Source organism: Nesoenas mayeri (assembly GCF_963082525.1).
Source record: "Nesoenas mayeri genome assembly, chromosome: 1".
In the NCBI taxonomy this organism is placed as follows: domain Eukaryota; kingdom Metazoa; phylum Chordata; class Aves; order Columbiformes; family Columbidae; genus Nesoenas; species Nesoenas mayeri.
The window spans coordinates 7,274,602-7,528,670 of record NC_137541.1 but is presented as its reverse complement, the minus strand read 5'-3'; the positions used below and the strand labels follow the sequence as shown (position 1 = coordinate 7,528,670).

The following is a 254,069-nucleotide window of genomic DNA, read 5'->3' as shown; positions in this document are numbered from 1 at the left end:
CACAACTCACTTCCAGGGGTGCCAGGCCAGAGTCATCAGCTCCAAAGGACGTGACTTATTCTGAATATCTCCTCCACTTGTCCCCAGGAGAAACATCAACAGCCTCCAGCACCATTTCACCACACCAATGGGATCAAATAAGAGCAGAAGAAAAAAACATTAAATGATACAGACTGGGAAAGAAGATATGGAAAGCCATTCACCTGCCTACAAAGTAATCACTTTTCATTTAAGCAGAACACTCAGCTATCTTTTAAATTGTTATTTGTAAGTCGTCTTAGAAACTGGAATGTTGGGGGTTTTTAATCTAATTTTCTGACTTTTCCATTTGGAGAACATCGTTATTTTCCCGGGTTTCTCCCAGAACTGAAATGAACTTGGCTCGTTTTGTTCTTTTCTTCTACAGACATTAACGTTGCTGAATAACAAAAATGAGCTTTGCTAATTAACCACAGCCACTGCATTACACTCACATGCAAGAGGCAGCGTAGTGTCATCAGTAGGTGACAAACATGAGACAGAAGCCAGAGTCAAGTCTTGATGCCCAAACCGACCCCAGAACAAAGATGAGGAGCTGTAGTCTTTATCAATAAGCAGATTATCCACCCAAACACATTAGTTAGGCCTGCTTTCAGTCATTTATCCCAACTTATTTGTAACAATCCCAGGATTTCAGGTTTAAATGGTTGTATTTATTTTCAATCATGATACGACAAAAACAAAAATACACATTTGGAGCAGTATTTTCTTTCTGGTTTTCTACAGAAATGTGGTGCTTTTATGAAATGAAGGCTCAGATTATCCCTTTGGCCTTTCACTCCAGGTGTTGGCTACCAGAAAAAAATCTGAATGCCTTGGAGGATGCAGTGAAAAAAAAAGAAACAATAAATCAAGCTGACGGCACTTTTATCTCCCACAAAGAGATCTTCACACATAGAGGGAAGACTGACTGCCAACAGAGAGACCTGCTGGGGAATACATTATAAAGCTGGGAAAGCAGCTGACACAGCCTGATCTCACATTTATTCACCCCGTTTCCCTCTACATTATGTTTTTCATGCTCTAAGAATGTCTATGAGTCAAGCTCAAACCATTAGCACCAGCTCCTTGGCAATGCAGTTGTGTTGCAGGGATGGTGCTCGAAAGGAGAAAGAAAAGTTGCTGGACATATCCCAGCCTTTTCTAGCTTTGCAATAAGAGGATGGACCTTAGCAGCCCATGGGAGGCTGGAGACCCCAAATCCAGGGTGGGAGCCATTAAAAGTTCATGTATATGTTGGAAAAAATAAAAGTTAATGAGTGAAGAGGACCTACGGGAGAAATTAGTCCCATCCTCTTGGAAGGGAAATGTAGACTTTCACATAAGCATGACCTTGCTCAAGTTTAAACTTTTATTTTAACATAAAACATGCTTTTGCATTGGCTTCAGGCTACGCCCTAGAGCTGCCTGGGAGGTGAACCCCAGGGTCAGTGAATCCTTCAGAAAAAGCACAAGAGCTCCAGAACAGGGACAGTAGGACTGCCCTGGGCTGTACCCTGAGCTCAGCTCTTCCTACGGAGAGGATAAGTATCAGAACTCAAAGCTACTGGTTGGGTTGACAGAAGGCAGCTAAGGCAGGTGATAATCCTTTTTCACAAGACCAGGCATTACTTGTGGAGTAGATGTAAACCTGGCATGGTGCACCAGGATGACCTTTTGGATCTAGGCTTAAACCCTGCCTTCCTCTGCACAGTTCCCATCAGCAAATGAGTGGTGGAGCTGAGCTGAAATTGCCCAAGGGCTAAATCAGTGCCCCCCACTCTTTGCAAGCCACACTCTACTGGGACCAAAGAGATGTGGTGGCCCACATCTCTACATGGTTTCTGTGATGTGCCTGTGGAACTCCATGGTTGGGCTGAGACCTGGCTCTGCACAGAAGAAGTGAGCCAGAGCTTGTGGAAAACGAGCACAAAAGCAACTATTTGGAAAGAGTCAGTTATGATTTGGCAGGAGCAACCTCCTGCCAGCTCACCAGAATGCCCAGGTGGCCATTGGCCCTTTGCTTCATGGAGACCTTTTTGCTGCCTTTCAGTACCCAAAAGGAGCCTATAAGAAAGATGAGGACAGACCTTTTAGAAGGGCCTGTTACAACAGGACAAGGGGTGATGGTTTTAAGCTAAAAGAGGGGAGATTCAGGCTGGACATGAGGAAGAAATGTTTTACACTGAGGGTGGTGAAACCCTGGCCCAGGTTGCCCAGAGAGGTGGTGGATGTCCCATCCCTGGAGACATCCCAGGCCAGGCTGGACGGGGCTCTGAGCAACCTGATCTGGGTGAAGATGTCCCTGCTCATGGCAGAGGGGTTGGACTAGACAACTTTTGAAGGTCCTTTCCAACCCAAACTGTTCTATGATTCTGTGACTCTGTAAGTATATACCAGATGAAGCATTCCCACCACCTCTCTATGCCCATGAGTGACACCTTCTAGCTGCACCCTCATTCCTCATGCACCAGAGAGGAGCTCAGCCACTCTTTGTTCCCATGGGTCACTTTCTGAGTGGGACCGCGCTGTGTTTTGTCACATCTGTGTGTTTCCAGTGCCTGCCAACTGTGCTGGCTGTGGTCAGATAAGATCTAATCAGGGCTCTGCAGGCAGGAAAACACCAGCTAGTGAGAGGTTTTACCCTGTGCACCACCATCTTCCTTGCTGAGCATTTCCATGTGAATTCTATCCCCTAACAAAAACATTTTCTGCTCTGTGTGGCCTTTGCTTTATCCCTGTGTAACCACACTTTAGAGCTTGGCTGCTGCAGAGCAAGTGCTGTCCTGGTCTCATTTCTATGGTAAGACTTTAAGTACCTGAGCAGTAGTGTCCTTTCTGAAATGGATCTTCATGGATATTCTCTAGGAAAACTGAAGCATGAACCTCACGTATCCAATTTCCTAAAGTACCAGAGCGCATAAGCTCCGGTTTCATTTGCACTGATTGTTTGACTTGATTCATTCCCATGCTCAGAAATCAACAAGCAGGTTGAGTCTTGGATGTGAACGACACAATTATTAGCTATAGATATTAGGCCAAACCCACCATGGTTACCTGTGCACATGCAGTGCCATTGCAGTGATTTGTATGTTTAAATAAAAAAATAGAGAAAAGTGATGGTGTCCAGCAGTGTAAGTGACATGTAAGCTGCTGTGCTCAAATCCTTTTTATTTCAGGACTAATGATGCACTGGGCTGCAGTTTGCAGACCCTTGGAAACTTTATAACTCCTTATCTGGCTGGGTTATAGGTACCACAGGTATGTTAGACTTAATGATCCTCGTGGCTCCCTTCCAACTCAGGACATGCCATGTGGGCATGCAGGTGTATGAACAGTGGGAATAACTTCATTTTAGGAAGCAATTTTTATTTAAAAAACCCATATGGTGGCTGTGGTTGGGGAGGAACAGGTGTACAAGCTGTTGATGGAGGGGTAGATCTTGAAGGTACCAGTTTGGGACCACTCTTCTCCTTATAGTATATGCTGTATATATAATACAGTAATTATAGCATATATTGGGTTATTGGGCAGGAAAAGAGGCTGTATGAGAAATATATGAAGATACATCTGCTCCTGATGGATTTTTTTTACTGCCAACTTCCCTTTAAGTGGATCCACAAGGTTTATTCACAGCAAGCCCAGGACATTTGTCTTCCCAAAACCACAACAGCAACCAGAGTAGTTAAGCTGGTGGCTGAGGCAGTTTACATGCCAGTTAAATACAGACCAACTTCACATCGAAAACTTCTGATCTCATCCAGCTGTGCCTCATGGTTCCTGCCTTCAGTGTCCAAAGCACCAAGTGGCAATCAGCAAGTCTGAAGGTGGCACATCACCATCGTCATCCCTTTTCCAGCACCAGTTTGAAGCCAACGCAGGATGTTCCTGGTAAATCTCCAGCAGAGAATTCAACAGTTCGTGGAAATACAGTTATTTCCAGCTTGGCATGGGGGAATTTGTGAAGGTGCAAGGACCTAAAGAAAGGGGAGTTAGAGATATATTCAGAATTGGCACTATGGTTTACGTGCTGGCACGGTTCAGGAAAAAGGGACGTTTTGTGGAAGGTAATCAAAATTTAGTAATAAATACAATTCTTAGGACAGAATCCAGCATTTCTTCCATCACTGGCAGCTCAGCCCCGATGTAGTGTGGCTGCGGGGACACCCAAAGGGCTTTCACGTTCACAGTCCCACTATTCATCTCTTCAGGAGCAAAAGTAACACTGCAGCAAGGGGCTTTAACAGAAAGTCTTATTTACCCATTTCTCCCCTTCTCTAGCAATGCACTTTTTCACTGTTTCTTCGGTTGGGATGTTTCCAGCCTTGGCAAAATGATTTGGAGTCAAGGAAGCATCTTTGCTGCTTGACAGCTTGGCAGTGTGGCCTTGCTGGGGATGCTCTCCCACCCTGCTAATTACTGATGCTAAATCAATATTAACCACAGGAGCTCACAGCAAAAGGGCTCTCACGCAGCCTGTTTGTGCATTTGATGTGCTGAATTGAGAAAACAAGCACTTGTTTTCCTTTACCCTGCCCTTCCTGCAGGACGGAGGCTCCCAAAAAACATTCCTCATTCAGCAGCCACCTCCGAATCCTGTCTCCAGGCCTCCTCTGCTGCAAAAGCCACAAGAAGCATCCTCTTAATTTTGCAATTGAGGCAAAGCTGGTCTCTCCCACCAGGATTGCTTCACACATCCTCTGCTGAGCTGGCTGCACACTCCTGATGTCCCCTGTCTCAGCCTGGAAATGCTCTGAGAGAATCACTTTATTGACCAGCACATGAAAGAAGGAAGGGAGTCAGGGAGCAAGGGCTTTTTCTACAAAGTAGGTATGATTGCACAATTTTCTTTTTCTTTTTTAATTTTACATAGAAAATTCGAAAGCATCAGCAAACATCTATGGCCCCAGCATCACCCTGACCATGCCTTGACACCAAAACATGAGCAGCCAGGCACCAGCATCAGCAGAGGGGATGCCAGGGCTGGATCCCCATCACAGGGGTGGGGAAGAATGGATCCTAAGCAGGTTGTTTGAATGCAGCCCAGGGTTTGCTTTGCATTGCTTCAGATTGCTTAGCAGCTCAGTGGGAGGGTTAAGGCAGCCCTAAGATATGTCTTTTTATGCAAAAGTCCGTGTTTGCATGGAGAGCTGCCCCAGGCGGCACAGGGATAAACGTGAGTTGCTTCCCAAAACTGCATCTCGCTGCACCATCCCTGCTCCCCTCCAGCTAACGTTAAAAGAGCTGCAGTGCCACTCTTCAAATCACTTCTGCCTGTAAAGCTCTGGTCAGCAACTCAGATGGTGTAAATTTGGAGCTGTGCTGGTTTCTATCAGCAGAGAACACGGTTCTTTTTCTTCTTTTAAATTTCATCAGAAAATATGTGTGTTAAGAAGCATATTTGTTTCCACTTTGGTATCTGAAATAAAAAAGTAACCGTTCTTGTTCATGGAGAAAGTCTAGAGGCCTGCTGGCACCTCTCTCCAAATGCATAAAAAATCAATGTATTCTTCTAGCCATGAGAAAACATTGGTTTTCCCCTCTTTCTCTGCACCACTGAAATCGCGAATTATTAAAAATGCCTCGTTTCTTACATTCTCAGCTGAAAAGTCCAAGAGCTATTTTTTTCCCATTATTTTGGGCGCCCAGCTCCCCTAGTAGGGTCAATAAAATAGCAAAACCCCACGACCTGCTCCCCAGTGGCAACGGGGCTGCCAGTATTGTCCATGCACCCATGAAAACTACTGCAGGAAAAGCTATTTCTGCTGCTGCCATGTACCCAGAGCTCTGGAACCAACGTGTCTGCAACCCCCAGAAACCGTGTTGGAGCTTTTGCCCAACAGGGAACGATATTTCTTTCTATCAACTCACATCAAGTTTTCCAGATGTTGTAGAAACTAAGGAATGATGATGTTCTAGTAGCTCAAGGAATTTAACTGAAGCGGTTTCTTTCAGCACTGGACAGACCGATGGGATGGAGCTAATTGCTTAACTGGCCTTTGTTACTGTAACCTAAGCACTGCATTTTCTGGCTCTTTTTGCTTCCTCTCTCATCGCCATCCAGAGCAGAAGGTGGCTCCACACACACCTAATTTGCCTGATCAAGAATAGATGATGTTCTGGGTCTCATCCTGTCAATTTAGACTGAAAATATATTTTGCTTGCTTATTTTTCTTGGTTTTTTCTTGCATTTCTTTTTTTTTTTTTTTGGCTCATATATACAATAAAATAACCTACACTCTTAAAAACCAGTTTCAAGGCCCATTCTGTTGCGGGGTGTTCCATCAAGCTGGGTTTTGGGTTGACGGCTACACCAGGAACCACCTTTGTGGGATGTTTTCTCTCAGCCTCAAGGACAGGCCAATTCCTGGAGTGTTCAGACTGAATGGTGCCATCCCATGGACAAGCCCTCCAGTTATTGGAAATAAATTGGATTATTGACATTTTCATTACCACTACGGAGCACAGTACCATGTACATCTGCTTCTTTCTCATCCTTGTCCCTTGTGGCTGAATCTTGAAGAAGACGTGAGGTTTCTGCAGAGCTTTTGGGTGCTCTGAGGGAGGGGGCTGCAATCTCTCTGTGTTTCCCAGGATTCCCCTATTTAAGAAACACGCTCTTGCAAAACTGAGCAAAGCTAAACACACATTCACAAAGCATCTCCACCCACATACCCAAAGCACAGCTAAAACACTCAATCTGGAACAAAGTCACCTTGAGGGAAAACATCCCACAAAGGTGGTTCCTGGTGTAGCGATCAACCCAAAACCCAGCTTGATGGAACACCCCGCAACAGAATGGTCCTTGAAACTCACAACCAATGATAGGACAAGGGGTAATGGGTACAAACTGGAACACAAAAGGTTCCACTTAAATTTGAAAAAGAAACTTCTTCTCAGTGAGGGTGACAGAGCCTGGAACAGGCTGCCCAGGGGGGTTGTGGAGTCTCCTTCTCTGGAGACATTCAAGACCTGCCTGGACACTTTCCTGTGTAACCTCATCTGGGTATTCCTGCTCCATGGGGGGATTGCACTGGATGAGCTTTTGAGGTCCCTTCCAATCCCTGACATTCTGTGATTCTGTGACCTTACGCTACCCTAGAGATACATAATTACAAGTATATGGGCAATAAAAAATTAATGTTTTTTAATGTCAAAGTACCCGACCTAGAGTATTGAAGTTTGTCTTGCAAGTGCTCCCACTGTTGGAAACGCTCTGCTCAAAACCTACAAATTCATTGCTGCAAAGGGCGCGGTGTCATTGTCCACAACAGGATTCAGTTCAATGGAAATCCTGGCCGAGGTTAACCTATGTGCAACCATTGGTTGGATCAAGGTGACCATCTCTCTCCTGTTCTGCTATCCATTTTTACCCCTATATTCCATGCTAGTAATTTTCTGCCCCTTATTTTCTATTTCTCCCATATAGTCCTTCCCAAAGCTAAACAAAACCTGAATTTCAAACTAATAGAATTTACTGTAATGAGACGTTAGACAAAATTCAGTGTTAAGCCACCAGGAATCCTAAATTATTGTCTTAATTTTCCCCAAAATCATCATATTTACTTTTGTGAAAAGCTGCTCTTAGGTAAATATTTACCCCACAAAAAAGACTTTTTTTTTGTAGACCTGTACAATATTGAAGAAAAATCATCAAAAAGGAAGAAACAAAGCATAGGCTAGAAGCTACATTTTATGAACTGTACTATAATTACAGTGGGAAAACAATTTCCTACAGTTATCAGGTGTGATATTATCTTATGTTTATAGTCTTTTGTGTTTCTTACTAATTAGTTTAACATAAAGATGCCCTTCACATTTTTGATGATAAAACATATCTGAACTGGGAATTTGCCTTTAATTAGGAGAAGCAAGTGCCAGATCTACGAATGGAAAAATTTGTAGGAAGGATGCAGGCAGGATTATCTTATTTATGAAGCTGTTGGGGGCTCGTGGAAAACACTGTGAGATATTATGTGCATTCAGGACTGCGGGCAGCATGATGGATGTGACTCCAGAGGGAGCCAAGGATGGAAGAAAGATGTGTACAGATGTTGAGATGCAAAACACACCCCATGTTTCTTTATGGTGCAGGGCTTGTGTGGTTGCTCTCTCTCTTCATATGTACCCGTAAGTGGTCCGGTGGCCAATTTCTACCAACTTTGACAGCTAAAAGTCAAAGATATGAAGGAGCTGCATGTTTTGTGAAAAACAACGGTTGAGTAGAGGAAAAAAAAGTCTGAAATTAGCACCTTCCTTAACAAACTGCAGTGTGAAGGCAACAGTTATCTGTTCTGTGTGTCCTTCACAGAATCACAGAATGTCAGGGATTGGAAGGGACCTCAAAAGCTCATCCAGTCCAATCCCCCCATGGAGCAGGAACACCCAGATGAGGTTACACAGGAAGGTGTCCAGGTGGGTTTGAATGTCTCCAGAGCAGGAGACTCCACAACCCCCCTGGGCAGCCTGGGCCAGGCTCTGCCACCTTCACTGTGAAGAAGTTTCTTCTCATATTTAAGTGGAACCTTTTGTGTTCCAGCTTGATCCCATTACCCATTGTCCTGTCATTGGTTGTCACCGAGAAGAGCCTGGCTCCATCCTCCTGACACTCACCCCTTATATATCTGTAAACATTAATGAGGTCACCCCTCAGTCTCCTCCAAGCTCAAGAGCCCCAGCTCCCTCAGCCTTTCCTCACACGGGAGATGCTCCACTCCCTTCATCATCTTTGTTGCCCTACACTGGACTCTCTCCAGCAGTTCCCTGTCCTGCTGGAACTGAGGGGCCACAACTGGACACAAAATTCCAGATGTGGTCTCACCAGGGCAGAGCAGAGGGGCAGGAGAACCTCTCTGACCTACTAACCACCCCCTTCTAATCCACCCCAGATGCCATTGGCCTTCCTGGCCACAAGGGCCCAGTGCTGGCTCATGGTCATCCTGCTGTCCACCAGGACCCCCAGGTCCCATTCCCCTACACTGCTCTCTAATAGGTCATTCCCCAACTTGTTGAAGTCCTTGTTGAAGAAACCTCAGAAGAAAACGCCTCACCACCAGCAGCAGGACACAAACGCTGTTTTCAAGCCCCAGAGGTTCCCAGGAGCTGGTTAATGCCATTCCAAACAGAAACCTGTTTCTCTAGCTATAAACATCAGCCGCCAGAACGATGGTTACACATGGCAGCTGCAGGTGTCTGGAATGACTCCAGTTAATTTATTTCAGGGTTGGGTCCTATTTTTCCCCTACATTAATTTAAAGAGGGCCTCGCAACCATGAAGTCACTACAGCTCTTATTGCCTGACACATGAAAGCTGCAGGCTGAGTAACTTACTAGCACCCTCAATAATGAAAAGCACTTCAATATTTAGGACTAATGCAGACTTCCTATTGGGAATAAAAAAAATCTGTATACAGCATCTGCAGCCATGTGCTCAAGGTAATAATTAAGGAGAATTATCTTTGCTATATGTATTAAAACAACATCATTGAAGTTAAGAAATTATATGTCTGTATTAAAGAGAAGCAGATAATTTTTTGCTTAAGGAATTAACATCAAGCGGAGTAACTGTTTCCATACCTAGGAGGATCTCAGGCTGAATGAAAAATGAGATGCCTCAAATATGACTTACCAGTTTCTGCGCTTGTAATGAGGTTCTGAGATGTTCATGGGTTTATGGAAAAGGTCCTTCTCCCCAAAGCACAGGGAAACACGCTGAGCATGATCTGGGGAGTGAGAAGTAAAATGCAGTTATTTTACTGATTGCCAAGGCATTTGAGATGTCCGGCGTTTTATTTAGAATACATGTCGCTTTCTTAGTGGCTAATCCAGTAAATAAATCTCACGGGCTCTGAGAGAAGAAGGAGTCATCAATCACTGCTCAGAGCCACACAGGCCTGACTGGTGAAAAAGCAGCAATTAGCACTCATTAGCACTTATTTCCAAGTCTTTATGGAGGAAAAGTCACCAAAAACAAGTCGAAAGTCTACAGATTAACCAAAATTCTTTGATTGTCTAACATTTCTGACTCAGTCATTTGGAGCTTATCTACTAAGTAGCAGAACACAGGCAGGGCTTGTGCAGCCTTAGGTGTTGGGTCTACAGTGACTGATAAAAGAAACTTGCACAGATGGTTTTCCAACTCTTGAGATGTTTGTGACAAGTTTTTCTCATGGATTCACTACTGGCTGTTGGAGAAACCCCTTGTCTTCAAGAGAGAGCTTTCAGAGCATCCTGCTCTTGCCTTTCGCTCCATCTAGCTGCCTATTTTCACGTCATGTTTAGTATTTTTAAGAAAGCTCTTGATCAAATTAGGTCAATAATGGCTGGCAGATTAGGAAACAAGTTGAACAACAAACACACACAGAGCATCGCCACACATGATTTCGTATCATTAAAAATTAGTGGCAAATAATATTAGTGCCTTTTAGTTGTTGTTCTTTCTTACTAAGGGTATTCGCTCTGAATCCCGCAAGGTAAACCCTTTGAGGCTTCCAACACAACATTTTTCCCTTTTACATGCCCAATCCCATTCTGCATCTCCTCCTCAAGAACTCCGCTATCCCTCTCCCCGATGTATGCAAGTACAAAAGATACCGGATGATGAGTTTTCTTCCCCTTGCTGTAAGATTAGAGAGAAAACCTGATCTCCAGGCAATCAAAATCTATCATCAAGCCCACTAGGTCTTTTTGCAGCTCACTGATGCCCATCAAATGGTTTCTATGAGAGAGTAACAGCTATTCCTGAGTTTAGCTGACTTCACAAAAGGTGTTGATCATCATCTCCTGGAAAAGGGAGAAACCCCAAGGCCAGCGCTGGGGCTGAATTCCCCCTCCTCTTCATCCCCATGCGCTGAGAAAGGTTGGACCACTGCATTCCCACAGGAGATGGGGACAGCCATGTGCACATAAAACACCAAGGGCTTCCATGTGAAATCCACGAAATCAAGCAGGGGTACAACTTTGAAAGGGCACGTGGCACCCCCAGGTGAGATCTGAAGTTTGAAGGGGGCTTGTCTCACTGGGTAAGGCAGAAATTTTCACCACATCTTGAAGAAGTAGGGTGAAGAAGGGTCTCAAGTAAGACTGAGCATAAGCCATATTATTCCTGCAGGTTCTCCACACTCCCCTTGTACTTCGCTTTAGGGCTGAGATTAGAATACGTTTTTCCTCTGAGGTCTCTCCCTATTCATGTGTGCTACATATTACCTGATTTCTTTTAGAAAAAACACAGAGCTCAGCACCTTTTTCCATATTGAAGAATTCAGATTTTTCTGTTGAATCACATTTTCTCGCCATAACAATGAACTGCCCCATCCACTGTTCATTTAAAGGTGGTTCTCAGTGTGTCCCTAAGGCTGAGCTTTCAGCGGTGGCTGAATGTGTTTTGCACTCGGGCTGCTGAGACACTTTGACTCAGGTTGGGCTTGGGCAAACAACCAACCCCCCAGCTCTGCCAAGGAGCTTCCAAGCCCATGGTACAAATGTCACAGAATCACAGAATGTCAGGGATTGGAAAGGACCTCGAAAGCTCATCCAGTCCAATCCCCCTGCCGGAGCAGGAACACCCAGATGAGGTTACACAGGAAGGTGTCCAGGTGGGTTTGAATGTCTGCAGAGAAGGAGACTCCACAACCCCCCTGGGCAACCTGTTCCAGGCTTTGCCACCCTCACTGAGAAGAAGTTTCTTCTCATATTTTAGTGGAACCTCTTGTGTTCCGGTTTGCACCCATTACCCCTTGTCCTATCATTGGTTGTCACCGAGAAGAGCCTGGCTCCATCCTCCTGACACTCACCCCTTATATATCTGTAAACATTAATGAGGTCACCCCTCAGTCTCTTCCAAACTAAAGAGCCCCAGCTCCCTCAGCCTTTCCTCACACAGGAGATGCTCCACTCCCTTCATCATCTTCATTGCCCTGTGCTGGACCCTCTCCTGCTGGACCCTGGGCAGGGCAGGACCTTGTCCTGCTGGAACTGAGGGGCCACAACTGGACACAATATTCCAGGTGTGGTCTCACCAGGGCAGAGTAGAGGGGAAGCATGTGTCATTGCTGGCTGCACAGCTGCAGGACAAGCCTCCCGGGGCAAGAACAGCACATAGGACATGAACACGGATCAAGGAGAAATCGTCACTTCTGTTGAATGCAGGGACACTTGAAAAGTGGCAGGTCCAGGGGATCCGGGACACTCATGGTGTTTTGTGCTGCAAGAAGAGAGGGCAGGCAGCCACAACGCCCCAGAACAGCCGTGACAAGTGGCTGCGCTAAGTGTGGCCAAGTAAGGCAAAACCCCCCTAGAGCGCAGTGTCAGTCTGCCCTGGGGAAGAATCCTTCCTGACCCCCGAGCAGCGCACCCGCGGCATCTTCATGCTGAAAAAGAAGGTGCTGGTCTCCTCTAGGTGATGACCAGCAATAGGACACGAGGAAATGGAATGAAGCTGCATCGAGGAAAGTTCAGAGCAGACATGAGGAAAAGATTCTTCTCTGAGAGGGTGATCAGTCTCTGGAACAACCTCACTGTGGAAGTGGTCACAGCACCAACCCTGTCAGTGCTCAAGGAACACCTGGACGATGCTCTTAGTCATATGGTTTAGTTTTAGGTAGTCCTGCAAGTAGCAGGGAGTTGGACTTGATGGCCCATATGGGTCCCTTCCAACCTGAGATATTCGGTGATTCTATGATTCAATCTTTGGCCGCTCTCCAATGACCGCTGTATTTCTTGTAACACTGTGCCTGAAATGACACATCGCAGTACACCATCCCCACATCAAACAAGATAATCTCTCTCGTTTCTTCCATCCCTCTCTCCTGCCAGCCCAGAATGACACTCGCCTTCTTCCTCCCCCAACAGCTTATTATCGCCTTGCATTTAATGGTCCCTTCTGCAACTGATCCACTCCCACTGTACTGCTGCTCCGCCAGCTCTTTCCCCATTTTGTACTTGAAACTCTGATTTCTCCTTCAAACTACAGCACTTTGCGCTCGCCTTTATTACATTTCTTGTTATTTCAGGCCATTTTTCCTGAGTATTACAGCCATTTCAAATTCTGATACAGCCCTGGTAAGTGCCTGCATGTATTCTCAAGTCAGTGACAACCGCAGATTTTTATATGGGTTATTTATTTCACCACTCCAGTGATTAAATGACGTTATGGAAAAATACAGGCCCGGCAATAAAACCTACAGTGGTCTCACTCAGAATACCCTCTCTGGCTACGTACCAATAACTTTTCCAAGTGCAATTTTTTTGCTATGTTGTGATAATTTAGTTTGTTTCCTCCTTTTGCTTGTAAAAATGATATAGTGAGGCAAAGAAAGCATTAAAAGCATCAGTTTTCTCTGAATCATCCATCATTTTTTCTCCATTCCCTCATCTTTTCTCACTTAATCATGTGTGTTTCCTCCCAATTTCTGCAGTTTCATTTTGATTGATCCGTACGAGTCCTCGCTATGCCATTTTTCCTTCACATTAGGGGATTGCTGCTGAGCCATTAAAAAAAGCACCTCTCTTCAATTATTCCACCCATCATCTCCCAAGCAGACCCAGGCACCAACACCCACACTTGCCAAAACTGCCTTTTGAGGTGCTTATTCTGCTCCTCTCAGCTCTTCGTCTTTTCAAGCCTTCCAGTGTTGCTTTTCCCACAGATACTCATGTAGAAAATACTTCCCATTTCCAACAGATTTCCCAGTTTGGGGATATTGGTGGATGAGAGATCGGACATGAGCCGGCAATGTGCGCTTGCAGCCCAGAAGCCAATGGTGTCCTGGGCTGCATCACAAGGAGCGTGGGCAGCAGCTCAGGGAGGTGATTCTGCCCCTCTGCTCTGCTCTGGTGAGACCCCCTTGCAGTGCTGGTCCAGCTCTGGGGTCCTCAGCACAGGACACACGTGGACCTGTTGGAGAGGGGCCAGAGGAGCCACAGGAATGATCCGAGGCTGGAACAGCTCTGCTGGGAGGACAGGCTGGGAGAGTTGGGGTGTTCAGCTGGAGAAGAGAAGCTCTGGGGAGACCTTATTGTGGCCTTTCAGTATTCAAAAGGGGCTGATAAGAAAGATGGGGACAGACTTTTCAGCAGGGCCTGTTGTGACAGAACAACGGGGGATGGTTTTAAACTAAAGGAGGAGAGATTCAGGTTAGACATGAGGAAAAACTTTTGTACAATGAGGGTGGTGAAACCCTGGCCCAGGTTGCCCAGAGAGGTGGTGGATGAACCATCCCTGGAGACATCCCAGGCCAGGCTGGACGGGGCTCTGAGCAATCTGATCTGGGTGAAGATGTCCCTGCTCATGGCAGGGGCGGCACTGGATGAGCTTTGAAGGTCCTTTCCAACTCAAATCCTTCTGTGATTCCCAAGATGTGGAACAGGGACACTGTTGATGCTCAGCGTGATGTCTCCAGCCCTTCCTGAATCCCAGGTCTCTGTTCCAGTGCTGCAGTTTATTTCCCGAAGTCTCTGCAATGCCCATCAACCATTTTTGACATATATTGACACTGGGTTCTTCCTATGCGTTCCTCACAGCAGCATACAGATGTTTTAACTCAACATATTGCTTTATTTTCCTGCCTCTTACAGTCCCAGATCCAATGAATAATTCATTTACATCAATGAAGTGCAAGAGTTTCCGGACACAGCTTCATGGCAGAAGCTAAGACAGAAACCAATATTCCAAGCCCCTCTACCATCTGCATTTGAACTCCCAAGACTAGAAATAATAAGTATTGATCATTTTGTTTTCTACTGGCTAGAAATGCTGTTTAGGAGCCCCAGATCTTTCCTGAAAGCTTATTTATAACTACCATGCTTCCATGGAGGAAGGTTCTGAGAAGGCAGCGCTTTTGATTGACCGGCCAACCAACCTTTCCCTGCAACCTGACAACACACATCAATGGAAGAAGCCTGGTCAGCTACTAATGGGACCTTAGAGCAGTCAGAATACCCTCAGTACTCAGGGAGTACGTTGCTACAATGGTTTGCACACAGACACACAGCAGATGTTCCCCCCTGAATAAAACCACCACTCTTACTGCAGTGCTCATGTCTTTATTACTGTCAAAGTCCGTAATCACATATTACTGGTTAAGGACTCTTCAGGTCTGTACAAAAAACCCCGGTTACGGCAACAAATCTAATTTTAATTCTATGTAATTTCAGTACGATGACACATTGGAGACTTTATCTTTACAGATGTCATCAAATTCAAACAGAAATAAAGACACTTAATTCAACAGCCAGGCAAACTTTTAAGACAGATTTATTAAGCATCTAAACGCCAGCATTACCAAGTATGCTTCATGAATCAAAAGCATCATGGTCTGTTTCTGTAGTACATAAGGCCCATCTCCTCTTAGCCAGAGATACACATTTTAAGCATTATTTTTTGAAGTGATAGACTTGCTACCCAAACACAACCTGAACTTTATACTCTTGGCCTCTACGGTTGAAATGATTCACCAGTTTCTGAGCTGATTTGCCTTTTTACACCCACTAACAGATACTCCCTGCTCGACCCTTCAGATTTGGGACAGTTTGTGAAGCCAAACTCAGTCACGCACAAAGGTACCAGAAGTGCTTTTGCACAGGTTTGTGCCACACCAATACCCATCTCCACGCTACCACTGATCTATTTCGGAATCCTCCCATCTGGCGACGCCTTCTTGAAAGCCTGAAACCTTGAAAGTTTAGTCTAACAGTCCACGTTGCTTAAACAGGCACCCAAAGCGCATCTCCCCCAGCACCTTTGCTCCTGCCAGCTCTGCACCCTGGACATCTGCAACAGGCTAAGGACCAGATACATGAAATTTCCAGCTAAGGATGTTGGATGCAGTTATGAGGATCTTCACAAGCCATACACAGTGAGCAGAATCCAACAAGTGGTATTCATCCTGCTGACACTCAGAGCTGGCTATTATTCCCCTATTTTTAGGGGTTTTATTCAGCTATTATAGAGCATCAGTCAAAAGAATATCTTTCTAAGAGGGAGGGAAAAGTGGACAGAGAGAGGTTTTAAAATTCAGATCAGTATTATCCATGCCGCTGCTTATTCTAAGCTTAACATCCACCCTAATACTAGATCGGTGGGTCAGGAAAGATGAAGATAACACTGCAAAAACAGCGGAGTCAGAGGAGAACGAACAGAAGAGTCTGCAGCCCAGAAATACGGGAGCATCATCCAATACATGTTAACAGCTCCTGCTGATGGGGTTACTGGACCCCCATCCCCACTTGGGAGATTAAATATCATGAAAATTGGCTGCAAAACAACAAAGACGTTTCTTTGGGGCTTCTGGCAGCGCTGCAGCTCACGAGCGGAGCCTCATGGTGCTCGGACCATTCGGCACAGAACAAACGCTCCGTGTAAAGCAACTGACTGCTCCCTCCTTCTAGAACTTCTCATGTCTGTCATCCAGGTGAGATTACAAACAACTTTATAGAATGTTTTAAGCATATAAATAAGAATACATAGTAGAATACTCAGCAAATGGTGATCAGATCATTGAATCACATGAACAAGGACCTGAACAGCTGGAATTTTGTATTTTCAAACTTCTGCATGATGGCGAGAGGCAGAAACTGATTTTATGATGAATTAGAACAGTGCCGTATACTATTCAGTTTAAAATTGATCTGAAGCATTTTTAATGTGTCAGCATTAGCTTCCTCACCCAAGAGGAACACGTATGTTAATTATCCTCACAGATCAAAAGGTCATTTGGAATGAAAATCCTTTTAGAAGAGGAATCCTTATTCTAGCAGACAACAGAATTTCGACATTTAGTTACCTGAAGCTGGAGAAAGAAGCAAAGTAAATATAAGGTAGTTAAGTTGTAAGGATATGGTATTTTGGGGAACCTAAGGATGTAGAACAGATTTTTATAGCGGGGGCTTTTTCTGTATCAGAACCTGAACATGGGACTAGTGGTTTTGCTCTGCAGCCTTTTACGGTTGTTCATTAAAAGTAAGCCCATGCTAATGCCAGCATGGTATTGTGATGGTCCTTTAACCAAAGGACCAGTACAGACCAGTAACGAAGCTGTTTAAGGAGCCAGGTGCTGGGCCAGCGTCCAATTCCACTGCGGTTTGTCCTAGAAAAGCTCAACTATAAAAGCAGAACACCCACACAAGCCCGTGGTTCTTGCAAACACATGAGAGCTGCCAACAAGTCTATTGTGGACAGTTTACTTGGTGATGCCATTTTTGGGATAAATAACAATGTCAAGAAGCAAACAACTGTTAAAAGGCAACTGCTCCAGCCTGCTCACCTGATGGGACACTCTAGAGTGCACAGGGTCTCATCAATCTGGTCCCAACACTGTGTATGTTGTGAATATCCACCACAGAAAGCTGTGATAACGGCAAATGAATCAGTGGAGCCCACAAAAAAAAGATACAGGAAACTATCTTACAGCTTTTAACCATGACTTGGTGTTGTTCAAGACAATAATCTGTAGCTCAGAAGCACTTACGAATTCACTGGCAATTCCAGGGCGCTTTCTGTGGAATGGAAGTGTGGTTAGATCATTGCAATAGTTGTTAAGTTATGGCTAGAAACTTTAAAAGAAAAAAGAAAGCTTTGTTGATTTTTTTAAAAGTTTTAAAGTTCCTACCTGATTTAGAGACATTTATACTCAAATAATCCCTCTGAGAAAGGTGAGAAAACTCATCCGGAGTCCTGCAGTGTGGCAGGATTAGGTATAGCCCAGCCCTGAGTTAATGATCATCTAATTTGTGTACAAAAAGCTACTGAGAAGGAGATTCCATCACTTCAAGGGTAGGTCTTGTACTCTCAGCTGCCAGCAGCCTTCAATCTGTGATGTTGCATCAATATATTTGGTAGAACTTGTTTCTTAATCTGCATACCCTTGACCTACAGTAAGTACTCATTCAAAACCGAAGCTAAATAAAGCCAGTAAGTAATAATTTAACATCTAAACTCAGATTTGACATCTAAGAACAGATTGTAACCGAGCACCGTATCAATTTGAAGCAAGGCAAAGAAACATGAACAGCTTTATATACACACGTGAAGTATCACATAACTGGTTTGAAATAGGAACCAGTTTCCAGGGGCCATGAGCACCTGCAAATGTCCTTTTGTTTCTGCAGGAATTGTGCAGTTAACACGTTACAGATGCCAGGCAAACACCAACAGCCAAAAGTTAATGGATTCTTCACCCAAAACGGTCCTCCCACCACCTCCTAAATGGAAGCTCTTGTTACCAATTGCTGTTGTTTCCCCAAATTTAGCCAAGCTTCCTTTTATACAAAAAACATTAAATAACTAATGAATACAGACTTTTAAGAACTGAAAGGGTAATTTGTTTTCTTAAGAAACTTAGAGATGTGACAGAAAAGAAACAAGACTGAGTCCACATATAAAGCTACAGGTTGATGTTACGTTTAACTATTTCTATTAAAGCCACCGGTGTCTAGTATGCAATCATGTTAAAAAATTAGTTTCATGAAGGCTTTACTATGAAAACGTAATGAAATTGGGTGAAGTTTAACAAATGTCATGGCTTTAGCTACTGTGAAAATATGACTTTCCTTGAAATACATTCAGAATTTCAGATTCCTGAAATGCAAATTTTTCAAACCTTAAATAGTCTACTCTAGCTATAGCTGTTCTCCGAAATGAAGTACTGGCCCTCATAACGAAGAAATAGAAGTCCCCAAACAAAGTCAATTTACAATTTTAAAAGGTTTCTACAGAAAAATCTGTACATTCCTTTCTTTCCTTGTAACTACACTATGTTTTAAGCAAGACTGTGCCTAGATTCAGACAATGCTTGATGTTTTAACCGCACAAGCATTAAATATTGTCATATTTATCACTGAAGAGTCGCTGGCACACTTCAGCGGCATCAATCTTCACATTACGAGACGGGAAAGCAGTCGCTCAGTCGCACTGGGATTGTCGCTTGCTTGCACCGTGGAATAATTGCGTTTAACCTGGATTCCAGTGAGAACTCACCCTCACCTTTCATGTTTCCCTGAAAAGGCTTTTCTACACTTTTATATAAATCAGAGACACAGGATGAACAGCTCTTCAGTTCTTTCACTGACTATAAAAAGCAGGTTTTTCTTTAAATTGATAGTTTAATAGTTATGCTAAATACAGCTTTTGCCACATTTCTTGCTTGTAATTCAGTGTAATGCTTCTTGGTGCCTCAGTCATCATCTTGCTGATTTCTTTTCTGTCAAGGGAATGGGAGAGTTCATAATGTTAGAACACAGTTATCTGAAGGAAGAGCACTAATAAATCACGACAATTAGTTCCAGATACAATGGGTATTAGACAATGACTGCATTTCTAAGCCATTTTTTGAATGGTTAAGAGATGATGTTTCTAGCAAATGGAACAGAGCAATATTAACCCTCTCCCCCACCCCAAACTATAGGATTTTATTTCCAGTAGAAAACAAGATTTGCCCCATACATTCACCAACAGCACATACAAGAACCAGAAAACATGTTGGTGGTGGCAGATGTCAGTGGTGAAGATGAAGGCAACCCGTCCCCCCTTTTCTCCCTTAAAACATGTCATGTTTTCATGTCACTGTTCAAAGGAACAAAGAAATATCATATTGAAAAAGGAAAAAGTGTTTAAGGTTTTTTCCTAATATACTTATCTTCTAACTTTTAAAGAAGTTCTTAAAAGCATTAGTTTCAGCCATTCAACAAATGCATTTCCATTTATACTACATTTGTATTTACGTTTAAATAAGAAAGAAAACACCTAGGTCCTTCAGTAGATTTGTCAAACTACATTTGTTGCTTCCCGTAAAGATAAAATTAATTAGCTGAAGTGAGATCGGGATGAAAGCTTGCTCTTTATCACTTAAAATCATATCAACAATACCTTTTATGATGGCTTCACTCATTACTTTTTCTGTAATTACAGAAACTACATTAATTACAAAAGCACAACTCCAGGCACTTTGATGTTGCCATTTCACAAAGATGGAAGGGGAGCAATTTTGTTTTCAGTGCTACTTACCAGTTTAAGAAAGTCAATTAATTTGTGAACATCCTCTCCTGTCGAAAGGTCCACAAAGTCTTTGGGCAGCCGGTAGCTCAGGTACGGACTCGGCTGGACGGTAACTTCACTGTTCGTACAACGGAAAACTGGAGAATCCTTTGGAAAAGATATTGGATAAGACAAGAAGGGTGTAAGTGAATAAAGCTAAAAATGTTTCTTGAACTCCTCGGTGAGACTGAGTCACTTTGCCAGTGAGTTGGAGGCCAGTATCTAGTGCAGTGCCTCAGGGGTCAATACTAGGGCCAGCATTATTCAACATATTCATTAATGATTTAGACGAGGGAATAGAGTGCACTATCAGCAAGTTTGCTGGTGACACCAAGCTGGGAGGAGTGGCTGACACGCCAGAGGCTGTGCTGCCATCAGAGACCTGGACAGGCTGGAGAGCTGGGCAGGGAAAAATTTAATGAAATTTAACAAGGGAAAGTGTCTTGCATCTGGGCAGGAACAACCCCAGGTTCCAGCATAACTTGGGGAATGACCTATTAGAGAACAGTGTAGGGGAAGGGACCTGGGGGTCCTGGTGGACAGCAGGATGACCATGAGCCAGCACTGAGCCCTTGTGGCCAGGAAGGCCAATGGCATCCTGGGGTGGATTACAAGGGAGGTGGTTAGTAGATCGAGAGAGGTTCTCCTTCCCCTCTACTCCGCTCTGGTGAGACCACATCTGGAATATTGTGTCCAGTTCTGGGCCCCTCAGTTCCAGAAGGACAGGGAACTGCTGGAGAGAGTCCAGCGCAGGGCAACAAAGATGATGAAGGGAGTGGAGCATCTCCCGTGTGAGGAAAGGCTGAGGGAGCTGGGGCTCTTGAGCTTGGAGAAGAGGAGACTGAGGGGTGACCTTATTAATGTTTATAAATATATAAAAGGTGAGTGCCATGAGGATGGAGCCAGGCTCTTCTCAGTGGCAAACAATGATAGGACAAGGGGTAATGGGATCAAGCTGGAACACAAGAGGTTCCACTTAAATTTGAGAAGAAACTTCTTCTCAGTGAGGGTGACAGACACTGGAACAGGCTGCCCAGGGGGGTTGTGGAGTCTCCTACTCTGGAGACATTCAAACCCACCTGGACATGTTCCTGTGCGACCTCACTTAGGCGTTCCTGCTCCGGAAGGGGGATTGGACTGGATGATCTTCTGAGGTCCCTTCCAATCCCAAACATACTCTGATATTGTGTGAGTTTATCTGGTATTCATTCAACTAAATCTACGTTTTCTAAAAATTGTGGGTTTCTTATTAAAAATTCTGTCCGCTTAAGAGCAAAAGTTAATGTTAATAACAGTCAAATAAAGGCATTAACTCCCTCACTTTAAAGTTTCTACGTTGTCTCAATTATTCATGCATTTAATATACATACACTTTTAACAGTGCTATAATAAGAGTTATAGGGAATTTTAGGCAATAGTATCTCCATAAATATGTGGGTAAAGAAAATCTTTACAGTATAACCCCTAAACTTATCTTCACAGGTTCCTCGTTTAAACCCATATTTGCAAATATAACTTTACTGAAATTACATTCTAAGCTTTACAACCAATTTACTTACTGAAGGAAAGAATATTGCCATATAATATCAAAAAAACCCCTCTAAACACTCAATGGCAGCAACAGCTTTTGTGTAACTTGATATAATTCTCAGATCAACATATCAGCATGCAACATAATTGCCCACTGTATGGCTTTATTTTTAAGGCAGAAGTTCAGTAACTTTTCACACCAGACTCTGTGATGGGACATAAGCTGAAGTATGGAGACAAGCGATTCGACTTTTCATCCAGATTTACACCAGAGAAAAGTGTGTAAAGCATCTGGCACAGAAAAATCGATCCTCAAAACAAAATCCAGGTGTCCCATGGACAGCTCAAGAATTGGGAGTGTGTTTTCACACAAGATACACAGCTTTTAGGAGGAAAGTTCATGGTTTTCATACGGCAAGAGCCATGCGGCGGGATGAAGAGAAGATGGCATGAACAACGTCCTGAAGGGTGGTGGGTTTCCCTTTATGAAAAGGCCGACAGAACTAAAGCAAAGCTTAAATGTTAAGATCAGCTCAATAGTGCATGTCACTTCAGTTACCTCGAATGCAGTTGAAGAGCTAGAAAACATAGAGAAGCCCACACTGAGTAGTCATCTCAGATGATGACCAAGCGCTTCCCAAGATCCAGTAACGTGCTACTTTATGTGTTCTATCCAGCTCTCCAAGGACTCATCAATACGTGAGGACTCCATCTCAAGCATGCAGTGAGAAAAAAAGCTGGAGTACAAATAACTGACAACTATTCCTCCCTCTCTGTACTAACGGGAAGTTATTTGGGGGTTTTTTGGAGGCAATGCAGCTTGGAGGAGGGATAGAAAAGCCCTGCTCTGTAAATCCAGGGAGTTCAACCAGAGGACAAAGCTTCCCTAGGGGTATTCCATATGAGGAAGAGACAGAAATTAAGCTTCTTTTTGCCTGTCCCCAAACATAAATCTGGAACTCTGGGAAAGTGCATGACAGATATCAGGAACAAAGCAGAACTTTAAGTGATGAAATAGAAAAGTACCCGATTTTAAGAGGAGTTGAAAAGAGCACATCAAAACTGCAGAAAAGCAAGTTGTGGGGCATTTTCTTTGCAATGTGGTCAAAGCTGCAATGTGGGCTTGTATTCTTTGAAGTAAAAATTCCCTTGCAGGCATCTAAAACTCACGTGCGACGCTTGTTGAGATTAACTACTGTCTAAAAAAGCGGACTTTACTTACAAAGAGTTTATGTTTCATGAGTTAAAGGTTTTCCATTTACTTCAATGAGATTCGCATCAAAATTTGACTCTAACGAAGAAAGAAAAGGCCAAACGGCCTGTTGGGTTTGTCAGGGAGGGCTGTACCTGCTCTGTGGCTTCCCCTTCACCCTGGTCTCCTTTCAAGTTTGTCCCAGAGGTCAGTTCTTCCCAGGTAAACAGCAGGGAGTCTGTTACTTCGCCAAATGGGTTAAAATCAATCAACCAAATCTTACCCTGTAGTGGAACAACAGAAGAGTTAAAACAAGTCACAGAATTTAAACAAACAAAACCAGAATATTACTGCAGTATGTCTTCAGATAAAAAGATGTTAAAATTGAAATCACTTGGTTTTAAGCACTTAAAATATTCTGACATCCCACAGAATCACAGAATCGACTGGGCTGGAAAAGACCTCAGAGATCATCAAGTCCAACCCTTGGTCCAACTCTAGTCCGTTTATTAGATCATGGCACTAAGTGCCATGTCCAATCTGAGTTTAAAAACCTCCAGGGACCGCGAGTCCAGCACCTCCCTGGGCAGCCATTCCAATGCCTGACCACTCTCTCTGTAAAGAATTGCTTTCTAATACCCAGCCTAAATTTCCCCTGGCAGAGTTTAAGCCCATGCCCCCTTGTCCTATTGCTGACTGCCTGGGAGAAGAGACCATCCCCAACTTCCCTTCAGGTAGTTATAGAGAGTGCTGAGCTCACCTCTAAGCCTCCTCTTCTCTAATCCCTTCCATTACACACAGTTTTAAAACACAGCAACCTGTGGCTTTATTTTTTTTTTAAACAGAAGATCAGAGAGCGCTCAAATAAACTGAATTCAGTTCTACACAAGGTGCTTTCAGGTGAGACCACTGAAGTTCTGTCTAATCCTCAGGGTCCTCCAAGAGAACACCACCACAAACCAGCCAACCAAACCAAACCAGAACAAATCAACCAACCACACATCCAGAGATGTTGCTTTCCATCAAAAGCCACCTCAGCACTCTGTCCATTCGCAGTCCACAAGAATTGCTGTTCTGGGTCTCAGAAGGGACGCTAAAAATACAGAGCAGAGTCTGCAAAATGCTAGTGGAGACCATGAAAGCCAAAAAGTGCTGCAAAGATATAGATAAATAAAGAATAACATAAAGGCTTTTAAAAATATAGCTATTACTAGTAGTCCAGACTAGTTTCTCCTGCCTCATCTTTAATAATTTGTGTTGCAAACAGTTCTGGTAGCATGCACAACAGCATCCCTGTTTAAAACTGAAAAATGAAAGCAGAGAGACTAACACAACATATTAAAGGTGATGGGAGCAAGAAATAGTTTGTGTTCCTCGAGTCATCTCGAGGTACAACCCCCAGCACTGGGCCATCTTTTCTTACCCAAGAAAGTGTCATCTATTCTAATAAAACATTATAATAAATTATAATGAAATATGACTACAACTGCTAGTAAAAATTTACAAAACAAGTACTACATCTGGAAGAAATCAGATCTATCAAATATGGAAAGAAAGAGATTTATGTTACATGAGCAGCACTGAAGAGTTTTATTTTGTTTATTAAAGATGAACTGGAACTGGAAACCAAACCTGAAGACTGTGTAGATACTAAAAACTTCTTCTGCTTTCTCTTTCTTTCCCTGATTCCTGAAGGATCTTCTTTCTTTGAAAGATCTTCCCCATCTTGATACAAACCACAAATATATCCAATGATTTGCACTACAGCCATCTGGTTTCTAACTTACCAAGATGCTTTTGAAGCCTTCAGTCACAGAGGAGTTCAGAGACTTCCCCTCCCACCCACGCTGCCTAAGCCACTAACGCACTATACAATAGGAAACATATAGAAACATACAGCAGAGAGTAGAAATGCTCTGGCTGCTCCATTACCAACCAGAGCCAGCTGCTGATGCAGGTGGGGAGAGTCCCAGCACAGATAAACACAGTGATAACACTTGTAAACTGGAACTGGTTGCACATGGGCTTTCCCAGGTCTCTGGGGGCAGAGGGTCCAGCTCTTGCAGAGCAAATTTCACGATGCAAATGCACTGTAACAGCAGCATCGAAACAAGACGGCTACAAAAAATGGCAGGGACGCGGACCTGAGTGTATTCTTACTAGTTTCGGAAGGGTGAAGAAGCCTTAATTCATGTGGCTAAATTGCAACCTCACTGCACTAATATTGCTGTTGTCGGCGCAGAGAGCGGACAGAGGCAAGCTCTGCTCTCATCTTCCATGTCTGTTCCTCTTCAAACGGCAGTCACAAATCCTAAGTCATGTTTTACTTTTGCTAATGGGGACATTTTGTTAGCTCCAAGGCAGCAGAGAAGGAGGAATCTGTAATTCTAGATTCATTCTATCACACTAGAAAAACAAGCTAATGAACCAATTTAATCATAGACAGAAGCAACGGCTGGCAAAGTTCATCCAGCAGTTCAGAGAATCTTTCCTTGCCATCAGAAATGTTTATACTTCATAAAGTGCTTTCCTCACCCCAAATACATGAAACTCAGCCTTTTCATAGGAACTCAAGATCATTTTTGTAGAGAAGAAATGCACCCTAGCAAAAATAAAAAGGAAAATTGGTTTTAAGGCTACTGAAAGGCACACCTGGTTTTTGTGAGCACCCAGCAGCATTTCTTGCTCCCTGCAGACAGCAGAACATGAGCTACAACACCAGCTATTTCCTTGAGATGGTCTTAAACCTGCACTGAGCTTTGGTAGCTGTAAATTCATGACAAGTGGCAAAACAAACTAAATATCTCTTTCGAGGGCTCGGTAAAAGGTGTGTATATAATTCTGGGTCAGTAATCAAATTGTCTTAAGATTAAATGCTCTTTCAAGTCTTACACGCAATGTCACGATTTAAATGTGGTTAAAGATGACTTGCACTGTGTATCTAAAGAGCAGGAGTATAGCTACCTATTTACAATCTTCTGGTATTAGTAATCTTTGTCATATGAGAGCACGGAAATGCATGAGGCAGAAAAGCTAAGTTGTGTGTTTCTGGAGGGAAAAAACCCTCACTTGTATTGCATAAAACTATTTGTCTCATCCTGCAGGAAACAATAGATTTACAGTATCATGTCAGCTTCACGCTTTGTTTTACTAAAGCATTAAGCAACATGCTGCTGAAAGGAAGTAACTATGACAAAGGCTGTTCAAAGGAAGTTAAAAGTTAGATAAAATGCAAACCAAAGTGTTATATCTCCCCGACTCCAGCTGCACCTTCATGCACAGTGACAACACCCACAGGCAGAGACACAAGCAGCAGTTTGCACGTTACCAGCAGTGGTCTGGAGCCCTCACTGCTCACTCACTGTCCTACCGCAGTGACTTGTCTTGAACTTGGTTACAAGTGTTAGAGTCACGAAGATGATGAAGGGAGTGGAGCATCTTCCTTATGAGGAAAGACTGAGGGAGCTGGGGCTCTTTAGCTTGGAGGAGACTGAGGGCCCAGCTCATTAATGTTCATAACTATGTAAAGGGTGAGTGTCATGAGGATGGAGCCAGGCTCTTCTCAGTGACAACCAATGGCAGGACAAGGGGCAATGGGTTCAAACTGGAACACAGGAGGTTCCACTTAAATATGAGAAGAAACTTCACAGTGAGGGTAACAACACTGGAACAGGCTGCCCAGGGAGGCTGTGGAGTCTCCTTCTCTGCAGACATTCAAACCCACCTGGACACCTTCCTGTGTAACCTCATCTGGGTGTTCCTGCTCCGGCAGGGGGATTGCACTGGATGAGCTTTCGAGGTCCCTTCCAAACCCTGACATTCTGTGATTCTGTGTTAACACCTGGGAGATACACAAAGAGCAACAGCAGAGCTGATCCTCAGCCTTGTCAGATGTTGCACAATGATTGTGAACCGTTAGCCGAAAAAAAAAGAAAGTGGTGAATCCAAAAATTAAAACAGGCTACCAGTCCAGTAAGGTAACCTGTTCAGGACTCGGTCTCTAGGTCACCCAGCTTGGAATCACAGAATGTCAGGGATTGGAAGGGACCTCGAAAGCTCATCCAGTCCAATCCCCCTGCCGGAGCAGGAACACCCAGATGAGGTTACACAGGAAGGTGTCCAGGTGGGTTTGAATGTCTGCAGAGAAGGAGACTCCACAATCCTCCTGGGCAGCCTGTTCCAGTGTCTGACACCCTCACTGAGAAGAAGTTTCCTCTCAAATTTAAGTGGAATCTCTTGTGTTCCAGTTTGCACCCATTACCCCTTGTCTTACTTGGAAGGCTGTATGACAGCGTTTCTTCCTTAAAAATATGACTTTACTGCAAAGTCGGATGAGCTCGGTGAAGAAAGCATAACAGGAAAGGCAGGGACGTAAAAGCTTGTTCTCAACCAGGCCAGCACCACTTCTCTGCCACCCTCCAGCTCAAGGAGCAGCACCTGTGGCAGCGACTCCGAGCAGCCTCTCCAGTAACCAAAGCAGGTACGGGGAGAGGGGTGCGCTCGTTCACAACCACATCAAAGAACAAGCTTCTCCAAGCTGAATATTTAGAGTTGAAAGAATTTAAAATAAGCAGACATGGGACATTTCTCTTGTTCTGTAGGTGAGGTTGCTGTGCAACTGGCCTGATGAGAAGCACGGGCTCTGGAAATTAATCACTCAATATTCTTCTGCTGCCCGTAACACACATACAAAGAGAGTGATGAATAATACAGTTGCAAACCACAGAAGTAGGAGTGAAAGGAGGAGGATCTGACACACAAAGGGCTGTCTGGCACTTTACAAGACCTGAGGGCAGAAGGCACCTAGAGATATCCAGAAACAGATGTATTTTATCTTGGCAGATGAAGAAACGCTGCGCATTTGAGATCGCACAGGCTGAAACCTTTTACTTCAATAATCTGTCTTCATGCCTCAGCTGTGAGGCAGAGCACCCAAGGGCAGAACCTGGTCCAAAGCTCAAGTGTTGCTCATCATTTCAGCCAGCAGCATCCTCAGGTCTGACCAGTTCAGCCTGGACAGGTAATTTTTATTACCATTCAGCACAGCTGGTTTGAGTCCATGGCCTGATTTTAAGTACATACATTAAAAGTTGTTCTGAGTAACAGTACAATAGTTGTTTTCCACAACACACATTCCTGCTTAGTTTCTGTTTGGCATGATTTCCTATGACACAACTACAAAATACTTTAGTGACATCCAAACTGAGAATCAGGACTTACTACAAAATACTCCAAATTAAAATAAAAACCTTCTCCAATCCCACAACTGTAAACAAGTCACACAGTGAGACTCATAAACATACACAGCAAAAGTATATAGCCTTTTTTTTTTTTGCGTTTCTACTATAGGATTTGGGCAGAAATTTAAGCTAAAACAAAGATTCACTTCTCATGCTCTACTATGATTTCCAAAATCAGGCTGTGATTCCCAAAATAAGGTTTTGATACATAAGGCTGCATAACGCACTTTTGGTTGTGGCTGCTTTTAAAAAAACTACATGTGGGCCTTTCAAGCACAAAACATCTGACCTACTTCTCTCCGCTGATACGAGGAGAGGTCAAGGTGACTCAGATTTTGGCACCTGCAGTTCAGCTGGGACATTTCTCCCTGTTCCATCACTACCTGGATGTTCTGATCTGCCGAGCACTTGGAGCCACAGCTGGAGCAGTACAAAAAGAAATACATTAACTTCCATGTGTCACCAACTTGGCATGCCACATTCATCTACTCTTTTGACAACTATTCTTTCATACCCTTCCATATATGAAGTACAAGTTAATTTCCAACCTCACAAGGACAGGCTGAAGAAATGATTAGTTTTGACGAGCTCAGATGCTACAGGGAAAACCACCACAGGGGGAAAAATCATAAACAAACCAACCCACAAACACACCCAAGGAATGATTTTTTTAAATGAAAAAGTGGTAAGAATCCCCCACATTATTTTTTTTAGCAAGCAAAAATATCACTCCCACCTTATTCTTTTTTAATATCCCAGCCATTCTGGCTGAATGTTCAAGTACCTTTCAGTCAAAAGCACCCAGAGTAAACACTGTGCAAAGGGAACCTTAGCAACAGGTAGTGCTTCGCTAAGACAATTTAGTAATGCTGCATGATATTAATTAAGTACCAATCTTAAAAGAAAGCTAAATTGCCTTCAGTAGATTCAGAGAACTGATAGAATTGCAGCTGAAGCCAAAATGATGTGCATTAAGACAGGCTTCTCCTCTGAAGGATATTTACTAAATAATTACATCACTGCCACAGACATATTTACACCCCTAATCTTCTTATTCGCCTGTTGTGGAGAGTGTCTAGCATAGAAAAAGATGCAGGGAACAGAATTATAACATCAAGTAGGTTGCTGTGGTTTTGGATTTATTATGATTTTCTTTTCCTCGCCAGGACCACTTCTAGGAAGATGAAGCTGTTATTTGCTGCATCTCTGTAGCATTCCAGGAAGAATTTCCACAGAATAAACAACTCTATACAACCCATTGTTCACTTACCCTGCTGTCTCTGTACACATCGAAAACAACTGAAAAGGAGAAGAGAAAAGACGTTAATCTTAAAAGATATATAATATCACAGAAGATGTCTAAATCTGAATAGATACTTGTATACACAGCATAACCAGCAAAGTCAATATGTCTAAAGAACTGCACGCCGGAATTAGGTTCATTTCCAAGAGGGAGACGAAACATTTCAAGAACTACTGCTAATGCACTAAGAGATCAGCTGCTGGGTTTTTCCATTTAATGCTGTTTACTTCTGATTTTCCCCTCAGTGTAGAACATTTGATAAACTCTTAGCCCAGAGAGAAGCTTATCTTGGACATTACTGCTGTTTGGTTTACAGCAAACCTGAGACATTTCAAGGAAGGATCGAGACTCCACTGCGCAAGACATTGCACAAACATTTAATAAGAGAAAGTTCACACTTGACGGGGATTAGGACTTGAGCAGACAACAAGACAAACAGGTTGCGGGAATAAAGGGGTTGGTGGGTGTGCTGAGGAGGAGGTGGCAGAGAAATGGCTGTTTCACGTAACCCAGAGCAGATACAGAACACCCACGGATTCTCCACAACTCTTTCAAGCAGAGTCTTTGCTACCGGGTGCTTGACGCAAAGCTGCCTTGCACAGCTCCGTTGTTATCCCACCCCTTGACTTAATTAAGTGTGAATCATTATACACGCATCTTTCTACGAGCTTCTGTTCCATATGGTTAAACAAACCTTTGTCTTTCTATTCAGCTAGGAAAATCAACAGATAAGCATTCAGGCATGGCTACACGTAGATATTATACCGGTTTAGCAGAAAGAAAAAAAAGCCTGATTTAGAAAAACCTCAGATAAATGCTGTATTGCCACTTCCTCCGCTAATAAGGGAATATTTCGGCTAAGAGATTTCCCAATACATGTGGGATAAACTAAACTCAGGATGTGACTGAAGAACACTTGAGCCCCAGCGACTGCTCAGGAAGCTGCCTGTCACCGACACGGATCTTGATTGATCATGTTCACTCATGTGAAGCTCCTCAGCAGCTCAATCTAACATTTCATGCGAAGCTGGCTGGGCTAAGGGCAAACCACAATTCAATAGCACCAAAACCAGTCACGTCACTGGTTTTGACCATACAGGCTAAAACTTCACACGGCTTTTTGCATAAGCTCTGTTACGTCAATTTAAAATGTCACTCTGGAATTAAGTGTTGCTATTTTCTCGAGAAGACAAGCCCTCGGTGGCTAAGCCATCCATGTGAAGAGAAGCACAGCAACCCTACATTTTTTTCCTCCAGCTGTTCAACTGAACTTGTTGCCTGTACCATGAACTCTCATTAGTCAAATTTCATTAATGGAAAACATGCATCTGAGCTTTATTATAAAATGATGCCTGTCAGCTTAAAGTGAGCCTATGGCAATCATTGAGGACCACGGCATTTAGCGGGATTTACGTCCTCGTTAAGACTGATTGAACATTGGCGAGTAGTTCAGGACACTCAAGAACACTGAACAGAGAAGAAAACCTGAACTGTTCCCTCTTAGAGACCACCTCAGAGCAGAAGTGTCACAGGCCAGCGAGACTATAGTAAAAGTGTAGCAGCAATTGCTCAAAATGGAGGGGAAGGTTAAGCCAAGGCTCAACTCTACAGTATGTATTGATACTGTTCTTACTGGGCTCTTATGAAAGGTATTGAGTAGGTTCTGACATCTTTTAGAAGTATTTATAAAGCATTCACCCATCTGTTATCCTACTGCTCTGAGTCTGCAGTGCTTCAGCTGCTCTGACTCAACTCTTCCATCTGGAGATGCTACCAGACCAACTGGAAAAAGCAGAGCAAACAGCACCAAAACCCCCAAAGAAACAAGAAGTCAGGAAAAAGAGCTATAATACCTTTCCTTTTAAAAGCAAACAAACAAGCAAACCCAGATTTTTGTTGTTAACAACACATATGCTACCAGACAGTGGATCAAGGGATATGATGTGGGATGAATGAAAGGTGGTAAAAAACAGAAAACGTTCTGCGCGTGGCATTTCTCTGCAGACAGACAAGTCACCAGCATTTAGTGCCCAGGAACAAAAGGTTAACAAACCTTCATCCCAGAAGGTCACCCTGAAACCTCCTTTTCCCAGAAGGTAACTCAGATGATACAGTTTTACATCCTTTACATAAGATGACTCTTCAGACCTTTCAGTTCACCAAACAGCAGCTTCAGAGCCTAAATCTAGGCATCGGTTTCCAAAAATAGTGCCCTGAATTCTTATCTATTGGTTGATCACATACCAGCTAAAATTATGTTGGAACACAGAAAATTAGAAGATGGTAATTAGGATGTCAGATCTATATGACTGATCTTACTTTAAAACATTAAGGCTCTAGATCTATTAAACTAGTATACTGATTTCCAGCCTACTAGATTTCTCCAAGCAGTGGTCCTTGAGAATGTCTCTGGACTGAAATAAAGGAATTCTGCAAATTATTAAGAATTTTATTACAAGATAAACTGGCATTAAAAGGTATCTTTTTCAGCAAATCAGACAGGACGGATCTATTCGACTGCTCTGGTGGCTCAGCAAAATAATTAACCATGTTCAAAACGTACCTAAAGGTTGAGTATTCAAGGCTTTACAGAAGACAAACATAATTGTTTGTCAGTTGTATTATGTATTTGACTAAACTGAGGTTTGGCCCATGCCAGACCCGATTTTAATTCCTTTGTCATATTTTTCATCACTGTTGATCACCCATCACAAGAAGACACTATTCTGTTCTCACTAAGCCATGTCAGGAAACTATTTTCAATAAAATTTGTAAGGGACTCCACATTTAAAGAACAAGACAATTTACTTGGGCTGTTTAGGTGTATCCAGTATCATGGCCTTCATTCAAAAGTTTCAGCAGCTAAACTGTGCATCAGTATTCTCGCAGAAATTATTCTAACTTCTTGAAAATAAACTCACAAATCCTTTCTGAAATGAATAAATCATTAATTTAGCTGCGACCATTTGACAACATCTTTATGAACAAGTATTCCGCTTGCTACCGGATGCTTTTTGTTAAGCATTTCCTACCTCACTCCTTAGGTTTAGACTTTTTCTTAATTAAAAACAAGTGGAAGGGGAAAAAGCCTTAAAAACTTCATTTGCTGTGTCTTCCTGAGAAGCTCCAGCCTATTCCTTCAGCGTTTTTTTGGTCCCAGTTTTATAATAATTCAAAAACTACATTGCTCTGCGTGCCCCAGCCACAAGAGCAATAAGACTCTCCCAAGTCAAAAACAACCAACCAAACAAGCCCTTTGAGAGCAATAGCTATGAAGAGAGGGATATAGCCACAGACTTAAAATATTGAGGATGCCATTTTTTTGGTTGAGAAATACTTGTTTTAACAGTTGAATCTCCAGCAGTAAAGCGGCATTGAGCACGTTGCAGCTTGGTGTGCTGTGGAGGGAACACACTTGGCTTGGTGAGGGGCAGGAAGACACGGCTCTTTTCTGTGGAGTTTGCCCTGCAAGCCCTTTTGATTTCAAATCCCCCTGTACCCTGCAAAAGAACTCCAGAGAGACAGACCCTTCATTTCTGTTTCTAAGTCTTTGTAACTCTATGTGCAATAAGTACTTGAAAACTTTAATAAACATCTTCCTTCCCCTCCCCGTGGCCTCCTTGTTAATTGAAGGCTTAAGATACTTACAATCTTCATCCAAGAATTTATACTGGATGTGTTTCTTGAAAAACTCCTGTATTGATCTACAGATCTCCTCATGTTGCTTAGAGATGTGGTCGTAGTATTGAGTGTAGTCCCTCTGCGATATACCTGTCAATAATTTCAGGTGATTACAAAGAGCTTTAGGCATGCAAAAGAAAGTCAGCTAGACAAAAATGCAGTCATCATCTATATTGGAGAAGATGGAGTTCTCCCAAGTTTCAATCATTAAGAATTACTTACTGTTTGGCTTTATTCTCCAATACTTGGAGCACTTCCACCAGGAATTTGTTCCTTGAACAGTCTGCCCTACATTTTTTCCAAACCTCATTTTATAAGTTCATGCTTTGACTATTTTTAAGTGAACTTCAGGAGGAACCTTTGCCTGAGTTCAAATTTCTAGTTCTTGTCTGTTCCTTTCAGTGTTATTCCCCCTGGCTGCTCTGGTCAAAAACTGTTTCTGTTCTGTAGTGAGAAGAACTTGGAACCACGAAATAAGCATTAGAAAAGATGATAGATCCTAGTTTACCGCAAAGATCCTCATTTAACCAATTTTTTAAGGGTGGAATAAAGCGTACCCATTTGCTAATGCACCACAGGTGAAACCTTCAATCCTAAAATCAACAAGATGGCATGCAGTCTAGTACCTTATTTCTCCCACTCACCCATCTTGAGGGCTTTCTTGCCTTATCTGACATCAGATAAACTATCCCAGCTACATCATGAGCTCTTAATTTCAGACTTCTGTTCACCTACAAGACAGTTTAAGCTAACATCAGTTGGATTGTATACTTGCACACAACTTAGTTGGCAGAAGTTCTCATAGGGGATATGTCAACACAAGCCACTGCAATATCCTGCCGCACAAATATCAACTCAAGACCTGCCCCGTCAATGCAGAATGAGTAACTCATGATATTCAGGGGAAGAAAAAGCCAGAATCCTCCACGAAAGATGTTTCAATGATAGCAGTTTGTTATTTTAACCATATACAAACCACAGAGATTAATATAAGACAATGCTGTCTACCTCCAAAGATACGCTCTTTAAAAAAGTTCATGTAAAGTTTATTATGTCAGTGGAACTCTGAATTATTAATACCACTGCAAAGCTTAACTCAAGTCTATAAACAAAAACCAAGAGATGGTGGCATCTCAAGGGATGCAGATGCATAACTGGAAAATCATTTACTACACTGTGCAAGTATCACCCCTTAGTTTGACTGACAGGCTTATTAATTTTAAGAGCATGGGAACAGATTGTGAAAAACCTTGGAACTGCCTTCAGAAATGCAGCTGGAGTGCTAGCTAAAAAACCTCATATTGATAGATCTAGTAGGTTTCAAAACCTAGTAATGAAATACACAGAGTGTTTAATCAGCCAGCATACAAATTCTTTGAGGTACTTGAAAGTAAATATATATTCTATAATAAATCTACATTCAAATGTTTTAGAGGTTATTACAGTGACACACATCTCTGGCAGTTGTGTTCCAGCAGCGTGTAACAGGACAGGATTTAGCTCTTCCCCCCTCAAAAAAGCCACGTCAGCAGCCATTAAGCAATAGTGGCTTAATGGAGAATTTCTGCTATTAGCAAGATAAACTCTGTTACAGAGAACTGTAATAAACCCTGCAAGAGAATGGGAAGATGAGAGCAGAAGCTCCAGAACGAACAGCCAAATAAAAGGGCTGTGAGAACGGAATGTGTTGACAGCACCTGGATTAGCACATCCCAAAACATCCACGTGCTGCCCCTTAGAACACTCAGAACAGGAAACAAAGAACAGGGAGGACGTTCCTAATGATTCACAGAGGTGGGACATGATGGAGACTCAAATTGCTGACAGTTCCTAACAGGTACAAAAAGGCACATCCAAAATAAGGCAGGAGAAACGATGAGGACTAAATAACTAATACCCCTTCACTTCCACATCATCACAAAGAATCCTGGACAGACCACGTGTATATACGCATCTTGGTGCTTGTGAATAGGTAGGTACGAGACAGACAAAATGAGCAAACTTGGTTTTATTTTGAAGTAAAAAAATCACCTTCTTTCCTATGAAGTCTGAATTAGAGCTTTGCTACATCGCTGCTGTAACATTTCCTTCTTAGAACAGTTTAGGCCGAACAATTCAATCTTGTTAAGGACATATGTGCACCAGTCCTGTGCTACTTACATTTCTGTTCATCTTTAAAGATTCCATGGTAAACCACACCAAAAATGAATTGAAACTCCAGAGTAGTATTTAGCCTGCAATTAAACCCCTCAATTCAAGCACCTGTATGTGCACTAGATGTCTAAGCTCCTGTTATAGTTAGCAGAGAGCAGTCAATACATCTAGTAGAGTATAATTCAGCTAAATTTACACTAGAGCTGCCTAAAATACATGTCGTAGCCCAATCTGCCTGTCCTCCGACTGTCACAGGTCTCCCGATGCACCTCCAGGCTCTTTGCACACTGTGAATAACCAGTTCAGTGCCACTTGAAACATTTTACATTTAGGCTTTTGAACCAGAGTAACAGACTAACAGGTTTTATGACTAAGCTACACTGAATATGATATGAGCTCAGACACCTCATACATCTGTGGACATCATGTTCTGATCTCCCCAGCTTTCTGCATACAATATCCACATGGGGCCAGGTTTTATCGGCGTAATACCCAACTGCATCTGTATTTATTCTGCAAGCTGCCTATGTTGCAATTTACTTCTGAATATAAAAGAGTCACTTACAAAAGAGCCTTTGGGCGAGGTTTCTGAATAAGCAATTAGAATTAAGAATATTCCCACTGTAATTTTGAGCATGTTGTGTTGTCAGGCTTTCAAATACAGTGGAAAGAGAAATGTAGCATGCCGCATTTTAAATTGCAGGAAGAAGAAGAAAACATTGATTCCAGAAATGAGGTGTGATAAGAAAGAACTGTCTTCAGATTTAACTCTGACTCAAGGAATCAAACTCCCAAGAACTTCACCTAATAATTTTACCTTTAAGCAAATCCTTACCTATAAGCTTGTTTTCCTTGACGAAGCATCTGAATTCTGCCCCAGGAATTAGTTCACACCATTTGCGAAGAACAAGCTGTAGAGGGAAAACAAACGACAGAGTATTGTTTGAGACAGGTAACACCTAACGTTTGTCAACAGGTTTACCTTCCAGATCTATAGTTTTGTTGTAATGATAAGACTGTGAAGTTATTCCTCACACAAGAAAACGAAACAATCTCAACCTGCAGTTCACATAATCATCTTAGCAAGTACTTCAAAGCATTTAGAGTTAATATATAATTCACAGAATCGCAGAATGCTTTTGGTTAGAAGGTAACTTTAAAGGCCACCTAGTTCAAACTACTTTAAAGTATTAATAGATAGATTCAAACTGGACATAAGAATAAACATTTTCAACCTGGCAGAGGGTGCCCAGCCTCAATACACTGAGGCTTTGAGAGCAAGTTTGATACATTGCCAAGCAACCCAATTTGATCTCATCACTTAGCCCACTTGGAGCATGAGAATGCACTACAGACATCCTGAGGCCCCTTCCCACCTTAATTATCTTACTTTCTTCCACTTTGCGTGGCATTTATAACTGTGAAATCATTTACAAAACAACTTCAAAGTTACATTAATGATAAAGCACAGAAAACAAACAAACAAAAAAATGCTGCTGTACAACACATCAAATCTGCCATGGAATTGGCAGAAAGTTGTTCCCTAGTCAAAAGAGCTGATGAGCAGAATTAAATTTAACCAAATGAACCTCTATTCTGGTACACACCCAAGCAGAATTCTGTGACGCCTTTGAAGGCGCAAATCAGTTAAAATAAGGACACAGGATAGAAATAGTAACCAAACTACTATAGGACAGACCGCCTGGTAATTAAAGCGTATCTCTGGCAGCTTCTCAAGTTCTTGCATTTCCTAAGCTGAAGTATTCAGATGGATGCATTATTTTGAGGGCCTCAATTACGGCTCATGGGTACTGGAAACTCCCAACACCTAACAATTGCAACAGAAAAACCTCAGTAATCAAAGGTGACGTTCCTAACTACAGTGTAAACATGAAACTCTTCATTTTGACTTTCAGATGTCCTGTGTTTTTAAAGGACATTAAGATAGTGCTTTAAAAAAGCAGGGCTCATTCACTTTTCTAAAGCCCTGTAAGCCCACAGGATGCTGACAAATGCTGTAGTTACGTAAAAATTATTATTAGAGACATGACTAGATGCTATCATAAAACCAACAGCACCAAGTATACCGTTTAAAACATTGTTAATATCTATGTTGCTAACTTAACATTTTAATCCAGTAACGAGCATATGAAACAAGATATGACAGACCACATCAGTTCGGGATGTCCCCAGCCACTCCATCCAGCTTCTCTCTTCATAACCTCAGCTGTGATATTCATAAGCAGCAAACTATCAAGAATACATGACTTTCAGCTTTTGAACTTGTCCTTCCTGGCAAAACCCAACAAACACGAGAGGAAACTGCAAGGAAGCCTCAAAAGTCCGAACTTGAGCTCATCTCTGATCTGTAATTAAATGAACTCCTTATGACCTGGAGCGCTTAACCAGGCTTCCCCATGCTGCCCAAGTAACACAACGAAAATAAACAAAGCAAATGTTATAGGCACACGCCCAAGCACAAATGGCAGCCTGTGTGTGAGCAATTCATTTAAATTAGAAATCATGCACAGACTCTTACCTCGTAGTCCAAGGAAGGGTCAGGGGAATCATCAGTGCAGTGAATGAATCTAGAAAAGTAACGCACAAGCATCAAAATCTGCTTTTACATATAAGGTTTTAGCCATAGTAAGAAAAATAACCCCGATTTGTGAGTCACAAAAGCTACTGTTAAATTATCTCCAAGATGTACAAATCAGGTAAATTTAATACATCAATAACAAAACGCCTTTCGACAATTATCGGGGGGAAGGAAAGGAAAAAAGAATTCTCTTCTATTCATCTAGTGCAATTTGGAAGCACTTAAAGTTGGACAGGGATGTGGCTAAAATGTGACTGTTAATTCATGGAGTTTTTGTAGTTTGAATCAATAGTGCTGTTCTTTTCCTCCTTATTGTTATGTTGGCATAACTGGATTCTCAAAGAACCAGGGAAACTTGAGCAATCTCATCTGGTTCCACTGCAGCACATTTTCCCTCGTACTTTTAATGTTTAACTTCCTAAACCACACAACAGAGACACATCACCAGGCCTTGCAGCAGCTCATTTCCATGAACAAGGGATGCAGAGCAGCACCACAGCGCTTCTGATTCCACAGCACAGTATCTTTCTAAACTAAGAGGCGTAAGAAATACTCTTACAAATCTCTTGAGAGTGGGAATAAACAAAACTATTCCCGTAACTGCACATGGTTTTGTCCCTTGTGAGTAGTGGGCTCTGTGTGCCACCTTTCAGGAACTATCAGGAATGGAGACAATTATACCCAAACCAACTTCTATGTACCTTTTTGTCATTTTAACAGCAAACCCTGCAATAGATCCTGCAACTTTCAAAGGGAATTCACAAAAGAACATGCATTTTCCTTCCAAGTGTGCTCCCTGGCCTTATTGGCAACAAACTACTTCGATGTGCAGAAGAACTGCGTGAAGGGTCACTGCTGAGCAATAGTCTTAAATGGCAACATTTATGCTATTTCCATTTGGCACAGAACATGGTTAAGCAATCCAAAATTCTAACATCTCTACTATAAGCATCATGTTTGCAAGACGTGGCAGCCCAGCCTTCGGTTTGAAGTGAAAAGCTATTGTGAGAGTACACAGCCAGCAGAAATAAATTTCACATGTTTTTGTTTAGACTTCAATATCCACTACATGTAGAAAAGCATACAAGCATGCTTTCCAGAAGTACTGTAAGCAAACAGATCATATATATCTGTAAGCCTATGCAAACAGATAACATCCTTCAACTATAGTTTATATTCCAAGCAATTTAAGATCTGTCAAGGCAATGGAAACAAACTCATGAGAGCTTGTACTTTTGCTAGACTCAAAATTTCTCCCTTACTAGTATATATGTCTACCGTGCTCAACAAAATATACCCCCACACAAAACCAGTTATAAACTATATATAAAAAGGCAGCTGAAGTCTAGCACATGGACTTTTACAGTCCCTGCACACTAGGACCTGTATTACCTCTCACAGACTTCTGTATCTGAGATTGGGTTACCTGCCATCTGCTTCATTCCAACAACATCCAATCTTTTCCAGCAGTCAAAAACCAGCCTTATCAACAATCCAAATTATCCCCTGCTCAATCATGAAATACTTTGGGTGACAGCTATGTGGGGAAGGATACTGCTTTTTTCCTTGGCGGGCAAAATGATGAATACAGACAAAAATACTGCAAGACATGGCAATGTTATTTTTCTTGAGCCTTAATGATACAGGACTGCATACAAATGAGGAAAAAAAATAAAAGAATGCAGCAAAAGACAAAATAAACTCAGGTTTTTATAGTCTCACTTTCCTTCTAAAAAGTTTTTATCAATAAAAGGACATTACTAACACTCCTTTTGGGGGGGAAAATTTTGGGCAACTTGAGGTAGTTGCAATTTTATATCTTTTATCAGTAATTGTTCAAACCCAGCTGAATTCCTTTACTACATATGATCTCTTGATCAGAAGAGGCAGAAGGGTAAGCGGGGCTTCTTTAAACCGCATCGTATTTGGGTGTGGAGGTACTTGAAAGAACAGTCAGAACGACTTCATGAACCCAAAACTGAGAGATATCTGGGCTCTCTTTTCTGGAGCCTTTGAAAATTATCATTTTGAATACTACTAAGGCTGACGGAATTAAACTCTACTGCTTACAGGCCTTGTGCTGTGGTCAACAGATTTATACTTAGACGTCAAGAACAGAAGGATCAAGGTCTCTTTACACGTAACTGCTGTATGTTGATCTCCAAATGCATAGACTTGACAACAGGATGTGAAGTCATTATGTGGTTCAGTTTTCAACAGTGAGAAAAGGTCTGTAAGACCTCCAGTATCTTTCCTGCTCATCAGCAAATCACTGCGATTATTCTGTGGATAATAAACTAATATGAATGTAAGAATTGTCAAAGTTATCCTGTACCTGACAGTTCCCCTACTATCATCTCATAGGCTATTTTAAAACTTTAATAAAAATAAAATATCAAGGAGAAACTTCTAATAGCTTTTGAACTGCATCTTTATTTCTTGAATACTGAGCTTTAAGGGCTAAAAGAAATAGAAAATTCATGTACCACTCAAAAGAGAATCTTGTCCTACACTCTAAATTGCTAGGAAAAATGGAATATGAGTGAAACCACGAGAAAAAAAGAATAAATCAAAGGCCTCATTTTCCACATCCTCTCATGTGAAACTTTCTACCTTGAAACAGGTTATACTTAAGTCTAAATGAACAGCTTCTCTTCCAGGAAAAAGGTCTCTCGAATGCCGAGTCACATCTTTCTGAGCCAACACTGCCTCCTATGTGCTGGTAGGAGAACACAGGATGTTATTCCTCCACATCTCAAACAAACCTGTAATTCCTTTATAATTTGTCATTCAATATTTAGAAGCATAAAGTCTGGTATAAAAAAAAAGAAAAATTATTCAGAATGTTAGCTTAAAAACAAAAAGGATTAAAACATTTGCTAGCTTTTAAGGTTAAATAATGTGCTTAGGAGCCTGGTGGGCTAAACCTCACTCGAGAGCAGACTTTCTCAACTGCTCTCAGAAACAGGGGCTTAAATTTTAACCAAGCCCTTTTATAAACACATAAATAAATAACTAAATAAAAAGCATTTCCCCTCATGTTCCTTTGTAACTTGAACATTAATACACTTGGAAACTTCTCCTTGGCATCGTGGGAGTTATTTCACCTGCACTCTTACCTAGTAGATCTTTCTTACCTACTAAACGTGACACAGATGGTCCCTTCACTGTTTTTCCTGTGTTTAGGCAGGGTTGAGTGGCTACTTTTAGACTCTACTTTACCTGTCTAACCAGTTCTCAAGAAGTTTTCAGGAAGTAACAGGTCCACAGCACCAGCTGGTTTTGTCAAATACTAAGAGTCAATTTTCAACACCTACGTACTTTAGAAAACTGTCGTTCTTGCACGTGACTCAATCTGCCCCTCTACAATAAGCCCTGCAAAAGATGCGCTCTGCGTTAGGGTGCTTTTCAACAACATTGAATTTACAGGACTTCTTATTTCACCTCTACGGTTGTAATTTTTAAACAACTAGAAAAGTAACAACACTTGAGCGTTCAAAATCCCTGTAGTAGCACCTGCAGATTTAAAACATCCAGTCTTGCCCTGTAGAACAGGAACAATCTCCAAAGTCTGAGTAAATAAGGTTTATTAGCGAGCATGATATAAGAACAAGCTTATCTTATAATGGAAAGGCATTACCATATTGTTAGGACTACTGCTCATAGTTGCCCACCTTGAGACTAATATAGATATATCTTAACTAAATGAAGTCCACACTTTCTAACAATGAGGAAAAAACAGTGTTCTAATCCAATACACTCAACAGGGCTTTAAAAGGATTTTTGTTCAGAAGTGGAGTCCTAATCACTTAACAGAAATCTCAATTAAAAACCAAAAAAAGTTCCCTTTCTATCCCATATCCACAGCACTAAGTTTTTGAAAGCCTGCATTAAAACCTGAAAAGTTCTGGATCACACCACCCATGAGTTTTTTGTGAACTCAGCGAAGTCAAATGGAACGCTTACTTTGAAGCAGAAACAACATTGACTACATTAACGAGTGCATCCCTCTGAAGTCTTTGTTAATTTATACAAAATTAACAACGAGGAAAGTTGACTCATTATTCTGAACTTTTCAACCAAACTGTGTCAACGTCATGAGAGAGTCCAAACCTTTAAAGTAGTCAAAGCTTATCTAGTCATGCTCAGTATATTTGCGTTAAGGCCATATTTTTTAAGGGTCTGTATTGACGTATTGCAAAGGCAAAATTTTCTTGGAACGTGAGACAGCTGAGAGTTACAGCAAGAGCACTTCCCTGACCTGAGCAGTGTACAGATCGATACCAGACAAGCAGACAGGAAACGGGAGAAGAAGGAAGAGGGGAAGAAAGTGGTTTGCCTTAAGTCCCACATCACTGGCAAGGCTGTATTAAGAAACAGATCTTCAAATTGCCTTTGCAAAGCCTCCTCCATATTACAACCCATTAAGTGGATTTTTAAGTTAATACAATTGAACAGAAAACAAAACAAAAGGGTCTACAACATTTCAGCTGTTACTTATGCAGGGCAAGAAACTTTTAGAGCATACTGAGTATTACTGAAAGAAGTAGAAATTCAGTGCATTTATCCTCCCTCTGAGTAGCCGTTCCAAGGGATTTGGATGGATTATGTATCAAATTTTCATTTGTTCAGCACTTCATGTTCTTATGCCAGTTACATTTTTAATTTCTGCTTGCTAAGCACTGGGGAACTGGCAGCTAATCAATGGTATAATTAAGGAAGACCACTGTTCCGATGCAGCAATAATCATTTCACCGTTTGGGTGGGGACATTTTGTACAAATAATTTAGCAATCTGGAAATACCATGCACAAACTGGACAATAATAGGTGCTTTAGTCAAGTAAAACTAAATGTGCTTTAATCAAGTATAATATGTCCATAAAATACAAGATACATAGAGACCAAAGCGATTTTACACATTACATGTGTTCCCCTGGTCCTAAGTACAACTTCCATTCAAATTCAGGGAAACCACAAGGCTGCACAGTCCATATTAACCCTACTTCCCAAAAACAAAGACTGTTCTGACAAAACTGATGTGAACTTCAGGTGAAGAGATCAGAGCATCCCAACACGTAGGAAGTCGAGGAAGGGAGCCAGGAGACCTGCGTGGTTAAACAGGGAACTGCTGGGTAAGCTCAAGTGGGAGAGGAGAGTTTACAGATCATGGAAGGGGGGACTGGCCTTTTGGGGAGAATATAAGGCTGTTGTCAGAGGGTGTAGGGAGGCAACTAGGAAAGCTAAGGCCTCCTTAGAATTAAACCTGGTGAGAAGGTTCAAGGACAACAGGAAGAGCTTTTTCAAATACGTGGCAGATAAAACTAACACCAAAGGCAATGTAGGCCCACTGATGAACAACGTGGGTGCACTGGTGACAGAAGATACAGAAAAGGTCGTGCTGCCATCCAGAGACCTGGACAGGCTGGAGAGTTGGGCAGGGAAAAATTTAATGAAATATAACAAGGGCAAGTATAGACTCTTGCATTTGGGCAGGAACAACCCCAGGTTCCAGTATAAGTTGGGGAATGACCTATTAGAGAGCAGCATAGGGGAAAGGGACCTGGGTGTCCTGGTGGACAGCAGGATGACCATGAGCCAGCACTGTGTCCTTGTGGCCAGGAAGGCCAATGGCATCCTAGGGTGGGTTAGAAGGGGAGTGGTAAGTAGGTCGAGAGAGGTTCTCCTGCCCCTCTACTCTGCCCTGATGAGACCACACCTGGAATATTGTGCCCAGTTCTGGGCCCCTCAGTTCAGGAAGGACAGGGAACTGCTGGAGAGAGTCCAGCGCAGAGCAACGAAGATGCTGAAGGGAGTGGAGCATCTCCTGTGTGAGGAAAGACTGAGGGAGCTGGGGCTCTTTAGCTTGAAGAAGAGGAGACTGAGGGGTGACCTCATTAATGTTTACAGATATATAAAGGGTGAGTGTCAGGAGGATGGAGCCAGGCTCTTCTCGGTGACAACCAATGGTAGGACAAGGGGCAATGGGTACAAACTGGAACACAAAAGGTTCCACTTAGATTTGAAAAGAAACTTCTTCTCAGTGAGGGTGACAGACACTGGAACAGGCTGCTCAGGGGGGTTGTGGAGTCTCCTGCTCTGGAGACATTCAAACCCACTTGGACACCTTCCTGTGTAACCTTATCTGGGTGTTCCTGCTCCGGCAGGGGGACTGGACTGGATGAGCTTTTGAGGTCCCTTCCAATCCCTGACATTCTGTGATTCTGTGAAATTACTGCTGGTTCAAGGTAACACTCATGCTGTGAAATCTCACAGCACAGGAGCCAGAACGCATTCATTGCCTCTACCGTGAAGTCAGCACTGTCTGCAGAGGGCAAAGGGAGCAACTGAAGCACTAAATGTACCTGATACAAGATAAAACCTGACAGAAAATGTACTGATTTCAGTCTCAGTGAAGGCGGTTGAACCAACTCGTTCTACCATATGAACAGCATCAACTAAGAGCACAGAAACACATGAAGAGTTGACACATCTCCTAAATAAAGTAGTGCTTGCTAAACACTTGATTGTGTCCCAAACTCATTAGAAAGTGGTTAACCAAACAGAAATTCTCCAAGGAGCTTGGGATCCTTTTAGCCGAACCTCTTTATACATGAGGATAGTAGAATATAAACCCTGTATTAATATTCACAAAGGGGTGATATGAAGCGCGCAGTTCTTTTCGGAACCATAAGACTCAGTCCTGAAAAGGACACATTAAATTGTAGTGATCTACCCTCTGAGCAAACCGTCCTCAAGACACCTGGCCTCCCATTAGGGGAAAGCATGAAAAGAAGTTCCTTGGTAAGGCACAAAAGTCTTTTGAGAATCAGTATTCACTCAACTTCGAAATGCAAACTACAGATTTCTTGTGTCCTACATCCCTTTCACTCTCTGTGATCCCAGACTTCTCAAAGCTCAGAATTGTTTGCCCAACATATTTTTCAAACTGCCTTCTCACTCAAACATCTTCCCCCCTCCTTCTCAGCCTCTTCCCCTCATGCTGTAGGTTAGAAATAAAGTAAACCTAGCATCAGAATTGGACTGACAGCATTGCGAGCACTCCATAAATGCAGAGAGGATGAGGATGTTGCTACCTATCATTTTTTTTAATGCACTAACAAACTTGGGAAAATTGTTACTAGAGTTGCAGGACTAAAAGAAATAAGTCAGTTGCACAGCACTGATGCAATTGGTTTCACATTTTAGAAAAGACAATTCTTATCAGGTCATAAGCTACTTAACACAGATTGTGATGCTTTGTAACTCCCTATAAAGCACCTGGAACAAGGGCCCTGCATTTAATTGAGTCTCCTAAAGGTTGCAGTAATAGAAATAAGCACTAAATAATTATTGGAAAGCAATCTCTTGGATTGCTCTTTTTCTTTGAAATTCTGCTTTTCTGAAAAAAACCAATAATAGTACTAATAGTAATAAGAACATTGAATTCCAATTTTATTTTCTTTCAGAAAAAGGCTGTATTTCAGAAATGAGTGACATGAATCAGGAGGAAACTGTTCCTATATAATTAAGTGCTCTCTTCATGTGAGCAGATAAAATAAACCCCAAGCACACCATAGTTGTAATTTTATCTGTAACTATTCTCCCTAATCACAGTTTTCAGAGTGTATTTTTTTCAAGGGCTACAAGAAATTGGGTTCAGAAGGAGCCCTATGAATACATTAGCAGAAGTCTCAGACATCTTCCAGGCAGCCACACAAGCTTCAGCAGCTTTAAAATTTGAAAGGGACATGGTAGAATTGCGCTGTATTACCATGAGAAGTGACAACAATAAGGTAGAGAGCAAAAAATAAATGCCAAGCGGGGTGTGAAGGCAACAAACCTCCACGTTTAAAACAACACTTGCCCTGGAAAGCAATTCAGTAAAAAATGGTTTTAGCCCATAGTGTCATTTTGCATGTACCACTTTAAAATAATGTCCTCCTGTTTTGCTCTTCACTCGTTTGCATATTAAAATCAAGAGAATTAATATAAGAATACAACAGAGGCTGCTCCCCTCCTGTTGACTGAAGCGAGGTGAACGGTTCTGGTTTACTAGGAAAGATTCATGGTAAGTAACAATGAAGATCATTTGCCTCACAATTTTCTGCACTAAATCAGACCTGGCATTTGTTTTTACACACTGGAGGGAAACAAAGAAGGAGGGGAGAGATGGGAGAAGCTTCAAAGAACAAACTTATTACTGTACTTGAAACATATTACAAACTTAGTACTTATATTACAAACTTAAATTACTGTACCTGAACAACTTTTAAACAGAAATATGTATTTTCGTATCAGATATTTATCATTACTGTACAGTAAAGAGTAAGATCTTTCAAAAGAACTGAGAGGGGGGTGGGATTTGTTTTACTTGGTATAAATAGATTGTCTTCTAGAAATCTACTTACGGCTGAGTGAGGTCACGGGTAATGAAGTCTGAACTCTTGAAGAGGAGGAAGATGTCACTGAGAGCTTTACATTTCAGAGAACTGTTCATTGCTATCCAATAGGCATCCTAAACAAATCAAGATTATCCAAAATCACACCTTTACGAGCTGGAAGGAATACAAGCTGCAGATCTATCTAAATATTATGCAACGTTTAAAATACATGCAGAAATATATATTTGCTTTTAATTTTGAGGAAAACTTCACTAGCTGTTACAAGAGACACAATAGTTATTGCTTTTCTTATGAACACTGTTGAAAGCAGACCAAATCCATTCTAAAACACAAATCTTTACTGTTTCCAGGCACTTTCTTGGAATGCTTGACTGAATATAAGTTTCCCTTGAGAATATGATATGAAAACATTTGGGTGTATCCATCCTTAAGTTAGGGTACCTAAAAATAACTAGTCAGAAGTTCATTGCTTTTTTAAAAAATGTGGGGGTTTTAATCTTTATCTCAGGCAAAGTCTTCAAGTAGTATCCTAAATAAGGAGAGTCTGTCCATCACACTGATCTGTGACAAGGACACAGGTTTTTAGGTAAAAAAGCCAACGCTGTCTTGCATCAGCCTCACCAGCAGCACCCCATCAAGCTCTAATCCACCCTGATGTATCCATTCATGTATCCATGATCCTAATCCATTCTGATGTATCATATTTTACTGACATGTTGTCAATCACTTGTTCCCTCCTCAGGAACACTAGTCTCTTCTACTTTCCAATGCATTAAGTTAATACAAAACAAAACAAAAACACACCAAAAACCACATATATAACACCTATTACAAGTTTAGGGAGTCATCATTCTTACCCTTGGAGCACTCCAGTTAAGTTTAGGAAAAACACTCCCACCCAAGGAACTTATTGCTTCTTGAACTTTAGCTGTGAACTCAGGAAATTCTGGTGCCTGAACAAAGAACATCAACAGCAATATCAATTTCAGTAGATCTAACAGTGACGTGTAGCCATCTTCTAAATACCATTAGGAATACGTATTGTCGAAGGAATAAGCATCTCCAAAATTAAGAGCCAAGAATCCTACAAAAATAATGTATTTGTAGAAATAAATCACTTAAGAATCAACTCTGACCTTCTTTCAATCAGAGAAAATCGAACAAAAGTTTCCAGTTCTCACTCACATTACTAGAAAGATTCCACGAACTTCAGGGGAAAACCCAAACCTTCCTCATGTTCAGCATGAAAGCTGCAACAGCCGGCAAATGTGCAAGTCAAATAAACAGATCTTAAATACAGACCTGATGTTTTATACTTAATTGTTGTATATAAGATCAAAGAAGATTTAAAAACAAACAAACATTCAAAAATACTTTGTTCAGAATTAAGCAGCTCTTCATGAAAGTCTAAAACACGAGTACTATAGCATTCTGTCAAAGGTATTAAAAGGTATAAAGTGCTCAGTTCTGTTCTGTAATCGTTCTCCAGCTGCATTTTGGAGTAGAAGTAAATAAATAAAAGTAAATAAATCAACTCATAAGCAATTTGAATGACAGCTCCTCATTTAAGCTTTAGTTTTACAGAATGTTTTAAGTTATGCTTTAACTAATCAGCTCTTAAACTAGGTTTTAAAGTAACTCCTTAACAATACATTGCATCAAAATAGAGGACACGCTGCCAAGGTATGGGTTGGACTAGAAAACCTTGTCTTGTAAAGAACATTGTCAATACTGTAAATATGAGATGTGGGGGGACAAAGAAAAACAACTCATCAGGATGCTATGAACTCCACTCTGAATGTAGTGCAATATATAAAAAAATCTGATTGCTGACCTTTAAAAATAATATTAAAGGATTTCAGGCATATGTCAAAGATTTTTGATGTAATAGGATTTATAGCACAAAGTATATAAGAACACCATTTCTGCCTGAGTGTTTTTAAACTCAACTCAATGCCAACTTCTAGGCTAAAGCTAATCGGTGCCACTCAAACAAAGCCCTCACAGCCACACAAGTGATCCAAAAAGTTCAGACATTTTGGCTTCTCCTTCCTGCAGCCTCCCCCAACGCAAACAAAATCCCTCTTGCATTTTAGTCCAGTGACCCAGACTGAACTTCAAACATTCTGAATCTTTCCTTAGTGTGTTACCTGGTCTCCATGGGAAACTACGCTTGAAAAACTGAAAAAGCACTTCTCTTATTTTACTTTATTTTCTCTTATTTTACTTTATTTTCAGAGCTTCGGTCAATTCTAGAAATTGTTCCTGCAAGAAGCAAAACTCTTCATCCACTGCATTCTTACCCCATCTCTTGTTTTGGTGGAAGCCAGGAGTCATACTATATATGTAATATACACATATATGTAACACCAGCACATACTAAGCCTCTCTGGGGAAACGTCATGTCATTTGATTAATACGAACGAAGAAATATACACAAGAGGATAGCCATAAAGCTGCATGAACAAGCTAAATTTTAACAGTTCCTAAATTCTGAACGCCTGACTTTGCATCCATTAATATTAACACCCTTTTTTTTTAAACCCAGGATTTTCTATAATCCTATATTCTAATTCTTCTTCAGAATACAGACACGGCAAGGGAAACAAGTTCTACCTGATGACTCAGGTGGGTCATCAAATCAGAATAATCACAACCACAGCCCACCCTACCCTGAGCCAAGAAACCAAGAGAATTATAACCTGGGATTTACCATTAATAAAGTGCAAATACTCTTGGCTGACAGTGAATGCAGCCTCCAGCCTGTCCCACTATCCTTTACACATTATGTTCCCTCGTGGCTCACTGTTCAGCTTCCACCTCACTACTTGATCCATTCTCATCTCTTGCAGCAACTCCAGGTGCAGCTCGCCACTCGTCTGCGTTCTACACAAGCTGTTTATTCACTTTCTACATTGCTGTCAAAGTGGCAAGAGGTAACACTTAAAAGCACCAAATACTATTTTCATTCACTCACTGACCTCAAAGCAGCCCCTAGATTTCAGGTAGAGAAAGCTTATCTGTCATGGATGGAGTCTTCAGAGCAACCATCTACCAAATTTATGAGATGATAAAGAGCACATTGTGAAATTCTGCTTTTAGAGTCTCCTCCTTTGACCAAATGCAGGTGTATCTTTGTAGGAACTAGCCACAGGCACAAACCATGTTCCTTATTAACCGTTTTCAAAGTTCCAGGTTTGCTGGAAGACAAAGCCCTGTCAGTCTCTGAATAAACAGCCACCTTGGAGGCCAAAACATCCCTCCTCTTCCTCCACTCTTTATTTTATTGCTGAGCATGATGCAAGATGCCCCATCCCTGGAGACATCCCAGGCCAGGCTGGACGGGGCTCTGAGCAACCTGATCTGGGTGAAGATGTCCCTGCTCATGGCAGGAGGGTTGGACTAGATGAGCTTTGAAGGCCCCTTCCAACCCAAAGTACAAACTAATGCATTTACTTTATCAAAGCTCAGACATTTGAACTGAAGCTATTAGCATGTGTAAATTTGGTTTGTATTCATTTTAAAATCTAGGCCATAAACTCTGTGTCAGCATATGCACAACTCAAAGCAGGGGCTGTGTTTATATCGCACCTAATCCAATGTGAGCAATTCAGCACTACGTTGAACATTACTGAGCTGATAGGACTGAAGTTGTAATATCAATGGCAGACAAGTGCATGAGTATTAAACCTGAAAACAACAGGGTAACATCAACTTTCAAAAAGATGTAAAAAAAGACCAAGGAAGCCTGTTTTGTATCCATCATGATCCTGATTCTAAGCCAGGCACAGTGCAAGGAGACCATAAAGTCATGAAAAATTAAATAAAAAAAGAAACGTACTCAGGAGGAAATAATGGCAAAGGTGTAAGAGTAGAGCTGTGAAAATTGAGCTGCAGGAGCTTTGTTTCTTCTGCATCCAGTCTGATTAAGTAATTGAGAGATATTCAAAGTGGTGAAAATGAAAGGCAGCTATATTTAGAGTCATACTTCAGTTCATTTCCTATAGTCTAACAAGTGTCTGATTGTTGGGGATGAAGAAAAGTGTTTTATTTTTAGGTAAATAAAATTAAGCCATCAAGGCTTTTATGAAGTCACACACATCTACACTGCCATCTGTCTAGAATGGCCTGAAAAACATTAAATACAGCAACAGGTATCTGTAAAGGGCAACAAGTTTGTATCACAAGGTTGCAGGAAGGATATGGCTGACAAACCCATGTTAGGCTTTTACAGGACCTTACCTTAAGCGTCGTAGTATTCTCATCATCCGACCACTGTTAAAATAAGAACAAATCAAAGGTTACGAGTTTCCTGAGACAGCTTTTATAATTTATGAGAATTTCAGAATCCACATGGCTTCCTACAGCACCCAGATCAAATCACTGCCCTGGAGCTCCTGTAGCATAACATCACCATCCTCCAATTATTAAAGCTGTAAATTAAGACAGGAAAAACGTTGTCTATTCAGCAGAAGTACTAAAGTATTGATAAAAGAAGACAACTATATATTTTAGTTGTGATTTGTATCATAAACTCAGATATTTCAGAACTCGGAGTCTTCGCTGTCTAAAGCTTGTCTCCAGCTCTTCCATCCTGAGACCCATGACTCACTAGTTTCAATGATATTTCTTTTTCTTCTGCTTTTTGTACCTCCTGTCACATTGCACTTACAATACTTTTCAGCATCTTTCTTCTAGAATACCCTTCTGAGCTCTTATGGCCTCAGAAACTCTCATTGTTTCTTTTAATAGCTTCTCCAAATACACTCACTCCTAATTTTCCAAGCCATGAAACAGCATTAAGTTCAATTCCAACATCCTTCAACATTTCCTACTCATCATTACACAAGCAACTATCAAGAAGTAAAGAGTCTTCTGTGAAAGAGCATACAAACATTTTAAACCTTCCCTGATGTCACAGTATAAATAATGTTTAAGTTTTTCAAGGTAACTACCACGTGATTATTATTTTTGTAACAGTACTCTTTATTTTATTATTTTGTAAAAGCACTTTCCTCATCTATAAATTATACAGAAAAGGTTACACATCCATATTTTCCTCAAGAGACCTGACATTAAGTTGCATTTCATACTGACCTGTATTTCCTCTGCATTGTCACTCCCCTCCTCAGCATGACTTGGCGGATCTTCTCTAAAACGATAAATTAGCAGGAAAAAATAATTAAGTACTCAAGTTTGACTTGACCATATACATTACATTTCCACAATATCTACTCGATGTTGATTTCAAAATGTTTTGTAAGAAGACTAAGCCTCACAACCCTTGACAGAGAAAAATCAGAGAAAGCCAGTAGAGAAAACTGAAGGGTGAACACCCTGGCATTAGACTTGGACCCTACCCAAAACACTTTGCTTCTTTCAAATCAGCAGATAAATTTGTGCTCTGAAAACACCATAATCAAAGCTTTTCAACACTGTGTCAATCATTCAATTTAAATTATGCTTTGCCTCCATACTCCTTTTCCAAGTAGAAATGTATAGAACTTGAGTTGCAGATGTTGACCTGTGAATTTCTGGTTCTGAAATGAAAACATCCTCACACTTTGCATGCAGAAAAGAAGATCCTACAGAAAGTGCAGACATAATCACTAGCTTTTTACACACAATTGTCTGCTGTTGTAAACATCGGCACATGTGGGAGAAAGCACTTGATTGCAAATATTCCCTTGAAGTTTCAGGTGACTATTGAAGTACTTTAGCCAATATAGCTGAGTGTGAAGATCCTGAAGGCGATCAAGCTCTTGAAGAAGAATTATTCACAAGACAGCGTAGCAAACAGAGCAGGTTCAAATGCACATCCCTGCCAGAAGTCAACTCTTCAACAATCTGAGCCTCTGCAGTCCCTCAGTGCACTTCCATAGGGATTAAACTAGCAATTCAGTTTTTGAGATCTAGAGGTCAGATACTGGCTCACGGAAGATTAAAAGCGATCATGGCCTTGGCTGCAAGAAGATCACAATCACTTGTGGCTAAAAAAAGTTCAATTCAGAGAAAAACTGGTTTCTAGAATGGATTTTAAATTGTAAACATCTTTAAAAATATAATTTAAATCAATTATACAGCTGTTCATTATTCCATTGAAGACAGCTGGAATTGTTTGTATAGTACAGCTGTAAAGTCAAATCCTCAGTTATGGCTCTTCTGAAGGCTGATTAAAAAATAAATGGCTGATGCTAAATAAGTTGCACAATTCTGCAGAAGCAGTTGACAAAACTACTTATCCAAAATGGTTTAAAAGACAATTCTGATTTTCTAGATACCTTTTCTAAAAAAATAGTTTTTACATGAAAAAAGATCTCTCATCTTTATGAGGTGTTTAAATAGCTTCAATTTTATATCAATTGTTTCCTGGGAAATTAGACATGGATCCCTTGCACTCACAGCCTAACTGGTTCCTCTGTAAGAGCCAAATGACCAGTTAGGAAATAAGGGAGTGTGGACTGATTTCTCATGCTGATCATTAACAAGATGTATACATGCAACAATAATTTTACAAGAAGGTCATACACTGAGATTCTAAGCAGAAAACAGATAAAGCCTGGTTTCTTCCCAACTGTTTCTCATATCTATCAGCCTCATTCTTTTCCATCCAAAATCTTGGTATATGTGTACACACTGGACATTGAGCCATGTTGTAGGCATGGATTACAGGTGTGTCAATAACTATATAAACTCAATAACTACTAAGATTTTATATATAGCAGATCTTATGAAGAATTAAACTCAAGTAATGTCACTTCACCCCTGGATAAGGCTGCAGGCACGTGAATGGTGTCGCACAGCCCAAGCCTTTGAACTGGAGCGAACTGTATCAAAGCAACCAGACACAAACCAGCAGGCTGTGCACTGAAACCCGAGAGACCAGTAGATGCAGCAACGAGAAAGGAGGAGAAAAAAATGAAAGAACTGCCCATATTTGGTCTAGAATCAAGCATACTAATTGGATTTTAGGATCTGCATCAGATACCAGCAAGTCAAGTTTCACTAACAGCAACAGCCAGCCCATTCACATGCTCACACAGAATGAGGTTTATTGCAGCCAGTCTGGTCAAATTTTAAAAACACAGCTATAGGAAACATAATATGTTTATACAAAATAGTGTTCCAAATATAAAATAGCACTAATTCTTGGAGGTAGGGGGGAAAACACTCTTTACCTTCCAGAAACCACAAGTGTTCCATCATCGAGCAAATATTCTTTCACATTATCTGGCAGAGGAAGTATAACGCTGGAATAAACATTAAAAAGTCTTTAATGATTTATTATTAATATTACTTATTAAAATAATAACAAGAGCTGAATAAAAATAACTTGCTTTTTAATAGGATATAACTCAATAAAGGTATACTTTATTATCTAAAACTATGAAAAAAAACCACTCCTCTTTCTCCCTTCTCATCCCTTCCCAAAAAGCAATGCCCGTTTTCCCTCTAGGGAAGTAGAAGAGAAAGAGGCAAATATTTTAGATGAAATGCAAAATAATGCCCCATTCCTTGAAAGCTCTAAGAAATTCAAAGAAACAGGGTGCAAGACCAGTGAGGAGACATCAAGTTGCTCAAACTAAACATCTCCTCTCTTGAGATCCAAACCAAAATCTGCCTATACTACCCAAACACTCCAAAAATGCAGGACTATCACTAAACTTACCAAAAATATGCACGCACTAAACACTAAAATCCATAAAATATTAAATGGAAAAGGTTCTTCACCCAGAGGGTGCTGGACACTGGAACAGGCTCCCCAGGGAGGTGTCACGGCCCCAGGCCTGACAGAGCTCAAGAAGAGACTGGACGATACCCTCAGACACATGGTGTGAACTGTGGGGTTGTCCTGTGCAGGGACAGGAGTTGGACTTGATGATCCTTCTGGGTCCCTTTCAACTCAGGACATTCTGTGAATCTGTGAAATGGTCTGATCACTAAAAGACTGATATCAGCACTTTTTGATCCAACTGGGCAACAAACTTGAGCTTGACTTTGCTGAGTTACTGGTAGCTCTCATAACCACCTCGTGACCTACAGCAGCACCTTAGAAACTGCCAAATTTGCTACAGCTTCCAGAAATACACAGAAACACCAAGTCAGCCACCTGATTTGGGTGCATTTGGACCTCAAAAGCTCATCCAGTCCAATCCCCCTGCCGGAGCAGGAACACCCAGATGAGGTTACACAGGAAGGTGTCCAGGTGAGTTTGAATGTCTGCAGAGAAGGAGACTCCACAGCCCCCCTGGGCAGCCTGTTCCAGGCTCTGGCACGCTCACTGAGAAGAAGTTTCTTCTCAAATTTAAGTGGAACCTCTTATGTTCCAGTTTGTATCCCTTACCCCTTGTCCTATCATTGGTTGTCACCGAGAAGAGTCTGGCTCCATCCTCCTGACACTCACCCTTTATATATTTATAAACATTAATGAGGTCACTCCTCAGTCTCCTCTTCTCCAAGCTCAAGAGCCCCAGCTCCCTCAGCCTTTCCTCACACGGGAGATGCTCCACTCCCTTCAGCATCTTCGCTGCCCTGCGCTGGACTCTCTCCAGGTCCCTGTCCTGCTGGAACTGAGGGTTCTCCCCTCAGCTCCTGTTCTCCAGCTGAACTCCCCAGCTCCCTCAGCCGCTCCCACCACACTTGTGCTCCAGCCCCTTCCCCAGCTCCGTTGCCTCTGCTGCACTCTCTCTAGTATTTCAATGTCCCTCCTATGATGAGGGGCCCAAAATTGATTACAGTATTCAATGTGCGGCCTCTGCAGTGCCCAGTACAGTGGCACAATCACTTCTCTAGTCCTGCTGGCCACACTATTCCTGACACAGGCCAGGATGCTGGTGGCGTTTTTAGCCACCTCGGCACATGCTGGCTCACGTTCATCCCTGCCTTCACCCTCACGTTCATCCCTGCCTTCACCCTCACGTTCATCCCTGCCTTCACCCTCACGTTCATCCCTGCCCTCACCCACACACCCGCTCCCGCCGGCCCAGCCTCCAGCCCAGCCCCACAGCGCCAGGGCCGGGCCTGCCCCAGCCCCACAGCGCTCCCCTCACCTGCGGATGGTGACGGCCCGGAACAGCGGGTACCACACGGAGAACTGGCAGTGCACCACCTGCTCCTTCTTCATCTTCCCCGCTCACCCCGGCCCGGTTCGGTCCGGCCCGTTTCTCCGCGCTGCTTCCGGAAGCTCCCGCTCCGCCCGGAACCTTCCCCGCGGCTCCCGCCGCCGCCCGGCCCGCCATGGCCGGCGCACCCGGCCCCGCCTCGGCGGGCGGAGAGCGGCCCCGCCCCGCCTCACCTCACGTAACCTCAGGCACCGCCACCTCCGCTCCCGGCCGCCCCGACCTCATCGCTCCCGGTACCGCTCCCCTCAGCGGCTGGGGTCGCTGTGCCGGCCCCGTACGTGCGCGCGGCCCGGGCGGGCGGTTGGCGGGCGGTTGGCGGGGGGCGCGGTGCCCTGAGGGGAGCGGCGGGTGTTTCCCGCCCAGCAGGTTTTGTTCCCTCCCTTTGCGTGTGCTCGTGTCAGTTTTCCTCAGCGGTGTAACGGAGCTGCCTCTCTTTCTCCAAGCAGGCCTGGGATTCATTTCATTTTGCAGACAGTCACACAATAACAATATATTCCTTTTAAGGTTCTGCCCGAGTGGCACCTGTGTGGAGAACCGAGTCGTTCCCATCTGGTCCTTTCCTCCTATCTGTGGGTTCGGGCTCTCTCCTCAAGGCCTCTCACACATCACTTGTCTGGAAGGTTGATATTATTAATAACAATACGGAGATGCCGCTAACCCACTTCTGCTAGATGGTCTTTGTTGTTGTTTGTTCTGCCCGGCGAGGGCCAGTTATTTTTCCATATTTTATTTGGTTTTGAGCGAATTCCTGCTAAATACTGTGACAAAAATGAAATGTTTTTTCCTTGTTTCTTCCTTCTCGCTCTCTCCCATCAACTTCTGCTAATTAACTGATTGCATTGCTAGAATCTTCCTGTTGAAATGCAAGTGCACTGGCTGATGGTAACGAGTTTAAAGTGACTCAGGAGCTTTTAGTGATGTTGATCTTTAGCTCGTGTACCTTTTGTGCTGTTGGTTAAATTGTGCCAGTTTTGCACATTCTTTATAAGAAACCCTGTATTACATTTTATCTCGAGCTTGCCTTAGGGCACCACTGCTGATCTGCCATTAAATCTGGTTGCCGTCAGCTGGGATCTGTAGTTTGCATCAAGAATATACCTTTTCAAAAGTGGTTTAGAAAAGCAAATCTACCTATCATGACTTGGATAGGTTCATGTAAAGCACTATTAGCTTGGCTGCTCTCTAAGCTGATTCACAGGCCTCAGTTGGCGTGAGATTTTAACTCCTGAGAGGATAATTTGGAAACTGTAGAAATGTTGGATGTTTCCTTGGAAGGAAACCACTCAACAAGGGAATAAGCAATTGGAATAAAGTTATGCCTTTTATAAATGGGATGCCCCCTTCAGGTGTGAGTTTGACCCCCACATGAAAGAAATTGAATGAGTAGCGTGGAGTGCTAGCAATAGCCTGGATCACCAGTCATAAAAAATCATCAGAGAAGGCAGAAGTGGGACAAACTTTGTTTTTCTATCATTTCTAGCTCAGTATAGTGCTGTTGATTTTTGCTAAGGAGGCTGATAAATGTGGGCACTTTGACATATTCATAAAATTGCATGGATAGTTGCTAGAAATTTATATTAATGTAATCGTAAGTCAGCCAGGCTGCTGTGCGAGCTGTGTTGCATTTTTAACTAAAATGATGTAGTGGTAGTTTTATGAGAGAGAAGAACCTTCTTGTCCGAGAGCTGTGAGACAAGGTCAGTTCTGAAGCCTGACACGGTAGTGTGCAGTTTAATGTTCAGTTGCAGCTGATTTTGTTTATGAGTGAAAGGTGTTGCCACATTTGGCAGTATGACTAATGTGATATAACAGAATTGCTGCCTTCATTTAACCAAATTGTATTTCTTTGTAACAGCAGAAATTCCCTCTTCTGTGCAGTCAACTGAATTTGGAAAAAAAATACTTTTTTGGTGGAACTTTTAAAAGTGTCGCTTATACATGGAGTTATTGCACCCACCTGTGGAAGAGATCAAAACTACAGAAACTGATGTAGATGAGTCTTACTGGTTTTAGTTTTCAGCTCTTTTAGATGTTAGTGATAATTCAAATCACTGAGGCTGTATAATTTCTTTTCTTATTTTAAATCACAAGCCACCCTTGAATCTCTGCACTGCAGAAGAGAGCGAGCTGTATTGAAAAGAGCCTCTGCCATAAGCTGAGGTTCTAGTATATGTTTGTAACTGATCCAGCGAAGTATTATTATTGCTGTACAAACCATTACTGTACCTGCTTGTGGAATTTAGGGTACAATTGTGGTAATCTGGGTTTGCGAAAGATACACTGATACTTGCAAGTTGAGGTAGAAGGATTAGTGTGATCAATGGAACAGGATTTCTGTGAGGGGAAACTAAAAGAGGAAGACTTACTCAGATAAACTAAAAACAATTTTAACAAGGATATGGTTCACTATCTACTCTCTTGATATGTTTAGATTGTCAATCAAAAGGCTATAATTCTTTCCAAACACAGAAGGTGAATTTGTTGTAGCTCAGTATGTGAGGTTTTTATATTTATAAAGCTGGATACTTTGGGTATCAAACGCAGCCTCCTTTCACTGTTCCCTCTGGATGACCAGGAACCTGTTGGAACTGCTGTGCTGGGCTGCGCTTCTTTTGCATAAGCTCAGTGGAAAGATTGACCTTGTATTTTAGAGTCGCAATGTGACACTGTGGCCATTCCTCAGCTACAGCTCTTAAATCCTAATTGACAAGAGTCTGCGATGTTGCTGGCTCAAGAACAAACAGGTAACAACTAACATGGGATAAAGATTGGAAGAGAAGCAAGTGAGGTTCTGGAACAGTTTTTCATTAATTAGTGGTAAGGTAGATAGCAAACCTCCATAGTTCTAAGATAGACCTTCATTGCTTTAAGAAAGGAATATAGAATATTTTTGAAGGAACAGGATTATATTTAATAGGTCAGGGTTCTTTTTCAGGACTTACATTACATAAAAACAATTTGAACGTTTAACCACTATGACCTGCTTCATCCAACAAGAGTGTCTTAAGACTTAAGAAAGAGCCTGCCCTGTTTCCATACTGAGGAAACAGATTTATGTACATTAGTTTTAATCCTGCTGATAACAGGAATTATTTTGTACTGCCTATTCCTTTTAACTGTTTTGTGGAATTAAATGGAAGTCTAATATGCAAGAAGGCTGGGGGTCGCTGCACGCTCTTAAGTGTTTCACAAATGTGCAGTGATGTTATCACAAAAGGATGAAGATGAAGTAGAAAATGAAAGCACTAAAATTGGGGTATGACAGAGAAGGTGATCTGGTACCGTTCATTGCTGGAGACCCCCCAGAGCCTTATGAAACCCTTGTTGAAGTCAACAGAAAGATTCCCGTTGACTTGATGGAAAGTTTACGACCGTAAACGCTAAGAATGATAGAGATCTTTAAGATTATCTCATCTCTCCTGGTGTTTAAACTGGCTTTCTTCTTTGCACTTTGTTTTTGCTGATTTCCAGGACTTTAGTATTACAACTTAATACCAGAGATGAGCTTCCTCAGAATAAGAGTTTGTGCTGAAAGTGCCCATAGCTTCGCAGTGAGACCAGAGACTAGTGATGAATCTCTAACGTGTTGTATTTTTCTGCTGCCTGGTGCCCTTTTCGGCTGGAAGTCGACTGAGAGAGCGAGTGGACGATCTTATTTTCCTAGGGAGCGCTAGGATGCAGGCTGAGGCATTGAGCCTTGCTTTGGGCACGTGTTCAAATGCCTCTTGCACAGCGTCAGCCACATCGTTCCCGCTCAGAGAGACTGACGTGCTTTGGTCACACGAACTCCACGTGCCACCTGGACTTGCAACACATGGGTGACGTTTTGACCTTGTTTTTGGGAAGGATTGAGTCATTTATGTGTTTATTTATGATGTGTGTAAGGTGGACGTAGGTTCTAGTTTTGGTTCTTTCTCAATGGCAGGTGATTTTTACCTTTTGGTATAAGGTTTTTTGGTGTAAGTCCTCGTGGTATAAGGGGTTTTTCCACTTTCACAGTGGAGTGCGGAGTCCCGTTGTGGTAATGCTGTGTTGACAGAGCACTTCACTCTGATCAGAATGAAACAGTTTGATTGAAATGAATCGGTTTTGTGTCTGTGTGTGAGTCTGACCTTTGAATGGTTAAGGAGGGTGTCTTCAGCCAGCACAGCTACTCAGCACCTGACAGGACTATTACAACTACTGAAGTCAAGGATTTGACCCAAACTTCCTCTTCTCCTTTGAATTATTTGGCTCTGAAATCATCAGGCGGAGCTGAAAATGTGAATTGTGCTTGCCATCACATGTCCCTAACTTTCTCCAGCAAGTTTTATTTTTTAGTTTTGAATGCAGAAACAAACCTTTTAACTTTACTCTGAAAGCAAATATTGATTTTGTTCCATAGTAACCCGGACTTTGTGCAGCAGGGGAAAAGCCTGACGTTCCTGAAAATGGCAGCTGAGACATGCACAGAAGTTCCAAAAACTGCTAGACAATTCGTCCTTAAAGAAGAGGTATAACATGCTTGGTTTTGTGAGGTGTTCTGTTGTTAAATAACAATTACTTGAGACTGATCTGGCTGTTTGTGAGTGCAGAGTAAGAAATGGTATAGATACCGTACATTTGTAGAATCTTTTCAATAGACAAAACACTTTCTCCTGATGGTTAGAGAGTTTTAAAAAAATGAGGCATTTCTCTTTGTTGAAATAATCATACAAATTATCAATGGGGAGGGTGAAATCTACAATCTTGCGTTATTTTAAGCTGCTTCTCTTGGGGGGCATCTTGCAGCTGTTTCTTGTATTGTCAGTTCGGGCTGTTTTCAGTATTCAGAATTAACGCTGATTCCTGTGAGAGACTACACGTGTTGGTGGATCGTGAAACTCAGCCTTGTTTTCTGTTCCTTTAAGGTGATGAACCCCTAAGAGTTGCCTTAATATGTAGGATTGTACCTTCTTTGATGCTTTCTGAAAGGGCTTGAATTTAGATAATTGATGTTCTAAAGACATTAGTTAGCAGGTAGTAAGATTATTTTTCAAAACTACTGTGTTCGTGTCTTCACAGAATCAGAAAATACCAGGTGCTGAGGAAGGAGTTTGGAGGTACTTCTGGGGGCTTATTAGGAGCGTTTTCACCCTAATTTGAACCGCCTATATTTGTTTCTATTGTCTTTTAAGTGCATTCCTAAAAGTTGATATTTGCTGTTATTCAGGTTTGGCAAGAGTGTCACACTATTGTCATAACAAAAATGTAGTTTCTTTTATCCAGAGTTCCTTCCTTGGAATGAACAGTCTTGTAATGTCTTTAGGTTTCAAGGTACATAACAACTTTTTCAGGAAAGAAGAGATGTTGGGGTATATTGATGGCTTTTCCTCTTGGGTGTTTTTTTTTGATATGAATATTTCTCAAGCATAAAGCATTTTTTTTTGTCAGCTTTTTGGGTTTTCTATTAAGACCTGTGTTTTTGCAGGTAACGTTTTCATTTTAGCCTTTTTTCTTCATAATGCCACTTAGTTCTCCGTTGGAATATTGTACTGTGGTGTCATTGGAAATCCGTAGTTAGATCTTACATATTTTAAGCTATTTAGTTTTTTCAGTCATTTTGTGGGATAAATACAGGAGAATATTGACCATGCCTCTGCCAGTGGTCCTTACATTAAAAGTGGTTCTGTAACTCTTCAGTAACTACATGGTCTGATGCTGGAATATCTTCTTCCATGAAAGCAGCACCTGATCTTCTTTCCTTTTTCTTCCTGTTTCTAAGAACCCCTAGTCAGGCTGTTTTAAGTAAAAGCAGATGTTATTTGCCCATCAAAGTAATAGATAGAGCAATAAAAATAACCCATTCTCAAACTTGAGCGTGATAAGCGCAACACCTCCTGCAAAGTGTCCTTTGGCCCTAAATAGGGGATACAGCAAAGCAGCAGTTGTGCTTCTGGGCCAGCTTCTGTGGGTTTTAATTCTGCACCCAACAAGGTGTGTGTCAAAATTCTCTTATTTCTTTTAGGGAAACCTGGCAACTTTCAGTTTTCTCACCCTGCAGGCTCTCAGCAGCAAGGGTTTCTCACCTAACTTCAGAGGATTGTGGAACCAGTTCCACCGTAAATATTTATGCTATATGTCCTATAGTAGTTCTTAATTATTGTTCCATGACAGTAAAGGCCAAAAGCTGTACTTAATAATACCTGATTAAAAACAAGACACATTGTTTAACATTTGTTTTGTACACGTAAAACCTACTTTTTTGTCTTTCTGGAGCTTGGCTAGGTCTGCTTTCTTACAGACTATTGATTTCTTTTCCTCTAAGATTCCTGGGGACAATGTGGTTATTCTGTTTTCAGCCATTTCCCCCCTTTCTGCTTAGCAAATGATAACTTGGTGACAGGGGTAATGATCTGCCAGTTCTGCTGAATGCTGCAGCATATGGCACCATGGCCAATAATCCAGTCCTTGGTGTTCTCTGCAATGTTTAAAAAAGAAATTAACACAAAACATTTGGCTGTATTTACTTAACTGAAGCATATATATTCCTCTCCATGGACAACCCATGGAACATGATTTTCCTCTGTTTCTCTTTTGGATCTTCCTGTACTCTAGTTCTGCAGTGCTTTAGGAGTGAATTTAAAACTATTTAATATATGCCTAGATGCTTCCAAATGGAAATACTTGTAGCTGTAATGACCATAATACGCTTTATCTTCTGCTTTCCTGCTGGTTTTGTGACCACAAAGCCATTAGGAAGCTCTTTTGAGAACACATAGCTCTCCTTTACCAACTCCCGTTATGTGGAACATAAATGCCAAAACTCCTACTTATAAAATACACGTAGCCACATTTACAACCATAGGAGTGATATTGTTACTTCAATTGCCTATCAAAATAATTGTTCTGAAGAACACTTTTTAAGATTTATGTGAGTCCATCCAGCTCAGCTATAATTTACTGGACAGCCAAATAGTTTTTCATTTGCCTCCTGCCTCCAGCTGTTGCTGCACTGTGCTTCTGTACTCTAGCTACAGCTGTAGCATATACTACACTTGATTTCTTTAATATTATTCTTTTCAGTTGGTGAATCTCTCAGTCTTAAGTTTGCTTCTGGTCCTGCCCTAGAGGACTGTAGCGTGCCAGCCACGTGAATCGCCTCTTGGAATTCATCCATGGCTACAATTTATTCTGGTTTTGTTCTCTGCAGATCCTCTTTTCCCCTTGCTTATGTTCTCTCTGTTGCTGTCAGTCTCATTAGACAATAGAAAGCAATTTGTTCACCTTACTGCTAATTTCTGATTTCTGTGGTCAGGCCTATGGGCAACTTGATACAAAATTCTGGAGAAAAGCTTCTTGTCTGCCTGTACCTTTAGCAAAGCTTAAAATACAAGTTACATTAAAAGAAGTAAAATGCTGGGCTAATACCTTGGGATTTTTCCCTTTTGAAGGAATTACGTGAAAGATGAGGAAACATCACAGGGCAGATAAATTCATTTAGCTCAGAAAAGACATTTTGTAATAATGTTAATGCCAAGTACTCCGAAATCCTAAAAGGGCAGGTACGTGTATGACTGCTCGCAGTTACAGAAAACAGTGGTTACACAAGGTCGCAGTCTGACTGTATGGCAAGGAGGGTTTCAAAATAGTTTGATTTTTGGTCTTGCGTGCTTAGCTGTTAGCCCATCCACCCCGGCACGGGGCCACTCGTAATCACCAGTGTAGCTAAATCTGTGCAGAACAGTCACCATTTCCCAGCTGAAATGTGACCTTTGCAAAATCCTTCTGAAAAGATGAGGACTTTCCAATACATAAAATCCCACCGAATCTGTTGAAACCTGGTTATAAGAGTAATGTTAAGAAAAGTTACTAGGCTTATTTTCTATTCCTGTTTAAGAACTTGGAGTATTTTTTTTTCTGTAATAGCTACAGGAATGTTGTTGCATGTTCCTGCGTGTGTCCTGATGCTGAGATTTTATCTTCACAACAATTTTTGGACTATTTTGTTGTTTCTCCCTCTAGCCCCCAAATATCTTTGGGATTAATCTTATAATGTATTTAACAAAGAATTCTCTGTTTTAGGTAATAGTAGAACGAAAATGGTTGAAGCTTGAAGAAACAACTTACACAGATCCCTTTGGTAAAACCAGGTAATTGCATCTCTGGCATTTCAGATTCCTATAATGTTCCCAAATGTATGGAGTAGCTCCAGGCTAGAGAACATGAGCATTAAACACTTAGTAAACACAAGATGAGATTGGTAGAGAATAGACAAAAAAAATCTCACTCTAGGAGATGTTCCAGCATGTGGGATCAAATTTGGCTCCTCAGTTCTTTTGGTCCCACTGGACCCCGGTTTACTTTGCTTTTCCTGTTCCTTGCAAACACGCTACACAGAAGCAAGTTCTCACCGTGCAACTAGACTGGGATGATCTGAAAGTCCTGTGGCTTTTCTGGTTCTTCAGTAAAAGATCCTTTCTCCCTGCTGGTGGTGCAGGACCTCACATACTATTGACAAGTTACTGTCCTGTAGTAGATTATACACCCATCCAATTATTTTCTATGCTTTAGTTGTGCTGTATTTATCTAGGTATGACAACAAGGCATTACTTCACCCCCTTAATGTATTAAATTCTGTACTGATTGCTTTCTCTAATGCTTCCCAAATTATCGACAAAGAATCCTTTTAAAAAACAGCGAAGATCGGACCTTTTGTAAAATGATTTTTATTGCTGGTGGATTTTTGGTTTTTATTCATCCCATTGCTTATTTTGAGAGATTCTTTGCTCTTCCTTGCCTGTGTGCTCCTCATGTGCTCAAGTGTGCTGAGAGTTCACAATAACTTAGACTATAAACCTTATGCAAAAGTAAGATAAAAGATAGAACGCATGTGGTCTTGTTACAAAACAGTCTTTCAAAATCTGGCATGTTTTATATATAAATTGCTTTATTTTGCTCTTTTCCAGGACCGCTTTTATAAGACTTCCGTCTTCTATGACAATCATTTATGTCTTTCCTTTGTTTTTAGTGCTATTAAACAATCACTAATTTAACTATTTTCTCTCTCCTTTAATAGGCAAAACAAAATTATACTACAGACATTTTATAGTGCCAGTGTATGGCAGGGCCTGCTGCTTCCTTGTGGGCCTCACTGTGTGATGGTATATTTTGTTTTTAAGTGAAAGTAGAAGATGACTTACCTATTCTTTTATTCTTTTCTCTGTGCTAAACAGAACTTGGGAAACTGTAAAGCGTACTGGCAACAAAAAGGGTGTTACAGCTGATGGTAAGACATTAGTGATTTGTTTGTTTGCATTTTTTCCTGTGAAAGCTCTCCTGATAAACTCACAGTGCAGATGTAGAGCTGATCTGTTTCTGAATGAATGAGCATGCAGAGCAGAGAGCTCAGCTGAGCTTGTTGCACCCCTGAGCTAATTAAATGGTAACTCAGTGATGAAGAATCAGAACCTTTACTGGGAGGAATGCTTTCTCAAGGTCATGGTATTGGCTTTAGAACAATGGAACAATTTCAAGGACATGATGGATGTGCTGACACAGAGTAGCTCACAGACTGGTGAGCTGGGTCTGTTACAGGCTTGCGATACGGTTCTTTTTGGGTAAAAGAGGGATGTGATTTTTGCCATGAAGGGAGTGTAGGAGGGTGTTCCCTACAATGGCTTCCAAACAGTTGCTGGAGGCAGGAGAGCCCTTTGCTACATTTTGGTAGTCTGATGCTCAGTCTTGGTTGGTACATGTGTCTCTCCTGTGCTGGGTAATGCGAAGATTGTGTTTTGTGCTTTCATTTCTCAGCGTGCATGGTCATAGAATCAGAGAATCGTTTTGGTTGGAAATGACCCTCAGGAACATAGAGTCCAAACATAACCTAAATCTGGCACTAAACCATGTCCCTAAGAACCTCATCTAAACACCTTTTAAACCCCTTCAGGGATGGTGACTCCACCACTTCCCTGGGCAGGCTGTTCCAATGCCCGACAACCCTTTCTGTGAAGAAATTTTTCCTCATATCCAATCTAAACTTCCCCTGGTGCAACTTGAGGCCATTTCCTCTTGTCCTATCACTTGCTACTTGGGAGAAGAGACCAACCCCCTCCATGCTACAAACTCCTTTCAGGTAGTTTTAGACAGCGAGGAGGTCCCCCCTCAGCCTCCTGTTCTCCAGGCTGAACAGCCCCAGCTCCCTCAACCGCTAATGATACAAGGAACTTAAATTAATCATTCAGGATTCTAGAGCAGGCATCTAAACATTTAATGCTCCGACTAACATTGCTTGAGTTCCTCTCCAGATCTAGTACTAAATATTCACTTCCTGCTACACTCAAATTTGATGTAATTGTGTCTTCCATCGCTATCTGTAGGTGTAGCAGTGATCGCTGTACTACAGAGAACTCTCCATTACGACTGCATTGTGCTAGTGAAACAGTTCAGGCCCCCAATTAACCGCTATTGTTTGGAATTTCCTGCAGGTAAGTGGGTGAAACATTAAGATGAGTCACATAAAGCCGACAGTTCGGTGTGTTTAGATGTACTTGGAGTAGCAATCTTAATGAAGCAGCTCTAACCAGAAAACCATAGTGAGCTCTGTAGCTCAGCATGCTATTCAGACACAGGAATATTTTGATAATGAAGAATACCAAATGAATTCATTTTAGCAGATTGAACACATTTTGCACAGTAGCCTGGTAGTAGAATATTGCATTTCCCTTCACTCTTCCTTTCTCTAAGAGCCGAAGCATTCGGCTTCTTTCCCTCACGATAATATCAACGCTGGTTTTTAGGATGGTCACGCGGTTCTGTGGATCATCAGCTGAAAACGTGGGCAGCAGGACGCTGAATCCAGGAACTGGAATCCTTCCTATAATGCTTCAGTTTATCCCTCTCTGTAAAAATAGCGAGGATATTTCACCTCTCCTGTAAAGCTGGATTAGATCTTGGGGTGGGTATTGCAGTTAAGTGCTAACTTTTTAATTGTTCTTGTGTATTATTTACCTCACAGGCCTCATTGAGGAAAGTGAGACTGCGGAAAGCGCCGCGCTGCGAGAGTTGGAGGAAGAAACTGGGTACAAGGGGGAGGTCGTCGAATGTACTCCAGGTCTTTGCTTTTTTTATATTCCCCCACCCAAAGCTAATTCTGTGTTTGGTGGGCACTCTGAATGTCTAAAATGCTCTAAACCAAAGGAAAAATCTATGCAGAAAAGTCTACGCCGTTTAGCAGAGAGTCACATCCCACACCTGTACCAGTGAGACTTTGGTCCTTGATGAGTCAGTTGCAGAACATCTGTTAAATATAAAGGACTGAAGGAACACTTTGATGATGTCTATAGGGGAAAAACTTTGCTATTAATTAAGATCCTTTAGACAAACTCCAATTATTCAAGCTGTGATTTGGCATTTTAGTCTAAAAGTCGAAACTGCTGGGCTTAATGTGAGAAAACAACACCTTAAGGAGAAAACAACAGCGGTGTGATGCAGCCTGAGTGGAGGTCACCCTCACGTCAGCTGTGGGGAGGTGACACTACTCAGGTTCTCCAGCTGGAAAGAAGAATGGAGAAAATAATAGGAGTAAGTCCAGAGAGCCTTTGGAATAGGATTGTTGCCAATCCAATGCTTCATAAAACAAAATGAAGGCAAAACGAGGATTATAAATAAAACTCGAGAAGGTAGGTGGAAAAGTGAGGCAACTGACGCATGATTTCAAGTAAATGTCATTACGGTTGAGACTTGGCTCTTGATTATTGGGTACAATTGCACGCTGGGGACTGAGATGGAGACAAATGATGGTAAAATTAGACTAACAGGCTGAGAGGTCTGTCCTGGAACTGTAGTTTACAGTTTAATCTTCAAGCTATGGAAAGTAAATGTAGGTGCTGAAATCTTACAAGGAATCTGGAAAAGAGCTGAGAGTTACAGAAACACTACTTTTAAGAACATGTGAAAACAAAGAATTGTAGATTAGTTTGGGTTGGAAGGGACCTCAGAGCTCATTCAGTGCCACCCCTGCCATGAGCAGGGGCATCTTCACCCATATCAGGTTGCCCAGAGCCCCGTCCAGCCTGGCCTGGGATGTCTCCAGGGATGGTTCATCCACCACCTCTCTGGGCAACCTGGGCCAGGGTTTTACAAAACTCTAATGAACTTTTCACCCCTCTTCCAGCATGACCATATGCTAAATATATGCTATCCTATTGTATCAAATACAATTCTGTGAAAGCTTTTGTTAAAATGTCAAGATGCCCAACTTCTGCTTTTGAAAAACTAATCTCTGCATGTGCTTGTTGGCAGCTCTCTGCTTGGACCCGGGTTTGTCAAACAGCACGACGCACATCGTGAGCGTCACCATTAACGGAGATGATGCTGAGAATACAAGACCGAAGCAAAAACTTGGTGGGTTTTATACCATTTATTTGAAAATTCTGAGAAGATAACAAAATAACTTGTTTAAAGGAGTTTCCCCTACCGCTGCATCTCTTGTCACGGCTGATTTAGATGCCGTATGTCCTTCAAATCATATCTTGCAGTCTAGATCAGCAGAGTTGTGTTTCTTTGCTAAATTTACAGGAGAGGCTTAGATGTTAAGGGGCAGCTGTTGGCACAGCCAGAATGAGTTTAGGTTCTGAATTTCAGTGTGGGCCATAAGTGCTTGAGCACCTACATATTGCTCTTGGTTGTGGCTTGTCCCTGGAAGTAACTCTGTTGTCACTCACGGTCAGTCAGCTGTCAAAATGCTTTTTAGTTGTAACTTGCTACTTTTTCTTTTCTCTTGCAGATGATGGAGGTACGTTACAGCTCACAGTGACAGTAAGGTCAAGTGTGATCTTTGTATGGCAAGTTTGACTTCAAAATCAGATCTGACTGACATTTTCTATTTGGGCCTGGCTTATCTCCTGACCCTAATCAAATCAAACATGCCTAACATTGACTGTGGCCTAGACATGAAAATTCCTGTGGGGCCTTAATTCATCAATTATCTTCAAGTAGCGCACCTGTAACAGTATCTTGGGAAATACAAGTTACTGAATCCACAACAGCTGCAGACCAAGCCCCAGAGACAACTAATTCACATAGACAGGAGGTGTCAGCCAACACACATTCATCCAGAACAAACTCTTTGTGCTGTTTTGATCTTCAGTCAGATTCATCTACAACCCACGACTGCACCAGTATCAGCCAAACCCAAGTCCCCTTGAACCCTCTGTTTTCCATTCTCAGGTCTCCTTTTAGAAGGGTTCTTGTCCTCCACAGCTGTCAGCTACACTGCTTTTCCCAGCTTTTTCTGCCAAACTTGTTTTTAGTGACCCCAGTCACTGCCTTCTCACATTTAATCGGCCTTTTTGTGATGAGAACGCACAGCTTTTGGATGGTGATGAACATTAATCCAGTTTGTTTCCCCTTTAAAATAGTACAAAACAGGACACCGAGGCAGATTTCCTCTGCCGTTCACTAATTTTAATCATTGTCTCATTTTTTTTCATCTCTCCTAGAATTTGTGGAAGTTATTTCGCTTCCAAAGAATGACCTACTGCAAAGAATTGATGGTAAGAGCTTTCTGACACGTTAAATGCTTCGAGAAACCATTAGCTTCCTTCTCATAGCTCCTCATGGCATTTCCCATTCTAGAAAATGGCATTTTAAACAAAAAGCTGTGAGAGACTTGGCCAGGTAATAGTGATAGCATTATGTGTTGGCATTAAGAATCATGTTTGTTGGAAAAGACCTTTTAAGATCAGCAAGTCCAACCATTACATTAAAGGAATTAGAATGCTATACATCTTCATTTTAGTAAGAGACTTAATTTATGGAGAGAAGTTTTAATGACATCTCATAATTTTCTTGTGTGTGTTTCAGAACTCGTAGCAGAAGAACATCTTGCAGTGGACGCCAGGGTTTATACTTATGCGCTGGCCCTAAAACATGCAACAGAAAAACCGCTCCAAGTGCCTTTTATGAAGTTCTAAACCTGGACAATGAGAAATTTAGTTGAAAACTGACAAATTTAGATGGCTTAGAAGTCTAACTCCTCTTGTAATAAAAGTCCTTTGCTTTACTTGTAGAGGAAAAAAAGTATTTGTAGGAATGATTCTGATATTTTTATCTAGAATTATGTAACTGACAACTGACTTCTAACTACTCGGTTTATCAAGCCTTGATGGAATAATCATAATAAAAATGCTGTTTAATTTTCAGAATGTCTCACTTCTCACTGTATTCATCCCTGCATTCAGGTTTCAGTGTAAGGAAGATGCTTAAGTAACTGCAGTTGGTGTTGTACCCGCACCTGCTCAGAATGAGAAAGGCAGAAGGAAGAACCACTTCTCTTCGCCACCTGCACAAGCAGCATCTGTGAAACAAGTGCAGGTGATTTTCTGCGATAGGAGCAGCAACATCTGCAGTATTTGAACCTGCAGCTTCAGGAACTTCTGTGATTTAGACATGAAGATGTTTTCCCCCTGCACTCAGCACTGGTGAGGCCAAACCTTGAATCCTGTGTTCAGTTTTGGGCAAGTTTCACGACAAGAAAGCCTTTGAGATGCTGGAGCACAAGTGTGATGGGAGCGGCTGAGGGACCTGGGGGGTTCAGCTGGAGAACAGGAGCTGAGGGGAGACCTTCTGATCTCTGAACTGCCTGAAAGGAGCTTGGAGCATGGAGGGGGTTGGTCTGTTCTCCCAAGTAACAAGTGATAGGATGAGAAGAAATGGCCTCAAGTTGCACCAGGGGAGGTTTTGATTGGATATTAGAAAACATTTATTCCCAGAAATGCTTGTTGGGAATTGGAACAGGCTGCCCAGGGCAGTGGTGGAGTCACCATCCCTGGAGGGGTTTAAAAGATGCATAGATGAGGCTCTTAGGGACATGGTTTAGTGCCAGTGTTTGGTTAACACACCTTCAGGGTATCTGCACAGTCAACTGCTTCTAATTGTGTAAACAACCACAACTGCTTGAAGGTTGGGATCTAAGAGTTGTCATAAACACAGGCAAATATCAAAATTTTGCCTCTGAAATAAGTTTAGATGAATGTGCATAATTAGGAAGACTTACCTTGCTTAGAAATGAAACAGAAAGCTTGCTTAATGTTTTCTTACCTTTACAAAGAATGCAAAGTTACTTTTAAGTTCAACATGAAAGAAGTCAGAAGAGATCAAAATGTGAAATCAAAGAGAAAGAGTCATGGATTAAAACTCAGCAGAAAAGTTCCATGATTTCAAGGGGAAAAATACTGAAATTGTTTTAGTTTTTGTTTTTTAATTAAGGCTGGTTAAAACAAATCAAAATTTATTTCTAGAAAAAGAAAGGATAAAGGGAAAGAAAGGAGCCTTACAGACCTACCTCACTATGCATGTTAGAAATGATCAAAACGTGCACATTAATCACGTTCTGTACAGATAATACACAGGAGAGAGCTTAATTAAATAAGTTTATTGTCTAACGTTTACAGTTGTTACATTGCCGCTGTAAAGTGCGACAACATAAATAAATTCTCAGCAGGAACATCTCGTTCCGCCCCCCCTTTCCCTTCCATGAACGCAGCTTTAGCAACCAGGCCTTGTTCTTCAGACTCACAAAAGCAAAGTGGACGCGAAGTTTGGGTGGCAGTTTTCACAAGGACACGGTTTAAATAAAACTACTGGGCTGCGTTGCTGGCGTGACAGCAGCGAAAATAGAAACAGAAACGCCCGCGACCCTGCGATGCAGCAAATCCACCACAGAACCAGTTACGGGTGAGATAAGTATCAGTCTGGTGAAATGTTTAACGTGTCCACCCTTAGAGCTCAGAGAAAGGTGCCTGGGTGGAGACACCACGGAGGAATAAGGAGCGCTGAGTTCAATGATGGGGAAATGCAAGTTAAAAAAAGTATAAAAAAATTAAATACAGGCTACAAATTTGTCAAGAATACTGGCACACGGCAATCTGAACTCTTATTAAGGACAGGGAAATTAATTTAACATTTTAATGCTGTGTGCAAAGACTGATAGTGAACTGATACATTTTTACCATCTCACTGTAGTGTTGGAACAGCAAGGTAGATGAATTATTTCCAGCATTACAGGCAGCACTAGATAATACTTAAACGAGATAATGTAAACTTTATCCTTAAGGCAGCTGGTACTAACGCTGCACACGGGCACTGCTCGATGCCCGTCACAGTAATGGGACATGGAGCACTTTAAAACAAGTAAAAAGATAATAGCATTATTGGACTAAATGATGCGTATTGTCAACATACTTTCCCTTTCACACAAACCATGAACTGTTTGGACATCTAGAAAAATAATGCACCTACTCCTCCGACTTCGGCTTGTTCTTTTACAAATATTTCAAAATACTGATAAATAATAGTGACCGCAAGCAGAATGCCAGTGCCAGACCCAATGGCTCCGAGAAAGTCGGCCAATACTGAAAGGGCCCCAATGCACAAACCACCAAACGCAGCTGCTGTAGGGATATACCTGCACCAACAACAGAACAAAGCATTCAGCATCATGATTTTTCACTCAAGGATTCTAACAATACATCTGCCACTAAAACATCCGACTAGAACATTGAGCAACAAATTTAGCATTGCAAATGCAACTCTGCCATTAGCTCACGTTATCTTCCATGTTGGCACAAACTACAACAAATGTTCACTGATAGGAAAGCTGTGGGAATAATTGAACACTGGCAAAGCTTTTCAATTCATAGTATAACAGTTTTATATCTATGAGTGCTACGTAACCTCCACGAGACTAAAAACAACTGCTTGGACTTAAATACGTAGGGATAAAGCTACTTTTCAATATAGATCTGCAGGCTTTGCATACTGCGTAAAAGATCGCTTTGGTAGCGTCATCTTAGTTCAGTAATGGTAAATTAAACACCTGTAAAAATCAAGGTATCTTCCTTTAACAAACATGGAAGCGTTTCAACCCAAATTCCCTCATTATGCCACTTAAAAACAGTACAGGTTAAATCTCTTCCCTACTGCTATAAACATCTTCTTTATTACTGGGAAAAGCAACAGCGGGATGGGAAGAATCTTGGCATTTGCAGTGGAAACAGGTTGGACGTTTTCCCAAGAATATCTGTTCTAAATGACACCTCCCCAGCTTAACCGCCCGGTAAAGCGGCACCTGGAGTCAGCGTCTCCTTACCTGTTGAGCTCGTGAACCATTGAGGTATCTCTGTGGCCTCTCATCACCATTTGCTGTTCTTTGAGTTGCTTGGCAACCTGCAAAAAACCCATAATTTTATGAAACTTCTGCCGTGTTTCACAGTCACCTGATATTTAGTCAGAGCAATACCCGATCAGTTAGTAAATCAGAGGCCGTGTTTGAAAACATTTGGGCACGTTATCAGAACACCTACATCTTTGGCTGATGAGCCAGACACTTCAATCCAAGTCTTCGAGAAGAACGCACAGGATCCCAACATAAATATTATATAAACTATTACATGGACAGGATCGTCAAATATTGCACCCATGGATTCTGGAGGGGACAAGTAGTAGCACAGGCCACCAACTGGATATGAGCGAGCAGGGCCACCACCACTGACATCCTGCGAGAGGGGAACAAACAGGCAATTCGTTATTTCTCACAGACCTCTCACAATCCTGTCCCATATTTCTAGAGGAATTAATCTTAAGTGGTTTTTAAACAGCTTTTATATACAAAGATTAAAAAGTATTCCAGTTTTATGTTGGTTAAATACCAAAGTCTAACAATGAAGTAATACATACAAATTGGATGTTGTAGGAACAACCCCAGGTTCCAGTATAAGTTGGGGAATGACCTATTAGAGAGCAGTGTAAGGGAAAGGGACCTGGGGGTCCTGGTGGACAGCAGGATGACCATGAGCCAGCACTGGGCCCTTGTGGCCAGGAAGGCCAATGGTACCTGAGGTGGATTAGAAGGGGGGTGGTTAGTAGGTCGAGAGAGGTTCTCCTGCCCCTCTACTCTGCCCTGGTGAGACCACATCTGGAATATTGTGTCCAGTTGTGGCCCCTCAGTTCCAGCAGGACAGGGAACTGCTGGAGAGAGTCCAGCGCAGGGCAACAAAGATGCTGAAGGGAGTGGAGCATCTCCTGTGTGAGGAAAGGCTGAGGGAGCTGGGGCTCTTGAGCTTGGAGGAGACTGAGGGGTGACCTCATTAATGTTTATAAATACATAAAGGGTGAGTGTCATGAGGATGGAGCCAGGCTCTTTTCAGTGACAACCAATGGCAGGACAAGGGGTAATGGGTACAAACTGGAACACAAGAGGTTCCACTTAAATTTGGGAAGAAACTTCTTCTCAGTGAGGGTGACAGACACTGGAACAGGCTGCCCAGGGGGGTTGTGGAGTCTCCTTCTCTGCAGACATTCAAACCCGCCTGGACACCTTCCTGTGTAACCTCATCTGGGTGTTCCTGCTCCGGCAGGGGGATTGGACTGGATGAGCTTTTGAGGTCCCTTCCAATCCCTGACATTCTGTGATTCTGTGATATAGTTTTATGCAGCTGAAAAAAGTGGTAAAATACTTACTGCCCACTGTCCTAGTAAGTTCACCAAGAAGTTGCCACTAAAACGAACAGACAACATCTGGGAAATGACGTAGAGGTTGGAAACTAAGGCCGACTGCAGGATGATGGGAATGTTGGAGGTATAAAAGAGCTTGATAGGATAACTACTGTACTGTCCCCGGTATCGGGCAGACTTGATTGGTAAATCAACACGAAACCCCTACGGGAAAGAATGCAAACACACCAAGTTTAGTTCCAAAACAGATGGAATTCCCTGTGTGCCGAAAAACTACTCCTGACCGCAGAGTTCTTGCTGGAAAAATGAGGAATACAAGGTCTGGGACAGTAAAACTCACACGCTTTCTGCTACAGTCTGGATTACAGATTTTAAGGATCTCTAAGAGTTACTGCTTTGTTGTTTTATACTCCTTTTACATTATTATCTCTCATCTGCTAAATGATATTCCTCTGAAATACATTCTACAGAACAGAGTTTGATAAAAGCCTTTAATGGCTTTTAACTTAATTAGCCACTTAACAGGAGACTTTGTGTAGTCAGACCAGCCTCCTGTTTGCTGGGGCGGGTTCCTATCTGAGGAGACCCAAGAAAAGCCACATGGATTTGAAAACCAGAGAATTCAGTAAGTATTTACATTTAAAAAGAAACACTAGTTAAGCATTTCAAGAAAATTATACGGAAAAATCAATAAGCTATGCATTAATTACACGGTTGTTTTCTAGAACAAATCTCTATCATACACTCCCCAAATAAGCAAGGTTCTCTAGCTCTGTCCAAAAGCATTATTTTAAGTCAATTACGAATATCACATATATTATTTGTATGATACAACCACTGCAGTTCCAGAATCTGTTTTTAGTAAAATTACTCTCATAGCATGTCTGGCGTTTAATGGAATGTGAGATTTCAGCATCTGGCTATAAAATGTAACAGCCATCCTGCCACAGAGGTATATTACTGAAATAATACTGAAATCAAGAGTTTCTCACTTAAAGCTGAGATCCTTCAGTTACTCCAACCGCACTTTTGCATTTGTGTGTAGGGCCCATGCGCTTTTCTACCTTTGCAACTGCAGAGCTGCTATGAAGAATTTCTCATTTTACCTGAAAATATATGACTACAGCAAATACAAAGACTGTAGCAATCAGGTTCATGAGATTGGGCAAATTCTGTCGGTAAAAAGCTTCCCGCAAAGCCCGGACTTTGTCGGTTCGTGTGGCCAGAAGGTGAAATAATGCGATCACGGCACCTTCAAACTCTGTTCCTGCACCAAGCAAAAAAGTACAAGAAATTTAATCTGTAAATTAAAACCTTTGGTTTTTTTAAAACAAAAGTATCTTTCTTTTGGAAATTTTAAGAATGACACGTGCAAAATTAGATACAATAGGACATAAATCCTGGTACGACAGATATAACACAGTACAGGATTCTGTTTTAGCATATAGAATGTAGAATAATCTACCAAAACATTATACCTGGTGGAAACAATAATAAAAGCCACACACATGAACACATGAGAGAATACTCTCTTTGTTCTTCTTTTCTGAAGGCAGAAGAATTATTAGAAGGAAGAAATAATAAACAAAGATAAAAAATAGCTTTAGAAAAGCAGCCATAAAATGCAATAGACAGAACTACTAAAAATCAGGTGAAAATGAAAGCGAACTAAAAACGTGGGTCGGGATTTCAAATGTTATGTATTAAAGTCATTAACTTATTGATGCGAAGGGGCTGTGTCTGAAGTTGTACGGCCAGGGCCTCAGGACAAGCAGATGTTGTCAAATGTTGGCTGAGGACTGAGATCTGAAGCCTCTGAAGAACCAAACTAACTTAAAGCAATTTGGAAGCATCGAATACAACAGCATCCCACAGACACCACCAACAGCTGGATCATAAAACACTCCTCTGAACACAGAGAATTTCTCATTTTCGCAATTTCTATGGACTAAATTATGTTAAAACCAGACTATTTCCCTTTGGAAATGCAAGAATCTTCAGTCAAGGGGCTTTGAGTTCCATTTTAACTACTGCAATTCGAATCAGCAAAAGCAAACTTGTAAGTTATTAATCTTCACGTAAGTCAGACCACATTTTCATCTTCGGTGTTGGACAATTGACTTTAGAAGCTAATGGTCATACATCAAACATTTTTAATAGCCATTTAATTAACATCTGATAGTTTATGTACAGCACACACCCACTGAAACATGTTGTAATTAATTGTAATCGCACACTTACCTCTGCCAGTGTTGATGGTAGTGGGACTAAAAGCCTTCCAGACAATGGTTTCACAGATATTGGTGGCAATAAAGAGGGAAATACCAGACCCCAAACCATAACCTTTCTGTAGCAATTCATCTAACAGCAACACAATCAAACCAGCAACAAACAGCTGCGGGAAAAGAAACAGAACTGAGCGGAAACAAGAATAAATCACGTCAGGAATGACATATTCATTCCCTGCTCCAGTATTTTCATCATGCTGGAGAGCAATCACGAAGTTTTTCAGCTAAATAGCATTCATGCAGCGTTTGTGGCCTCTCACGTCCAAACGCGTCTCACCTGGCAATGATCCCTGTGACGTCTCAACACTGACGCCAGCAAACAGATTACTCAGCAAGCACTTTTTTTCAAATAAGTGTTTAAGTTTGTGCATTTGCTGCTTTGGCTCAAAGCTGCATCTGTGCCATTGAGTGGAGAGCGTTCCACAGCACTAAGCAGCAGCTACTGCGTTCAAACTCTATCAATTCCTCTATTTCTAATCAAACAGCCACTCCTATCTGAAATATTTTCGATATTAACTATCCCAACTCTCTCCTCCTTTATGGAATATTTAGAATTTCTCCTATGTAGACAAACAGATACAAAGGATGATGTTTACATAAAGGGCAATCAGATATAGATTTTTTCCTTCTAGCTATACTGTACCTAACCAATCTCAGTTACACACAAAACAGCTCATTACAAACCTGAATTATAATAAGAAGACAAATTCCAGCACCCATTTCAGCAGGATCTCCATACATTCCAGTCATAACATACACAATGGCTTGCCCAATGGTAATAATCATCCCAAATACTAAAACAAGAGAGAAAGCAAATCCTTTAAAAAAAAAATCTGCTGAAATTGCCTACCAAAGAAATCTCACATGTAGTATCACTTAGGCAGGCTGCTTTCCCAAGAATAAAAACACGCTTATTAATTTTAATTGGAACAGCGCTTACATTTCTGAGCTCCGTTGAACAAGGCTCTGTCTTTTGGGGTATCACCGACTTCAATGATCTTCGCCCCAGCCAGCAGCTGCATGATCAAACCAGATGTCACAATGGGTGAGATACCTAATTCCATCAAAGTACCTAAACAGGAAGAAAAATTAACACAATTGCCATTCAAGCATCTCTCCTAAAGAATTAATTAGACTCCGAGGATATCAGGTCTGGTGAAAGGTTTCTGACCTATAAGGAACATTTTTCATAAGCCCTCAAAGATATACATTCCAGTACAGGTACGATCAGAACAAAGACTGTTATCTCCTCACAAAAGAAGGGTGTTGTGTTAAAATCTGATTTTGATGGCAACATGAGAAACCTACATATTAATTCTAATATGCTAACGCTAAAAGCTGATGCCCAATGAAGCTTACCAGGCGCTAGCTGGCTTTTTGGCATATAATATCAAGGAACTTTTCACTGGAAGGTGTCTTGTCCCTGGTGGTTTATTCTGTTAGTGCTTCAGCTGTCACATTTGTCAAAAGTTTAATTGGGAAGAACACAAAAGAGATGCTGCAGATCCACAGTGGCTGATAATGCCACTCTGGGAATCACTGACTCTAGTTAAGAGCACAGAAGTTTGGGGTTAAACGAGTTCTTAACAAAACAAACAAGGTCATTAAGATGCTCTACTCTACCAACTCACCTACTGGTACAATGTCACCGAGGTGTCACCTTCCAACTGTTCACAACTTGAACAGCGTGATACAACTTCATAGAACACTACCTGCTGCAGCACATAGGTGGCTATTCCAAAAAACCTGCCTGGTTTTCCCTTCCAATCACTTCATCTGGTGTAATACAAACCAAGGCATCACTCCCTTTGCTTGTATCCTCAGACCGATGCACCTGTAACACCAGAACACTTGATACTCTAATTTAGAAATATTCTCAGCAAGGTCTTGTTCAACCACTGACACCTGGTTGAATTCTGTTATAATGTGGTGTGGGTGCAGAGCTCAACGTACACAGAGCAACTAAACTCAGGAAAACAGCCCACCTCTTACCTGTACAATATACTCTCCCATCTCAATACAGAAACGTTCTTCCACATCCTCTTTTTACAATGCTGTTGCTTCAAAAAGATCACTTTTTTAAATTTAGCTTGTCCTTTGGCTAATACAAAATTTTTTCTCCTATCCAAAGATATCGAAAGCTTAAAAAAATTAAATGTTGAAAATTTGGATGAAAATGTAAAAAAATTTAACTACCAAGTGATGAAACTCTCCACATTTCCCAAGCTAGAACCTTAAAGAAAACAAGTTTGAGTAAGGACGCATTTTACGAGTTTAACATTCAATTAAGGCAGATCTAATTACTTTTGCACCTTCTTTTACATTATCACTCAAGGGACATAAATAATGCGCATTTTTTTTGGCAGTAAGTCACAATATCCACCAGGGAGATTCAAAAGAGAATCAGCATTCTATTCTATTCTATTCTGTTCTGTTCTATTATTCTATTATATTATGTTCTATTATTCTATTCTATTCCTATTCTACCCTATCCTGTTCCTATCCTATTCTATCCTGTTCCTATCCTATTCTATCCTGTTCCTATCCTATTCTGTTCCTATCCTATCCCTATCCTATTCCTATTCTATCCCTATCCTATTCCTATTCTATTTCTATCCTATCCTACTCTATTTCTATCCTATCCTAATCTTACCCTATCCTATTCCTATTCTATTTCTATCCTATCCTACTCTATTTCTATCCTATCCTAATCTTACCCTATCCTATTCTTATCCTATCCTATTCTATTCCTATCCTATCCCTATCCTATCCTACTCTTACCCTATCCTATTCTCATCCTATCCTATTCTATTCCTATCCTATCCCTATCCTATCCTACTCTTACCCTATCCTATTCTTATCCTATCCTATTCTATTTCTATCCTGTTCCTATCCTATCCTATCCATTTAAGTGTAACTCTGCTCTCCAGTGTAGTACAGTAATGTTCCATCACAAAATTACCAAGAAAATTATTAATAAATACCTATTTAGCCACAGCAGACTTGTAAAGTCTCAAGGAGAATCAGTGACAGAAGTAGCACAATCTGTAAGGTCATATGGAAGATGAAAACAAGTAAAAACTGTATATAATCATTTAATTATTTTGGTTGGAAGGGACCTTTAAGATCAAAAAGTCCAACCATAACCTAAATCTAGCATATCTATAGCTGATGCACCTCAAAGCTTATCCATCCTCACACCCCAGCTCTGCAGGGCCCCTTCTTTGGTGGAGCTCTCACAGTATCACAGTATCACAGTATGTTTGGGATTGGAAGGGATCTCAAAAGCTCATCCAGTCCAATCCCCCTGCTGGAGCAGGAACGCCTAGGTGAGGTTGCACAGGAACATGTCCAGGTGGGTTTTGAATGTCTCCAGAGAAGGAGACTCCACAACCCCCCTGGGCAGCCTGTTCCAGTGTCTGTCACCCTCACTGAGAAGAAGTTTCTTCTCAAATTTAAGTGGAACCTCTTGTGTTCCAGCTTGATCCCATTACCCCTTGTCCTATCATTGTTTGCCACCGAGAAGAGCCTGGCTCCATCCTCGTGGCACTCACCCTTTATATATTTATGAACATGAATAAGGTCACCCCTCAGTCTCCTCTTCTCCAAACTAAACAGACCCAGCTCCCTCAGCCTTTCCTCATAAGGGAGATGCTCCACTCCCTTCAGCATCTTCGTTGCCCTGCACTGGACTCTCTCCAGCAGTTCCCTGTCCTTCTGGAACTGAGGGGCCCAGAACTGGACACAATATTCCAGGTGTGGTCTCCCCAGGGCAGAGTAGAGGGGAAGGAGAACCTCTCTAACCTACTGACCACCCCCCTTCTAATACACCCCAGGATGCCATTGGCCTTCCTGGCCACAAGGGCCCAGTGCTGGCTCATGGTCATCCTGCTGTCCACCAGGACCCCCAGGTCCCTTTCCCCTACACTGCTCTCTAATATGTAATTTCCCAATTTCTCTCATTCTGTATTCCCCTTTTCCCACACATCTGTCATTTATTCAGAAACTGCTTCTGGCAAGTTCTGCCAGTAACTTGTTCAGGAACTTGGAGTTATATGTGCTGCTCAATAATACTGTTAGCTGCCCCTTCCCTCTTACAGTATAAGGAAAAGGTGACTGTCCATTCCCTTCCCACTTTTTTTTCCAGAGATGAAGACTTAAAAGACATTTGGGATATACACATTTCGTGGCAAAAACACACTTAGTTTTTTAAGATCTCTCTCTATAGATTAATTTCTACCTTGAATTTTTCCTGGTGCCTTTTCCTGAGTGTTTTTTCAGTCCCTCTATATCTTTCATGGCACAGCAGATCAGAACTGTGTGCAATATTCAATTTGTACAGACGTGTCTTCTGATCTTTTCAACTAGTTCTTCAGCTACGAGATCTTCCTTCTTATCCCACAATAGCTTTATTTCCTGAAGAGCCTTTAAGAAGTTGTCCTAGTTTCAGCTAGGAAAGAGTTAAGTTTCTTCCTAAAGGTGTACTGCGATGTTTTGGATTTAGGACGAGAACAATCCTGATAACACACTGATGTTTTAGTTGTTAAGCAGTCACGGACTTCTCAGCTTCTCATGTCACACCAGGTGCCCAAGAAGCTGGGACAGCTGACCCAAACTGGCCAAAGGGACATTCCATACTGCTGGAGCAAATAAAGGACCCTGCACTCCGATTCAATGTGAATTATGTTAAAGCCATTTATTACAGAAATAAGCCTCCTTATATATGCAACTATTCTTTGATCAGGCGTCCACGCTCCAATCACGCATTTGCTAATTGGATATCATCCATGCTCACGACCTGTCCACACGCTGGAGTCTCACCGCTGATAGGTCCGTTGATTTACGTCATGTTGAGGCTTTGTTAGTGTAGAAATGCCTCTCGCCCATGGCAGGTCCTGTTTCCAGCTTTCTAAGTTGGCCTTGAAATTCCTTTGGGCCTGGCTAGTTCAATAACAAATCTCCATCTAACAGAAACCCATCCACACCATACCATCTGATGGTATATATGCTCAGTATATACTTTGGGGAAGGTGGCTGGAGAAACCGATACTCAGGAACAGGCTGGGTATCAGCTAATGGGTGGTGAGCAACTGCATTGTCCATCACTTGGTTTATATATTATTATAAATAATACTATTATAATTTTCCCTTTCTGTTCTATTAAACTGCCTTTATCTTAGCCATTGAGGTTTACCTTTATTCCCAATCCTGTGCCCCATCACACTGGGAGTGGCGGGTGAACGGCTGTGTGTGCTGTTTAGCTGCCTGCCCAGAAATAATCTGAATTTAAGAAGTGTTTTTTGGGCACCTCCCCTATTGTCTGGAGCGTTCACTTCTGCCTAACTACCAGAGTGCTCATTTCAGTTCTAATTTTTAAAAATTTTAAGCATTATTGCACTATGATATTTTCATATTTTTGTTAGTGTTTGCCCTGATACCAAAATCTAACATGTGAAAGCATTCAAGTCATTATTATTATTATACTTTCTTTCATACTCGCATCCTAGAGTCTACACATTGTTCAGTTAAATCTGTTAAATGTTATGTCTGTGTTAAATATTATGTCCTCTCTCTTGGAAACCTTTACTTATCCAACAGCAAGAAAACGAGGATGTCAAAAACTTTAGGTTTACCTCACATCCTCCAATGTCATCTAGTCAGTTGACTTAGATGAAAATTAACTTTCCACTCCTGCTTTTTATTGACTTCACAGTCTCTTAGTCTCTCCTGGGCCGCTGTTATCCTGCTGTCTGGGTAGTGGATAGCATCTTTGGTACCATATGCTGCTAGCGAGACATGAATTAGATATGCAACTTCTGCAGTAGAGTTTGAAACAGATAACGTATTTACCTTGATTTGTTACCTTCACTAGTGTGACACAATTTGCCATTCCTAAATAATTTGTACCTTCACATTAAAGGGTTCCACTGATTTTCTTTCAACCAGTTTTCCAAGATACAGATGAGGTCAGTGTCCTCATTTAGAGTCAGGCATGCCAGGTCACCCAGCTTAGATTTTAAACTACTTGCAATACTTCAAAGTTTTCTGACAGATTTGGTTGGGATCTATTTGTATATTCTCAAATAAGTTACTTTAGCTTTGCTAAACTATTAGCCTAATGATCTTTGCCCTCAGCTTTCCCACCTACAAATTATTCACCCATAATGTTGCCAAAATATTATGAGGTGTAACTGACTTGCACATATAAGGTATTTTCTACTCAATGCTCTGATACTGCCCGTTAGGCTGTTCAGAAGTGGTGGGGGAAAGGACTTCCTATCCCATATATTAATCAGAAAGAGACCTCTCTAAAATTCAAAACAGAATCATCCCAGAACTTGACAAGCAAGATTAATCTCATCTGCATGTCAAAGGAAACCCCATTCCTAAGATGAAGTACTCCTTAAGTATCAGTCAATTTTAATTACATGAGTGTCACAAACTTCACAAAGTATTTCAATGTGACATCTGAGTTGTATGAAATTTAACAGCCAACCCTTTTTCTCCTGCTTATATCAATACAAAACAGAGAAAGGAATAATCTACTAACCTCTGTTTGACGCAAGAATGACTCGCATCCAATAGAAAGGATCTGCAGAATCTGACGACATGATTCCAAACAAAGGGATCTGTCCAAGCACACGGCGGCATTAAACACAGACACAAAGCAGCCATGCATTAATCCAAAATTCTTAATGTATAATGATTCAGCTGTTACACTGTTTAATAACATTTATTCCAACTTGTTTTTTTAATTAAACCAGAGCAACTGACACCATCTATTTTAATCCTCCAACCAGGGTATGACTCAGAGGACTAAACTAAGATCTTTCTACTGGAAAAAGAAGAAAGCCCTAGAAAGAAGAGTCAGTGCAGATAAATCACATTACTGAAGATGTAAATGCCTGTCATATGCAGGTAGGGAGTACTACAGCCTCTCAAAAGAACAGAAAAAAAAAACATTAAAAAATAAGGTAGCCACCCCAAATCATTAACAGAAAAACATTACATGATATTCCATTGTTTATTTTGCTAATTTTTTGGTGGCAATTTTTAGTTAAAAAGAGGAGCAAAGTGCAGGAAACCACCTCTGAGAAGACAGATGAAAGCAGGGGGTTTTATGTTTTTTTAAACAGTCCTAAACATTGTATTGTATTTCAGTACAAATTAAAGACATAGCATAAACTACAATGTAAATATTTTCCTACAGCACGTTCGTATGTTCAAATTCTACAGCTGCGTTCTAAAATATCCCACACGGAACTGTCAAAGCCAAGTTTATACAATAACTACAATATTCCATATGTCAAATCTGAGGGATTTTGAGCTCTCTGAAAATCTCAATCACAAAACCAGTAGAATAGGGATCCACGCAATCTTCTAGATGAACTCCTTAAAACTCTGCTCTGCATCACCTGATTTTCTACTCAATTACTATAATCTTTTGTACAGTTTCAAAGTCTTGGTTATGCATCTATCCAGCATCCACCATGGATAAACTACACATTCTTCTATCTCTACTGTCATTCCCACCTCCTCCTCCCAAAAGAAAAGGTAGGTCTGAGAGCTGAGTTTTAGCTTTTCAGCATCACTTCACTGTTAAAAGATTCTTAAACCAGAATCTGACTGCAATGAGTAAGTTCAAGTGGATAACAATAACCTAAAAAGCCTGATTCTCAAGATGTACAGCTCATTTTAGATGTTTTAAGAGGTATGAAAGTTCTAAAATAATATGTTTCATTTAATACATGGATTCTCATTTTCTGCAATATCTACACATTCTTTAAAAAAACAACACTATCTGTTTGCAACCCCAGTACGGGTTCTAGGAACTCCTGCAACTGTGAGTAATAAAGATCACGTAAATGTTTACAAAGACGTGCATTGTGGAGGAGTTTTAGTCAATGTCTTTGTCAGTATATTCACAAAAACAAGTTCTAAATGTCAACTTAAACACCTCAGAAAAACATTTTCCTGTAATCTTTATAATCTCTCGGCTTGTTCAAGAGGAATCAGGTAAAACCAGTTTTATTTCACTTCCAGACTTGTCACTACTAAAATTTAAATTTAGCTATCAACAGAGAGTAAAGAATGCAGAAAATTGCTCAGTTTGTTTATACTACTCAGTGAATAATTAGCTTGGCTCATACTCTGAAGCCATCATCATTCATAGAATCATTTCGGTTGGAAGAAACCTTCAGGATCAATGACTCCAACCGTAACCTAACTCTGGCACTAAACCATGTCCCTAAGAACCTCGTCTAAACGCCTTTTAAACGCCTCCAGGGATGGTGACTCCACCAGTTCCCTGAGCAGCCTGTTCCAATGCCTGACAGCCATTTCCAGCAATATTTTTTTCCTAATATCCAAACTGAACCTCCCCTGGTGCAACTTGAGGCCATTTCCTCTTGTCCTATCACTTGTTACTTGGGAGAAGAGACCAACACCTTCCATGCTACAACCTCCTTTCAGGCAGTTGTAGAGAACGAGAAAGTCTCCCCTCAACCTCCTGTTCTCAAAGATTTAATAGGACCCTTCAGATAACAAGAACAAACATTCTGTATTTTAGACTAAGTAGAAAGCACTAAGTTTCTGAACAGACATACAAACAGTAATAAAGACTATTTCAGGGAATCACGTTTCTCTAACGGAACTTTACTTAACCAGAAAAATACATAACTGGAACTGGTAGGTCAACTTCTCACTCTTTTAACATTCTATTTTACATATACAGAATGCACATTTCCCAAAAGAGAGAAAACATCAACACCTACCTGGCAGCATACTAAGAAAATGAAGAGCGTGATGGCCGTCCATAGTACCTTCTCTCTGAACTGGATCTACAGAACACATTGCAGACATTAATGTGTTTCTTGTACGTAGAATTTTCATTGTACTCTCACATTAGCACTATATACTCTATCATTCAGAATTAAATTCTAAGATATTGAAACAGAAAGCATCATGTCTCTTTAGAATTTATTTTTAACATGATTTCTGATTTTATACGGAGAGACAGTCATGGGCTTCTGTGTAGTCCAAGAAAACTTATATGGGATCTGGCAGACAGGGTAGCTGACATTCAATTTGGAGAATATATTGTACACGTATTATTCTATTATAGTGGTTATTTACAGAAAAGCAACAGCATGGCTAAAAACATGGACATACCAGAACAAACACAAAAGATAATGCAAAAAACCCTTATCTTCAGTGATTAGCGTTCTAGGCTTCAACAGACTGGAGGCACTGTTTTGAAAGGCTGGAAGTCATTAAACTAAAGCACTACAAAGTTTTTAAAGAGATTTAACTGCTGTGAAGACAAGCGATAAAAACCAGAAGAGCCATGAATGAGTTTTGGATTGTAATTCAAAATATTTAGAATTAAGTTCTTCAAAAGGTGTTAGAGGAAGCTTAAATTCACCATTATGTTCAGGGACACAGATCACAAAATCATTTTTAAAGACTTGTTTTACCCTCTGAAATGTTTTTATAGATGAAGATTATACACTACTCTTAAAAGAATGTCAGATTAATGGTCATTAGTCCCTAATGCAACAAAGAGAGAATCTCAGAGTCACAGCATTGGAGGCAACTCTAACTAGTGCCAGGTGCAAGAAGAGAAGAATCACAAGATTTAAGTTTGAACCAGAGGATTACCCAAAGTGTGAAACAGAAATAAATTCACTTGGAGAGACCAGAGAACCGAGGTGCAGCGTTAGGTTCAAGTTCCCACCTCTCCTCCATGGGCCGTAAACATTAGGATAAGTGTGGTCACTGTAGACAAGAGTAGAGCAGCTACTAAAACGGGACACGAACTAACGTGTAAGAGAGAGAAATACTAGTTTTGTGCCTTCAACCACTGAATCTGCCTGTAAAGAAGTAACAAGAAAAAGGATTAGTGCCTGGGTTTGTAGGTACTGAACACTCACAGACAAGAAACTACCGTCCAGTGCAGCAGCGCAGCTTCTGAAGCTAAAGAAAAACCAGAAGCGCTCTGTATCTTTGTAAGTGAAAGCATACACTTACTTAAATTAAATTACAGAGATTGTTTTATTCTATTTACTGATATTGTCTCACTCTTTTAAAAGAGGCCAGATGCTAAAAATACTTACAGTACAAAGTTAAAAAAAGGAAAATAGTGACAGCAACAGATAAATTCAAACAGTGTCTTGTGTCAGACTTTATACAGTGCTGACCCACTTTCCCAAGTGCTGTTTGAATTCTACAAGTCAGATTTTAAGTGCAGACTTTTAAAAATGAAAACGCTTAGCCAAATTCTCTCTGCAGCCCAACAGTTCATCTTGGCTTCTGAGGTATCACACACTGTACAACTGCTCTGGCTCTCTCTGTAACTGCGGTGAATGTGAGCATCAGAGAAATTCTGCACCACCCAAATCACAGTTATTCACAAGGAAAATAGTCTCTGTGATTCAAAAAGAAAAAAGAAAGAGGGATCTGAATCCACCAGTCAGAAGCAGCAAGATACAGACTGGTACCAAAATATTCCAGCCACAAATGATAACTAGCACAGGACATTTCATCATCTGATCAGATTCAATGGGACGTTTTATTCCTCTGACATTTTTCTTAAAACTTGTGAAAATGAGGGACTTCAGCATCAGCTTCTTGGTGTTCTGAACAGTGTTCTACTCAGAAAAATCTGAATATGAACTGATACTACTAACTACAAAAAGTAGCAATTGCTTCTGTTAGTCAAGTTGGCCAAAATACAAAAGCAACACTCCCTAGTGCCAGAAGCAGCCCGCCTCCCTTACCGATAACAGCAAAATGATTCCACGAGAGCCCAACTAAATCCAACCTCATCTTCACAATCAATACAATTTTAGAAAAAATAGATTTCTATTTTGTTATCCTCATTTCTTGCCCCGGCCTTAACCAATACATTACAACTAATGATGTCTACCAGTGACAGATTGTAAGAAAACAATAAATAACCAAAAATTACAATTATATAGAATGACCAGGGTCACTTGATAAGACTATACAAAAGCAAGGAACGTAACTTAAAATGGTCAAAGGACTCATCGGTCTAAGCAAAATGTTCCCAATTATATTTTAACTTCAAATTTGTACAAATCTAGCAACTGGCAGTCATTGCCTAGGCAGTGACCTAGTTAGAAATAAAGACAAAGTGACCCAAATAGCAAGGACAGGAATCTTGGCACCCCTCTGGGCATCCTTCATCTGCTGATAGAGGACACGGGCAGATCAAGCCCCTCTGCCTCTCTGGCAAACAGAAAGGGATGAGGAAAAATAAAATAAAATAAAATAGAGACAAATCAGAACTGTCAATGAGCTTTACATCAATATCTGTAGATTTGTCTTTGCTGCTTCTTTCCATCCACTTCACTAAATAAAAATGTGATGGATGTAATCAGCTAATCAGGGATATGCCATAAATCATCAGCAGAAGATCACACCCAGTTTCACAGCTGCAGAAACAGACATGGGTATGTTCTGCCTACATCTGATGCATCCAAATCTCAGCGTCTCCCTCTGGAGATTCCTGCTGTGAAGATGCCTTTATCTGATCTAAACAACTTGTTTGGAAACTTGTTCCAAGAGGGAAAGGTGCTGGAAAGCAACATGGAAAGACGAATGGAGCAAAGAGCCAGGAGATTAATCCCAATCTTTTTAAAAATCAATCCCAGAGGAGAATAATCAGCAGTTTTTAGTGTATCTTCTCCACTCAATCCAGCAGGCTCAGCTATGGTTACTGGCACAAACATCTCTGCATCCAGTCCTAACATCTGGGAATCTCTCACCAACAAAGATTATTGTCTCGGATGGTTTCATGTTTCCAGCTATGTGTTTCCTTTTAAGAATATAGCCCAGAAAGAATTTTCATGTCAGTCATGACAATGAATATTAGCTAAATTTTTTACTCTAATTAGAACCTTTGTCACCTAGGTGATATGTGCTTGAATTTTGGAAGTAAAAAACAGTGGTTTGGTGTGTTTTTGTTTTTCGACAGGGCACATCTCTTTTTGATCTGCAGAAATTAATGCTTTTTCAGCTAGAAAGTGTGCCAAGAAATGGGGAGGATCTTCCAGGTCTCGAGGAATAGAAAGATCAGCTGTAAATGAACTCAGTTCACTGATTTCAGAATGAAGTGTAACATCCAGAAGGTGAACAGGAAGCAATTACCTGAACTATATCACACATCACTTTCCCACTTTGTCAAGGTGAATAACAGCTATGGGAGTAGAAATATTTTGTGGGAAAGACAGAAGTGAATTTGTGGTTCCTGAGTTACAGCACAAGCCTTTACTAAGTAATATATAAGCCAGCACAAAGTTGTGACCGGTATGCAAAGCCAACACTGGTATCCACGAAGACAAGCTTGAAAACTCTATTTTAGTATATTAAACCAGATCCAATCATATGGAGTTGAAACTAAATAAACTTAGTCTAGAGATGAGACTTAAAAAATAGTGAGTATAATTACCAAGTGGAACAACTTATCAGAAGGATGTTAAGAACTGATAATCATAATCATCTTTCACCTTAACATGGATTCCCCCTCGTCTAAAGAACACATTGTACTTTAAGGCCCACTCTCTGTATTTATATCGGAGTGTGGACCTGAATATCAGAACGTTCTCCTGTCTGTGAACCAATAAAAGTACGAACATAATGTGGCACTCACTTTTCTTTCCGGTTTCTGGATTTCGGGTAACACAGCACAGAATGGCTTAATAACTTCTAAAAATTTTACTGTTCCAGAAAAACAAACACACACAAAAAGAGATAAAAATACGTTAATGAACCTTTATGAACTTACTAAACTTTGTACAACTTTATATTTAACTTCTATGGGGGAAAATTAAGTGTAACACTTCATAAGTTAATTATTTCACCAACACGCACTTTAACTCAATGTCTGAAAACTAATGTTCTCTTCTTAAAACAGCTGAAAACAGGGCAAAAGATGTAAAAGAGAGTTCTTGTTCTAATCAGATCGGCCCATCCTTTTTTCCACAGCTGGAATCATTTTAGGTGAGAAACAGCACCATATATATCATCAGAAGTGAAATAAACTGTATTCCATCTAAAAATAAATGACCTAGTATAGGTCTGTGCTAGTTTAACACAGAAGCAAAGGACACTGACATAAAAAAGTATCTATACGGAGATAAATATCTTACGTTTTACAGAAATATTTGAGAAAATAATTCAAGTGCTAAAATATGTTTAGAAATCATAATTTAAATCACTGCAACACATATTCTGATAAGAACATCAAGGGATTTTATTTAACTTTTGATACATCTCTCTTCACAGTTTCTCCTTGAAAAATGCAGTAAAGCTCAACAGTGTGAGCTCTTATTTTTTGGGGGGTTGGGGGGGAAGGCACATATACTTGGTGGGGAGTTTATCCTCCAAATCTCATACATTATTCCCAGCCCTGACGCATTTGGAAAACCATAGAAAACAATCATCAGCACCTCTTCAAAGAAAATGCATTTACTACCCCGCAAGACAGTTTAAGCAACATTTTGGTCAAAATGCCGTGTTTATTTTACATTTTGCTGTAAGGCATTTCTCTTTATTCCAAGCCCTCAGGTCACCAGAAGATGCACAGAATCACAGAATGTCCTGAGTTGGAATGGACCCACAGGATCATCGGGTCCAACTCCTGTCCCTGCACAGGACAACCCCACAGTTCACACCATGTGTCTGAGGGTGTTGTCCAGTCTCTTCTTGAACACTGTCAGGCCTGGGGCTGTGACACCTCCCTGGGGAGCCTGTTCCAGTGTCCAGCACCCTCTGGGTGAAGAACCTTTTCCTCATGTCCAACCTGAACCTCCCCTGGCACATCTTGCTCCACAGAAAGCGACGCGGCTTCCGTGTTAAAATATTAAGCCCAGAGGGAGAACAGAAGATAAAAATAAACCCAAACCAGCACAAGGCGGTGGCTGGTCTCACCCCGTGCCCGGCAGCACGGAACCCTGCCCGGCTGCGGCTTTCCCGCTGCCGCCGCCTCCTCGGGGCGGCCCCTCAGCCACGCGGCCGCCTCAGCCCGCCGGGCCGGCGGCCGGTCACGTCCTGCCCTCACAGCGACAGCGACCCCCTCGCCCCGGGCCGCTGGCTCTGGGCCCGAGCGGGCTCCCCGGGCCTCCCCCCCGCCCAGGTCCGTACTCACTGCCCATGGCGGCGGGACCGGCGCCTCAGCCGCTGTCACCGCCGCTGCCTCCGCCGCCGGCCGGCGCCGTCACGTGACGCCGGCCGCAGGGCCCCACAGCATTGCGCTCAGGCATCGCTCCGGACGACTATCCCTACCCGGAGGAGGCGGCGTTACCAACGCGACGGGGATAAAACGATATCGTTCCTCGCTGAAGGCTCGCTGAGCGCCGCCCCGCTCTCCTTTCTCCGAGGCGAGGGGAACAGGATCCGCGGCGAGGGTGAATAACCGCCGCCACGGACCGGATCAGGCTGTCAGCGGGCAGCTACAGCGGCGGAGGACCCGGGGGCCGCTGCGTTCCCAGAATGCTCTGCTCGCCGTGAGGGGCTCTTCTCCCTGGGCGCCCATCGCGCCGCTGAAACCTATTTTATTTCGTTTTTGTGTGTAAGGAGGGAAATATCTCCTTCTCCTTCTCACTCTGAATCGCAGCCGTGTGCTTCAGATGCGGTTTTGTCTGTCAAGCCCCCTCAGTTCTTCCAGAGAAGAACTGCCTAGAGAGATAGAGCGTACACCATGAAGAGTTCTTCTATTATAGCCTAAATTCAGTTTCCCACTGTTGGTTTAGTTGTGCCGTGAAGAGCAGTGATTCCCCACCCTTCTTTTCGCTTGCTCCCTGCTTGATAAAGGTATGCCTGAAAACTTGGAAGTACATGTACTTTTCACAATAAATCTTTGTACTTCCAAATATACATAATAATCTCATTAGTTACTGTATCAGTTGAATTGGTCAGTAAGAAAATAGTCACATTTGACATTAAAGTGACCGTAAAAGTGCGTGGGAGAAGTTTGTACTTTACGTAGAAACTATTGGAATAGAGTAAAAGTTGATTTTTTTAAATGCTCTGGAAAAAAATATGAACAAATCTAGGTTATAAAATCAGTTTACTGAGTATATGTAATCCATGTGAATTACTAATTTACTCCAATATTGAACATGTTAGAATTAGGCTGAGTTACGGTTGGACTTGATGATCCTGAGGGTCTCTTCCAACTGAAATGATTCTGTGTTGCCTTTTATGTTATTTTTGTCTGGGGATTTTTTTTTGTATCTTATTTCTCTTTTATAAGGGAAAAATGGCATGGAACAAATATATATTCATATGTTGCAGGTGACTAATGTGCTTTTTGCCAGTGTGTAACCAGAATGTATCGAATTTAGCCTGAGAATTCATACAAACGTTTGTGCATCTGGGTTCATTGGCAGAAGGACTTAAATTTACAATGATTGGTTTGAATCTTACAAAAATACTGGAAAATTAGATTAAAAACCTTAATCACACAGGGGGAAACACCACATAGGGAATAATTGAGTCCCATTTTCTTGAACGGAAAGAGCGACAGCTGTGGAAAAGTAACAGGACATGGACTGAACACACAAAAGCTCCGTATCAACTCCCTAGCGATGCTTGCTACCTGGGGAGAGTTGGGGAACCAAACTTGTTATCCATCCTATAATGTCACCTCTGTTCCCATTCCTTGTATCATAGTGCTGTGGTGGGATTCCCCCTCTGAAGGTAGTTATTTTGAACACGAATACAACATACATTGGAATGCAGATCAGTGTATACATATCCCTGACAAACAAGGGGAAATTCACCTTATTAACTGAACGAGATATGAATGGGCCTGGTCTTTGAAACAACTAACCCTGACAGCCCTTTCTTCTCCACTTCTGACCTCCCTGTTGGGACAGCAATTAAATGGGCAGTGAGTGCTCCAAATAGTATGAATTATCAATCTAAACTTCCGATTGGGGAAATCCTGTGTTGGTCCAGTCAAAAGCATAGCAACGTCACCCCAAACCATGATATGACAAGAGAGCCCCTGTTGAATTGTTCCCGAATAATCAATTGTTCCACTGGGGCAGGTGACCCATTAGAAACTCGGTATATCCCAGAGTTAAGGCCCATCACAGAATCCTGGACGGGTGATCTCTTTCTTTCTCATAACACAGGGCAGAAGCCCTGCACCTGGTCAGAGTTTTTGCACATTTTTGCTTTAATAAATATTATGTATTTACAGACTTCGAGTGCTGACTCACTGAATCTGAGTCACTTCTTCCCTGCTGTGCTGGCGGGACGTGACACTGCTGTTTTTAATGAAATGCTCAACATCTTATTCCTTCAATGTCTTTACTTTTTTTTCTTCTAGTCTTGCACTTCTCTCTGAAAATCCTGTACATACCACAACTCGTAAGTGCTGTAACATTTCTTCTCTTTCAAGGTAGCTTTTTGCTGTCTAACAGCACAGAAAGCTTCACTTCTGCTTGCATTCTTTCCTTGGTTAGATAACCAAACCCGCACAGGCTGTGTGGGCGCGATGCGCAACAAGGTCAGGTTCAGACCACGTGAAACTCAACATACAGAGTCTGTTCTTGCCATGTTTGTATTGTCGTAGTGGAGAAAATGCGGTTTTACGTAATCAGGTTGGAGTCAAGGCTTATGATTGTGCTCCATGACCTTTTTCGCCACAGCTGCAGCCAAAGCCACATTACTCTGTGGCCTCCTTTTTCTAGTTATCGATATAGAAGGTCTTTGGGAGCAGACCATTAGGAAAGAAATTGTACAAAAAGTACCGAGCATGACTCAAGTGCCTGTTTGGGCAAAATATCTAACAAACTAAAGTAAACACCTCGAGCATTATATCCAAACAAAATGTAACCATATCCCTGTGAAAGAGCAGCTGGTGTTACTTGATAATATTCACAGTTAAAAGCAGCAAGAAGGACAAGCAGAGCCCCAGCTGTTTTCAGGAAAGGCAGTTTCAACCTGGAAGAGTCTAGTGCCCAGGGACCATGACAAGAAATCCTTGGAAATCTCAGAGCAGAAATTTAAACCAGAATATGTCTTGATAAGATAAAACTGTTCAGAATGCGTAAGAAGTTTGTTAGAGCAAACGTGATTTCATCTTGCTGTGATGGAAGTCATGTGAAACAGAACAAAGATTACAGAGGTTACTTTTGGGTCATATAGAGTTAATGAATTAATGTGTGAATTCATTAAGGTAAAATACCAAAGTATGCTTAGGAGCTGCTTTTTGGAGGCATTTCCCCAGGTGAATGTGCGCCCTGCCTGTGATCTGCCCTTCCTCACCTACTGGGACTTTGAGTCTGGAAGTGCTGAATTTGTTTAAACGCTACTTGTTTCTTTTCAAAAAGGTCTTTGGCATATGGTAGGTTTGGTTTATTCAAGCATTCTCCTCAGATGACTTTGAGAAGAGAAGGGAGGTGCCAAATCCACACTAACTAGACAAGAAAACAAAAAAACACTGGGAAAAATGCTGTGGTGACAGGAGAGCTGCCGTGGGGTAGCAGGAGGGCAGTCAACACCAGGGTCAGCCTGGGCAGCTTCATTATTCTGCTTAACCTCAATATTTTGGTCATTTCTCCTTTACTTCCCAATACAGACTCTCCCCAGGTAACTACAGACTGGTCAGCCTCACCTCCATCCCTGGGAAGGTGATGGAACAGCTTATCCTTGGTGACATCTCCAGGCATATCATGGAAGACCATGCTTGTGAGGGCCAAAGCTGAACTCCTTTTAGTCACTGCCCTCGCCTGCTCAACTTGTCCTGTTTCTGGAGCAAAGGTGCATTTTGGGAACTTCTTCAAATGGTTTGGACCTCTATCTGCTTGAGCTCCTTCAGAAAACCTGGCTGATCACCCTCCTGTTTTGTCATTTGCTGCTGTTCCTTTAATGGAATCATAGACTAGTTTGTATTGGAAGACACCTTCAAAGCTCATCCAGTCCAGCCTCTGCCGTAAGCAGGGACATCTTCACCCAGATCAGGTTGCTCAGAGCCCCGTCCAGCCTGGCCTGGGATGTCTCCAGGGACAGGGCATCCACCACCTCTCTGGGCAACCTGGGCCAGTGTTTCACCACCCTCAGTGTAAAAAATTTCTTCCTTTTGTGTGGTCTGAATCTGTCCTGTTCTAGTTTAAAACTATCACGCCTTGTCCTATCGCAACAAGCCCTGCTAAAAACTCTGTCCTCATTTTTCTTATCAGCCCCCTTAAGGTACTGAAAGGCCACAATAAGGTCTCCCAGGAGCCTTCTCTTCTCCAGCTGAACACCCCAACTCTCTCAGCCTGTCCTCCCAGCAGAGCTGTTCCAGCCTCGGATCATTCCTGTGGCTCCTCTGGCCCCTCTCCAACAGGTCCAAGTGTGTCCTGTGCTGAGGACCCCAGAGCTGGACCAGCACTGCAGGTGGGGTCTCACCAGAGCGGAGCAGAGGGGCAGAATCACCTCCCTGACCTGCTGCCCACACTCCTTGTGATGCAGCCCAGGACACCATTGGCTTCTGGGCTGCAAGTGCACATTGCTGGCTCATGTCCAGTTTCTTCTATAACCTGTTTTATTAACACATTTTTTTCAAGACAAATTCCATGATACCTACAGTGCAAAGAAGAATTTTTACTGAGGAAAGCTCCCAACAGGCCTCCAGATGAGGATAGATCTTGGGGTTAAAAAAAAACCAAACCAAAAAAAACAACAGACAGAAAAATCACACAAAGAAAATATTCCCAGGTAGAAGTTAGTGTCATTCTGCAGGCTAGCCTCTGGTTTGTCCTCCACAAAATATGGTTTTAAAATATGGCACGATCCCTGCAGCATGCCTTCTGCCCTCCAAGCTTCATGTGAAAGCACCACTTTTCCCTGCGAGAGAGACAGTGGTGCCTGAAGCCTTCAGAAGCCAACCTGCAGTCCCCCCAGGAATCTTGGTTTAACAGCTCATGTGTTGAGAAAAGCACAAACAGCTGTAACAGATTTCATTCCTGGCCCATAGGAAAAGAATTGAGAAAAATCCACAACACTCTGCTATAGAAATGGCTCATCCCCAGGCATGGGGAGACATTTATTCAACCAAACTGTACTAACAATTCTGTGGAAACAGAAACTGTTTCCACACATGTACCATCCCAGGGGCCTGTCAAGTGCAGGTAAGAAAGGTGGTATCAGGTATTTTACAGCCACCTCACCTATCTGCCCCCTGGACTGTTTTATTTTTTTGGTTTTTTGGGGGTTTGGTTGGTTGGTTTTAATTTTAAAAAGTTATTCTTTAGAAAATACTACAAGAGAATAAGAAGTATCCAGAGAAACAGGCATCACCTCTCATCTTTAGGTATTCCCCTACATGAAAAAATTGCTTTATCATTACAGTACTTGTTCCATTCTTCTTTCCCGTTGCAGAGAACTGAGAGTCTTAAGGGTCTGGCTTTTGTTCTTCTTCATAGGAGGAGACACCAAACATGACTGGCAGAGAACAGGAGTAATCTGTCTGTTGAAAACTTAGATAAATGTGTTGGTAAGAATGTCTTCCTGCTGCTGGTGGTGCAGGGTTCCAATGCCAACTGCTGGGGCTGGTAGAGGAGGTCTGCTCACAAGACGGAGCTGAAATTTGAGTCAGGAGGAAATAATTAATGAAGCACAAGCATAGGATCACATCTTGAGGAGCTCCGATGCCACGTTGCTATCTACTGTCAGATGCTGGGCAGTTCCAGCTGGCAGTAATGCAGGAAGTTATCCTTCCTCTCCCAAAGATCCTGGCTCCAAGAACATTATAGTGCACAATCTCAAGAATATTACAGTGCACGATCTACCAGGGCAAACAGCAGCTTTGGATTCTCCTCCTACTCACTTCAAGCATTGTGTTTCCTACCTGGGATCCTTCATCATTCTCCCTACTTAGACTAAACACCTGGTAAAAGAAAGCTCCAGTCATGTTCATCACCACTAAATGGTGCTATAAAGATCATAGGTAGCTTAAATTAGAGCACACATTTGGTTTAGGTATCAGGACCAGTTTTTTGTGCAAGCATCACGGAATTTTGCATTCAAGGAGAACTTCAAACTTCATTTTAAAAAACTAAACACCATGGGGACATCTTACCTTAACCCCCAGCTGTTTTTCAAACCGTGGAGACACAAAGGACCATGGACCCATGTTCTGTGGTTCTTCCTGACTCCAAACAAAGGCTACATGAAGGATAAGGGTACATTACAAATGCATGTATTTGTCTTTCCAACAGCTCAAGAGAAGCTTTTACTTTGGTAGCATCTCTGCCTTTTTTGTCTTGACACTATCTCTGAAATGAAGGCTTCCCAGATTGAATTCTCTTGCAGGTCACAGTTTGCTGAAATCAAACCAAAAGTATGTCCACCACTAGGATAATACTGTGGGGATATTCTGCTTTTGTATTGCAGTTTTCAAATGCTACTGAGAGGACTGGACTGCAAAAAACAATGCAAAAAATGCTGCAAATGGTTCACTCAAACTTTTAGTAGTACCTTATGGAAGCTAACAATAGCAGAGAGACAAGTTCTTTTTGGACAAGTGGTAAACATTTGTATTATCTCACTCCAGATACACTAGATGGATAGGAGGGAAGTGAAGAGGCAAAAGCCACTACAACTCTTCATCCCAACAGACAGGCGACAGATTCAGTTCAATACTTCAAAGAGTCTAGAACCAAAAAAGGTAAAAATCTGGCTGACCTTTGGCATGGCTGTATTTGCTCAACTCTTGCTGTAGAGCTTCCAGGGGGAAAGGACACAGTTCTTCAAGTCTCAGGATAGCTGTGTTGTGCTGTCTCTCTCCTAGCGTCTCTCTTTGCTTCACCAAAGCATAGTAATGCTTACCGGAACAGAGCACTACTTGGGTGACACTAAAGAAAACAGAAATGTTTCCAAGGTCAGTGTTTTACAGAAACTCTATCCAAAATGGTTTCACATATGCAGTAAAAACAACCAAAATTTAAAGACAACTTTATGAAGCTAAATTGCTACCCTAGACCACCTTTTCTCTTCTTTGCATTCCCTTCCCTCCCACTCCCCTCCAACAGCTGGGCACAGTATGCCAGGGCCTGTTTCTTCAGTAATCGTGGGAAAGTTACCTTACAATGGAATTCATCTCTCTTAGCTTTAACTGTCTAAAAATTAAACACCTTGTCAAAGCTAGTGATCTGTGCACTCTCCATAGAGAACAAACCAGACAGCAAGAGAAGTACCTCCAGAGGACAATTCCTTCCCAAGTCAAAGAGGAGCTGCCTGCTGGAGATGTGCAAAACCCTCCAGCAATCAGAGAGGTCTTGGCTGTCTACCTTTACTGGACAAAGGTGAGGAGAGAAAACTCACCCGTTCTGCCTCACCATCCCACCTAAAAAAACAAGATGCTGAGATATTTCCAGCCTTTTGTCTGTGGGTGAGGATGCAAACATCAGGGATGCTGTCAGACTCGGGTACTACTGGGGCAAGGACAAGATAAGAACCTTAGGAGCAAAAAAAGTGAAGGCCAGAATTGCCCATTATGAATAGGATTCTCTACAATAACTGAAGGGAGGGAGATGCATATATATATACACAAAATTTATTATTACCCTAATTTAACTTCATCAGCTCAGGTGTTCCAACACCAGAACAAAAATTCTGCATCTCTTCAGGTAACAGCTGCTCCCACTGACTGTTATATACAGGGTGAGGTGCAGAATAGCACCCATCAGACTGTGGTCACAGCCTCCCCCTGGGGCAAGGGCTGAAAGCCTGAACACTTTACTGTTCTGCAGATGCAGTAACTACCAACAAGTAAGCAGAAGACAAGGAGAAAAATAAGTAAAACTAAGTCACCCATCATAAAACATTTTCCCCCCAAAAGTCACCTCTTTCATGCCACCTCACACATGAGCTGTTGGGTGGAAGGGGACAGGACATCCTGTCTGAGCTTTTCCTCTAAGAAAGCAGAGTTACCTTTTAGGATCCACGGAGGAGTCACCAATGACAGGCTTGAAAGTTGTCCTTGGAGCCATTTCTTCAAAACTTGATACAGCAGCCTGCATGGGGGAGAGTTGGGAGTTACCAAATTAACTGCATTTTCCCTCAAGCCAGAGTTGAGGAGAGGAGACCAAGACAGGGTTTTAAGTACAAAAGACGCAACCTTCCCTCCCCCTCCCATTCCCACTCCCATGGATGAACGGTGGGATGGTAAGATTCCCAGGAACACCACCAGACCTAGAATCAATGCTGCTTCTAGCTCACCTCCACACAGCTTTAATTCTCAACCTCTCCTGTCCCAAACAGACAAAACTCCATCAATTTGACCCCAAAACAGAGAGAGAACACAAAGGAAGAACAAAGAGAAAGGGGAAGAGAACACAGAAAAAGAAGAAGAAGAGGGAGGGGGAAAAAAAGGAAAATAACATTTTAATCTTACAGGGAGCCTGAGTAACACTTTGGGAGAAGCAACAATGAGAGGTTTCCTGAAGTTTCGGACCATTTGCCGCCGGAGTAAATGGAAATACTGTGCTGGGGTGGTGGGATGCACAATTGACATGTTCACCTGGTCCCCATCGACCCCCTCTTCTGAGCTGTCACACATCTGTGTAAGGGGAAGACAGCAATACCTTGTCAAGAAACAAACAGCGAGCTAAACATGCAAGACAGAACGCAGGCACATTAGGCACGCTGACTAGTAGAAGAATAGAAGAGCAAATATACTGAGTCAGACATCGATTGCAAGGGATGAACAACTTCACAGAAGAAATGGCTTTAGCATTTAACTGCCAAGATTATAGCTGGACTGCCTCCTTCTAGCATACTGTAACCAGGGCATGAGTTTTTCTCACAGCAGACAGGTCGTGACTCCTTCATCAGAGTGGTAGCACCCCTCTAAACATGCTGCTAACACCTCCCCAAGCCATTACTCAGATGAAAAGGCTTTTATTTACTTACTACATCAGAAGGGCACAATAGTGGATTTTTTTAATGTGCCACAGATTTACTAACTGATATTAATAGTGCCCAGTGTCCTGTTTGTATGCTCTGTGCATAGTGCACAGATCTGTGAGTGCTTTGCACCAGAGGGCCGACACCTGTTTCTGATGCCAACTCCCAAAATGTTTTCTACAAGAAGAGTTCATCAGAGCTCTCCTATTTGCGATTCAGCAACTGTGTCTTGCTACTGGACTCATTTTGTGGTACAGTGACATTGCTGAAGAGCAGCAATGAAGAAAAAAGACATTAGGCAATACTGAAGCACATCTCACTAGGGCAAATCTCACATTACAAAATTTCATAGAATCATGGAATGTCTGGAGTTGGAATGGACCCACAAGGATCATCGAGTCCAACTCCTGTCCCTGCACAGGACAACCCCACAGTTCACACCATGTTTCTGAGGGTGTTGTCCAGTCTCTTCTTGAACACTGTCAGGCCTGGGGCCGTGACACCTCCCTGGGGAGCCTGTTCCAGTGTCCAGCACCCTCTGGCTGAAGAACCTTTTCCTAATGTCCAACCTGAACCTCCCCTGGCACATCTTCCTGCCATTCCCTCTAGTTCTGTCATTGGTCACCAGAGAGATGATGTTACCACACACCCATTTGGGCAGGTGACAGAGATGCAACAGGAACAAGCAGCATTTATTACAAGGCTCAACCAGAGTCTTGCACCACAGCTGTTGCAGCAGCATTTAAACCAAAGCTGTTTCCCCATGACTTCCAGACCTACGCCTTCTCATCACAGTCCCCTTTCTTCCTCCACTTTCATCCCAGTCCCTGTTCCTGTCTCACTGCGATGGTACCATACTGGTAAGTCTCCAGTTCCTGATGTCACTGGCCTGTACACTGGGATCTGGAATTTTGTGACAGGACTCCCAGAGCACTGGTTGCTGGTGCTGTGCTGGGGAATACGTGAATCTGAGAGGTTCAGCACAGTACCTGTAAGAATCGTTCCATCCGGCAGGATGAGTGCTCAGGGCCTGCACCATCATAACCGTGGGGAAGAAGAATGACTATCCCACTCTGCAGAAGCCATTTGGCCTCACCTAAAACACACACAATGAGGAGGAAAGAAAGAAACAATAATTTCTACAGAACATATAGCCCAAAACACATATTATTTTGCATAAACTACTCAGGAGAAAATAATAGTTAATTTCCACACGATTAAACACAAGCCTAAAACATGCTGCTGGCATTTTACCATGAGATTGGCAACTGCGAAAGAGTCCGCAGAAGATGGTATGAAGTTGCTGAAATTATCGTGTAACTTTGGGCTTCCACAAGACTTAAACCTCCATGTGGAATGTGTGACATGGTGAAGACTTTAAATCTTAGTCTAAACAACCACCGCAGTATGCAAGGATCCTCATAATGGAATTGTTCTCCTGACTAACGTAGGCCCTCAAAGGTAATTATTTTCAGTGAGAAAACGCCTAACCATAATTCATTACATATTTTCTGCACATCCTTGTCATCTGGTCATCTGCAGGCATGATCCCGGCAGCATCCTGTGAGCCAGCCCCAGCTAACGCTGCAGTGCGAGCCACAGGCGATTTCCCTGTGCTCTGCCAAACCTCCTGTGCTATTTAGGGGATTACAGTTAAACCCAGAAGATAATTCATCCCAGCCTCACACAGTATCACTGTATCACAGTATATTTGGGATTGGAAGGGACCTCAAAAGATCATCTAGTCCAATCCGCCTGCTGGAGCAGGAACGCCTAAGTGAGATCGCACAGGAACATGTCCAGGCGGGTTTTGAATGTCTGCAGAGGAGACTCCACAACCCCTGTTCCAGTGTCTGTCACCCTCACTGAGAAGAAGTTTTTTCTCAAATTTAAGTGGAACCTCTTGTGTTCCAGCTTGATCCCATTACCCCTTGTCCTATCATTGTTTGCCACCGAGAAGAGCCTGGCTACATCCTCATGGCACTCACCCTTTATATATTTATAAACATTAATAAGGTCCCCCCTTAGTCTCCTCTTCTCCAAACGAAAGAGACCCAGCTCCCTCAGCCTTTCCTCACACGGGAGATGCTCCACTCCCTTCAGCATCTTCGTTGCCCTACACTGGACTCTCTCCAGCAGTTCCCTGTCCTTCTTGAATTGAGGTGCCCAGAACTGGACACACTATTCCAGATGTGGTCTCACCAGGGCAGATGGAATAAGAGGGACTCTGAATTTCCATCTGTGATTATAGAGGAAGTGCAGAGGCCTAGCTGAGGCTAGATGCCAAAATTCTGGATGCTTCCATACAAGGAATTCCACTCTAGAAATCCATATTAGCATTTTCTCAGCATGTTCCAGCTCAGAGAGGTCTTTTTGCAGTATTTGAGCACTCTGAAAACATGCTAGAGTCAAAATGAGAGGTTGTTTGTAAGGCGCTATTGTGGGGATTTAAATAATCATTATTTTCCTTCTGTATTGCTTCAGGAATGTTTCTGATGCCTCAAGCAGGAAAGGTACAGCCTAAAAAGGTATCAAATATACATAAACAGAGTAAAATAAATTTATTGTGACAGGTGAGGGAAAAAGGTCCATTAATATCATCAACTGTCCTTTGGAATTACTGTCTTCTGCCAAGGATTTTAGATGGATTCTCGTCAGAGAAAAGCTGCTTAGAAGTCAGGACCACACAGGCAAGCTTACAAAACTTCTTGAGAAAACAGAATTCTTATTGCAACATGTTGCCCTTTTACCTTAAAGAAGAAGAATTTTCTAAAAATGCACTTACTACAAATTATTAACTTTTAAATATGTTAGCTCCTTATACACTCACCTCCAGAGATGAAAGTGTCAAATATTATCTGGGCTCCATTAAAGAAGTCTCCAAATTGAGCTTCCCAAATTGGCAGTAACTTAGGGCTCTCAATACTCATTCCATATTCAAAACCAAGCACAGCTTCTTCAGACAAGGGGCTGTTACTCACCTAACAAAAGGAAATTATTGGGAGGAGTCAGTGAGGAGGAAGACAACCCAGAGTTAAGAACCCTTGGAATCAGTTACACTGAGGACATGCACTCCTAAACACAATTGACGGTCACCTCTTTTTTCTTTTGAATGAAGACACGGAGGTGGAAAGAGTAATAGCTGATCTCGCAAGGAAAAGCAAAACCCCTTGTTAAATTTGTAAAGGGGTAACTACAAAAATGGCTATGCCCTGACAGTTTTATGTCTCTTTATCTGGGGTTTGCCAGAATATACAGGCTACCTACATATGTCTCGGCAGCTTTAAAATATGCATTGTTTCAGCTCAACTTGAAGAAGGTTGTCTCATGGACTACAGAACCTACCTCTAGGAAACCTTTCTGGTCTGGAGACATATGATTCAGAGGAATGTACGTATCATCCGTCTCTTGGCAAACCAACATCGCGTGTCGCTGGCTAAAGGTTCCTCTGCCAACATCCTGTCCACTTAGTCTGATATTAAACCCTTGCCAAGCAATAAACAAAACACTGGATTAGCAAGTAATGTAAGAAGAAAACCTGCAGAACAGCAACTCCTCACTTCTAAAATATTACTTCTCTTAAGTCGTTCCCCTCATCAGCAACATCAAATCCAAGATGGAATATTTAACCAGCAACAGCTCCAACTCACAAGCACATCTGAGAGATGCTCAGACGTTTCTCTTTTCTCCTCTCTGCAGCCAAGAATTATTTTGTGGTAAGTGGTTCAATTTACTGAAGCAAACTGCGAAACGTGCATCCTGTATCATATATAAATGAAGGTATGAAATCAGGCTAAAGGGGACGGAAAAGAAATCGTAGCATGAAGCACACTCGAGGTAAGTTTATGGGAGGCCTCACTGATGTCAGCTGCATTGCTCATGTGCTTAGCACGAAGCACCAACATATTTTGGGGGTTGAAAGGGAGCATCAATTCTTTAAAGACATGTAGTACCCAATCTACATTTGTCACTAATATTTATTAGCAACATAGCAGACTCAGATTTACTTTCTCTTAGTATCGTGCAAATGCAAATTGTCAAATTTATACATCGTATCAATCTTTGGACTTGAAAACACCCAAAAAGTCTAATGTTATACTTTATTGCCATCAAAGCAAAAATATTTTATTGTCTGCTGTCTGATTGCCTCTTACCTTGGCTCAGCAGGGAACCAAATGCTAAAGCTTCAGCTGTTGCCCAGTCCAGCTTTTTTCCTTCCTCCATTTTTTGAACTCTTGACTAAACAAGTAAACAAGAAAAAGTTACTACTATGCCTTTTCTCTTCTATATCTCTTTTCATTATTAGAAGCTAGGAAAACAGAACCGCTACAGAGAGAAATGCTATATTCCTGCAGCAGACGTAGGCTGGTTTGGAATCCATGCTCTCATATTCCAGCACATCCCAAAGAAGGTTGCCCTGAGGACCACAGAACCACGGATGACACACACGTTCACTTGCCACAAACCGTGGATTGACAAATTAGATCTTAGTCTAAAAATATTAAAAATCTTAAAACAGCACAGAGCGTGCTCTTGGGAGACTTTTGGTTTGTCTGGTTAGCAATGAGGAAAGATACCACGTGTAAGAGTTTCAGTTTCCAGAATTCTCCCATTTTGGCCTGCAGAACTGCAGATAAATGCTCATACACAGCTGTGGTGTTCTTGCCTTGAACTGGGAAGGCAAGAACATTGGGCTTCTGAAATACCCAACTCAGGGTCTCTCTATAGCTGCCAACTAGACACCTGGGCATCGGCATCATTCATCACAGGGAAATGTTCACAAACCCAAACCAATCCAGTCATTGCACACAAACTTACAAGCTATTGAAAACTGACTGTCAAACTCAGCCACATGTGTATGCTTATGTTTACATATATAAAAATAAACACTAACTACTGGCTTTAGAAACTGTGTACACTATTACCAAGTTCCTGATTCATTCTCTCACAAAGTATTCATTATAATTATGGAGTATATAAATGACAGTAATTTATCGTAATAGTTTCTATTATTTGTAAGAATAATAAACTGTATTTTCTATGAGCTTTATTCTTCATTGCAACAATATATTGTTGAAATAACAAAATTAAGTTACGGTCAGATTTGTGGGAGAGGACGTATCTTTCTCCAAAACTGGAGGAAAGATAGCATAATCTCAGCCTCAAAAAAGATCACGAGCTGTTTTTCCTAGAGAACATTATGCTATTCTCTAACTGGCAGCCTCGCTGTGTTTACAGTTTTTCCTGTAACAAGTCACATCTTTGAGCAACGGAACCAGAAGCATCATTATGCTCTACTGACCTGTGCATAGGTCTTCAGAAGATGGCTGTGCACCTGAAGTTCTTCGGGCACCTCTACGGACTTGACTCCAATGAACTGCAGCAGCGGCACGGGCATACCTGTGTCCCAAGTGGTGATTTTTGCAGAAGGCTCGACCAAGCCTTTCCAGTGAGCCTGCAGGTTGGTCGGAGGTGGACTATACAGAGTCATGTTGGCAAGATGATCATTCAGTTTAGAATAGTACGTCGTCTTTATGTCGGATACTTCAGCCTCAGTCATGAGCCCAGAAGCTATGAGGTGTTCCGCGTATGTGTCTGGGATACTCTTACGGGATCTGTCAGGGAGGGAATCAAACCCCATAGACATTAAACCTGAAAACAGCGTCAGTGCAGACCAAGGAAATACCACCTTATTACTGTCAGGTACCATGCAAAACTAAAATAAATTATGTCCTGGCGCATTATACTTTTTTGCATCAAGTTTGCTTTCTTGGCATTTCCAGAAATATTATAATTTTCTTGGAGATGTGATTTACTGTCCGTTACTAAAGCTTTTTAAAAATTGAAAAAAAGAAAAGAAGTGCCTGTAGTTGGCAATTACAAGTAAAAGCAAGTCAAAAAAACCTACCACTAAAGACTGACTCTGTGCTGTTGTGCATATTTTCTTCAGACAAATTGACAGTAGGATTTCAGTATTAGCTGGGAGTCATAGAATCATTTTGCTTGGAAGAGACCCTCAAGATCATCCAGTCCAACCATAACCTAACACTGGCACTAAACCATGTCCCTAAGAACCTCGTCTGAAAGCCTTTTAAATACCTCCAGGGATGGTGATTCCACCAGTTCCCTGGGCAGCCTGTTCCAATGCCTGACAACCCTTTCTGGGTAGAAATTTTCCCCAATATCCAATTTAAACCTCCCCTGGTGCAACTTGAGGCCATTTCCTCTCGTCCTGTTACTTGGGAGAAGAGACCAATACCTTCCATGCTACAACCTCCTTTCAGGTAGTTGCAGAGAGCAAGAAGGTCTCCCCTCAGCCTCCTGTTCTCCAGGCTGAGCCCCTCCGGTCCCCCAGCCGCTCCTCATAAGAGGAGCCAACCATTCCATCAAGCTAACTGTTCCATAAATCCTTCACCTAAAATACCAGAATTCATTGGCCAAAACATTTTATGTGCATTTTTCTTTGGGGATAAAGATGGAACCTGAATACATTTAAGTGCTCATGAAGATGAGTCTCCATTGGAATGAGCAGTACCAGGCAAAGACAAGACAGACATCACACAGTCTTCCTGCTCACCCTCCCACACTATCTACTCTTCCCTCTAGCACACAAAAGACAACTTTGTCTTCTGATTACTAGCACGATAATGAATTTGAAATCCAAGGGATACGTGCAAGATTGTTCCCCCACGAGGCATCAAGCTTCATATTCAAGAACCAATACCAATGGTTACCTTCATTAACACATCATTAGCAGACACACCTTAGTCACTGACTCCTGACAGTGTAGTTACACTTACAAAGACTTGTCGGTACAGCAAAGGATCTTCAATATACAGAGACTTCTATTACAGTCGCAGGCAATACTGAATTGGTACCTTTTGGGTTCTGCCATCAGGTGGTGTTTCCCTTACCTGATGATTTTGTACATGCTGGGGTTGGTGAAGAACGGCTCATCAAGCTCGTTGTGGCCCCACTGTCTGTAGCACAGCAAGTCCACTATTACATCCTTGCGGAACTGGCGCTGGTACTCGACAGCCAGCCGTGTGGCACGGACAACTTCTTCAGGGTCATCCCCATTCACATGGATAACTGCGCATCCAACAATTTTACCTGCCCAGAGATTCAAAACATAACAACAGTAATCACATCAACGTCTTCAAAGGAAAACAAACACCCACCTACTCTGCTGAAAACTACCAACAACTCACGTGAAGTGTATTTAACAAAAACAAATCTACAACAGATGCTCTCTGTGATGAGAGCTGGGGTAAGGAGTAGGAGTCTCCCTCAAGAGAAAGGGCAATTAACCCAACCCATTGTATTTGTCACAGTTTGAACAGAACTTCTCTACCAGCAGTAAACTCCCAGAGGACTTTCTATACACAGTTCCCACATCTTCTTAATCTGGATGGAAGTTCGCGTGGAACGGGAAGGAATGACTTGATTGCTTCTCTTTCAAACAAAAACTGAGTTTTGTTTCTTTCTTATCCTAAACTGTCACTTCTATGAATTCACACATGCCAGAAACAATCTTCTCCCTTGTTAGGAGTTATTCTGTCCATTGCTCCTCCAGGCAGAAAGGTCTCTCCATTAAAGACAACGCTGCACAATTCAAACATCTTAACACCCTCTCCTGTATGACAATTTGGCTGCAAATCTTCCCAGGAACAGAGTGATCCTCTTGTACTTTATCTTTCCAGATTCTGGGAGATTAAGATGCTTCAAGCCTTTCTTGACTCACATCAAGTTTCCCTCCCTAGCCAAATCCTGAAGCTCAAATGGGTAACGCTGCCCCGCACTGATCAGGTAAGAAGAAAGGAAAACTAAGGATGGAAAAAAAACCCACCAAACAAATACACATCCCCCTTCCTCCCCAAAAAACTCCACCACCACAACAAAAAACAAACCCGCAACACTAAACCAGCCCAGGTAAAAAGCAGCAACATACACTATCTGCCTTATCAGAATTAATGAACCTACCAATTCCATTTGAAGAAAACGTAAGACAAACACAAACACTTGATGTTGAGTCTTAAAAACATATATTAGTGTATTTTTAATTCTAGGAGACATACACAAGGGAACTAACTACTATGCCTCTGATATTGCTGATTACTATACATCTGCTTATCACTAAGAAAGACCAGTCCAAATCAAAAAAACTTCTAGTTTAAGCTTAGAAATAGCATGAACCTCATCTTTTAATTAAAAGCTCCACAAGTTCACCTGACAACAAACAAACCAGAAAAACAAAGGAGTATTTGACTTACAAATCTTGCTCCAAAACCACACTGGAATAATTTTGGTTAAATCTAACAAGATCTTTTTAAAATATGTCTATTATACACTCCAACACAATATATTTTTAAAAGCTGTCAATGATACGGCAGAAATTAAATGAGTTATAAAGACTCCACAGAAATTTTGCAAATATTTTATCCTGTAAAAATGTGACAAGATTTTCCCTTGATATCTGGTCTTTGCCATAAAGCAGACGGGGGAGGGCATATTTCCAGCATCTGAATTTTTGCTAGTAGGAGGTAATAATCAACAATAATTTTAATTTCTACGCTATCATGAGAATGGAGATATATTAATCTAACTCCCTAGAGCTGATAGGCACTTGCTATAAAAAGGCCACAGAATAGTATATTCACACTGGAGTTAAAAATCATTTCTGACACAACAGCCAAGCTTCCTTGTGATTAACTATACATACCAACATCACTGCAGTACAGAGATGATCTTCCTCGCTCTGGAGGAGTGGTATAGCCCAGCTGGTTATTAACAATCAAATGGATGCTCCCACCAACTCTGAAATGCGGTAGATTAGAGAGGGTCAATGTTTCAGCAACAATCCCTTGCCCAGAGAAAGCAGCATCACCATGAACCTACGTTAGGGAAGAAGATGGAAAAGTCTCATTAGAAAATACTGGAGGAACAGCAAAATCAAAACTATAATTAATTAAGCCAGACTTTTTTAATTGAGGAGGTGGAACAGATATAGTTTTGGCCAGCTTCACTGATTATTTAGGACTGCCTTCACAGCTATAAAAGACAGTTCAGGGAGTAAAAACTGATTCCAGCAGACTTTCTTCAACAGCACCATGATAAAATGAAAAAATTCTAAACCCCCTTGTATGCTTTGCAACCTTGTTGATAACTCGTCTCCAAACCCATTTAAAAGAAAGCTATCAGTGGTGGTTTAAATTCAAAAGTGGTCTGTGAGGACAGGCACACATGGCTCTCAATGCAGAGTAATATTAAAATAAAGGAAAATATCAGAACCAGTTCTTAAAAAAATCTTAGAAGTGAACTTGTTTAAATGCCAGTATCATCAAACATGTCACCTGGAAATCTTCCTTTCTCTCATCTTTCTCCATAAAGAGGATCCCAGTTCTTGATATTCTAAGTTTATTCGGGGTTTTTTTTGATATTTCTATACCACTTCATACGCAAGTCAAAGAAGTCTTACAAAGATCAGTTACAAATTGTGAGCAAAATACCTGCAGGCAAATAACTCTGTCTCCAGGTTGTGCGGAGCTCTCTGGGGAGTAATCTCCGTCGAGCAGAGTCTGTTGCCTTCCTCGTGTCTTGCCCACGGCCACTGGATTGATTGCTTCTAAGTGTGAGGGGTTAGGTAGCAAGCTGACATGCACAGGCCTGTGTGAACCGAAGTCGAGATCCACAGACGATGTCAGGTGGGAGAGAACATCCCCAATGGCTGCTGAATTCTCCGGAAACTCACTCAAACCACGCATCTTACGGAACATGAGCTGCATGGAAACAAATTTGGTTAAATCCTCTTTCACAGAATCATAGAATCACTTCAGTTGGAACTGACCCTAAAGATCATTGAGTCCAAACATAACCTAACCTAGCTCTAGCAGTAAACCATGTCCCTAAGAACCTCATCTAAACACCCTCCAGGGATGGTGACTCCACCAGTTCCCTAAGCACCCTGTTCCAATGCCTGACAACCCTTTCCGTGAAGAAATTTTTCCTGATATCCAATCTAAACCTCCCCTGGCGCAACTTGAGGCCATTTCCTCTTGTCCTATCACTTGTTACTTGGGAGAAGAGACCAACACCTTTACAATTCATTAACACACTGAAATAGAAACATTTACAGAACTGTATGCTCTCCTATTCCTGAAATTGCAAGGATGCTATGGATAACAGATAAAGATAACTTCTTCAGAGTTCTTGTTAACAATCTCCCACGAAGATCTGGCTGAGGTGCTGACAGAAGGGAATACGCTCACACACATGTAATGTTTTATTGCTTCAGCACTCACAACACAACAAACTTCTAGGGTTTTATTTCATTGCAAATAAATTAGGCACAGAGCAACCGTCAATAAGATTGTATGTCTCTTACCTCAAGTGGAAGCTGAAGTAAACCTGTAAGAAGATTAAGTCTTCCACGATGAGGCATTCCAAGGATGATATCCGTCACACCGCTGTACGCACACATCTTGAACAATTCGTGGAAGAAACCCATCATGCTCTCCGCTCCTTCACCACCATACCGCTTCACTGTGGCAAACTTCGTGGCTAAGAAGTGATCGAACTCCTATTAAAAACAGGAGACCTTCGCTATGAGGCTATTTCAAGCAGCAGTCTTCTGTTTATTAAATTGAAATGTGATTTATTTTTGTACCTTTAAGGCATACAAATTTAAGCATACCACTTGAAAGTCTCAGCTCATTCTTCACTCACACAATTTAAGACCAGAAGGTATGAGGACTACAAGAAATCTCCTCTTATGCAGAAAAACATTGGGCTGAGGACCAAATTATCTCTATCTAACATGGAAGGAGATGCATGAAGAAACATAATACCGGAGCAATTTACAAATTCCTTGATAATTTACCTATTTGAGGTGGCAATTAAGGAATGCTGTTCTTTTATGTTATGAACCTTAACCATCCTGAGATGCAAAGTGCTAGACAAACACAGCGTTTCATTTTCATTACCATTAGACATAGTCCTTAGTACATAGGTCGAAGAATGCCTGAGAAAAGGAAAATAAAGGAATCTATATTTACTTCATTTTCCTCTCACTCCTCATACATCATTCATCTGCTCCTAGACAGCTCTCATAAGTGACAAAGTTTTGGAAGCACTGCAAGTGTCTGTCATGTTTTGCAATTTAAGACTGAAAATAAATGAAATCTGTGACTGGGAAGGGAAGAACTGAGCCATAGCCAAAGACGTGAGCCAACTGCTGAACACCTTCTAGCTAAGCAACATTTAGTTCTAAGGAATAATGCACACAAAACTTATCACACATAGAAGCAGATTTTCCTCTCCAAAAGGTTAAATTCTGCACTCTTAAGTACAGTTCTGGTCATACAGAAAGCAAAATGAAATACATCAGGGTCCTGATTTCAACCTCCTGTATCACTGACACATTCCTCTAACTGCCAAAGAGGCAAGAAAAACACAAAATATGCCATATACTTCTGTATAGTCACTGGTAAATATTACATTTAACACTCCTTCCACTTGGAAAACTGGAAACAGGGACACCTTCACAGACCCTGCTCTTCTACCTTTCCATCCTTCTAGATAACACAGGGAGAAAAGGGGAGAAAAAGAATTTTTTTCACAGTACAGAAGTATTGGAATAAATTTTCTCTGCACATTTTGCAAGTACATGAATCTTTCACTTCCATAAACAATTCATTGAACAAAGGTTCCTTTGCTGAAAAGCAGCAAATTTACCATTGCTATATATCTAACACCTGAGTCCAACTCTGGTTTGTTCTCCCAAAACCTTGAGACATCATACTTTAAAGGCAGTAAAACGGATCAGCATGAGGGTGAAAGGAAAACATAGAACAGCTACAGGAGAGCATAAAATTTCATAGAGCTCTGCCCAACTTTGCATTCCCATCTGTAACATTTAATATAAACTGTCCGATCATTAGCCTAAGAGAATCGTACTTTTCAAGACTGAGTACTCACAGGTTTTTAGGGTCATTATTTGTGTTTCCAGGTGACAAAGATTACATGTTACAAGAATATATATTACACACAATCTATGTTCTAATTAGTTCTAAAAGCATTTTGAGTTTGGACCTGGTTGGAAATATTTTCCTATACATAATTTCCAAAGTAATCAATACAAATCAAATGGTAGTGCTATTTGTTTTAATAATGGATGCTAAGTAAATTCAGCAACAACCTCCAATGAGATTCCTGCATTGTGTACTGCACTTTTTCAGGCAAAATCTTGTATTTCTTCACAGCCTTCAAGGATAGCGATTGTTCTTATTCTGCATGAATAATGTCTGGAGCACTAAGTGGTTTGTGACAGACTCCACAACTCTATTACAATCCTATAGTAGTGAACAAGGTACCTGGGACTCCAACATCAGTTTGCACAAGTGCTTTTTTTCTTCAGGTGTAAATGTTTCTTGTTTTAGCTCTTCAAACCTTTTAGCAAACCATTCTCTCTCCTCCAAAGTTGAAAGCTGGCTTGTTTCTATGGAAATATGCCCGCAGTATATATGGTCAAGGTAAGCCAACACATCCTCTAAGGAAGCCTCTTCTTTTCCCATGTTTAGAAGCCCTGGTGGGAAATAAATGTTATTAGCCACTGTGGAAGAGGAAGGGGAAGCACTAAGACTTAAACCATTGTTTTGCAATCACATTAATGTTTTGAGCATAGAAATTAATGTCTCGTCTTCCTTTCCTCCATTTAAAGAGAAAACTCAAGAACATCTTTTATAAGCACACTTCACTGTTATTAATATGAGGGTCTCATGCTTATCTGTAAGTTGCTCAGAACACCTTTCTGAAAGAATTTACCACGAATGACATAAAATCACTGTTTTTACGACTCAGTATGGCACTCAGTATCTTGTGGCTCAGAGACATAAGCTCCAATTCCAGTTGCGTTACAAGTAAATAAGGACCTGTTTGGCAGATGGAGAAAACAAAGCATAGAGAAAGACCCTCCTTCGTTCAAGGCCACAGCTCCAGTCTAAGAGATCCAAGAAAACACAAGTCCTGACTTCTGCCCCTGTGCTCTGGCAGCTTCACTACAGTGTTAAGTATTATGCTAACTCATAGAACATTACAGCAATACAAGAAATTAATAAATAACCTCAGAAGTTATAAGACCAAGTTAAAACGTTCGTGGTTTCCAAAGGTGCTAGAAGGTAGGCACTCATTTTACGATGACTTCTGCAACAAATATGTAAGTAGGCTGAAGTTAACCACCATTTTTCCACCAACAGTTCATTACTGATTGAACCACCACTCAATATTTGTCTCTTCCGCAGAGGACACAGCATCTAAATAAATCACTCAGGAAGAAAATTTGCTGTGATAAGGCTGAAGACTTACCCGTAGTAATGAGAGGCCCTTGAAGAACTTCTGACAACTCTTGGATTTCAGGTACCATGTTCATGACAGCTTGGCCAGCAAACAGTGGGTTTATTTTGGCTGCTTTGTGGCCATGTTCAGCATATGCAGTTATTAAACGAGCAAGAGCATGGTCAACTAAAACCAAAAAAGAAAGTAGAACGGTATTGCACACATGTTCACGTTTAATCCATTTAAAGCATCAACATAAGAGTATTCTGTCCATAATCATCGAGGTTCTGGCTGGAATTATAATTTTTCTAAGCATGTTACTTGCACCATATCATTCCACAACAGCTCACATCCATCAAAGTGCTAAATCTGCTCACCCAACAGATTTTCAAGCAAGTACACTCAAGATTTACCCCCAAGTTCCCTTCATAGGCTCCTGTAAACATATGCGAAGCTACTTCATTTTGCTTTGAATCTCTTTACAACGGGTATGGACAACTTAAGAATGGCACAGTACCAGTGTGCAAACTCTGATTTCCTCAGCCAACTCAAATCGTACCACTTGTTCCTCCCTGTTCCTTGCTGGAATTACAAGAAGATAGGGGTTTAAAGATAATTCGGGACCTACGACTTCAAAAAATGTCTGTGTCTGCAGGACCCATTAGCCAACAGCATTTGTACGTGCTGAGCCAGATGTAGTAAAAATTCAAATAGGTGAATGTGTTTTTCAATAGACACCAGCAACACACTGTTGCAGGCACCGAGGTCACAAAATTATCAACATAAGCAAAACCTGACTGGCTGAAAGGTCATGCACACAACATTACTGTCGTTGAGCACACGCCACAGACTAGATCAATAAATTGCAAACCATATATTACAAGCAGAATCTGCTACATATTAATGATAGGAACCAGTTTACAATGCATTCATCATGTGTCGTGGGGTTTTTTGGCCTGATAAAGGCACAGTGCTGGCAGTATTCAGGTCTGAGGACTTTTCATTTTCCAAAACACTGCAATTTCTGAGGCCATTTCACAGCTATTTCTCCGCCATTCTTATTTCCACTGCTGACACTCTGCTCCTGCTACCCAGTTTCCCCCAAAATAAGACCTACTCCGAAAATAAGCCCTAGCATGACTTTTCAAGATTTTTGAGGATGCGCCAAATATAAACCCTACTCCAAAAATCAGCCCTGGTTACAGTTCACTAACAAGTCAATTAAAGTAGTGTCCAGGCAGCTAAATATGTTTTTAAAAGGCATCTTTTGGGGCAAAAATTAAAATGAGACCCTGTCTTACTTTTGGGGAAACAGGGTATTACATTTATGCGGTCAGCCCATTCAAACAGGTCATTTCCTCGAATGAGTTCTACAACAGAAGAACACAACATAATTTATCCAAAAACACTCTCGGCAAGAGAGCCATTAAAAAGCGATTTTTAAGAAGAATGTAGAAATATATTAACGCTTTCCTTCCTTTAAAAGGAGACTATTTAGTGATGGGACTTGGTGTCCAGGAGCTGACAAACCAGTTTCACTTCTGCACAACGGGCTTAATTCCCACCAGAGCCTCCTGAGGTGTAAATGCCAGGATGATGCTCCTACCCCAGTTTTCTGATTGAAATTGTTTGGCTTTACTATCGAACTGAGCTAAAAGTATTACTTATTGCCACAGGAGAGAGTTGTCTGTACTTAGCTAGTTCAAGCACTATATGAAAAATACATAGGCGCATGGCACAGGTACTTTTGTGAGTGGTAAAACTCCAGAATCCCAGAATGTCAGGGATTGGAAGGGACCTCAAAAGCTCATCCAGTCCAATCCCCCTGCCGGAGCAGTAACACCCAGATGAGGTTACACAGGAAGGTGTCCAGGTGGGTTTGAATGTCTGTAGAGTAAGAGACTCCACAACCCCCTGGGCAGCCTGTTCCAGGCTCTGCCATCCTCACTGAGAAGTTTCTTCTCAAATTTAAATGGAACCTCTTGTATTCCAGTTTGTACCCATTACCCCTTTCCTGACATTGGTTGTCACCAAGAAGAGCCTGGCTCCATCCTCGCGACCTTAATCCTTTATATATTTATAAACATTAATGAAGTGGCCTCTTAGTCTCCTCTTCTCCAAGCTAAACAGACCCAGCTCCCTCAGCCTTTCTTCATAAGGGAGATGCTCCACTACATCATCTTCCTTGCCCTGCGCTGGACTCTCTCCAGCGGTTCCCTGTCCTGCTGGAACTGAGGGGCCAGAACTGGACACAATATTCCAGGTGTGGTCTCACCAGGGCAGAGCAGAGGGGCAGGAGAACCTCTCTGACCTACTGACCACCCCTCTCCTACCTAACAAGAAGCACAGGAGCACAACGCTGAGGGAATTTCAGCATTCAACGTACTCACAGCCTCTTTATCCCGCGGAGCTGGGCAAGGTACCCGCAGCCTTACGGGAACCGAAGCCAACGGCCCCGGCTGGGCAGAGCGGGGAAATCCCGCCCGGAGCCCCGGGGGGATGCGGCGGCTCCGCATCGACGCCCTCGGACTTTGGGCCCCTCAGAGCTCACGTAGCCGCCGGCTCCCTGAGGGAACGCGGGGCTGCCGAGCACAGCCCGAGCCGCGGACCCGGGCTCCCCCCACCCCGCGGCGGGACGAGCAGCCCCGCGCTCCGCGGAACCCCCGGCGGCCTCCCCTCAGCCCCGCTGGGAACGGGACGGGGGTGTCCGACCTGCTTTGCCGCTCGCCCCGGCGCCGCGCGGCTCCGCCGGTGTCCCGCTCGCCGCTTTCCGCGGTTTGTAGCCGTAGACGCCCCGCTCGGTGCGGTACCAGCGCCTCAGGCCGCCCCGCCACAGAGCGCAGCGCACGGCGCTCGCCGCCGCCATGGCCGCCCCGGCCGCCCCGCTACCGACCGCCAACCGCCGGCCCCGCCAGCCGCGCGGGGTGGGACCCGCCGCTCCCCGCCCCGAGCCCTGAGGCGGCCTGGGTTGGCTGGTCCCTCAGGGGCTCGGCCGTGTGTGTAGCCCTTAAATCTGAGTGCCCAGGGCGCTTCTCTGAGCCTTTCAGCGACTTCAGAAGTATACCGTGCTATCCTGGTGTTTCCTATTAAAATGCTGCCTAAATTTCCTGTTAAACAATCCTGAAACGTTCCAAAACTTAATCTTGTGTATATTGTGTGCTGGATTGTGGTTAGACTGCGAAAAGACACAGTAACCTCGCTTCTGGAAATCCTGCCAAAAAGAGACATGAGTGAGGGAGAAACAAAGCTTTAACAAAACCTGAAAGCTTCATCTAAAGTTTTCAGGTGCCTGTGAAAACATTTCCAAACACATGAAGGTCAAGAAACTCCAGCACCTCAAGGGCATGGCTGCACCGTGCTTGACCAAATTGATAAACTTCTGCTATGAAGTGACTGGCCCGGAAGATGAGGGGGAGCGGTGGATATTATAGGACAAGGGGTAATGGGATCAAGCTGGAACACAAGAGGTTCCACTTAAATTTGAGAAAAAACTTATTCTCAGTAAGGGTGACAGACACTGGAACAGGCTGCCCAGGGAGGTTGTGGAGTCTCCTGCTCTGGAGACATTAAAAACCTGCCTGGACATGTTCCTGTGCGACCTCACCTAGGCGTTCCTGCTCCAGCAGGGGGATTGGACTGGATGATCTTTTGAGGTCCCTTCCAATCACAAACATACTGTGATACTGTGATATTGTCTGCCTGTGTCCCATAAGATGCTCATGGACAAGCTCTTGATGGGTGGGCTGGATGAGCAGTGAGGTGGGTTGAAGACTGGCTGAACGGCTGGATCCAGGGGGTGGTGATCACAGAATCATTTTGGTTGGAAGACACCATTAAGGTCATCAAGTCCAACCATAACCTAACCCTAGCACTGAACCGTGTCCCCAAGAACCTCATCTACACATCTCTTAAACACCTTGAGGGATGGTGACTCTACCAATTCCCTGGGCAGCCTGTTCCAATGCCTGACAACCCTTTCTGTGAATAAATGTTTCCTAATATCCAATCTAAACCTCCCCTGGTGCAACTTGAGGCCATTTCCTCTCATCCTATCACTTGCTCCTTGGGAGAACAGACCAACACCCTCCATGCTCCAAGCTCCTTTCAGGCAGTTCAGAGATCAGAAGGTCTCCCCTCAGCTCCTGTTCTCCAGCTGAACCCCCCAGGTCCCTCAGCCGCTCCCATCACACTTGTGCTCCAGCCCCTTCCCCAGCTCCGTTCCCTTCTCTCAACTCACTCCAGCACCTCAAGGGCTTTCGTGTAATGAGGGGCACAAAACTGACCCCAGGATTCAAGGTGGGGCCTCATCAGTGCCTGGTACAGGAGGATGATCACTGCCCTGCTTGCCACGCTGTTCTGGAGCCAAGCCAGGACGCCGCTGGCCTTTTTGGCCACCTGGGCACACTGCTGGCTCATATTTAGCCAACTGTTGATCAACACCCCCAGATCGTTTTCCTCCAGGCAGCTTTTCATCCGCTCTTCCGCAAGCCTGTAGCATTGTTGATCCGTGGCACAACAGCTGGAGGCTGGCAACCAGCAGTGTACCCCAAGGGTCTATAGCGCATCCAGTCCTGTTAAACACCTTCATTAATAATCTGGATGATGGGGCAAAGTGTACCCTCAGTGAGTTTGCAGAGGACACCAAACTGGGAGGAGTGGCTGATGCAGCAGAGGATCGTGCTGCTGTTCAGAAATACCTCAAAAGGCTGGAGAAATGGGCTGATGGGAACCTCATGGACTTCAACAAGAAGAGCCAAGTTCTGCACATCAGGAGGAACAATCCCATGCACCAGTACATGCTGGAGGCTGCCTGGCTAGAAGCATCTTGGCAGAAAAGGACCCATGAGTCCTGGAGGACACATGGTTGAACATGAACCAGCACTGTACACTTGCAGCAAAGATGATAAATGGTATCCTAGGCCACATTAGATAAAGTATGGCCAGCAGGTCCCCTCTGCTCAGCACTCGTGAGGCCACACCTGACCAGTTCTGGGCTCCTCAGAACAAAACAATATTGGAGAGAATCCAACAAAGGGCCATGAAGATGATGAAGGGACTGGATCACCTCACATATGAGGAAAGCCTGAAAGCTGGGACTGTTCAGCCTGGAGAAGAGAGAGCTCAGGGATTTCTTATCAATGCCTGTAAATAATTGAAAGGAGAGTGCAAAGAGGACAGAGCCAGGCTCTTTGCAGTGGTGCCCAGTGACAGGACGAGAGGCAATGGGCACAAATCGAAACACCAAAGGCTCCATCTGTACATCATGAAACATCTTTTTACCGTGAGGGTAACCAAGCACTGGAACAGGATACCCAGGAAGGTTGTGGAGTCTCCATCCTTGGAGATATTCAGAAGCCAACTAGACAACCAATGGGCTCTGGGTGGCCCTGGTTGAATGGGGAAGGCTGGACCAGATGACCTCCAGAGGTCCCTTCCAAACTCAACCATTCTGTGATTCTGTAAAGTTTATGTGAATACAGGCCTGGGAGGCACGAGGGCTACTGGCGAGTTACCTTTCCACAGGCTTGGTGGAAGGGTTGATTGCCTTCACAACGGGGAAATCAAAGAGTATTTTTTTCCTTCAAATGAAACCGTGGTTATGTGTTTTTGGAACAGGTGAATCTGGATTTTGCAACTGAATCAGTTATGACGCCACAGTTGGCTGGGGATTTTATGATATTCGTCATCCTTGGAGAGGAGCCACTTGTGTTTCTTGAGGCCTGTACAGTTGGTTTTATGAAGATTTATAACATCCAATTTGGGAGAAAAAGAAAAGTGAATGACCAGCTATGGGACAGGTAACATGTGGCTAACAGAATAAAGCGTAGTAGACATGTGGCTTTGAATATTGATTTTTTCAATGTATTATTAGAACAAAGGAACCTTGAAAATAATGTTGCAACATTATGTGATTTTGCAGAGTTGACGGCAGAGAGGCAGAAAAGGCTGATATAGTCAAATATTTCTATTCTGTGCTTGAGGGGAAAAAAGACAAATGGTACAGGCAGATTGCATGATGATGAAATACTTTTCCACAGTGATTAAGCAAATATCAGTCAAATAGCAGATATCAATGTGGTTTTGCGTTAAAGCAGACCGTTTGTTGAATATATCCTGATTAGCACTGACAGGAATAGGTTTGAATATTACAAATCTTCTAAAGTTAAAAAGGACTAAGTGAGATGGTTCAGCCATACAATGTGGATCTCGGAGAAGTAATGGAATATTTGTACATATGAGTTCACTTACTGGTTTGATCAAATCTAAGCATGGGCTTATGGAATATATGTCTTGTCAAGTCACCTTTGTTGTTTTTTTTTCTGTGATTCAAAATTTAGGTATTGAAGACTGAAAGTACTTTTCAGGCTTTTGTCAGCTTCGTCATCTTGTGTAGGACATGGTAACATGTGGTAAAAGCCTGACTGTAACGATACCTAGGTCAATAAAAGGTTTTGTTGACTTTGGCTCATGTCTGAATGTGAGAAAGTGATACCTGTGCCAGCAGAAACACCGTTGCCAAGGGAATCTGCTCCCACTCTTCAAGGGGACTCTCCAGGCGTGACTCTTCTGGCACAAGGGATCCTGTCCTAGAGAAGACACCTGTGTGAGCCTGACTCAGTACTACCTGATATTCTGGCTAAGAAAACTAGAAATGCTTCAAAATCAAGGTTGTATATGCCAAGCAGTATGCACCTGACTACCTAGCACATCTAAACTTGCAGTACTTTGAACAGAAAATCATCATCAGCTGGGAGCATTGCTAAAGGGGTTATAGTCCTTGCCACTTTAGCAGTTATCTCAGCCCAAGAAAACCACCCACAAAGTAAGTCCTGACAAAGTTTGTCAGCTGGAGGTGTGTGGTGAAGAGAGGTGGTTTTGGATCCGAGTGTCTTGGTGGACTGGACATACGCAAATGTGATTTATTTGAAGAGGACGAGACGTGAGTTTGTACACCTTGAAAAAGCACATGCACTAAAACATAGCTCCTTTCCAGGAAATAGTGACTATAAATAATCTAAAAGTTTAAAAATCGTGGGAATGAAACAGATGGATCTGAAAAAGTTATGTGAATATCAGCTCACTTGGCAAAAAAGATCATTTTCTGGATTTGGCTACAAGGAAATACTGAGTACATCTACAGACTCTCCATTAGGCCAGTATTTGGCACAACTGTGATTCTTCTTTGAATACTGTGTGCATGTTTGGTGCCAGTAATTGAGAAAACATATTGAAAAAGTGAGGAAGAAGAGCTTCAGGAATTAAAACAAAATGAAAGACATGCTTTATTTTTGAGACTCAGGAAATGAGAGCTACTTGGTTTTCTTTTGGTAAGTTAGTAGGAAAACTTGATCAGTATGTACACAAATGAAACAGGTACTTCATAAGGAAAAGCTTTCTGAGATATCAAAGGTAAAACAGGATTTACTTGCACTTACAAAAGACAGTTCCAATATAGTCTTAGCTCTGTGGGAATGTGGTATAAATACAGCAGGCGCTTTTGTTTCCTTTCAAAGTTTTAGTGATAGTGGATTTTATTCATGTTAGAAAAGTAGCAATATGCTTAAACAAAAAAAAATGCCAACATTTCTTGACGTAATTCCCCTGAAATTGATACTTAAGCCTAATGTAACACTGAGTCTGCCTTTTCGAACCAGATCCAAACCAAAGAATAATTCAGAGGGATCCACTGACAGGCTACAGGAGTGGTGCCTTTGGAAAAGAAAGCTCCAACACTAACAGGGAGTTACCGTCCCCATTTAACCCCTTTTTTTCTCTGTTTAGCACACGGATCTTCTCCATTCTAGTGCGTCAGTTTAATCAATCCAGCAACTCAAGATATTTTGGCAAGCGAATGAAAATCTTTGTGTAGCAGGGACACTTGAATGACCTGTGTAAATAACAAGCGTGATTTTCGTCCTCTCAAGCTTTTCCAGACAGAGGTTTTTAGATGTGTCTGGAAAATAAGCAATGAAGTGAAACCAGGGAGGAGAGCTCTTTCCTGGAAAAAACAAAACAAACCTAACCTGTCTAGTCCTGTACCAGCTGGCAGAGGATACTTAAAACTCTGCATCAGTAATCAGAGCCTTATATTTGGGCTGACTCTTGCCTGCAAATAAACGGTGGCTTTAACAGCTGAATAATCTCATTATGCACATCCAGGCCTGCACCTGCTGTCACGGCCAAATATTTCTGTCTACTCCTTGTTAAGTCTAGAGGGGTGTAAACACCTTCCCAGCACTAAGACAAAGCTTCTGGCAGAATCCGGTGTCTAAATGTAAAAGGGATACCAGACCGGTGCTCTGAAACTCCATGTTGTGGCAGCTTTTCCAGCTTGGGAAACTTCAGAGTTGCCCAACAGCCAAGCCGTGCCCAGGCGCGCAAATTGTGCATGTTTCCAGTACATTGGGAAAGTTTTGTGCAACCACATTTACCGTTGTCAAATGCTTTCAGATGCCACGCAAGGATATTGACAGGAGGATGAGGCAGAGATACCACATTTAGACTACAAACCACAAACGATGATATCATAAAATAATCAATTATAAAATAAGTTTATATTATGCCACTGTTATTCCCAGTATTTTATCACAGTGAAAACAAATGAGGCAGCACCGTGCCAGTGCAGCCACCGCACGGTCCCCTTAGAGGGGCCGCTCTCAACACGACAACCAACACGACACGACATGACGTTTCATGACCAAAAACACACCACCGCAGTGACGCCACGCAGGGTGACGAAGTGAATCGTGCACGGGCACGGCCATGGAAGCGCCATTCAGGGTCAAATATCATCCAGGAGACCACATCTGGAATATTGTGTCCAGTTCTGGGCCCCTCAGTTCCAGCAAGACAGGGAACTGCTGGAGAGAGTCCAGTGCAGGGCAACAAAGATGCTGAAGGGAATGGAGCATCTCCCGTGTGAGGAAAGGCTGAGGGAGCTGGGGCTCTTGAGCTTGGAGAAGAGGAGACTGAGGGGTGACCTCATTAATGTTTATAAATATGTAAAGAGTGAGTGTCAGGAGGATGGAGCCAGGCTCTTCTCGGTGGCAACCAATGATAGGACAAGGGGTAATGGGTACAAACTGGAACATAGGAGGTTCCACTTAAATCTAAGAAACGTATTCACAGTGAGGGTGACAGACACTGGAACAGGCTGCCCAGGGGGGTTGTGGAGTCTCCTTCTCTGGAGACATTCAAACCCACCTGGACACCTTCCTGTGTAACCTCATCTGGGTGTTCCTGCTCCGGCAGGGGGATTGGACTGGATGATGTTTCGAGGTCCCTTCCAGTCCCTGACATTCTGTGATCCTCCCGCCCCTCCGGCTCCGAGGGACGCGCCCCCGGTAGCACCGATTCCCCCCCCCCGCCCCCCGGTACTTCCGCCCCCCGGTACTTCCGCCTCCGCAGCCTCCCGGTAACCCGAGCGGACCCGCCCGCCGCCAGGACCCCGCTTGGGGCTGCCCTCCGCGCTGCCTGACCCGCGCCCACCGGGAAGCGCCTATCGCCGAGCCATCTGGAGCCGCGGCGACGGCGCGATTAGTCGGCGCCGCCCTATCTATCGGGCTTGGGCATCGCGAGGCGGGCGTCGCAGGCGCGCCCGGGGCGGTGCTGTCGTCAGGCAGCGCGGCGGGCGCCCCGGCAGGGAGCGCGGCGGGCGGTGTGAGGGGATAAGAGCGAGGGGGCCTCGCGCGCCGAGGAGGGGGCGGTAGCGGAGTAGGTGTCGCTGTCTGGGAGGCCGGGCCGATGTCTGCACCGGGCGGAGGTAACGGGCCTGAGGCGGGGGGAGCGGCGGGGCTGCCGGCCGGTTGGGGAGGACGGTTCGGGAGGGCGGTTCGGAGGGTGAGGCGGCGCCGTGGTGTGTAGGGAGGAAGGCCTAGGGGGAGCGGGTTCCTCAGGGCTGAGGCGTCCCGGGGCAGAGCGGCCTGTGAGAGTGAGGAGGAGGAGGAGGAAGGGCTGGGGTGAGCGTGCCCGCGGGGCGCGGGGAGGCGCTGACAGGGAGAGGGGCAGGTGGCTGGTTTTTGTTTATGTCTTATTTTCCTTCTCCGGCTTGCGGTGCCAAAGGGGAAGGCAGAGCCCAAGGAGGCGGCCGGGTTGTTGTAGAACCTGCCTACATTGACATGTGTGGGGCCGTCCCGGAGGAAGCAAGGAGGATTGTTGGCCATATCGCCTTTTGCTCCGCGTATATTTCGCGAACTGTCTGTAGGCCTCTTTTTGTGTGTGTGTTTTTTCCCCCCCTCCTCAGTGAAAAGGCTGTTCCTGCAGATCTGACAGCAAAACACTTTCTCAGAGAGATATTGAATCGAAAGTAAAACTGCCCGACTGGTGAGGGCCTGCCCTCCCTGCCACTACGTGCAGGGGCTTCTTTGCACTATAATTCCCTGTCTTGTTCTATGTCTCGTCTTTCAAAACTTGCGCCTAAGTTTATTTTCTTCTCATTAATCATGGTATTTTCTTATAGTCCTTCTCTTACTTTAAGAGAAATCTCAGTTGCATTTTAATTATTGAAACTTAATTTTCTAGTGGGTTATGGGATTAAGAAGTTTATTGGTCAGAGGTTATTCAGCAGGTCGGAAGTGGGACATCTTGCCTACATTCTTTATCTCCCTTACCTCTCTTTTAATAGAATAGCTGCATAAATGATTGTTTATGTGATCAATTTAATTTCCAGTAGCCGTAAAAAAAAGAACTTGAAAAATCTCTATATTTATAGTTCAATAAGGCTGTATTTCTTCCTCCCATACTTGTGTTTGCAAGGATTGAGATTCCGATTCGTGGTACTGCAGTCTTCAAGAATAGGCTATTTTATTGATTTGAGAGGATTTAAGCATGTCAGGCTGAGGTGTTGACGTTTATCCGTTTATTCTGAGTAGTGGCTATATTAATGAACCTGAATAACTTTTATGAATTTTTGGTTTCTTTGAGAATAACTACACAGATGCTTTCTTTTAGATGTTGCCTGCATATTTCAAGACCCGTTCCTTAAATTTCTGAGCCTAGAGTACCATGAACCCAGTTTTAAAAATGCTGAGATTGGTATTAAAAAAAAAAAAAAGAAATTCAGTTAAAATAAAAAATTTCTTAACTGAGAATGATTTAAGATAGGTCAAATAGTAAAAAAAAAATAAGAGAAATCATTTTATTTGGAAAAATGGCATCTGTAAGTGATGGAACTTAGAAAGTGTTGAAACATCTAAATGTCACTACAGAAATGGACTGCTGAGAGTCCAAAACCATATAGAATACTTGTCTTCTGTGCCTGTTCTAATTTTCAGCTGTGAGCACCAGTTCTTCCTATCTGTTGACTTATGAAGTTAATGTCATTATCTTGCCTTTTCATCAGTGCATTTACATCCACCCTAGGTATTAAATAGAAGTTCTCTTAATTTTTTCTTAATGGTTTTTAATGAAAGTTTCTTTTCTTGTTTCCTTACCATTCCATTAATCTGGACCAAAACATATATCTCGAGCCTTATTGCCTATGGAAGTGAGACCCAGGCGAGCATGCTGCCTGTTTCCGTTTTTCCTTCCTTCCCACAGCGTTTGAACCTTTCAGCCAGTTTCAGTCAAATTAGATGCATGTTTTGAAGGTATAAACTTTCCACAGATCTTGTGATAGCTGACAGTGGAGGAGAAGTAACAGGGTTTAAATGAACATTCTTGCTGAGGGAAGGGCTGTAACACACTCTCAGTGAATCATAGAATGTCCTGAGTTGGAAGGGACCCACAAGGATCATCGAGTCCAACTCCTGGACACTGACAGCAGACAGTTGTGTTTTGTCTGTGCGGTTGGCTGACACTGTGCGGAGCGGTGAATCAGTCTCTGTAGAGCTGGGAGGAAGCAGCCGTGCTGTCTCCTGCCATCAGTGCTTGGTGGATATAAACAACCTGGCTGTACGGTCCGAAGGGTTTGTGAGATAAGGAACTATCTATGTAGCAGGTAGTCAGGAGTACAGCAACATGTGTGTTCTGTGACACAGAACAGAAATCTATTATCAACTAGATTGTTGGGGTTTTTTGGTCACTAGTGTTCATGGGGTAAGAACAGTTACAGTAATACTGCTTTGTGGTGAGAATCACAGTGTGCCTGATTGTGCTCCATACTTTTTCTTCTTATCCCATCTTATTTGTTTTGTTTTTATACAAGGAAGTGTCAGATACAGCTTTAAAACAGAATTGTGAGTTCCTAAAATTAATAAGACTTTGAGTAGTGTAATGATTTTGGTAAGTGATCATGTTGTTAAAAGTCGTGTTTAGCTGTTGTTTGTTTGTTTTTTCTTTCCCAATTGTAATTGAATTGCCCTGTTAACAACAGGTGGGGGACCAAGATAAAAGCTGAAGTATTGGAATTGTGACATGTCTTTCCAGCACTTCTTTAATGAAAGAACCCTCTTTTCCCACTGTGTTGTGTTTGGGGTTTTTTTTTTTGTGTTGGTGGTTGTGGATTTTTTTGGTTGTTTTTGTTTTGTTGTTGTTCTCGTTGTTGTTTTGTTTTTGTTTTTTAACATAGTTCCAATGTATGATATTTCAGAATCTAATAATTTTTTAAAAATGAATGTATTTTTAATGAATGTGGGGTTTTTTGTTTAGTAGACCTCTTGCTGAAAAACTTTTAAATACAATTATTGGAGAGTCTCATGCAATGTTGTAATGGACCTAATATTACTAGTATGATAATATGGTGATGTTTAAATGTGAAAAGCTTCCCTTTCAAACCCCTTTTGTTAAAAATGGTGGGAGAGATAGTTTAGCTGTCTCAAATTGATGGAATTTCCAATGTGGATTCAGAATGAGAAAAGATTAATAAACTTATTATTGAATTTGAATTTTCATGTCCCAGATGGATCTTCTTCAATGTATGTTAGCTTTTGGATCCTTAGCCAAATGAAACTAAAGTTTAGAGGGCTATAAACACCAAAGATGCTAAAGCTTCTGCAAGTCCTCAGAAGAACATTGAGTAGAGAGAAAAATTTGAGCCTTCGATAACTCTTGATAGTTGTAGCCTTTGCACTATCGTGTCCGTTTATTCCTCTGGCAGGGAGGTTATGTGTACGTCATAGTCAGCACAGCGCACTCTTCCAGCTGGTGCTTGTGCTATACAGAGTGCTTGAGATGAGTGGGACATCATGGAAGAGGTGAGGAAGGAGGGGAACAAGGTGAAGCCTCATCACAAGGACGACAGTCAGTGCCTGGAACAGGTTGACTGGAGAGGTTGTGTAGTCTCATTCCCTGACGGTTTTCAGAACTGGAGCCTGGAATCATCTTGTCCGACCTCATAGCTGGCCCTACTTTGAGCAGGAGGTTGAACCACTTGAGGTCCCATCTAACCTGTATTATCCTATGGTCCTAAGTAGAGGTAGTAGAAAGAGGAGTATTCTTAGGAGATCTGTAGAAAGGTCAGGGAGGTGCAGGTGCTTGCTGATGAATCAAATATTTAAGTTACGGATACTTTGCTTTCATCAGTCTTGGATTTTTTTTTTCCGATGAACTTTTGTTTATGTTACAAGATCTTGTATTCCTCTGCATGTAGAAACTTGTACTTCACATTTCGTGCTGAAGACAACTTCTCAGTATAACACTATAATGAAATGCTTGGTTTTTACCCGTTGTTAGGTCCATTACTTAGTTCAAGAAAGCTTACCTTAAACCTGTATTTTATTCTAATGAGTCAGGCATTTGTGAGTTATCTTAATGAAGAACCAAGTTGAGTATGGGTGGGCTGTGAAAGTGACTAATATATCAACAACAAATTAAAAGTACTTATTTTCTTGTGATTCTACAGACTTGCCTGGGTAACACAATGCCAGCTGAGCGCAAAAAGCCAGCAAATATGGAAGAAAAAGAATCTTCTTTAAATAACAAAGAAAAAGAATTTAGTGAAAGGCGACCAGTGAGCACCAGGGAGAAGCCAAAAGAAGATGTCAAGGTCGGCATTAAGAGAGAGAGTTTAAAGGTTCCTGAAGATAAAAAGAAAAAACTAGAAGAGGATAAAAGGAAAAAGGAAGACAAGGAGCGGAAGAAAAAAGAAGAGGATAAAGTAAAGGCAGAAGAAGAGCAAAAGAAGAAAGACGAAGAAGAAAAAAAGAAACTTGAAGAAGAGGAGAAAAAGAAACAAGAGGAGGAAGAGAAAAAGAAACAAGAGGAAGCAGCTGCTCAATTGAAGTGAGTTGCCTTTTAATGGTACTAATTGTGCCAAATGCTGTAGTCTTGCTATCAAGATTATGGGCATGATTATAAAAGATTAACTCTTTGAGTTACTTATAACATTACATAAAACTTATTATAGATTTTATATGACTAGCCAAGTATGCTTTATGACTTCTACATAGTTTTGAGTTTTCACCTTTAACCTCTGTTACTTTATGTGAGTTACTAATACAAGTTTTTGATAGTGTTCTCCACGTGATGACTATGTAATGCACAATTATACTTGAATAAAGGAGCACAAGTTTCTTTTAAGATGGAGAAGTGTTAGTGTAATGAAGTTGGGAGTACAGGCTCTAACAGGTCCACAGACCATAACAGGAGCAAATCCACTGTGAGGGATGGCTGTCATTTCTTTTGATCAACCATGGGCATTTGGTACCTCGAAGACAAACATAGAATGTAACCTGGCAATTTAATATGTGATATTACCAAGACGATGTTTTGTAGTATGTTATCAGAAGGTACTACAGTGTTGAATACAGCACTTTTAAACTAAGAAAGAAGCCAAGATTCCAGACATTCTTGTATTTGAAATATGTCACTTTTTAAGACCGAGGCAATGTTGTAGCTCAGTTCTAGCTGGGACAGATGTATTTCATCTATTTACAATTTTCTCTATAATTTTGGTAGTCTGAGAAAAAAAGAGATTTCCCTTAACTGTGTAGTACATTAACCTGATGAAAGTTGTATTCTTCTCTAAGAACTTCATCTCCACCTGGAGTAAATTAAATTTTATATTTTCTAAGTCTGTTTGGATTAATATGTTCTGCATAGAAATATTTTGAGAAAATATGTTCTGCAATAAGTGGTACTTGCCTTTTGCTGCGTAAAAAATAAACAGTAATTTATGAAGCAGATGCTTCAGCTTTCTAGGATTAATTTGTTGAATATTTTAAACTAGAGTACTAAGGGGAAATTGGGCTTAGAACTACTGGAAGGTTTCCAACTATGACTTTTTTTTTCCCCTTTGAACTGTTTGCCTGAAAGTAAGGTTCTGTAATGAAAATGACTAATTTTTATTTCTCTTAGAGAAAAAGAGGAAGCACATCAGCTCCATCAGGAGGCTTGGGAGCGCCATCAGGCAAGAAAAGAGCTTCGCAGCAAAAACCAGAATGCACCAGACAATCGCCCTGAGGAAAACTTCTTCAGCAGACTAGATTCCAGTCTGAAGAAGAACACGGCTTTTGTTAAGAAGCTAAAAACCATTACAGAGCAACAAAGGGACTCCTTGTCCCACGACTTTAATAGCCTGAATTTAAGCAAATACATCGCAGAAGCAGTAGCTTCTATTGTGGAAGCCAAACTGAAAATATCAGATGTGAACTGCGCTGTGCACTTGTGTTCCCTCTTTCACCAGCGTTATGCTGATTTTGCTCCTTTATTACTTCAGGCTTGGAAAAAACATTTTGAAGCAAGGAAAGAAGAGAAGACTCCCAACATTACCAAGTTGAGAACTGATTTGCGTTTCATTGCAGAATTGACAATAGTTGGAATTTTCACTGACAAGGAAGGTTTGTCTTTAATCTATGAGCAGCTTAAAAATATTATTAACGCTGATCGAGAATCCCACACTCATGTTTCTGTGGTTATCAGCTTTTGTCGGCACTGTGGAGACGACATTGCTGGTTTGGTACCAAGGAGAGTAAAAACTGTTGCAGAGAAGTTTAACTTGAGCTTTCCTCCTAGTGAGATAATTAGCCCAGAGAAACAACAGCCCTTCCAGAATTTGTTGAAGGAATACTTTACGTCTTTGACCAAACACCTGAAAAGGGACCACAGGGAGCTACAAAATATTGAAAGACAAAACAGGTGACATTTAAGTGTTGCTTTTTATTTATGAAATGCCCAAATTTGTTCCAACGTTTGTAAGCAGTGTCTGTTAGCAGTGTGTAGAAAATGTGTATTCTGCAATACATCTAAAAAAAGTTATAAATTTGCTCTGAATACTTACAAAGCAAAAACCAAACAGACTCTTTGAATATATTTAAAACAAATGGAGGTTGACTTTTATCTTTAATTCTCTTTATTAGTTTGGTGATGCTCCTTTAGCAGCTTCAGAGTAATGCTTCTTTCCCAGCTGGTACTGTCCTTTTTCAGTTGACACAATCTGATTTCTTCCTTTCCACCCACATATATCTAACAGAGCATATGCCACAATGGCTTTGACTTGTTTACTTTTTTTACTGTACTGGTATGGAGGAAAAATTAGGTTAGATTAATAAGATGTCCCTTACACTTTAATGTGGGCAAATTTTATATATTGTTGGAGGGTATAGATAATTTGATTTAAATCCTACTAAATGTCTATATGAAATACTAATATTGAGTGGTATGAATATACACACCTCTGAGATCTGACTAATTTAATTTTTACCAGGACCACATTGTTTAATAATTTTTTGCTTTTTAAAGCATCCTGAATTGTCATTATTCGATCCAGCCTAAACTCAACTGCTGGTCTTAAAACACAGTTGTTCTTAAATCCTTTTGGAAGCGTTCCAAGCAGATGGAAATGAATGTGTTCCTATGTGTAGGCACAGGTTTCAACTAAAGGGCTGAACATCAGTCTGGAGCCACGTGTGTGCTTGGAATACATTAAAATTTGATGTTCAAAGTTGGATCAATTGTGCTAGTGCATATTGTGCCTTGGTCAGTTAAGGGTTGTATTTCACAGGGTCATAAACTGTCTTCTGAGCTATCATTATTTCTGCAAGTACCTTATTACTTTAAAGTGTGTTATTGACTTAGTTGTTATTTGTTTAAAGTTAACAAATATAAATTTTTATAGTTTTCACAATAATTGATTCTAGGCACATGGGTTTTGGCTGGGATTTCAATGTCTGAGTGATACAAAGTCTGTACTATAGCAAATTAAGTGAAAAACATTTCTGAGTGATATGAAGAATGTTAAAGTATGAAGATAAAAGAACAGAAGTGATCTAGGAGAGGGAAATATAATTTAATGTTTACTTGCGTAGCTGGGTAAAATGACTGGATAAAACCCTGAGCAGCTTGGTCTGACCTCATCATTGAGCCTGAGTAGGTCAGACCTGAGACCTCCCTATGCACCTTATCATCTGAACTATCCCTATGAACTTGTGTGCAAAGCTTTGTTTTGGGGAAGGCATGTAAAGAACTATAATTTATCACTGGGTTAAGATAATTCTATTATTTACTTCTATTTGGACTTTCAGGTGTTTAACTGCTTAATGAGAGTTGGAGAATAAGTTTTGTTAAAGAAACAAGATATCAAAACTTTACTGCCTAATTTTATTTGCTTAGAACATGTCTGTAACAAAGACAGATGCTTGGCATTTGCACTCTATGTAAGTGCAAGGCATGAGGTCAGAGACGCGTGCCTACTGGGAAATCAGTGAATATTAATAGAAATCTTACTAAATTGTGGATTTGGGGAAAGTGATTGCATGGTTGGTTTTTTTTAAAGCAATAATCCTTTTGGGAAGAACAGTCCTCTGTGTATTTGAACCTGATCCACTTTGCTGATAGCAACAGCTTTTTTTCCCACTGTTGTTCCAGAACCAATGAAATGAACAGGCAGAGTGAATACTATTCCTCTTGTGTATCAACAGTGTCCTGTGTTTAGATTAGGATACTTTGTCTTGAATGTATCTTTGTCAGAAGTGATTGTGAAATAATTCAGTCTGTACCAACTGGTTGAGTTAATTGAAAATTGACATGATAACCATAACGGTGCTTTAATATTACCAGTTGAATCATTTAGGTAAAATTAAAGCATTATTAGACAGAAGGGTTTCTGCAAGTGGATAATTAGGAAAGCTACCTCGAGTTACACTTTGACAATAGAACCTGATAGTTCTTGGTTACTCAGCTAAGGGCACAGCAAAATCTGTGCAGGCTATCATTGGAAGAAAACAACTTGACTCCAAACTACTAGTGTGAGTTTTTGAAAATGAGCATTAGACATAGTAGAATCTTGTCTAAATTAAGGATGTTTTTAAGATCTGCTGAACTTGTGATGCTTTGTAGAATTCAGAAGAGAGACAAAGTAAGATAAGTACTGTATGCTGTACTTGTATTCAAAACCAAATTGTGCTTTTTAAAGTTTGCTTGCTATGCTTTAGCTTGCTCAAATTTGTTAACACTTGTTTTTTGGGAACTGAAAATGAGAACTGAAACTCTTGTACTTTTGTTAAAGCACTTCTTTGGTTTTGTTTTTTTAGTAATAGCACATAGCTTCACTGCTCATGTTTTTAACACTGATGATATATTTTAAACTTAAAATACATACCTAATGAATAGCTGTCTTCATGGAAAGGCTATGAATTGACACTTAACACATTTCCTGAATCCAGACTGAACTTCCGTACTTTAAAAATTGTCAGTGGTTATTTTTCTTGCTCTCCATTGTAGCAGCAGGTAATATGTGTTATATAGGTGTTTTTCTGTAAGAGGGACAAGAAATGGAACTTTTACCAGTGTTCCTGCTTCTGGCCATCTAGGAAGAAACCTGCGTCAAGTTTTGGTTGTCGGTAGGCATAAGGGATTTTGTTGCTTGCTCTGTGAAGTGTTGCGTACAAATATGACTGGTTTAACAGTTAACCTGGAACTGACAAGAGCCAAGATTGGTATCCCTCAATTTACATTCCTTAAACTGTTTTATAATTTTTATGTCATAAAATGTTTGGTTCTTTTAGCAAGAATGTGATTGTATACTTATTGCTTAATAAAAGCCTAATGATAATGTAGTGGTACAACATGCTTTAGGAATTATGACGTTTGCACCTTGTTTCAAATGTTATTTTCTGATGCTTTGGTATCCGTGTGGGGTGCGGTGTCAGTGGTTACAGCTAGTTCACCAGTGTTACTAGCATTATTCAGGCTACTGTAAAACAAATTAGAAGCTTTCTAGGTGAGCTCCTTTTGTCAGCTTCCCTTTAAAAGTCCATGTTTGATCTGAGTCTGTTTGTACCTTTGCTGTAACAGGCCTCCATAGAGCTCTGCTGGCCCAAGGTGTCCCTTTCTGGTAAAGAACCAACTGTCCCTTGTCCATGTCAGACCTGTTAATGCAGACTGGATCATGCACACATGGCAAAAGGCACTTTTCAGGAGCCCTAGTTGATAGCAAACTAAAATATTTGAATGATCAACCAGCTTATTCTTAGTTCACCCAAAATCAAGGATGACAGTATTACATCAGTCATCTGTGGCAAACTTTGTACTGGCAGAGATTACCTTGTTCTGTATATTTGGTTCAAACTACTGAAAGTTCTTGGTATTTTTTTGTTTAAAATCTAAGATGCCCTTAATTGTAGTTTGGTAAGAAAATTGAGTTGTACTGTTCTGCATGTAATCCTGAAATTGCTTTACTGTGCACTCATAAGCAGCCATTACTTTCCTTCAAATACAAGTTGCTTTTGGCAACAGATTTCAATTTTAAAAATGAGAATTTAAAATAAGTATGGATAGCTTCATGAAAGAAAACAACAAACAACTGAAAAAGCAAAGGTAATTGCTCTTAATTTGGACTAATAGCCTTGAATTAACTTGGTTTGTTGGAAAATTAGTGGCTTGGTTTTAATGTACAACTTTTTTTGAGCCACCTGCTGATGATTGCCCATCTTATTATTTGAAGAAGTCTGAAATGTATTGTTACATATGCAAAGCAACTTTTTCCAGCTTTCGTGCAAGCTGAATGTTTTCATATACTACAAAAGTCTTGTCTCATAGTGTAGGACTGTTACAGGACAATCATGGCAAAAAAATAAGCCTTTCTCTTTGGACATTGAAGCTTGAGCTTCTGGGACTGTAATGCCCTCAATGACATTGAAGTTGGTAGTTCAGTTTGGTTGTTTGGAAGAAAACAGTTTTTTTGCTGTTGTGGTCTAAACTAAAATGCTCACAGCTCCCCTGAAGAGGAGAAATTGGTAGTAGTTCAGTGTAACTCAAATTTTAGGGAAAAACGTCATCTTAACTGTAACTTTGATTTTTGCAGGCGAATTCTTCACTCCAAAGGAGAGCTGAGTGAAGATCGACACAAGCAATATGAGGAATTTGCAATGTCGTATCAGAAGCTGTTGGCAAATTCTCAGTCTCTAGCTGATCTTTTGGATGAAAATATGCCTGACCTTCCCCAAGAGAAACCAACACCTGAGGGTAGGCAACCTGCTAAAGCGAATAGACAATATGCTGGATGTGGTGGGAAAGCTCACCAAACCCTCTTAATGATGTGTTCTTCCAATTGATTTGTTTTATGTAGCTTTTCCCCCTTAAGGATATTAAAGGATGAATAATACATAGTTTGGGTTTTTTTATTAAAGTAATTAAATTTAACGTGTAACCGTAACTATTGTAACTGTGCAGTTATGGTAAATTAAGTAATATCTCTTTAGATTTGTTTCTGGTGTTACAGGAACAGATGGAAAATTGGAATGTTTTATATCTAATGTAATGCACTTTTTAATACTTAAACAAGTGTATATGTTAGAGTTTTAAAACCTGATATTGTTAAAAAATGAAGTATATTTTGGGTCATGATGTTATGAGCCAGACAAGTCACGAGGTGGCTTTCTGACCTCCTGAGGAGAAGTCCAGCATTTAACTGGCAGAGCTATTCGATGCTGCAATGAAGCTCAAATTTAAGGTTTGGAGATGTTGTTGAAATCATGAGTGTACCTGTTGTCTGAAGTGATCTTGAGCTTAAAAAAGCTGTATTTCTCGAATACCTCTAAATTTAAAATCATTGCTTTCACAGTTCTGTTCTTCAAAGGCAACAAGGTACATTTCGTCATGTTCAAATCAATTACTTTTTATGCTAATGTGGTTAAAATCTGTAATAGCTTGCCTTTCTAACACCACAAAATGTGCTGCTTGATTTTACTTGTTCTTTCACTCTGATACTGTGTTGTGTTTTCTATCAATGCCAAATTTACTATTTCAAGATAGCTTATTGATACATGTAAGATTGGGTTGTTGAAAGCACTTTAAAGTATACATTGCAATATTTAAGTGAAAACAGTGGTAGTAATAAAGAAGTTAACACGTTTGTAAAAGTATCTTTTTTTTTCAGTCTTTTAAAGTGAACCCCTTTAGATGGTGAAATATTTGTGTGAATAACTCATATAATTTCACTGTTTTTCAGAACATGGACCTGGTATTGATATTTTCACACCAGGAAAGCCTGGAGAATATGACCTGGAGGGGGGTATCTGGGAAGACGAAGATGCTAGAAACTTCTATGAGAATCTCATCGACTTAAAGGCTTTTGTGCCAGCAATTTTGTTTAAAGACAATGAAAAATGTTCCCAGAACAAGGATTCCAGCAAAGATGAATCAAGAGGTAGAATGCTTAGACGGGTATTTTTTGACATATTTTGTCCAACAAATACGTCAATTTGATATAAGTAGTGAGTCTCTAACTAAATAATTTGTGGTGATCAGGACAGTGCATCAGTTTGGATGATTTTTTTTTTAGGGGAAGGAACTATGTGGGAAGGGATCATATCTGGGTTTGGTATTTAAGGAAGAAAAAAAACCTAAATGCAATTTAATTTGATTTAATTTAATATCAATAGTAACGTGAATCTTGCTGTATTATAATCACGACTGTATGTAATAATTTAATATTTATACTTTTAAATAGATTCCAAAGATGCCAAAGATAACAAGGAAGCACCTGGGAGTGAGGATTTGGAGTTGGAGCTGGAGAACTTGGATATTAATGATGATCCACTGGAGTTAGACTGTGGAGATGAGGCAGAAGATCTTACCAAAAAGCTACTTGATGAGCAAGGTAAAAATAATTTGGTTTAGGAATTCTTTGTTCTTTTCTGATTGTGTTTTGTTTTGGTTTTTTACCTTGATGGTTTTTAGTCAGGAGATAGAGCCACTACAGGGAAAACTATTTATAAAGCTTTAGTAGCTGGAAATGGTTACAATTGTCAAAAATCCATTTGTAACGACATTTAGATACAAGTGGAAAGCATTATATGGAGGTTTAGGTAGTGAAAAATACGGATTCCTTCATACAGCTTTTAAAACTAAATATGAATGCAGTGTCTGAAAAGTGCCTAGAAAGAAGTATGTAGACTTCAATACATTAAATGATTTTTCTCATCAAATCTGGTTCAGGTACTAATAAAATATTTTCTGTTTTTAAGTTCTCTTGAAATCTAAGATTCAGCTCTTTCTGTTTTGTTAATCATTAAAGACTTTTCTTATGATGTCATGGCTTTACATAGCAGAATCTAGGAATTCTAACCACTGTGTATAAAGGGCTACAAATGGCATCAATGAAAATCTAGCTGTGTTAGTTTTACTAGGGAAAACAGCAGCAAAATGTTTCTGAAGATTTTCTGATGAGTTACAAGTGTCTCTTTCAGTGGTACTGAATAGTTGGAAAAGCAACATCAGGTGTTAAGAGCCAAATCATAGAGTAGCAACTGACTTGCTTTCTTTGAGCCCAATTTGTAAGACACAATGGTTTTGCTGCTTTGGATTTCCAAGGACCAATGCAGATTCTTTTCTTTCATTTCTGAAGCAGGAAACTTGTTATATGTCTAGAATATGGGAAAAAACCCCCACATCTAGAATCCCCTGGCTGGAGATTCTGTGGCTTAAAATTGAAAGTCCTACCTGATGTAGTGAATCTATAATCTCATTTTCTTGCTTGAAACTGCATTGGGCTTTAAAAGCTAAGAAGTTAAAACCAAAACTTTGAAGTTCACATCAAAACAAGGAAGTTCAGGCCCTGACAAAGACTTTGTGTTGGTGTTTGAAGTGTAGGTTCGTCTGACCGAGCTGGTACATGGGTCTGTGAGTTTGGGCATTGAGCAGCTTGTACAACTCCTCAAAATGCCAGTCTCCCAGCTGATAGAGATTTTAGGGCATGTGGGTTCTTAAATGGGGTGACTCTCTTGTGTACTTAAAGTTAGTTGGGCTGAAATTAGTCTTGGGACTGTGCTGGTCTGGGATTCCTCACAAGTTCAAAGACATTAGCTCTGGATTCAGACTCTTTCAGACTCCTTCTGAAAGAAAAACTGTCAGGATAATTCTATGTAATATTTCCTTAGGTTTTTCCTTGCTTTACCGAGACAGGTTAGGAAGAGCCGTACCCTTTTGGGAATAAATTTTCACTGCCATTTATATTCTTCTCTGAGTAGTCATTATCTCATTAAGTTGGTTGTTAGGTTTTAATTGTGGGACATTCCCCTTTAGTGAGTTGTTATCCTCCAGTCAGATATATCAAACAAAACAGTGAAGAGCTTGGTTCCAGCTGTCTATAAGGGAAGTACATGTAGATATTCACTTGGCAAAAAAAGGAGAAAAGAGCGTTTCATTTTGGATTGGTCATGGCCTGCTACATAGACCAAAACCCACTTTGTAATTAGACATCTAAAGGAATGTGGATATTTCCTTCCTGTCTGTTTTTTTGAAGGGATTCTTGACTTGATAGAAGGATGAATTTTATTCCAGATAAAAAGACAAAGCTTAGTAAGATGAGTGACATCCTGTGGTTGTGAGGGAGGTGTAACCGGAGATGCAGTCTCTGTAGTTCTAGCTTAGTGGGAAGCAATGCCAGTTGGAGTGTGTACAGTGGCACAGAAGGGACTGATGATCATGCTTCTGGTAGTAAAACGAAAGCAATGCCTGTTTTGTCATAATATAAAGAATATAATATATATAAATACAATATAATATAAATTACTAACCATCAATACTGTTCTGTTTTTAAACTAGCTATTCCTTGAGCATTAAGCATATTCCCATCTGAGTGGTGGGAGTATGTTTGAAGTATGTCAGAATGGGGTTTATTTCTTATCATTAAACAACCAGCCCTTGGAAAAAGCCTTTTACTTTCTGCCTTGTGAAGGTAATGTCATTTGGCTCACAGTGTAGGCTTTTTCTTAGAGACCTGTTGCTTCATGATTGTCTTTGCTCATTAGTTTAGCTTTTGTGAAATGTGTGGAAACTTAGTGTCATTGCAAATTCTATACCTTTGTCAAATTTATTTGATGTTGACAAGTAGCTTCATAAATTCATGAAGACAATTAAAACAGCTATGATTGCCAAATCTTTGTTTTGCTGGAAAACTAGGCTATAAATTAGCAGTGTGTGTTACTTTACTTGAAACGCATAGAGAAGCGCAATGGTGTTTGTTTTTTTGAGGGGGAGGTGCGTGTGTAATTCTGAATACCTCTAGTTGGTAGCACCAGATACACAGAATTAACAAAAAAATCTGGATTTAGATATTGTTTCAAGTTCTTTTATGTGATTCCATCTAGTGAATTGGTAGGGTTAGTTTGTGGGTTGGTTGTGTTTTTTGTTTTTTAGCCTTTCTCTTAAGTAAAATTCACTTAAGTTCTGAATTAGGAAAATTAGGTGTCTTTTGGCTGCAAAATACAGCTTTAACTTTTTACATATGTACTGAATTGTTGTGTGTCAATACTTCAGGTAAGTTAGCAGCATTATTTTGTTCAAAGCCAGCAAAGAACAAAACCACTGTATTATGACGCTATTATTAATACAAACATAAACCAGAGTATTCAGAGGTTGAGATGGGCCTTTAGTATAAAAAGAGAGGATGCATGAGGTACAGCAGGGTCTCAGATCATAGAATCATAAGTAGTTTGGATTGGAAGGGACCTTTTAAGCTCATCTGGTCCCACACCCCTGCAATGAGCATGGACATCTTCAACTACATGTTCAGAGCCCCATCCAGCTTGATGAAAGATCCAAGATGAAATAAAGTAGCTTTAGTTATTGTGATAATCTGGGGTGGCAGATTTCATTGACAGAGGGAATAAGTAAATTATAGAGGGGAAAGTAGGATAAATAGGGTAGACATTCCAGTCAGGCAATGGGTGCTGTGTAGTTCTTGTTATTTCTGCATCTCCTTCTGGTGGTTAGGCTGTCACTTTTCTTCAGTCTTTTCTCCCCTGCCCAAATACAAGGGAGACAAGGCAGTTTTCCAAAGTGTGTGTTTTTAAAGCAGGTCTGCACTGGTACAGTGTCCTTCACAGCATTCCTGTGCCTGTTTCTGTACTTTTTTCTTAAACTTTGGAGTCTATAATCAGCTAAGTTTAAGATATTGACATGTAAAAGAAAAGTTGATTTAGTTGAAGAGGTTTGTTTAGCAGGAAATCAGATAATTAATTTTGTTTCTCTATTGTTTTAACTTTGAGTGAATCTTAATTTTCTTGTTTTCGATATGCTCAGGGAAAAGAGAGGGAGCAGATAGCACCGGAGCTGAAAATAGTGACGGAAAACATGCTGAAAGAAGTGAGTTTTGAGGTTGTTTTTAAAAGAGAAGGTAAAATGTTAAAAATTAAGCTGTGTGAATGGAGACAAAGATGTTAAGTAAGGAGTGACCAACGTAGAATCCATCAAGGGTACCTGGAGCAGGAGAACCCTGATGTTAATACATAGTGCCAGTTTTTGTGAGGTTGGTCAGCAGCAGAGATCACAGAATGTCAGAGATTGGAAAGGACCTCAAAAGCTCATCCAGTGCAATCCCCCTGCTGGAGCAGGAACACCCAGATGAGGTTACACAGGAAGGCGTCCAGGCAGGTTTGAATGTCTCCAGAGTAGGAGACTCTACAACCCCCTGGGCAGCCTGTTCTAGTGTCTGTCACCCTCACTGAGAAGTTTCTTCTCAAATTTAAGTGGAACCTTTTGTGTTCCAGTTTGTACCCATTACCCCTTGTCCTACCATTGGTTGTCACCGAGAAGCTGATGCCAGCCCCATCCTCCTGACACTCACCCTTTATATATTTATAAACATTAATGAGGTCACCCCTCAATCTCCTCCAAACTAAAGAGCCCCAGCTCCCTCAGCCTTTCCTCACACAGGAGATGCTCCACACCCTTCAGCATCTTTGTTGCCCTGCACTGGACTCTCTCCAGCAGTTCCCTGTCCTTCTGTAACTGAGGGGCCACAACTGGACACAATATTCCAGATGCAGTCTCACCAGGGCAGAGTAGAGGGGAAGAAGATGGAGTATTACGTCAACTGTGTTAATTTTGCTACACTGTTTGGAGAGCTAACAAAATTCCTATCAGAAGAGCAGGAATTTTAAAAAGACCTAAAAATTTTCATTAAAAAAATATTTTTCTGGACTTGAATGACATGTGAGACTATATTCTGAACACTTTCCTCAGTGAGGCTTTGATTCAATAAGATATTTAACATTATGCTTATGCCTAAGTGCTGTGCAGAGAGGGAGATCCAGCCAACAATTCGCTCACAGTACTGGTTTGTACCATCTGAATGTGAGGGCTCCTGCATGATCAAATTAATTACAGGTGCTCATCTCACAGCAGAATAGCAACTGTAGGTCCTTAGGGTTTCCTCATAATTTGTCCCTGAAAATTGCAGGATTGCCTGCATCTCTGGTTAAATATGAAGGTGTTTAAAACAATTTTCTTTCAGTGTCTACAATGATCTTACTGCATTGTTTGATCTGCACCTGGACAGACTATTACAAATATTCTAACTGTAATTGTTATACATTACTTGTATTAAACTTTTAAAAAAGAGGGCAGTGCGGTTTTAAAATGTGATGATGAAAGACTGGAGCTCAAGAGGATCAAAGTGAAAAGCATGAAATTAACTACTTTTTCCATGAATTGCACACTTAGAATTGTTGTTTGCCTTAGAGAAGGAAGCTCTGTCCATTTGATTTCCTGTCGCTATAAAATGCTTCATGTTCTTTAAGTCTCAAACCTGCTACAGGTGCTGCAAAAAACCCTTTCAGTTTCTAAAGGATCCATATATTGTGATGAGAAATAAATACCTAGAAATACAATGTGAAAATATCTGTAGCTCTCCAGTGAGGGGGAGGACCAGTGAAAGAAGATATATTTAAATTGAGTGGGATAGCGGGGCTTCTTGAAGGATTGTCTTGAAAAATAACTCAAAGGTTTATTTTTAAATTTATTTTGAGAACATTGAGTCAGTTTGAATAGAAGACTGAGGTGAGACAACTAATGGCTGTAATGGAAAAGGGAAAACAAAAGAGGGCAGGAAAGTATGGCTGTATATTTTAAAACAGAAAAATGGGTGATGAGGGAGTTAGGATTCCTTAAACTCCATCGTCCTCTTTTGTCTGAGGCTGGAACGTCCCCGTGAAGACAAAGTGACTTTCCGAAGTTTGGTTTTGTCGTTTATTTAGGTGCAGTTTCACCACTACCATAATCACCTTTTCTGAAGTCTGTGCTGCTTTCAAATACCTCCTGGATATTCTTGTTACTGCTGAACATCCTCAAACTGAAAGGAACCAAACGTCACGTTCCTTTTTCAGGAAGCGGTGTTCTTTTGTACTGCTCTGGCCAAGGAAGGGTTCTTTCCAGGTGTTTGTGGTTTTGATTTGGTTGGTGCTACAGTGGAAACTGGAGTCTTCTCTAGAACTTACTAAAATCTGGAAAAATTTGAAGCATAGCGCATGTTTTGCAATTAAAGGGTAAGCTGTAGGGGGATTGGTCTAGTGAGATCTTCATAGTTGATGCCAGCAAATCTGAATTTTAATGGTAGAGTTGTCCTGCAGTCTGGAGTAATGTTACTGACTCAATTAGTAGATACAGGTCACTGTCACTACTTCCTATGGTGCAAATTATGTGGAAGCATTTACTTGGAAAACAAGTCATCACTTGCCTTGCAGTTGCTACCTGATCAACCCTCCATCCTTGTTGCTTTATGGTTCTGGACTCTGGTTTCTGCACAGCTGAAAGAACTGAGTTGGTCTCTAGTGTTTACAGCCTCAAGTGAAAAGATGTCAGGAACATACTGGATGGAAGAATGGCCTTAATGGACACTTGGGATCCAAAAAATCTATTCTTCTTGCAGGGCAAGCATACGTAAAAAGTAGAATCCACAACTTCATTAAGGTGTTCTCTTGTCATGTGGGGTTTTGTTCTGTATTATTTTTCCCCATGTTCAAGCCTTCTTGTGGTCTTTCTTTTATCACCTAAAGAAATTACTACAGTATTCTAGGAATATATATTTGTTGTTACTCCTGGCAATATCAATTAGGAGGCAGGAAACTTCTTGAGTATGAAGACAAGTTTTAAAGGTGATACTTTTGACTTCTGTTGGCATAGATAATCAATGGATTGTTTGCATTAAAAAATGAAATTTTGTGTTAATCTTTATATGTGTGTTTGTTTTTGAATCTGTGGATGAATTTTTAAGAAATAAACATTACAAATGCACTGTGTTTGGGGAATGTGATTGTAAATGGTTATATTTCATAGCTAAAAGATGTGTGCTGCTTGTTTATTTTACTCTGTTAGAACAAGAGGATGAAGAAGCCAGTACTGGATCACATTTGAAACTTATAGTAGATGCTTTTCTCCAGCAGCTTCCAAATTGTGTCAACAGAGACCTCATAGACAAGGTACAGTCTTTCAGCTCTTAAAAGCTATAATGCTAGATCAGATTGATCAAAAATAAAGATTTGAAGCTTTGAAGTCTAGGAGAATCTGAATTAATTTTTAACCTGGAGGGGAAATAGGTTTTTTTTCTCACTTAACCATTGCGTGTATACCATGCGATATTGGTTTTGTATGCCCATTCTCTTATGTATTAGTTTGTTTTAGAAGTAGACTTGCCTTTTTCCTTCCCATCACTCCCTGACAAGTTACTCCCTATCTGCCTAAAGCTGCTTTGTTCCTCGTGTTGATCCAAAGAATCATGTAACCAGATGAGTTTTCGAACTATGAATTATAGACAGAAATGAAGATTTATTTTTTTATGGTTGTTTTTAGAGTGGTGGCGTGTGGCTGGAATAGCTCTGTAAAAGATGCTTTTGAGAAGCAAGCTGTATTGCTTTAAATAAAAAACTGCTGCGTTGAAGGTGAAGTATTATATTGACTTTTCTCTTTGTAGGCAGCAATGGATTTTTGCATGAATATGAATACAAAAGCTAACAGAAGGAAACTAGTACGAGCACTTTTCATAGTTCCTAGACAAAGGTAAGAGCTGAACGGGAACAAGCTGCATCCACTCTTTGGTTATTTAACTTAACATATGTATATATTTTTCAACTGTTTAAAGTACTGAAGACCAGTGCGTATTTGTTTGCATTTGTTTATTCCTGATGTGCATGTCTAGAGTGGTTTATGCTGGAGCACCAAAGAAATGTTTAGGATTAACAGTCCAGCAATTCAGCACTATATTTTGCCATATTGTTGTAAATTTTTTTTAATAGTTTATCTTTTCTGGTACTTGAGTGTCTATAGTGGATTTTTCTGACTTTTTAAAACCGTGAAAACAACAGCAAAACCTACATTCTATCAAAAAAGGAGCATATGTTTCATTCAGGAAAACCTAAGCTTTTTATATAAGAACCTGTGAATAGTTACAGCATAACATAGCATAGGAAGGAGGATTTCTTGTGATGTTAATTCTGGTGTAGTACATAGCCGTGGAACAGAGGTGGTTCTAGGCTTACCAGTTTAGAGAAAACAAGGGTAAGAGTTTGCACCTGGCTTCTTCCATCTGCCTGTCCATATAGTTTTCCTCTTTCTCTATGTCTCTTTTTTTTGTATAAGAGAGGTCCTTGCACTTGCAGGAGGAGCCTGGCTTACAGAAATTATTGCAAATATTGAGATAAAAGTTATTCATCAGAAGAATAATAGATTTCTCTGGTAAGCTTGTACCTTAAATAGGTGAAACTTCAATAGGTGCAATTATGAAGGAGTCACTTTTCTTGCTCCGCCTTGCCCTGTTTCTCCCAAGAGGTTGTTTTGTTGCCGCTTCTGGTTTCAAGTGTTTCATCATCATCTTGGATTTCCTGTTAGAGTTCACACCACTTTGATTCCATTCCCTTTTAATGCTGGAGGGAAAACATGGTTTGGGTGTCCATTTTGTCTCAAGACTGGTGTAGACTACTGCTTTGAATAAACAAAACTGGCATAGACTACTGCTTTGGATAAACAAGGCTTAGTTCTTGCATCATGTTTTCAGCCTTAATTCTAGGTTATTTCTACATCCCATCTGCTGTGCTAATAACCACACACTCTTAGCCGTATGTAAACCAATGGTTTGTTTGCTGACTGTGTGCATTAACTTGACTTTATATTAGTTTTGCAATTAGAAGTGCACATAATCTTTCATTCTCTTATGTATTCTTTTCTCTAAAAAAATATGATTTTGACACTTCAGTCTTTGCAGACTTTGCTGCCTTTGTCAATAATTCATATTTCAGTCACAGATGTTTTAATATCTTCTGTTAGATGTATCAAGGTGCTATTCAGCCCAGATTTATGGCGTGGAGGAAATAACATTTCTGTCAGCCTGCTGGTGGTCATAAAATGCATCAAAACACAATTTGAGAACTTTTTCACTCAACCTAGACCATCTACAGTGATGTAAATCAGCAGGATGACTTAGGCTTTTGTCTTCAGCTCTACTGTAATAGAGATCTTTCTGTGTTTGTGTACAAATGGAAGTGGCTTGTTTGCTGGTCTGTGAACATACAGTAATACTTGTGCCACTTCCCTGTGTTTCTTCCTGGTGCGATAGATTCCATATTGCTCATATTGTTCATTAACTCTTGGAACCTCTTTGAAGATGGATGATTTTCTTTGCATAATGCACTGAGATATGCTAGATGATAACGGCTTGTTGACATGATGCAAAGCAAAAGAGGTAGTTTCAGACAAGAACATGATGGCTTGTAAATTCAGCAGTGTGGTTTCATAGATACCATGAAAGCAAAACTTAAATTCCTAGTGCATTTGTGACATTTAAAAAAGAGGATGTGCTTTTTATGATCAGTTGCTAAAAACATGTATAGTCTGCAGATTATCACGGATTCATTGTCTTCCCAATGGTAATTCCATTATCCCACAGATTTGTTTTTAAAATAACAATTTAAAAAAAAAATGCTGTAGGAACTGGATAGACCAGTATAGATGGTGTGGTTGGCTCAAGGAGGTGCTATCATAGCATCATAGAAACATTTTGGTTAGAAGAGACCCTTTAAGATTGTTGAGACCAACTATATCTTTTTGACGGTTCTGTTCTCTAATAGTTTGAGCTAATGCTGAAGTGAATGGCTCAGCTGATCACTGTGTCCTTTAATTATAAATATTAGTTAGAATTAAGGATAAGAAATATTAGCATTCCATGTACAATTCTTTATTTTAATACCTCTGCTCTGAGACCTACTAGACTAATGAATATTCCAGCTTCCAGTTGTAAGATCTTAAGCTCAGTTGTGTGTATCTGCTTGTTGCTTTGCCTGCGTTACTGATGCCCGTTTCTGGGCTACTAAGGAGAAGAAACAGGATGTTGTGTGAGCTTCTTGCTCTGAACTACAAAGAGCTGTAATGAAAATACCGCCTGAATTGCCCATAGATGCAGATGATTTTAAAGGGCAACCTGTCCTACTATTTCAGTTAGCTTTATTACTGCAGTTGGTAAAGGAGCAGTTCTGCTTTCTGTCTTGAAATCAACATTTAGAAACCTTGTGGAAAAACTCTAGATGTGTGCATAGCACACAGTGCTAACAGTTGCTATAAAATACTACAAATTCATTTAGAAGATTATTTAATACATTGCTTCAAAGCTTTGTATATTATGCATTAACAATGTTTTTTGCTTCTCGTATCTCTCTCTGAGCCATAATAGTCTGTCTTTACCTTCTGTCATTGTTGTTGCATGCTAGTTCTTACTAACTCCAGGATCCATGGGAGAACAAAGCTCATTGTGGTTATGTTCTTGAGGAGTTCTTTTGTTAGTTTTTTTTGTGAAAGCTTCAGAGGAACAATGACCTTATAGGATGTAGATAAAGCAGTGTATTTTCCAAAAGTGTTTAGTCTCCAAGCATATCAGATAATGTTATTCAAGCGTTGACAGCCATAATAGCGTATTTCAATAACACAAGTAGTTCTGTTTCTTCTCTTGAGAGATCAGTTTTAGGCGATGTGCAGGCACAACCATTTTACCGAGGAAGTACAAAATGGGTTTCGTGTTTGAGGAGTGAAGCAGACACTGTAAAATCAAGGTCATTATGTAGTGTTGCCAGGGAGCTTTCTTGCTCCCACTGGGGTTGGATAGATTGCGACAAATGCAGGATTCTTTAAGACAGAAAACTTAATTTGACAATAAAGGACAGTTTTTCCTCAGCTAACTGTAGATTAGTGTTAGAATACAACATCGTTGCACTGCTCTGTTGAATACTTATGAATGGAACACATTTACATTTTCAGCTGTGATTTGAACCTCCAACCCAACAGAACAAAAAGGCTTTTAAAAAGATTTTTGAATGCTAGTATACAAATGGCTTTCAGATTTACATTGGAGCCTTTTAGTTCAGGACTACATAGTTTGCACTAAAGTGACAGTGCAGTGATTTAACCCATACTGCTCGCAGCTTGAGGGCATTTACATGTAATTCTTTGCTATCTGACTGAATTATCTTCCTGTGCAGATATATATCATGATGTGTAATTGCACACTGCAATTTTCTTGATTTTATTTTTATTTTCCAACTTAAATAAGAGAAGTTTTAAATCTCTTTTTAGGCCTTAAATTCTAAACAGTTCTAGACAAATGCTAAACAGTAGATAGGGGCTGTTGTGGCTGCTTGTTTTGGGTTTTTTTTGCCATTCACATCTATGGTGATTTAAGAGGTTGCAAGTTCACTAAGCAAGAGATCTGTTGTTCATCATATGGAAATTTTTAGCATCATTATTAGCTATTCTTAATTCAGAAGTTAGTTGCTTCATGAGTGTTAAATAGTTCTGAGCATTTTAAGTCAAAAATGGAAACCTCCTGTATTGCTGCCTTCTTTCAGCTTCTTATTCTGAGAATCCACAGTAGCAAGAACCTTTTTGTTTCATTGAACTTGGCTTATCAGTGGCTCAGTGGCCTCATTCATTTGAGGATAAGATCAAGGGATGTGTTTGAGGTTAGTGATGCCATGCTAAGAAACAAAAGCAAAAATTGCTTATCTGATAGCGTGCCGGTTCCTCAGCATCGTTCTCTTCCCACAGAGCAGTGTGGGTGGCAGTTGGTACCTGATCAGGCCCTGTGAATATATCTGGATTATGATTATGCTTGTGAGGCCAGGAGTTCTTGCTATGTCGCTTCATTCTTTAAGCTTTTTGGTAGAATCCCAGTTAATAATTGTACAGAATGCCTCCTTCATTCTTTGCGGGTATAAAATTTTGGGTGCACCCATTCTAGAGAGACTAGAATTAGGACTGTAAGTGAGCAAAGTGTTTTAATAAACTATCATTTGAAATTCTTAAAAAAAAAAAGCTTTTAGATATTTCGTTGAAGTGTGCAGTATGTGATCCAGACATCCACAGTTAACTAAACTTCAATCCAAGGTATGTGGTCAAAATGACAATAGTCAGAAGTAGTAGGGTGTTTTACTATGGTTCAGGGTGCTTAACTTGAGCTTCAGAGGGTAACTGACTTATCCCTGATGCTGGATCTTGCTTCATAATGTAGAAGATGAGGAAGAGAAAGCAATAGTGTGGGGTTTTTTGTTAATATCTGCCCCCTTTCTCAAGGAAAGAAATGCTTTTGGAGAAAGCAAAAATCCTAGTTTGATTTAATCTAAATGCAGGTACCAGTAGATGGTGCCACTGCCACTGTAGTCTCTCTACTTCTGAACACAGATTTTTGTCTCTTCTATGAGAGAGGGAACAGATTCAATCTCAGATTGCCAATTTTGTTGTAATTGACCTGAGGCTTTTCCTTATTATATTTCACTTATTTAGAAATACCCACTCTTAGTATTCTTCCCCATGAAGGGACCTTTTGTGTTCTGTGAGGGAATAAAAACAATGTGCTCTAAGACTTCAGTTTTCCCCCAGGAATGTTCAGTTTACAGAGATGAAATTATTAACTCTCAGTAGGCAGGTACTACTTGGGACCAGGATAAAACTTTCCGCTGTTTATCTTAAAGGAGAAATCCCCTTGGTTAAAACACACTTCCTCAAGTCAGCTGAAGTCCTTTTTTAAGTTCAGCTTGTGTATTTGTGTGTGAAGTAATGAGACTTTCCCTTCTCTGAGAGTTAATGGCTAAATGCTTAATAACATCATAGTAATTTGCTGTGACCAGTCATCCTTGACTGTGTGTTCCAACAAGCTTGAAAAATGTAAATACTGCTTCAGTTATTGATTAACAAGAGAGAATAAAGACTGTTTAATAGGTAACTGGGATACCTGCAATGTTTCACCAGGGTTTTTATGCAGTATTAACAGGCTGCTTAGCTATGCCTCTGCCAGGTACTATATTCTGGTGCTTCTAGTCCACAATTTGAATATGTTGTTATCCCTCTTTATTGGTCAATGGATATTAAAAATAGTGTGGTCAGCAGGACAAGGGCAGTGATCCTTCCCCTGTACTCTGCATTGGTGAGGCCACACCTGGAGTATTGTGTTCAGTTCTGGGCCCCTCAGTTCAGGAAAGAGATTGAAGTGCTGGAGCGGGTCCAGAGAAGAGCAACAAGGCTGGGGAAGGGACTGGAACACAAGACCCATGGGGAGAGGCTGAGGTTGTTTAGTCTGGAGAAGAGGAGGCTTAGAGGTGACCTCATCACTCTCTAGAACTACCTGAAGGACAGTTGTAGCCAGGTGGGGATTGGTCTCTTCTCCCAGGCAGTCAGCAATAGGACAAGGGGGCATGGGCTTCAACTCTGCCAGGGGAAATTTAGGCTGGCTATTAGAAAGAAATTCTTTACAGAGAGAGTGATCAGGCATTGGAACGGCTGCCCAGGGAGGTGCTGGACTCACCATCCCTGGAGATTTTTAAAGTGAGGTTGGACATGGCACTTAGTGCCATGATCTAGTCAATGGACTGGAGTTGGACCAAGGGTTGGACTCGATGATCTCTGAGGTCTTTTCCAACCCAGTCGATTCTGTGATTCTGTAAAGATCTTGGAAATGTGTTCCAGTGACACAGCTGTAGAAAGGAGAGGGGAGGCAGTCGTGTGTGCACTTTTGCTTTAATGCCCTTCCAGTTTTATTTTGTGCCATGTATCAGCTATGCTTTTAGGGAAAACCTTAATCCTTTGCAGTGTGTAAACTCAAAATCAATTTTTCCCTTACAGGCAATTGAAGCATGCAAATTTAAGGTGTTTCTTTCCACTTGAAAGAGTAGGCATGTTCTACAATTCATGTTTGACTTACATTCTGAAAATGAAACAAAAATAGTTTCTTCAGCTTCTTAAATGATGCTGTGAGACCTCAGATTGCAATTGGTTTCTCTGTGTTTAAAAGTGATACATGCACATTCATGCAAAGCATGAATGCTGCGTTATATTCTGTGTCCTGTTACCTGATGCCACAAACTAGGTTTAAAGGCATTTATCCCATTTTTACAACCAGATAGTTTTGAGAGGAAATTAACTGCGAGGGATTCCAATAAGATGTGGTAGTATAGCTTTTTGTATAGTTATTTTAAAATTATATTGCCATCTGAAATGTGAGCCCATAAAATTGCATGTACGTAGTTCTGTCAGTATATGCACATTCATTCTTTTCACAAACAAAATGATACCATACGTATAGATGTAAATTCTTCTGTTGCCTGTAGCGTAAATGAGTTGACTATTTTATCATTTCTTGTGTTTGCAGGTTGGATTTGCTACCGTTTTACGCAAGACTGGTTGCCACATTGCATCCCTGTATGTCTGATGTAGCAGAGGATCTTTGCTCTATGCTGAAAGGCGACTTCAGATTTCATGTATGTTTTGGTGGTTTAGTTGTTTTTTTCATTCAAATTAACCAGTCTGATAATTGTCATCTTTCAGGGAGAAAAAAGTTTCATAATATGTGGATGCAAATCCTAAAATTTAGTTACTTAATTTAGAGTATTTTTCTGTCATCTGAGCAGATTTGTTCTAGAATACTAGATTTGTATGTTCAAATTTTTATGTATATATGATAAGCTGTGCTGTGTGTAGTGCAATCCTTAATTTCTGGTGTTAAACAGGGATTAAAATGAACTGTACAACAGTTACAACAAAAGTTGCAAAAATTAGAAACTGTGCTCCAACTGTCTTAAGAGTTTTCTGTTAATGACTTACATTGCAAATGAGAACTGACCTATTCTAGCAACAGATCCCCCCTCCAAGGTCAGCGTTGTAAGGTAGTGGTTACTATTGCAATGTAGTGCTTAATTCTAAAAAAACATTACTTAAAATTTGCTGTGCTTATGGTGTATAGTGGTAACTCCTTTGCTGGTTTCTGAATTTTAAGGCACAGGATCAAATTTTTTTCTAATATTCACATTAAAAATGTTTATTAACTACTCAGACTTAATTAAGTCTTACCTACCTGAAGTTACCTGTTGTCAGTTATTTCTGTTGTAGAGGAATACAGTATTTTGCTGAACATGATTATGTTTAATATGTTTGAAGTTTTACTTTATCAGTAAAATTATGCTGCGTATCAGTGATTCTAAAAGAAAAGGAAAATTGTACACTTGATTAAAGTTTATTTGAAAAAGCTGTCAGTATTTAGTATTTCCTTAGGGACTATAGCAGTGGTCCCACTCATATGGAGACCACTTACTGATTCTAAAAAATATAGAATCTAGAATTCTTACCCACTACTTTACCAGAGCAAAATGAGGGTGGCCAGGCTGATGTGTGTCTGTGACTGTTGGTATGTTCGAGGACTTAGGTTTTTTGAGGGGAAAGGGGATAGGGAAAGAAATTAAGAATCTTCTAAAGAAACAAGGTTGTGGAGAGGCTTTTAGGAAACCTGTTCATATATACAAGCAGAGCATAAGGAACCAAACAAATACCAGATGCTTCTGAATTCCCAAGCTTACTAAGCACATTTGGGTCACAGTAATTTATAAGAGGTCGGTATTCTTGAGGGCCTAAAATCAAACAAATCAAATGCTTTTTTTGTTTAGGTAAGAAAAAAGGACCAGATCAACATTGAAACAAAGAATAAAACTGTGAGGTTTATTGGTGAGCTTACCAAGTTTAAGATGTTCTCCAAAAATGATACTCTCCACTGTTTAAAGGTTAGTGCTGGGTAGTCCTGTGCTCGTGTGTGTGCTGATAATGTATCCCCATCTGATTGCTTCATTATCTATTGCTGATGTTGTCCATTAATTCCTTGCATCTGATGTTTTAAACCCTAGTATCTGTTGCTACTGGTATGAGGAGACTTCTGTAGCTGTTCTAGAAATATGAATTTTTCTGATTGTGGGAATATGTTAAAATTAACTTCCACTTTTGGACTTAAGCAAATTGCTAATTTTCCTTGTAAAGAGATGGTAGACATTACTACTTATTCATTTGCTGTACCTTGCAAAACAAGGAGCCAGCTTTTCTTTCCATTATGTTGATTTCAATTAATGTTTTTATAGTGCAAATAACAGTAAGAGGGAGGGGTGAGAGGCAGAAAGCTTTTCAGTGATACAATGAGAGGCTTATATGCCATTTTAGCAGGTGCTTTTGTTGAGGAACAAAATAAAGCTTTGGAAAGCATTAATCTCTGGCTGTATCATCTCAATTTGCATGCTGATAAAAATTCAAACTTATCTTCAAGTACCAAATTAAAAATGGATTTTAAAAACAAAAGTGCCTTTTATAAAAGGTGGTTGAAGACTCACGGGTTAAAATCACTTTCTGTTCATTGACTCATAAGGTATCAAAGCTGAATTCTTAAAGTGATCATAATTTTTCCTCTCTCATCTATAAAATATTGTAAAATGCAATGGTCTATTATTTGTTCTTTAACTTAAACAATACAATTAAATTTGATGTGCCTCAAGGTTTTTGTGTCCCTGTGCAAGATTATTTGGTGGTTTTCCAGTCTAACAGCAGGAATTTTAAATCAGATGTGAGTTGGAAGGGGTATGGGAGAGATTAGTGTTTGTTTAATCTTACAGGTTTTTTATGCTAGGCTTAGGAAACATTCTGGGTTTAGATTTCTGGAGCCTGAATTTGGAGTCTAGACTCTTCTTACAATACTTTTTAAATTAGATTAATATTTTGGGTTCTGTTAACATCTGATCAGTTCAATCAATTTGCATGTTTTTTTTCTTACATATGGAACACCACAATAATGTAAGTCTGGTAGCTGTAAGTTTCTGTAGTTGAAAAAGATGTTTGACATGCTTTGTTTCTGTATAAATGTGTATCAGATGCTTCTGTCAGACTTTTCCCATCACCACATTGAAATGGCGTGTACACTGCTGGAAACCTGTGGAAGATTCCTCTTTAGATCACCTGAATCTCACTTAAGAACCAGTGTTCTTTTGGTAAGAGAAAACTCACTGTCTTATAGGGAAGGGTGTGATGAACTGAATTAAACCATTCACTGCTTTTATTTTCTGGCTTTGTGATGTGGTCTAACCATAATGATGATTGTGACTAATACCTTAATTATCAGTTGCAACATTTGAGTGCTAATAAGTAGAACCTTTCATTAAGTTTTATCTTGAATGCTTAGCGAGGATAATGTTCTGGATTCTTCAATAAAAACAGAGATAAGTATGGGAAAAGAATTAATAAGTTTTCCTGAAATCTTGCCTCCTTGTTGTGGAAAGGGGCCAAGATGGACTGGTCCTATGTATGTTCAAGTCCTGGGCTGCTTTGGTGCTATTGGCCTTTGTTTGTAGCCCTGTGGACTTGTTATCTATAGCCTGTCCAGTGCTGTCTCTGCTCTGAGATCGCACCTCCTGTGAGAACAGCTTTCTGGAAGCATTCTGGAGAATTCCACTTGACTCATACATCTGTTCGACTTAAATGTAAATAATTAAATTTCTGAAGCAAAAAGCTATTGCTTTTGAACTACAAGTCGTTTGGAGATAGGCCAGAAACAGAGGATGAGTTTGAAAGAATGTAGCAGCGGTACTGAAATGCCCGAGATACTATTTGAGGGCAAAAAATGGTAGTGAATAGAACCAGAGATAAGATATTTCAACTGGAGATGAAGACAGTTGTAAAAGATGTGGATTCTGTGCCCTTAACAGCCTAGTTCTAAATATGAAGAACAAGTTTATGAAGAGTAGAAGTGGTATCTATAAGTCTAGATAAAGTGCTGGCAGAGATTTTAAAATAACAAGGATTAACTTTGGGTCTTTTTTAGTGTGTGAATTTGAGCCCCAAATAATGTGTTTACTGGCTCGAGAGGCAATCCTAAAACTGTGTCCAAGGCAAGAGACTGAGTCAAACATGGTTAGAGGAAGTCCTTCAAAGATGGATATTAGCAATAGGAAATTGCATTAAATTGCAGATACACACCAGCTAATAGACCACGTTGTTATATTAGATGTCTGAATAGATGTTTTAATGTTCCCTTCAAATCCATGCACTGCAGGAAGAGTATAGATACATATCTGCAGTAAAGAAAGTAGTTGCTATGTTTTGGGGTTGGAGCATTTGGAATCTCTTTCCAGAGACAGAGCTCTTAAGCTGTGAAAATATCACTGTCTCATCCGTATTTATCTCCTTTCTTACCAAAGCACCAGCTTATACTTGACAGGTCTTTCTCTTGAATCTATAGCTTCCCTTCTCATTCTATAGAGTTAACCGAGGAGCAGTACTTGCATACTTGGGAATGTTGTTGTGCAATTTCTTTTCCACAAAATGCTGCTTCTTTCTGAACCTCTTTGAATGTCACAGCATTTGTTGTGGTGGTGTAGTCAGAGATGGACAAATTAACTGCAAGTTCTTGACTCACACTAATTGTTGCAGAGTGCTTTTGATCTTGAAGGGTTTGAATCGTTCAGCTGATCTGTTTTATTGTTAAATCTATTCCTTTCCATAATCAAGTATTTTTCCCCTGAAAATGCTGTTCCATTATCTTTAAAAGACACTTATCACTACTGTATTTTTGTAGTTAATAAAAATTGTAGAAGCCAGGAAAAATTAAATGCTTTTCCCAGAGCTACTTGCCCTAGCTAGCTGCTTTTTACTCTTATGCATTGCAAAAATTCTGATGTTTAGCTGTATTTTTGATATCTGCTGCATGAATGTTAAACATTACAAACCACAAACACCGTTTCAATAACTGAGGCGTAAAGCCTCACAAAGTTTTGGATGTGTAGTCTCTTCTTGGTTGAGGAACCAGGGGAAAAAATGAATTGCAGATAAGTTTAGAATATCTATTGATTAAGATGTAGAACAGGCCAAGTAGATGTATATTCTATAACCATCTTAAAAGCCGCATGTCTAATGTCACCCTATATAAACTGTAGAGATTAATTTTGACTTAAACAGTGTTATGTAAATTGGGTCATAGTCTTATGTTACCAGTTGGTGTGAACTGTAGAAAAGGTTACTGCCAAAGTAAGCAAATTAGGATCTTCTGGTAGAAATCTAAGTAAATGTGATCTTACCAATGACTCTTATGGGTAGAATTAAGGCCTGTTGATCTTCCAAATAATTATTGGTCTTAATCGTTACTGCTGATGATATATTATGTAATAAGATGCCAACAGGGTGTATGTCTCCTATTAAAGACAATATTGGTTTGTCCTGGTGTGGAAGAAAGTTGTAGTTAAGAATGCGTTTTTCACTTAACTGTAAAAACCTTTGTCTTGAGAACGTTGCATGTCAACATCTTTAATTGTTTATTTGCATCTATTTCCAGGAACAAATGATGAGAAAAAAACAAGCAATGCATCTAGACGCTCGCTATGTTACAATGGTAGAAAATGCCTATTACTACTGTAATCCTCCTCCAGCTGAAAAAACTGTGAAGAAAAAACGCCCTCCTTTGCAGGAATATATTCGTAAGCTTCTTTACAAGGATCTCTCCAAGGTTACAACAGAGAAGGTAAATCCTTTTGAAATCTTTGATATAGATTTACTGGAAGTGATGTAGTATTAACTTTTGGAGGGCTTAGGGATGGTTATATATATATTTTTTTTTAATTGCAAAGAAGAGGGATTGTTTTTGTATCGCTGATTGTTAAGATAGTTTCATTTCTTCTATTGTAATGCATGGAATCTTCAGTCATGGATCTGTATTCTCCACAGTCACTAAGTGCAAAACAGAGAATGAAATAAGAATCTTTGTACTAACTATCTTGCATTCCCAACCATGAGAGAGGGGGGATGACAGTGAATATCTTGATATTTTGCTGGCTAAAATGTTAAGCTTGTCTTAAAACTTGGTTTAGGTCCTGAGACAGATGCGCAAGCTGCCTTGGCAGGATGCAGAAGTGAAAGACTATGTTATATGCTGTATGATCAACATCTGGAATGTGAAATATAATAGTATTCACTGTGTAGCCAACCTCTTAGCAGGGTTGGTCCTTTACCAGGAAGATGTTGGAATTCATGTTGTGGATGGAGTGCTGGAGGATATTCGACTAGGAATGGAGGTAAACACCCAGTGTTCTTATTAAGCCATACTCATCTGCTTACATTGAAAGGAAAACAATGAAATAATCATGCTTAAAGAAAAGAATCCTTGGATTCTGGATTCTTGTCTCAGTTGATTGCTTTATGGAGGCTTATTTAAATTAAAAAACAACTTCCCTGAAGAGAACAAAAACACACACACACACGAAAAACCACCAAACAAACAAAAAAACACCACCAAACCAAACCTGGAAAGATTTCTAGGACAGTTATTTGGCCTCCCTTATTATAGTAAGGGGGTATCATTTACTCTTGCATAGCGTGGTCAGATTCATGCAACCTCAAGTAACTTTGAAGATTAGTCCATATTTTGACAGAGGTTATAGTTACAAGAATTCTCTAGGCAATGAAAAATTTAAGATAGAGTATATTAAATGTATTTGAACATTATAATAACTACTAACTGATGCGTTTTCATAAATACCTTCAGTACTTTTCAATGTTTAATTTTGTGTAATGTACGTAGCCATAAATACCCATCTTTCATTGCAGTGAATTACATCAATTTAAAAGAAAATTAAAATAAAACCCAATAAAACAAAACCCCAGAACTTTTTATGAAGATTCTATTGTATCTACATGATGAAGTGATTTTTTTGGTGGTTGTTTTTCTTTGATAAAGGTTAACCAACCAAAGTTTAACCAGCGGAGGATCAGCAGTGCCAAGTTTTTGGGGGAACTTTACAATTATCGGATGGTGGAATCAGCTGTAATATTTCGAACTCTCTATTCTTTCACATCATTTGGTGTGAACCCTGATGGCAGCCCTAGTCCACTGGATCCTCCAGAGCATCTTTTCAGAATCAGACTAGTCTGTACAATCCTCGATACCTGCGGGCAATATTTTGACAGAGGATCCAGCAAACGAAAACTTGATTGCTTCCTTGTATATTTTCAGGTATTCTAAACTAAATTTTACATTGTTTTGTGGATTTCTTTAACAAGTGAATATAGGTCAGTCTGTTACATGTTTCTCTCATTGTTCTCTAGCACTATAATTCCTAGAATCCTGTCTGGCTGATAGCAGTTTTATTTTAAAGTGACATGTATGTTCAGTTATGTGTCGATGTTACTGTTCCAATGAACATGCAGAACATTGGGGTCACGATTGATTCACTGAAGGGTTTAGTGTCCCTCCTTCAGGGGGTCTCAGCAAGTGGAAAAATAGGCTGTCAGAAACTTTGTGAGGATGAGTATCGAGTCTTCCAGTTGGGCAGGAATAGCTCCATGCAACAATATAGCCTGGCAGTGACTCCCTAGACTGCAGCTTTGCAGGAACAGAGCCCTGGGCAGCCTCTTCCAATGCCTGACAGCCCTTGCCATGACAAAATGTTTCCTAATATCCAATGTGAACCTCCCCTGGCACAACTTGAGGGCATTTCAATATAACATTGAGGCTGTTTCAATATCACATTGAAATTCCACACCATTAGGGTGGTGAAGGCCAACAGCATATGATGTTGTGTTGGCAAAGGTGTAGCCAATGGATTGAGGAAAGTGATTTTATTTTACTTTTTCCTTTGCCTTCTGTTTGGCACTTATGAAGCCACATCTGGAGCCCTGTTTCCAGCTCAGGGCTCCCTGGTAGAAGAGAGGAGAGACAGCAGCAAACTAAGCTGAATCCATTCTATCTAAATTATACCAAATTAGAACATTATGTTCTATCCATTATCTAAATTATACTAAATCAATGATATTAAAAATTAAGGTGATAACTTATTTCAGGCCTTCAGGATGCATACCCTTCATCTGGATCTGAGATGCAAACCAATTTTGTTGAAGTACAGCATGGTCCTGTTTTCAAACCCAAACCAAACTGGCCATGAAGAAGTCATTATATTTTTTGTTACACCTCAGGGTTTCAACAAGCATTTCTTTTGACCAAGTCACCTTTTAAGTAAACATTCTGTTACTCATACTTCTTTTTCAGATGCAATTTTTGCGACACCTTTGTTCTCAAATTCTACTGTCAGGTTCACTTAAGATCAGAATTTATTTTTTCACAGTTTTACTGTAAGGGATAGGGGCTCATTTGTTATAAACTGGATAAGTCACTTCATACTAGCTGCAGTCTTAAAACTTTTTGTGATGTTTCCTCCTTCCTTCCCATAATATGCCTTTGGGGGAGTTAATTTTCTTGAAAATATATGGAGGATGGATTTGAAAGTTGGGTGATTAAGTGCTCATCTCGCATAGAAAAATCTACACTTAGAAGTCACTTTCTTTTCAGTGCTTTTTTTCTCAGTATTCATACTTCTAACAGTTGCTGGGAGAAAAGGAGCATATTCTCAATGATAGTGATATCCACCGTTATCAATGTTTAGTGATATAAAGATATCTAATAGTTACATGAAGTAAGAGAGTAGTGATGTGGAATCTTTTGCATTTTCTACTGTACAAACATGACTGGGCATTACAGACTTCGTAAGTAGCTTATAAATGCCAGTGTGCATACGATTTATTTGAATGTTTTGTGTTCTAGCGGTATGTTTGGTGGAAGAAAAGCCTGGATGTTTGGACAAAAGACCACCCGTTTCCTATAGACATAGACTATATGATTAGTGATACACTGGAACTGCTGAGACCAAAGATAAAGCTCTGCAATTCTCTGGAAGAAGCTATCAGACAGGTGCAAGACTTGGAACGGGAATTCTTAATAAAATTAGGTAAGAAAATGTGCAGGGAAAATGAGTTTGGTTTTTTTTGACAATTCCTGTATTTCTTAAAATTATGTTTTATATGATGATAGATAACTATTGTTATTCTCATCATCCTTTTATTCTCATGAGAGAAATATTTTTGTTACTGCTTTGCATTTTTGTGATCAACCACAGAGATCTTATATATTTGGGGGGGTGGGGTGGGGTGTATACCTATATTAATATATATACCTATATTAATATATGGAGTAGTATGGTGCAAATAGTGAAGAAGCAAACTATGAATTTTATTAGAAACACTTAGGAAGCACAAGACAAAAATCAGGGAGTGTTTGCACATTACTGCAGCCTGTGGGTTGTTGAGCACTGATGGAAACCAGCTTGGTGATTTTGGTTCCTTGCAGCTCTGTGTTTCTTCCCCTGTTCTGGATTTGACCAGAGCTGTGAAATAAGCATTAGGGTAAGACTAGAATAAAAGAGAAAACATGTTTTACTCTTAAAACACTGTCAGGCACTTTGAGCCTTAGGCTTCCTTTGGAATGATTTTGAATGGGCTTCACGTTTCAGTAGAGGCCAGAGGATGATTTCCTTTTCATGAATTAGAGCTTTGCTTGGATTATTACAGTTTATTTTATTCTTAAAATGTAACTGTCATCTGGCTTGTGTGCTAGCTTGTAGTTCCTGCTAAGACCAGTGATGTATATTTATATTTATAAATCCTGTTGTGTTAAAATCAGTTGGTTTCAATAGAAGAAGGTTGGGCTTTCAGCACAACTCAGTTGACAAAATACTGATTAGTGTGTGTCTAAAACAACTATCATCATACTGACTTGTAAACCTTTTGTACGTATCAATTCTTAGTATTACTGGATACTGCTGTGTTCATTTCTCATTAGATTCAGTTATTTTCTAGTCTTCCATTTTTATTTGAAGATAATCTTTTATATGTAAATTTGACACTTCATAAGTGTTAATTCTGGCCTTAATAGAACTTGTTCTAATTAGACAAGTTCAATATTTAAGCATAGTCCTTTAATCTGGTGGGATGAGTATGTGTAATTGCCAGGTAAAACATCACAACATACATTTTAGGCGAAACTTGAATTTTTAATATGCTGTTCATTTAATTGACATGCCTTAAAATTACCCATGAAATGCAGACAAAAAATCCCTTCTGGTATGATCTAAATTACCAGCTTTTATGCTCTCAAAATGGTAACTGAGAAGTAATTTACAACTTCTTATATAAACTGTAATATTCTTTGGAAAGATACTTGGCACTTCCTTTCTACAAATTGTAAGAACTGCTGTTCTCTGGATCATCACCACCACTACAGCAGTTGGATTCAGTAGAGTTAAGGGGAGATATGTGGTTGCTGGATGTCACCAAGTGTTGGTGACATTTTACTGTGTTTGCTTTGGCACTGGTGAAGCCCATCAACAGTACAGCCTTTAAAAAGGGAGTTGTGTCCTGTGTGTCCCACAAAGCTATTGCTTTTCTTGATGTTGATATTACTTGTTTGCTATTAAAATGTCACTATGGGGTGTGATAGTTCCTAGTCCTCCTGTTAGGATTGTTTGAAGGTGGTCTCAGGAAGGTCGTAGTCTGCTTTTCTGATCTTTGAAGGTTATGACAATAGGTGCCTGCATATCTGCTGGTTTTGTAGAGCATCTCTCATTTAGTGCTCATATTTCAGCACATGTTTCAGTAAAGCTGCATGTTCAGTTTGAGGATATTTTGAAGCAGTTTGCACAGTGCAGCTTTTTGATTGCTGGTCTATGGGAGATTTTACACCTTATCCATAATGTTTTCCTACTTTTTTTTGGCAGGGAAATTATTATTATTATTTACAAATAAGGTGACTATACAGAAAATATTTCATTCAGTAGTTGAATATTACGACCCGTTGGAAGTTTTAGTGTTCAGTAATAATGGACTTTTGAAGGGATCTTCCACCTATAACTTGAGCTGTTATATGTATTGTAATGTTCTAATTCTGTTCTTGTTCCTTGTTCTAATTCTTTCTCTTTTTCCAAATTTCAGGAATCGTGAATGACAAGGATTCCAAAGATTCCATTACAGAAGGAGAGAATCTGGAAGAGGATGAAGAGGAAGAGGAGGGTGGAGCAGAGACAGAGGAACAATCTGGAAATGAAAGTGAAGTAAATGAGCCAGAAGAAGAGGTGACCTTAATCCTTATCTTGCTTTGCATAAAAGGAACGAGTAATCACTATTTTTATTACTCATTACTTGCTGAAACCCTCCTATGTCACAGAGTTGGCAGGTGAAATGTGGGTATGCACAACCCAGTCAGAATTCTGAGGGTATTACCATCCTGGTTTTGTGTATGTGGAAAACCAAATACAGAGTGTCCAAGGCTTATTCTAGATAAATTATGGCAGAAACTTGAATCTGACAACTTCACTCAGGGTATGTGCTGCTTCTCAACAGAAAGATGCCTTCAGGTTTTTGGCATGGAAATGTTTTCAGATAATTTTCTGTATTGGTTGTAGAAGCAAATGTATTGACTAGATGTCAAAGCAGTCGTGTAGGAAAAATAACAGGTGTTCCTAGTATGCCTGTGTAATATGAATAAATAAAAGATTTATGGAGCATAACAACCTTCCTTGTTTACTGTGCCAATAATATTTTGACTCAAAAATGGTGCAGCCAATAAAAAAGTGACGTGTGCATAGAAATTCGAACTTGTCACTATGACACAGCAAAGTTGATGTGGTAATGGCAGTGTTACGAGAAAATGAGTTAATCAAGGACATAGAAAATACTTTTTCTTTTTATGCTTGGGTTGGTTGGTTTACGAGTAAGCTTTCTTTTAGTCTGTGCTTCTTAGCATTAAAGTTCCCAAAGTTTGGCGGGGTTTGTGGCTTTACCTACAAATGAATAATATCATTAGAATCACAAACGGTTGGTGATGGGGAAGGGACCTCTGGAGGTCTTCCTGTCCAAACCTCCCTCGCTCAAAGCAGAGCCACCTACAGCAGGTTCCTGTGGCAATGTCTAGTCAGGTTTTTAATATCTCCAAGGAAGGATACTCCACAATCTGTTCTAGTGTTTAAACACCATCACAGTAAAGAAGGCTTTTTTCTTTTGTTTAAGTTAAATTTTTTAACTTGTGTCTCTGTTGCCTCTGGGTGTGTCACTGGACGCCTCTGGTAACAGTCTGACTCCCTCCTCTTTGCTCCATCCCTTCAGGTATTATATACATTGAGCAGCTCTCACCCCACCCTGAGCCTAATGTTCCCCAAATGAAACAAGACCTTCTCTCTCAATTCTCTCTCAGCATTGCTGGTTCTTGGTCAGTTTGTTGTCCACCAGGACCCCAGGCACTTCTCTTGCTGGGCAACCTCCAACCTGTGCTGCTGAGTGGGGTTAATGCTCCTCAGGTGCAGTTCCCTGCGCTGAACTTCCTGAGTTCTTGTCCACCCATTGCTCCAGTGTGTTGAGCTGTCCCTGAGTGGCAGCACAACCACCTGCAGTGAAAATGTCAGATACGTTTGTGAAAATGTCAGATAAAGCCAAGGGAGTTCAGGCTGACACATTAAATACAAAACCTAACAAACAGATTCACTAAGACTGAACTAAACAGCTTTGGATGGGGAGAGAGTAAGAAAGGTGCAGAAAATATGTATGAAGAATCAAGTTCAAGTGGTCTGTTTATTTTATAAATAGTCAAAAGTTATGCATTGCATATTTCAGGAGGGCTCTGACAATGAAGAAGAAGAAGGTGAAGAGGAGGAGGAAGAAAACACAGATTATCTTACAGACTCTAATAAGGAAAATGAAACTGATGAGGAGAATACCGTATGTATCGTAGCTTTAGATAAGTGAATTGACTCTTGCATCTTTGGTTTTCTCTACTGAATGTTTTTTTGCCAGTGCTGCTCATAACATATCTGGGAAAACACAGCAAGAACATTCCTGCTATTACCTCACATACATTTTAGAGCTTATTTTTATATTTACAAACTTTCATTATTACCTTCTGAAAATATTTATGCTGTCGAACTTTACTACAACATGTTGTCACAGGACTGTGTACTTTCCCAGGTAGCTACACTGGAAAAGATTGCATTAATGATGGTTTTGCAATGCCGGCAAGCTGATATGATACAAGGGAAACTAGACACTCCACTAGATCTTGGAGACAAATCAAGAAGTGCAAAATTCCTAAAATATGAATTTGGGATTTGCAGATTAACATCTGTAGCAAAAGAACCCATCAGGTTGAGCCTGAATTGCAGTTGCAGAGTAAAAATAACAATCAATATAGAACAATATGTTGGGGTACTGACTTAAAACATTTTTGTGGTCATATGCTTTCTAAATACCGAACCATAGTGTTTGTCTTGAAACATCCATCTTATCTTTATGAACTTAATGGAGAAATTAGTTAAATTAGGTGTGGTAGGAATAGACTTTTTTGTGTTGTTGGTATATCTAGAGTGTGTACATACACATCTATACATACACACTAGTGTGTCAGTATCATGGGTGGCCAATCTTTGTAATGATGCGATACACATCAGAACATATTTCTTCAAAGAAGTAATCCAAGCTGAAAATGTTTTTCTTCAACACTTTATTTTTTTAAGCCTTTGATTATCTATGATATAGAAGCAATAAGGATATTTTTCCACTTACTTCTGGACTGAATATTTGTATTTCTGAAACTAATGTAATAGGTTATGTTTTTCCCATTACAATAGGAAGTAATGATTAAAGGAGGAGGACTTAAGCATGTCCCTTGTGCGGAAGATGAGGATTTCATTCAGGCATTGGATAAAATGATGCTGGAAAATCTTCAGGTATAAATACTTATTTTCTTAAATAATGTAATTGGCTGTACAGCTAATTGGGGGTTTTTTACATAAATAAGTGATTAATGCTTAGCTTACCATACTAAAGACCATGGTTTATTTTTTTCCTAATTGTGGCCTCTTCTCTGCGATTGACATGTTTGGATAAGTAGCTTTTAGTAAAATAGCTGTTAATTTGTATTGTTTGCCCAGTGAATATATGGCATGTTGAGATACATTTTACTGGCTGAAGAATAACTGCATTGGATACTATGCAACACTTCTGACTCTATCCTAGACTATCCAAGCCTGGGTTTTAGTATGTCTGAATGTAGTTCCATTTAAATTTGAATAACCTTTAAGTCCTCTGCGTAGTTTTTTTTGGTCACATCTGATAAATATTTAAGTATTGAGCATAGCAAGCCCTGTAGGAGAAATACATGGATAAGATGCTACAAAAAATCTTGAGTGTCCATTCTCAAGTGTGTCTAATCAAGTCTGCAGATTTCTTTCCTTCAAATGTTATCTGAAATTCCTGTAACATTTGAAGTATTCTGTCTCTAACTTGCTTCTTCACAAGCAAGGAAACCAAAGGAAAATGTAATAGAGCCTAATATACTTATTTATGTATTACTCTGTTTTCTTGGAAGATTAAACCTTTAATCAATCATGAAAATATGAATGTTACCAGACTGACTGACTTTTTTAGCATTTGGGCATTTATAGAATTTACTACATTTCTCTTTTAATAGCAACGGAGTGGTGAATCTGTGAAAGTCCATCAGCTGGATGTTGCCATTCCTCTACATCTCAAAAGTCAGCTCAAGAAGGGTCCCCCACTTGCAGGTGGGGAAGGAGAGTCAGAGTCTGGAGACACGATGCCATTTGTCATGTTAACACGAAAAGGCAACAAACAGCAGGTAAGAATTTATGTATGGTATAGATATTGTATAACTAAATAAATCCTTTCGCTTTCTTGAAAGTCGCACTTTGTGATTTTGAAGTCACAGATTTTTTGTCTTCATCCTCTTCTCAGAATGGGATACTGACAACTTAATTTTGATAAATAGAAAATACCATGTGTAGTTTCTTGGAGTTTTTGGTTGTTAATACAAATCATGCAGAAAAATTCTGTGATTAGATTGTACAATTACAGAGTATGTTTGGTGACTACACTAGCAGGACAGTGGTGTGTCTTACATATATTTAACATCTATGTGTGGCAGGTGAACAGATGTGTTTGGTGGGCTGCCACTGAATGTTGAAAGGAATAGGGGGGAAAAAAAGAGAATATTCCAGAATCTTCAAGATTCTGCATATTTTTCTGAGAACACTTTCAGCTTCAAATCAAGATGTGTGGCATTTGCTAAATTCCATTTCCTAAGTAACTGCCACTTGGCTGAATTTGTTCAACTTGCAAAACATGTCATTGTCTCTGAAGACGCTTTTAGAGAGCTATTCCAAAATGCACTGAGTGAATCTCTCAGAGAAACTTAAATGGAAATCACCTTAACAAAACAAATAAACCCCTTTCTTCATGCAGCCAAGCTGTGTATTTGTCTTGGCTCTGTTCTCCAGTGTATATTTGAATTTTCCTAGGTCAGTGGATACATAGCGTACAAATCAATACCTAACACATTCCACATGCATTTCTTGTCATGACTTAGGTCTTCTAAAGAAACCTTTTCATTTCATTTGTATAAATTGATGATGAAAATGAATATATGAGTTTATATGGAGAGCAAAACCAAAGTGTTTTTTGATTCCATGCATCTATACCTTTCAGGTGTTTAGATCTGTGTCATTGCTTTTTGTCTTTTGTTACCTAAATTGGGACTGCAGTGTATCAGTTGAGGTATATAAACTGAAGTAGAGTCTTTCTCTTCCTTCATATGAAAGATATTTCAAAAACCCATGTAGAAAGTGAGCACCTCTCCTCTCATAAAACACTTTAACTAGCAAGTGATTGCTCTGGAAGTGTAAGTGCTGATACCTGTTTGATTAGGGCACATTCTGCTTACATTTGAGTGACGATCAACTGATTTCCTTACTACATTTGGTTGTTCTGTTTTCCTGGAAGTTGTTGTATATGAAGTTCTACAAAAGTTTTGAGTTGGGAATTTTAACTGTTGTCATTGATTTGAGAAGGGATTTAAGAGAAATCTCTCTCAAAAAAAAAAAAGGTATTTAGCTTTTTCAGGATAATTTACTAGGAGTATCTGCATCTACCAAGAATTTTAGGATCTTCATATTCTGCATGAGGGGAAAATATTGCTGAGATGTGGCTTAAAAAGAAAGCAGGACTTGTTCAGGAGTTTTTGCTGCTCCTCCCCCAATATTTGCTTTTGGGAGTAGGCTCTTCCTGCCAAAACTCCTCTCAGTGTTTCTAGAAATGTAGAAAACAGTTGGTTTATAGACTACTTTAGTTCTTGAGTCAATGAAAGGCTTCTTTATCCATAGCTCTGTATTCAGATAGAAAAAATAAGCAGGAAAGAAGAGGTGGAGCTGAAAAGAAAATAATTCTTCCTTCTTATATGACTTTATTTTAAATCTGGGTGAGCAGAATGTGCGGAGTTTTGAAGTGATGGAGGCAAACTTTACTGTTAATTCATAGCTGTAGACTTTCAGCTTTTAAGAAGGAGTTTGCAGACAGCCTGAAAGGGTCTAAGTAACTTTTCCTCTGTGCAGTCCCTGCGATAATAAGCGGCACTGCCTCACTCTATCAACCTAATGGCTTGCTGCGTTTGATCTCTGTTCTTTGACAACGGTGTTGCTGAAACTTGAAATCTTGACTGTAAGAAAGTACTTACTGATGAAAATGGAACGTGCTGTGCTTTTTTCCGGAGGTTAATATTTGGTAGTTGAGCTCCAGTCACTAAATACTCACTTCACGTGCCAGTTTTGAGCCAGATTTTAGTGGAGCATTGACAAGTAGGTTTTTTTAAGCAACACAACATCTGACTTGTGTTTACTAGCAGCTTGCAACCTGAACTAAGTCATTGCAGGCTGATAGTAACGAGGACACCGTATTTTGTCCTTTTTTGTCACACTGTGATTTACAAAAACAGGCAATAGCAAGACACTGGTTTACCCAAAATCTTTGCAATAGAAGGCTGTGTTTTTTCACCCATCAGCTTTAGCAAAGGAGTTGTGTGACAAAACTAGTAGCCATAGAACTGAATATGGTTATTGGAAGTTAGACTATGGCCTCGCAATTTATCCAAGATCCATGAGAGAGCAAGGGGACTCAAAGCAGCGTTGCCATCATGTTGCCATCAGAGCTGAGGTTTGCTAATACCATTTGATGGTTTTGAAACTGTCCAAGAAGTTTTATGCCAGGTAGATGTGAATTAAGGTCACCTAGTGTCAAGAAACTTGGTTAATAACCGAGACAAAAGATTTCCTTCCATTGGAAAGATTTCTAGCAAGGTTCCATAAGAGAATGGTAACATCTGTGGAATGGTGGAATCTGTCCTTGAATGGGAAGTTCTTTATCTCAGTGATATTTTTATGAAATCTGTAATCTAGTCTTCCAGATGATTGTTCTTCATCTTTCATCAGTTTGCAGTCTAAGTGAAGTCCTTATGTTCTGTCCTCATCTCACAGATTTTACAAGAGGTTTTTGATGTATCTCTTCACTCCTTGTGAATCAGAAATGTTTCATTTGCTCAGTAATCATTGTTTCCTTTAGTAATTGTCATCAGTAATCTGATTTCAGACAGCAACTCTGATTGCCTTAAGATAGTGACTCAGTGATACTTTGTTAATTACCAGTCTGGTTTTTGTAGCTGTTTCTTTTATTTGTACCCCTCTATATTTCAAGTTTTTTGTTCTACTTTAAGCATCCCATCTGAAAACACTTACCAATCCCATTAAACCAATAAATCCGTAGAACAGATAAAATATAAAGGACATATTAAGATGAATGAGGAGCTTAATGGTGAAGCTAAGGAATGATTTTTATCATGAAATGCTTCTAATGGGTTACTTATTTATGTCATTTGCGTAATGCTCATTTGACAGCATCTGGGTACACACATAGTTTGCTCAGCAAAAAGTAACCAAAGTTTACTTTTCTGTTGGAATTAGGGCTATAAAGATGTTGAGGGGCCTAGAGCACCTCTCTTATGAGGAAAGACCAAGAGGCTAAGAGGAGATCTCATCAATGTTTATAAGTATCTCAAGGGTGGGTATCAAGAGGATGGACCGGACTCTGTTCAGTGGTGCCCAACAATAGGATGAGGGGCAGTGGGCACAGACTGAAGCATAGGAGGGTTGGACTCGATGATCTCTGAGGTCTTTTCCAACCCAGTCGATTCTGTGATTCTGTGATAGGAGGTTCCATTTGAATATGAGGAGAAACTTCTTTCCTTTGAGGTGCCAGGACCTGGACCAGGCTGCCCAGAGAGGTTGTAGGGTCTCCTTCTCTGGAGACATTCAAACCCAGCTGGACACATTCCTGTGTGATGTGCTCTGGTGAACCTGCTTTAGCAGGTGGGTTGGACTGGATGATCTCCAGAGGTCCCTTCCAACCCCAACCAGTCTGTGATTTCAAAAATTTTCCTTTTTATTCTTTCCCACAGATCTTAGGAACAAGCTTGTATTTGTGTTCAATATAACATGCTGTTAGCCTCCTGTCTCCCCAAAAAAATCTTTTGCCTCATTTGTCTCATCTAAATAAATGTTCTAGTTGGTAGGGTTTAGCTGTACTCAGGTTTTCCTCCAGTCTTTGCAAGTCTATCTTCACTCTTTCAAACACAGTTTATTTTCAAATGCTTTATCTGAGTACCCTGTGTCTTCTCACACTTGCTGCTCATCTCCTGCTAGTGGGGCACTACTACCTAATATATACCTTCAGATTTCTTACTAATTATTGCATTAAACACTTGCCATACGCAGTGAGGATTTTGCTTTTACCATATACCTTCTCAACAGAGGTTTTAATAACGTATCTGTCTAAAGCTTTTGACTGTGTGGCAGAAAAGAACACTTAGAAATTCGCCCCTGTTTCTGTGGAAATAGATCTCAGCTCACAAGAGCAAGCAGCAGGATTCAGAGTAGTTCCTGCTATATTGAGAGTGATTATCCTTTAGTGCATTACCCTACTTATTGCACAGAAATAGTTCTTTCTATTAGAAATAGTTATTTCTAATGGATCTGCAGTTGAAAGAGGAAATGCAATTTTTCTGAATACGTTCACAAACTTTGGCATTAAGGGGTTTCTTAAAACTATTGTTTTGGTTTCAGATAAGATTAAGAATCAGTTCTCTGATTTGGAATAATCATAAAAAAAGGGGAATAAAAACTTAGATTTTCTGAGACTAGGTAAAAATAAAACATCTTCCTTAAGCTTCTGAAAATCTCAACTGTAAGAGTATTAGCAAGCTTACCTTTAATGTAGCTTATGGCAAATCAGATAATGTGTTGAATGTGTCGTGTGGATGTTTGGGTGGCAGAGAGGAGGAAATGATTCAATTTGACACCATAGTTGTCTGCAGACCAGTAAGAAGCACTTTGGGGCTGGAACCATTCGTAAAAGGCAAAATAATGGCCAAGGGATGCTGGGAGATAGCAGAGATGCTTGGAATGCTTCTCCTGGTATCACAAGAAATAACAGTAGAAATTCTGCTGGGGGGCTTCATCTCTTTGGACAGTAGAGACCTTTGGAGGGAGAAGCAGCTTTCTGGTTTGATCTCAAGACCGGTGTAATTCATTGTGAGGGTATCAGTTCGGATGAGAATAAGAAATAAAGCATATAGCTTTGTGTTCCTGGTGAAATTTAATCCATTTTGTTCTTATAAATACTGTGTATAATAATGTTTTGCCTTTGCAGTCCATCTACCTTTATTGTATGTTCACTCTGTCTTTGGGAGGTCTGAATAGCTTGTGTTTTCTCATACAACAAAGAACACACTTTCCAGTAGAAACTGCTATAGAAAGTATTTCATCACGATGACCTAGAAATAATCATAACCCTTCTGTATTTTGAGATGTATTCTCGTTGGTGGTTGTTTTATTTTTCTGTGATGGGCACTTAAAACCTTCTTTTCATTTGCAGTTTAAGATCCTAAATGTACCAATGTCTTCCCAACTTGCTGCAAACCATTGGAACCAACAGCAAGCAGAGCAGGAGGAGAGAATGAGGATGAAAAAGCTCACTTTGGATATCAATGAACGGCAAGAACAAGAGGACTACCAGGGTAAGAAAATCACCAAGCGTTTATTTTCAGAGGAATTTTTATGAATCTTCATAAAATATTATTTGTGATAATTAGCAGTTCAAGTTCTGAATATTGATTTGTGATACTTCATGGAAAACCTTTATTTTAGGTTATCATACATTATTTACTCCTTGGTCTCTGTGCTTGAAGAAGTTTTTGTAGCTCATCCATGAAAGGGAGTTTTCAAGTGGGCCTCAAATCTCTTCCATTTATTTTGGGAAAGGGGAAGAACTGACATTGTTTCCTTAATAAGATCACACAAAATTAATCTGATGTTTGTGGTCTTGCCTCCATTTCTGCAAGATGAATTCCATGCAACTTAAACTCTGCTTTTTAGATATTAATAGTTACTTTAAATATTAATAGTATTTAGAATATTCCACCAGTCTTGCTAAGTCTTTGAAGTACTACTGAGAGGTAACCTTCACCTGAGAAATAAACTGTCACCTCAGCTTCGTATTACTAAAGGTACTACAAATCTGGAACATAACATATGTTAACAGAATGAAGATTTCATACAAATTATATCATTTAATTTGTTTTTTTTTAAATATGTAAGTCAGACATTTTGGAACCTGGACAGCTGGAAGCAAACAGTTAATGCAGTGGATCATAAACTGGTACACTCGATGTGTTTGGTTATTGGGTGGTTTGTTTTGTTCTGGGTTGGTTTTTTTTCCAGACTCAACTTCCCTTGGCTCACTCAGATATTAAACAAAGCCAGACCAATAAAACCGGTGCTATTCAGTTCTTGTGTTAGTATTTCCCTTTAACATCTCCAAAGTTGTTGCTCTTTTTTTTGTCAAGATGGTGCAGTCTGGTGGTAATCACAGTGTAAGTAGTTAATTAACAGGAAATCTCATTTAAGGTATTTAGTGAAAGGTCATTGTTCATCAAGAAATGGGAAATTTAAATTAAAGCAGCTCTAATTCTAAAAACACTGTGGAATCGAACGTTCCTTTCAGAACTCTGATAGTAGAAGAACTAAACTTGTAATCATAAAAAGGAGTATTTTTCCCAAGTCAGTGCCTACAGAGTTCTGAAATGGTAACATAATATATTTGTAGTATTAAACATCGTAAGCAGCTTAAAAACTTCTTTTCCAAGACACTCCCTTCTTACAAAACCCGCTCATGAAAAAGGAAGAGAAACTCTTGACTCCAGAATTAGACATTTAAGTGCTTTTCTCAGGTTTTTTTGGGGTTTTCCTCATCAGTGGTATTTTTGATGTTGTTTTTGGTCAGGGCATTTGGGTTCTTCTGCCTTGTCTTATGACTTGGTTATCTTTAAAATCAGGTTGTTTAATCTAGGCTTTTAATGGAAGCTGCTGTGCTGCTCATCCAAAAAAAGGATCACATTGATTTTTGTCTGAGGGAAGTGAATCCAACAACTGAGACCAGTTGATAACCAGTAACAGGCAATTTTGGTGTATTTTCTCAAACATTTTCCAGGTGCTATGTATAAAGCATTAATTTAGGGGAAAAAATCAACACAGAACAAAGAGGTTTTTCCATTGACATCAATTTTTAAAAACAGCTGTTGATTCTTTTTTTGTTAACCTGGGTAAGACATACAGTAAAACCAAACTGAAAATGACATTTAAATTAAACAGGCCAAATCACATTGCTCCTTGGAACTGTTTTTGTATTTAGCTTTTGTGCAGTTGATTGTTCCTTTTGAAGAGCTGGCTTGCCTGTAACAAGTTAGTACATATATAATGAAAGATTTGGTTTAAAATTCTGTTTCAAACTTTGAACTTACCAACGGAGGAATAAGTCTCAAAATTTCAGTAAGAATGTCTCGGGCTTGTCCTGACATGTCCATGTGCATTTGGTTTGTTTTTTTATCTGAGCTAACAAATGAAAACTCACCAGTGTACTTTGAAGTAGCATCAGATAAACATTGCCGAAGTATTAAATAATTATTAATACAACAAACATTTATAATTCAACAAAACACTAGGAATTGGGTGACTCCATATTTTAGACTGGTATTTTTCTGTGGAGGTTATTCTTCACTAAAACCAAAGATGGGTGACATGTCCTCAGCCCAACTAATCTGTTGTGCTCCTTTGCTGTCTCTTCCTCGTGTTATCTTCACAATTACTCAGCTTCTCGGTTAGTGACTTCTCACAAATCCTGGTATTTTCTTTCACCTGCAGTGTGGAAACCAGAAGAGCCAAACATGCTCACACTTGCTCATTCTTTGCTTCAAGCACCTGGCTGCCAATGCACCATAATCTCTTCTGATTTTCTTCCTGGGTCTTGTCACTGCCACCAGAGATTTCTCCTGTTTTGAAGGATGTTATTTAATGATGTTGACCCAAACAGACTGTCAGGGAGTTTGAATGGCTTTGTTTCCCATTTCTAGATGTTTACAGGGGAGTATGCAGAGTGTGAATACATGATTTATTAACCACTGACACCAACATTGTGTATTAAATCATTTCTAGTTTCCCAGTTTCTCAAAGACTGGGTGGATAACTTACTGAATGTTTCACATGCGTTTTGTAAATGGCAGGAGAATCTCATTAGTCTCCAGTTTTGCCCTGTGCAAGTCATTGCAGGAGTAATGCTCGTTCCTAGCAGGTGATGGGTATGTGTGTCCAATGAGATTACCAGAGATTAGAGAACCAGACAGAGCAGACTTTCAAACATAATCTGTTTAACAGCTTATTCCACTCTTCCCCTTCATTTATTCCATCTGCCTGTTTGCTGAGCAGTGTGGATTCTTGCACAGGTGGACTGTCAGAAATACTTTCCATTGAATGCACAAACATATGGGCAGAGGTTATGTAGAGGTTCCTATGATGTTTATTTATAATGATATCAAGTACTTAATAACCATGAACTTAGCCTGGTAAAGAGCCATATTTTATCATTAAAAAGAAAAGACATTTTTAGAAATGCAGTTTTACCAAATGCTAAAACACAATACTTAACCCATCTTAAACGGCCCAAAATTTGGGATGTCCAGGGCTAAACTGGTGCTTTTCTTCACTCATCTATTTCTTCCTGCTGATAATAAAGTGAAAAGCTCCATCCATGAGACAGCTGGTGTAATGTAGGTCAGCTGAGTCACGCTCTTCAGGTGCCCGTCTTCTCTGTCAAAGGATCCTGTTATGGCCGGCTTAGACTTAAATACCTGACTCCTCAATGCCTAATTTTAGGACAGGTGTCTTGCTGAGTCTTTAATTGGCAGCAACATTGTCCAACTGTTACTATTTCAGGGTAGTTTAATGTTGTGGCTTCTGCTACTGCTGAGAAGCTTTGTCCCTGATCATTGGTAAAGAAAGTGGTGGTTGGTATCTTTGGAAAGAAAAGGTCACAACCCCTTTCTTAAGCACCTGTGATGAAAACCATTGCTGGCAGTTCCTCCTGTAAGAACATCTGGAAATGCAAGTTCATATTATGGGGTAGCTTGGCTTTGTCAAAGCTGTCTATGCAATTTAGTAACTTCTTAAAAAATGAGCTGTTGTGGAATAACTTGAGCATTAACCCTAAAGTATAGCACAGTATAAATATCGTGGGTTTTTTATGATATAGCAGTGAAATGTGCTTGTGTGAATTCCTCTTTAAAAAGATGCATAGAAAGTGTATTTAACTTTGTTTTTCTGTACAAAATTACAGAAATGTTGCAGTCTCTGGCACAGCGTCCAGCTCCAGCCAATACAAATCGTGAGCGGCGGCCTCGTTACCAGCATCCGAAGGGAGCACCTAATGCAGATCTAATCTTTAAAACTGGTGGGAGGTAGGACAATCTTCTCTTAAATGTGGCAATTCTGGTTCTAGGCAAGTAATTACCTTCATAATTGAAACAGATAATGATCTGTGCAGTGCAAGTGTATGTGTTAGTAGTTTCCATTCTGAAGCGTTGTGTTCAAATACCGAGCAGTGTTTTGTGCTTCTAACAGTGCCTGTAAATACGTCCTTGGCAGAGGCTTGGAAACCAGAGGATAATTTTTCAGTTGGGAAACGGCTGGTAGAATCTGATCCTCTTTTTATAGGGGGAAAGACACAAGTCTGCTTTCTCAGTGAGAAAGGGAATAGGATATTTTTTACTATCTAAATTCCTATTGTAGTTTTTCAGTTTGGTGAATCTGAGAGCTACACCTCTGTATTAAAAGCCCTGAATGGAAAGTGAATATAGTAAAGGTGGGGACAACCTTTGATTTATGGTATGCAAGAGCATACCAAAACCAGTATTAACATGAAAAGAGTCGTTCCAGACTGCCTAATAGTCATGTTGCAGCTTTAATATATCTCACCGTGTCCTTTCTCACTTGGAGTAAGCTTGCAAATAAACCATTAAATTAACCCTGCAGCACAAATTTGAATAGACAGAGTTTCAGGGGAAACGCAGACTGCTTTCATGTTTCTCTTCGCAAGTTAATTTTGGAGGCGGATACATAGAAGCAGCAACTGGGAAAGGAGAGTTTACCTCCTAATGGGTCTTTGTCAACTACCTATTAATGCTGTGTTACACTAACATTGCCAACTTCTTTCCGATACATTTTAATAGTCATTTTGTACCTTTCTGATCACTCACTCCACTGAGACCCTATATCGATACTGCTTGTACAGTAAATTTAGCAGTAATTTAAACAATTTAATATGACAGAATTGTTAGAGTAGTTTGGGTTGGAAGGGACTCAATAAAACGAGTAGTGGCATCCATTTAGCTTTTACATATCACTGTGGCCTAACAGTGCCATAGAAATAGAAACTATTCACTTGCACTGGATTGCCATAATACTTGCAGGTGTTTCATAAAAACTGTGCAGTCTCTTTTCGGTCATATTTCCCAAATGCCTTGCAACCTGTACAAGAAGCACGCTGCAGTTACTCTTCCAATACAGCAGCCAGATCAACAGATGTGATCTTTGCAGATTTTTTTTTAATGCAATTCTTTTGAAAGCTTTTTATTTTCGGACATAATTTAGGACTTCACTGTAAACTAGGGCAGACGTCGTCGGGCAAACAGTTTAAGTAGCGTTTGCTTCTTCAAATAGCTGCGCCATGCGCCTGCAATTCTGATATCATTTTATATTATGTCATTTACTCTTTGTTCCTTTTCATCTATAAGCTCCTTAGAGCGGGGACCAGGAAGTTTGTTTTATCGGGCACGTTTTATTTGTTGTATAGTGCAGCGCTCAGGTTTGTGGTCATGGATCAGTTGAGCCGTCTTAGCCCGTGGTGAGGGAACATTACTTTTCTTAATCCCAACTGAAATACATTTAAGCAGAGATTGATTTATTGGGGACTGTGGGTCCACCACAGGCTTTAATACTTGTGGTATAGGTTGTCTGTCACCTACATATTTAGAACTTCTGATTTATGATATATGGAAGGTTATCTTCTGACTTTGAGGGGTGAACTGCTGTCTCTCCGCCCAGGATACCTTCATATTTTAGTTAAGAAGTTACCCCGTCACTCTGAGGACACTGAAGTCTCTTTCTATTTACTGAGAGCAAGTAGGAACTGAGCTATTCCAGTGTCTGTTTGGGGAAGTTTTCACTTTCCTACGTGATAAAACCAATTTGTATTATTACAGATGTTATCATATGATAAGTGAGCTGTGTTGCATTGTTTTCTCTTTATATGTGAAGAAGACCAACACGTTATTTTCTTACAATAGTAACTGAAGTTCATTGAAAATAATAATGTATGTTACTTTCTTTTTGAGCTATGCAACTTTTCAGTTTCCTGAATTTAGGGATAATCTGAGCAAGTAAATCTCTGAGTTGATTCCCCTGTAATGTACAATCTGACAGGTTCTGGTAGCTGAGGTTTGGATGAGAACTTTCTTGCATTTCCAGTAGTGCAAAGAGTAGTGAAATCGATTTAACGTTTTTACCTTTACTTTTGTGTTTCAAACACCTTTTAGAAAGTTCAATCCAAATCTCCCTATCCTAATGGGCGAGTCAGAAATGAATGAAGGCAGCAGTGGGATCTCTCGTATGTTTTTAGCTGTAAAGAAATACTTTGCAGTGTTTGTTTTCTCTTAATATCCTTTTTCTGTCTTAAATGCAGTGAGATTTACAGGATTGGTCAGATTTCTTATTATTTAGCAGGTGCAAAATGCTGGATCAAAATCACAGTATGTTTGGGATTGGAAGGGACCTCAAAAGATCATCCAGTCCAATCCCCCTGCTGGAGCAGGAATGCCTAGGTGAGGTCGCACAGGAACATGTCCAGGCGGGTTTTGAATGTCTCCAGGGAAGGAGACTCCACAACCCCCCTGGGCAGCCTGTTCCAGTGTCTGTCACCCTCACTGAGAAGAAGTTCCTTCTCAAATTTAAGTGGAAACTCTTGTGTTCCAGCTTGATCCCATTACCCCTTGTCCTATCATTGTTTGCCAACGAGAAGAGCCTGGCTCCATCCTCGTGGCACTCACCCCTTATATATTTATAAACATTAATAAGGTCCCCCCTTAGTCTCCTCTTCTCCAAACTAAAGAGCCCCAGCTCCCTCAGTCTTTCCTCACACGGGAGATGCTCCACTCCCTTCAGCATCTTTGTTGCCCTGCGCTGGACTCTCTCCAGCAGTTCCCTGTCCTTCTGGAACTGAGGGGCCCAGAACTGGACACAGTATTCCAGGTGTGGTCTCACCAGGGCAGAGTAGAAGGGCAGGAGAACCTCTCTGACCTACTGACCACCCTCCTTCTAATCCACCTCAGGATGCCATTGGCCTTCCTGGCCACAAGGACCCAGTGCTGGCTCATGGTCATCCTGTTGTCCACCAGGACCCCCAGGTCCCTTTCCCCTACACTGCTCTCTAACCCAGAGTTTCTTGCTGTTCCTTTGACATCGCCTGCTTGTATAGCCTCAAGTTTTAAGACCTGCTAATCCTGCAAGAAGGAAATTCTTTTGGGGACTCACACATTTAAGGATGACTGGCCTTAAAGATCCTTTACTGTGATTCCATTAAAAGCAGCGTTCCTTGACTTGCTTCAGCAAAACTGGGAAGGCAAGAATTTATCCTCTTGCCTCCAGTTCTGTAGCATTTGTGTATTAGAAGAGGACTTTGGCTGTAAAGCTGTTCATCTAACGCCTTCAGGAAACACACAATTTACAGAAGTTATATTTTTTGGTGATAGGATTATCGTGAAAATATTCTTTCATGGTTCTGGAGAACCACCTCTCACTTCTTCACAGTGTTTTTCCTTTGTTTAAAGAAGATTAAGATGCATTCAATGCCTTGGTTATGGAGTGAAATGGAAATAACCACGTTTTAAGAAATCAATTTAAAAACATTGATCACCAAGAAAGAAAAAAGGAATTGCAGTTAGAAATCTGACTTTAGAGAAGAGAATGGACCTTACAGAGGAGTTTTTTTACCCAGTTAAACCTCTCCTTGTTTCCTTGTTCTGGAAGTATGATAAAGAAAGAGGGCCTGTCTGTGTCTAAAGGCCCATTGGGATGCTGATGGAAGCAGGCAAACTAAATAATATTCAAATTAATTGGTAATTTCAGGTCTCCTATTTGCATCTGCCTCTTATTTATCCCATTGAATAAAGAAAAATGAAGCATAAGGGTAATAACAGGATGCGAGGGTTTTATGAGCTAAGTATTCTCATAATGATGAGTCATTAATGCTGAAAAATCAGAGTATGGATAAGAAGAAAAAATGTGCATTTAACATTGAATTATTTTGGCTAGTGGACAAACACACTTTACACATCACCCTCTATGAGCTGATGTATTGACCCATCTTGTATTTTGAAGCTTTGAATTTGCTACTCACTGTCATACCAGAAGTCTTGGGCAGCCTAAATCCAGTTTCTCTGTTAGGCTCAGTCTAGCTGATTGTTGGAGACTATTGGTGTCATTTTCTCAAACCCCACAGACTCTGGGGTGACAGAAGAGCCCTGTCTCCAACTGCCAAATCTGTCCCTTCATTTATCACACTGCTTTTGAACTCTTTAGTTGTCATTTTCAATGATCTCTTGTAGTCTTTTCAAAAGAAATAGAGAGGTCATCACTTTAGCAGTCATATTTTGCTTTTATGATTGAATCGCTCCACTCTTTGCATTCTCACTATCATAAATACTTAAATTCAGTGTTCTATTTAATTGTGCACTAGCTCAGTTCACCTTATGCTTTGTTATCTTTTTCACCAGTATTTTAATCTCGATTCTTTATTTGTCACTCTTGGTCCTATTCTACATCTATTCCCCAACATGTTCACCTGCTCATGCAGCCAAACCTGCCTCTTGAGCTGGGGGAGAGCAGGAAAGCCTGGGGCGGAATAGGATGGGGAACAATCCCAAATCCCGCAGCACTGCAACTGAGAAAAGAAAAAGCCCCATCCTCAGGTTTTTGTCTTGGCAAGATGGTGCCTGTTGGGCTCTGCAAATGTAGATGCCGGTCTAACCCAGACAAAGGCGAAGAGAGACCTGATCACAATTAGAAGGGAAAGGAAGGCAAGGTTTTACTTATTAGCACACTCATTTATTAAGACTTTGTTTAAAAAAGTCATTTCAATATAAATAACTAAAAACCCCTGCGGCTTTGTGGCCCTTTGGAAACTTACTATCAATCCTCAAAACACCTTCCTAGTGGTAACTCACTTTGCATACTATGGCTTTGATTTTTTTATATGAATCTATGATGTTAACAGTATGGAGGTTGAGAATGCAGATTGGTCAGGAAATGATGAGGGCACCTTAGTATTTGTCCAGAAATGTACTCTGAAATGTAATTGTTCCCAGAGAATATATTCTTTACAGCTCAATTGCTAACAGCTATTTAAAATCTAGTACTATATTTTTCAATACAAAATTGCTAGTTAATATTCTATGGAACATCATTTCCAATTTTGCTGTTGAGAGCGTAGTCACACCAGCAGTAGCAATATGTGCAGGATTAGCTGGAAGCTGAGATTGATTTCCTTAAGTTATCTCAGAGACCAGTTGAGAACAGGAGGCTGAACTTCAGATGCTGTTTTCCTCTTGAAAAACCGTCCTTCCCTCTAAAGCTCACGCACCTGAAAGCAAGAAAAAGCCTTTAGCAGAGCAAGGCACACAAAGAACTGAAAGAGTATCATGTTTAAACCAGAAAAATAAATTCCAGGTGTTCATTGTGTTTCTATTTCACGCTCCTGGTTTGGGTTAATGTGATTAGAGAGAGCACCAAAGCTGAGATTAGGCACGAAAAGCAAATCAGCGAGTGAGTTTTGAGGTGTTTGGAGAAGGACTTGGTTTCGTTTATTCTTGTGGGCGTGTTTAATTTTAAGTCATAATGTTGTCTTCCTGACTTAAGTTCTCCCAACTTCATATGTGTGATGGGTTTGTGATTATTTCCTGCCCTATGCTATGTTATGTTTCTGGGCATTTTTACAAGTTCTGGTGTTCTGTGCCAGCCCTGATTAGGTAAAAGTGTTTCTCTATCACATAGAGTATGTAGGGAGTATTAGTACTTACACAGTGGTGGTGAGAAGATATTTATACAAATCAATAACTGTTGGTAGCAGGGGAAGGAGGTGAAGGAGTAGATGGCAAAAAATGGATTCATTTGGCACACAGAGTTCATGATGGTTTTAATTACAACTATGTGCTAAGATGAACCTTGCCAAATATAGGTTTGGATTGAGCTTATCAGTTTGGAGAGAAGTGTCATGTGAAATACCTGGTTTGGGAAAACCGCTACTAAGATTTTTATCAGCATCACTTTGCTCATATCCATTGAAACTCTGCTCACTTGGCCTTATTTGCTGCCAACAAGCTATGGTTTCGATGTGAATAATTTTTACAAAGTTAGATACGTGCAACTACTCCTAAACTTTCTCCCTCCATCTCTATCAACAGTAGAATTATTCTTTTTTAAAGGGACATGGAGAGGTAAAAGCACAGTTCTGCAATTTGCTGATGTTTGAGGTTTCTTCTCTGTAACATTCTGCAAGTGAAATCTCATTCTACTAAATCTATTAAAATCAAAGTTAACTTCTTTTGCAACCACTTCGCCAATGTTCCTCATATCGAGTGTGCCACGGAGGATTGGAAATATTACATTACACAACACTAAGACGTGGTTAAAACCAAGTAGTAGAAGCAACGCTGCAGTAAGTGCTAGTGATGCATCAGCTCTCAGAATCACAGAATGTCAGGGATTGGAAGGGACCTCAAAAGCTCATCCAGTCTAATCCCCCTGCCGGAGCAGGAACACCCAGATGAGGTTACACAGGAAGGTGTCCAGGTGGGTTTGAATGTCTGCAGAGAAGGAGACTCCACAATCTCCTGGGCAGCCTGTTCCAGGCTCTGCCACCCTCACTGAGAAGTTGTTTCTTCTCAAATTTAAGTGGAACCTTTTGTGTTCCAGTTTGAACCCATTACCCCTTGTCCTATCATTGGTTGTCACCGAGAAGAGCCTGGCTCCATCCTCCTGACACTCACCCTTTATATATTTATAAACATTAATGAGGTCACCCCTCAGTCTCCTCTTCTCCAAGCTCCAGAGCCCCAGCTCCCTCAGCCTTTCCTCACACGGGAGATGCTCCACTCCCTTCAGCATCTTTGTTGCCCTGCGCTGGACTCTCTCCAGCAGTTCCGTGTCCTTCTGGAACTGAGGGGCCACAACTGGACACAATATTCCAGGTGTATTCCAGCTCAGTATTTCCAGACAAAAATGTAAAGTGTTTAATTAAAATACACAAATACTGGATAACAAAACAAAGCAATATGTGAGAATGCAGAATTACTGTGAATACAGAATTACTGTGAAAGCTTTATCTGTTACAAGAAATATGGAAGTTACTATGTCCAGTTTAACATTCTCCTTGCAAGATTTTCAATAAAATTAGGTTTAGGTTAAATTACTATTCAACAAATGCCTGGGGTTTATACACTGATGTAAAGAAACATTAAATCTCTTGTTTAAACAGTGAAACATTTGGGTGTGTCACCCTGGAGCTTTCTTGTGATTGTAAATGGCTGATTTTTCCTTTGCTTTGTACTACTAAATTTTAACTTGCAGTCTAGAAATCAACTGCAAACCAGCCCAGACACAGTAAGTGATAGGGCAGTAAGTGACAACGTGCCAAAGTTAGTGACACTGATTTAGTGCTACTGCTTGATTACTGTGCTCTTGCTGAATCACATGCCTAAAAACTCGTGGAATTTTTCAATGTATATTTACGTTCTTAAGAGAATTAAATGTGACTTTTTGTGGGTAGGGGTGTGTTTTCCACGAACAAGCAATGATCAGAGATCTTAATACAACTCTTGTCCCTCAAAAACGTTCTAACCAATGATTTGACTCTAGAAAAACCTTGCTAACGTTTCTACAGTACATCTGAATGTTAAGCTGCACAGGAAAATGAAAGCAAATACTGGGACTAAATACTGGGACTAAATACTGGGACTAAATACTGGGACTAAATACTGGGACTAAATACTGGGACTAAATACTGGGACTAAATACTGGGACTAAATACTGGGACTAAATACTGGGACTAAATACTGGGACTAAATACTGGGACTAAATACTGGGACTAAATACTGGGACTAAATACTGGGACTAAATACTGGGACTAAATACTGGGACTAAATACTGGGACTAAATACTGGGACTAAATACTGGGACTAAATACTGGGACTAAATACTGGGACTAAATACTGGGACTAAATACTGGGACTAAATACTGGGACTAAATACTGGGACTAAATACTGGGACTAAATACTGGGACTAAATACTGGGACTAAATACTGGGACTAAATACTGGGACTAAATACTGGGACTAAATACTGGGACTAAATACTGGGACTAAATACTGGGACTAAATACTGGGACTAAATACTGGGACTAAATACTGGGACTAAATACTGGGACTAAATACTGGGACTAAATACTGGGACTAAATACTGGGACTAAATACTGGGACTAAATACTGGGACTAAATACTGGGACTAAATACTGGGACTAAATACTGGGACTAAATACTGGGACTAAATACTGGGACTAAATACTGGGACTAAATACTGGGACTAAATACTGGGACTAAATACTGGGACTAAATACTGGGACTAAATACTGGGACTAAATACTGGGACTAAATACTGGGACTAAATACTGGGACTAAATACTGGGACTAAATACTGGGACTAAATACTGGGACTAAATACTGGGACTAAATACTGGGACTAAATACTGGGACTAAATACTGGGACTAAATACTGGGACTAAATACTGGGACTAAATACTGGGACTAAATACTGGGACTAAATACTGGGACTAAATACTGGGACTAAATACTGGGACTAAATACTGGGACTAAATACTGGGACTAAATACTGGGACTAAATACTGGGACTAAATACTGGGACTAAATACTGGGACTAAATACTGGGACTAAATACTGGGACTAAATACTGGGACTAAATACTGGGACTAAATACTGGGACTAAATACTGGGACTAAATACTGGGACTAAATACTGGGACTAAATACTGGGACTAAATACTGGGACTAAATACTGGGACTAAATACTGGGACTAAATACTGGGACTAAATACTGGGACTAAATACTGGGACTAAATACTGGGACTAAATACTGGGACTAAATACTGGGACTAAATACTGGGACTAAATACTGGGACTAAATACTGGGACTAAATACTGGGACTAAATACTGGGACTAAATACTGGGACTAAATACTGGGACTAAATACTGGGACTAAATACTGGGACTAAATACTGGGACTAAATACTGGGACTAAATACTGGGACTAAATACTGGGACTAAATACTGGGACTAAATACTGGGACTAAATACTGGGACTAAATACTGGGACTAAATACTGGGACTAAATACTGGGACTAAATACTGGGACTAAATACTGGGACTAAATACTGGGACTAAATACTGGGACTAAATACTGGGACTAAATACTGGGACTAAATACTGGGACTAAATACTGGGACTAAATACTGGGACTAAATACTGGGACTAAATACTGGGACTAAATACTGGGACTAAATACTGGGACTAAATACTGGGACTAAATACTGGGACTAAATACTGGGACTAAATACTGGGACTAAATACTGGGACTAAATACTGGGACTAAATACTGGGACTAAATACTGGGACTAAATACTGGGACTAAATACTGGGACTAAATACTGGGACTAAATACTGGGACTAAATACTGGGACTAAATACTGGGACTAAATACTGGGACTAAATACTGGGACTAAATACTGGGACTAAATACTGGGACTAAATACTGGGACTAAATACTGGGACTAAATACTGGGACTAAATACTGGGACTAAATACTGGGACTAAATACTGGGACTAAATACTGGGACTAAATACTGGGACTAAATACTGGGACTAAATACTGGGACTAAATACTGGGACTAAATACTGGGACTAAATACTGGGACTAAATACTGGGACTAAATACTGGGACTAAATACTGGGACTAAATACTGGGACTAAATTCACAAATCAACTTTGCACTTCAGTATTTCAGTATCTCATTTGGGAGAAAAAGGCAGCTATTTCTGAACAATTTTAGATTCATCTGCTGAGGTTGTGTAGGGGACTTTTTCTGACGTAAATGATCTACATTCTTTTACCTGGTTTGGTCTTTTGAAAGAAATTATGCAGTAAATAGAAATATGTAACTTAAATATGTAGGGAGTAAAGTATCGAAATCACTCCGGTTGATTTGAGTGGTTGCGAACGCCCGCGGTGTTAGATACATCATACGAAGCTATTGATTTTTTTTCCTTTCTTTCCATAGGAGACGTTGATCCAGCAGCAAGCGTCATTTCATTAGGTCCTGTATCTCTGATGTTGTGGATAGTGGAGTCCTCCGGCGATTGAATGAGAGCAGTGGCCACATCTCAGCATGTCAGTCTAGAGCATTCGGAATCGAAACCTGGCACAGGCTGGGGCCGTGGGGCAGAGACGACGGCCTCCCCTCTTCCCCCCCAACCCCACGCAGAACAAGTGGAAGCTTCCAGTCATGGCCTACCAAAAAATATACTTCAAAAAATAAAATTAAAAAAAAAACACAAACAAAAAGCTTTTTGTTATGGGAACCGCGTTGAGGGTTAATCTCAGAAGAGCAGAAGTAAATGAACCAGGTGGTGAACTTGACCAGCGAGCAGCTCGGTGAAAACGAAGATCAACTTGGAATTCAGATGGATTATGCCGGAACGGGAAAGGTCTCTGACGCTCAGGATGTGGGAGAGTAAATTTCAGAACTTGACGCAAGTTACGTTATCCCTGAATGGGGCGCTTCGTGCGGGAAGGATATTCTGCGGCGGCTGCAAATCTACAGTCAATCTGAAAGAGAACCCTGACAAGTAGGATGACTTCTTATCAAACACTCCTCAGCGAGAAAGCTTTTAGCTTAAGGAATTACCTTTCGCTGCCAGATGAGCAAGAAACGGAGGGTGGGGAGTGGGGAGGAGCGAAAAACTCAAGAGCAAAGGAGGTAAAAACGCCTGTTGAGGTTTAAAATAGAACGTGAAGTTGATTAACACGGGGTGTTGACTCGTACTGCTTGGAACAGCCTGACACCAGCCTAAGGACAGGGATATAGCTGAGCCCATTGTATGTATCATTGAAAACCAAAACGTGCCAGTCAGCGTTCACGGGAGGATGTCAAGGAGTGGATCCAAATGTTTTGTTGATCTTCATGGGTTGATAAGCCTCTGTGTCAATTGAAACAAGCAAAGGAAAAAAAGTTGAAAAAACAAAAACGAAGATTTAAGTCTGGAAACAAGTAGAGTTTTTATTTTTTTCTAAGTAGAAATGAGGTTTCTTGGTCTGTTTCTGACAATCTGTTATTTATTAGCGTAGTGTTTTGTTTGCTTTCAGGTAGAGGTAGTCAACTGAGTTAAGGAGCTCATCTGTATGTTACTACTAATTCTTATTTTCTAGCTCTTTTAAAATCCTTTTTACCACTGGTTTTGGTTTCTGCATGTAGGAAAGAGAGACTTGTAAAACTGTAACATTTCATACAGAAATGCCGCCCGATCTTCACCAGCTTCAGAAATCTGACCTTTGCCAATGCTGCAATAAAGTGTTGTAATTTAGAATTATCGTCTGTCTCTTTACGTTTGCTTTGCTTCTTCTGGTACGACGTTGTTGAGGAGTTTATGGTATATCGCTGCGCTCGGGCAGCGCTTCATACAAGCGATGTAAGAATAGGTGGTGTTCTACCAAAGCAGGAGGATTCCTGCCCCAAGAAACAGTCTTGAAATGTCAATGCAAAATTTTCTTGCTGTTCTGCAAGGAATTGTGCAACTAAGATTGTGATTTCACATACCATAAGCTGCCCTATGCATTTAATTTAACCTCAGATAAATAAAGCTGGAGTTTGCTAGATTAATAGTAATGACGTTCCCTCTCGTGGCTCGTTGCATTGGTGCTGACCCATGAAAGGGTGAAATGCTGTGATGGACCAACAGCAGCGAGGAGAACGACTCCTGTTGGTGATAATACGCCTAAAAACGTAAGTGAAATTGTGGCTGAATACTGTTTGTGTTGCTGTGCTCAGGTGGTCCCTAAATAGACAGCAGCTTTGTGCTTTGGCCGTAAGCTCAGGTGGTTACAGTGAACTTTAAAACACATAAGTTTGCCAGAGTGATTTGGGGAGAAGTCAGCAAGGTGTTTAAAATATACCTGCTTTTTAAAGTTCAGTTCTTTCATGGCAGAATCGAGCAGGAGGAGCGCAGGGAACTGCAAGTGCAGCTTTAGGTTTGCTCCTTTCGTTCCTGCGCTGCCACGACAGTCGGGGATCAGCAGTGACAACAGCACTGTTTCCATGGGGCTGTCGCTTGAAGATTTTAATTATGTCGTACCCAGGTGTGTGTTTTCCAGGTTTCGATCTCAGTTTGGCAAGAGACTGTCCCCAAACCCACCTTTCCAAACAAGCATCTGCTCCCGCTGTGCCCTGTGAGGAGGAGGATGCCGGAGGAAGAACCAGGTCTTTATTTCAAGTCTTATGTTTAAACAGCCCGTGCATTCCTTCTAATATCATCATTTTTCCCACATACAATTTACAGTTGCATTTATTAGTCGCATTTGTAACTCTGAGCTCCTCCAGGAGCATCTTTTACAGCAATATGACCATATTCGTTGGACAAATCTAATTTCCACATCCCTGATGAAAAACGTCCACCAATTCCTAATGGCAAATTAAGCATCTAATTGTGGTTCAAACTAAAGTCACCTTCCTTTTCTTCAACATGCTGCTTAGTTTCAAAGGCATTTAATTTATCCAAATTGAATAACTGCGTAAAAATAAAACACGCGAATTCCCATTAGCTTTATTTTGTATTTTCCAATCTTAATGCCTTGGATGGAATTTGGATCAATGGAAATATCTTTATAAAATTATTTGCTGAAGATAGTTTGGGGTCAGATGGGGATTCCCACGACCTCAGGCTGAAATCAAACCACAACACAGTGAAACCTTTTGAAGTTTAGTTTTAAATTATTCTAATGCTAGGCTGGATAAAATTATGTCAAAAAACACTGTGAGCAAAACAATTGGGGTTGAACAGCAAAATAAAGACGTTTGTATTTGCTTTATTGCTTTTCCGAGCGCCGGCCCTACAACCCCTTGGTGGGGTTCCTTGCAGACCAGTTTTGCCACCCGAGTGTTTGTGAGTATCAGTACTTTATCCAGACTACAGGGTGTTTATTTGCGTTAACAAAGTTAGGTCTAATATCTTTGCTCCTCTTTTCCTGCTGTGCAGTGACCCACAGGTGTGACAGAGAAGTGGTGCCCAGTTCAAGCGGTGGCAGCGTTTGGTGGGACAGAGGAGGTTCCTCTCAAGGGACCTCTTGCACAGGCTGTTTCTAACTCAGCATTCCTGAACACGCACAGAAAGAGTTAAATCCAGAAAAATGCACATACATGAAGTTGTTTCATGTCCTTGATTATGTAAAATATTTCTGTTATCTTACCGTCCTCCGGAAAGAATTTGGACTCCGCTCAGGTCCAGGCGTTTGGAGATGGGTGAGGCTCGTGGAGCTGTCTTGCTCACAGCCAGGAAATGTTACGTGGTTGTACTCAGCTATTATTTTTGCCTTGGTTTTCTGTGGTTCTCTCTCTTCTCCCATCTCTCAAGGCAGGGACTAGGGGAATGAAGTCCCTCCTCTTGTAGGAGATCAGGTTCATGATCAGCTGAGGAACCCATGTGCATGGGTGTCCATGGGCACCCTATGGCATCAGAGGGCTGTGGTGACAGGATAAGGGGCAAGGGCTTTAAACTGAAAGAGGGCAAGTTTAGATTAGGTATTAGGAATAAATTCCTCACCCTGAGGGTGGTGAGGCACTGGAACAAGCTGCCCAGAGAGGTGGTGGATGCCCCATCCCTGGAGACATCCCAGGCCAGGCTGGACAGGGCTCTGAGCAACATGATCTGGGTGAAGATGTCCCTGCTCATGGCAGGGGTGGCACTGGATGAGCTTTGAAGGTCCCTTCCAACCCAAACCGGTCTGTGCTTTATGGCGCATCCCTTGACAGCCTGTTTGAGCTGAGGTGCTGTTAGTCCTTGCTCAGATGGACCCGTGGTGACTGGGCCCAGCTTTACCTGGGAATATCAGCACTCACAGGCAACACAGAATCACAAAATGTCAGGGATTGGAAGGGACCTTGAAAGCTCATCCAGTCCAATCCCCCCATGGAGCAGGAACACCCAGATGAGGTTACACAGGAAGGTGTCCAGGTGGGTTTTGAATGTCTCCAGAGTAGGAGACTCCACAACCTCCCTGAGCAGCCTGTTCCAGTGTCTGTCACCCTCACTGAGAAGAAGTTTCTTCTCAAAATTAAGTGGAACCTTTTGTGTTCCAGTTTGTACCCATTGCCCCTTGTCCTATCATTGGTTGTCACCGAGAAGAGCCTGGCTCCATCCTCCTGATACTCACCCTTTATATATCTGTAAACATTAATAAGGTCACCCCTCAGTCTCCTCTTGTTCAGCTCCAGAGCCCCAGCTCCCTCAGCCTTTCCTCATAAGGGAGGTGCTCCACTCCCTCCATCATCTTTGTTGCCCTGCGCTGGACCCTCTCCAACAGTTCCCTGTCCTGCTGGAACTGAGGGGCCCAGAACTGGACACAATATTCCAGGTGTGGTCTCACCAGGGCAGAGCAGAGGGGCAGGAGAACCTCTCTGACCTACTGACCACCCCTCTTCTAATCCACCCCAGGTACCATTGGCCTTCCTGGCCACAAGGGCCCAGTGCTGGCTCATGGTCATCCTGCTGTCCCCAGGACACCTTCAACTCCAGCTGGCCATCTCAGCCGCCTTTTTTCTACCCTGCAATGCTGTAATATGATAAAATTTTTAAAAGGGTCTAAATATTTTTTAAAATAAGTTGCTGAGTTTTCAGACATTCTAATGTCATTACCTTCCCAAGCCTTCAGAGAAATGTCAGATCTGCTGTTTGTGTTAGGGAGATAAAAATATATGCAAACCCATCAATGCACATACACCATGCCACATATGCATAATGTAATTTTATATATATTAAGGCTTAGAAAGCCACTTCTGTATTGTAGAGACTGTGCGATCTATCAGGTTTTCAGGTGTGTTTTGTTGGCCCTGCCCGGTGAAGCAGTAATTGTGCACTTGGCAGGCTGAGCTGTGAGCAGTTACCGTGCCGGGCTCCGGCGGTTTGCTGGTGCAGCCGTCTCTTTATTTCACACCAACTTCAGCAAATTCGGTGCCGTAGCAAAGTGCTGATTTGGGGAAACCACCCATCGTGGCTTTTCCCAGCCCGTCCGGCCCATCGGTGCCGACTCGGAACCAAGGGCGAGCGATTCAGTCCACACACGTTCAACCTGAACGACCTGCGGTGCTGCTGGGACAGGTCCTATCCCAGCCAGCTGGGTGAGTATTTTCAAAACAAATACAATAATAATGATACCACGAGGCTGCTCTTGCCCCCTGATAAATACATTAAATCTTATTTTTTAATTTCCCTTTTCTTTTGAGCTTTGACACTGATTTCCGCACTGAGGTTTTTCCTCGGCCCTGCTGAAGATGCTCATGGGAGACAACACTTCACCGTCTCTTCTCAGAATTCCGCTATAAATAGGTTATTTTCCAAGCGTACCAGGAGAAGGAAACTGGGCAAGAATCAAACAAGTGAGTAAATGTCAAAATATTTACTTGTATTGTTTGAATTATAAACTTTGCTTTTAAGTTATTGTTGTCAGGGTATAATTGTGCTATTAAAACACTTGGTGTTTATGACTGTTGTCAGAAGAACAGTGTGTTGAGTCCCTCTTTCCTTCCTTCCCTGGATCCGGGCCATCAGGCAAATAAATAAATGGTTGAGATGCTTAAAAAGGAGGAAGAGATTCCAGTTTTGCTGATGTTTATTTGTTCATCGACATTTACCTGGAGGGGAAAAGTTCCTGTTGGGAGTGGGATAAAGGGGAGCGACCTTTTGTGCTGGAAACAAGTCACAGTCCACAACTCGGGAGCTTGAAAACCTTGTTGTATTTACCCTTTGATGTTTGTGGGTGGGTTTTTTGTTGGTTGATTGGTTTGTGGTGGTGGTTGTTTCGTGGATTTTAGGGGGTTTTTTGCCAATTTTTTAGTAAGGCCACCCCCATCACGCTTTCATTCCTGTATTTTACAACCCTAATGCTTGTGACTGGGACCTGGGATGCTGGTGATGCTCTTGTCCCCAATGGGCACCACGTAGCTCTGGATGAGGGTGGAATGAGTAGATGATCGTGATTGCGGTAGGTACCCGGCTGCACCGTCTGCGCCACCCGCTTGATGTAAGTTATTGAAGTTCGGGAAAAAATGCAAACTTTGACTTTATCTACAGGGTCTGAAATCCTTGAGGCTGCATTCGGCCCCAAGAAATAACACCCCCAGCCTGCTCTTGCGACGTTATCCAACACTTTAAGGCTGGTTAGGTCGCTCAGCTCTGTTGACAGAAAACACTTGTAGCCGGTTCTCCTCTTGCCGCTGGAGCCCCCTCGGTGAGCCTGTGATGGTTTCTGCGGCAGTTTGTCCCACTGCGCTGTCACTTCTCTGCGTGGCCAAGTGCCGCTCCAGCCTTGTGCTGGTTTGACTGAAAGAGAGTTGATTTTCTTCACGCAGTTTAAACATCTTGATTTTCCATAGCTGGCACGGTTGCTGTTTGGGTTTAGTTTGAGGACAGGAAAATAACACCCCGGGACAGAGTTGGTGTTTTTCTTCAAGTAACTTGCTGGTGTCTTTGAGTTGGAACAAAGAGCACGGGAGAGCTCACGGGTATCTTGGCTTTTTGGGAGCCAAGGTCTCTCTGAGCTCTGCCCACAGGTGCGAGGCAGCGGGGAAGGGGACGTGGATGGGACAGACATTGCTTGACATCCAGACTGATCAATAAGAATATTCCATCCCATCAGCATCCTGCTTCGTGTTGAAGGAGAGTCGGGCTTTTCCAGGTAGGGAGACAGAGACTGAGACCTGTTCTTGTTCTGCTGTTTCGGTTGAGATCTGATCAGGAGTTTATTTATTTCGGTCTTTTCCCATCCTGCTGTTTGCAGAGGCCTCTGGGCTCTTTTTTGCTCGCCTTCTCCTGCTCGCCTTCTCCTGCTCGCCTTCTCCTGCTCGCCTTCTCCTGCTCGCCTTCTCCTGCTCGCCTTCTCCTGCTCGCCTTCTCCTGCTCGCCTTCTCCTGCTCGCCTTCTCCTGCTCGCCTTCTCCTGCTCGCCTTCTCCTGCTCGCCTTCTCCTGCTCGCCTTCTCCTGCTCGCCTTCTCCTGCTCGCCTTCTCCTGCTCGCCTTCTCCTGCTCGCCTTCTCCTGCTCGCCTTCTCCTGCTCGCCCCAGGATCCACTGTTGGGACCGGGTGCTGCTTCCTGGGACCGGCTGCTTGGTGTGGAAGGAGTTTGTGAGCAATTGCATTGACCATCTTTTTACTTTATTTTCCATTTTATATATAGCAGTAGTGGTATATTAGCATTATTTTATTAAACTGTGTTTATCTCAGCCCACAAGTTTCTCCCTTCCCCTTTGATTCTCTGCCCTGTTTAGGGGTGTGAAGGGGGCACCGAGCGAGCGGCTGTTGTACTTTTGATCGCTTGCTGGGGTTAAACTGTGACGAGTGTGCTTAAGGTATTTTTGTCACTTGCCATGCAGGCACTGCTGCTGGCTCTGTTGCAGTTGTATTGCCCAACCTGTCAGTGCTGCCCGGTCCCACACAAGCTCCATCCCAACAGGGGGTTGTTCAGCCACCCCCTCCCCTGTGTCGGGATCGTCATCCTGCAGGGACACAGGTGAGGAGCCTCGTTACAGGGCAGACAGAGCTCGTTGTAGGAGTTTTAATCCGATTTATTTCAGATTGCAAATTCCCCACCGAGATGTAGGGATTTGAGCTCTGTGCACAGGGGGAGCCGTGTGCTGCGTACCATTCTTCCTCAAAATAGGAATTTGAACTGGAAGAAGACCTTTAAATGCAGGAAACTCCATGAAAGCGTCACCGAAAGTGGTGTGACCAGCCAGGGAGTGACATTGTTGTCTCCTGCTGGTGTCGCACATGTGTAGAGCAACTGAAATTCAGGTACCGTGGTCTGGAGCTGCATTCTGTAGGCACCTGAGGTCCATGTCTCTGCACAGGACACACATGGACCTGTTGGAGAGGGGCCAGAGGAGCCACAGGAATGATCCGAGGCTGGAACAGCTCTGCTGGGAGGACAGGCTGAGAGAGTTGGGGTGTTCAGCTGGAGAAGAGAAGCTCTGAGGAGAACTTATTGTGGCCTTTCAGTGCTTAAAAGAGGGTGATGGGGACAGACATTTTCCAGGCCTGTTGTGATAGGACAAGGGAGGATGATTTTAAACTAGAAGAGGGGAGATTCAGACCAGACATGAGGAAGAGATTTTTTACACTGAGGGTGGTGAAACACTGCCCCAGGTTGCCCAGAGAGGTGGTGGATGAACCATCCCTGGAGACATCCCAGGCCAGGCTGGACGGGGCTCTGAGCAAGTTGATCTGGTAAAGATGTCCCTGCTCATGGCAGGGGTGGCACTGGATGGGCTTTGAAGGTCCCTTCCAACCCAAACCATTCTAGGATTCTGAGGCATCTGTGTGGGACTGGCTGTTACGATACGGAGTTTGGGGCAGACCCGTGTCTTCTCCAGCGGCAGCAGAGGCTCAGGCAGCGTGTGCTGGGGCATGAAACATCTCAAAATACAGGTGAGCAAATGAATTGGGTTGCTCTGACTGCAGTCAGCTCGCTGCAGAAATGCTGAAACACTTTTAACAACAGACTTAATTTTGCTTTAGCCTCTCTGGTCAGCTCTGCGTCCTCTGCAAACAAGGGAAAGCACATGCGAATACAGGAGCTGGGGATGCCAAGGAGCCTGCTTAGGGCTGCAATTTGCCACTTGCTGCTCCTTAAAAACCTCTTCTCTGGTTGATTTGGTTAAATAAAATAAAATATCCCCATTTTGGGGACAGATGTTAATTTCTGAACCCTTGGCTTACTTTTTGGGCAGCTCTTGGGTGCGAAACCACCAACGCCATGGAAGAGCAGTGACCGACTGACTGTGACCACCTCTCACCTCTCCCCAGGGCGACCGGTTTCAGAGCCCCTTCCGCAGGGACCAGGACATCGCACAACCGCGTGTGCCCGGCGCCAGGGCCACCGCTCGCCCTCTGGGGACATCGCTGCTGGCAGCCCATGTCTGCTCTACCAGCGACAGATACAGATGTTGCCGCAGAGCTGCCCCGTGCCGCAGTGTCACTGCCCAGGTGAGCTGCTTGTCCCCCTTGCTGGGCCAGTATCCAATTTTTAAAATGATATGTATAACATATATACGCACAGATCTCTCTCTCTTATATATCTGTTCACTGTAAGCTAAAAGTCAGATGTTCTCTCCCGGGAAGCAAGACTTGAATGCGTCAGTAAGGCTTTCATAACCCCCCTGAAGAGAGGTTTGGTGTCTCTGTTATAATAATCCCATAAGTGGTTATTAAATTGCTGGAAGTTGCATTCCTGTGATGGAAATGAAGCCCAAGGAGTGAGTGGGATCTCAGAGGCAGCTTTGGCTTTTCTTATCTCTGCTCTGAGCAGCTCCGCAGGTGGTGATGGGGCTCCGGTTCCTGCTCGGGCTCATGGCAGCCTGCTTGGGGAACATCAGTTTGCTGCTCTCTGGGCGTTAAGCTGAGCTTCTGCAGGCAGATGTGGGCTCCTCATCCCTCCTGCCCCAGCCTTTCTTTTCCAGTGGACAGATGGACGCAACAAACTCTCGGACAAACTCTCCCTTTCTTATTGTAATGCCCAAGAGGTGTAATTATGGCTTATTATTCAGGCTGGTCCCAGATCCCACGCCCTGTGAAACTAGGGGTTTATTACTAGCTGTGAGTCTTGCCCAAGGTAAAATCAAACCAGCGTTTGGTTTCGGAGGAAGCGCAGCTCTGCTCTCAGGGTTTATTATAGGATGTCGAAGGAATCACTGTGCTGGGCACACAGGGCCCATTTCCTGGGCTTGAGCACTCTGGAAAACTCCTGCCATAAATAAAAATTAAACACAATCAGGCAAACTAAATCCGTTTAGAAGGCAGGAAATGTTCCACGGTAATGAAGTTTGTGTCGTGAAGCCTGAAGACGCTGTTGATCCTCAACCGTTGTGCTTTCTTGTATATTGGAAATAGAAATGTGCTGACAACTGTTTCCTAATAGATGTTTAGATATGATGATCTCCCTCCTGCCATCAGAACTTGTACAAACGCTCTTTTCCTTCTGGGATCATTCCACCCTCTGAGCATCAGTACAATTGGGTGGCTTATCTTTGTTAATCAGAGTATGAACAGCTCATTGCACACGTGAGTCTGAGCTCCCAGCCTGCTGGTTTTTCAATGCTCCCGAAGCGGTAGGTGTGGTGGGGGAGAGGAAGGTGATTCAGGATTAGTGCCTAAGCCTGGGAACCGGAAGGTCAAGGTTCTATCTCTGCTCAGTTTTTCTTGGCTTACCATCCCTGCCCTTGTTTCTGAGCTGGGAAACGCAGCACTTGCCCTTCCTTGCAGGGATGGATAAGCAGGCAGAGAATAGATTAAAAAAAATTACAGTTTTCTGATGCTTAAAATAACAAAAGCCCAAAGAAGAGAGCTGCTCTTGAAGTTATGGGAAAAAAATATATCGTGAATGTTTGATGGTGAATTTGACCTCCCCAAACCTCTGAGGAAATGAGTGATCCTGTTGGTGATGTCTGAGGCTGAATCAGAGAGGGAAGTGACTTACAGGGGAGGCCATGTCAGCGATAAGAGCAGAGAGCTGTGCCAGCTGCTGTTGGCACTGGCGTGTGCCAGGCCCAGCAAACCCAGGGTCCCCGAGCTGTGGGGCAGCGCGGTGCGGCTCTCCAGGCTCACAACGAGCTCTGTGAGGTGCAGGCACACTCCTGGGATGTGGCTCAAGGAGATGAGACCTGCCCTTGAGTCTGTGTGAGGATGTGAAGGGAGTGCGGTGGCACGGGGAGCTGGATGTGTGCACAACTTGCAGAGCTTGGATGTAGTTTTGTGCATCAGCAAGAGCCGGCAACGTGCAATGCAGCCCTGGATCAAATCACATCATCACAAGGAGCGTGGGCAGCAGGTCAGGGAGGTGATTCTGCCCCTCTGCTCCGCTCTGGTGAGACCCCACCTGCAGTGCTGGTCCAGCTCTGGGGTCCTCAGCACAGGACACACGTGGACCTGTTGGAGAGGGGCCAGAGGAGCCACAGAAATGATCCGAGGTTGGAACAGCTCTGCTGGGAGGACAGGCTGAGAGAGTTGGGGTGTTCAGCTGGAGAAGGTTCCAGTGAGACCTTATTGCAGCCTTTCAGTGCTTAAAAGGGGCCTGTAAGAAAGATGGGGACAGACTTCTTACCAGGGCCTGTTGTGATAGGACAAGGGGTGATGGTTTTAAACTAAAGAAGAAATTTTTTACACTGAGGGTGGTGAAACACTGTCCCAGGTTGCCCAGAGAGGTGGTGGATGCTCCATCTCTGGAGACATCCCAGGCCAGGCTGGACGGGGCTCTGAGCAACTTGATCTGGGTGAAGATGTCCCTGCTCATGGCAGGGGTGGCACTGGATGAGCTTTGAAGGTCCTCTCCAGCCCAAATGGTTCTGTGATTCTCTGATGTTCAGTTGCTCTCACACCCAGGTCTGGCTGCCCTGTGTGTGGAACAGCCCCAGCCCAGCCTGTTCCCATTAGTCCCTCAGATGCTGTTTCAGTAACTCTGCTGAAATCTTCTGTTTGCAAACCAGGACAGGGAGCAGAAGGATGTCAGGGCTCCCCAGGTGAAGCAGCAGGAGATGACACACTTCTGTTCAATGAAAAGCTCGAGTAGCCCCACATCCCAACCCATCCTGCTCCAGGTTACTCAGCTCCACGTGGGGCTGTTACCTCCCAAACAGGAATTACTGCAGATTTTTGCAATAGATAAGGTGCAGCAATCGTTGCCTTCCACCCCATGCAGTGTTTTGCTGCTGCAGTGGCAGGGGTAGGAAGGGCTGGTTTTGAGAGCACAGCAGGGGAGGTGACACCACTGAGGGACTGTTGGGGATGCTGGGCTGGGGACAGCAATTGCAAGTGAGGGAAATAAAGCCAACAGTTGTGCCAGACCTCAGGCAGCAGCTTGATGGCATAAGGACACAGAGGATGTTCATCTCACAGGCTTTGGAATTGGAGTTGTAGCCTGATTTGATGGCTAAACATAGTATTTTATATATTTTCTTTTAAATTTAAACCTTCAACATAACTCTAGTTTTATCAAGTTATTTGATTGGGGAAGGGAACTATGGGTTGTGGGGTTTTTTGGTTTTGTTTGGTTTTAATTATAGGAAAAAAAAACAACTCATAACTTACATAACTTGTACCAGCTGCATTTCTTGGTGATACAGAGATCCCCACCTGAGAAGATCAAGGTCCCAGGATAAGAGCACCTCAGCAGCCTTGGGGAACCTCTCCGAATTAGTTTGTGATTTTAAGAAACCCCTGTGAAACGTTAATTAAAGTGAAGCCTCACCAATAAAAGAGAAACTGAAGGGGAGTTGCTCCTTCAAGCCTCCCAGCTGGTTTCTCTGGTTTCTCCTCAGGCCTGTTCAGTTTAATCCTGAAGTTACTGATGGCTCTTCTGGTTTTCTGTATTTTGCTGACTGCAAGGAGACTCGGTGAAAGGATCTGAAGGCTGAGAATAGCCCTATTAACAAAAATAATCATTCCTTGATGATCCCTTGAGGTAAGAACACATCTGCCCAGGGATGCACCCATGACTTGTCAAGAAAGGCACTTCATCGCCTGGGAGGAGAAAGCCCCATTCTGAGAGGAGAAAGAAGACCAAACAAACACAAAACAGCAAGAGAAGGGTGTGTTCCCTTGGAAGGGTTTGTCTCCATCCAGTCTCAGGACCCTCCTTACCTCAGGGGAAAAGATTTTATAGTTTGGGAGTTGACACCAGGATGAATCCTCCTTTGCCTCTACACAAGGCAGGGATTATCCATAAACAGGACTCCATGCAGGTGAAGGTTGTGTGCAAGAGGTGATGAATTAAACGCTTCCTCGCATCTGAGATCCACATCTAAGGAAACATCCATATCTTAGATAATATCTGTTCTAAAACCACCTTGCTGAACCCAATTCCTAGTGCCAGTTGACAAGCTTGTGCTGGCAGAGGTTGGTCTGGTGCATTAACAGGAGTAAGGAAGGACAAAATCATGTATCTACCCGAGGTGGTGGCTGAGCAATGCTCAATGAATGAATGAAGGGATGTTCCAGTAGGGCTGTAAACTCACAGCCTTTCAAAATATTAAAAGGAGGCTGGTAGGTGAAGCCAAGCCAAGGTGCTGTCAGATTCTCAGAGCCAAAGAAAGGTTGGGAGGTAACACCGAGAGGTAAATGTGTTTATACAAGGTAAACAGACTTTCACCTTCCTCCACTTGCTTTGCATTCACCTCCCCATCTTTCAGTGCCAAACTATTAAAGACAAACAACTTGCTGAGGGTCCAGGTCATCAAGAACAAGTTCTCTGGAGCTGTGGGTGCTGTCAGGGTACAGAACAACCTGAAACTGAACCATCGGGGCTGAGGGGTGTAGCTTCAATCCCACAGCCTCCCTGCACCCCCTGCTTTTGAGCTGCTCTGCCACAAAACTGAACAACCAGGCAGCCCCATAACCTGTTCTATAATTTCTAATACACCTTTGTAGGTTCAGTTACAAAATATGCTGAGTTCATTCAAGAGCATAAATTACAGTCACTCTGTGCCTCCAACAGGACTGAAAAACAGCCCCAACTGCTGAGCTAGAACTACCATCTTTAGCCCAACTTATTTTTTCGTTTATGTTTATGAAACAAGCACAGAAAGAGTCAAAACATGAAAAGCTTATTCCCAAAGCTGCCACCACTTGAAAGGCTGACAGTAACCAGGGCACTGCGTGAGGTTTTACCCTACAGCAAAGGTGAGGCACTGGAACTTGGTTCAAGTTTCATTATAGATTGAGGCAAGTTAAATCTGCTCCCACAGGCTCCAGGCTGGAGCTGGACACAGTGAGGAGAGGCCACCTGTCCTGGCCCAGACCTGCACCCAGGCCCTGGGGCAGCCCTGGAAAGCTCCGGGACAGGCTGAGCTTGGGAAACCAATTAAAATCACAGCAACATATACACACAAAACGAGATACAAAAAATAGAGCTAAATTTATATACAGGTTATTAGCAGTTAGGCTCTTAACTTCATGTAGTACATGGCTTTACTTACTATAGTTTTAGGCACGGAGAAGGATTTACCAGCAGGATATTTGCTTTAATGAAGGGCCACAATTATACCTCATTCCAAGTCCTCCCTGGGCACACCTGCTGGTGCTTTTTCAGAGAATCAGTTTGCTTGGAAAAGACCCTTAAGATCGAATCCAACCACAACCTAATTCTAGCACTAAACCTTAAGAACCTTGTCTATACATCTTTTGAACCCCTCCAGGGATGGTGACTCCACCACTGCCCCGGGCAGCCTGTTCCAATGCCTGACAACCCTTTCCTGATACTTGGACAGAAGCTCAACACCACCTGTATTTCAGATACAATAAGAAAACCCTCTCCCTTTTGAACACAGTGCAATCATGTCAAGGGTTCCAGCAGCCCCCAGGCCAACCTGGGGCAGCAACACGCCACAACCCAGCGTCCTGCTGCCTGTGGGAACCGGGGACTGCAGCCCCTGGACTTAGTGCTGACCCTGGGGAGTCTGAGCAAAAAGCAGCCATGCTTGATAACCTGTTCTTCTGAGGGTGTTGATGTCAATTTAATAATCGTACAACAGCAAAGGTTGTTAATTTTAACTCTAAAACATTCCCTACTTGAAGCAGGACAAGCCTCTGTACAAGATGCTTTAGCCACCATCTCAGCTGTGCAGCATTTCATTAAAAACCACAAAAAGAAAAGTTATTAAACCAATATTAACCATTAAAAAAGGCAACTCCATCCTCCAAGGAAGACGCATGCGACTGGGTGACAAAGAACAAAATTCCACCTCCCATCAGCCATCGTTTCCTTGGTTTTATCCCAGTTTAATAGATGATTCATCAGATCTGTGCAAGATAGCTGGCTCTAACACAAGGGGGAAGAGAATTAAAATCACAGCAACATATACACACAAAACAAGATACAAAAAATAGAGCTACATTTATATACAGGTTATTAGCAGCCAGTCTCTTAACTTCATGTAGTACATGGCTTCACTTACTACAGTTTTAGGCACAGAGAAGGATTTACCAGCAGGATATTTGCTCTAATGAAGGGCCACAACTAATACCTCGTTCCAAGTCCTCCCTGGGTAGAAACTGGTTTATCTAATGAAGATTTAACTCTCACTTCCCACCAGTTGAGGACACAGCCCTGCACAAAGGATGAAAGAACATGATCCAGCTACTTCAGCATAGTGCAGCTTTATGCTTTAGATAGTATACATCTAATTATTATTATTGTTTTCACTAGGGTTAAGTTACAGAGTTATTGAATAGTGTCAGTTTTTTCCCCGTTTGCTTAGCATGGACCCTCAGCTGTAAACAACTCAAGAGCTGGCAAGAAATGATTAGATGTGAAGATAATTGCTCTGCATACACTTCACATTCATCACAAAGAATTTGCCTTCACAGGATTTAAAAGCACAAAAGGTCATGAAACATTTAAATTTACTTAGCGGGTTATGTCAATAAACTATGATGCATCACCCACGCTCAGGACTCCACTCCGGGCTCCACCGATGCAGGTGCTTCTATATTTTCTGTGTTTCCTTGTCTCTCCAATTTAGGACTAGACTCAATAAGCACTTGCAGCATCAAGCAGCCGCTTTAGTTTCAGCAGCACTTCTGTTTGATTATGCGTGCCTAAGTGCCACGTGTTTTAATTACTGGTTGCTTATGTATAGTGTGGCTGTCACAGCGAGCAACATGATCCTTTACCCAGTGAAAAGGCTGAAAAGAAAAACTACATAACAGAACCAGACAGATACCGTAGCAATGCAATTAAAAATTTAAGCGGCAAGCAGATAATTAAAAACAAAACTTTAACTTATGAGGCAGGTTGAAAATGACGCGAAGATTCCTCCTTCGCGACAGCTTCATTTCCAAGTACAGCTCAGCAAGTTTGAAATACTTTATCACAAGAAGGACAAGCTTGTTTATCACAGTTATGTCAGAGCTTGGAGCTGAAGGGTGTGTTAGTTTCTACTGTAGCCACTCCCCTCCTCTTCTCCAAGGTTTATTACTCAGCTCTCAGGAAAGAGAGGGGGTTGCTTGAGGCTTTTGGAAAGTGCAGAGAATAAGTGAGTTTTTCCCTTTAGAAAACAAAACAGAGAACTCTTAAACATGCAGGAAAAACAGTGAGAAATTCAGAGGGACTGGAGTTTGGCATTTGATTTTAAAATGGCTTTTCTGGGTATTTTCGGTTATACAAAAAAGGGATTTTTAACGTAGAAGAGCAGCTTTGCCATGTAAAAAAAGAGTCACAACAACACATATATTTTGGGGGCATCTTGGATAGCACATCCATTGAACAAAGGCAAAATACACCAACTCAGACCATTCCGGAGCGGTGTGCTCTTGCATCCAGCGCTCTCCTGTAACTCCACTTAGCATACAATAATTTTGGCTGTAACTTGTGTTATGCATTGGCAGGGCAGAATTGAGTAAGGCTGTGAACAGAGGATTTAGAGCTGTCAAGCTACAGGAAGATCCAATGCCAGTTTTTAGAAGTAAGAGAACTTAAAATTACTCAGTGTAGTACAGCTATGGTTCAAAACGTAACAGTTTCTTCACAGGAACCCTAACATAAAAGACTTTTGACATAAGGTTCTTACATTTGGTACAAACTTAACTTGTTCCTATGGCTTCTCTGCTGTATGATCGTTGGAACAGTCGGGGTCACAGATTGCCGAGGAGACTCTTTGGCCGTCAGTGCAAGAACTGATGCGTGTCCTTGAGGCTTCTCTGCTGCCTCTCACCAGACACGTCGTTGCTGGAGCGTGACCGAGGAGCAGGTGGCTGGGAGAAAAGGTGAGACTTGCGGTGAAGCAGCAGAGCGATGCGGTCACCCCCACAAAGCCTGAACCGCTCTGTCAAGGAGAAAATCAGAGCAGAAGCCACCCTCTGTGCGGTGCTGAGTCGAGTGAGGACAGAGCAGTGAAGCAGAGGACTCCACCGCTGGCGGGGAACAAAGCCAAGCTGGGTGATACAGACAAAAAGTCACAGAAGTGCGTCACGCTGGCCAGAAATTTCAGTTTTGACGTTATCACGAGCTCCCACGAACAGATATACACGTGAGCAAGACAAACGGAGCTCTCTTTTTGGCTTCAGAAAGAGCAAAAGGAAGGTTCACCATTCAGTTTGCTATGTACAACAATACTGCACTGTTCACTTCATTAACGAGATGCTGTCTGCTACAGTCCAGCACGACTTAAATAAAACTCCTCTTGGTCACAAAGAGCAACAGGTGAGTGTGTCTGTAGGAGGGAGAGCCGAACCCCACTGCTGCGTGTGACGGTGCGTGGTGCCAGCCCTGGGACAGACACCAACGCTCATTCCACAGCATCCGGAACCGCCTGAGCTTCCCCGAAGCAGAAAACTTTCATCTTCCAATCTATTTAATCCCATTCCTGTTGGGACTATTGGAACACAAAGCCATGCTGTGCCCTCCCACCTGCTGCTAAAATGTCCCCATCCAAATCATGCTGTCTCTTTCAGCAGTCCCAGCTTCCGAAGCGCCTCTCTCCGAGCTTCTTCTGTTGAGCCGCGTCCAGAAAACTTGACTGTTATGCCTTGGGATCGGAATCCGGAAGGTCTGGGCAGCGAACCCGATCTCCTCCTCATGTCTGGGTTTAGACCGGCTGGTTTATAGTCATTAGAAGCTTTTGCCGCATTCTGCTGGGTGCTGCTGACCTTGTTAGCAGCAAGAGCTACCTCTGGTTTGATTGTAACAGTCTTGCCTGTGGGAAGGAAGGGGCTGGGCTCACTTTTTAAAATCTGGTGGATGTTCTGATATCCATTGGGAACAGCGTCCGCCTGTTTGGGCTGCACATCCAGCTGCTGAGCGCCTGGGCCACGGTCCACTTGGTCCTGCGCTGGCTTTCCCTTCACTAGGCCAAGTTTTGTCAGGGCCTCGTACCGAGTTTGCTCAGAGGAGAGATCCCTTAAGGAAGAACTTCTGTTACGTGACAAGAAATCATTTTTCTGCAGCTTCTCCTCCAGTTCAGGTGCCAGAAAAGCTCCCCCGTTGATGTTGGCCAGCACCTGAGCTCTGCGCTCCTGGACATTAACTGCAGCTTTTGAAATAGTTTCATTGAATTCTTTGCCACTGACATTTGTTATGTTGATGTTGCTGGGGAACCGGTGCAGTTTGGGTGCAGGTGCGGGAGAGTGTTTCGGAGCCACAAAATAATCGCCGTTGGCCACAGGTGTTTTCTTCCTGTCCGAATTCCCTTCCTTGAGGGCGCTGGGGAAGCGCACCCTGCTCTCCGTCATCTTCTGGGCCACGATGAGCGGGGTGGGGATAGAACGGAGCAATTTCGGATGCTGAACTGGAGGAGGGGGCGGAGGAGGAAGAGGAAGCGTCTCGGACACGGCTGGTGGTACAGGGGGATGTGGAGGAAGGTCGGCAGGTACAGCCGGCTCGGGGCTCTCGGTTCTCTGGGTAGCATCCGACACTTGAAAGACAAAGCAGCAATAATGTTATTAAGTCTTCACGCAGAGCAGACTCCAAGGCTTGCTTTCACCCAGGATTAGCCAGCATCAGTCCTTCCCCGCACCCCAACCTTCCTAATTCAAACTCAGCCCACATTGCCAGAAGAAAATACAACTGAACTCTTAGAAATGGCATATTGTAGGTGATGCTATAGTTTGACTCACCGTATTTACAATGTATTCACTAGAAGCCCTCTTTCTGCCATTCATTCACAATCTGTGTGTTAGCTTTACTGTATTGCAATGGCTGCTTTTTCTCTAAGAGTTTTGCAATTCTTATTTTTTTATTATAACAGCCAGGAGAGGACACGTTACATCCCACTGAATATACCAGCTGATAAATCCATTCTCCAAAAATGGAGACAACAAACTCTACAGGGTGAAGAAAACACACCAAACACTATCTTCTTGCAAACCTATTGATCATAGAATCATTTTGGTTGGAAAAGACCCTCAAGATTGAGTCCAACCGTAACCTAACTCTGGCACTAAACCATGTCCTTAAGAGCATCATCTACATGTCTTTTAAACCCCTCCAGGGATGGTGACTCCACCACTGCCCTGGGCAGCCTGTTCCAATGCCCGACAACCCTTTCCATGAAGAAATGTTTCCTAATGTCCACTCTGAACCACGTCCCTTTCAGTCCCATGCAAAGTGACACCACAAACAATCCGCTATCTTAAAACTCTCATAAAAAGTCTGAAGAGGTCTTATGAAGAAGTAGAGCGTGAACACGTTGACGAGCACTGCTCTGCCTTGCTGTGATGATTCTGCACAACGCTCCGTTCTGTTCCAGCTCAGTCACCAGGTAGGGGACCGAGAGAGCAGTTCAACAACAATCATACGCATGATTTCCACAAGGAAAGAAAGTTAGTTAAGAAATCCCAAGTCAAAAATCACAGCCCTTAAAGCTCCTGATGTCTAACAGATTCATCTTGAGGAGTAAAGAAGATATAGAATTTCTTTAGCTGTTTTGGTTGAGAATTAAGAGTACGTCAGGGCCAAAGGGAAACCCACACTCAAGAAATCCTGTTACCTGGTTCTGTGTCTCTGCTGGGAGGCCCTTCATGGTCGCTGCTCTCGGGCGTTGACTGCACCAAGTCAATGATATCTTCGGTCTCTGAGTGACTGGACACGTTTTCTTCTGTTGACCTTGGAGACTGACAGTGGATGCCACTGTCACGCAGGACTGGCTCCTCCAAGTCATCTTCTAAGGCATCGATGGTTTCCTCAAAGAACATGAGAACATCCTGCTCTTCATGAGTTAAGTGTTTCAGACTCTCGTCATCCTATGGGGGAGAAAAAGAAAAATATCAGAAGGATTCACGCCCAGAGGTGGGTACAGGTAAGTACAGCGATAGCAGACACAGCACCACTTTTCAAAGGCAGGATAAAACAGGCAGCAGTCACATCAGAAGCATCTCCCATTTGCTGATTCACCCCTTCCCAAAGAACATTCAGACACTAAAATGAAACGGGAAGAAAAAAAAATGTAAAAAGAAACGAAAAGAAGAAAAGCCAGGAGTTTACAGTACATCAGTTTTGACTGAAGAACAGCAACTAGTATTTCATCCTTTTAAGTACCCAACTTCAGTTCAGACGACAAGTGTCCATTTGAGTTGGACAGAACACATTGCTAAAAAAAATAAAACTGGACTAAAATAATAAAAATAATAAACAGCAAAAACACCTCCACACCTATGCCTTTACAAGGGTGAAGAGAGCTTCTTCAGGCTCCACACTGGAATAAGCTGTTTGAATGTCTGTGTCGGGTTGAGGGGAGCAGCATGGGAGGCAATGGGTGCATTCACAACAGTCCAACAAATGGGTCGATTCCCTTTTTGTTCCAGACCCAAGTGAGACTTGGCTTTTAGAGGCAGAGCTGGAGCCAAAACCTGGCTCTACCACCACAATCTCTGAGTTATTCAGTTATGTGGTAGATTGCAAAGAAGAAATAATAAGGAGGGAGAGGGTTTCTGAATATTTTTACCTTTGAGTTACAGAAAGGAAAAAATTCGGATAAATATGAAGATGTGTTTCTTAGCAGTAAAGTGCCTTGGGCTATTTTCTCCAGCAGGAAATAATCCTGTAGACCACAGAAGTGATAAATAATCACTTGGATTACCCAGTCTTCATTTTCTATGAGTCACTGCTCTTGATGAACACAACATCCCTATGAGAAGCGAGGCAGCGATGCGCAAACTCTGTTCCCTCCACCTACACCCTGGGAAACACTCACTTTTCCAGAAGCTTGGAGATGACAAAGAATGATTAGGAAAAGCACTGCATTGAGACAATGGATACAGGAAAGGCATTTCCCAAGAGAGCTGTGTGAATTCTGGAATGTAACAAAGTATTGTTGAAAAGTAAGTGACGTTTTCCCTTTTCTGGATTGGATTTCCTCCCCACCGTGCATATACTGGAAATTCTGCCATCAGTAACTTAACGTGAAGGCGTGAGCAAAGCAATACAAGACTGTTTCCTTTCTTTCCTCTGTTTTTCACTTCTCCAAGGACATCACTGTGACAACCAATGATAGGACAAGGGGTAATGGGTACAAACTGGAACACAAAAGGTTCCACTTAAATTTGAGAAGAAACTTCTTCTCAGTGAGGGTGACAACACTGGAACACGCTGCCCAGGGAGGTTGTGGAGTCTCCTTCTCTGCAGACATTCAAACCCACCTGGACACCTTCCTGTGTAACCTCATCTGGGTGTTCCTGCTCCATGGGGGGATTGCACTGGATGAGCTTTTGAGGTCCCTTCCAATCCCTGACATTCTGTGATTCTGTGATCTGCTTGTGCATGCAGGTAACAAAGCTACTTCTCACTGGTGGATTGGGGGGGATGTAGGTAAATACATAAAAGTACACAGTGCAAATACCCAGAGGTAGACATGTTCTCGCTAGGGCAGCACAACTCGCTTCAAACTCACCATGCCTGTTCAGATCATCTTACATTAGACTAGGACAGAATAAACCTGTGTGCAGCTCTACCTGTTAACTCAGCTCCCTGTGCAAATAAAGCTTTTATCCCCATCCCCGGCATTAAAAGTCAGAACAATGCACCTCTGTAGAAAAGTAATGCCTATAGATTAAGGACTATTAAGCGCAGCATTGTACCAGGTGGCAGTTAGTCTCTAAGCACTCAAAGCACTACAGATGAGAAAATAAATGCTTTAGGGCTCTTAGTTGCCTTCTCCTGAGTGGCCAACAGAAGGTTTTCCCTGTAAATAAATGAACAGAATACTTAAGACAGACACGCAGCCTTTCAGCCCTTCTGGGCTCAGATACTCCAGGATGGGATCGCTTATCTGTGGCTGCAACCACAGCTGGCACAGTGTTCTGCTAAAACAGCAGACTGGCATCTTGCAGGGAAATAAAGTGCTTTTGACAAGAGGTTCATTTTACAACTACGTTTCTAGAGATTCCAATTTATTGTCATCAGGGTGAACGCAGGGTGAGACTCTTGCAGAGGCACCTGTAACTTGGCTGTCTGTCCATCCACGGTGTGCTGTCAGAACAACTTGCTCCAGCCTGCAGCAAAACTGCTACAAAAGCTTAAGTTTGGCTGCCATTTGCACTTGCCTGTTTAAAGCACTGACTTCAAAGGCTGACGTATCCCACAGCACCCACCGCATGGCAGAGTTCACTTTTCAAAGGCCAAGGAAAGTTTTACAGCTGCACTTGAAAAGTGAGAGACAGACAAGCCTTTTTTTTCCCTTAATGGATGTTGCAATCTCCTTCCTTCCCCACCCAAATACTCATATAGCTGCTATGTCTGGTAGGCGAGAGAATGACAGGAAAGGAGCCCTTGTTGGGTAGGTCCCAGCTGGAGCTGAACTGGACTCCAAGAAGCTTTTGTAGCCTGTGAGCTCATTGCAGGAGCCAGACTTCCGCAGGCAGAGGGGAAAAAAAGGAGCTGCGTTTAAGAGTTTTGTGGTGGCAGCAGATCCAGAGTGTGGTACAGCGCAGAAATCAGTGCATCGCACTTTGTTCATTTGAAAACAACCTGCTCTGTCATGGGCTTAACTCATTTGATCAAGAGCTGAGCAAAACAGCATGTGAACTGAAGCAAAACACTTCCAGAAGCCCTTCCTTGTATCTGCTTTTGTGATGCAAGACCAAGCACTTGTCCATGACTGCTAAGATTTGCAGGGGGACTGGTCAGCAGAGCTCTGCCTGACTCACCATCCCTCATGGATCTCGCTGAAATGAGCAGTTTCCCTTTAGGTGCGGGATCAAAAAAACAACTACTGTCACTCTGCAAATACATTTGTACTCAATGCCATACCTAGATTTGAAAGGCCAACCTCAGTTGGCGCTTCCACAAAATCACAGGATGGTTGGGTTGGAAGGGACCTCTAGAGATCATCCAGTCCAACTCACCTGCTAAAGCAGGTTCACCAAGAGCAGATCACACAGGAATGTGTCCAGGTGGGTTTGAATGTCTCCAGAGAAGGAGACTCCACAACCTCTCTGGGCAGCCTGGTCCAGGCTCTGGCACCTCAAAGTAAAGAAGTTTCTCCTCATATTCAGGTGGAACCTCCTGTGCTTCAGTCTGTGCCCATTGCCTCTCATCCTGTTGTTGGGCACCACTGAAAAGAGTCTGGTCCATCCTCTTGACACCTATTCCTGAGATATGTATAAACACTGATGAGATCCCCTCTCAGCTTCTCTTCTCCAGGCTGAACAGCCCCAGCTCTCTCAGTCTCTTCCCTCATGCAGTTTTCCTTCAAGATGACCAAGTCACATTTCCTCAGCAAAAAAACAAAAAACAAACAAAAACCACCCCAAAACCAGCATCTCTAAAGAACAGGAGAACAGGCAGCATTATGGCAGGTGACCATCCTGAGATGCAAGGCATCCAGCCTGGCTAGAAACTCCCTCAGGCGAGGCACGTTTCAGTTGGAGAGACAAGGGAATAATCCCATTTTAGACACACAAGCACTGTGAAAATAAACCTACTCAAGCTGGTCAAACTAAAGGAGCTCAGAGATGTAAAGCAAGCAGTGATGGAGAACAGAGGTGTATTATCTAATGCCTGCTTATATTACTTACGTTATAGTAAAGCTTTCAGAAAGATGGGAGGAATGTTCTTGTACTCAGCTGATGCCAGATTTAACTAAGGTTACCATGTCCATTTGTAATTAGTTCATTTCCCACATGTTCCAAGTACTGGAACAGTTCATACTCTTTCTGAGCTGGTTTTCCAGGTTTCCTTTCTCCTTGAAGAATCTGGGTTTTTAGGAGTCCAAGCAGAATCTTTTCAGCTACTCAAATTACTCCCCTCGTACTTTCCACCAGCTCTCTACTCTTAATACACAAACACCCCTCCCAAAACTAAATCTCACACACACCTAACACTACCAACTTTAAAGCCACTGTCAAAAGGCAGCCTGGATTTGAAACCTGAAAATCATGCCTTAGCTGAAGATGCAAACAGCTGAAACAGCCGAGTATGCTCAGCTGGCATTAATATTTTAGATCTCTGTGCAGCCAAACATTTCCTGCTTATACCAAAAAAAGAGACACTTATGATGGTCTTTGGTGTAAAAGAATTAAAAAAAAAAAGAAGGGAAAAGGGAACAGAAAAGAATAATATAATCTGTTTCATAGAAGAGATCCCTTTCCCACCTAACAAAGCAGTGACTTAATATCAGAGGCCCACAATTTTTCATGTGCATCTGAAGAAATTCTTAAAATCACATCCAGATCTAGAACCTGAGGCCAGCCCAGCTTTAACAGGAGCAGAACAGCATGGGAAATCCCAAGACATCCGCAATGGTTAAAAAAATTCTTCTGAAAACTGCTCGAGAACCAAATGGTACTACCCATGTCAAACAGTTACACTTCAATTAGCGAAATACCAGGAGAACAGTGGATTCAATTGATACATCATCAATCCATTGACAGTGCCAAAGAATTAAAAAGCACAGCACCCTGGGAAAGAAGTGACTGGATGCTTCTCAAAAAAAGCATGAAGGGAGCAAATATTCTAATATGTAGGAAAAGAGACATAAGTAGCACTACTTAGGCCTCAGCCTGCTAATAATGAGGCAGGTTGTTCCAGTTGTAAAAAGAAAGGAGCGGGTTAAAGCGAGCCCTGCACGCAGGAACAGTGTCAGAACAGGTACAAAAGCTGCAGTGCAGAAGAAAAAGGCCTTTTGATTATATTTACAGAAAAGGGAAACAGAATGGATCGTACCAGTGTGTCGCTTAAGTTGGAAGCGAGTGAATTAGAACAAGAACTACCATAGAGGATCAGACCAAAAAGTCCATTTAGCTCAGCAGCTGACCTTCAACCCCCTATAATGCACAGGACAGGGGAGCAGGGCTGGGGGAAGAGCATTGCTGGAAATTGCATGGATTTATAGCTTTCTTCCCGACATCCAGTTTCCAGCAATACATGGCTTAAGGACTTCCCAGTTGCATCCGCATCTGTGGACTTAATAATCCTTAATGAGCTTTTCTAGCATGAATTCATCTCATTGTTGAAGCCCATTTAAACAGCTGGCACTCACAGCATTCTGTGGCAATGAGCTCCATAGTTAACTGTGTGCTGGGTCAAAAAGTACTTCCTCTACAACCCACTACCTGATGGTTCTGATAATGCCATTACATTTGGTGAAGAAGACTGTAATATTGAATGTTGTCTTCTTCAGTTTATTAACGTAATTGTACTTATGCGCTTCATAATAGCTAGGAGAGCATATAATCATTAGGTCAGAAGCAAAGAAATAAATTATCTAGAAGTATTTAAAAAATAAACTAAATGAACTGAAGTAATAAAGTGATTAAATTACTCCCAACCTACTTTTAAAGCAAGCTAAACCAATGCAAAAATCTCCTTCAACTCTAAAGACATCTCTTTGGTTATCAAAGTCAGGCTGATTGAGGAAAAACGGGGAGATATTTCAAACAAAAGCCACTAAACGCCGTTTTTACAAAACTTAATTATTTCTCAGCAACCTCATTTCTCACAAGAGGGTGACTGGCTTGACCAAGAGGCATAATCATGAGATGTGATAAGCCTTGAAGGCTTTAGTACATGAATATTCATTACATGAATATGGAAACTATGCCTGGATGAGGTCACTGCATGATATGTATAGAACTGGGAGGTGGGGGAGAGATATATTTTGGAGAAGCAGCATAACGTATCATAAATTGAATAATGAAACAAGGCAAGTCCCAAAGAGATTTATCCCCACATCTCTGTTATCTGATACTTCATTAACGACAGCAGACAATTAACTTAGTATCTGCTGATGTCCTTATGCTGGAAGGTGTTGCTGCAAGAACAAGGTGGGCCAGAATAAAACCTTTGTGAATTGTATAAGCGTGCTGGTAGTGCTCAAGATGAAATTCAGTTGAACGCATGAATACAAGGTGATGAACAACAGCTAAGCATCTATACAAGACAAAGATTTGCAGGTCAGTTTAAATGCTGCAAAGAGGAAAGCAAGTGCTGTTCAGGTATGCAAGTGTCATTCTGGCATATATTAACCAGGGTGATGAAATAACAGCACATCCTCATTTGGAACATGGAGTTCAGATTCAGTCGCTGTACTTTGGAAAGGATGCGACCGAGCTGGCTAAGCTCCAGAAGAAAGCAAGGAGGGCTGAGAGTTTATCTGCACAGGAAGGCTGGAGCACATTGTGTTTTAAAACAGGGAAGAACAGGTGGTACGCAGACACAGCCCTGTGCGTATTTTTATATATAAAACGTTGACCGCTATGTGCACTGAAGACAAGTTAAAATTGGCTTTCACGTTCCACAAACTCTAATCCAAGCATTCCTTGAAGAAGGAAGTAGTGCAGTACAAAGAAACAGCTTTGGAAGTTCAGGAATGTCTATCAATGAGGGTTACAGAGAAAAGCTGCCAACCTGCTGGAATAACCTTTACTTACCAGATCCTGCTTTGAAGCAAAACGATGCAGCTTGTAGATCCTAGAGGCAATTTGTGTCCTATGCACATTCTCACAGGACATTTTACAGCAAGGTCAGTCCTTGCTAGAGTTGGGCTCTTTACCTTAGTTCTGTACTCATGATCCAAAGCAAGCAGAACTCAAGCCCCTCATCCTCTCTACTCCTTGTCCTGCTGGTAGCAACAATGACTTTTATTTCCCAAAGTCATATTGCTTCCAAGTCACCCTAAATCAATTTAAAGTGGATAAAGCACAACACAGCTCTCTCTGCACCCTGTAAAGAATGGCTTCCACCTGGCCAAAGACAGCTGTACCCATAGAAGACAAACAGTCCCAATTTTTTTGAGTATTGTTATTTGGCAAAGTACTTGGACATGGTGAAAGATGCTGTAGTACAGTAAAGCCTGCAGGGTATTAGTATCAGTACCAAGGCGGGGTGGGGGGGGAAACACATTAATTTTATGAAAGAAGACTTTCTTAGGACTTTTCCTTGAATGTACCTGAAGCACAGTTCAGTATCACAAAACACCGCACACTGAAATTGTGAGGGAAAAAAGGTGGCAGTGGGCTAACAGACACACAATATATCCTTTTCCACTAATTCTGAAAACCACACTGTGCCAGATCCTCTTCAGAGAGGCCCTGGCAAAGAGATACGATACACTTAAAAAAAAGAAGTCTGTTGCATTCATCCATACTGATCCAAAAAGGATAAAGGTCACAGCAACTAACTTTTAGATGCCAAGAGACACCATTACTACAAAATAACCAGGTAAACCCCAAGTTAAATGGCTGAGTCAGTGAAATAAGATACTGAGTCAGCTCAGACTACTCACAGCATGCTTGTTCCTTTTGTCTCTGTAACCAATGCCCAGAATGTCACCTGTACCATACAAGGTGTTTGGTAGTGACAAACCATCTTCACTGACTGGGTATCAAGTCTCAGAGCCAGAGGAAGTTTGTTTGAAGAAACAAAACACAGAAGAAGCAAGACATCTTTTCAGAATCATGGCTATCTGCCAATTTAAGCCATTTGATGAGGGACCAAAAGAAACAGTCACTTAATCGAACTCTGGAGGTCACCACTGCCCCAAAATGAGTGGTGATAAACTGGCATTAACCGAAAATCTGTCAGAGCCAAAGGCAAAAATAAAATAAAACAACCCACAGCATAATCCACTGAGAGTAAGACAAACTCACTGTCCCTCAAACTTGTCACTCAGTAAGATGTGTTCAGATACAGAATATTTAATACCGAGGTAGCATCAGATCCAAGGCACTGACACAGCTCGCTACCAATGCGGTTCCACATGGCACAGCTCACTTAAGGTACAACCAGCACCTTCTGGCATGATTTTCATGGGTGATATATTGTCCTAGCATGTTATTCACACCTAGAAACTAAAGCAGTTACTCATAGCTGAGAATAGTTACACAGTACAATTACCAGAGTGAAGCACTGAAAAAGAAGGATTGGTCTTAAGTCGGTCTGTGCCTATTCAGTCAATGGAACAAGACAAATTGCTTCCAAAAAAAAAGCCAAGACCTAGTTTTATCTCTGAATTAAGTGTCCTTAAGTTGCTGCAACCGTATTTCACTGCAAGTTAATTCTTACACCACGTATCAGGGAGTGTCACTCAGGAATGGGTTTGGGAGGCAGAACAGGGAGCTCTTGTTTACCCTCTGCCTTGGGTGGTGTGATTGATTCCATGAAGCCAGAAAACCACCTTCACTAAAAAGAAATAAGAATATATGTGCAAATTTATATCTTCATGTATAAGAACTTTTACAGTTATAAGATACAGAGAAAAGCTGGGGGAAAGAAACAACTTTAGGTGATGGTGTGAGAGGAAAATACCAAGGCAAACATTCCTCCCATGTAAACGTAGGCTCATGTACTTGTCTTCAGCTGCTGTGATAGGTTTGGCAGCACAAATTCAGACCTGAACATCTATCATTTATATGGATAATTCTACTGCAATCAAGATAGGACCCTGCTTTCCATTAAAAATAATATATATACATATATATTGCCTTTAAGGACTGCAGCTGACAAAGTTTAACTAAAAGCACCACCATGCAGGTAAGAAGCAGCTGAGAAACCTGGCAAAATTCAACTGACCTGACTGGTGAGAATCACACACCGGATTTTAAGACCTTTTTGGCACATGGCAATTCACGTCCATCTCCTCGTCATCCCTAACCCGACAACCAGTTCCACAGCAAGCAGTGCCAACGCAGACACAGCGTGCGAGAACAGCTGACAGGCAAACCGGCCCTGCGCAGCCAGTCCAAGTGTTTGTCTCTATTATCACATCCCCAGGTTTGTTTGAATCCCACAGATGCAACACAAAGGTTATATTTAGTGACTAATGCAGTTTGACACCAAGAAGCTTAAGAGCCTCTTCTTATTGTAATCAAGTAGGAGGGAACCTGCAGCAGCACAAGGCCTGTCATAAAAAGCCCTGTGATGCTTTTTTCCTTTGCAAGGCCATTAAAAAAACCCTCAAAGTCAACCCCGACCTCCCTTGTTGTGCCTCTTGGTGAACAGACCCAGAATGACAAATGAAGAGCCAAGTAAATCTGTAGTTACTTCTGTTTCAGAGCTAAGAAGGTCTGGTGTGACTATAAAAAACCTGCCCCTTCCTTTCTCAGAATTAGTCAATAAGAAATGACTTGTCTACGCTAAGTTCTGTCCCCTCCCTCTCATTAGGCCATCAAAAGTTCAGCATCTTCTGAATCTTTTCAGCAAAACTACTGAAACAAGTAGTTAAGGTCTCCAGGAGCATGTTCCAGCAACTAGCTTTTCCTCTTCCTAATCCTCTGATGCTTACTGGACTGTAAAGATCACTCTTTTAACACACAGTTAGGTAAGGATATAGAAAAGGAATATTTGAAGAATACTGCACTTTATTCTGAGAATTTCTAAAGCCTGAACAGATAAAAGGTATCAAGCAGTAGAACAATTTGGCTTTCTTACATCAGATCACAAAAAGGAAAGATCTGAGCAGCACTGAAGACTTGAGTCCTATTTACTCAGTTACAATCACCAGAATTTCCTTCATATTCAAACTCAGAAACTTAAATTATGCCTTTATTGAAAAGAGTTTCCATTCCCCAACCTGTTATTCCACACATGCTATTTGTCAGCCTAGGGGACAAGCCACCTACTGTAGTGCTGGAAGAACAGTCATGGAAGGGGATCTGCGGTGCCAGAACTGAACTTGTCGCTTCATGCTTCACGTTCTTCAGGCACAGACTCAAAACAAGCAAACTAAAAGCTTCAGGAACTTTTGCTGATGCACAGATCTGATGGGAACTGCCAAAACCTGCAGCCAGCTTTTACTCCATCTATAAATTACAGCATTACAGAGTCGGAAGGGATTCCAATTCTAGCTGATGCATCATCATATGGTAAGATCTAGTTAGACTAAAGGAACTCATGTCATTTTCTGACACAGCAGACTCAGGATGAGTCTGTACAAACACTGATTTATACATAGCCTTGTTATTCAACACTGATTTTTTCAAATGATCAGTCTCACGCCTGCTACTGCAGCTAAGAATAAAGCCCATGGAAACATGATTGGCTACTAGTTTGATGACCTGGAAAACTGGAGTCAGAGTAATGCATAAAATTAACTTGTAATTCTGCATAAAATTAACTTATAATTCTTTAACAAAGTGAAAGTCCCACTGTAATTCTCCAAGATCCAGTCAGTTTTCATATAATAACATACTCCAAATACCTGGGTCCAAACTGTGTACTTGGCTACTCTCTTGACCTCTACCACCCTGACCCTTCATGCCTTTGTAGAGCAGATCAGAAACAGTTAAGGGACTAAATTCAGTAATACTTGTTTTGTGTGTTAACTAGCAACACAAGCTGCATTAAGGATACAGCAGTATAGTAAACTGAGTTGTATTTTCACTAGAAACAAACAAGGAGTAGAATTACCTCAGTCGCCAAAAAGCTCACGAAGCAGCACAAAAACACTGAATGTTTCTGAGGTGTATAGATAAATACGGGTATCAACTTGCCAACTTATTTTCATCACTTATTCTTCCACAGTAACAAACTACTTCACTACAAGGAAGCCAGCAGGGAGGGCGGAGGGAAAGATAGGGAAAGCCTAATTCCATGTTTAAGGCAAGGCAGAGATTTAGATTCCCATTTAGGGAATTCATGTTTACCAGAGAGCTCTTTGCTCAATTAAAAATGGATGCTTTTCAAATGGTTGTGATGATTAAAAGAAAAAAATGCAAGGAACCATACCTGCTTTCTAGGCTCAGCCTGTCACAGTACAAACAGTGCTGTTGACTTCATTGCCTGAATCATCCTGCTAATTGGAAAAATGCAGAAGTGCATCCTACTCCCTCAGTTACTCACGTACTATTTAAATGGCCACACACTCATCCTCACTAACGTGAAGACAGCTTTGTTTATGGTGACGTATTTGTTACTCACCTAATTACATGAAGGTGGAATAAGCTGACGGCCTTCAGTAGTGTCAACAAAGAGCTTAGGCAAGAAGCAGCATATAGAGCCAACACTACCCTTAAGTTCCTTCTCAAGCTACTTAAGAAAGCAAGGGCAGGGATTTGTGAACTGTGCACCACATGAAGGGTTGCACCAGTATAACGTGTGCTCCTCACCACCGTTCCTGGTTCCCTGGGAGGAACAGCCAGAGAAGAGCAATTTCCAATCTCTCAGGGACAACCAGACCAGAAAAACAAGCTGCTGTACCAAATCAAAGTAGTTATATCTGGCCTTTCAGCCAAGACCACAAGCAACCATTTATGACTAGAAATTGCAAAATAAAAAAACCCAACACTTAATGGAAAAAATATTCCTGTGATGTGAATGAAGCTAGTAATGTAATTTGGATCATTAAGCATAAGGCTCATTAAACACTTACCAAGGCAGGATTTCTGCACTTAGCTTGGCTGCTGTGATTCTCCACGCTGCCACCCATCTCCACGCTCCCACCTGCGTGCTTTAGAGATATTTCAGATGCCATTTCAGAGGAATTCGAGAGGATATTTCTAGGCATCACACTCTCTTGATTTACTGATCCCGATGCAGTGTAGAATGTCACCAGCGTATTACGTAGGGCTGCTAACTTTATTCATTTCTGAAAACAGAGAACAAGGTGTTACATTTAAATTTGGGTTTTAAAATACTTGAAAAACAAAAAATGGAAAACAAATAGTAAAAAAAAATCCCACATGAGTTACTGAAGGGTGTATCTATATGCTCTAGAACACGTCTGCCACCTGTGGGCACCTTTTCAAAAAATTGGTTGTATTCTAAATGGTGACTTTAAAAATCCAACATAGCAAGGCTGTATGTTGTATGTTTCCAAACCAGATGTTTACAGTCACAAGCATGGACCCTGCATGCATACCTGTCCTACAGATTGATTGTTTTCCATTATGACACATAATTAACAGTAATAAAACCCCATCAGCTGAGATACCAACTGATCCAGTTCAAATATCTTCATCTTTTATTAGCTTTTTAGACAAGAACTCTATATATCAGATCATGTCAGGGAAATAGAAACCAGTTTATTTCCTAACACTGCTGTAGTTAACTCCTGTGTTACTGGAGCTGCTCTATGTCAACTTCTTCTGGTGAAAGATCCATTAACAAAACTTAGCGCCATTTCTGTACCATCTTGTTACATAGCAAAATTGCATTTTAAAGCTTACAGAGCTTTTATTTCACTCAGCCATGAAGAAACAGTGCTTGTACATTTGGAAGACATTTACTGGAACAGACATTTGCTCCAGTAAGCACTGGTGCATAAGGCCCCATTTTTCTTTAAGCCACCCTAGTGCTCTGTTCTGCAATACCTTTCTGAATTGTCATCACCTCCCAAAACACTGGCAAAAGTTCTTCCTCCATTCTCAAAATATCACAAAGATAAAGGTCATCCTTGTGTACAAACAGCACAAACAGGGGTGGGTAGAAAAATGGAACCTAGCTCATTTCTTTCTCTAGTAAGTTAAAACATCCTTTGCAAGAAGAAATCATCTTGTTCTGTAACAGTCCATCTATTCACCCTCCCTGTGACTGGGAAGCAGGATTGACAAATTCCTCAAAAACAGTTGTTCTGAGGTACCATGTTAAATACAACCAGCTGGGAACTGGACACCACTACCCTGACACCATACACATGAAATGAGATGGTCCTGCTTCCCGAGAGCTTCTCCCTTTATTACAGTTCGAGAGGTGACATGAGAAGCAAAGCCAAGTCTGCATTTCCAATTCAATTGGATTGCTTCTGCTGCCTCCCTACCCCTGTTGGCTGAGGGCTGAGAAACCGGAGCCTCCCGGTAAGCTGATTAGTGTTTCATGGCGCTGAGATAACATCTGCCAACGCTGAGCAACAATTCCATCCCGCTGATGGAGAGGGCTATGACATTACCAGCGGTACGTACCAACACTCCCTCGTCTGTGCCGCGGCACCAGCGTGTGTCCTGTGGGACAGATCGCACACGGCACAGGCTGCGGTCCAGCAAGTCTTGGAAGCACGATCCACATGAACAGAGCACTGGACTGCCATAATAAAAGCATCTGATAGCCTTTCTAATGAACATTAGGTCTAACGATTCAGATTTAGCCTTGCTTTTACATAAAGAGAACATTCTGCCTTTCTTCTATTAATAAATAGATGCAATGCATCCTCAGGATAGTGGTTTTAAATGATGCCACAGAGGTAGAAACATGCTCTTGGTCCTGGTTTTCGGAATCACAAGACAGGCAGAGAAGAGCCCAGCAGCAGCTGCTGCACCTCTGGCTGCCACATACCCAGGCTCAAACCAACATGCTTTGCTGCAGAAAGCTGAACTGGGAAAGAGCATCCAGCTCCATCTACAACAAACTCTGTGCCTCTGAACAGCCACACACAACCGCACACACACAAGAAAATATATATATATATTTTTAGAAGGCAACATTATCAGTGAAAATCTTGACTCCTCTGAAATGCTACACACAAACACATGCACAAATATATATATATATATATATATATATAATTCTTAGATGGCAAAACTATCAGAGAAAAACTTGAAAAAATTCACAGAAAACTCCCACTGATTTCAGATTTCATATAATGACTTTCAAGTTCATGTTTAGATGGACAAGAATGTTTTTTGTAAGCAGGACCAGCAAGAGGTGAGTATTCCTACTGACATCCAACATAAGGTGAGTATTATTTCTCATCAGCATCATTTTTTGTCCAGGTGTCCCCAGTATAAACTAGACATGCCATGTGTGTTCAGTCCCTCAGTGATGTGTTATCGACAACTACTATGTTTTCTCAAAAATAAGACCTACCCCAAAAATAAGCCCTAGCATGATTTTTCAGGATGCTCAAAATATAAGCCCTACTCCAAAAATAAGCCTTAGTTACAACTCATTAAAAAAGTCAATTTAAATAGTGTCCAGCCAGCTATACATCTAAAAAAGTAAAATTAATTGGCAATAGAATACAACAGGACAGATGGGGTTTGGAGAGTTATGATGATGTTTCAGAAGATGATGAACATGACTGTATTTGAATAAATGTTGATTTTTTTTTTTGTTCAAGAATAAATGTAGATCGTTGTTCATGGAAAAATAAGACATCCCCTGAAAATAAGCCCTAATGCATCTTTTGGAGCAAAAAATTAATATAAGACCCTGTCTTATTTTCAGGGAAACAGAGTACTAGACTTCTAGAGTTATACTCAAAACTGTTAGTGAACATTTGATAGACTACATTATGAGAGGTCATGGCTCCAGATTACAACACATATCATAGACAAGACCTACATTAAAGCCTAACCAAATGAAGATATTAATCCAAGTTATCAAGAAACCAATTAATGGGCTAAAACTTTGAAGGAGAAGAAGGTATTTAAGAATACTGCTCTGCTTTCTCCAACAGGAAAACCTTAACATAACGAGGTCTAAGCTTCATAGTGGGCTATCTGCATCCAGGACAGCAGGAACATCCAGATCCAGTAGCAACAAACATTAAGGCCACAAGTTCTTAAATAACAACAAATAACTGCTCCCAGCGAGCTCCTGTTACTCATACTGGAGCTCAAGAACAGGTGTGAACAGTGAATAAAAGCAGCAACTGTGCCACCCACACAAGATCAAGCAGCATCACGGCATCTGTTCTGTGTCTGTATTGTAACCTGGGGCTGCTTGGGAGGTTTTACTCATTTCTGAGAAGCTCAGGAGCAGGTGTGATGGCCTGTGAGCCTGAAAAAAGGGGTGAGGAGCAAGTCTTTTTCCCTTCTATCTTTCACATTATCTTTAACACTTCAAGGGTACATGTCAATAAGATTGTAACCCATTCATATATTATTTCTTCTCCCCTTTGCTGTGTTTTTCATGCTTTAAGGGCAAAACTCCTACATATTTGCACAGTTATACTGCTGCAATACACAGAGCATGTTTCACAAATTCCCCTCCTAACCATGGCTAACACAGACCTCCCTTCACCTCTTTCTGTGTCCCCTCTAAGTGAAAGACTTTGTGGATTTAAGATAGAAACAGCCAAGAATCTACTGAATTTCAAGGAGACCCCACTCCCTGTTTCAGTGGGATTGCCTAGGTAACAGTTCAAAAACACAGTCAGCATCCTCAGAGAGAGCAAGAACAGCAGGACCACAGGCGGCTGCCCCTCCTGACCTTCAGAGATGCATTAAATATGAAAGTTGCTCACAACAGGATTTGTTGCTTGATCTATTCAATGCATGGTAGTGGGGTTTTTTTGGTTGGTTTAAGTGATGTGTGCCTGTACCATTAGGGATATATATATATATATATATATATATATATATATATATAAAAAGTCAGACCATGATATAAGAGTGCAGAACTGTCTCTATTTGGAGAGAAGAGCCCAAATATCAAACCAAAAAGGCACCTTAAGGCAGCTGTGATTATGTCAACTGAAACAATCACTGCTCACTTACACTAGAACTATCTTCATGAGGTATTTAAAACAATAGAATTCACCTGTTGTGTGTGTTTCTCAGAGGGTAGTGGGAGGAAATTGAAATATTCTGAAGTCAACATTGAATTTTACCTCCAAAGATTTAATTTTCCTTTGGCACATAATTCAGAGAGACTGTAGTAAGCTGCCATCAAATATACAGTGCAGTCTGTCCTTTTAAAAAGGGTATTTTTACAGTTTTGCTGACTAAGATTACTTCTGCACTGTAGTTCAATGTTAGCATTCGTAAGTGACTATTTCTGTAGTAGCAGGAGATGGAAAAAAACCCTGTTTATTAATAATCCTGTTTGAAGACTAGCTTAATAGGCAAAAAGATCAATCTCGCAAAAACGGATGACATTTAGTGGCTAAAAGACAACCACCACATAAGGCAGAAGCCAAAAGCCAGCAGACAGCATCATCCCACTTACTGCACGATATATTTAAGGTAAGTAGAGTCAACAATTTTTAGAAAGTTATCATGCATTTTTAAAAGGGCACAATATCAGTCTATTTCTCCCTTCAATATACATGCAATTTCTAGAACGCTCTTTGCATAAAAGATGTTTTTAAGCTACATTTCTAAGCCTAGACTGTACTCTGAGCATCACACACACTTTGCCTGTGCTTAAACAGCCATTTCTCAATGATACGACTGAAATAGAAGAACTGGCCAGTGAAATGCAAGGTTTGTTTAATCTGTCAGCTCTATATAGACATACCAACACACGCTCCGCTCCGCACAGACCATCGGTTGTCTTGCACTCTGTGCTGGTGCTTGAGTTTGGAAAGTTAAGCATCTGGAAAATACATCTGAAAGTGCTCTGAGGTCAAAGCGTTACTGTGGGATAAGTCCTGTAAAAATGACAGTACAGGGGCAAGCTAGAGACCTGTATCTTTATTAGCCTCTGACAGCAGCAGATGCTGAGGGAAGAGCATGTAAAAGAAGACAAGCAGAAAGCAGGAATTCATTCAGGTTCCTGCACATTGTGGTCAGGAGACCCGAGGGCTTCCCAAAACGGGCCAGGTATTTGTGTCTAATAACCTGATGAATTTTTCCTTGTATTAAGCAGTCCTGCAACATACCTTCAAACCTGCTGTACAAGATCACAGCTGAACACAACCAGCTGGCCCCTGACCTGTCTTCACTGAGCCACTGCTGTTACAGGCTCCTCAAAACCAACTGATCCATTAAGGTGGGCATATTCCTCCTTACGGACAGAGCTACCAGCAACTGAATTCTTGCCTCCTTCGGGATATGAAATACAGAGTAAGCCCTTGAGCTTTTGGGGGAACTCATGTCCCACTCTTGTGATCTACAGGGATACCTAAGCTTTCTGGTAGAGGAATAAGACTAAGCAACAGCACCACCTACAAAGGACAGTCCTCATGGGGACGTTGATTAACTCCAGCAGCACAGGGGACGGCTGAAGAGATATCACTTTGAGCACATAAAAAGCCCAGAATCAGACAGTAAATTTATAAGGTATTCTTATAGAAAGAATCAATACAAAATTGAAGTAACAACTGGCAACGCTTGATGTTTACGAATCAAAGTAAACCAAAACTGGCCAACACAGCTGAATTCTGAGTTTTCTTCTCCGCATCAATGCGCTAATGCATTTTACTATGATGCATATTCCTTATCTGCTCATAAAAAATCCTGTCTGTCCAAAACAGTCATGGCTATTTAACATCCAGTAACCAGGAAAAGTTCCTGCCCTTGTTTAGAGAGGGACTGTCACCATAGTACAGCCAGCCAAATAAAAATGTTGACCATTAAAAAAATAAGCACAAAAAAAATACACACACACATCCCCCAGCCTGTGACAGTACAGTCCTCTAAACAGGAACCAGGCCAACAGCATTTTTATAGACATTACCTTGGATATCAATTCCAATTGATATTTTCAGAACAGACATCGAGTAAGTTTGAACAATATTTAGCAAAGCGGGAACCTGGGGTACCCTCACAGCAGCATGGCAACCCTGGGCTGAGATGCAGCTACAATCAAAGTAATTACAGTCTTACCAACCACACAAGACCCACAGAAATCAAGGGAAAGCGATGCAATATTTTGTTTTAAACTTTCTGGTTTCTGTCATGCATTCATGACAATTCAAACTTTCCTCTACAGGCTGGAGAGCTACAAAATCCGTTAGTTTTAAAAACTAAAAACAAAGATTCTCTCAGTCCTCTAAATCTGGAAGCTGGAGCCTCAAGAAACACACTGAATGTCATTCATATAACTCACACTAGAATTTGTGAGAGCTGCCAACAGTGAAATAATTAATCCTGTGTACATAAGTTTTTAAAAGAACTAGATGGGCAAGGCACCAATTCAGTAGAAGTTAAAACCAGCTGACTTCACTAGGATATTTCATCACACGCTTAAATGGTTTGCTGAATTGGATCTCCAATTAAATGTAGCAACCACTCAGAAAGAAAGGAAACAATCACAAACCAACATTTTCATCACCCAAGTGATAATTCAATTACTACACTGAATTCTCCAAATCATGCTTAAGGTCACACCTCTGACTACATTAATATAAGCCTCAAGATACCAGAAAAGGAGTTCAGTACTGTGCTTCATTTTTAACTAGTCTTTCTGGATTTTCAAGAACAGCCTTTTTTTAGTTTTTTGAGACCCTATGCTTTAGGAACTGATGAAAACCAAGCCAACACAAGAGACCTTTTGCCAAAGCCTAGACCATCACTACCTCAAACCTCCTTGTAAGTAAACTCAGTTCCTAGTTCACTCCATCAACAACAGTTTCAGCCGAATAATCCTGTTGCCTAAAGCAGTGGCAAAGGTTCATATATAACACTGTGGATTAAAACAAAAGATCCCTGAAGCTGCTCTCATCTCTCGCAGATTTACAGCAACATAATCCTTCCCTGCCCCAACCAAAACTACAGCCAGTGATAAGTAGTTACTTTTCTTCAGATTAAGGCCTTACCCAAGGATAAGGATAAGGCTCTCACTGGTGCTCTGTGGTTGAGATTTGATGACCAGTATCTGCTCAGTGGGAAAGCTACACATGATACCCAGAGATACCCAGATATCCAGTATTACATGGGGCTTCAAACGCACCCAGGCAATGGCTGAGGTCTCATCTGACTTCAAATGTCCTTATGCAAATTTCAACAAGAAAAGTGTCCAATTATTTTAGAGTTACTCTTTTTAAGTCTATGTTAACATCAGGGTGGCACTATCTGTGACAGACAACACTTTAGAAACATCAAAAGTACACAAACCATTTCAGGCACAGACTCCTCTGTAATTAGTCAACTTCTGTCTTGTTACAGAGGTAGCATCACTGGGGCTCAGGGTTTCATTATGTAACTACTGAACCAAATCCTGTTTTACAACGTATTTAAGACAGCAAGATAATTTTCAGCCCTGGTACGTCTGTGTCACAGTCTCACAGGCGATTCTTAGGTTGCTCTCCTATGTTTCTTGTTGTGACTGCTGTGCTGGTACAGGGAGGAGGGCAGAAGACATCTGCAGCACAAAGCAGAGGTGTTTGCTTTAAAAAGCAGCTAATTTAAAGCATGTTTCATTCTTATGTAAGTACATAAAGGTCTGCCTGCCCAAGGCAAACAGAGCTGAAGCCAGCACTGGGCAAAACAGAGCAGTAGAGTCTTGCCCTGGACTTTCCTCAGTACAGGGATAATCAATACACACCCAATTGAAGAGGATATCTTTAGACAGTTAGCTACACTGGAAATTAAAATTCCTTTATGTTTTAATTAAAAAAAAAGGAGGGAGGACTTGGTAACAGCATTTGACACAGCCTGTCTGTCTGGCTTTGAAAGCCACACTGGTACACTCATTTATTTTCATGCTCTGGTATTTTAGAAGGTCAGTCAGCCTGAAACTTGTCAACTGCTCAGGAGTTAAGTTGTTTCAGTTACTATATCCAACCAGCAAGCCCCTCTGCCAACATTCTTGGTTAATATTTCTCTCGGAGGCACGTAGAGAAAAAGCAGCTACAACCAAGAGGAGAAGAGTTTTACTATTGACAAAATATAGAGATGCAAAACCAAATCGCCCTGCTCCTTTGCAATGTCAGGTCTTACTTGTACTTCTAGTCATAAAACTGTCCATTGTAAAAACCCCAACCAAACCCTTGGTAAGAAAGACACAGCTAGAAAAATCTATCTAATAGAAATAGAAATAATTAGTATCTTCATTTCTTGAAGACCTAACTTTCCCTCCCACCCGCCCTTTTACTGTTTAAACACCAGCTCCCCTCGTCATACAGGAGTAATTACTGCAAAGGAAGGAGAAAAGGCACAATCGTTATTCTTTATAGTGGTACCTGTACAATGAACTCCATCTGCAATGCTGCATTAGTCAAGGATCTGTAGAAGAATCTTAAAATAATACCCTTTTTATTAGCCTAAACCAGAAATTGCAAAAGCTTTTAAAACCAAGACTTATGCTTCAGGGTTTGGAAAGAAGTCTTTCCTTCTGTACACTTCATAAAAGGAAGGGGAAAGGAATAATTGTTGCTTACGTTTCTGATATTTTTTTATAGCTTAAAATCCTTGCAAAGTTTCCAAATTTCTTTCCGGTTTCATCTGCATGTTTGTTACCACAGGAATCATCTCTCGCTACACCCATGACCAAGCACAGAAGATCTCCACTTTCAGCTACCGGACTAAAACAAAAACTATTCAGGAAACATGCCCTTGAGATCCTGGACTATCAAAAATCCCAAGAGCGTTTTTAAGGGTGTGGTTTCTCTTACACACACTCAACATTCCCCAAACTACCCAAGATTATGTTTCTGAGAAGCAGCACCCGTCTCAAGCTTCACATCTCCAGATGGAAAAGGCACCTGACACAGAGCAGGGGAACAAAAAAAAAGGGCATTTTGAGCTACAATGTGCTACATTTCAGCATTTCAGCCAACAGTTTTTGCCAATGCTAAAATTAAATTGCGGATAGCCTGAAAACAATGAAGAGGAATAAAGCAGCTCTTTCCCATCACCCTTAGTCAGTCAGCAATGCCATACGCTGAAAGTTTAACAACACATGGGTAAGAAACCTTTATTTAATTCTCTTTTCCTCCTTTTTTTTTTTGTTATTTTGAAGTTGCCAGTTATGACACAGAAATTGTTTTTAAGCAGGATACGATGGGGAAGAGAAATCCAAGAAGGAAAAAAAAAGAAAAACAGAAAAATAACCCTTAACACAGCTCGATACAGGGAAACTAAGCCTCGCATTTGTGGGAAAGCGGTTAGTTCATAGTTTTTCTCCTCACCTGCTCTGTACACAAAACTAACCCAGCACCCCTGGGGCTGCGCCAGCCTCCCCTCACTGAGAGCGGAACGAGAACCGCGCAGCTACACGGACCGGCGTAAGGAAAAATTAATTAGAAACCCATTAGTGACTAATAAGACCAATATTGAACCACTCGTATCACGAGCTGACAAACGCGCGGGGCGCTCCGCGGCCTCTCGCCGAAGGGGCCGCTGAGGGGGAGCGAACCCGCGGCCGGCGGAGCGGCGGGAACTCAGCGCCTCACGGCTGCGGGAACCGTAACGAGGGGGAAGCGAAGATCCCTCAGCGAGAGTCCGCGCAGGGCGAGGCTGCACTCACCGGCTGCGGGAAACAGTCCGGCTGGCGAAGGACAGGACGAGGAGCGGGAACGAGCCCGGACGAAGGACAGCAGGTGGGAGAAGCGGCAACTCCAAGCAGCCGCGGGCTCCGCCGAGCACCGGCCCCGAACTCATGCGCACTGCGCCCGGCCACCACCCACGGCGGGCGGTTAAAGCGACAGGCGCTGCGCTGGGCGGTTCGCCCCGCGCGGGGAGCGGCAGCCGTCACAGCCCCGCCTCGCCCGGGCGGGACGGTCGCCTTTGTCCCTCTGGGCAGGGCATAATGCCGGTGCTCCTCCCTCCGGGTTCGCTGTGGTCGGAGGGGCTTCGGTGGGCTAGCGCGTCACCCCGCGCTGCGCGGTTTAAACGCGTCTCCGCGCCCACAGCGCTGCCCGCGGTGGCTTCGCTGAGGGGCTGTCCCCAGTGTCCCCCCTGCGGTGTGCGCGGGTGGGGGACCTGGGTCTTCACAGCCGCCCCTGGGCGCCATGACAGCCCGTACATAGCGATACCTCTGAGGACACTGAGGTAAAACCTTGCCCGGCCCCGGCGGGAACAGCGCCGATCGTGAGGGGTAAATTGTGTTGGGTCTGGTGTCCATGGGGCTTGTCCATCCGCTGAGGGAAAGGTTACAGAGTCACAGAGTCAGGGATTGGAAGGGACCTCGAAAGCTCATCCAGTCCAACCCCCCTGCTGGAGCAGGAACACCCAGATGAGGTTACACAGGAAGGTGTCCAGGTGGGTTTGAATGTCTGCAGAGAAGGAGACTCCACAACCTCCCTGGGCAGCCTGTTCCAGGCTCTGTCACCCTCACCGTGAAGCAGTTTCTTCTCAAATGTAAATGGAACCTCCTGTGTTCCAGTTTGTACCCATTGCCCCTTGTCCTATCATTGGTTGTCACCGAGAAGAGCCTGGCTCCATCCTCATGACGCTCACCCTTTATATATTTATAAACATTAATGAGGTCACCCTTCAGTATCCTCAAAAGATTGAAGTAAAAGGTGAAAAATAAGAGTGTCAAAAATGACCGAGCCCCCTGCCTCCCCCTAGGGCCACGTGCTCCCTCCCTGAGGCCTGCATCTGAAATGACAAGTGTTTGTGTGCCATGTTAATCTGTACCAGCCATATATTTAACAGATCAATAACAAATATTGCCTATTTGTACTCTCACTTATTGCTAGTATGTCATCATACTCTCTGGTATTTATCAAGTAATCATGTCCCCTCCCTCCTTCGTTGTGCAAGGCTGTGGCAGCCACAAAATTAACAATTTGACTTATAGCTGTAAAAATGTCAAGCCTGTCTCAGGAATCATTGCTTCTCGCCCATGCTGTGGTGGCAGAAATGGTCCTAGAGCGGGAAGTACTTGAAGGATGGAAGATGGAGATGTTTCAAAACAATGTGACCTTACCCCAAATAAATGGCGTGACAGAACTGGGAAGGGGGAACTGTGCACTGTGGGTCAGCAAATGGTAAAAACATCCCAAATCTGCAGCATTCTCTTGAGCATCCTCCAGAGCTGCTGGAGGGATGTCCAGGAGAACAGCGAATGGCTGAGATCCCAAAGAGATATTTACCTTACCTAATTTTTTTGTTATTTTAAAGCTGGTGTCTAAACTAAACTGTTTGGTCATTCTACGGTCCAGAGAGACAAGTTATCTCCACCAGCTTAAGGCAGGTTGGACAAAACACATTGTGAGGAGACGTATCTCCAGTGCTTGTAGAGTGGTGAAGCCTCAGCAGAGTCCTGCGTGTCTTTCTCGACTGGAGGCCTCATTTATAGCTTGCTAATGTTAGGCTAGATTAATCCCACCTCTATTTTTTTATTCTTGGCTCTACCAACAGCTTGGTACAGGATCATATGACTGTCCTATGTAACATCTGTTACACAACAGTACAGGAGAGAAAAGTGCCGTATTTCATCAATGAGCAAAGTGGGAGTGGTGCCTACTACATACAGAACGTAGACCTTGGTTAAGGAAAACATCTCTCTTTGGAAAACATATTTAATTCAAGAATATACTTAAAGGCAAGCATGTACTTTACTGATTTCCACTGTGGGAACATATACAGATGCAAGGTACTTTGGGATTCATCAATGTGGGATGTTAGGTAACTTCTATGTATTATTCTTACAGCATTATGTGTAAGTGTAGGCTAACTCACCCTGCCTTAAGCTCCCTCACTTAAGCTCTCCTTGCTAAGCAGGACATCACCTTGAGGAAGATCTTACAGTTCCAGGGCTTTGTCAGCTCCACAGCATTATTTTTCTTGTTTCTTGATTTACTCTCAGCACCTTGTAATATCAGGTCTAGTCTTCCACTAAAAATGTGCTCTGTCTACATTTTTCTACCCCAGGTGTGTCTGAAAGAGGGTAGTTTTTCTTTTTCCTTTTAATCACCATTTGTATGTTTTTCTTTCCTTGTTCTTCAACATTACTGACTGCTAATCCTGGCACTGAGTTTATTCTAGGAGAGCAACTGTGTGTTGACACATTCTGTCCTGAAGGTGGGGAAATTTATGGCACACAGTTCCAAGTACACAGCCCATTACTATGTATTGTAGAGAACTACCCTCCTCTGCGCTGTGAAAACTTGTTATACCAGTTTAAAAAATATGTCAGGCATGCATCTCCTTCCTCTAACATTAATCATTAATTAACATGTGATACTGACATTTCTGGTTGCTATTTAAGGAAGGAAAACAGTATTTTATGTGCGTTTGTAACTTCTTCTACTTCTACATCAGCATCACAAGATACCCAAGCGTCGGTGTCAGTACAATTGTGTATGGGAATCCTCTTCTGCAGACCCTCTGGAAATGCTGCCCAAACCAGAGCCACTAAAACAAGCCCATGTTTGCAAAACTCTTGGCAATCTGACTCCTTTTCCTTGTGTTACAGGCCAAAATTCAAGTTTCTTCGCACAGAATGTACTTGTTATATTTATTACTGCAAATAGCTGCAACCAGACACAATGAACTAAGCAACTGTGGTCAAAGAGCATCTTACTCCCCTGTCTTGGACTTCCTTCACAAATAGTTTTTATGTGAGGTATTTTTTTTTCTCTGCATGTGGCCTGGATTTGATAAGCAATTGGTAGAACTGAGCAGTCAGAAAGAAAATGTAAGATGATGGAAAGCTATCTGTTTTTCATTTGAATTTCAGTAGGCTTAGAAAGCTCCACAGTAAAATTCAGAGCCCCCTTGTGTGACACAGTGTATATAAAGCAGGAAAAAAAGAAAGCAAGCAAGCTGGTATTTTACATTTGAATGTAAATGGATGGCAATGGATAGACAAAATAGAGAATAAGGCTGCACTGGGATGTGAGACAACCATGAAAGAAACAGCGTTTAGCTAAAGTGAAGGTTGAGTGATACTGCTGTGATAAACATGGTATTGTGATTTGTTATTTGTGTAAGAGTGTAAGAGTGTAAGAGTGGCCACTGGAAACCTCAAGACAAGACAAAGTATTGTACAAATACCAGGTAGCATACAGTCACTGCTATTCTTGTTTACAGTCAGTAATCCCACACGAGATGTGCTTCGTGACTCACTTGTACAACTTTTCCTCGTGATTGACCACATCCTTTTTTTGGCAAGGCACTTCCAGCTAGAGCAAACGAAAGGCTTAGGTGCTACTGCACACCTTGCTGTCAGTGTCCAGCTGGCAGACGGAATTTCTGAACAGCAAGATAACCTCCCAGTAATCAAAACTTTAGGACTTGTCTGTGACTCCTCAGCAGGCTGACATCCCAGCCCAGATGTCCCTGCTGCCTCTCTCGTGCCAATTCTCGTGCCACTTTTGTTGTGCTGTCAGTCAGGTCTGTGTAGTGATCTAGATTGAAGCAAACACAGCAAACTGGCAGGATACAGCTTGGATGGTTGGTCTGTGAGATGGGTGAGAAATTGGCTCCCAGGCCACACTCGGAGGGTGGTGATCAATGGCCTTTACTCAGGCTGGCAGCCTGTCACCAGTGGGGTCTCCCAGGGATCGACACTGGGCCTCACGCTGGATGGTGAGATTGAAAGCCTGCTGATAACGTTTGCTGATAACACTAAACTGGGTGCTGTGGTGGACACATCAGAAGGATGAGCAATATTCCAGAGACAGCTGGACAGGCTGGAGGAGTGGGTTAGCGATAACTGTATGAAGTTTGACAAAGACAACTGAAAGGTTCTGCACCTGGGACAACAAAACCCAAGAGCCCAGTACAGGCCAGGATCTGTGTGGCTGGGGAGCAGCCTTGCTGAGAGTGACCCAGGAGTCCTGGTGGACAACAAGCTGAGCACAAGTCATCAGTGAAACACTGCAGCAACAAAGGCAAATCAGATCCTGGGCTGCATCTGCAGGGACTTTGCTAGCAGAGGGAGAGACGTTAGACACTCTACTCTGCACTTGTCAGGCCACTGTGTCCAGTTCTGGTCTCTGCAGTTCAAGAAGGACACAGACAGACTGGAGAGAGTCCAAAGGAGAGATGGGAAGATGGTCAAAGGGCTGGAGAACCTGCCCTATGAGGAAAGGGAAGAAGGAGGGACAGGTACTCATCTCTTCTCTTTGGTGACCAATGACAGAACCCGAGGTAATGGCAGGAAGATGTGCCAGGGAAGGTTTAGGTTGGACATTAGGAAAAGATTCTTCACCCAAAGGGTTCTGGACACTGGAACAGGCTCCCCAGGGAGGTGTCACGGCCCTAAGCCTGACAGTGTTCAAGAAGAGACTGGACAACACCTTCAGACACATGGTAGAAACTGTGGGGTTGTCCTGTGCAGGGACAGGATGATCCTTGTGGGTCCGTTCCAACTCAAGACATTCCATGATTCACTGGAAGACTGAAGAAGTTGGGTCTTTTCTCCCTGGAGAAGAGAAGCCTTGGAGAGAGGACCTCATCACAGTATTCCACTACTTAAAGGGCTGCTACAAAGAGGGTGGAGGCTTTGTCTTCACAAGGAGCCACATGGAGAAGACAATGGGCAATGGGTACAAGTTGCACTGGGAGACATTTCATCTTGAGATAAGGAAGACATTTTTTACATTAAGAACAATCACTGACTGAAACAACCATCCCAAGGCCCTGGTGGAGCCTCCATCACTGGAGATTTTCAAGATGTGACTGGACAGGGTGTTGGATAATCTCATCTAGGCTTCCTTCCCCATCATCTGGCTAGACCAGATGATCTTTTGAGGTCCCTTCCAACCTAGGCTGTTCTGTGATTCTATGAACATTTTTGGAAGGAGCTTGTGTCTTTTTTATAAAACCCAGATATTTTTGCATTTGATTTAGAGTGTCAGGAGACAAAGCCAAACTTTAGGTTGACAGAGACAGATAGCGACCATTGAAATCAGATCCACTGTCACAGGGACAGTAATATGGGACTCCAAAAATGGTAAGTCAAGCTCTAAAAGAACTAAAAACATTAACTTTCTCATAAGAAAAGATGGGAGGTTTAAAATCACATCCTCTGAGCTGCAGAGAGCAGCTCCTCCCCTGGGGATTAGTGTACATGTGTGGAAAGTGAGAGGTGAGTTTGAACAGTCTGATGGTTCAGAGACAAATGAGTCTCCTAGATTTTGTCACTTGCTGTTAAAAAATGGCCAAGATAGGATCTGTGGAGAGCAGAGACAGCATTTATTTTGCACTCTTTGGGAATGCCTTTAGCATTTAGTTCTATTTGCAATTAAGCCGGAAGAATATCTAATTTCCAGGTTATGTACTACTTTAATTGAGAAACAGCCCTGAAGCTGCTGTGGCCAGTGCCTTTCTGTACCTGTACAGTAGCAGAGCTGGAGGCATAGGGCGGTGTGGTTATTGGCTTCTCTCCAGCCAGCCTTCACAGTCTTTCTTTTGTCTTCTGGATCCCCAGATTCGCCCTTGCTCCGTTCTCTCTTCAGTACTTTATCTTCTCTATCACTGAGGCCACCTCACTGTCCCCAAGCCATTCCTTCCGCCTCCCCTTCACCATCACCCCCACCTCACCAGTGCTTCTTAACCCATCTTCTTTCTCTAGAACTTTCCACATTGCTTTTGTGGCTTCCTAGTGCCTTCCCTCTCCATCAAGTCATGTCCCTCTTCCTTGCTGGTGTCTCTAGAGCTTAATCTGATGGACATATGAGTGAGTTGTCTGGTAAGCTGGACCTAATTTCTATCCTCACCTTACTTTTGATGTTGGTGCACCATACTGCTGAGACAAGCTTTGCAGGTATGAGGAGAACTCTACAGAGTAAGAAGTTGCCTAATGAGTTTTGCTGTCCTCGGGGTTTGTCTACAGTTCAGCCGAGGGGAGAGAAAGGGGAGCTGGGTGTGTTTTTGGCATTCAGTACCTCAGTTGTGCTTAAATTCTAGTTTTGGCTCCTAAATTCTTTATTGGATCTAATCCTTTATCTTTCCCTTCAGCAGACCCCTTAGAGAAAATACCTCACTTTTCCTGTGTTTTGTCTGTTTAGAGGAGGGTGGGATTGCTTTCTACTGGTTTTGCAGTATCTGGTTGAAAGTGGCCCAATTAGAAATGTGTACCTAGTCGCTGTTGCTTGGCTTCTACTATTTAAAACATGTGTTTCCTGATGTTTAATGATAGTTTGTTCTCCCCTACATCCCAGTGAGTACAGACAGCTAGTTGTTTTCCAGTGTCAGACTCCAGCAAGTTTGAAGTGGATGCAACTTATTTTCCTGTGGGGGGAAAGGAGGCATATGTCACTGAATTGAATTTTAATCATATTCTTTCCAAAGGGGAAGAATGCAAGTAGAATCAAAGAAATATAGAAGATTATTTCTTCTAAGCATAAAATACATATACTCAGAAATAAACTTGTATTTTAAGATTATTGTAGGTTTTTATAGGGTTTTTTAATGTTTTTTGTTTGGTTTGTTTGAATTTCTTGTTTGACTCCTGTTAGAACGGAAAGTTAATTCTTCTAATGGTCTTTCATTGGCCCATGATGTGAGTCTGGATCTTAATTCCAATTTCTAAGGACAGGGTGTCCTGTCATACAGTGAACTGTATTTTGCATTTGAGCTGTGTTTTCTTTTTCAGCAGAATGGCTTATGGAGAAGGAGGGCGGCATGGAAGGGTTCCTTATATGTTTTGTTTGAGGGAAGGTCTTGCCATTGTCATCCAGGATGCTCTGTAATGTCTGGAAAGGGATTCTGGTAGGGCTGTGGGCTCTGCTCAGGGTCAGCTTCCAGTCAGTGGAACAAACCCTGGTAATTTCATTAGGAGCTGAATTAGGCCTATGCTAGATCAAGGAAGTGGTTTAGACCTCTATAGCAGAATGTAGATGGACTTTAGACATTGAAATTTCATCTGCAGTCCAAACAATCTCTGTTTATCAGCCTTCTAAACCTGCATCTGCCTTATCTCTGTAGATGCCTCTCAGTTTGACCTGCAAGTTTACTGGATACACACATTGTGTGAGCTGAACAGAAAATTTCAGCACAAAATTAACCTTGTTGAACATCATGACTTACTCATTTTCTATCTTCAGTGTCACTCAGGCTCAAAGTATTCACGGGATGTTTGGGGAGACTCAGTGATACGTACTTATGAACAGGGTTTCTATGTACTGTACCTTCATAGAAACTGGGCTGGTGAATAAACTTCATGGTTCAGAAAGTGAAAGCAGAGATAAAAGCTTCTAATCAAGGCGTTACAGCAAGACGATGCAAGGAGGAAAGAGGGATGGAAATCCACACCTCTAGACCTTCAAGGACACATCATGTATTTTACATTGCCATTGACTGATAAAAAAATTCCCCATCATGGCAATCCTCTAATCCCACAGGAGACGGCTATTAGAGGATAATCCCAGCCTAAATTGCAGCCCTGTGCTTGAGCACTGGTTCTCCTAATGCTGTAGGATACAATTACAGAACAAGGCCTGGAAACCACAGCTTTTGTTCTGCCTTATTGCTTAATTGTTTAATGAAGTATTCACTTCATCTAAGTGAGTGCTTTGTAATTTTGTACTTGCATGCAGCTGGCAGTGGCAAGGAGCAAAGAACTGGCTTTTATACAGAATATTTTGTTCTCTTGGTAAAAGAAGGTACCATTAAAGATATCAGGCTCCAATAGTAAATAATTTGAGAGATCTCCCCATAAAAGGGAAATCTCACCTTTCAAAGTGAGGAATGAAAACATATTTGTTACTGCTTTTTGTTTGTTTGTTTTGTTGGGTTTTTTTTCTTCTTTCCCCTTTTCCTCTCGATGATAAGACAGATGGAAGAGGTAGTGTGACAATTAGTACCAGATCTTGCACTAGCAGCTTAGTTTCTAAGGTCAGGACACTGCTATAATGTGTACCTCTAAAACTGGAATGGGAGAACCATTCCTGACAAAAAAAAAAAGGTATATCCAAAAAAGGCTTATATCAAGATGAGAGCAATATTCAGGCCCCTAAATAAGTGCAAGATCGCTGTATATAAGTGGAAAATAACATTTGAAAAGTTTATTATTCCCTTTGCTTAGAACAATGTGTCAGACTCCAGCTCCCAAGGAGTTCCCTGGTGAATCATAGAACCATTTTGGTTGGAAGAAACCCTCAAGATTATTGAGACCAACCATTAACCCGACACTGTCACTAAACCAGATCCCTAAGAACCTCATCTATACGTCTTTTAAACGTGTCCAGGGATGGTGACCCCACCATTTCCCTGGGCAGCCTGTTCCAATGCCTGAAGGTCAAGCATTCAGAGACATCAGTGCCCTTCTGGCTGCTGGAGCTCTGCACATCCCAGCATTTTGGGTGTTTTGATCTTTTGAAGCATTTATTCCTCTTTATAACTATAGAAGGAATTGGGACAATTAGCTCTGGGCTTGGATATCATTTTTGGCTGGACAGCTAGACACCAGATATCAGGATCTTTGCAACAGGCTAGTGAGAGAATGTGACCCTGGGAACAGGGGAAAATGGTTTGAATGCTGGAGGCTTTTTTGAGTTCCAGCCATTCCAGGTCTCTTGCAAATGCTGAATACCAAAGTAACACTGCCTGTCTTTAATATCAAGTTTTTCTTTAATAGCTATAAAAGTGTTTTATGAATAACATCGGTACAAACAGAACAAGTGAGGTCATCTCTGCACTAATCCCTTCCTCTCTCGCCAGCCCTGCCTCTTGGGAGGTAAAGCCTATGGATGCTTTGCTGGTTCTCATAAGGGAGGGTGCTGCTGCTCTGAGACCGCATTGCTATAGGAAGAGCAAGATGAGAGGTGGATTACAGCTGGTTCACTTATTGTTTTCCCTGCAGACTCTGCTGTATGTGCCGTTCTTGTGAAGTCCACAGAGTGCAAATGATAGGAAGGAAACCATCACACAGTGGCACTGGGCACATCAACAAATGGCATGGTATAGGGCACCTGTATGTATATGGTATGTACATGTTAGTGCATTGTTCTTGACCCAAAAGAGGTGACAAATGGATGTCTTGTAACTGTTCCATTGAAAAGGAAGTACAGTGCAAAGCTTTTGTTTGTTGGGACGCTTTGTAACTTAGTTTCATGAAACGACAATTTTCAACATCATTTAACAAATCATTATAGGCCTTTTAATGAATTATAATCGTTAACCGTGCCTAGAGGTTGTCATGGCCCTGAACCTGCCAGTATTCAAGAAGGAATTGGACAACGTCCTCGGACACATGGTGTGAACTGTGGGGTTGTCATATGCAAGGACAGGAGTTGGACTCGATGATCCTTGTGGGTCCTTCCAGCTCAGGACATTCTATGATTCTGTGAGCAACCAAGGGTGGGATTTTAATTCAGGCAGCGAAGAGTCTGTCCTCTAGGCCTATGGTCAAGATCACAAGAGTGTCAGAGCCAACATCAATTCAAGGACCAGCAGGAACAGAACTGGCTCACAGCCATCTTTTGTACCTTTACAATGCTGACGAGTTCCTGCCTGTGCCCGTGTACAGAGACTTCTTGGGCTGCTTTTATTTGTTCCCATTCCAATCTGCCTCTCTTATCTGTTCTTGCAGTTGGAAGAGCTAAAGCATGGGAAGACCGTGGTTCCTTTGCCTTTAAGGACATACCTGCCAGCTTTTCTGCAGGGAGTTTCCTGCAGAAGGACTGACACAGAGGCCAGGATCTGACTCATGGCTGCTGGAGACACCTCCTGGAAGGGCTGTCATGGAACTGCCACAGGGCTGTCATGAATCAGTCCTGAGCAGTCTCATTAGCACCTGATTTCTTAATGGCATCCCGCATATACTTATGTTACCAGCTATTTTTGTATCCTCTATGCAAACACCACCTTAACAGGAACTCTCTGTCCATATAAAGGAATGGGTTTTGTTTCATCTATATGGAAATGCTTGCGTGAACTTTTGTGTAAACCCTTTAAGAGATAAGTTTTGAATTAAGAAGAAAAAAAGAAAAACAACTTTCCTTAAAACTGATGATCAGTACCTTTTTCCTAGAATCAACGTTTTAGCTTTGAAGAAAAGATATCAAAAAGAGGCAGCAAAATATTTCTTCGGCACACGTTTGGCTTGAAATACTGTCTTGCCAGGTCTGTTATTATAGCTGCTTATCACTCTGAGGTAACATTTGCTTTTTGTTTCAAAGTTTCAATTGCTTGCTTTTAGCGTTATTACTGGCGGTGGCTCAATTTCTGTGGTTACAGATGGCCATAGTCTGAAATGTCTTCTGCATGAAGCAGCTTAAGCCTCCCCACTGAGTCAGAGAATGATCAAAAGTGGCAGAGAGGAAAATGAAACAGAGGGCACAGGTCACATCTGTCTCAGCTGTGTAGAAGCACAATTGTACAACAGGACCAAGGGTTGTCCCGTGGAAAAGGCATTGAGTCATAACTGATACGGATGACTCTGGTCTGAGTGAAGCCTTCGTAGTAAAAACTGATGAAGCAGTTAAGTTACATCTTCCACTCTGTCCACTGGTGAGTGTTATCCAGAAGCTGATGGGCCCAAAGGTGACATAACCTCTACCCCATTACCGTGGGCTCCTGGATGTTCAGTCTGGGCTGGACCCTGCTTGTCATCTTGCAGGCTTATCAGTGTGCTTGTTGACCTGGCTGGGTTCGCTGCATTCCAGAGCTGGTCACTGAATGTTGTTTATTTGAATTCCTCTGCAGCTTCAGCACAGGCCGGTTTTCTGGCTCTTTTGATGCCTGAAGTTATTGACTTCCCTCACAGTGGTGGTTTTGAACAATATAGATGCTCCCCATCCTTTTTCTACAGTCTGGGAATTGGGGGAGGATCGGTTAATTAAGCTGATAACCAGTGTTCCCTGAAATCCTGAATATAATTAATGGTATAATTATGGGTGGTCATGCTTTCTTATTTTTCATGAAGCCAGGCGTAAAGCTGAAACTCAGATAAAGAGACACCTGGCATTTGTATTCTTTAATATTTACAATAGTCTAATGATTACCATTGCAGACTCTTGCAAAGTGTTCACCTGCCCTGAGGGATGGAATGACTTGGCAGGATATCTGCATTACAATGGGAATATTGTTCCTGCTGGGAGAGGATTTGAGAGAATATTTTTACTTTCTGTGCCTTGGCATTTACAGTCCATCTGGACTGACACCTTCAGCAGTTTTCTTCTCTACTCAGCAGACTCCGGGCCAGCAGTGTGACAAGTGCATTAGTTCATCACCAAGCTGTGAGTAGCACAGTTGATTAATTTTTATTATTCACTGCTGTTAGTGTGTCACAGAGAACTTCATAACTTCCTTATAGGTGGGGAAATCGAGTCACAGAGAGCAGAGATGGTGTCACTTTGTTCACCTTTTAAGGAGGGTGGAAGAGGCCACACAGATCCTGGATGGCTGAAGTCTGGCTGGGAGACCCATCTTCTGGATTGCTACCCACTCCTGAAAATCTGAGGCATGAAGGCGTGATTGTCACACTCTGCTCACCTATTGGGCCTGACTTGCTGATCCAGTCTCCTGGAAGGTCTTTGTGAATCTCTTGTTCCCTCCAGAACTTCTTACCAATCTACACAAACTCATTCAGATCTAAAATTAAAACTACCTAGAAAGCCAGAACAGCCAAGCTTTCCCAAAATGTGCTCTGCTGAATAGTCCAGGTCCCCCAGTTTGTATTTCTCACAGATGTATTTCTTAAAGCAGAACAGACTCTCCTCTTGCTTCCAAAGATCTTCCTAGAACTTGACACCAAGCAGCCAGCCTGTCTTGATTATGGGATTGCAACTGGTCCTCCAGTGTAGTCAGTGAGGGTGCAAAGACTGTAGGGAAAGTAGGAGAGAAGAGAGTTTAGACCCATGAGTCACATAACTCCAGGAGTACTTTCTCACACACGTTGTTCAGAGCTCATTCCTGGTGAGCGGTCAAGTGGAAAAACAACACGGACAGAACTGGCCTAACACACTAACCAGGAATTGCTTCGAGATGTGAGCTGTTAATGCCCTCTGCTGACGACTTGATAGATAGTGCCATCACTTCATAATAAAAATTACATATTTTCTGCTGTACAACAAACAAGGATTTCTGAAGGTCTGTAGTAAACTGAAGACAGAGATTTTTGAGGTTTATTGCTTTATTTTTTTATGTCTTTCACACTGTTGTAACTTAGGTGTTACATATCAATCATCCCTCACCAAAGACAAGTCCAGTCTAAGCTGTGGTGCAAATCACTGAATGTACACGTAGTGAGAGGTGGTTTTCCCCTTGAGACCTTGTAGTCTAAGATAAAGGATAGTGGGAAAAAATAGAACGATCAGCCTTATTTTACATATAGGTTGCTGAGATACTGACAGATCTAGCTGAACCCACAAAACTGGAAACTGTGCTCAGATGAATCCAAACCAAAAATAAGCCACAAGTTCTGACGGCAAGGAAAAAGGATCACACTGTTGGCATCTTCTTTTTCTTCTTTTTAATTTTTTTCTTCACAAAGATAATTCCACAGTTGCAATTCCGTCAAATGGCGTATTGGGGTAAGCAGCCCAGGAAGCAATGACCTATGGTAAATAGGAGGCTGGACTAGACAGTCATGTTTCTTTTCTACATCAGCTTGCCCAAGGTCACACTGGATTTTTGTGAGAAAGCCAGGAAGCGAATCAAGGGTTGTTTTCTTTTTCCCTTTTTTTAAACCTGGGCTTAAAAATCTCTTTTCCTCTTGTTTACATTTCAGAATTGTCTAACAAATACCTTATAGGAATGTATTTAAATATTATAGTAATTAATGGGACAGAAAGGTTTAGGACATTTTAACAGTTTTTTTTAGCTTATAAACTGCTACTGAGTTCTTTACCAGGACTTTTGCTGGGGTAAATTGACTGTTTGGATTTTGCTAGTTCAGTAGTTGTAAGTGTGGAATAATTGGGTGTTGCATTTCAGCCATCCAGTGCCTCATAAAGGTTTCAGGCTGTCCATGGAAGTATTCCTGGGTAAATGGAAAAAGACTGAAAGCTTACAGGAGTATCCACAGACAGCAAACAAAAAGGACTGTTATCTTCAACAGCTTCCATTTTACCCTGTTGAGTAAACATGTTTTTTCACAGGCTATGTAAAAGGATAAAAGTCTATTCTTGTTGTCAGACAAATGCTATTCCCCAACTCAAGTAGCAGAGGCTTCTTATTTCAGCAATTAAGACCAATTTCCAAGGCCAGCTATGGGGAGGAGACATCAAAATTTAAATTATTGACTTGTAATGGTGTCACTGTATGAGGTAGGTTATAGCAAGAAAAATAGCAACAAGGGTAGTAACAATATTGATAATTAATAATAACCTCAGGCTAATGAATAAGGGGCTCATTGTCCTTGCATGAATATTCTTGCTGATCCCAATAAAAAGGGGGTAAACTCGGTCAGTTTTCCAGTGCTCTTGAGAGCACCTCAGTATTTCTCCTGCAGGACCTTCTTTCAGACAACTGAATTCTCTCATTACTTTGCTGTGTTCACCTGTTACATTTCATTCATTTCTTACAGATTTTGCATTAAAACCTGATGCCTTTCCCCACTCTGGTCTTTATGGCAGTGCTACCAGTTGTTAAAATGTGATACGCGGTATTTTGTAAAGCTTTCCAGATTCATGTGCTTAGGTAAGAATTTCAACATTCATTAAAAAACAAAGCAAAACAAACCTTAAAAACTTAACCCCCAAGGAGGGAGAGAAGAAAACAGAATAAGTGTTCTGACTTCATACTAAGGACTCAAAACCAAACCCAAATTTTAAATATTTTTAACCTAAGCAGGTTAGTGAGATCTTGAAAGGGAAGGGAGACTAACTCAGAAGTATTTGCCATGTCTATTTTTACACTGTATCCTAACACTCAGAATAGAGATTTTTGTTATAAGATTAATCCCCTTAAACAACAGATGATGAAGTTTTAATGGCATGAGTGGTATATTTCATCAAACAGGTACAAGAAGCAAAATATTTGTATCTAGATGGAAGACCACATTAGGAGAATGACTTCATGTGTTCATTTGCTTTCTCCTTTCCCCCAGGTTCTATATACATTTTACTAATCCTCTATTGTTTCTTTCCAGAAGCATCACTTGGTGTCTGCACTGAGAATGATTTTGGGCCAGGAAGTGGAGAAGACTGTAACAGGTATTAATATATATCATATTCTCCTTGATGTTGACAGTGCAGAGTTGACAGGGAAGACATCGCTCATCTTTCAAAAAATGATTTCATCCACCGTAATTGTTTATAGGAGGACAGATCCGGAACAAAACCCGAGTGCCACTTTGGAAGACCCAAACGCCTTCTCTGTCATCAGCAGCTGAGGCAGCCTGAATGTCAACATTCTCTTATTGCAGTTAATTTGTCCTTAAAAACTCCTTCAGAAAGCAGAGTACGGCTGGAGCTTCCGCTCTCTGAGACACGGCCCATTACATCAGACCTCCCTGACATACGGCTCTAATGAGCCGAGCTGCAGACAGGCTGAGGTGTTGCCATCCATACCTGTCCTGCCTCTCCAGGAGGTGACTTTCCTTCAGCAGAACCAGCGGATGAGATCAATATCTGTATCTGTATTGAGGCCAACAAGTTCTGCTACGAAAAGTTAAGGAGTTGGTTGCGTCTTGATCTTGGCTACAGGAATGTTTCTTGTTTTCAGTTGACTCCACAGCGTTACAAGTTTTGGGTTTGTCGGGCTGAAAACACTGTCCTACCTAAGGAGGGAAGATTAAAGTCTCTTGCGTTAACTAGCTATGAACCACAGTAATGAATCAAACCCACTCATCTGGCTTAAATTTTAGTAGTACAAATTGCATTTGTTATTTTATCATCTGGTTTTCATTCTTTTCTCAATGACAAACAATCGATAAAATATACAATAACCCTGTATTGCTCCCATTATCACAGCTCCAGGATACAAATATTTAGAATAAGTATTAACATTTTTAAAGCCATAAACCAAAAAATTACTACAGTTGGCCACATCAAAATTTAATGATTTTCTGCTTTTCAAATATACAATGTCATTAAGGATACATTTCTACTATTTTCTTTGTATAAAAGCTATGGCTTTGACAAAAATAATTCCTAATACTGACAACAAGCAGCCGGGAGATGGTACATAATACAATGGAGAGTGAGAAAGGTACAGCTCCGGTGGTTTTTCATCTCCTTTGTGACTGTAAAACAGGGGGGGGGGATGTGTTACTCAGTGGCTAAATTCAGAATTAGTATAATTGAGGTGCAAAGCCAGCGAAATCAAGACAAATGAATCCTACTCATTGCAGTATGAGATTTGTCCTATAGCTTTAGGTCTTCATGGGAATTTAACCATTTGTCTCTTGCCCTTATTGCTTAGAGAAGGCAGCCAGCATTTCCATGAGATTATTCAAATGTAGAATTATTAGAAAATTTTGCAGCTACAGAGATAGATGGGTTTTACAAAAAAATCTCTGCTCTTTGTGGCGACCCAATGTGATACTGAGCAAGATAATGGTCAGAAAGAACATTGCCAGGCTCCTAATGAGAAACTGTTGACAGGAAAATTACCCCAACATTCATCAAAAAGCCAATAAATGTCAAGCATGGGGCCTTTGATGCAGTAGCTCATAATTCCTGTTCAGAAGCCTTTGCAGACTCTTCAGGGCATGCAATCATCCTGCTTTTCTGCTGATTTTACTGAAAACTCTTGCTGAAGCAGTACAAGGACTGTTATGGTGCCACCGGCTCACCGTGAGACCTCAGGCAGAGCACATTTGGCCTCAATTTCCCCATCTGCAATACAGGAATGACAATATAAGGATTACTCAGAGGCAATTCTGTGAAGGACACAGTGCCGCCATCCAGAAATCACGAGCTAGATGGTAAAAACTATGTTTCTGACTTTTGCCAATTAGTTGGTCATGTATTTTTAATGTTAACTACATCCAGCTTTTTGTGCCTTTGTAGTACATATTTCTCTCCTCCACAGCTATGGGTGATTAATCCAAACCAATGCACAACTAAATCGTACCCAGTCTGCTGAAGTCCGAGTTGTGTGGCCTTAAGAAAACCACACGAAGTTTTATATAAAAGGTTATATAAAGTCCCGTTCTGTTCTTCAGCTCTGTGGAAAGTGGAAGGTATAAATAACTTGCCCATCACCTGAGTCCTCTGTTTAACTCAATCTTCAAATCATGTGGTGGGGCAGGTTGTTGCCTGGTCCCTGAATTAAGAACATCCTTGTGCTGCACGTTTCTCTAGCTCTTGCTGCACCTTGGCTTATTTATTTGCCTTCTTCATGAGGGGATTCTGAAGTTACATCGTAAGTGATGATATGATCCTATCCTCCAGATTTTGCCTATGTATCTTTTCTCAAGTTGCGCCAGGGGAGGTTTAGATTGGATATTAGGAAAAAAATCTTCCTGGAAACAGGGTTGTCAGGCATTGGAACAGGCTGCCCAGGGCGGTGGTGGAGTCACCATCCCTGAAGGTGTGTAAAAGGCGTTTAGACGAGGTTCTTAGGGACATGGTTTAGTGCTAGAGTTGGGTTATGGCTGGGCTTGATGATCCTGAGGGTCTCTTCCAACTGAAAGGATACTATGATTCTACAGTTTCCAGGGAAAGGCTCAAAGCTGTTCTTCTAAGGCCTCCGTGGACTCTGAGGTCAGTGGTTGGATAGTTCATTTCATTTCATTCACACTGGCAATTCCTTGTTTGCATTTTCTTGACCCGTTTCCAGCTGTTCCTGCGTATATGAATAGAAAACGCATCCCTGTCTGTCATTTGCACTGATAAGCTGCATCCTGGAGGTAGCACACAGATGGAGTCGTACTTAGTCTGCAGAGAAGGCTGAGTGGATGCCACATGCTATTAGGGTCACTTGAAACTAGGCTAATTACCTGGCAGACACCGCTGCGGAGCAGATTCTTTAATAAAAATGAATGGGGTGACAAGGGATAGATTCCTTGCTATTTTGGGATGGACTGTCTGCTCAGGCAGCAGATAGCCACAGCACTAAGGCTCCCAATCTATCATTTGGTTTGCTGTTTCTTGGCTGTAGAACTTAATTAACAATTCTGGGACCGGTCTGTTTCCCAGGGATAGCCTGTAAATCTGTGAAATTAAACAATAAACGCAGATGTGGGCAAAGATAAAAATCCCACACAAGTCAGAAGTGAAAAATGATATTGCTTTGTCAATCCACAGGGGCCAGTGTAACAATGTTCTAAAATCTTCTGAAGCTTTTCTGTCTGGCGGTTCAAGCAGGAGGGAAATGTTTTTGCAGACACCACCATTTTTTGGAACAGATGATTACTAATTACACAACTACATTATTGCATAGAATAGTACAAACATTGTGAAAACTGAGTTGAAATGCACTTATAAATATATTTTTCTCTTCAAGGTCTGGAAGTACAACACAAACATTTGTCATACCTGTGAATTAGACTGAAAAAGACCACGAGCCTAGAGAAGACGTGTTCTGCAGGATCTGAACTCAGTTGTCCAGAGCGCTGCACTTCCTCAGCTTCAATGGATTTGAACTGTGAAGGAGCTCGAGGTATTGTTGTGTTTGGTCTATTACAGGGAAATCCAAAGATAAGGCAAGACTCCTACTCTCTGCCTATCTTATAAACAACCAGAATTGTGGGTTTGGTAGTTAACTTCCCCTCCCATCACCACTTTGTCTTGCTAAAGAATACCTGTTCTTAGCTTTACATAGCACTTCCATTAATGTGAGTCTGCTCATAGCAAATAATGCTATGGATACATATATGTCTTTGTAATACTAGTGTCTTATGAGGCCCTTCAAATTCAATTAATCTACGTACAGGAATAAGATGACTAGAATTTGATTCCATTGCAGTACAACTATTTCAAATGAAGTAATTATTCTTTAAAAACGCAGATTTTTTTTTCTTCAAAAATGATAACCAGACGTTAATAATAATGCCAATACAATAATGTGTAGATGGCAGTCAATTGCAGAAGGAGAGTTTCTAAATATCAGAAAGAATGTGCTCAATCTAAACTATCCCTCACGTTTTGAGATGGCCAGTGAAACCATTTTATTACTGCAGTTAGTTGGAAAGAACACAATTCTGTAAAAAAAATCAGATAATGTACTTATTTCTAAAAGCCTGGAACAAAAGAGCCAGTGGAGATTTGCTGAGTAGTTGCAAGATCGCCATTAAATATAAATATTTTTAAAAACAATTTACTCTTTCCTAATGCTTTTAGAGCAGCATGTGGGAACAGAGTCTAAGTGCAGCATCTTACTGCATTAAAAAGGACATGATGAAGGTTATTTGGCTCCAGACTTAACCCTTCTATCTCTTAACTGCTCACAGCAGTTCCTGACCTGTATGAACTATTTGAGTTTATATAAAACTTACCCATCTTACATAGCAATAAATGTTTGTATTTTTAAAACCACTGTTCCCAATGATGCCCATTTTTCACATTCCTGTAGAAACAAACTATTTTTAATGGTGAATTCAAGTTTAAGGTCCCATTCCTTTTTTAGCATGACGCTGAGGATGCTCAGGAGAGTTGGGCGAGACTTATGGGGATAGTACAAGGGCACTGAGAAAGGCAGAAGGAGCCATAGCTGGTGCGGACTCATCCACGCTGGCTGGGAGTAACTGATCCCTGGTGAGAACTGTCCCAGGACTTTACTGGGTATCTGATTCACTCCAAACGAGAACTGAGGAATGAAGTAACTCACACAGACAGGGAACCAAGGACACAGGAGCAAACATCCTTCTCGATTCACAGTTCTTGCACATTTGGAGTTTAAGAGCTCTAGGTAGGATTCATCCGATCTAACTTAAGACATCTAAGTCTAAACACTTTAGGCTGACTTTACTGTCAACAAAGAAAAAAAGGCCCATCCATACAGTGATTCACCTGGTCTTAGACGCCTATTTAAGGATGGAATGGATGAACTTCAAGGGTGCCAGAGCCCTGGACCAGGCTGCCCAGAGAAGTTGTGGAGTCTCCTTCTCTGGAGACATTCAAACCCACCTGGACACATTCCTGTGTGGTCTGTTTTAGGTGAATGTGCTTTAGCAGGTGGGTTGGACTGGATGATCTCCAGAGGTCCCTTCCAATGCCAACCAGTCTGTGATTCAGTGAACATTCAGGATTTGGCTGTGTGGAACTTCAGAAAAAATGTCTTTGCTGAGAGGCCGTCCCATGTTGGTCACTATGGATTGATATGGAGGTTCGTATTATTCAGTATTGTCACCAATAACACACTCTCAGCAAATCCGCAGATGATGTGAAGCTGGGGGAATAGCTGACGAGGCAAATGTTCCGGCTTCAATCCAGAAGAACCATCATCTAAAGAGAAATGCAAGTTGCCGCACTTGGGGAGGAAAAACCTCAAGGCCCAGACCAGGTTAGGAGCTGACTGTCAGAGCAGCAGTCCTGCTGGAACCGGGCTTACCATGGATGCCCAGCTGAACACGAGCCAACAGCGCATTCTCGTTACAAATACAACAAAATGCAGACCGAGCAATATTGGCTGGCTGAAAGCGGCCAGCGGATAGAGGGAATGTTTTGTTCTCCTCTGCTCAGCACTGGTGAGGCTGTATTTGGAGTACAGTCCAGTTTTGGCACAACCAGGAGAAGAGGAATGGGGAGAAACTGGAATTGGCTCACTGGAAGGTGAGTTACCTAGAGAATATGGCCTACAAGGGAAGTGGAGGAAGCTGGACTTGTTCAGTCTGGCATAGAGGAGTCTAAGCGTGGTCTAACTGCAGCCTGTGAGAGAGCTGTGAAGATAACGGCGCTGAAGTTTTCTCAGTAATGTCAGATAATATAACAAGGGGCAACGGCCAACAAACTGCTGCTTTGAGGCTCAGACTGGATGTCTTTTTTTCTCCCAGGGGGCTGTACAGCACTGTGACATTACCCAGAGGAGCAGCTCAATCCCTGCTGTTGGAGGTTGTCAAGACTAAATGCATGGCATAGGTAAAAACCCAGCGTGGAGCACAAGGATAGACTTTCCAATTAACACACCTAAGACTCTGAGACACGGCCTGAAAATTACAGCTGGGTCAAGGTGCTGCCAAGTGAGAATATCTGCTGAAGCCCACAGGCAGTGGCTTTTGCAGTGTGCTCTTTCAAAACTAAACACCCCCAAACTGTGCTTAGCCTTGCTGCAGTCAACAGCAAAGTTCTCTAGAGCTGGGACAAGTGCTCGAACTGATGGTGGCAAACCAGGATTTGCTGACAGAGACAAACTACTTTATGATCCAGTTAATGAGCAGATATATTCATAAGGAGGCTACTGTTATAGGCTTTTACCTGTGACATATGAACAATATTGGAATCCCAGAATCCCAGAATGTTAGGGATTGGAAGGGACCTCGAAAGCTCATCCAGTCCAATCCCCCTGCCGGAGCACGAACACCCAGATGAGGTTACACAGGAAGGTGTCCAGGCGGGTTTGAATGTCTGCAGAGAAGGAGACTCCACAACCTCCCTGGGCAGCCTGTTCCAGTGTCTGTCACCCTCACTGAGAAGAAGTTTCTTCTCAAATTTAAGTGGAACCTTTTGTGTTCCAGTTTGTACCCATTACCCCTTGTCCTATCATTGGTTGTCACTGAGATGAGCCTGGCTCCATCCTCCTGACACTCACCCTTTATATATCTGTAAACATTAATGAGGTCACCCCTCAGTCTCCTCTTCTCCAAGCTAAAAAGACCCAGCTCCCTTAATAATCTTTGTTGCCCTGATCCATTATGATATCTACTATCATCATCTTGGATGTGTCCAAGCCCTTTAATTCTTTATTAATAAGAACATACGGAAATTCTTACCCAGAGCTACAGGGACAAGTACTGAATGGGATGATCTGAGCTCTCTCCCAGTCCCTGTGATTCCCTGGGATATCTGAAACTGATTTTTGCAGCCCAGAGTTCCTTCTAAAACCATAGATTAAATACACTGCCAAAAAAAAAAAAAGAATTGGTTTGATCTTTCTTAACATTTATTATATACTTAGAAAAAATTTATTGTGGCTTTGGCATATATAAGAGATTTAACTTTTGGTAAGAGCAAAAATACAGTTCCCAAAGGCAACTATGTGAAGAACCATAAAGCACAGCTAAGTTTAGCTTACCATGTTTCCCCGAAAATAAGACAGGGTCTTATATTAATTTTTGCTCCAAAACATATTACTTTTTTACATGTATTGCTGACTGGACACTATTTAAATTGACTTTTAAAATGAACTGTAATTAGGGCTTATTTTTTGAGTAGGGCTTATATTTTGAACATCCTCAAAAATCCTGAAAAATCATGCTAGGGCTTAATTTCAGAGTAGGTCTTATTTTTGGGGAAACAGGGTAGAAACAGGATTCATTTCTTCTCATCCCGAGAGTGTGACCAGACAGGCTTCCGCTTCTGAATGAAGGCCTCAATACCTTCCTGTCCATCTCTCAAAGTCAGATTGTCCACCATGACCTGAGTAGTCATTTTGTAAGCAGTATCGAGATCCTGTGTCATCTGTCTGTAAAAAGTGGCTTTCCCCAGAGCCAGGACGGATTTGCTGCTCGCACATATCTTCTGAGAGATTTTCATGGTCTCTTCTTCCAGCTTGTCTTCTGGTACCACCTTGCTGACAAGCCCGTGCATTAATGCTTCATGAGCAGAAAGAGGTTCACCCGTGAAAAGCATCTCTAATGCCACCTGAACAAGATAAAACGTTGTATTAAGTCAATTCAATTACATTACTGGTTTGGTTGGTTTGGGGAGATTTAGCTTCATCCTTCGAGTCTAAGTCACTGTTTTGACAAATGTAAGATTTAAATCTTTTGGCCTCTTAAACTGCCATGGAAGTGTTAAGAAGTTTTGGCAAAGAGAAGGACTAGGCCTAAAGCCGGCCTGGTCTAAAGCCGGCCTGGTATAAAGCTGGCCTGGTCTAAAGCTGGCCTTTCTTCAAACCTGCCCGTTGATTCCAGCTGTCCTTGCTGACACCTCTGGGTTTCTTTTCGAAAGCCCACAATCTCTAACAATCACAGTAGAAATGGAGATGTGGATGGTCCACAACATCAAATGACTGAACTCAGTATTTTAAGCTGGACATATAAAGATAAATAAAGACTTACTATGTGAATATGTAGCTTTTTAAAACACCTGCCTTAGTTTAAGGCTGGTTGGGGTGGTTTTGAATGTGTCTTTCTTATAGCCACATCTATTTCAGTCTCCTGCTGCTTCCAGCATCTTGTGCTTGAAGTTTCAAATTAAAAAGAAAAACAAATACTCGGTGACTATTCAATGTTATATATCAATAAGAATTTTTTTCCATGACTCCTGATACAATTGATCAATGGCCTGAATGATAAAAGCTGATTATCCTCATTAGTGTATTTGCTCTGATAGCTACAAACAATGCAACATTTCATTTGATAAAAGGTAAAATCAGTAATGCTGAGAACTGTAGGGAACTTTCTTGCTACTTTGGAAAGTGTGTCAGAGAAGAGTATATCTCACACATTTTGAAAAGGTAACCATAAACCCCAGAAATACTAATTCAGAAGCAGTTTTAAGTGTACACTATAGCATGCTTAAAAAAACCAAACCAAAACAAAAAACCAAACAAAACAGATAGACTATATTTGAACAGGATGGCCTTACAAATGGGAAATTTGAAGTTGAAGCTTTTATCCTGCAAATGGACTTGTCGAGTTAAGTCCTTGCATCTCAGCAGAGCCCTGCTGGGCTTGGAGAGTCTGATTTCCCATTGTTTATGCAGTGAGAGACATGTAGTCACAATCAGTAGGGAATAAATCAGGACGAAAGTATGGGAGGGTTTTAGATGCTATTTAAAGCCTCTTGATCTTCACCCAGGCAGATCCTGCTGGCAGTGAAATGTCACTGCCTGGCAAGAATCGATACCTCGGTGGGACCGATATCCTCAACTTGCAGGGGTGTCCTCATCAGGGGAGAACATCATTGTCTAGAGCACAAAGCTGCCTGCTGGAAAGGAAAGGGATCGCTGGGCCGGTGCGCTGCTGCTTTGAGTTCATGCTGGTTGGAATCACATCAGTAGGAAGCTGCTTTCCCTAAACAGAGTTCATCCCTTTATTATTTTTCCCAGTCCAAAGAGTTATGAAGATGTCTTTTGCAATGAAGTATTTTGAATGTTCTACTGCAGGAAAATAAAGTTTGGGCAACGGAACTAAAACTCCCAACATGGGAACCTACTTCTTGCACAATTAAAAAGAGAATTTGGGAATGAAGCCTACCTTTCTTGGAAGAGATCTGCCCAAGGCCACAGCTGGTGTGGAGCAAAACAGTCCGATGTTTACTCCGGGAGTAGCAAATTGAGATTTCTCACTCGCCACTGCAATGTCACAGCTTGCCACCAGCTGACAGCCTGCTGCAGTAGCCAAGCCGTTCACTTGGGCAATCACTGGAACGGGAAGTTTCTGAATTAAAGTCATAACCTGTGTGCACAAAAGAAAGTGGTCAGTTACAGAATCATAGAATGGTTTGGGTTGGAAGGGACCATTAAAGACCATCTACCATCTACCTGAAGGGAAGTTATAGCCAGGTGGGGATTGGTCTCTTCTCTCAGGCAGTCAGCAATAGGACAAGGGGGCATGGGCTTAAACTCTGCCAGGGGAAATTTAGGCTGGATATTAGGAAGAAATTCTTTACAGAAAGAGTGGTCAGGCATTGGAATGGCTGCCCAGGGAGGTGCTGGACTTGCCGTCCCTGGAGGTTTTTAAACTGAGATTGGACATGGCACTTAGTGCCATGATCTAGTAAACAGACTAGAGTTGGACCAAGGGTTGAACTCAATGATCTCTAAGGTCTTTTCCAGCCCAGTCGATTCTGTGATTCTGTGATCTAGTCCCAACCCCCTGCCATGGGCAGGAACACCTTCCACTAGACCATGTTGCTCATAAACCCATCCAGCCTGGTCTTGAACACCTCCAGTGATGGGGCATCCATAGCTTCCCTGGGCAGCCTGTTCCAGTGTCTCATCACCCTCATGATGAAGAATTTCTTCCTTATACCGAACCTAAATCTACCCTCTTTCAGTTTAAAGCCATTATCCCTTGTCCTGTCAAGTCCACAACATTTAAGCAGTGGTTGCTCTAAAACTTGCAACTGCTTCGCACACCCAATGGGTGGATTTTTCAGCTTTATTAATTGGAGTTTAGTAAAAGAAGTAAGCTCTCTGCAAAACCTATTCTAATCCACAGGATCACTGCTATTCCAGTAGCTGCTCAGCTGTGTTTATGTAGCATGAGTTGGTCCCGCTAACTCCAGTGGAAACAGAAAACGCAAGAATGAAAGGCAGCAACATGTGTTATCTGACCTGCGTGGAACTTGTCTGTTCTGCACTTCAGCTCTAGTGTTCCTGGCTGTGGGTAGTTGTGTATCTGAGACACACCGTCCCCACCTTCATTTGCCCCATAACACAATACTGACTTCATAAAAGTCTCTGTCCCAAGAATTTAAACCAGCCTCTTGCTGGTTTCTGCGTGATCTCAAGCCTGGGTTGATCTTGACCAAATCAATCACTGGATGTCTTTCTAGGCTTACTCTGCATTCCAGGGAGAGCCTTACCTGCCAGGGAGCAATTTTTCCTGCTTGCATTACATCCCAGATGGGAAAACACACTCAACTCTTTCATGCTCCCTCTTTTTCTCAGATAATTCTTGACATTTGGACAGCCAGCTTCAGATAGCTGAAGTTAAGACGAATGTGTCTCAACTTTTCTAACTCAGATTCTCTTTCCATACAGTGAGGATAAGCAAACTCACCCAATTTTAATGCCTGAAGATAGCAAATGCAAGTTAAATGACTACAGTCATTATCTGGATTAAAAAAAAATATATTAGCGCAGAGTAGCAAGATAACAAATTTTCATTTGCTACTTCAGTAGATGAAGTCCAGGAAATTTTATGTTGCTTCGGTAAAATTACCTATGTCCAGTTCTTCATTTCATCAGTCTTTGGCTCCGTTCTTCTATCTTTGTTTAAAAACAATTTTTCATTGGAAAAGACAACTAAAATCTAGATATTAGTCAGGCCCTAAGTAAAGCCTAAATTACTTTCTCTGTTTCTGTTTGCCTCTAAAGTGCCATTATTATTTAACAGTATGGCCTTCTTCCTCCATGGGGATAATAGTGAGTTGTGACTTATGAGAAACTTCAATCCCTTTAGAATACTCAGGCAGAGAGGTTAAAGCACTTATCACTACCATGAACAGCAGAAAAGGGGTCACTTCAAGTGTCATTTCATCTCTTCTATTGAATTTCTTCCTGAACTTGCATTGCCAGAAGCATTTTGTTGGCAGTGATCTCTTGAGATCATGGAGCAGGTTGTCCAGGACTGTGTCCTGTTGGGTTTTGAATATCTCCCCATCTCTGAATTTCATGGTCTGGGGAATATTAATCTGAAATTTGTACACCATTTTTTAATTTGTAATAACGTTCTCTTACTAAACTTAATATAGAGTACAGCGCCATTCTCATAAAGAAAGCTAGGCTTATTTTTAACTCGAAATGATGACATTGTTGTTTTTTTGCTGTTTTTCTTTATTAATCAAAGTCAAGCTTGCTATACTACTCATTAATCCTGAATTTAGCCAAAATGCTAGATAGGCATGCAGGACAATTTAAATTCTTCTGGTCCTTAAAGTGAAAAATTTACCAACTCTTGATTTCATGCTATATGGACTAAGTTTCACTTCTTTTTCTGCCTGATCTTTCCTTTTCTGTGACCTGCAAGAGGCACAGTTCAGTTTCCCACTGACAACGTACTCAAATTGTGCCCTGCAACTGCAAAATTAATATTAAACTACTGCCTGCTAAACTACTGGACCTTGGCTCCTTTCTGATGAAGGGACCAATGTGTCTTTTAGTCATATTTGTGGTTACCTCTCTGTGATCAGCGTACCCGGCTGAAATCCCAGCAAGGCTGTCAGGGTGATTGCTTCATATTACACAGAAGGCCCTTCAGTGGTACCTTTCGCTCTTGGCTTATAGATCACTTGTTAAATATGGGCTTGACAATGTGTATAGAGACCGTTATTACTGGAGGAACTAGAACAAAAGGTTTCAAATTACTTTCTGTGGTCACACTGAGCAGGATTAGGGGTCATTTTTAGTGCTGTTACAATCACAGAATCCCAGAATGTCAGGGATTGGAAGGGACCTCGGAAGCTCATCCAGTCCAGTCCCCCTGCCGGAGCAGGAACACCCAGATGAGGTTACACAGGAAGGTGTCCAGGCGGGTTTGAATGTCTGCAGAGTAGGAGACTCCACAGCCTCCCTGGGCAGCCTGTTCCAGGCTCTGTCACCCTCGCTGAGAAGTTTCTTCTCAAATTTAAGTGGAACCTTTTGTGTTCAAAGGGGTTTTTACCATTCCCTCCAAAAGCTCCAAGTTTCGCTTTAACTTCCCAACCTCTGGGCCTGTGCCTTTGTATTAACAAGAACATGTATGTTATGCTGACGGGGCAGCCACCAAGTCAGAGATGTATTCAGATCTTGCTTTCACATTGTCCACTTGATGTTGTTTAAGCTGGTCTTGAGATACCAGCTCGATGTTGGGAAAGAACACATCATCATAAGCAGTTTGAAGGTGTGTATCCCTACATTTCTAGGAATGATATTGCCCAAATGCTCAGCTGCAAGAACACTGGCTCAACTAAGGAACACGCCGTGACTATACCCACTGTAACAGACATGCACATTGGCATTCTAGCCCTTTTATTCGCATGTAGAAAAATCCAGGGAAAAACGTTATTTCACCAGAATCAATTATTAAAATGGCAGAGCAGCAAAAAGGACTGTGGAGCAAGTCTGTGCTTTAACTGGTGGATGAACCATGCTGTCCTTCCTTAAACCACTATCATTGCTTGCTTTTCATACCAGGGACTTGGGAAGAACCGCTTACCTCCGCGCACATTTCAAATACTTGGGAATGGTGCTTCACGTCATCTTCACTTGACAGTTCCTTTAAATCGTGGCCGGAACAAAATACAGGTCCTTCAGCTGCAAAACATTTCAGGAAAAGTCCATCTGAATTAATCAAGAAACAAGAGGTAGTGACTTATTAATGCCCCAGCTAAAGGCATAAAGGTGTGGATGGTCAAAACCAAGGAGCTTGGGAGTTTCACACGGAGTTCCAAAACATTGCCTTGTGGGGTTTGTAACAACTTTAAATCACCACAATGTAACATTTAACCACAGTAACACCCATAAACACTTTTAAAGGCCTAGATTTACTTGCATTCCAAGTTAACTCGATTAAAAATAAGGCACTTCACACCTCTGAGCTCAGTTTCTTTTAAGGATACTGTACTGCACAGCTCCCTGGTACAACGTGAACTAGTCAGCCTGAGCAAGAATGGAGTGCTCTGCTCTCAGATGAGTAAATACAGTTAGTCCCTTTTTATTGAACCCAGCATTAATTATTAACTTTTGCTAAATAAGCAGCAAGATTTTTATGTCATGGCATTCAAGGCCACAATGGAAAAAAAATCAACATCAATCAGCTCAGGGGATCAGAAATACATTTCTAGAAATTAATCACATCTGCATTTGTGCCTCACTGAAGAAAAATCTGCAAAGTCTGTGTTAAAGACTCAGAGCATTCTCTAAGAAGTCTTCTATTTTCTTGAGATTTCTTTTGCATTCCATTCAGCAACAGGATTGGAAATCAACAGGAACGTGCAATATCTTTTTCAGCTAAACCAAAAAAAACAATTGAAATTGTGCTCGTGAAATCCCAGACTACCATAATCCCCAAAAAAACCTGAAGTGTTTCGCAAAACCTGCAACTGCTGTTTGAAATATTGAAGATATATATATATAAATTGACTCCTGTGAAGTTAGCTTACTCCCGTGCTTGTGTGCATAGACACACAGTGTTTTCCTCTACGTATAGAAAACAGCAGCATCCTAAAGTAATAAACCTACTTCTCTGAGATGTTTGGAAGCGGGGCAAGGGAAGATTATCTTAAAATAGGAGAGGAAAAAGAGATGGCTTAAGAACAGCTCAAGTTTTGTTAAGAACTCTACAGGTTAATATACAAATGGAAGAAAACTGTACTAGGCTCTGAGAGATAATGTTTTACATCTGCAGGTTACGGGTGACTGTGGTATTGATATTATGATCTCTCCCTCATGGGAGAGCTTTAAAACCAGTTTTGACAAACCGGTGGCAAAGAGAACAAGGTTGATCCTGGCTTAGGGCAGGGGTGCCGATCTATACCTTCCACAAGAAGCAAAAAGAGTCACACAGCTTAGTCTGCTCCTCCGTGAAAACCAGGATGTGGGAATGTTATTTCTTTAGCTTGATAACCATTAGAACCTGGCTTTTGTTCTGTTTAAAGTATTCTATACATATAGTTTTTAAACCAATTATTTCCTCTACTGGCTGTTTTTACAAAAGGAAAAAGCTCATCAGCTCTGTGAACAGATGGCATGACCTTGACATTTTGAAATGTGTTTCTGTGGTGTTTGTTCCTAGACATGTTAACTATCGACAAAAATACAACAAAACCCAAGCCAGTTGTGACTGTCGCGTTCAAGAATGAGGAATTCGGTACGTGAGAGGGGAAACTGGTGTAAATCGCAGCCTGAGAGCAGAGTTTAAGAGGTGAGGGCACACGTAGGATCCCCACACGTACAGAAAACAACGCTCGAGTCCCTTCCCGTCCCATTTTCTGTAATTCTGTGAGAGGTTTCGGTTTTAGTGCCGATTAACCCCGTTCTGGCCCTGACGTGAGGCGCTACCTGAGATGACAATCACTCGGAGCTCTTTGCTTTTGGCGTCGTGCAGCAGGTCCTCCCGGAGGGACCGCAGCATGGAGAGCGATAGCGCGTTCCTTTTCCTCGGGTTGTTCAAGATGATATTTCTGCAAAAAAGCCGGAAAAACACCAAGAGGGTTTAGTATTAAATAATCAGCGCGTTCCGAGCCACAGGGCCGGGCCCCTCACCCACCGGACCCCCCCCTCCTGCCGCCGGATCGTCAGCTGCTCGGGCCGCCCGCTCCCCGCCGCCGCGCTGCTGAAGGCCGCGGCCAAGGGGCTCCGGAGCCGCCGCAGCGCGGCCGTGGCCATGGCTGCCGGGCCGGCGCGGCGGGCGCTTCCCGGTCCTGCCCTCCCCCGGGCCCGCCCCGCCGAGGAGCCGCTGCCTGTGGCGGGGCCGCGATGGCCTCGGCACCGGGGGCGGAGCGGGGGGACGGGCCGTGTCAGAATGAACCGGTCTAGACCTTCCCTCGGTTCTCAGGCCAGAGGAAAGGCTGAGGGAGCTGGGGCTCTTTAGCCTGGAGAAGAGGAGACTGAGGGGTGACCTCATTAATGCTTATAAATATATAAAGGGTGAGTGTCAGGAGGATGGAGCCAGGCTCTTCTCGGTGACAACCAATGATAGGACAAGGGACAATGGGTTCAAACTGGAACACAAGAAGTTCCACTTAAATATGAGAAGAAACTTCTTCTCAGTGAGGGTGACAGAGCCTGGAACAGGCTGCCCAGGGAGGTTGTGGAGTCTCCTCTGCAGACATTCAAACCCGCCTGGACACCTTCCTGTGTAACCTCATCTGGGTGTTCCTGCTCCATGGGGGATTGCACTGGATGAGCTTTCGAGGTCCCTTCCAATCCCTGACATTCTGTGATTCTGTGATCCCCCCACCACACGTAGCGCTTTGGGAGCACTGACTTGCCAGCCCAGGAGAAAAACCAGCAGGCTGGGAGCTCAGACTCACGTGTGTAATGAGCTGTTCATACTCTGATTAACAAAGATAAGCCACCCACTGTACTGATGCTCAGAAGGTGGAATGATCCCAGAAGGAAAAGAGCGTTTGTACAAGTTCTGATGGCAGGAGGGAGATTATTTCTTCATATTTAAACATCTATTAGGAAACAGTTGTCAGCACCTCATCTGGGTGTTCCTGCTCTGCCAGGGGGATTGGGCTGGATGAGCTTTTGAGGTCCCTTCCAATCCCTGACGTTCTGTGACTGTGACTTTGCCAAAGTGTTGGCTGTAGAGCCAGTGAGACGTCCTGGGGCCTCCTGCTGTGAGAGAGCTGGGTGGGAATGTGGCGGTCATTAGTGAGTCAGAATCATAGAATCATTTTGGTTGGAAAAGCCCTTAAAGATCATCGAGTCCAACTGTAAACCTAAAACTGCCCACTACACCTCTAAACCATGTCCCCAAGCACCATAGCTACTCGTGTTTTAAACCCCTCCAGGGATGGTGAGTCCACCACTTCCCTGGGCAGCCTGTTCCAATGCCTGACAACCCTTTCCAAGAAGAAGTTTTTCCCAATATCCAATCTAACCCTCCTGTGGCACAACTTGAGGCCATTTTCTCTCATCCTATCACTTGTTACTTGAGAGAAGAGACTGACCCTACCTTGTTACAACCCCCCTTTAGGCAGTTCAGAGATCAGAAGGTCTCCCCTCAGCTCCTGTTCTCCAGCTGAACCCCCCAGGTCCCTCAGCCGCTCCCATCACACTTGTGCTCCAGTCTCTTGGGGATGTTGGAGGGGTACAAGAAAATGGTGACATTTTTGCTACAGATTCTTCAGATTTCTCTGAGCATTTGCATCTATGACCATGAGGTGGAGATTAGAACTATGCTGAGAAAATTTGTTACACTAAGGTGTCATCAGCAGAGATGGCAATTGTGTTACACAGAAAGAACAAGATCACTTTGAGGCCAAGAGTAAGCAGCACGGGATGAAATTCAGTTCTACAGAGTTTGGGGTCGGATACTTGGGAACTGATAACATCATCATTTATTCACTGGGAGCTCATCATTTGGAAACTGTTGTGGAAAAGACCTTGGATATCATAATTGGTTCTACAGTCAGTCTGTAATCTGTATGATGCATCCAAGAAACAAAAAGACAAATGTGACTTTAAGAGGTGATTTTAGAATTCAAATGTGATTTTAAAATCCAAAGTATTTTAGGGCCAATACAAGTATATTCACAGCTCATCTTCGTTATTACTTCTGGCCATCCACGTTCAAGAAGCCAAACTAAAAGAGGGGCGGAGAGAACAGAAGCAGCGTAGAATGGAGACTCTGTTAGGGAGGATGAGAAAAGCGTTGTTCCTTGAGTCTAGCAAAACAAATATGAAAGGAGCTATGACTGCTGTCTCCAGAGGAAAGGTGTTTTGCAGTCCGAGATGGCACGAAGCTCTGTAAGATGGAGAACCATGCTGGCACTATAGCAAACAGGTATACACTGAACAGTAGCGTCTTTGACCCAGAAATGAGGGAGTCAGACTGTGGAAGCATCCTGCCATACAAGCCACATGGCTAAAATCTAGTTGGTGTATTTTAAGAGGGAGATCAGGAGGCTTCTAAAAGGGGTTATGTGGTTTCTCTGCCCAGGTTACCAGAGGGATGGATCTGGGGAAGTGGGTCTCTCTCCATCTGTGTTTTTGCTGAACCCTGAAGCGCTCCTTT

At 41.6% G+C, this 254,069-nt stretch overlaps 7 protein-coding genes across 21 annotated transcripts; 2 read left to right on the top strand and 5 right to left on the bottom strand.

The window, feature by feature from the left end:
* Nucleotides 1-17,720: 17,720 nt before the first annotated feature.
* On the bottom strand, nt 17,721-55,385 carry CDC123 (cell division cycle 123). The gene is made up of 13 exons (XM_080363630.1): nt 55,200-55,385; nt 53,328-53,399; nt 51,247-51,301; nt 50,392-50,424; nt 47,007-47,102; nt 46,156-46,262; nt 37,687-37,735; nt 35,983-36,058; nt 32,961-33,083; nt 29,280-29,308; nt 22,925-23,053; nt 20,018-20,155; nt 17,721-19,214 (listed from the first exon to the last, which is right to left on the bottom strand). Exons 1-13 carry the CDS (start codon nt 55,271-55,273, stop codon nt 19,188-19,190), a joined length of 1,008 nt encoding a protein of 335 aa, XP_080219756.1. The 5' UTR covers nt 55,274-55,385; the 3' UTR covers nt 17,721-19,187.
* A 4,316-nt stretch (nt 55,386-59,701) lies between these two features.
* On the top strand, nt 59,702-69,291 carry NUDT5 (nudix hydrolase 5; the record flags this gene model as incomplete). Its single annotated transcript, XM_080357070.1, has 8 exons — nt 59,702-59,764; nt 63,315-63,382; nt 64,466-64,518; nt 65,609-65,716; nt 66,247-66,342; nt 67,533-67,634; nt 68,732-68,785; nt 69,096-69,291. 8 exons carry the CDS (start codon nt 59,702-59,704, stop codon nt 69,203-69,205), a joined length of 654 nt encoding a protein of 217 aa, XP_080213196.1. The 3' UTR covers nt 69,206-69,291.
* SEC61A2 (SEC61 translocon subunit alpha 2) lies at nt 63,999-90,296 on the bottom strand. Of its 12 annotated transcripts, XM_080356969.1 has the most exons (14): nt 90,204-90,259; nt 88,707-88,774; nt 85,770-85,905; nt 84,808-84,873; nt 82,584-82,662; nt 81,228-81,298; nt 76,974-77,105; nt 76,718-76,827; nt 75,987-76,140; nt 74,852-75,012; nt 73,752-73,949; nt 72,596-72,787; nt 72,382-72,458; nt 70,676-71,697 (listed from the first exon to the last, which is right to left on the bottom strand). In XM_080356969.1, the coding sequence occupies exons 4-14, from the start codon at nt 84,848-84,850 to the stop codon at nt 71,511-71,513; spliced, it is 1,404 nt and encodes a 467-aa protein (XP_080213095.1). In that variant the 5' UTR covers nt 84,851-84,873; nt 85,770-85,905; nt 88,707-88,774; nt 90,204-90,259; the 3' UTR covers nt 70,676-71,510. The 12 variants fall into 12 exon arrangements, with proteins under 12 accessions (XP_080213099.1, XP_080213095.1, XP_080213094.1 ...); XM_080356968.1 differs by lacking the exon at nt 85,770-85,905 and having other exon boundaries at nt 90,200-90,296; XM_080356967.1 differs by lacking the exon at nt 85,770-85,905 and having other exon boundaries at nt 90,204-90,276.
* A 5,234-nt stretch (nt 90,297-95,530) lies between these two features.
* DHTKD1 (dehydrogenase E1 and transketolase domain containing 1) lies at nt 95,531-115,157 on the bottom strand (the record flags this gene model as incomplete). The annotated part of the gene is made up of 17 exons (XM_080344788.1): nt 95,531-95,632; nt 96,132-96,217; nt 96,737-96,906; nt 97,985-98,067; nt 98,448-98,612; nt 99,949-100,055; nt 101,790-101,940; nt 102,305-102,444; nt 103,114-103,198; nt 104,262-104,574; nt 105,874-106,072; nt 107,682-107,853; nt 108,469-108,738; nt 109,344-109,538; nt 111,331-111,542; nt 112,322-112,477; nt 115,004-115,157. 17 exons carry the CDS (start codon nt 115,155-115,157, stop codon nt 95,531-95,533), a joined length of 2,760 nt encoding a protein of 919 aa, XP_080200914.1.
* Nucleotides 115,158-121,947: 6,790 nt separating this feature from the next.
* On the top strand, nt 121,948-182,584 carry UPF2 (UPF2 regulator of nonsense mediated mRNA decay; the record flags this gene model as incomplete). Of its 4 annotated transcripts, XM_080364018.1 has the most annotated exons (23): nt 121,948-122,054; nt 126,072-126,451; nt 127,526-128,305; nt 132,471-132,631; nt 133,617-133,814; nt 134,118-134,267; nt 137,693-137,755; nt 140,765-140,868; nt 141,360-141,445; nt 148,071-148,179; nt 149,359-149,472; nt 150,601-150,717; nt 153,054-153,239; nt 153,586-153,789; nt 154,452-154,727; nt 156,312-156,495; nt 158,534-158,673; nt 160,208-160,312; nt 161,218-161,316; nt 162,060-162,227; nt 167,366-167,507; nt 171,158-171,278; nt 181,279-182,584. In XM_080364018.1, exons 2-23 carry the CDS (start codon nt 126,090-126,092, stop codon nt 181,286-181,288), a joined length of 3,879 nt encoding a protein of 1,292 aa, XP_080220144.1. In that variant the 5' UTR covers nt 121,948-122,054; nt 126,072-126,089. The 4 variants fall into 4 exon arrangements, with proteins under 4 accessions (XP_080220144.1, XP_080220145.1, XP_080220147.1 ...); XM_080364019.1 differs by lacking the exon at nt 137,693-137,755; XM_080364021.1 differs by lacking the exon at nt 150,601-150,717.
* A 15,414-nt stretch (nt 182,585-197,998) lies between these two features.
* PROSER2 (proline and serine rich 2) lies at nt 197,999-222,336 on the bottom strand. Its single transcript, XM_080362020.1, has 4 exons — nt 222,252-222,336; nt 212,554-212,769; nt 200,740-200,992; nt 197,999-199,665 (listed from the first exon to the last, which is right to left on the bottom strand). The coding sequence occupies exons 2-4, from the start codon at nt 212,686-212,688 to the stop codon at nt 198,689-198,691; spliced, it is 1,365 nt and encodes a 454-aa protein (XP_080218146.1). The 5' UTR covers nt 212,689-212,769; nt 222,252-222,336; the 3' UTR covers nt 197,999-198,688.
* Nucleotides 222,337-243,600: 21,264 nt separating this feature from the next.
* Nucleotides 243,601-251,737, bottom strand: ECHDC3 (enoyl-CoA hydratase domain containing 3). The gene is made up of 5 exons (XM_080357807.1): nt 251,592-251,737; nt 251,384-251,505; nt 249,540-249,637; nt 245,874-246,074; nt 243,601-244,314 (listed from the first exon to the last, which is right to left on the bottom strand). The coding sequence occupies exons 1-5, from the start codon at nt 251,708-251,710 to the stop codon at nt 243,985-243,987; spliced, it is 870 nt and encodes a 289-aa protein (XP_080213933.1). The 5' UTR covers nt 251,711-251,737; the 3' UTR covers nt 243,601-243,984.
* Nucleotides 251,738-254,069: the final 2,332 nt, after the last annotated feature.

What these genes read in the sequence shown, in the direction of transcription:
- CDC123 (XM_080363630.1), bottom strand. Translation starts at nt 55,273, where the DNA reads ATGAAGAAGGAGCAGGTGGTGCACTGCCAGTTCTCCGTGTGGTACCCG. An exon ending in ACACTTGTGGTTTCTGGAAG is followed by an intron (nt 51,302 to 53,327) that starts GTAAAGAGTGTT and finishes TTATCGTTTTAG; the next exon opens with AGAAGATCCGCCAAGTCATG. An exon ending in AAGGGGAAGCCACAGAGCAG is followed by an intron (nt 20,156 to 22,924) that starts GTACAGCCCTCC and finishes TCTTTTCCAAAG; the next exon opens with GATTCTCCAGTTTTCCGTTG.
- SEC61A2 (XM_080356962.1), bottom strand. An exon ending in GTTCAACGGAGCTCAGAAAT is followed by an intron (nt 76,828 to 76,973) that starts GTAAGCGCTGTT and finishes CTCTTGTTTTAG; the next exon opens with TATTTGGGATGATTATTACC. An exon ending in TACCATCAACACTGGCAGAG is followed by an intron (nt 75,013 to 75,986) that starts GTAAGTGTGCGA and finishes TGCTTGGTGCAG; the next exon opens with GAACAGAGTTTGAAGGTGCC.
- PROSER2 (XM_080362020.1), bottom strand. Translation starts at nt 212,688, where the DNA reads ATGCCTAGAAATATCCTCTCGAATTCCTCTGAAATGGCATCTGAAATA. An exon ending in AGTGCAGAAATCCTGCCTTG is followed by an intron (nt 200,993 to 212,553) that starts GTAAGTGTTTAA and finishes TCTCCCCCATAG; the next exon opens with GATGACGAGAGTCTGAAACA. An exon ending in CAGCAGAGACACAGAACCAG is followed by an intron (nt 199,666 to 200,739) that starts GTAACAGGATTT and finishes TTGTCTTTCAAG; the next exon opens with TGTCGGATGCTACCCAGAGA.
- ECHDC3 (XM_080357807.1), bottom strand. Translation starts at nt 251,710, where the DNA reads ATGGCCACGGCCGCGCTGCGGCGGCTCCGGAGCCCCTTGGCCGCGGCC. An exon ending in CGGCAGGAGGGGGGGGTCCG is followed by an intron (nt 251,506 to 251,591) that starts GTGGGTGAGGGG and finishes GCTTTTTTGCAG; the next exon opens with AAATATCATCTTGAACAACC. An exon ending in GCAGATCTCTTCCAAGAAAG is followed by an intron (nt 244,315 to 245,873) that starts GTAGGCTTCATT and finishes TATCTTGTTCAG; the next exon opens with GTGGCATTAGAGATGCTTTT.